The sequence below is a fragment of the Ammodytes marinus genome (genome assembly GCF_949987685.1).
Source record: "Ammodytes marinus genome assembly, chromosome: 15".
Lineage (NCBI taxonomy): Eukaryota > Metazoa > Chordata > Actinopteri > Uranoscopiformes > Ammodytidae > Ammodytes > Ammodytes marinus.
Window position 1 is genome coordinate 29,654,485 of NC_137219.1, and position 288,358 is coordinate 29,942,842.

Consider the following 288,358-nt stretch of genomic DNA (forward strand, 5'->3'; position numbering starts at 1 on the left):
GACAACCATTGATTTTTTCCATAGCATGGGTGTTAAAGGAATTCTATCATTAAACAACCCAAGTGGACGGAGGTGTTACTGGATAAGGAGAGCTGGAAAATATAGGTTAAAATCTCACTCAAAAACAGGGAACAATTTTTAAGCAGTTTTCCACTGATATTGTCAGGCCCTTGACTTTTCCTCACATTTGTCTTTTCAAGTGTTCTCCAAACATCTGCTTTGTTTATCTGAATGTGACTGCCCTCTGAAATACCTCTGAATTCATCTAATTCATTACTAAAGTCATGGGAATCAAATCTCAGGTAAAATTTGTTTAACTCCTCTGCCAGAGTGAAGTTAGACCTTTCAGGGTTAGACACCCCTTTTCTCTTTACCTTGAATGCCTAGCATAGATTTGATCCCTTTCCAGGCTGAGCGAGAGTCCCCATTCTGAAGTTTATCCTCTACCTTGTCTTTAAAGCGCATTTAGGCTAGCTTTATTTCCTTTTTCACAAGCTTCTGAGCATCTCTCTGTTGGTTATAATGTCACCTTGGTGGAAAGCAATTTTTTTTTGATTGAGGCAAATTTTGAGGGATTTACTAACCCAGGGCTTATTATTAGGGTACACTTTAATTGTCCTAGGAATTATCATTTGCTCACAGAAGGTAATGTAGCTTGATACAGTGAGAGTCAGTTCATCTAAGTCACTACAAGTATCTCGAAAGACAATTGGTACCATGGAAGCAACCATTTAATTCACGGGTAGCATCATCAGTCCACACAGACACCTCCCTGCGCTCAACTTTCCCTCTTTTGAGGGCTGATTGGTAGACCGGGGCAAGAAAGATGCAGTTGTGGTTGGAGGAGCCTAATGGTGCCATTGCATATGATTTATAGGCTGCCTTTATGGTGCCATAGCATAAATCAAGCACTTTACCATACCTAGTTGGACAGGTTACATACTGGTAAAAATGACCAAGAATAAAATGTGGGGCATCTGGGGAAATGCTATGTAAACAGTGCACAAGCTTCACAATGGTGGATCTTGCTTCCTCCATATTGGCTCGAGGATAATAATAATAATAATAATAATAATAATAATAATAATAATAATAATAATAATAATAATAATAATAATAATAATAATAATAATAATAATAATAATACATTTGATTTATAATGCACTTTATATTCAAGAATCTCAATTAATTCAGGATGAATGTAAACCACCGTCATAAATATTTGTGGGATTTCCCGTGGCAAGTAGAACGGACGCAATGAAATAGATAAAAGTTCAATATTAGGGGTACATATAGATTCCCTCACTATGTCTTACACCAACGAGGGTTCACATAAAAGCAGACCCCGCCCCCCTGTGTTTTCCTAGTCAGCTGTGCGTCACGGTCTAGTCGGATTGGCTGACCAAAGCCATCGATATCAAAATCCTGGCTTAAAGCCTCTACGAGTAAGATGGCACGTTGGCGTCCCCTTTGGACAAAAGCGGTAGTATTTTTACGACGCCCGCTGTCGCAAAGCTGTTTTCTAGCGCGTGCCAGGCGTGCGAGTGTGAACTGAGAAGGGCGCAATATAGTGCATGTCCGTGTGTTGAAAGTGTGAGGACTCTTTTCGGCTCCGTGAGAGTGGTTTTGACACTGACTGCATCAACTAATGCCAGTCAGTGACAGTGCCACACACACCTGATTGCAATGAGTTGATGCAGCAGCGTCACCTAACTACTCTCTCTCACGGAGCTGAAAGACGTGTCCTCACAGAAAGCGAATGAACGAGAGGCGGCAGTTAGTATGGATCACGATGAGGTAATGTGTTTGTGTTGTTGATGTAAATAATGTCTATTTCAGATAATGGTTATCTGATGATGGTGAAGCAAAGCAAACTTTATGTTAGTACCAACCGCTCATTCATTTAGGAGTAAACGCTGCAGTCTAGTGTCGCTCTCGTGAAATTGTATACACGTTGCTTGGCAACGCCCTTGTCCCGCCCGTAGCCTACATCACTCTCCCTTTTAGCTTTTCTTCATTACATTTTCTTTTTTTTCCTTTGATGGTTCAGCCCCGTTATCAGTCATTATGACGACAAATAACTGTCTCAAACAAGGCTCCCACTCCCCTTCCCTCACCTGGAGGGATAGGCTTCTCAAATCACGTTGCTGCGCCACACTGAAATCTGCGACCAATATGGATATGTGACCATAGAGCCTGCACGAGCGAACCGAAAATCGGACTGGGTGTGCGACCAGACCAAAAGCAGTAATAAAAACTATTTAAAAACGTCTTTCTTTGCACTGATGGTCTCGTTTGCTGTTAAAGGTCATTTATGATTATCAGAGGAAACATGAGGCTGTTTAAAAGATATTTAAATGTTACTCGTAGCCGCTTTAAGTCATGTTCTTTTAACCAGGTCAATGCCCTCTGCCACCTACTTAAATTAAGCTTTCGGTGTGTGCACAGTGTTGCAAGTAGTCCTATTGAAAATGAAAAGCTTTCTTTTCTGTTCTTTCACCACGTAGTACCAGATTCACACACAGATGACTCTCTTCCGTGTGTGACCAGTGAAGGCAGTGCAGCGAGGCTAGGAAGCGCTATGTTCAGGTTTCTGTTTCAAAATAAAAGTCAAAATTGACTTGACGTTTAGCCATTTTACCAGTTAAATGATTTTAATGTGAAGTTACGCTGTAGGAAATGTTCAGTTTGAATTAACAGTAACTTAACTGCGAGCTAGATGTGTAGTTTGTGGTGTTGGCGTGTTTCTAACATTACTAGTTGTTGCAACAGCATGTGAAAACACTACACCGTTCGTTAAGACAAAAAGAGTGTTAATCTCACGATAAAAAAATTAACGCCGTTTAAATGGGTTTGTGTAAACGTCGTTAATAACGCGTTAAACTGACAGCACTACTTTTAACACAATTGAATAAAGCCGGGTCATTCTGCCTCCACAATTCAGCGATTTTATCAGCTCCAGAGACTCCCTCTATTGTACTAGGTAACAAGGTATTGCTCCTGTTTATAGAGTTCTCACCCCTTTCCAAAATTCAATGACATTCTTATTTAGCAGCTTTTCAGCCATAGAGTCTGCTCTCATAACTTGTTCATGTTTTGATATACACTCACCGGCGACTTTATTAGGTAAACCTCATCAATTTCTTGTTACCACATATAACTAATCAGCTAATCACATGGCAGCAACTCAATGCATTTGGGCATGTAGACCTGGACAGGACAACTTATTGGAGTTAAAACCAAGCAACATAATGGGGAAGAAAGGGGGTGTAAGTGACTTTAAACATGGCAATGTTGATGGTGCCAGACGGGCTTGTCTGAGTATTTCAGAAACTGCTGATCTACTAGGATTTTCACTCACAACCATCTCTAGTAGGGCTGTAACGATATGTGTATCGAACCGAGAATCGCAATACACAGAGCCACGATCCCGCATCGTGATGTGAGAAGTCAAAATCTATTTTTTTATTTTTTTAGGCCTAAGTTTTGGGTAAAAGGTTTGGTGAAGGAAGCTGTAGCTGTTAAGTGTTTATTTGTTTTCTAACTTTATTTTTGGTGGTTTACAGCACAGTTCAATATATTTGATTTTTCAACAGTATTATTTTGTTACAGAGAACAGAGAAATGGTATATCTTTGGTTATTTATTTATTCATGTTGCTTATATTGTTCATTGTGCTCAAATCTGTTCAGGTTATTTGTTATTAAATGTAACATTAAGTTCAATGTTATTATAAATGTTATTTAAATAAAATCGAACTTCAAAAATCGTTGTATGTATCGAATCGTGGGTAAAAAATCGTGATACGAATCGTGAGTTTTCGTATCGTTACAGCCCTAATCTCTAGGGTTTACAGAGAATGTCCCGAAATGTTTTCCAGTGAGCGACAGTTGTGTGGACGAAAATGCCTTGTTGATGTCAGAGGTCAGAGGAGGATGGGCAGACTGGTTCAACATAATAGAAAGGCAACAGTAACTCAAACAACCACTCGTTACAGCCAGGGTACAGCTAGCGTTATTCCAGGCTGTAACATAACGAAATGTGGAAATATTGAAGTGCTGAGAATACTTTTGTATGTTACCAGTTTTGAGAGTTTATGCATAAATACTTAGCTCCTATTGTGTTATTGACTGTGACATATTTAAACTGTATTTACCTGAGGAGAATGTCAGGGAAACCAGAAATCTTGATGCCATTTTCACAGTTTTCAGCTCAGACTCCTGCCTGAACAGGTTCAGTTGTAAAGGTTTTGGTTTAGAACTGGTTAGTGTGCTGATATTTGCGGTAGAAATGAAGCTAAACTTGGTTACATTGTTTTCCATGCTGTATCGGTTCAGGTGGTAGAGTGGGTCGGCCAATGATCGAAGGGTTGGCGGTTCGATCCCCGCCCTGCCACTTTTGTCATGGTTGTTGTGTCCTTGGTCAAGATACTTTACCCCACCTTGCCTCGTGTGAATGTTGATAGTTAGCCTGCTATCAGTGTATGAGTGTGTGTGTGTATTGTAACGTTGGAATGGGAACAGGTCTCCCTTGTATAAGAATCTCCGGTCTCAATGGGATTTACCTATATAAATCTGACAGACGGCTGGTGCCACGCCCATATAGGCAGGTATAGAGCAAATGAGCAGGGCGGTGCATGCACGCCCATGTAGTTCTGACTAATCAGAGCAGACTAGGCTTTTTGCGAAGTGGGGCAGATGTCAAAACCTAGCTTTTCAGAGAGAATCCTCCTGTTTAACTCCTGTCCTTACTGATAACTAAACCTGATACCAAAAAAACTAGTCTCTAAGTTTGGAAATTTGTTGCGATCACACTGCCCCGTCCACACAGCATCTGAGGGAGTCCTGGGAGAGCGAAATAGGAGTAGAAATTTCAGAAGATGTTTGGGCTAAGGGTCTTCGCAGCATACGCTCTTGCTCGAGGCACCAATTTATTCAGTATATAAGGTTGTACATCGGCTCCATTATTTGTGTGTGTAATAACATTCATTCTATCCCTCCTCATCACCACTTTGCATTAGGTGCAAACACTCTGATGGAACCCTGGCTCATAAGTTTTCGTTCTGTTCCAGACTCCACAATTTCTGGTCAAACGTGTTTCGCTGTTATTAAGATGTCTATTGCCACATCCTCCATCCCAACCCAGAAATGGCCATTCTAGGCTTGTCACAACAAATAGATACTTTAAGGGTGTATTCACACATGCCGTGTTTAGTTCGGCTGAAACAAACTCAGATGCACTTCCGCCTTCGGTGCGCATCTTTCAGGCAGGTGTGAATACAGCAATCGCACTCAGGGGCGGACCAAACAAGCGCTCCAAGACTCATCTGAAGAGGTGGTCTCGGTGCGCTTCCATACGCACTCTGCTGCAGTTCGTTTGTGGTGTGAATTTGACTCGATCTGACCCAAATGCAGGAGGCACTGTGCCTTTTCTTTCTTTTCTTTTTTTAATAAATTGCCGTCAGCTTCACATTATGGAAAAGTGTTGTTGTCGCCATTGTTAGGACGATAAGTTGTGGTTTGACCGGGATCCCAGAACAATATATTACATTTGATTGAGAGGACGCGTAAAAATGCTGAATGTGTTCAGCGATCAGATGAAGGAGAGGGGAGCGTCTCCCGCACAGTGCCAGCAGGTTCACGCTGCGCAAGAAGTATGTGTTTTTTTTTTGCTTCCCATGTACGGGACCGTCAATACTATCCCCGTGTCAGTTTGGAGCTGAACTGCACAGCTAAATCAGTGTCAGCTTGAGCCTATTCTTCTCACGAGCCGCACGTCCAGCAGCAAAAAAAATACAGTAAAAATGATGTTTCACATCGTAGGCTACAAGTCACATAACGTGGCATTGTCATAGGGCTACATATTATAACCATATGAAACAACAATAATTTGATGTTTTTCTCCTTTATTTATAGGCCTTTTCATTATTTTTAACCCCATATTATATCAATGATATATTTCGCAGTTTTTACTTCGTGCTTCCTGCTTCTCTCCACCCTAGAATGTCTGTCCAATGAATGAATGACCTCAGATCATGTGTGGTTTTGCTTCGTAATGCTGGTTCACTTGCAAAAGGGGCAATATGAAAGTGGACCAAACCAAATAAAAAAAATCTAAACTCTATTTGGTCTGGACCAAAGCAAGTGAACTAGCGGACTTTCCCAGTGTGAATACACCCTTATAGGCCAGGCAAAGTAACCCATTTTTGGGCCAAAAAACAGACAAATTGTAAAATAATTTTTTTCAGCTCAGATAATTTCTATGAGGTGTCCAGAACAACATACTAAAAGTCCTAAGAAATCCTAGTTGAGGAAATATGTTTAATTCTCATCAATCCGAGATGTGTGCCAATAAGGCGAGACACCAATAAATCCCAATAGGGCTATTTTTTTCCCTTAGTCCTATCAAAATGAAACTTTACACAATGAAAGTATCCATGAAAATAAAAAAAAATTGTATTACAAGTTTCTTTGAAAATGAATTTTAATATGCAAATGAGCTATACACTAATCGTACATGCCCAAAATAAACCCAAATAGGCTTAATTTTTTTCTTTACTCCTACCACAATAAAACTTTACATAGTAAAAGTATACTTAAAAAGTCACTTTTTTTGTATTACAAGTTTCTTTTTAAATGAATTTGAATATGCACATGAGCTCCACACTTATTGAATATCCAATCATCCTACTGCCAATGGGTGATGGCAATGCTGCTTTTAGACTGGCCTCAAACCTGAAAAACTGCCTGGCTTACCTGCCAGGGGTGCCTCTCATGAATTAGATTTGTCTCTTCAAATGCCACTGCACGCAATTTGATAGCACTACAACCAATCAGAGCAATGAACAATGTGCCGTATTAAGCCCCGTTCATTTAGCGAACAGCGGGATTAACTGTTAAATTTAACTTTTGCCGTGGTCGTCTGCAATACAGAATATTCCTCTTACTTGCTAATGAAAGATTGAGTGCCGTCTTCCAAATTGTAAAGGGTCGAGGCCAAAGCAGTCTCAAACTCACACAACATATCCGCAGCTATCTTTGATGTTTACTATCACGGCTTCGACGGCGCACTGTCGTCATCCGTTTACGTCCGCCCCAGAGCACCATACATAGGGCTCTGGCCCGCCCATATCAGATAGAACCAATTGAAATGTAGCTCAGGATTTCTTGACATATTTAATGAGCTTCAATGGAGAGTGCCCAGACCAACAGGCGCAGCACATTTAACTTGCCAGCGCCTAGTGGCAGGTCTGGATTTCCAGGCTAGTTCCATTCCCTTTCCTATGCCAAATAGACGAGACGTAGAATCACAGCCTGAAATGGCATGGAGAAAGAGGAGATTGTCACACACCTTGGGACCAAGTAACTCCTTTGTCTACTTTATGCACCATATCCGTCTGGTTTTTGTTGCTTTCTTTGGTTCTTGTGCCATAAACGGCTCCTGTGCATTCAGATCAGCATGATGCAACAAGAGTTCTGACAAGTCTGTGTCATCACCTTCTGAGACTGTGTCTTTTGTTCTGGCAGAGGCAATAGCAGTTTGGACAATGAGCACATCTGCATCGTGCTTTGCATGGTTTGTGATATTCCATTTTTATCTTTGAAAATTGATTTTAATATGCAAATTAGCTATACTCTAATCAAATATAGGCTACCCAAAATATATCCGCATAGGCTTCATTTTTTCTTTTAAAGATCCAAGTGACTGCTGCAGATATTGCTGCAGTTGGTCGCATACACATTCAGTACTTTATGATTCCTCCTATACGTGAACCTATTGAGTATCAGCCACTGGCTCTGTTGCCAGCAGATAACAAAACATCACAGCTGGATGTTTTGTGGAAGACAACCCTCCTCCTTCACTCTCAAAGGCCATCATGGTCTGGTATGATGCAGATCCTGCATCTTCTAGATGAACACCCTGGGAGAGCTTCAGTAACATTCCTTCCAATGATTGATCTTGATCCCAGTGATGAATCCTGCATATACTCAACATTGAGGTTTGTGGCAACTCAAGCTCTGCAGTATGATGTGACCCCTGTTCTGACGTTCGACCAACCCCTTCTGGAAAGCCTTGACCATTATAAGTTAACTTCTAATACAAATGTTTTACTTTTCATGTAGACTTTCATTGTGTAAAGTTTTAATGTGGTAGGAGTAAAGGTTCAAATTAAGCCTATGCGGATAGCCTATATTTGATAAGTGTATAGCTCATTTGCATATTAAAATTCATTTTCAAAGAAACTTGTAAGACAAAAAATGGTGTATCACAAACCATACAAAGCACGATGCAGATGTGCTCATTGTCCAAACTGCCATTGCCTCTGCCAGAACAAAAGACACAGTCTCAGTAGGTGATGACACAGACTTGCTAGTACTCTTGTTTCATCATGCTGATCTTAATGCACACAAGCTGTTTATGGCACAAGAACCAAATAAATTAATTGATAGCTGTCCCCAGACAAATGTGCAACATCACATCTCTCTTCCTGAGATCCTCTGAGATTGTCTTTCCCTTTTGGCAAGTCTGATCTGTATGGGTTCACTTTGGTGGGCCTACAGTGACCTGGTTTGATCTCTGTTTTATCTAGTGCCACCCAATTTCTTTATAACATTGGTCCATTTCATCACAAATTTGGCCCACCTGATTACCAATGCAGCTCAGGGTTCACAAACTTTTTCACATACAAAAGTTGGCAAATAATTTTTTTAAATCTGTTTTAACAATTGATTTCTGGAAAAGAAAAATGTTTAATTGATAAACAAAAATCTGTTATTTCATTTAAAAATACTGGTATTGATAAATAAAATTCATAAAGGCTCAAGGGGTTCACATACTTTCAAGCAGCACTGTATGGTGCATAAAGTAGACAAAGGAGTTACTTGGTCCCATGGTGTGTGACAATCTCCTCTATCCATGCCATTTCAGTCTCGTCTATTTGGCATAGGAAAGGGAATGGCACTGAAAAAAGTAAAAAATTACACTAGCTAAGGGAGGGGTTAATCTAATTCATGAGAGGCACCTGTTATACCCCTGGCAGGTAAGCCAGGCAGTTTTTCAGGTTAGAGGCCAGTCTAAAAACAGCATCGCCATCACCCATTGGCAGTAGGATGATTGGATATTCAATAAGTGTGGAGCTCATGTGCATATTCAAATGCATTTAAAAAGCAACTTGTAATACAAAAAAAGTGACTTTTCTAGTATACTTTTACTATGTAAAGTTTTATTGTGGTAGGAGTAAAGGAAAAAATTAAGCCTATTTGGGTTTATTTTGGGCGTGTACGATTAGTGTATAGCTCATTTGCATATTACAATTAATTTTCAAAGAAACTTGTAATACAAAATGTTTTCATTGTCATGGATACTTTCATTGTGTAAAGTTTCATTTTGATAGGACTAAAGGAAAAAATAGCCCTATTGGGATTTATTGGTGTCTCGCCTTATTGGCACACATCTCGGATTGATGAGAATTAAACATATTTCCTCAACTAGGATTTCTTAGGACTTTTAGTATGTTGTTCTGGACACCTCATAGAAATTATCTGAGCTGAAAAAAATTCTTTTACAATTTGTCTGTCGAAAAACGCTATTTTGCCTGGACTATTAGTCATTGGAAAGTTCTGTCGATCCAGTATGGGATGGTGATCGTGAAAAAAATTCTTAAGGTTTGGAACAAACTGATAGCCCCCTGTTTTGACATCTGTCTCATGTTGAGTTCTCTAGTACTTTATATATGGAGAAAATTGGATATGAGATTTCAGGGAAAGCAAAGAAGTTTAATAAAATATGGCAGCCTTTCCTTGACTATATCACAGTACCAGTGTTTGGAATAACGCTGTTTAAAATAACGGCGTAAGGTAACGCCGTTATTTTTTCAGTAACGGGGTAATCTAACTAGTTACTGTTTCCGTCGTTACAACGCCGTTATCGTTACTGAACGTTAAATGCGGTGCGTTACTATGAATTGATTGAATAAACTGTGTAATCTGAACGCACCCCTGGCTCCATTCTACACAAACTGCTAGTAAGGAGACCGGGTGGGTTAACAACGAGATAAGTGATTGTTATTTCTTATAATGTTTTAAGATGTGTTTTATGCAATGTGGATGACATTATAACTGTCAATTAGCGGCCGTGACGTCAGTCAGCCGGAGCGCCTGTTTAGTGAAGTTTCTTTTTCTTTCTCTCTCTATTTTGTGAGCGTGCAACTTGCAGCAGTACCCACCTATCAATCCACGGTTGAAACGTGCTTTCCCTGTGTTTGTTTGCATCACCCTTGTGAGTAGCCTAAGTGCTTGGAGTTTCCCGATCTCTATTATAATTTATGCACGTTATTGAACAGCCGCGATTCGCAGGTCGCAAAAGCTGTTTAACGTGTCATCATCACGAGCGGAGTGTAAGATATTGTTCTTTTTCCCGGGATCGGTATGCTGCTGTGCATGTTAAATAAGGAAATAAACAGCGGGTAAATTCTTATTCCTCCTCATCGTCTCATGCTTCATATTCTGACGTTTTTGGCCTTAAGTGGTGTTTTGGCCGACACCCCTGAAGTGAATATTAGTGATACTAGCAGATCATCACGGTAGGCCTACATCCACCAGTTTCCTCTACTACAAAGGTGGAGATATAAGCACTAGCCTATTTCAAATTCATTGAGGTCAAAGAATGTTTACTTTTGTTGAGAACAAAATACTTGAAGTGCAGGATAAACCTCTTGCTGTCTGTTGATGTGCAATAAATAAATATTGAAGGTTATGTATCCTACAAGTACCTGTCTGTTCTACTCATTTCAACTGAAATCCAAAGTCTTTGACATATAGCAATTTTTTTTTTACAGTAGGCTAATGCAAATAGTTACTTTCCCTGGTAACTAGTTACTTCTATTATAAAGTAATTCAGTTACTAACTCAGTTGCTTTTTGGAATGTAGTGAGTAACTATAACTAATTACTTTTTTAAAGTAAAGTTCCCAACACTGCGCAGTACTGACATACTTGACACCTCAACTACCTTTAATTTTCAGTGTAGAGAGTACGCCATGTTTGTTGTTTATTTTATTTTATTTTATCTTTTATTTAATTTTTTATTCCTTTTTTCATTGTTTTTTCAGTGTGTATGTTCATAAAAAAATATAAATAAAATGCATTTCCTGCTGAAATGCTGAATGAATATGAACAGTTCAAAAAGTTTGATAATAGGGGGAGAGTGGCCTAAGTTGTGCAACTTTTCACTCAAAGTGACTTTAAAGTAAGGCCTTAACAGTAAAGTCTCCAACTCAAATATGTACATATATTTCAGGGTGTTGTGCATCCCTGGCAATAAAAACTTTGGATCTGGAATAAACTGTTGAAGAAATATAACTTTCGGAAAAAAAGTTGTCTTGATGCACAACTTGCCCCCGGTGTGGTGTAAGTTGTGCGGTTGGAGAGAATACCCTGGGGTGAATTGTGCCATTGATATATATCTCATAAACTGTAATGCAAGACAAATCCATTAGACAATCACTTATTTAAGGTGTATTTAAAGTAAATAAAGTAAATAGTTGACAAAGATTGAAGGACAATTTTCTTAAACAAGGCCTAGCAGATCTAATGGTTTTACCTGCAAAGCTCACAATGACAAAGTCACCATCATCTTTCTGGCCATCTGAACTCTCATCAGTGGTGTCGTTAAGTGGAATTGAGATGTCACTCTCTTCTGAGCTACTGTAGACAATCACTTTCTTTTGGTGACCAGCGTATACAGCCATGCCACTGGCACAACTCTCAGAAATGTACTTTGCACTAGTTGCTCCGTGCTTGTGGAACCAACTGCCACCTGACAAATGTGATTCCCCTCCATTTCTGCCTTTAAATCAAGGCTCAAAACCCATCTGTACACCATGGTGTTTCCTCCCCATTAACTATCTTACCTCTGCACTACTATCTGTGTTTATGTGGATGTATGGGCTTTACGTCTTTTATTTTGGTTATTGTTATTTTACCTTCATTGTTTACCTACTGAATGCACTATGTACAGCACTTTGGACAGTGCAAACTGTCATAAATGTGCTTTTATAAATACATTTTACTTACTTACTTACTTATAACTCACCCAGGCCCTTTGGCACAAATCACCCCAATCCCAGAAATTTGGTTAATAAGCATGATGCAGCAATTTAGGGCTGACATTGTGCTAACTGTATAGACTCAAAATGTAGCATACCAAAGCACTAAAACATGTGTCAAATGTTTTCAAACTTGTCTATAATTGTTCAGACACAATAATCAAAAAACCTTGATCGTGGAAATTTTACTTTGAAAGGCAAAACACAGTTTTTTGAGCTTAAATGTGCTTATATATTATTCCTTGTGTCTCCCTTCTTTACAGGATGAGTCAAATGAATGGCTCTTCTTAAATATGTGGTCACATTTCCAATTTCTTCCACGGTTTTCTAGAAACAAGGGGTGGCACAACTTCCAAAATGCACAACTTAGGCCACTCTCCCCTACTTGAAATAGTATAAGTATGGTCTAAAATGAGGGGAAAGTCTTGAAAACGTTGTTCAGTAGGCTCTGAGTTAGGGGATATGTCTATGTGGTTTAGTTGGTTGGACACCATTTGGCTTGGAAGCTCAAATCTCCCCAATATCTCTTTGTAAATAAAGATTAGGACAACAAAGGTGTGAATGCTCGATGCTCCAGCATTCACACTATATGTAGAATTTAATAAGCTGTAAATGCTGAAAGCATTCACAGCTATAAATATGGAGAATAACAGTCAAAACCAAAATTATTCATACCCCTGGCAAATTTTGACTTAAAGCTACTTTTATGAAACCAGCAAGCTTTTTCTTGATTGGAAATTACACAGGCTTCTCCCAGAAGATAATAAGACAATGTACAAGAGGCATCATTGTGAAAAAAAAAATACTTTTCAGCTTTTATTTACATTTGAACAAAAAGTGGCATGTCCAAAATTATCCATACCCTAATGTTAAGAGCACCATGGCTCCTATAGAGATTTAAATCCCTTATGTCTAAACAGTTACAACCCCAATTCCGAAAAAGTTGTAACGTTAGGAAAAAAAATTGGGTAACACTTTAGTTTGATAGTCCACTGTTGACACTCAACAAGCCATCAGTAGATATGCAGTTGCATGTCAACAGTGAATGAGTTGACATTCAACAGAACTATCTCAACAGTTAAGTAACATCTATTCAACTAACTGTAAGTTAACTATAAGTTGCATGTGATAATTTCCTAATCCTTTTCGACATGTATTCAATAAATAACATTACAAATAGATATGTATTTGTTTAAACTGATCAACTTTATTGTCTTTTTTTGTAAATATACACAAATATACAATTTGATGCCAGCAAAATGTTTCAAAAAAGTTCAGACGGGCATTAAAAGATTCGGAAAGCCGTAGAATGTTACACATATGAACATGTTAACTGGTAACAGGTGATATTCATATAGTCATTTAGTATATAAAGGGGCATCCCGTAAAAGTTCAGTGTTCACAAGCAATAATTCGGTGAGGCTCACCATTTTGGGAAGAACTGCAGAGGAAAACAGTCGACAGTTTATTTCACGATCTACAATCCATAATATAATTAAAATATTTAGAGAAACCAGAGAAATCTCTGCAGTTAAGAGGCAAGGTCCAAAATTAAAATGTGATGCCCTTGACCTAAGGTGGCACTGCATTAAAAATGTAAATGATTTTATAAAGGATATTACTACATGGCCATGGAACACTTCAGAAAACCATTGTCAGTAAAAACAGTTTGTCACTACATCCACAAATGCAAGATAAGACTACCATGCAAAGTGAATGCCATATAAAAACAGCATCCAAAAATGCAGCAGACTTATCTGGGCCTGGGCTCATCTGAGATGAACTGACGCAAAGTGGAACAGTGTGCTCTGGTCTGACGAGTCACATTTCTAATAGTTTTTGTAAATCATGGACGTTGTGTCCTCCGGGCTCCAGAGGAAAAGGACCATCCAGATTGTGACCAATACAAAGTTGAAAAGCCAGCGTTTGTGATGGTATGGGGGTGGTTTAGTGCACATGGCATTGGTAACTTGCACATATATGAAGGCACCATTAATGCTGAAAAGTACTTACAGGTTTTGGAGCAACATGCTGCCATCCAGACAATGTCTATTTCAGGGACGTCCATTCTTATTTAAGCAAGACGATACCGAGCCACGTTCTGCATGTCTTAATACAGCTTGGCTTCATAGGGAAAGAGTGCGGTTACTAGACTGGCCTGTCTGCAGTCCATACCTGTCTCCCATTGAAAAAATGTGGGGCATTATGATGGAAATCCAGACCTGCCGCCAAATTAAATTTGCTGGGCCTGTTGGTCTGGACACTCTATATTGAAGCTCATTAAATATGTCAAGAAATCCTGAGCTACGTTTCAATTGGTTCTATCTGATATGGGCGGGCCAGAGCCCTATGTATGGTGCTCAGGGGCGGATGTAACCGGATTACGACAGTGCTGTGCGTGCGCAGTCGAAGACGTGATAGTAAACAGCAAAGATGGCTGCGGATATGTTGTTTGAGCTTTTGGCCTCGACCCTTTAGGATTTGGAAGACGACACTCAAATATTTAATTAGCAAGTGAGAGAAATGTTCTGTTTTGCCGACTGACCACGGTGAAAGTTTAATTTAACAGTTAATCCCGCTGGTCGCTAAACGAATGGGGCTTAATACGTCACCTTGTTCATTGCTCTGATTGGTTGTAGTGCTATCCAATTGCGTGCAGTGGCATTTGAAATGCACGAGTAGGAGCTGCCCCTTGAGTTGGGAACATAGATAGTAAATAATATGGATGTAGCATCCGGGCTGACCTCAGTTATTCACACGGCATCCAATAATCCTGGTTTGTGCGCGTCGCCATTTTGTGAGATTTTTACTCCGCCTCACGTCGGGGGGAGGGAGATAGCTGACGTATACCTCCGAGGCAAAGTGAGGGATAACGGGGCGGAGAGCTGTCATTCAAGAGATCTCGCCAATACATTTTAACCTCCAAAAGAATAAAAACTAGCCTAATAGAAAAAAAATTCACCCCCCTCAGTGTTGTCATGGAGATATGACCTAAACACACAGACTAAAATGGTTTTGTGGACCAGGCTGTAAATAGGTTTAATAAGACTTTGAAAACGGCCTGTCTAACAAGTGAGTCAAAGAAAAATTGCCCAGTCTTGGTACCACCCCCAGTGGCAATTCCGGTCTACTACAGTTTTGGTCACTTCCTTATTGGATGCTGGTAAAAATCGCTGCAGACCCGGGTTCAAATCCAACACGTGGTCAGCTCTCTGCATGTCATTCCCCTTCTGCCCCATTTCATCTCCCCCCTCTGCACTGTCAATAAGGCCTTGAAAAGCAAAAACAATAATGAAAATAGATGTTATTTTGTCGTTTTAGTGATTGGTTTTTATCATAAAAACTCATATTTTGAAATAAAGACAGAGGTGATAAAATGGGTAAATTTTACTATTATCTTTCATTTTACCAAATTGCATTGTGTTTTCTGCAGTAAAATGGGAAATCAGAGGCAAAAACTTTTTTTCACTTTAATTTAAAGGGGGGGTGCCAAAAACGTTCGTTATAATGTAAGTCAATGGTAGAAATCTAACTTCTTTATTCAATTGGACATTATACAAAAAGTAATAATGCACCAAAGTAAATTTTTTCACCCATCATTCAGATGGGTAAGCCGGTGATACTAATAATAATCAGTGAAAAAAATATGTATACATTATTGAATTTTAGTGTATTTTTCAAAAAAGCGGTTGGTGGTATATGTTCAAAAATGGCATCTAAAGGGTTCATTTTTAAATGTGATTAATTAAATCACAACTTAAATTGAACAACAACCCCTTCATGAAATTTTTTTTTTTTAAATTGGGAAAAAATATTGATTTGATAATTTTATTGCAGTTTAAAGGTCAAAATACACAAAATGTACCTAACAGACCCAGTGTAACTTTTTTTTAACAGGGCATAAGGGTTAAGTTGTATTTCAGGCAAGAATGGAAAATAATTTTGCTTTCAAAATGTCAACAATTAATGTCCTCAGTTCCCAAACGCTTACTCAGTGTTGTTAAAATAAAGGTTGATGTAAAACAGTCGTAAACATGCCCCTGTCCCAACTTTTTGGAAACATGTTGCAATTTTTCAAATTGTATATTTGTGTATTTTTACAAACAACATTAAAGATTATCAGCACTGTTATTTATTGAATACATGTCAAAAAGGATTAAGGAATGATCACATTGTTTTATTCAGATTTTTCATAATGTCCCAACTTTTCGGAATTAGGGTTGTATATGCAGTATATATTCCTTTCTAAGCTAGGTTAAACACTGCACACACAAGCCTCTCACACAGAAGCATTTACTGTCCCTCTATCTCCAGGTAACCAGGTATCCAGCAGGCTAATGTCAATGCGTAGCGCCAACGGCCTGCTGATGTTACCTCCTAAGACAGAGCAGTATGTGGAACTGCATAAGGGAGAGGTTGTGGACGTCATGGTCATTGGACGGCTATGATGCAGGTATGGTTTATTCTCATTTATTTTATTCAAGTCACCTGTATTGTCACAGGACACTTACTCATATATTTTACAATGTATGAATAGGGAAATAAAACACACCATACCAAAATATTTTCTCCCCAGACTTCAATGTCACTTGCTTCCGAATACCATGGCAGTGCCGGGACTTCCTATCTGGACAGGAAAGAGGCGTGGGCAGGAAGTGATGCATGTCTACCTGGTGGCCATTAGCTGTGATGTTATATGCAACAGCCAACTGGAGCCAGTGGAGGCTGAATCTTCATTGGTCTGCACTGAGGAGATTAATGTATTTCAATTGAGAGAAAAAACATGAAGAAATAATAAAATGAGATGTATTTGTAATAATATTATTGATATTATCCTGATACCAATTATTAATATCTTAATTGATCATTGATATTCTATTTATTAATTATTATAATGGTTCTGATTGAATATTATCTTAGTAGTAATCATTTCCGCTGTAATCATGTTCATTTGCTTTGTGTAATCAACATTTTCCCCTGGTAGATACTGTCCTTCCTCCACTCCTAAATTCTTTATGCTCTTCCCTCCCCTTTCTTTTTTTCTTTGACTTGTTTTCTGCTCTTGCATTCCTTTCCAGATATAAAAACACCTTTCTCTGCAGTATCACTACTGCTCTTCTCCTAAACACATTGAACATAACGTTAGTATTAACGGATTAATGAACTAAAGGCTTTTAAAACATATTTTGATTTAAGCTGCTGAGATATATTTTGCATATACAATAAATAACTTCGTTTGTTGTTTTGTTGCAAAAAAAAGTATATTCTCTCCATACTGGAATGATTGCTCTGTCACACATCAAATATACAATCTATTGCTGTAAAATCGCACACACCGTACAAGATGCTTTCTTTCAACATGAAAGTCATCATTTTTATGATAAAACAAATAATGACTTCAATGATCTGTGGTCAGGGAGGAACTTGGCCACACCGATAGTATTGACATAACCCTAAACCTGCATTTAATGTTTTCCTTTTGTTAACAGTTTAAACCATAGCACTGCAGTTCACATTAAAATATATATGGACAGTCTTCGATACATGTGGTTTTTGCATTTTTACAACTAATAGATCATGCTTGTGGAATTCTATATTTTTCAAATGAACAAATTGAATAAAATGCACAAAACCAACAATTGTCATTTTTACACAGTTTAGCGAGGTGCTGCCAGACAGTGGCAGATAAGCTTTTTCCTCTTCTTTCCAGTCTTCATGCTAAGCAAAGTTAATACAAACACTTATTCTCAGTTTATCATTTGTAAACTTCCAAACCAGAAGTTCCTGTCAACCATTTTTCCTCTAAGAACTGCAGCACTAGACAACATTTCTGAGCTTTGAGCACTCTCCTGATCCTCCATCTCCTCCTCTTTTCCTTTTTTCCTTCACACCTGCATCCCCATGAAGGGGTGTGTTTTAATCCCTAATTAGATTTCACACCAGGCAAGAGACCACAGTGCAACACTTGGATGGGTCTTCTGATCTGAATAAATGTTACATTTATAGCAGTTCTTGATGCTATTATCAGTGTGTGTAAAAATAATTTAAGTCCAGGCTCACTTATTTCTCTAGCTCCAAAGATCAAAAACTTGAAACAAAATGAAAGAACAGGGTGACATTCTTGCCGCTGTTTAAAGGCGTTCATTAATTCGGTGGAAAGCCCATATCTGAATTAAATATAGTATTACATTTAAACACTTCCACCTTTGTGTTTTGGTAGCTGATAATTATGGTAACCCATTATGACAGGAATGCAGGGCCAGAACAGATCCTGGAGGACCAATCAAACCCAGATATATCAATTTGAATAAGAAGAAGCAGGTTATTGTTAAAACTTATTTTGTAACGGGTGATTCATAACACTTGATTGAACTCAGTGTCACACTGCACTAGGCTGGCACCGCCCGCCTACGTACTTCCACTCAATTTTCATTTCCCTTCAGTAGTCAGTCTGGGCCTGCAGTATGTAAGTGGGTTTTCTTCGCCAGATTTTTGGTGGTCCAATCAGTGAACAGAGGGAGTGGCTGAGAACAATGACATGCGCCAGTTTCAGTTGTAGTCAGAAGCCAGCGCATGACAAACGTAGCGACCAAACGTTATGCGATGGTTGGCAGATCCACAGTGGCACTGGGCAGATCCAATAGTTTTAAACTTAAACAGACATCCGCATTCAAGTGAGTTAACGTTTGTCAATTGAGCGATTCCAGACCCTCTGTACAAATGAAATTAAGTACGATGGTCTGGTAGGACCAGGCTAACACTGCACTGCACACAATATATAAATCAAGACCAGCACTTGTAATGAAGCAATGACACATTATTCTACTACTACTGTAAAAATATAATGAAGAGGATGTTTTTTCTTTGTAATGATATTGTTGAAACTGAAGATGAATTAATAAAAATACCCTTGATTATTCTTTACTTTCTGTGATATCTGTGATATGGTGACACAGATGGTGATCATCCAGTTACATAATTTGATTCATCCTGAAGGCAAATTGGGTTGATGTAATAGCTAAGAAATAAGCAGAATTTAAAATCAAATTAATGATAAAAAATATGCAGAGTTCAGATTCCAAGATGGCGAGTAGAGGTGAATGACTGCCGTACCCAAACTTTTAACATTACTTTATCTCTAATGGCATATATTCCCTTATCTGACTTTGGCAGCAAGTTAAGCAAACTACTGAAGAGCTAACCAAAAATTGTTATGTCTACTCATACTGTAAAGCAGACTAGGCCATCTGTACTGTGCCCGAGTACGTTTGCCCCCTAAAGTCTTGATCGTTTTGCTAGTTTGAGTAGGCCATCCATTATCAAGTACAGTACACATGCTAATGAGTCTACATGCGCACTAGCAAGCGCGCAGACGGGGATCCTCACGTCAATTTATTAGGGACGCACATAGTCGGTTAAACATTTCAACGTCCGCTGCCTTACTAGTCGGCACCAGAATTGCCCATCACTTGGACTTGTACATAAAATGTGTGAGAATCAACGTTTGTGTAGGCCTAGGTGTGGGCTAATTAAAGAGGGAAAGAGATAAAAAGGCGAGAGCAGCATAAAGCAAAGCAAAAAGGTTTTCTTGACCGCTGCCTTAAAGCCACTACGAGTAACTTTGTCCGTTGGCGGCCCCTTTGGACAAAAGCGGTAGTATTTTTACGACGCAGGCTGTCGTAAAGCTGTTTTCTAGCGCGTGCCGGCCGCGCGAGTGTCAAATGCTTAGGACGCAATAAGGTGCATGTCCGTGTGTTGAAAGAGTGAGGGCACGGACTCTTTTCGGCCCCGCGAGAGCATCAACTAATGCCAGTCAGTGCTACACACACCTGATTGCAATGAGTTGATGCAGGTTCACTAACAACTCGCACGGAGCTGAAAGATTCCGTGTCCTCACAGAAAGCGAATGAACGAGAGACGGTAGTTTGTATGGATCACGATGAGGTAATGTGTTTATGTTGTTGTAAATAATGACTATTTCAGATGAATAATGGTCATCTGATGATGTTGAAGCAAACTTTGTTTTAGTACCGCTCATCCATTTAGGAGTAAACACTGCAGTCTAGTTCGCTCCCGTGAAATTCTGTACACGTTGCTTGGCAACGCCCTCTTCCCGCCCGTCTAGCTTTTCTTCATTGCATTTTCTTTTTTTTTCTTTGATGGTTCAGCCCCGTTATCAGTCATTATGACGACAAAAAACTGTCTCAAACAAGGCTCCCGCTCCCCTTCCCTCACCTGGAGGGATAGGCTTCTCAAATCACGTTGCTGCGCTACACTGAAATCTGCAACCAATATGAATAGGTGACCATAGAGCCTGCATGCGCAAACCGAAAATTGGACCGGGTGTGCGACCAGACCAAATGCAGTAATAAAAACTATATAAAAACGTCTTTCTTTGCACTGATGCTCTTGTTTGCTGTTAAAGGTAATTTATGATTATCAGAGGAAACATGAGGCTGTTTTAAAGATATTTAAATGTTACTCGTAGTGGCTTTAATGCCCGCTGTGTTTACTCTCGTTAGTCAGCTGTTTTTTTTCTTTTTCCTCCCGTCAGCTGTGATAATACTGCCTTCACACACGGCGGTGGAGACGAACCCAAAAAAACACACATCGAGACTCGGCGGTCCAGCGATAAGGAAACAGTAGCCTACACTAACGTTTAACAAGAAGCTTTATAAAAGACCCACTTAAAATAACGATCTCTGATTTGGTGTATGGGTCTAAAACCAACCGGTACATGTGTCCGATGACGGGCAGTTTTATTATTAATAAACATTACGCTGCATATTAGAGCAGCATGTACATTAACGGTGTCGTAATTGTTTAGAAGACTGTTAAGGCTGTAAGGCTCCTAAAGCGTTAACCTTGTGCTTGGTTTTCTTTCTCGATGTTTTTTTAATAGACTAGTCATCCCTACAATTTAGATGAGACTGTCCACCTCATTGGTCTGATGTGGAAGTGGAATATTTGCTGCAAATTTGGCCGGATGAAAATATTCAAAAACAATCTTATAGTCTACAGTAGCCTACGCTCCAAATCCCAAACGCGCACGGTGACGTAGGGAAGGAGCAATCGTGCCCAGGCCAAGATCGCTAGGTGTAGTGTGAGTAAAGGGCCAGCGGGGGAGTGAGGAGGGGGGGCAATCGTACTTGAGAACGGTACAGGGCAACTTTGCCTGGTGTGAGTGCGCCATAAGAAAGATACTACACCAAAGGCAGAGGTAGCCACCAGGGATATTAGCATTGCAGCGCTCATTAGCTTGCTGATGTGCCACAAGGCAGATCTGTCTGCAGAATTTTGGAAAAGCTTATCCGCCCTCGAGTCAAAAATCGACCTGGTGCAAGCAACTGTTTGCAACCACAAGAAGTGTATCTCCTCGCTGGAGGCCAGTGCCGAATCGCTTGACGAACGTGTGTTATCACCGTGTGCTGAGCTAGCTTCTAGCAACACCAAGTTGAAGGCCAAACAGCGAACCTTGAGGCCCATAGCCACCCTTATAGCATCCGCTTAATCAGGCTTCCTGAGTCGGATCGAGGGCCCCCAACCCACCGCCTTCTTTTCCACGCTACTACCTTGGCATTTGGGTAAGCAGATACTGTCTTCCCCACCTGTCCTTGACTGTGCACAAAGGTCTCTAACGGCCTCTGCACACATCCTGCGTCTACCTCTGGAGCGCGTCGCCTTACCTTACTGCTGCGTCTCTCTGACTTTTGTCGGACACACATGGAACGTCTCAGCAGCTGCAGCTGCTGCTGCTGCAGCGCTGCTTCTAAAAGCCCTATCTTTCTACATAGTGTTTTCATAGATAATTCCCATTAAAAATGAAGTTCTTTTGTGTAATTTATGATGCGTATGATTTCTATTGAGTCTAATATTGAGTCTGGACAGTAATCCGTGTGCCCCATTGCCTTTTTTATTTAAATTTTTTTTTGCCACATTTTCGCTTGTTGGAAGTTTTATTTTGAAAGGGACACACCAGTAAATGGTGAAACTACTGCGAAAGCTGCCGGTATGAAGTCAATATGACTCTCAGCAGAGTATTTCTCTATCAGTTAAAGCAGAGAGACGCGCGGCTCTCAGAAAAAAATAGGCGAGCCTCCTGAGGTAAAGGGGAACGTCGCTGCAGACGTGCCTCAGACGCGCATCAGCAGTGCGTCTGAGGTTGGATGTGTGCCTGCTCTAGGTTGATTACATGGTCAGTGACAAAAAGTCAGACGCAGACGCGAGGTAGACGCGCAGTAGAGGTAGGATGTGTGCAGAGGCCGTCACAGCTATACCGAGGGAGGGTGAGAGGCACTCATTGGTATGTTTTCCTCGCAGCTGGTGACCTCCACGCCTAAACCGACACAGTGACGTCAAACATCCAATTTTGTGAGCTGTGCATCCCATCAATAATAGCTACACGTCATAACAATAATAAGCCTTGGTTCACCCCAAAACATTCAACTATTAAGGTAAGAGAAAAATGCAGCATATAAAACATGGCTGCTAAATACAAATTAAGGTCTGCAATAAGAAAAGCCAAATTCAATTATGATAGAACAAGAAATCTCAACCAATAATACTAGGACTGTCTGGGAAAAAAACTTAAGGACATCACCAACTACAAAACAAAGCCTTCACCCTCACCTGCTAATGACCATCAACTTCCTGACAAACTGAACACATACTATGGCAGGTTTGAACAGTCGTAGATGATCATAGAGGAGTTCTGACACCGTCACATGGCTCATTTTTGATCCCTGATTGGTCGAACTGGCAGTGTTACAACTCTACCCGTGTTACTTACATCCCCGGTCTCCCCTACTTCTTTTCTTTATATCAACTTTTGTCTATTAAACATGTAGCCTATTGGTGGAATAAAGACGTCTCAATTTCATTTCATGATAGCCTATGTTTTCACTTGAGAAATGTGTTTGAGGCATAAAGCTTCAAATCCTACTTTTCATTAGTTCTGTCTTTACATTTTACGAGATTGTAATCTGTGACAGTAGGATTGTCACAATCTCTCTAATCAATTGTTGACAACACATTGATATTTTTTAGCAAACAAATTAATAGTCTACTTACTTGAGGGGGAAATCGCATTGCGTTCATGATTTCCATAATGTAACGCAAACGGCGCCGACGAGCTGTCAGTCGTCTCCTTGCTGCCAAACCTCCAGTTCTTGTAAGTGGCATTTTGCATCGATCTCTGTCTATCATTTGGCCTATCTACTTATACACGCATCAATCAATCAATCAATCAATCAATCAATAGTCTTTCAGTCCACCTGTTCTAACAAAGGTGGAACCGCAGGGAAATCACAAACAATAAACTGTAGAAAAAACGTGTTTTATTTTTGTATTTTTTATATTAAAGAGGACCTATGATGCTTTTTGACTTTTATGACCTATAAACGTTGTTATGATGATTCATAGTCATGCTTAACCATACTAAATTATCAAATAATGACTTACATGCATTTCGACGTATTCCCTGCTGACCGTCTGGGGTGTCTGTGCAGAGCACTAAACACTAGCCAGTCGAGAAGTCACGTCTTCAAAGCGGTCTACCCTTTCATAATTCGTGACGTCGCATAAAAATTTGTGACGTGACCACGCGGATGTTTCCATGTGTGGTAATGCTGTCACTTCCCTGTTCGCGTCTGTCTCGCGCCCTTATAGCAGGCCCCCAGGATGCTGCCTTCTCCGAGCAGCCAGCATGGACATGTGGCCAACCCATTGGTATTGCATGGTAAGGGGTGGAGCTTATTTTCATGCGGCCCGTAGGCAGATGTCCCTGTCCACACAGTACAAGCAGCGAACAAGATTGTGTCTCTGCACATTTTTTCTGGATATCAATCATAGGCTCATACTTATCTTTAGACCATATACTATTAAAATGTAAGTTTTCTCATTTCAAAACGCCACCTCAAGCGTTTTATTAGCCCAACGGCTTTTAACGGCTTTCAGTTTGTTTTCGCCAGGCTAGATGCTACAGAACGAGACACCCGCCTCCAGTCCGCTACGCTTGCCGCCCTCTTTCTTGATAGGTCCATAATGCCGCTACGTCCATGCTACGTAATGCTTTGGGCCGCATGGAATTTCCGGATTATACTTCCTTGTTGCTTCTCTGCGCCTATGAGCAGCTTTCATAGGAATGAATGGGCGCCATGTTTCAATACGGTGTCCATTTCTTTATATGTCCATGCCTTATAGGTCCATGCTCGCGCTTCCCGCCACTGAAAGTGTTCCGGAAGGAAGGTAACCAATCACAACGGAGTGGGGTTTGCAAGAGGGGGGGGGGGGGGAGGGTAGCGGAGATGGCCGATGCACAGGCGGAGGGAGCGGAGATTGCAGAAGCACACACACTCAAGTGTTGACAGGACGTGCTGGATCGCCAAAATAAGAGAAAGAGCTTCCCGAAAATCTACATAGTTTTTTGTGATGTGATTCGTGTCAGGTTGCTCTATAGCAGTGTAAAACAAGAAATTAAGACCATTAAAGTAGAAAAATAGGTCCTCTTTAACATTCTTCTGAAAGTCATAACATTGAAAATGTAGACCAAACTTAAAAATAGACTTGTAGTAAACAATGTTTTATTTAAGAGAGCAGCTCCGTAGCTTGGCAACTGTGACGTGATTCACGTCAGCTGACATGTTTGAGTATACTTCAGCTTAAAACGTTTCGGCGCAACTCGCATACGCAATCGATCTTTGAGTAGAGAGTATGCAGTAGCCTATATAGATGGTGAGTATGTAGGATGTAGGCAGTGGCGTGCACAGACATTTTGGGGGGCAGGTGCTCATTGCAAAAAAAAGGGCACAATATATTCTATCGATGAATGACCAAATCATTTTAAGGGTACTTGTACAAAATCCCCCCCTGGCCTAATGACTTTTAATACCCGGCCACACAGAGTGTTTCTCAAAGGAATTTGGGAGACTGTGTTTGGGACCCTGGACCTTCTAGGGGTGTCCGGGGGAATGCTCCCCCGGAAGAAAATTTTTAAACTTTTAAAGTAAAATTCATCAATCAGGTGCACTTTGAGAAGAAAGCTAAGGCTAAATCACCTGTGTCAATGTGGGCTATTTAGTACTATTTTCTGGAATAATTTGGAGACACAGAATTACCAAAAAGCAGAAAGAAAAAATGTACATGTTTGAAAAAAAACAGTCAGTTTCGGATTTTTTTAAATAATCCCATATCCCGAATTCTCTCTTTGAAGTCTTCGTTAGGCCCCTGATCTCCGTACTAATAATATCCTATTAAGGTAAATACAAGATTACTGCAAGTCTTGTAACATAGAAATAACTTGTGGTTGGGACAAAATAATATAATTAACTTATATAGCTTCATGACTGATTTAGTACCACCAACCCACTTTGCGTAGTTAAAATAAAATGTGTGGACAGCTTTTAAGATATTTCAATAACATTTGAGGAACAGTTCAACATTAAAATCTGAGCTTTAAAAGGCCCTGAACAGTTAACATGACTCTGGTCTTGACTCTGACCCTTCATCTTCATCTTCCTCCTTGCTGCTGGTGGATGCTTTCATCCAGGAGAGCAGAGAGCTTGGTTACATTACAACCAGGCACAAGGCTACATTGGGAATTGCCTGTTTGTCATTTAGCAAATAAATTACTGCATGTGTTAATTATATAGCCTAAAGCAGGGGTGTCCAAACTTTTTTCACTGAGGGCCACATACAGAAAAATCTACGAAGGGCCGGGCCACTTTGCAAAAATAACACATTTATCAAGACATGTAGCTGCTCTGATGTTTAGTTTCATAGTGTCTTCGTAAATTGTAATCCTTCTTCATGGCAACACTTTCCTTGCACATTAAACAGACACATTTCCCCTCTTTATATGCCAATGATACACCCAGTGTTTTCTGCCTTTGCGTCTAATGTCCAGCAGGGTGAAAATAGTATCCAGCCGAGGTCCCGACCCTCCTAGGGGGGTCCGGGGGTATGCCCCCCCGGGAGATTTTTTTAAGTTTTTAAAGTGAAATGCATGAATCTGGTGCACTTTGAGAGGGAAATTAAGAGGCTAAGGCTGAAGAATTTTGTATGAAAAAAAATGGAGACACTGTGTCAGATGAATTAGAAGCTATTGGAGAAGGACACATAGATTTTCCATAATAATATTAATTTAAAATAAAATATTATGCAGGGTCCTCTGGGATGGGCTTGTTGCTCTTTTTCTTATATGGGACATATTTCTCTGTAATATGATGAGTGCATTTAAATTATTTAAAAATTAAAAGCGCCATATTACATTATATTTTTAAAATGTGCCACGGGCCAATCAATCAGTGTTTGACACCCCTGCACTAGTGGGTTAAATAAAAAATGCAAAAAAAAAAAAAAAAAAAAAATTTTTTTTTTTTTTCAAAGGGCCATATTACATCATATTTTTAAAATCGGCCGCGGGCCAATAAAAAGCGGGCCGCGGGCCGCAGTTGGCCCGCGGGCCGTAGTTTGGACACCCCTGGCCTAAAGTAAACCTAAACAACACTAAATATTCAGCATACTGATAGATTCACATGCTGTACCAATGACAAACTCTGCCGACATTAGTTGTGTTCATCACGTCATATCTATTTTTTTTTTTTTTGGCTAGCTTGTTAAGCAGGACAGTCGGCTAATTTATGCTCAGCTGTGTGGCGCTGCATGATATAGGCTACTTTATAACAGAGACAAATAAATGCAAGTTATAGCTTGGCAACTGAAGCTTAGGGGGCAAACAATACACTCTTGACTCCATTCAATGTATGTGTTACCTCGCTGGTGGGGCAGGGCAGGCGCAAGAGTAGGTGTGTGTGTGCAGCAGCTGCGGCAACGCGCCTCCGTTTGTGTCCACTCTGTGCGTTCACGTTGACAAAGGAAGTGTGTGCGGAGGAGGAGGGGGGGCATATTTATTGGGGCATTATTGTCAAATGTTTTTAATCGTTGAGCATTTATAGATGATAATGTCGGCATGGGCCACATACACTGTAAAAAAAAAAAAAAAAAAAAAAAAAACTAACTTCCAGATTTTTATTTATTTATTTATTTTTTATTTTTTCAAAAGGGCACTTGATTGGGCCAGGGGAAAAGGGCAGGTGCTTCAGCACCACTTCAGGTCTACCTGTGCACGCCACTGGATGTAGGACGCTAGTATGGCATTCCGAACACAGCCTGAGAGAGAGAGAGAGAGAGAGAGAGAGAGAGAGAGAGAGAGAGAGAGAGAGAGAGAGAGAGAGAGAGAGAGAGAGAGTTAGGGGTGGGTCTGTTCCGCTGTATCCGATAAACGAGCAACAAGTTTGTTAGAGTGAAGCTGTGAATTATAAAGGTAAATTCCAAACTACGACTGGTTGGTTTTAAAGTAACAGCTAACTAGGAGTTCCTAGTTGGAATAAGCAGCGACAGGATTACGTCTGCGACTCAGAAAAAGTGAGTATTCCAGTGTTTCCTGCCTAGTCTGAAGCGGCTTTGTTAACACTAGTTGCTGCAGAAAGGAGCAATCTAGCTAGTTAGCTGCTAACACTACGCTGATAACGATACAAAACGATACCCTGTTAAATTCACCGACTGATGCAAACGTTACCGATCGCCAACTAAAGGCACTTCATTTAAACACTGCAGGTTAAGCTTATTAGCCTATTGCCCAACTACTTTAGGGGTTCGCTACTTTGATAGTGGAACTATCAGTTTTAAAGCAATTTATCCTTGCTAACATTAGCCTACTCACTTAACGCTAACGCTTCCCAGATAGCAAAAATCATCTGGCCCAAATCCGGCCCGGAGCTAGCAGAAGTTCCGGGCCAGATTCGTAGAACGGACCCGGGCCGGTGTCCTTTAGCACAACGGGCCAATACCGCCGCAGATCCGTTTTCCACAACTGGGCCGGTACTGGGCCAGCTCCGGAACGGCTCTGGAATGGATGTGGTGAATTTGTGGTCAATCAGTCCAAAGGTGGGCCAGACCTGGAGCGGGTCCGTAATGGAACTGGCCCAGAGTTTATTTGACTCTGGACCGGATCGGTAAAATGGATCCAAACTGGCACTCAGCCAGCTCCAGTTAGGATAAAAATCCTTTTGTAGATTATAATGGGCTCAATTTTAATTAATAATCGGTTTGATCCACACCACCAGCAGGCATTGTCATAATTCATACCCAAAATGTATACAAAAATAGGGATTTTGGAACATAGAGTTACATTAAAATGAAATTCTTCTTTGGCTATACATTTCTCAAATTATGTTTCTATACACTTCACACATTCACAGTATATTACAAAGGATAAAATGTAATGCCCTTTTTCTGTCATGAAATTACTTTAAAAAAATTAAATAAACAATGTTCCTAGTTCTTATTATTTTATCTGTGTAAAATGCTCCCTATAGTAGCCTACTATAGTAGCCTACTTCAAAGACTGCATTGTTTTTCATACACATACATTGAATTTTAAAAAATGGATACAACTCTAGATACAGCTATTTTTGAAACTCATATTAGATTTTATTTAACATAAACATTTATTCACTGTTAGTCCTGTGTTCTAAAGGTAATTTACTTATTGTTCTCATTAATGTTAAACATGATCAGAATATAGTGAAAAGTGACTATCACATTCTTCAAACTGCTTTTATTGTATCCATACAACAGTTCAATTAACAGTCCAAAACCAAATATTTAAGACAAGGCAATACACATCACTTGACAGGTCATGTCAAGTGAATGTCAGTTAATGACGTCCTGCTGAACTCATTGATGCGTCATTCCTGCAAAGGATAAAAGAAACATTAATTACTAAACTGATAATGGCATCAACATACCAGTCTGAAATCTCATCAAAAGTATTTCTACACATGTAGTCACAATAACCTCTTATGCTGGAAACACACTGGATGTGGAAGTGCCTCATAACGCAACACAAGTGCGCAAATAGCTCTGAATATCATTGGTTGGCCATACTGGGAGCGCACCTTGCGTACACAACATTGATGGTTTCGGCGTCTGCTCTATTTTTTCCGGGGCGAATTGGACAGTAAACCAATCAAACTGGATAAACGAACACGTTATTGGGATTGTAATGTGTTATTGAAGCGGGGAAAGAGCAGGGGCTATCCCCTCTCCCAACAAAAACTGGAAAACGGTCAAAATAAGATAACTGATTAAAATATATCAAAATGATGCAGGTGTGTACATTTATGCACAGCAGTTAGAAACTAGAAATCCCGCGGAGATTTGGAAAGTACGGGCCGCCCCCGCGCGAGTCGGGGAAGGAAAAAAATCGCGGCCGACCCCCGCGGTCCCAGAGGCTTTACCGTAGAGCGACGCGAGCCGCGCGCGTCCGACGAACGACGAGTCGATCGGAGTCGGGGGGAAAGGGGCGTGGCCCGGCAAACATCGCGTCGTTGAATGACGGTTTTCGCATTTGCGGCGCCCCCTGTGGGTTAACCCCGACGAGCTTAGAGGGACACGCCACCGCACGTCTTCCGCACGTATCCCGCGAGTTTCACGACGATAGGACCTACGGGCAACGAGTTATGGCCAATTTTTAATTAAGCCCCGCCCCTGCGTAAACGTTTTAGTCAATGGCGGCCATGTTTTCCAAGCTATCCTACCGATATTTTTCGGAGACGTGCGTCACAGTCCCCCGGGGCTTCGTGAGACATTTGGTGTCGATAGAGTAAAACTGGAAAAAGTTGTGGATATAACCCTGTTTTTCAGTTTATGCTAATTAGCCGAAAATATCTCCAGGTTGACTTTTATGGTCCAAGAGGCTTTTTTGTAGAGCACCCTATCATACAGCCGTGTGAGAAATTTCAAGTCAATCGGACTTACGGTGTGCGGGGCGTGGCCTCTCAAACTTTCTTCAGTCTGGGTTTAATTATAGCGCCCCCTAGCGGAAAATACAAAAAAATTCTGAGAGGCTATATTGTAGAGCACCATGAGCTGTACATGTGTAATTAATTTCAAGTCAATCGGAGTCGGGTGACTTTTGTGGCGCCCCCTATGGGTTAATCGCGATAAGCCTCGAGGGACATGCTACCACATGACTTCTGCACATACCCAGCAAGTTTGATGATGATAGGACCTATGGTGAAGGAGTTATGGCCAATTTGTGGATAGGCCCCGCCCCTGTGGCACCCCCTATGGGTTAATCGCGAAAAGCATCTATGGACATGCTACCACATGACTTCCGCACATACCCAGCAAGTTTGATGATGATAGGACCTATGGTTAAGTAGTTATGGCCAATTTGTGGATAGGCTCCGCCCCTGTGGCGCCCCCTATGGGTAAATCGCGATAAGCTTTGAAGGACATGCTACCACATGACTTCTGCACATACCCAGCAAGTTTCATGATGATAGGACCTATGGTTAAGGAGTTATGGCCAACGTGTTATTAAGCCCCGCCCATTTGTGGCGCCCCCTATGGGTTGATCTCGATAAGCTTCGAAGGACATGCAACCACATGACTTCTGCACATACCCAGCAAGTTTGATGATGATAGGACCTATGGTTAAGGAGTTAGGGCCAACGTGTTATTATGCCCCGCCCATTTGTGGCGCCCCCTATGGGTTAATGGCGATAAGCTTCGAAGGGGCATGCTACCACATGACTTCTGCACATACCCAGCAAGTTTGATGATGATAGGACCTACGGTTAAGGAGTTATGGCCAACGTGTTATTAAGCCCCGCCCCTGCGTAAACCTTTTTGGTCAATGGCGGCCATGTTTTTCAAGTTGTCCAACTAATCTTTTACGGGTATGTTTATTGTAGTCCCCCGGGGCTTCACGAGAAATTTGGTGTCGATACAGTCAAATTGCAGAAAGTTGTGGATAACACGCTGTTTTTCAGTTTATGCTAATTAGCGGGAAATATTCCCAGAAGAATTTTTATGGTCCCAGAGGCTTTTTTGTAGAGCACCCTAACATACACCTGTGTGAGAAATTTCAAGTCAATCGGAGTTACGGTGTGCGGGGCGTGGCCTCTCAAAGTTCTTTCAGTCGGGACTTCATTACAGCGCCCCCTAGCGGAAATTCAAAAAACTGAATAATAGCACGCCCCGCGGGGTGGGGACGCACGTTGTGCGAAATTTTTGCGTTTCTACGTGCAACGGTGTGGGAGGAGAAGCAGCTAGAAATTTGAGGCAGAATAAGAAGTCAGAAGTCAGAAGTCAGAAGAAGAACTAGAAATCCCGCGGAGATTTGGAAAGTACGGGCCGGCCCCGCGCGAATCGGGGAATGGAAAAAATCACGGCCGACCCCCGCGGTCCCAGAGGCTTTACCGTAGAGCGACGCGAGCCGCGCGCGTCCGACAAACGACGAGTCGATCGGAGTCGGGGGGAAAGGGGCGTGGCCTGGCAAACATCGCGTCGGCGAATGACGTTTTTCGCATTTGTGGCGCCCCCCGTGGGTTAACCTCGCCGAGCTCAGAGGGACACGCCACCGCACGTCTTCCGCACGTATCCTGCGAGTTTCAGGACGATAGGACCTACGGTCAACGAGTTACGGCCAATTTGTAATTAAGCCCCGCCCCTGCGTAAACGTTTTAGTCAATGGCGGCCATGTTTTCCAAGCTATCCTACCGATATTTTTCGGAGACGTGCGTCACAGTCCCCCGGGGCTTCTTGAGACATTTGGTGTCGATAGAGTGAAACTGGAAAAAGTTGTGGTTAAAACCCTGTTTTTCAGTTTATGCTAATTAGCCGAAAATATTTCCAGGTTGACTTTTATGGTCCAAGAGGCTTTTTTGTAGAGCACCCTATCATACAGCCGTGTGAGAAATTTCAAGTCAATCGGACTTACGGCGTGCGGGGCGCGGCCTCTCAAACTTTTTCAGTCGGGGCTTAATAACAGCGCCCCCTAGCGGAATTTCAAAAAACTGTATAATAGCACACCCCGCAGGGTAGGGGCGCACGTTCAGTGAAAATTTTGAATGTCTAAGTGAAACGGTGTGGGAGGAGAAGCAGCTAGAAAATTTGGCAGAGGAAAAATAGTGGACAGTAACACAAACACTAGAAATCCCGCGGAGATTTGGAAAGTACGGGCCGCCCCCGTGCGAATCGGGGAAGGAAAAAAATCACGGCCGACCCCCGCGGTCCGAGAGGCGTTACCGTAGAGCGACGCGAGCCGCGCACGTCCGACAAACGATAAGTCGATCGGAGTCGGGGGGAAAGGGGCGTGGCCCGGCAAACATTGCGTCGGCGAATGACGGTTTTCGCATTCGTGGCGCCCCCTGTGGGTTAACCTCGACAAGCTTAGAGGGCCACGCCAGCACATGTCTTCCGCACGTATCCTGCGAGTTTCACGACGATAGGACCTACGGTCAACGAGTTATGGCCAATTTGTAATTAAGCCCCGCCCCTGCGTAAACGTTTTAGTCAATGGCGGCCATGTTTTCCAAGCTATCCTACTGATATTTTTCAGAGACGTGCGTCACAGTCCCCCGGGGCTTCGTGAGACATTTAGTGTCGATAGAGTAAAACTGGAAAAAGTTGTGGTTAAAACCCTGTTTTTCAGTTTATGCTAATTAGCCGAAAATATTTCCAGGTTGACCTTTATGGTCCAAGAGGCTTTTTTGTAGAGCGCCCTATCATACAGCCGTGTGAGACATTTCAAGTCAATCGGACTTACGGTGTGCGGGGCGCGGCCTCTCAAACTTTCTTCAGTCTGGGTTTAATTACAGCGCCCCCTAGCGGAAATTAAAAAAAAATTCCTCGGAGCGAAATTGTAGAGCACCATGAGCTGTACATGTGTAATCAATTTCAAGTCAATCGGAGTCGGGTGACTTTTGTGGCGCCCCCTATGGGTTAATCGCGATAAGCTTCGAGGGACATGCTACCACATGACTTCTGCACACACCCAGCAAGTTTGATGATGATAGGACCTATGGTTAAGGAGTTATGGCCAATTTGTGGATAGGCCCCGCCCCTGTGGCGCCCCCTACGGGTTAATCGCGATAAGCTTCAAGGGACATGCTACCACATGACTTCTGCACATACCCAGCAAGTTTGATGATGATATGACCTATGGTTAAGGAGTTATGGCCAACGTGTTATTAAGCCCCGCCCATTTGTGGCGCCCCCTATGGGTTAATCTCGATAAGCTTCGAAGGACATGCTACCACATGACTTCTGCACATACCCAGCAAGTTTGATGATGATAGGACCTATGGTTAAGGAGTTAGGGCCAACGTGTTATTATGCCCCGCCCATTTGTGGCGCCCCCTATGGGTTAATCGCGATAAGCTTCGATGGGACATGCTACCACATGACTTCTGCACATACCCAGCAAGTTTGATGATGATAGGACCTACGGTTAAGGAGTTATGGCCAACGTGTTATTAAGCCCCGCCCCTGCGTAAACTTTTTGGTCAATGGCGGCCATGTTTTTCAAGTTGTCCAACTAATCTTTTACGGGTATGTTTATTGTAGTCCCCCGGGGCTTCACGAGAAATTTGGTGTCGATACAATCAAATTGCAGAAAGTTGTGGATAACACGCTGTTTTTCAGTTTATGCTAATTAGCGGGAAATATTCCCAGAAGAATTTTTATGGTCCCAGAGGCTTTTTTGTAGAGCACCCTAACATACACCTGTGTGAGAAATTTCAAGTCAATCGGAGTTACGGTGTGCGGGGCGTGGCCTCTCAAAGTTCGTTCAGTCGGGACTTCATTACAGCGCCCCCTAGCGGAAATTCAAAAAACTGCATAATAGCACACCCCGCGGGGTGGGGACGCACGTTGTGCGAAATTTTTGCATGTCTGCGTGTAACGGTGTGGGAGGAGAAGCAGCTAGAAAATGTGAGGCAGAATAAGAAGTCAGAAGAATAAGTATGGTGGAGAGTAATAATTACGGGCCCTCAATGCTTGAGTGCCCGTACTTAACTAGAAATCCCGCGGAGATTTGGAAAGTACGGGCCGCCCCCGCGCGAATCGGGGAAGGAAAAAAATCGCGGCCGACCCCCGCGGTCCCAGAGGCTTTACCGTAGAGCGACGCGGGCCGCGCGCGTCCGACAAACGACGAGTCGATCGGAGTCGGGGGGAAAGGGGCGTGGCCCGGCAAACATGGCGTCGGCGAATGACGGTTTTCGCATTCGCGGCGCCCCCCGTGGGTTAACCTCGACGAGCTTAGAGGGACACGCCACCGCATGTCTTCCGCACGTATCCTGCGAGTTTCACGACGATAGGACCTACGGGCAACGAGTTATGGCCAATTTGTAATTAAGCCCCGCCCCTGCGTAAACGTTTTAGTCAATGGCGGCCATGTTTTCCAAGCTATCCTACTGATATTTTTCGCAGACGTGCGTCATAGTCCCCCGGGCCTTCGTGAGAAATTTGGTGTCGATAGAGTAAAACTGGAAAAAGTTGTGGTTAAAACCCTGTTTTTCAGTGTATGCTAATTAGCCGAAAATATTTCCAGGTTGACTTTTATGGTCCAAGAGGCTTTTTTGTAGATCACCGTAACATACACCTGTGTGAGAAATTTCAAGTCAATCGGACTTACGGTGTGCGGGGCGTGGCCTCTCAAACTTTCTTCAGTCTGGGTTTAATTATAGCGCCCCCTAGCGGAAATTACAAAAAAATTCTGAGAGGCTATATTGTAGAGCACCATGAGCTGTACATGTGCAATCAATTTCAAGTCAATCGGAGTCGGGTGACTTTTGTGGCGCCCCCTATGGGTTAATCGCGATAAGCTTTAAGGGACATGCTACTACATGACTTCTGCACATACCCAGCAAGTTTCATGATGATAGGACCTATGGTTAAGGAGTTATGGCCAATTTGTGGATAGGCCCCGGCCCTGTGGCGCCCCCTACGGGTTAATCGCGATAAGCTTCGAGGGACATGCTACCACATGACTTCTGCACACACCCAGCAAGTTTGATGATGATAGGACCTATGGTTAAGGAGTTAGGGCCAATTTGTGGATAGGCCCCGCCCCTGTGGCGCCCCCTATGGGTTAATCGCGATAAGCTTCAAGGGACATGCTACCACATGACTTCTGCACATACCCAGCAAGTTTGATGATGATAGGACCTATGGTTAAGGAGTTATGGCCAACGTGTTATTAAGCCCCGCCCATTTGTGGCGCCCCCTATGGGTTAATCTCGATAAGCTTAGAAGGACATGCTACCACATGACTTCTGCACATACCCAGCAAGTTTGATGATGATAGGACCTATGGTGAAGGAGTTATGGCCAACGTGTTATTATGCCCCGCCCATTTGCGGCGCCCCCTATGGGTTAATCGCGATAAGCTTCGATGGGACATGCTACCACATGACTTCTGCACATACCCAGCAAGTTTGATGATGATAGGACCTACGGTTAAGGAGTTATGGCCAACGTGTTATTAAGCCCCGCCCCTGCGTAAACTTTTTGGTCAATGGCGGCCATGTTTTTCAAGTTGTCCAACTAATCTTTTACGGGTATGTTTATTGTAGTCCCCCGGGGCTCCGTGAGAAATTTGGTGTTGATAAAGTGAAATTAAAGAAAGTTGTGGTTAAAACCGCGTTTTTCAGTTTATGCTAATTTGCGGGAAATATTCCCTGAAGACTTTTTATGGTCCCAGAGGCTTTTTTGTAGAGCACCCTAACATACACCTGTGTGAGAAATTTCAAGTCAATCGGAGTTACGGTGTGCGGGGCGTGGCCTCTCAAAGTTCTTTCAGTCGGGACTTCATAACAGCGCCCCCTAGCGGAAATTCAAAAAACTGTATAATAGCACACCCCGTGGGGTGGGGACGTACGTTGTGCGAATTTTTTGCGTTTCTACGTGCAACGGTGTGGGAGGAGATAGAGCTAGAAAATGTGAGGCAGAATAAGAAGTCAGAAGAAGAAGAAGAAGAATAAGTATGGTGGAGAGTAATAATTACGGGCCCTCAATGCTTGAGTGCCCGTACTTAACTAGAAATCCCGCGGAGATTTGGAAAGTACGGGCCGCCCCCGCGCGAATCGGGGAAGGGAAAAAATCGCGGCCGACCCCCGCGGTCCCAGAGGCTTTACCGTAGAGCGACGCGGGCCGCGCGCGTCCGACAAACGACGAGTCGGTCGGAGTCGGGGGGAAAGGGGCGTGGCCCGGCAAACATCGCGTCGGCGAATGACGGTTTTCGCATTCGTGGCGCCCCCTGTGGGTTAACCTCGACGAGCTTAGAGGGACACGCCACCGCACGTCTTCCGCACGTATCCTGCGAGTTTCACGACGATAGGACCTACGGGCAACGAGTTATGGCCAATTTGTAATTAAGCCCCGCCCCTGCGTAAACGTTTTAGTCGATGGCGGCCATGTTTTCCAAGCTATCCTACTGATATTTTTCGCAGACGTGCGTCATAGTCCCCCGGGCCTTCGTGAGAAATTTGGTGTCGATAGAGTAAAACTGGAAAAAGTTGTGGTTAAAACCCTGTTTTTCAGTGTATGCTAATTAGCCGAAAATATTTCCAGGTTGACTTTTATGGTCCAAGAGGCTTTTTTGTAGATCACCGTAACATACACCTGTGTGAGAAATTTCAAGTCAATCGGACTTACGGTGTGCGGGGCGTGGCCTCTCAAACTTTCTTCAGTCTGGGTTTAATTATAGCGCCCCCTAGCGGAAATTACAAAAAAATTCTGAGAGGCTATATTGTAGAGCACCATGACCTGTACATGTGCAATCAATTTCAAGTCAATCGGAGTCGGGTGACTTTTGTGGCGCCCCCTATGGGTTAATCGCGATAAGCTTTGAGGGACATGCTACCACATGACTTCTGCACACACCCAGCAAGTTTGATGATGATAGGACCTATGGTTAAGGAGTTATGGCCAATTTGTGGATAGGCCCCGCCCCTGTGGCGCCCCCTACGGGTTAATCGCGATAAGCTTCAAGGGACATGCTACCACATGACTTCTGCACATACCCAGCAAGTTTGATGATGATAGGACCTATGGTTAAGGAGTTATGGCCAACGTGTTATTAAGCCCCGCCCATTTGTGGCGCCCCCTATGGGTTAATCTCGATAAGCTTCGAAGGACATGCTACCACATGACTTCTGCACACACCCAGCAAGTTTGATGATGATAGGACCTATGGTTAAGGAGTTAGGGCCAACGTGTTATTATGCCCCGCCCATTTGTGGCGCCCCCTATGGGTTAATCGCGATAAGCTTTGAAGGGACATGCTACCACATGACTTCTGCACATACCCAGCAAGTTTGATGATGATAGGACCTACGGTTAAGGAGTTATGGCCAACGTGTTATTAAGCCCCGCCCCTGCGTAAACTTTTTGGTCAATGGCGGCCATGTTTTTCAAGTTGTCCTACTAATCTTTTACGGGTATGTTTATTGTAGTCCCCCGGGGCTCCGTGAGAAATTTGGTGTTGATAAAGTGAAATTAAAGAAAGTTGTGGTTAAAACCGCGTTTTTCAGTTTATGCTAATTTGCGGGAAATATTCCCTGAAGACTTTTTATGGTCCCAGAGGCTTTTTTGTAGAGCACCCTAACATACACCTGTGTGAGAAATTTCAAGTCAATCGGAGTTACGGTGTGCGGGGCGTGGCCTCTCAAAGTTCTTTCAGTCGGGACTTCATAACAGCGCCCCCTAGCGGAAATTCAAAAAACTGTATAATAGCACACCCCGTGGGGTGGGGACGTACGTTGTGCGAATTTTTTGCGTTTCTACGTGCAACGGTGTGGGAGGAGATAGAGCTAGAAAATGTGAGGCAGAATAAGAAGAAGTCAGAAGAAGAAGAAGAATAAGTATGGTGGAGAGTAATAATTACGGGCCCTCAATGCTTGAGTGCCCGTACTTAATAAGTATGGTGGAGAGTAATAATTACGGGCTCCTAGTAAACTAGGAGCCCGTACTTAACTAGAAATCCCGCGGAGATTTGGAAAGTACGGGCCGCCCCCGCGCGAATCGGGGAAGGGAAAAAATCACGGCCGACCCCCGCGGTCCCAGAGGCTTTACCGTGGAGCGACGCGAGCCGCGCGCGTCCGACAAACGACGAGTCGATCGGAGTCGGGGGGAAAGGGGCGTGGCCCTGCAAACATTGCGTTGGCGAATGACGGTTTTCGCATTTGTGGCGCCCCCTGTGGGTTGACCTCGACGAGCTTAGAGGGACACGCTACCGCACGTCTTCCGCACGTATCCTGCGAGTTTCACGACGATAGGACCTACGGGCAACGAGTTACGGCCAATTTGTAATTAAGCCCTGCCCCTGCGTAAACGTTTTAGTCAATGGCGGCCATGTTTTCCAAGCTATCCTACTGATATTTTTCGCAGACGTGCGTCATAGTCCCCCGGGCCTTCGTGAGAAATTTGGTGTCGATAGAGTAAAACTGGAAAAAGTTGTGGTTAAAACCCTGTTTTTCAGTGTATGCTAATTAGCCGAAAATATTTGCAGGTTGACTTTTATGGTCCAAGAGGCTTTTTTGTAGATCACCGTAACATACACCTGTGTGAGAAATTTCAAGTCAATCGGACTTACGGTGTGCGGGGCGTGGCCTCTCAAACTTTCTTCAGTCTGGGTTTAATTATAGCGCCCCCTAGCGGAAATTACAAAAAAATTCTGAGAGGCTATATTGTAGAGCACCATGAGCTGTACATGTGCAATCAATTTCAAGTCAATCGGAGTCGGGTGACTTTTGTGGCGCCCCCTATGGGTTAATCGCGATAAGCTTCAAGGGACATGCTACTACATGACTTCTGCACATACCCAGCAAGTTTCATGATGATAGGACCTATGGTTAAGGAGTTATGGCCAATTTGTGGATAGGCCCCGCCCCTGTGGAGTCCCCTACGGGTTAATCGCGATAAGCTTCGAGGGACATGCTACCACATGACTTCTGCACACACCCAGCAAGTTTGATGATGATAGGACCTATGGTTAAGGAGTTATGGCCAATTTGTGGATAGGCCCCGCCCCTGTGGCGCCCCCTATGGGTTAATCGCGATAAGCTTCGAGGGACATGCTACCACATGACTTCTGCACTCACCCAGCAAGTTTGATGATGATAGAACCTATTGTTAAGGAGTTATAGCCAATTTGTGGATAGGCCCCGCCCCTGTGGCGCCCCCTATGGTTAAATCGCGATAAGGTTAGAAGGACATACTACTACATGACTTCTGCACATACCCAGCAAGTTTGATGATGATAGGACCTACGGTTAAGGAGTTATGGCCATCGTGTTATTAAGCCCCGCCCATTGGTGGCGCCCCCTATGGGTTGATCTCGATAAGCTTCGATGGACATGCAACCACATGACTTCTGCACATACCCAGCAAGTTTGATGATGATAGGACCTACGGTTAAGGAGTTATGGCCAACGTGTTATGAAGCCCCGCCCCTGCGTAAACGTTTTGGTCAATGGCGGCCATGTTTTTCAAGTTGTCCTACTAATCTTTTACGGGTATGTTTATTGTAGTCCCCCGGGGCTTCACAAGAAATTTGGTGTTGATACAGTCAAATGTCAGAAAGTTCTGGATAACACGCTGTTTTTCACTTTATGCTAATTAGCGGGAAATATTCCCTGAAGAATTTTTATGGTCCCAGAGGCTTTTTTGTAGAGCACCCTAACATACACCTGTGTGAGAAATTTCAAGTCAATCGGAGTTACGGCGTGCGGGGCGTGGCCTCTCAAACTTTTTTCAGTCGGGACTTCATTACAGCGCCCCCTAGCGGAAATGGAAAAAACTGTATAATAGCACACCCCGGGGGGTGGAGACGCACGTTGTGTGAAATTTTTGCATGTCTGCGTGTAACGGTGTGGGAGGAGAAGCAGCTAGAAAATTTGAGGCAGAATAAAAAGTAAGAAGTCAGAAGAATAAGTATGGTGGAGAGTAATAATTACGGATCCCCAGTTACACTGGGGACCCGTACTTAACTAGAAATCCCGCGGAGATTTGGAAAGTACGGGCCGGCCCCGCGCGAATCGGGGAAGGGAAAAAATCGCGGCCGACCCCCGCGGTCCCAGAGGCTTTACCGTAGAGCGACGCGGGCCGCGCGCGTCCGACGAACGACGAGTCGGTCGGAGTCGGGGGGAAAGGGGCGTGGCCCGGCAAACATCGCGTCGGCGAATGACGGTTTTCGCATTTGCGGCGCCCCCTGTGGGTTAACCTCGACGAGCTTAGAGGGACACGCTACCGCACGTCTTCCGCACGTATCCCGCGAGTTTCACGACGATAGGACCTACGGGCAACGAGTTATGGCCAATTTGTAATTAAGCCCCGCCCCTGCGTAAACGTTTTAGTCAATGGCGGCCATGTTTTCCAAGCTATCCTACCGATATTTTTCGCAGACGTGCGTCACAGTCCCCCGGGGCTTCGTGAGACATTTGGTGTCGATAGAGTAAAACTGGAAAAAGTTGTGGATATAACCCTGTTTTTCAGTTTATGCTAATTAGCCGAAAATATTTTCAGGTTGACTTTTATGGTCCAAGAGGCTTTTTTGTAGAGCACCCTATCATACAGCCGTGTGAGAAATTTCAAGTCAATCGGACTTACGGTGTGCGGGGCGTGGCCTCTCAAACTTTCTTCAGTCTGGGTTTAATTATAGCGCCCCCTAGCGGAAAATACAAAAAAATTCTGAGAGGCTATATTGTAGAGCACCATGAGCTGTACATGTGTAATCAATTTCAAGTCAATCGGAGTCGGGTGACTTTTTTGGCGCCCCCTATGGGTTAATCGCGATAAGCCTCGAGGGACATGCTACCACATGACTTCTGCACATACCCAGCAAGTTTGATGATGATAGGACCTATGGTGAAGGAGTTATGGCCAATTTGTGGATAGGCCCCGCCCCTGTGGCGCCCCCTATGGGTTAATCGCGAAAAGCATCTATGGACATGCTACCACATGACTTCCGCACATACCCAGCAAGTTTGATGATGATAGGACCTATGGTTAAGTAGTTATGGCCAATTTGTGGATAGGCTCCGCCCCTGTGGCGCCCCCTATGGGTAAATCGCGATAAGCTTTGAAGGACATGCTACCACATGACTTCTGCACATACCCAGCAAGTTTCATGATGATAGGACCTATGGTTAAGGAGTTATGGCCAACGTGTTATTAAGCCCCGCCCATTTGTGGCGCCCCCTATGGGTTGATCTCGATAAGCTTCGATGGACATGCTACCACATGACTTCTGCACATACCCAGCAAGTTTGATGATGATAGGACCTACGGTTAAGGAGTTATGGCCAACGTGTTATTAAGCCCCGCCCATTTGTGGCGCCCCCTTTGGGTTAATCTCGATATGCTTTGATGGACATGCTACCACATGACGTCTGCACATACCCAGCAAGTTTCATGATGATAGGACCTACGGTTAAGGAGTTATGGCCAACGTGTTATTATGCCCCGCCCCTGCGTAAACGTTTTGGTCAATGGCGGCCATGTTTTTCAAGTTGTACTACTAATCTTTTACGGGTATGTTTATTGTAGTCCCCCGGGGCTTCACGAGAAATTTGGTGTTGATACAGTCAAATTGCAGACAGTTGTGGATAACACGCTGTTTTTCAGTTTATGCTAATTAGCGGGAAATATTCCCAGAAGACTTTTTATGGTCGCAGAGGCTTTTTTGTAGAGCACCCTAGCATACACCTGTGTGAGAAATTTCAAGTCAATCGGAGTTACGGCGTGCGGGGCGTGGCCTCTCAAAGTTCTTTCACTCGGGACTTCATTACAGCGCCCCCTAGCGGAATTCGGAAAAACTGTATAATAGCACACCCCGGGGGGTTGGGGTGCACGTTGTGCGAAATTTTTGCATGTCTGCGTGTAACGGTGTAGGAGGAGAAGCAGCTAGAAAATGTGGCGGAAGAATTAAGAAGAATAAGTATGGTGGAGAGTAATAATTACGGATCCCCAGTTACACTGGGGACCCGTACTTAACTAGAAATCCCGCGGAGATTTGGAAAGTACGGGCCGCCCCCGCGCGAATCGGGGAAGGAAAAAAATCACGGCCGACCCCCGCGGTCCCAGAGGCTTTACCGTAGAACGACGCGAGCCGCGCGCGTCCGACAAACGACGAGTCGATCGGAGTCGGGGGGAAAGGGGCGTGGCCCGGCAAACATTGCGTCGTTGAATGGCGGTTTTCGCATTCGTGGCGCCCCCCGTGGGTTAACCTCGACGAGCTTAGAGGGCCACGCTACCGCATGTCTTCCGCACGTATCCCGCGAGTTTCACGACGATAGGACCTACGGGCAACGAGTTATGGCCAATTTGTAATTAAGCCCCGCCCCTGCGTAAACGTTTTAGTCAATGGCGGCCATGTTTTCCAAGCTATCCTACTGATATTTTTCGGAGACGTGCGTCACAGTCCCCCGGGGCTTCGTGAGACATTTGGTGTCGATAGAGTAAAACGTGAAAAAGTTGTGGATAAAACCCTTTTTTTCAGTTTATGCCAATTAGCCGAAAGTATTTCCAGGTTGACTCTTATGGTCCAAGAGGCTTTTTTGTAGAGCACCCTAAAATACACCAGTGTGAGAAATTTCAAGTCAATCGGACTTACGGTGTGCGGGGCGCGGCCTCTCAAACTTTCTTCAGTCGGGGATTAATAACAGCGCCCCCTACCGGAAATTAAAAAAAAATTCCTTTGAGCGAAATTGTAGAGTACCATGAGCTGTACATGTGCAATCAATTTCAAGTCAATCGGAGTCGGGTGACTTTTGTGGCGCCCCCTATGGGTTAATCGCGATAAGCTTCAAGGGACATGCTACCACATGACTTCTGCACATACCCAGCAAGTTTGATGATGATAGGACCTATGGTTAAGGAGTTATGGCCAATTTGTGGATAGGCCCCGCCCCTGTGGCGCCCCCTATGGGTTAATCGCGATAAGCTTCGAGGGACATGCTACCACATGACTTCTGCACACACCCAGCAAGTTTGATGATGATATAACCTATTGTTAAGGAGTTATAGCCAATTTGTGGATAGGCCCCGCCCCTGTGGCGCCCCCTATGGTTAAATCGCGATAAGCTTAGAAGGACATACTACTACATGACTTCTGCACATACCCAGCAAGTTTGATGATGATAGGACCTATGGTTAAGGAGTTATGGCCAACGTGTTATTAAGCCCCGCCCATTTGTGGCGCCCCCTTTGGGTTAATCTCGATAAGCTTCGATGGTCATGCTACCACATGACTTCTGCACATACCCAGCAAGTTTCATGATGATAGGACTTATGGTTAAGGAGTTAGGGCCAACGTGTTATTAAGCCCCGCCCATTGGTGGCGCCCCCTATGGGTTGATCTCGATAAGCTTCGATGGACATGCAACCACATGACTTCTGCACAAACCCAGCAAGTTTGATGATGATAGGACCTACGGTTAAGGAGTTATGGCCAACGTGTTATGAAGCCCCGCCCATTTGTGGCGCCCCCTTTGGGTTAATCTCGATATGCTTCGATGGACATGCTACCACATGACTTCTGCACATACCCAGCAAGTTTCATGATGATAGGACCTATGGTTAAGGAGTTATGGCCAACGTGTTATTATGCCCCGCCCCTGCGTAAACGTTTTGGTCAATGGCGGCCATGTTTTTCAAGTTGTCCTACTAATCTTTTACGGGTATGTTTATTGTAGTCCCCCGGGGCTTCACAAGAAATTTGGTGTCGATACAGTCAAATTTCCGAAAGTTGTGAATAACACGCTGTTTTTCAGTTTATGCTAATTAGCCGAAAATATTCCCAGAACACTTTTTATGGTCCAAGAGGCTTTTTTGTAGAGCACCCTAACATACACCTGTGTGAGAAATTTCAAGTCAATCGGAGTTACGGTGTGCGGGGCGTGGCCTCTCAAAGTTTTTTCAGTCTGGACTTCATTACAGCGCCCCCTAGCGGAAATGGGAAAAACTGTATAATAGCACACCCCGTGGGGTGGGGACGCACGTTGTGTGAAATTTTGGCATGTCTGCGTGTAGCGGTGTGGGAGGAGTAGCAGCTAGAAATGTGAGGAAGAATAAAAAGTAAGAAGAAGAAGAAGAAGAAGAACTAGAAATCCCGCGGAGATTTGGAAAGTACGGGCCGCCCCCGCGCGAATCGGGGAAGGAAAAAAATCGCGGCCGACCCCCGCGGTCCCAGAGGCTTTACCGTAGAGCGACGCGAGCCGCGCGCGTCCGACAAACGACGAGTCGATCGGAGTCGGGGGGAAAGGGGCGTGGCCCGGCAAACATCGCGTCGGCGAACGACGGTTTTCGCGTTCGCGGCGCCCCCTGTGGGTTAACCTCGACGAGCTTAGAGGGCCACGCCACCGCACGTCTTCCGCACGTATCCCGCGAGTTTCACGACGATAGGACCTACGGGCAACGAGTTATGGCCAATTTGTTATTAAGCCCCGCCCCTGCGTAAACGTTTTAGTCAATGGCGGCCATGTTTTCCAAGCTATCCTACCGATATTTTTCGGAGACGTGCGTCACAGTCCCCCGGGGCTTCGTGAGACATTTGGTGTCGATAGAGTAAAACTGGAAAAAGTTGTGGATATAACCCTGTTTTTCAGTTTATGCTAATTAGCCGAAAATATCTCCAGGTTGACTTTTATGGTCCAAGAGGCTTTTTGGTAGAGCACCCTAAAATACACCAGTGTGAGAAATTTCAAGTCAATCGGACTTACGGTGTGCGGGGCGTGGCCTCTCAAACTTTCTTCAGTCTGGGTTTAATTATAGCGCCCCCTAGCGGAAAATACAAAAAAATTCTGAGAGGCTATATTGTAGAGCACCATGAGCTGTACATGTGTAATCAATTTCAAGTCAATCGGAGTCGGGTGACTTTTGTGGCGCCCCCTATGGGTTAATCGCGATAAGCCTCGAGGGACATGCTACCACATGACTTCTGCACATACCCAGCAAGTTTGATGATGATAGGACCTATGGTGAAGGAGTTATGGCCAATTTGTGGATAGGCCCCGCCCCTGTGGCGCCCCCTATGGGTTAATCGCGAAAAGCATCTATGGACATGCTACCACATGACTTCCGCACATACCCAGCAAGTTTGATGATGATAGGACCTATGGTTAAGTAGTTATGGCCAATTTGTGGATAGGCTCCGCCCCTGTGGCGCCCCCTATGGGTAAATCGCGATAAGCTTTGAAGGACATGCTACCACATGACTTCTGCACATACCCAGCAAGTTTCATGATGATAGGACCTATGGTTAAGGAGTTATGGCCAACGTGTTATTAAGCCCCGCCCATTTGTGGTGCCCCCTATGGGTTGATCTCGATAAGCTTCGATGGACATGCAACCACATGACTTCTGCACATACCCAGCAAGTTTGATGATGATAGGACCTACGGTTAAGGAGTTATGGCCAACGTGTTATTAAGCCCCGCCCATTTGTGGCGCCCCCTTTGGGTTAATCTCGATATGCTTTGATGGACATGCTACCACATGACGTCTGCACATACCCAGCAAGTTTCATGATGATAGGACCTACGGTTAAGGAGTTATGGCCAACGTGTTATTATGCCCCGCCCCTGCGTAAACGTTTTGGTCAATGGCGGCCATGTTTTTCAAGTTGTACTACTAATCTTTTACGGGTATGTTTATTGTAGTCCCCCGGGGCTTCACGAGAAATTTGGTGTTGATACAGTCAAATTGCAGACAGTTGTGGATAACACGCTGTTTTTCAGTTTATGCTAATTAGCGGGAAATATTCCCAGAAGACTTTTTATGGTCCCAGAGGCTTTTTTGTAGAGCACCCTAGCATACACCTGTGTGAGAAATTTCAAGTCAATCGGAGTTACGGCGTGCGGGGCGTGGCCTCTCAAAGTTCTTTCAGTCGGGACTTCATTACAGCGCCCCCTAGCGGAATTCGGAAAAACTGTATAATAGCACACCCCGGGGGGTTGGGGTGCACGTTGTGCGAAATTTTTGCATGTCTGCGTGTAACGGTGTAGGAGGAGAAGCAGCTAGAAATTTGAGGCAGAATAAAAAGAAAAAGTATGGTGGAGAGTAATAATTACGGATCCCCAGTTACACTGGGGACCCGTACTTAACTAGAAATCCCGCGGAGATTTGGAAAGTACGGGCCGCCCCCGCGCGAATCGGGGAAGGAAAAAAATCGCGGCCGACCCCCGCGGTCCCAGAGGCTTTACCGTAGAGCGACGCGAGCCGCGCGCGTCCGACAAACGACGAGTCGATCGGAGTCCGGGGGAAAGGGGCGTGGCCCGGCAAACATCGCGTCGTTGAATGACGGTTTTCGCATTCGTGGCGCCCCCTGTGGGTTGACCTCGACAAGCTTAGAGGGACACGCCACCGCACGTCTTCCGCACGTATCCTGCGAGTTTCACGACGATAGGACCTACGGGCAACGAGTTATGGCCAATTTGTAATTAAGCCCCGCCCCTGCGTAAACGTTTTAGTCAATGGCGGCCATGTTTTCCAAGCTATCCTACTGATATTTTTCGGAGACGTGCTTCACAGTCCCCCGGGGCTTCGTGAGACGTTTGGTGTCGATAGAGTAAATCTGGAAAAAGTAGTGGTTAAAACCCTGTATTTCAGTTTATGCTAATTAGCCGAAAATATTTCCAGGTTGACTTTTATGGTCCAAGAGGCTTTTTTTTAGAGCACCCTATCATACAGCTCTGTGAGAAATTTCAAGTCAATCGGACTTACGGCGTGCGGGGCGCGGCCTCTCAAACTTTTTCAGTCGGGGCTTAATAACAGCGCCCCCTAGCGGAATTTCAAAAAACTGTATAATAGCACACCCCGCGGGGTAGGGGCGCACGTTCAGTGAAAATTTTGAATGTCTAAGTGAAACGGTGTGGGAGGAGAAGGAGCTAGAAACTTTCTTCAGTCAGGGATTAAGAACAGCGCCCCCTAGCGGAAATTAAAAAAAAATTCCTCGGAGCGAAATTGTAGAGCACCATGAGCTGTACATGTGTAATCAATTTCAAGTCAATCGGAGTCGGGTGACTTTTGTGGCGCCCCCTATGGGTTAATCGCGATAAGCTTCGAGGGACATATTACCACATGACTTCTGCACACACCCAGCAAGTTTGATGATGATAGGACCTATGGTTAAGGAGTTATGGCCAATTTGTGGATAGGCCCCGCCCCTGTGGCGCCCCCTACGGGTTAATCGCGATAAGCTTAGAGGGACATGCTACCACATGACTTCTGCACATACCCAGCAAGTTTGATGATGATAGGACCTATGGTTAAGGAGTTATGGCCAACGTGTTATTATGCCCCGCCCATTTGTGGCGCCCCCTTTGGGTTAATCTCGATAAGCTTCGATGGTCATGCTACCACATGACTTCTGCACATACCCAGCAAGTTTCATGATGATAGGACCTATGGTTAAGGAGTTAGGGCCAACGTGTTATTAAGCCCCGCCCATTGGTGGCGCCCCCTATGGGTTGATCTCGATAAGCTTCGATGGACATGCAACCACATGACTTCTGCACATACCCAGCAAGTTTGATGATGATAGGACCTACGGTTAAGGAGTTATGGCCAACGTGTTATTAAGCCCCACCCATTTGTGGCGCCCCCTTTGGGTTAATCTCGATATGTTTCGATGGACATGCTACCACATGACTTCTGCACATACCCAGCAAGTTTCATGATGATAGGACGTATGGTTAAGGAGTTATGGCCAACGTGTTATTATGCCCCGCCCCTGCGTAAACGTTTTGGTCAATGGCGGCCATGTTTTTCAAGTTGTCCTACTAATCTTTTACGGGTATGTTTATTGTAGTCCCCCGGGGCTTCACGAGAAATTTGGTGTTGATACAGTCAAATTTCCGAAAGTTGTGGATAACACGCTGTTTTTCAGTTTATGCTAATTAGCCGAAAATATTCCCAGAACACTTTTTATGGTCCAAGAGGCTTTTTTGTAGAGCACCCTAACATACACCTGTGTGAGAAATTTCAAGTCAATCGGAGTTACGGTGTGCGGGGCGTGGCCTCTCAAACTTTTTTCAGTCGGGACTTCATAACAGCGCCCCCTAGCGGAAATTCAAAAAACTGTATAATAGCACACCCCGGGGGGTGGGGACGCACGTTGTGCGAAATTTTGGCATGTCTGCGTGTAACGGTGTGGGAGGAGAAGCAGCTAGAAATTTGGGGAAGAATAAGAAGTCAGAAGAAGAATAAGTATGGTGGAGAGTAATAATTACGGGCCCTCAATGCTTGAGTGCCCGTACTTAACTAGAAATCCCGCGGAGATTTGGAAAGTACGGGCCGCCCCCGCGCGAATCGGGGAAGGGAAAAAATCGCGGCCGACCCCCGCGGTCCCAGAGGCTTTACCGTAGAGCGACGCGAGCCGCGCGCGTCCGACAAACGACGAGTCGATCGGAGTCGGGGGGAAAGGGGCGTGGCCCGGCAAACATCGCGTCGGCGAATGACGGTTTTCGCATTTGCGGCGCCCCCTGTGGGTTAACCTCGACGAGCTTAGAGGGACACGCCACCGCGTGTCTTCCGCACGTATCCTGCGAGTTTCACGACGATAGGACCTACGGGCAACGAGTTATGGCCAATTTGTAATTAAGCCCCGCCCCTGCGTAAACGTTTTAGTCAATGGCGGCCATGTTTTCCAAGCTATCCTATTGATATTTTTCGGAGACGTGCTTCACAGTCCCCCGGGGCTTCGTGAGACATTTGGTGTCGATAGAGTAAAACGTGAAAAAGTTGTGGTTAAAACCCTGTTTTTCAGTTTATGCTAATTAGCCGAAAATATTTCCAGGTTGACTTTTATGGTCCGAGAGGCTTTTTTGTAGAACGCCCTATCATACAGCTGTGTGAGAAATTTCAAGTCAATCGGACTTACGGCGTGCGGGGCGCGGCCTCTCAAACTTTCTTCAGTCTGGGTTTAATTATAGCGCCCCCTAGCGGAAATTACAGAAAAATTCTGAGAGGCTATATTGTAGAGCACCATGAGCTGTACATGTGTAATTAATTTCAAGTCAATCGGAGTCGGGTGACTTTTGTGGCGCCCCCTATGGGTTAATCGCGATAAGCTTCGAGGGACATGCTACCACATGACTTCTGCACACACCCAGCAAGTTTGATGATGATAGGACCTATGGTTAAGGAGTTATGGCCAATTTGTGGATAGGCCCCGCCCCTGTGGCGCCCCCTACGGGTTAATCGCGATAAGCTTCATGGGACATGCTACCACATGACTTCTGCACATACCCAGCAAGTTTGATGATGATAGGACCTATGGTTAAGGAGTTATGGCCAACGTGTTATTAAGCCCCGCCCATTTGTGGCGCCCCCTATGGGTTAATCTCGATAAGCTTCGAAGGACATGCTACCACATGACTTCTGCACATACCCAGCAAGTTTGATAATGATAGGACCTACGGTTAAGGAGTTATGGCCAACGTGTTATTAAGCCCCGCCCCTGCGTAAACTTTTCGGTCAATGGCGGCCATGTTTTTCAAGTTGTCCAACTAATCTTTTACGGGTATGTTTATTGTAGTCCTCCGGGGCTTCACGAGAAATTTGGTGTTGATACAGTCAAATTGCAGAAAGTTGTGGATAACACGCTGTTTTTCACTTTATGCTAATTAGCGGGAAATATTCCCTGAAGACTTTTTATGGTCCCAGAGGCTTTTTCGTAGAGCACCCTAACATACACCTGTGTGAGAAATTTCAAGTCAATCGGAGTTACGGCGTGCGGGGCGTGGCCTCTCAAAGTTCTTTCAGTCGGGACTTCATTACAGCGCCCCCTAGCGGAAATTCAAAAAACTGTATAATAGCACACCCCGTGGGGTGGGGACGCACGTTGTGTGAAATTTTGGCATGTCTGCGTGTAACGGTGTGGGAGGAGAAGCAGCTAGAAAATGTGAGGAAGAATAAAAAGAAGTAAGAAGTAAGAAGTAAGAAGAATAAGTATGGTGGAGAGTAATAATTACGGGCTCCTAGTAAACTAGGAGCCCGTACTTAATTAATAATAAAAACACACATTGTAAATTCATGAGGTTCTTAATAAAGCATGGTAAGACCAGCGCTTTGGGAGCTGACTGGCGCTTAGAAATTATATCCCAAAGTGCACAACCAAATGATTTTCGGAGTTGTGGTATCCCACTTTAATGTGCTATCAGTAGTTTACAATAAAAAAGCAAATGGGGCTTGCTATTTGACATGCCACTGTATTTGTGGTTAATGCACAATGGGTAGGGTACACTTCAGAACAATTATACTAAAATTTACAGTGAATAAACAACAGAGCTGGTAACAGGATGGGAAAAACTAGTTACACAATTTAACCACATGTAGCTTTTCCAGAGCCATAGTTTTCTAATTTCTTATGTTTTGACCCTCCAGCAATTTAGCTTTCTGTACAATTGGACAGTAGTCAAAGTGTATTCTACTTATACTTGAAATGCAGCAAAACCTCAAATCATAGTGTGTTTACCTTTGCAATGTTGAGTGTAAACTTAGCGCCCCCTATAATATGTTATCAGCACACAGCCAGGTGGGCATGTTTTTAGTGCTGCTTCTGTAATAAAAATTGACAGCTGCTGGGTCAGAATGAAATGCCAAACATGCAGTACAATCCACATTTCTTTTTATTCTGAATGGGACTGTTAATCATTTTCATTAATCAGTAACAACTGATCAAATATAAGAATTTTAAATTGATGACCCAATAAAAACCTAATACTGTAACCATGTCAAATTGCAATAGAATATTACATATGGGTAAGAGACAAAGTCCTTTGGGACCCAAAAGTAATGCAGATATTTGTATTGACCGTTGATGAGTAGAATTAAGTATAAAAATGGTCCCTTGATTTTAAAGCAAACTGGGAAGAATTATTGTTAGACTTCAATATACAGTGTCTTCATGAGGTCAGCCAATATTGTTCAGAGGAATGCAGTGATGCCTAAAACAAAATGTGAAGTTCAAAACACAAAACAAATGTTGCTCCAAAATACTAGCACACTGCTTTAACTGAAACTTACTTCGGTAGATGTCTCTTTGGCCTCAGTACGTTATTCGCCGATCACAACCAGGTTAAACCGTCTCTATTTCCTTGTCTGAATCTCTCCTAACAGCGCGGTTCTTCCTTTCTGTTGGAGAGAATGAGAGAGAGAATGTCACCAAGAGAAATTCTGTCTTCTACAATTACTTACAGAATAGACATCAAGCAATTTTGTAAACACTTTATTTGAAAATGTTAGTTCCATGGCTGTGCATGTAATTGTTGTGAATATGATAATAAAGAAATCTTGATTTTAGTGTGAAATTTAAAATAACAAAACGGTTTTGTTCTTTACTACTAGCTATGCCCCAATTGTGTTCTACAATACTTACTGATCAACAGACTTCTTGCAACTGCATCTGCAAAATCCTTGACAGTATATTCCAGGTGATTCTTTTGGTGTTCTGTCCTCCTAGCACCATGAGCAGAACTCTGACAAGACAGAGGGGTTTATCAGATAAAAAGACAACAATTGAATACAAGTGTGCAATTATTTTGTTGGCTTACAATGTCAGGCCTGAAACTTAAATTTAAATATGTGAAAACATTTTCACTGGGATCAGCCGCAGCACCCAAAAGCGCCTTCAAGTGAGATGCAGATATAGCAGTGGATGTAGCTTTAAAAGTTAACCATATTGTGACCTGTAGACTTATTAGACTACTTATGATACGTATAATGGCAGTGTCAGGGAGTGATATGTGCCTGGTGTGAATAGTTGAAATGCGGAAAAAAACAACTGCATTGCAGCAGATTATCGGCAGTCCATCACCACATCTTCACATCTCACTGCCTGGTGTTAAATGCTCCTAAACCTAAAATGATAGCTACTCAACAAACTTAAAGCAACATTATGGTAACTAACACTCAGTGACACCTGCCAACAAGTATTTCATTGCAAATATCAGTGACAACATCTTAACAGTAGCACTACAACAGGAGAAAAACGTATATTATAAATTGTGGTTTACTATCATTGTTGTGAAGTGAGCAATGCAAAAGGATTATTGCAGTACATTACCCAGCACACTACATTTTAGTCTCAATTACACATTTTTAAAATTGTACACAGTGAACAGACAGTTAATGACAGTTGACTAAAATGAACGTTTGATCTAAAAATACCCCATTTTAAATGTACTGTAAAGGCAGACCTAAGCAGAAATAAAGTACTTACCCTTTTTATCCATCCATGATACTTTCCTGGGGATATGTTAACCTGAAATAGAGAGGTTAAGCTGTCAAATGAAGCTATTCACACTCTTGTTAACAGTTAGCATTGACGGTAGGCTTATTTACCTGGGAGTAGCTTAATTTAGAGCGGCTAGAAAACAAACAAACAAGCTGTTAAAGAGGACCTATGATGCTTTTTGACTTTTATGACCTATAAACGTTGTTATGATGATTCATAGTCATGCTTAACCATACTAAATTATCAAATAATGACTTGCATGCATTTCGACGTATTCCCTGCTGACCGTCTGGGGTGTCTGTGCCGAGCACTAAACACTATTCTGGCCAGTCGAGAAGTCACGTGTTCAAAGTGGTCTACCCTTTGTAACTTTGTGACGTCGCATGTAACTTTGTGAAGTCACCACGCGGATGTTTCCATGTATGGTAATGCTGTCACTTCCCTGTTCGTGTCTGCCTCGCGTCTGCCTCGCGCCCTTATAGGTCCATGCTCGCGCTTCCCGCCACTGAAAGTGTTCCGGAAGGAAGGTAACCAATCACAACGGAGTGGGGTTTGCAGGAGGGGGGGGGGAGGGTAGCGGAGATGGCCGATGCACAGGCGGAGGGAGCGGAGATTGCCGAAGCACACACACTCAAGTGTTGACAGGACGTGCTGGATCGCCAAAATAAGAGAAAGAGCTTCCCGAAAATCTACATAGTTTTTTGTGATGTGATTCGTGTCAGGTTGCTCTATAGCAGTGTAAAACAAGAAATTAAGACCAGAAAAGTAGTATAATAGGTCCTCTTTAAGATCAATTTAAAATGGCAAAAGTTTCTGAAAGTATGTACAATATCTATAACAGTAAAACAACAATCTGTTTGACAACAAGAACAACTTACCGATAGATGATCAACGTGCGCTGACGTCTACTGCTGTATGTGCCTCGTCTCAGGTCAGGTCTAAACCAAACGGTCGGTTGAAAAAAAAAACTAACGAATTTGCCGCTCTGGCCCGGAGCCGGTTTGATTCCGCTAACTGACAGTGAAAAGCCAACTGTCTACCGGTTTGAAGGCGGATCCGGTCCAGAGTTGGTTTAATTCCGCCAACTGACCCTGGAACGCCAACTGCTGAGAGCATGAATACTGTATGCGTTCCACATCCGGAACGGAGTTGTAAAACAGCTGCGACTGTTATACGGATCTGACGGTTCGAAAGCGGATCCGGCCCAGAGTCAGCTGCTATGTGGGTTGCTAACTTTCACTCGGCCATGTCAAATACAGAACGAATCTATAACTTTGACAGGCTAATAGTTCGAAATTACAGGGTAGGACAATTGCCTTTAGTCAGCTTCCGTGAACGTGCAGTTTGTATCCAATATCATAGGGAAGTGTAACAGTGTGTTATTTATACCTTTCGCTACAGTCTTACTATAGCCTACTAAACGTACATTGCAATTACGTAGGATCCTAGTTTTTATTATTGACAACTCGCTCCTGCCCGCTGTTTTAAATCGGTGTTAATACTACCTCAACTCAAAGTAACTAAAAAGTTGAAGGTCGTCGACGTTTGGACTGTCATTCGAAATTTATAGACTGCAATGAGTCTATTGAATGAAGAACCTATGCTATGGCATAGCCTACCATCGGTGTACTACATATTGTAAAAGAACATCTGCAATAACCATGCTACAGCAGCGTTCGATCATCAATATTTTATTTTGGTGAAATATGTTTTTAAACCAATATCACTGTAAGCAGTATCATTGTCAGGAATATGTTTAACGTCTTATCTCTGTAGCAGTTGGTTTATTGGTTTTAAATGTAATGAGTCCCCAGTAGGGTTGCTGCGGTAGTAGGTGTTACCGGTGTTACTCGGTGTTGAGGCTCACACCGGTGGGAGCCTCAACACCGAGCAACACCGGATAGTCTAGGCATATGCCTATTAAAAAAAAATAGACATAAAAGCCAATTGGTTCAATTTTGCGTGACGGCGGCAGTTCATTCGGCTAAATAAAAAACTAGTATGTCTAAGGCTACTCTAAATTCTAAGTTTTAAGGCCACTCAGAAAACAATGAAACTGAAAGTGTCTGCTCCGCTCTGTGCAGCGCAGAGCCGCGTCACAGCAGCGGAGTCTCCCGTAGAGAGTTTATAAGACGATGACGGAGGACTTGGCTTCAAAGCCCAAAGCAAACGCGCCTATTTGGCAATATTTTTTATGAAACCCCAATACTAGGGAACCTGAAAACGTAGGCTAAACTAGGTAGTCTGCAAACTGTTGAAGACTCAGCAACGGGAGGTAACCGGAGGTAACACACACTCGCACACCCGCGCCTACACAGCGGCAGGCTGTCTGTGTGCTGCTGCTCCGTGTCGATGACAGCTTGCGGTGAGAGAACATGTTAAGTCCCCAGTGGAAATCACGCCGCAAATATAGGCCTATCCGTTGTAGCTTCACTCAAAACATTTGGAGCTGAAGCCCCGGTAAAATGACGTCGCGTCACCGACACACCTCAAAGTGCACGACAACAGTTATTTACAACACTGTAGAAAAATCATATGGGTTGGTTGGGTCAAGGATCACACCGAGTTTAAACGAGTGAATTTAATCCAAGCATTCAATAAACTGCGCTCCGATCATGGCTCTGATAGCCTACAGACAGGTAAAAGTGAAGTAGCCCACCAGTCATTCTGATTCGATGAGGCAACACAGTACGGTGGCTCTGGTGGCTCATATTGAACAAATTGCATAATAATTTAACCAAATGATCTACAAACACTAAGCATTTGTTTTGTTCAAGAATAAATTGCGCAATCTAATGTTTAAGATCAAAGTAAGCGCCTACAGAGCCGACGGACCGTCTTCTCTTGAAATCTGCGGTGAAGCCTAATAATAATAATTTTTTTATGTTTTATTTTTTTAAGACCCTGTCTGGTGGTGTTACCGGTAACACCGGTGTTGACGCAAGTGTATTACTCGGTATGAAAATGTCCACACCGCGGCAACCCTAGTCCCCAGGACCCACGGATAGTGATTTGAATGGGTCCCTGGGAAATTCAACTGGTCCCCATACTCCCCAATACAAATTGTCAGAGGTGGAAAGAGTACAAAAACATTCTACTTAAGTAAAAGTTAAAGTAGCTGATTTAAAATGTACTTGAAGCAGCTCCGAATAACATTTAAATATCTTTTAAACAGCCTCATGTTTCCTCACATAATCATAAATTACCTTCAACAGCAAACGAGACCATCAGTGCAAAGAAAGACGTTTTTATATAGTTTTTATTACTGCATTTGGTCTGGTCGCACACCCAGTCCGATTTTCGGTTCGCTCGTGCAGGCTCTATGGTCACATATCCGTATTGGTCGCAGATTTCAGTGTGGCGCAACAACGCGATTTGAGAGGCCTATTCCTCCAGGTGAGGGAAGGGGAGCGGGAGCCTTGTTAGAGACAGTTGTTTGTCGTCATAATGACTGATAACGGGGCTGAACCATCAAAGAAAAAAAAAGAAAATGCAATTAAGAAAAGCTAAAAGGGAGAGATAGGCGGGCGGGAGGGCGTTGCCAAGCAACGTATACACAATTTCACGGGAGCAAACTAGACTCCTAAATAGGGTTGGGCACCGAAACCCGGTACCAGTATGGCACCGGTGCCAACGTAAACGGTAGTAACCAGACCGAATAAGAACGAAAGTTTCGGTGCCTCATTTCGGTGCCGCCCCCTGCTGTAGTCACGTTTGTATTTTGACAGACTGATCGCTCTTTATGTCATGATTGATGAAGCATGTCCGCTCGCGGATATTGTTCTGTGTACACCGAGAGCAGCTGTGAGTGACGAGAACGAGCCCGACCGTCTCGAGGAGCGCGCGCACGAGTGCTCAACAGTCGCTCACGTTCGCAGTTTCACAGACTGATCGCTCTTTATGTCAGACTATTTTTGAACGCCAATGCAATGCATTTCTTTTTGCGAATGACACGCGATCTAGCAGTATTGTCACGGATGTATTAGGCACGTGTAGGCTGACGATGAGGCAGCGGCTGCCTGCATACTTCCTCCCGTCAGCTGTTCTTTACGCACGGCAGTGGAGACGAACCCATAAAAACACACAGCGGGACACGGCGGCCCGGTGATATGGAAACGTTTAACAAAAAACTTCATAAAGACACTTAAAATAACGATCTCTGCCCATACAAAAAGCTCTGACTTGGATAACTTTATGGAGCGATCTCTGTATAAAGCCATCCGGTAGGCTACATGTGCCTGATGACGGGCCGTTATATTAATAATAAACAGCGCTGCACATTATAACAGCATGTACATTCAAGATCTCGTATCCATCCTGAGAAGGCAAACATGACAATTTTTCTGTACAAAAATGGTTAATTTGACAACGTTAATAGTTGTGGTCTTATCTTTACAGAAGACTTCTTTGTATTTTTTATGTCAGTTGAATTTTGTTTCAAGTTAAATGCAAATGAGCACTGTTAATATTCCAAAAGGCTAACGCTCTTCCTTGACTGTTTTCAGTCTGTGGTTCTCATTGGGTGTACTTATTCCCTTACTGTAAATCCAATACTGCATTTAATTTCATATGGGTGTTTTATATGTGTATCTATTTTAATTTTTAAGGTTGTATTGTTGAGGTCATATGGACTCTTTCTTATCAAAATGATTACTTTTAGCTAAAGTTTTAAGATGGAGATTAGATTACCTGGTAGTCTCCACATTAATCTCCATTATTATATTGTTTGAAACATTATTGTTGTATTAGATAGTATGTAAATTGTGTGAATTTTATTTTATTTAAATTTTAAAATAGTTTATTTGTAAGTTACTCGTAATTATATTGTTAAAATTAATTGTGTTAAATTTGGCACTGGCTATAAAAGGGCTTTTTTTGACAGTGTGTGCAATTTGAGGCTTCAAAGTACCGGTTAAAGTACCGTTTAAGCACCGGAACCGTTTCAAAAGTACCGAGTAGTAACCGGTATCGGAAAAAACCCAACCGATACCCAACCCTACTCCTAAATGAATGAGCGGTAGCCTACTAAAACAAAGTTTACTTTGCCTCACCAGCATCATCAGATGACCATTATTCATCTGAAATAGTCATTATTTACAACAACATTAACACATTACCTCATCGTGATCCATACTAACTGCCGTCTCTCGTTCATTCGCTTTCTGTGAGGACACGTAATCGTTCAGCTCCGTGAGAGGTGACACTGCATCAACTCATTGCAATCAGGTGTGTGTAGCACTGACTGGCATTAGTTGATGCTGTGTCACTAACCACTCTCACGGAGCCGAAAAGAGTCCGGTGCCCTCACACTTTCAACACACGGACATGCATTTGCTGCTCTCAGCCCTTTTGTCACCACTTTTGTTCATGTCATCTCGTCACTCACAGCCCTGTGAGAAATGCTCCTCGCGATGTCCACAGAACAGGCTGCGCTTGTCACTCGCAGCCCGGTGAGAAATGCGTCCTCGAGATGAAGCTTGTCCGCTCGCGGAAGCTGTTCTGTGCACGCGTGGTTTTCATGGCCGCAAGTTTTTATAAAAGGAGTTTAAACTGAAATGAAAGTTAAAAGATGATAGAACCAGAAACCGATGGAAAAGAGCATCATCAGCATTCCCAGTGAGTCATAGTCAAATCAAACTTACTATATTACTATATATAATCATTTTCATACACAAAAAGTCAGCATAGAGTGCTTAACATATAAAATATATTGACCCCCTCCCCTACCCATCCACAGAGCAGAACATTGCAGATTGCACAATAAATGTTGTTTAAATCCCTATGTAGAGGAGACCGGGGGCAAGTGTAACACTTCTTGGTTTTTGATTAGTCAAAAACATCTTGAACAATTTGGATAACTTATTCTATGTTGTGTTACTGTGCTCTACTTGTTAATATAAATTGTATTTATTTTACAAGCAATATATGTCCTATTAATACAAGAGTATAGGCTTTTATAAGTCTTTTATCCCTTCACAAGCATTCATTTAAAGTTAAATTAATATACCGTTTTATAATACTGTTACCGTCTATGCTTCAAATTATACCGTGATATACATTTTAGACCATACCATACAGCCCTAGATAGTTCCCATTAATATGAAGTTCTTTCATGTCATTTCATGATGCATATGATTAATATTGAGGATTGAGTAATCCGTGTGCCTCATTGAATTGGTATTAATATTTTTTTTGCCACATTTTCGCTTGTTGGAAGTTTTATTTTGAAAGGGACACACCAGAAAATGGTGAAACTACAGCGAAAGCTGCTGGTACGAGGTCAATATGACTGTCAACATCAGAGTATTTCTCTATCAGTTCAAGCAGAGAGACCCGTCTCTCAGAAAAAAAAGGCGTGCCTCCTGAGGTAAAGTGTAGCGTCGCTGCAGAATCGCCTCCGACGGCCGTGGGCAGCGGGTCCGACGTTGGATGTGTGGCCACAGTAGTATGATTACACGGTCGGTGAAAAAAGTCAGACGCAGACGTGCAGTAGTGGTAGGATGTGGATTTCAGGTAGGGATGGGTCCGATCCAGTATCGGTATCGGGTCCGATATGGGCGAAATCTACGGATCGGATATCGGACTGACAGCTCCGATATAAAATCCGATAAAAAAAAAAAAAATTAAATAATTTTTTTTTTTTTAAAAATTAAATTTTATTTGTTTTGTTTTTTTTAACTATGAAAGAGCGAAAGCCCCGCGCGAGCAGATGCCGACGTTCAGTGGAGGGAGATATGATTTGAATACTCGTTCTAAAAAAACACACCAAAGTCTGAGTTTCTTACTTTTTCCCCGTGGAAGCGAACAGAGCTGTTGTTCCGTTCCAAATCAGCTGTGCCATCATAGCTTAAACGAGTTTATTAATCCATCCTGGAACATGCATTTTCGGGGATTTATAAATCCATACAAAAGATCCAATATTTATAGTCTTTTGTATCCATATTATATCCATTATTGACCGCGTATTCCTATGATGCAAGGCAGTCACTGTTGATTGGCAATAGCAGCACTGCATAGGGAATTTAAACAAACAGCTAAGCTAAGCTAACGTTAGCATTTCGCAGAGCACTGCTTTCCCTTCCGAGATCACGCTAATGTTGTGGTATAAAGTTAAGGGAAACGCATATGCTGATATTCTTCCTCCCTCTCTGTATTCCTACTGCGCTTGGTGCCGCTTTTAGTTTGCCTCGCTCTGACAATGTCACGTAGCCAACAGCTGGTGTATCACCGATTGCTCTTTGAAAGGACGGAGGCCAACTAGGTCAAAGTTCAAATAATTTGATAATTTACTTTAAATGAGCATTACATTTATATTTTAACAATTGTTGTATATATAACGTGTATATCTGAGTAGTAATATTTGCTGACAACATATATTGCAGTTTAAGCTACTTGTGCAAAAAAAAACATAAAATATATAAGGACCTCCACTTTCCACAATTTTATCTTTCTGGGGAAGAGCTTTGTGTTTGTTATAAAGCCAAGTACCTCGGGCACTTTATAACAGATCAAATGTCTGACGATGACGACATTCTAAGACAGTGTCGTTCATTATATGCCAAAACCAATATGTTGGCAAGAAAATTTCACATGTGTTCTGATCATGTTAAAATATGTCTCTTTAGAGCATATTGCACTCCCCTGTATACTGCCCCCTTATGGGGTAAATTCAAAAAATATAGTATGCACCGACTACAGGTTGCTTACAACGATTGTTTTAGGATCTTGCTTAAAAGACCAAGGTGGAGCAGTGCAAGTGAGCTATTTGTGAATGCAGGAGTTAACACCCTACAAGCTTTATTGAGGAACGTTATGTATAATTTTATCTGTCGCTTGAATGACTCTAATAATGAAATCATAATGCTGCTGTCGAACCCAAGTTATAGCGCAATACGCTACAAGTCATACCTTTGGAGGCATTGGTATAAGTGCCTTTTATAATTGGTCGGTATGTTTTTATTCTTATTCATGTGTGGGTTGTCTATTTCTTGTATTGTATGTTTTTTTTAAATGGACCTTGAGTCTAATAATAAAAGTTGATGATGATGATATAAAAAAAATATATATAGGGGAGAACGGGGTAAGTAGGCACACTTTTTACTCTACTGAGAATTGCTCATCACCTAAACATCTTTCGATAGTCATTCCTACATTACATTGAACCTTAAAGTGTTGGCTTGAAATGTATACCCCTCACTTTTTCTATCTTATTGTATTAAAGAAGAAATTAATCATCAAAGACACCCTTACACATTGAGACTATCAACCCCATCAAGGGGTCGGTTGTCATACACTATGGGGTTGTTTGTCACAATGTTATCTTAATGGGAATAATCTTAAAAAGAAGGAAAGAAAGTAGAACTAAATTTGAGCTTGTATAGTTTGGGATGCACTGGGTTGTTTTGATTTTGTTGCCCTTTTTTCCTTTGCATGCTAGCTGCCTTTTCCTGCTCTATTCTTTCCTTCTGTGGGGTGTCAGTGAGGATACAGCTTGACAATTTATTTCGTTATTGGGTTCCTTTTCTGGCTGTAGCCTTTGGATAACTTGTGACAACCAACCCCCCCAAAAATGTGACGACCAACCCCAACTTTAATTTTTTGCTAGCATCAAGGCCAACAACCATCTGATAACTAATTAGCTTGCTAACCACAATCTAAACTATAGTTTACCCTTCACACTTTTTATGGGTAACAAGTGTTTTGTTATAAACCCATTCTGTAAAAGCCTAGAAGAAAAATACTGAGGAGCTAAATATTTTCAATTTGACATGAAAAACACAAACAGTCCTCTCACCTCAAATTCAGCAGTCTAACTCCAAGGAAGACTATGTAGGTGATCTCTGATCCCAATTCTGGATATTTACATACCAAAATTTCACAGACGGCGCCTTCTGGTTCCGAGATATAACGATTGTGACAACCAACCCGTGTGACAAATTACCCTGTTCTCCCCTATACCTAGGGGGCAAAACCCCCTTTTTTTTGAAAAACAGACATGGAGCGTTGTAAAAGGTTGTTCACCAGAAATGATATCCAGGACCTTCCAGGGTCCCAACCTGGGTGGACAACCTGGTCAACTAGCTGCTGGAAAGCTACAGGGGGCTGACATAGAGCAGATCAGAACCACTGTTTAAGCGAATGGGGGTGGGCTAATAGGGAATTTTTTAAACTTATAGATATCATTATGAAACTTTGCAAGTTGATTACTGACATTAAAACAAAAACTTTTTGTATTACAGTATTTTCCAAAAAGTTTGAATAAATATGAAAAATCCTCAATGTCTTACTAATGATGCGTACATTTGCATATCTGCAATGCCCCAAAATCTAGATGTTGGACAAAAGCAGAGTCGATTTGTTTTTAAATTTTGAAAACAAAACAAGTGTCCAACTGCCTGAAGCTTTTCCTAATCACGGTTCAAATTTGATCAATAACCCATAGAAAATAATTTTTTACACTGTTTTTTCCAAGGGAATGTCGAGCTGTTTCCTAAAATACCAGCTGGAGACTCCAAAAGGACACTTTTGGTCCATAGCACATGAAATGTAACTGTGTAAAACATTTATTTTCTATGGGTTATTGATAAAATTTGAACTGTGATTAGGAAAGGCTTGGCAGTTGGACACTTGTTTTGTTTTCAAAATTTTAAAACAAATTGTCTTGGTTTTCTTCCAACATCTAGATTTTGGGGCTTTGCAGATATGCAAATTTACGCATCATTAGTAAGATATTGATGATTTTTCATATTTATTTAAACATTTTGGAAAATACTGTAATACAAAAAGTTTTTGTTTTAATGTCAGTAATCAACTGGCAAAGTTTCATAATGATATCTATAAGTTCAGAAAATTCCCCATTAGCCCATCCCCATTCACTTAAACAGTGGTTCTGATTTGCTATGTCGGCCCGCTGTAGCTTTCCAGCAGCTTGTTGACAAGGTTGTCCACCCAGGTTGTGATTGTGGAAGGTCCTTTTATAACGCTCCATGTCCATAAAATCACTTTGCCCCCTGGGTAATATTAGGAATACTGAATTGAGCTTCGAATACAAACTTAACAAACAAGTTTTTCGATATTCGAATTATTCGGCCCGGCCCTAATGCATTCGTGTATATTTCTTGCTCAGAATTGCTTAAGCCTTCCTAGCCTTACACATAAAGTCACCACAAACAAAGAAATGTAGAATAATTATGATATCGTATCGGACAGTATCGGTATCGGCCGATATCCAAAACCCTGATATCGGAATCGGATCGGAACTAAAAATAGTGGATCGGTTCATCCCTAGTTTCAGGGGTAAGGTCAGGTGCTTAGAACCTAGACCAGGGGTCTCCAACCTTTTTTCAACTGAGAGCTACTTTGAAAAAATTAAAGTGGCCAAGAGCTACTTGTATCAAATCGCTTATATTTATTTACATAGCACACATCAAATGAATTAAGCTTCTGTTTGTACACGTGTGAAATTGCAATACCCAATGCTTATCATAAATAATTTCCCATCAAAGGTCCAAGAACACATTACTTTACACTTTTTGTGGGCCACATATCAGTGAAAATTGACATCAATGTCTATACTACACTTCTTATCGTGACGCAACAGTGTTTCCCCCAGGAAATGTGTTAGTCAAGGTGGTCACCACACAGGTGTGGAGGAGGCGCGGCGCAACGCGGCGCGCCGAAAATTTTGGGGGTATTTTGCTCAAAGATGCCAATACGCACTACAGAAATAAACAACTGCTTATTTGAATAAAACAGACAACTGACCTTACAGTTGTACATTTTTAAAGTTCCTTTTTGGATAGGGGCTGTTGTGAGATTATTGTGGACAATTAGGCCTACTGTGATGCGATAGCCTATACTTCATTAATGGTTATTATTAGCCTACTTGCATGATTTCTTTTTAAATACAGAGGTTATTGGTCGTTTTGGAACATGTATTTCCCAATTTAAAACGTAAAAATAAAGCAGCATTGAAATTCAGAAAATAAATCTTGTATGGCTACTATAGCAGGCTGTTTTACAAATAACTCAATACAATGTGTTTCCCCTTAAAATGATTAAATACATTTATGCAAAGGTCAATGCATGGCCGCATGCAGAGCCGCAGAGCAGCACACACACCAGCTGATAGAGAAACGCTTTGAGACACATGTGAACATTTATTTACCGCAAATCGCAAAGTTTTGACCATGGGAAGAGGTGCATTTACCTTTATCAGATTTTTAACTTGTAAAAAAAAAAAAAAAAAAAAATTTTTTTTTTTTTTTTTTTTTTTTACAAGTCGGTCAACCTATCAGGCGAGCTACTGAAAACCCGCCCGCGAGCTACCGGTAGCTCGCGATCGACCTGTTGGAGACCCCTGACCTAGACCTTACCAACTGAAGCAACCCCAGATCATACTGTACACTGCCACACAGGCTGGTACAGTAGGCACTAGCAGACCTGCAAACTCGTCGCTTTTCGGCGATATTCGCCGTTTTGTTTCAAAATATATGACCCACGTGAATCGTATAGGTCCGAAGAGTTTTTGTTTTTGGGGGGTGGGGGGCAGCTGACAGAGAAGCCAGACAGCACTTCCCAGACTGGACTGTGTGGGCGTGTGACCGTAGAGTGAGACAAGGGAACATCGTTATCTTGGCAATAAAACATCTTTGGTAGACGTCATGAGTATTGTCCAATCAGCGTAAAGATCGGGCACCGTAAAGCATCACTGCTGCCGCTGTGTGTGTTCAGAATTTAGAATTGGCTAAAAGTCTCGATCAAAGCCTTTTTGATAATAAAAATAAATAAATTAGAGGCTTTAATTAAACGCTGTCCATGCGTTGGAGGTAAGTGTAACTTACTCGGCTTAAAACAGAAACTAACGCAGGGGAGCGGCTGACTGTACAGTCCCTTTTTATTTAGTCGCGCTGTCAGTTTGCCGACATGGCTCTGTGTATTCAGACTAGGGCTGGCCCGAATACCATTTTACAGGCTTCGAATATTTGTTGGATTTTCTGAGCGAGTATTCCAATACTCGTTCTAAAAAACGCACCATCAAAACCAACATTAATAATCCCAATGTACTCACTGAAACCGAGTGTGTGAGAGGAGACAGCAAGCTGCGTAGTCTGGTGATGCTTTAATAACTTTCTAACGGTAATAAAGTCGGAGTTCCTTACTTTTCCCTGTGGAAGCGAACAGCTGTTGTTCCGTTCCAAATCAGCTGTCCTCTGTGCCATCGTAACCCTTACAGGAGTTTTTCAATTCATCCCGTAACATGCATCTTTTCGAGGATTTATAAATCCATACGAAGATCCAATATTGAAATTCCTTTGTGTCCATATTAGGGATGGGTATTTTAAGAAATTCAATTGATCGATCATCGGGAAAATTAACGAGCAATTATCGAGTAATCGTTATCTTTTTTTACATATTAAAAAATGCCAACAGAACATCCAAAATACAGCGTTTTTACCATAGACTGTATACAAGAAGTTTTTACTCAATTACATCTTTATTCCAAGATCTTCTAAGCAAACAACAACCTATTAAGACAAGGCAACTTTTTAAAATAAAATAATAATAAAATGCGGCGCTGGTTAAAGCCCGAGGCTATGAGCCAACAAGGAGCCAATGCTACGATACCTTTTTAAAGTTTAAACACATATGCGCCTCCTAAGATGCTGCCAAAGACTGCATAAGGGCACGGCACGTTTCTCTGAGTGGTAAAGGACCTAACGTTACTTCATCTAATCATCATCTAAAATGTGCAAATTAGTTCCCTGATGAAGGCGAAGTAGGAAAGCATAGACGCTAATGCTAGCGGCGCTAACGTCACATGTTAAACAGGGTCGGATGTAGGCTTCAATGTACAAGTGGTACATAATTCGGTTTGTTTAAGTGTTGTACTTATACAAGGTTTCACAATGCTTAATGAACTTAGTTATTTTCGGTTCTAAAGCTGTCCGGTCCAATGCCAAACTTCTCCTTAACTTCTTCCTGTTTATGTTTTGACATCTACGGCAGCTCGCAGGCTGCTGCCTGAGCCTGTTCTGTTGTCTCCTACTACTAGTTAAGTATCTCCCCCTGCTGGTAGGATGTTTAATTGCTGCCCATACAGTCTTTGGTGCTGCCACATAGTGAAACTCATTGCTGTGCTGCCAGACTCACACTGCGCAACACAACGGCTATATGATCGATTTCACGTGATCGACAATATTCTTAACGAGCAATGATCGATTAATCGATTAATTATGCCCATCCCTAGTCCATATTATATCCATTATTGACCGCGTATTCCCGTGATGCAAGCAAGTCACTGTTGATGATTGGCAATTGCAGCGCCGCATAGCGAAAGTAGCCTACACAAACAGCTGAGCTAAGCTAAGGTTAGCATTAGGCCAAGCGTTACTTTTCCTTCCAAAATCGCGCTAATGTTGTGGTATAGAGTTATGAGGAACACATAATCTATTCTTCCTCCATCTCTCTCTCCCACTGCGCTTGGTGCCGCTTTCAGTTTGCCTCACTCTGGTAACATCCGGTAACATCACGTAGTCTACAGCTGATATCACCGGTAGCGCTTTGAAAGGTCAGTTCAAATCATTTGATAATATATTTTAAATGAAAGTCTAATTTGTATTTTACACTTTTTGTATAACTTGTGTATCTAAATATTATTTGCTGACAAAATCTGTTGCAGTCTGAGCTACTTTTGCAAAATAAAAATAAAAAATAAATAATATTCCGAATACTGAATTGAGCTCCGAATACTAATTTAAAAAACGAATACTCGGATATTAGAATAATTCGGGCCAGCCCTAATAGAGTTCTTCTGAGCGGCGGCTCACTCGCTCACACTGGCGAGGTCTCCCAGTGATTTTCACCATCACAGCGTTCCACTCGCTGCTTTGCGCGGGCGGCGGCTTTGTGTGAAGGTGCTTTAACATCACGGTCGTAGACGAATGTTATAACTTTATGCTGCTTATTTTGCACTGCACTGTTGACCAAGACAGGACTCTTAAGTGAAGCTGACATTTTAATGAGCGCACATTGCAGAAATGAAGCGCCTGCAGTTAGGGCTGTGCGATATGGCGATATACTGTATATCTTCTGACGAAACAAAAACGTCCAGGGCTCAACAATAAGGATTGCCCGACGTCCCGGGGCTAGTAAAACCCCACGTCGGGCCAGTAACTATGACAACCCACTTGCCCGAACGGGCAACCTGGAGTTTTTCCGAAATTATTGAAAAAAAATTTTGATAATAATATTTTTATTTTTTATAGCGCCAAATAAAATTAATCTATCCACGGTCTTTTTTCATATAGAGCTGGTGCTCATTATTAAATAAACGCTTAGGCCTATGTTACTTATCTAATTTATGTGCGAGTAGTTGTGTCTGCTGCGTTGCATCTCTCTCCTCTGCTCCGTTTTGTGAAGGGGGGCGTGGCTCCAGCGCCGAAACACACACACACACACACACACACAGATTTCGGCAAAAAACTGGTGCGCGTCTCTCACACACACAGTCAGAGAGATAGGAAAGAGAACTACACGCGTTACGTTGGTGTAAGAGAAAGTACAAAAGCCAACGAGAAGCCTAAATAAGTAGACCCCAGCCGTCTGAAAAGCAGCAAAAATATTCGCGTCTTTTAAATGCATCCAAAGTGAATCTAGTAGTAGTTTAGCGAGGATGCTAACGTTAGCTCTGCTGCTAGTAGCCTACTACCAGTTTAATGTGTGCAGGTCAACACAAACATCAGTAACAGTTAGCAGAGGAACATCTCTACAGCCTGCATGTACATCTTAATAAATGGACCTGAGGTGTCATTTCTCATACCAGGAGGCAGTGGAAACTTGAAACTATACTGGAAAAGTGTTCAAAACAGCCTGTCCTTAGCCAAAAGTTGAGATTTTTAACAATAATAATAAAAAACGTTTAAAACAGATTGTTGTAGGCCTAAAAAAATGTCTTACAGAAAAAAAGTTCTAAAGAATTGCTGTTGTAAAAAGAATAAGGTACAAGAAAAAAACCTTTGTGTGACCAATGTTTTTTTTTGTTGCATAAAACACGTCTCATTTGCAGTTATTGTCAGTTTAGAAACTAAAAAATTACAAATGTTCCAACTCAAATAATATTTCAATAATAGCCTCCACTTTCAGTATGATCATCTATAACACTGTCCATGATGTGTTTATACATTATAAATAAAGAGCGAATATAACAAATATTTGTACACCACTAATAAAAAATGTTTTATATAGGGGCCAGTAAAAATTGACTTTGGGCAAGTAGAATTCAGTAGAAAAAAAACCTTAGCGTTGAGCCCTGACGTCTATCGTTTCATTTTATGCAATATCGTTTATTTCGTTATGTTGAAAATCCAACTCTTTAGGACACAAACTATACATGTAGCTCGCAGTTAAAGCAGCTCCGAGTAACATTTAAATATCTTTTAAACAGCCTCATGTTTCCTCTCATAATCATAAATTACCTTTAACAGCAAACGAGACCATCAGTGCAAAGAAAGACGTTTTTATATAGTTTTTATTACTGCTTTTGGTCTGGTCGTACACCCAGTCCGGTTCGGACTGGCGGTTCGGTTCGCTCGTTCAGGCTCTATGGTCACATATCCGTATTGGTCGCAGATTTCAGTGTGGCGCTGCAACGCGATTTGAGAAGTCTATCCCTCCAGGTGAGGGAAGGGGAGCAGGAGCCTTGTTTGAGACAGTTATTTGTCGTCATAATGACTGATAACGGGGCTGAATCATCAAAGGAAAAAAAAGAAAATGCAATGAAGAAAAGCTAAAAGGGAGAGTGATAGGCGGGCGGGAGGGCGTTGCCAAGCAACGTATACACAATTTCACAGGAGCGAATTAGACTGCAGTGTTTACTCCTAAATGAGTGAGCGGTAGCCTACTAAAACAAAGTTTACTTTGCCTCACCAGCATCATCAGATGACCATTATTCATCTGAAATAGTCATTATTTACAACAACATAAACACATTACCTCATCGTGATCCATACTAACTGCCATCTCTCGTTCATTCGCTTTGTGTGAGGACACGGACTCTTTCAGCTCCGTGAGAGGTGACACTGCATCAACTCATTGCAATCAGGTGTGTGTAGCACTGACTGGCATTAGTTGATGCTGTGTCACTAACCACTCTCACGGAACCGAAAAGAGTCCGGTGCCCTCACACTTTCAACACACGGACATGCACTATATTGCTTCCTGATCATTTGAATCTCGCATGCCCGGCACGCGCTAGAAAACAGCTTCACGACAGCTGGCGTCGTAAAAATACTACCGCTTTTGTCCAAAGGGGCCGCCAACGTGCCATGTTACTCGTAGTGGCGAGGAATCCACCAATTAATGAAATTCCTATATCGCTATATAGGGCTGGGCGATATGGACCAAATCTTATATCACGATATAGGTAATTTTATATCACGATATGGATATATATCACGATATAGTATTTTTCCTTAAAATTCAATGGATTACAATAACCGTACTGAACTTTAATCACGTAAGATTATTTTCATCTTTTGCTTGGAACTTAAATTTCCATACAAAAGAGAAACTGGTGCAAAATACCACACCAGTCTGGCTTTAGTCAGTCAGTGCAAAATAAAAATTACAGCATCAACCAAAGAGCCTACATTTTCCAATTGATAGTAGCCTATATCAAAATAATGAAAGACTTGAATTTTACTGCAGTATTTGCTCATCTTCATTTAAAAAAGCTGTCAAAATTAACTAATGAGCAAATGCCTGGTAATACTTTAACTCCAGCTTCAACATGTCGTGGAAGTTTTTAATCAGTTAAACCTTGTGGGAATGAATGAACTGAAACTTCTCAATATAAACAATTTAATAAAAGTAGATAAAACAAACCAAAATGCGATTCAGCTGAAAAGGGTCAGACCACTCTTCCCATGAATGAGGGTAGGAGGAATGACAAACATCACTTCAAACTTGCAGCCTTATATGCAACTAAATGGGTTTACATCTGTTACATCAGTTTAAGTGTCAACACAAATACATCCATTTGGTAAACACATGATAGAAAACACCTTAACATACGTTTAGGTCATAAAGCAATTAAACTCTCGAGGAAGTCTTGGGAGCTGTTTCCCAAGAACATTCTTTATTGCCCACCCCTTGTAAATGAAACTTAACTAACAGAAGGTGTGAACATTATCCAATTCACAGATGTCTAAGTAAAACATGTCTGAAACTAATTCTCCCGTCACACAACACAAATAATATTTTCAAGTTTGACATGTTTTAAAGTTACATAAAACCAGCCTTGCTGGCTGTCTCCAACAATAACAGCACGGGGGTGAAGCCCCGAGTAGGCTAAAGATGTCATTATTAGCCAGCTAGCTCACGAGAGCTAACCCATGTAGTTTGCGGCTTAAAACAAGCCAACTCTGCGTCAGGGCAACAGCACGCTGAAGCAGCAAGCAAGTTTCCTTTGCCCGATGACATTTTTGACCGTTAAAACCAGCTGCTCTGCCACCGTGACACGGAGTTGGTTTGTTAACTTTAGTGACGGCGCACCGAAGCTAGACCATGAGCTAGACCGCTAGAGCAACAGATCAGGCTTCTTCTGTTGCGGGTAGAGAAGCTGTATTGCAGCTCAGAACTCTGCAGCAGAGACCCCGTGTGGTGCGGCGGTGTAACTGCAGTGTAACTATAGGGACTCGGAGGGACAGCTGCCTCCCGCTCCATATATGCTCCCGCCACATTAACTTTGTATCTCCGCGATATAAACGGTATGGCCAAATCTCTCCCGGTAGACACTTTCATATCGTCCACGATATGATATCGTCATATCGCCCAGCCCTATCGCTATATGAGATTGGTCATATCGCCCAGCCCTACCTGCAGTGCGCTCACAATCAGAGTCGGCCCGAGCCCATCCCAGAGGACCCTGCATAATAATTTTATATTAAATTAATATTTTTATGGAAAATCCATGTGTCTTTCTTCAATAGCTTCTATTCATTCAGACCCAGTGTCTCCAAATTATTTGTTCACACAAAATTCCTCAGATATAGCCTCTTAATTTTCCTCTCAAAGTGCACCAGATTCATGTATTTCACTTTAAAAAGGTAAAAAAAAAAGGGGGGGGGGGCGTCCTTAGCTCGGTTGGTAGGGCGTCCCCCCATGGGCCTCGGCCAGCAGCGGACCCGGGTTCAATTCCAGCCCGCGGTCGCTCTCTGCATGTCACTCCCCTCTCTGTCCCATTTCAACTCTGTCTCTACTAGGGGTGTGAACGTTTACAAAAATGCCTAACCGTGTACACGACGAATTTTTTTTCGTGTACACGGTTAACCGTGACGTCATTGTCCTCGTGCCCCCGCCGTCTTGTAGGCGCGCGCGCGCACACACACACACACACATACGCGTTCGTTCGCCTGTAAACACACAATTGACAGGAACTACGCTCGTTTACACACCTCTGATAATAGGTCCATGGTACACACACACACACACACACACACACACACACACACACACACACACACACACGTTCGCCGTCATAATCGCGCTTCATTCATTTCCTGATTAATATAGCCTATCGCTTTCTACATGTCCACGTTAAATGCATGTTGAACAGGTGTTATAAAGTTCGGGCTACTTACGAGCGTAGTTCACGTCAACCGAGTAACTTTAATATTTAGGTTATCTTTCATCTCTCTTCCGTGGCTGTGAGTCGAGCCCCAGCACGGCGACTCCCCGTGTGTGTGTGCGCCGATACACACACTCACTCACACACACTCGCCGAGAGAGAGACAGATTCTCGGCAGACCAGCTTTTATCCTCCCCAATTAGTTTATTAGTGATGTAAAATCAATAAACGCGTGTCTCCAGAACATATTTAAAAACTTTGAAATTTGAAAAAAAAAAAAACGGTTTTCGTTTATTGATTTTTCCTAAACGGTTATGATTTACTAAACGGTTACACGTGTACACGTGTACACGTGCACACCCCTAGTCTCTACACTGTCAATAAAGCATAAAAATGCAAAAAAAAAAAAATAAATAAGTAAAAAAAAATAAGGATGGAGGGTCGGGGTCTCGGCTGGCTACTATTTTCACTAGGGCTGCAACTAACGATTATTTTAATAATCGATTAATCGGTCGATTATTTTTTTGATTAATCGATGAATCGGATAAAAAAAAATAAACATTTGTAATTGCCGCATCTTTATTCAAAAACTGAACATTACTTCAAATTCACAGTGCAGACTGAAGTGTCAAAACACCAGGTTATTGCTCCAACGTCCCGGAACTATTAAAAGTAATATTAAATAATAGAAAATGTAAAATAAACTTAACTGGGATAACACAAAAAAAAAACATACAATGTATGATATACATTTAATACAGTAGGGGAGAGTGGCCTAAGTTGTGCAACTTTTCACTCAAAGTGACTTTAAAGTAAGGCCTTGACAGTAAAGTCTCCAACTCAAATATGTACATATATTTCAGGGTGTTGTACATCCCTGGCAATAAAAACTTTGGATCTGGAATAAACTGTTGAAGAAATATAGCTTTCGGAAAAAAAGTTGTCTTGTTGCACAACTTGCCCCCGGTGTGGTGTAAGTTGTGCGGTTGGAGAGAATACCATGGGGTAAATTGTACCATTGCTATATATCTCATAAACTGTAATGCAAGACAAATCCATAAGACAATTACTTATTTAAGGTTTATTTAAAGTAAATAAAGTAAATATTTGACAAAGATTGAAGGACAATTTTCTTAAACAAGGCCTAGCAGATCTAATGGTTTTACCTGCAAAGCTCACAATGACAAAGTCACCATCATCATCTTTCTGGCCATCTGAACTCTCATCAGTGGTGTCGTTAAGTGGAATTGAGATGTCACTCTCTTCTGAGCTACTTTCTTTTGGTGACCAGCGCATACAGCCATGCCACTGGCACAACTCTCAGAAATGTACTTTGCACTAGTTGCTCCATGCTTGTGGAACCAACTGCCACCTGACAAATGTGATTCCCTCTACATTTCTGCCTTTAAATCAAGGCTCAATACCCATATGTACACCCTGGTGTTTCCTCCCCATTAACTATCTTACCTCTGCACTACTATCTGTGTTTATGTGGATGTATGGGCTTTAATTTACGTCTTTTATTTTGGTTATTGTTATTTTACCTTCATTGTTTACCTACTGAATGCACTATGTACAGCACTTTGGACAGTGCAAAATGTCATAAATGTGCTTTTATAAATACATTTTACTTACTTATAACTCACATAGGCCCTTTGGCACAAATCACCCCAACCCCAGACATATGGATAATAAGCATGATGCAGCAGTTTAGGGCTGACATCGTGCTAACTGTATAGACACAAAGTGTAGCAAACTAAAGCACTAAAACATGTGTCAAATGTTTTCAAACTTGTCTCTAAGTGTTCAGACACAATAATCAAAAAACCTTGATCATGGAAATTTGACTTTGAAAGGCAAAACACAGTTTTTTTTAGCTTAAATGTGCTTATATCTTATTCCTTGTGTCTCCCTTCTTTACAGGATGAGTCAAATGGATGGCTCTTCTTAAATATGTGGTCACATTTCCAATTTCTTCCACGGTTTTCTAGAAACAAGGGGTGGCACAACTTCCAAAATGCACAACTTAGGCCACTCTCCCCTATATAAGCGATGTCCATGGTAAACCAGTCAACCGATAAGATTTTTAACCGGTAAATACTAACGGTTACTCAACGACCAAATTCGTTGCCAACGCTTTTAGTAACCGATTTTAATCGATTTTATTGATTCGTTGTTGCAGCCCTAGTTGCCAGGTTGTTAATATCCTCCAATTTAAATGTCCGATTTAGCGATATAAAACGAGATCTATTTTTTGCAAATTATTTAGTATACTCCATATTTGTGAGCATGCTTGTGATAGACGGTATGCATAACATATTTTTATTGGCCGTGAGTTGTTTTTTCTTTGCCCACAGTAGCCCAATCCATCCAAGAGCACGTTCTACCTTGTAATGCATGAAAACCGAAAATCTGGCAACCCCGCTGTCAGTCTGCGTAGGGCTGAGCAAGTTTAAATATATTTTCTAGTCTGTATTTCCACCTTGTAATGCCGCTGTTGACTTATTATTTTAATAAGTATTTGTAAAAGAGCAGCCACGTTAGTTTAACAGGTTTAATGTTATAGATCTGCTTGTTTGTAATGGTTTTATGAAATATCTGTATTAACTGCATGATCATATCACACTATTTTTTTACTGCCATGCGAGCCGCAAAGAGAAGCTTGGCGAGCCACGCAATGAGTAACAATGGCTTAGGGCAAGCGGAGGGACTTTGTCAAGCTCTGGGAGCTATACATGACTATTATAACAGATAAGAACATGGGATAAATTTGACTCTTTTTTGTTCTTTTTCTTTGCTTTCTTTTTTCTCTTTTTTTCCTTTGTTCTTTTTGTATGTCCTTGTTGTGATGGTGCAGGTGTTTGTGTGTGAAAAAAAACGACAATAAATATATTGTGAAAAAAAAAGTGTTTGACTTATTGTCACAAGTCAAACTAAATTAATAATATAATGTTCCTGCTTTGTGCACAGGTGAAGCTATCATGGCAGCCCTGTTTACTGCGCTGCCCTCCTAGACTTGCATCTGATACATTTCCATAAATCCCTGTAATCCTACAATCACACCTACTTTTGGCCATTGGTGTGCTGGAGGGATGACAACCTCCAATCTGAAAGGCCATGTTGCTGGGGATGGAGGTGGAGGAGATGAAGAGCTGAGTGGTGTACAGCAGCACCGGGAAATGGCCGTTGATTGTCCAGGAGAGCTTGGGAGTCGAACACTACCGCTTAGAAGATCTGCACAGCTAGAGAGGATACGACAGCACCAGGTTTTTACACGCACACACTAACACACTTGTAACTTCTCAACTGTAAGTTCTCATTTTTTTTCATGTTAAAGCTGGGGTATATGATTTCTGATTGGTCTCATGTTAATGAGCTGTACACTTTGACCAATCAGAGCGAGGCTCCGATTCTCTGTTCTTATTGGCTGTTGGGACTGTCCATTCACTTTGGCACGACTTTGTTGGTGTAGAGCGTGTCGGGGAGGGACCAAAGAGAACAAGTGGAGCGGTTGAGGTATTTGAATTCGAATCTCTATCCCAACTGCCATTTTCCCCCCAAATCCTCCACCCCAGCTTTAAGGCTCAACAAAGTCGCCGACTGTCAGCTATGTGTCTGCTGCGTCGGCCCGTCTGGAAATGCTTCGCCGAACCGCCACCGTGCTCTTTCTTAAGATGAGTCCCAAGTTTGGGACCATCGGACAGTTGCTGTCGTGGCAAATTAGCAGCAAAGGCCCGCTCTTGCGAAGACGTTTTCGTCAATGGCGGAAATGTTTCTTGAGCTTTCTACCTAAATCTTTATACACATATGCAGGGTTCCCGCGGATCCTTAAAAAGCATTGAATTCATTAATCGAAAAATAAGGCCTTAATTGGCATTAAAATGTCTTGAATTAATCTTTAAAAAGTCTTAAAAATTTTAACACATGGTAAGTAGGATTTTGTGATTGTAATTAGTCTCAAATCTAAAAATAATAGGTGACTTTTTATTTTATTTTTTATTTGCCGAATAGCGTCACGCAACATGAGAGCTGAACCAACAAAACAGTGATGTGTTTGCGGCTGTGACTGCGGTCGTTCAGGTAGCAGCAGTAGAAGTCGGACCGCATCATGGGAAAGTGTCAATTCAATGAAAATTGGCTGTCCAACAAATATTTTTCTGGATGGCTGAAACCCGTACCAGGCAATTTATACGAGGCACGATGTATTTTGTGTAAGAAATGTTTCAAACTCGGCACAATGGGAATCAATGCAGTGGGGTCCCACATGCACAGCGCGAAAAACACAAAGCCTCAAAATCAAGCTGCCAACAAACGCCAGGTATTTCCTAGTTCTGTTCTACTCTCGTCTACCGTGCCTCCACCCCCATCAACAACTGTGACAGCAGCACCACTAGGGATGAGCCTGAATCCGAACATCAGGGCTCGACAATAAGGATTGCCCGATTGCTTGGGGCAAGTAAAACTGCACATCGGGCCAGTAACGATGACAACCCGCTCGCCTGAACGGGCAACCGGGAGTCTCCGCTGACATTTAAAAAAATTAAAATAATATAAATAAATATAAATAATATATGTGTATGTATGTGTATGTGTATATATATATATATATATATATATATATATATATATATATATATATATATATATATATATATATATATATATATATATATACATACACATACATACATACACAGGTCCTTCTCAAAAAATTAGCATATTGTGATAAAGTTGATTATTTTCCATAATGTAATGATAATAATTGAACTTTCTTTGAACTTTGAAATTTCTGAGCGAATAGGCTGTTCCCAGAGTGCTGTATCAAGGCACCTCAGTGGGAAGTCTGTGGGAAGGAAAAAGTGTGGCAGAAAACGCTGCACAACCAGAAGAGGTGACCGGACCCTGAGGAGGATTGTGGAGAAGGGCCGATTACAGACCTTGGGGGACCTGCGGAAGCAGTGGACTGAGTCTGGAGTAGAAACATCCAGAGCCACCGTGCACAGGCGTGTGCAGGAAATGGGCTACTGGTGCCGCATTCCCCAGGTCAAGCCACTTTTGAACCAGAAACAGCGGCAGAAGCGCCTGACCTGGGCTACAGAGAAGCAGCACTGGACTGTTGCTCAGTGGTCCAAAGTACTTTTTTCGGATGAAAGCAAATTTTGCATGTCATTCGGAAATCAAGGTGCCAGAGTCTGGAGGAAGACTGGGGAGAAGGAAATGCCAAAATGCCTGAAGTCCAGTATCACCAGTGTACCCACAGTCAGTGATGGTCTGGGGTGCCATGTCAGCTGCTGGTGTTGGTCCACTGTGTTTAATCAAAGGCAGGGTCAATGCAGCTAGCTATCAGGAGATTTTGGAGCACTTCATGCTTCCATCTGCTGAAAAGCTTTATGGAGATGAAGATTTCATTTTTCAACAAGACCCACCTGCTCACAGTGCCAAAACCACTGGTAAATGGTTTACTGACCATGGTATTACTGTGCTCAATTGGCCTGCCAACTCTCCTGACCTGAACCCCAGAGAGAATCTGTGGGATATTGTGAAGAAGTTGAGAGACACCAGACCCAACACTGTGGATGAGCTTAAGGCCGCTATCGAAGCATCCTGGGCCTCCATAACACCTCAGCAGTGCCACAGGCTGATTGCCTCCATGCCACGCCACATTGAAGCAGTCATTTCTGCGAAAGGATTCCCGACCAAGTATTGAGTGCATAACTGAACATAATTATTTGAAGGTTGACTTTTTTGTATTAAAAACACTTTTCTTTTATTGGTCGGATGAAATATGCTAATTTTGAGATAGGGATTTTTGGTTTTTCTTTACTTTTTTGCCAAAATCATCAATATTAAAACAATAAAAGGCTTGAACTACTTCAGTTGTGTGTAATGAATCTAAAATATATGAAAGTCTAATGTTTATCAGTACATTACAGAAAATATTGAACTTTATCACAATATGCAAATTTTTTGAGAAGGACCTGTATAACGCAAACCAATTTTATCGCGCGATTAACGGTCGTCATGGCCAGTGTTGGGCAAGTTACTTCAAAAGCGTAATGCGGTATTTATTACTTATTACTGGCATTTCAAAGTAGTTAGTTACATTACAATATTACTGTATTTGAATTGTAAGGCATTACACTACTTTTACATTACTTTTGCATTACTTTCACCAAAATAACATGAAATATGGATTTGGTGTTCTCAATAGATCTTCTTGTGTTCAATGCAGCTCATTACACAGAAGGAGGTGACATGGTATGGCATAATGACTGAGCTAGGCTTAAGGCTAACATAAGTAGGCCTATGCTATATAATATAATGGTCACATTTATGGCTCATGGTGCAATACATTTTATAATAGAAATACTGTATCTTTAGGTATGTATTTAGCCTATATTAATATCAATAGAGCTAGAGCCTACTACTGTAGATTGAAAAAGTAAATTGAGCCTCAAAGATTGTTTCTTGCGTTCTGGCGACTTAAAAGCACAAACAAGTTGTTCACATCATCATCAACTTTTGCCTTTTTTAGTTGTTCCAAAGAATCTGCCTGATCATCTTGCCATCTAATCTAAATGATAACAGCCCATTATGTTTGTTTATCGTCTCTCTTGCGTGACATTTTATAAAAACAATAGTAGCCTAAATATATATCTCCTTTGCTAATTCCTTCGTGGCACACTATCTCCAATTTCGCAACTAACAACAGCGCGATTCATTTGCAGCCTGGACGCGGAGGTGTGTCACCTCTCGCTCCGAGGGGCTGCTCCGAGACTGACCGCCTCCTAGTGCTCTTAGACGGGGAGGGGCTCGCGGCAGCATCCGCTGCTTGTTGAGCACAGATTGATACGTGCTTTCACGTCAGTCTCCAAACACCACAAAAGTTTTCAATAACTTGGGCAGTGAGACGGAAGCCAGTAGGCTAGCGCATCTTTGGAATCAATTGTAGCAGCAAATCGAGTTTTCTTCTCCTCTAGCAGTAACATTAGCGTGGGTTTTTTTCTCCTCTGCGAAACTCGCAGTGTTGGCCAATTTGTATAAAAACAACAAACCAGTCAATTTCGGGTTTAAAATGCATTGTAACGCGCGTTTCTGAGCTATGTACCGCGTTACATATTACCATTTTTTTTGCTGTAATGCCTTACATTACCGCGTTACAGCAAAACGTAATGCATTACAGTAATGCATTACTTCCTGTAACGCGTTACTCCCAACACTGGTCATGGCCTAGGAAACGTTGTGGTTTTTTCACATGCTGTTGTATCAACTAGTAATGTTAGAACAACTGAAACACCACAAACTATACATATGGCTCGCATCTAAGTTACTGTCAATTCAAACGGAACATGTCCTACAGCGTTTTTTCACATTAAAATCCTTTAACTGGCAAAACGTCAAGTCATTTCTGACTTTTATTTTGAAGCAGAATCCGGAACCTAGCACTTCCTAGCTCAGCTGCGCGACCGTCACTAGTCTTCCGTGTTGTGACTGGGACTACGCGGAAAAGAACAGAAAAGAAAGCCTGTCATTTGCAAAATCCTACTTATAACCCTGCGTGCACACCAAAACCTCCATGAATGTTAGTGGCAGCCGCCAGTCATTAATTTTCACTTTAATTTTCGCTACGAAGCCTCGGCTGCAGCAGCACCATGGCAACCACCTGCACGCAGGCATAGTGTGTCCACTCCACACACAGTCTGAAATAAGCCATGGATGAAAGACTCCCAAAACATTTAGGCCTACAACAACCAGTTTAATTTAGCCTTAATACTAATTTGTTTAATATATATGTTGTTTTATGGTTTGGTTTTTAAATAAAAAAAGTTCCAATATGTTTGTTAATGTTGTTCTAGGGGTGGGATGCAGGGGGGGGGGGGGTCTATATTGTTATTTGCACTGAATTGCAAATTATGATATTTTAGAAGAAATACACTGAATTACGATGGTGTAGACATCATTGTAATTCAGTGTATTTCTTCTTAAATATCATAATTAGAATGGGTGTGATAAGAGCATTAAAATGAGAAAAAATAATGGGACAAAAAGAAATCAAGGGACATTCAGGCTAGAATAAATAAAAATGCAATTAATCGCGATTAAATATTTTAATCGTTTGACAGCACTAATATATATATTTATTTATTTATTTTTATATTGCGCCAAATCCAAGTCATCTATCTACGGTCTATTTTCATATGGAACTGGTGCTAATTATTAAATGAACGCTTATGTTATTTATCTAATTTATATGCGCATGGTAGTGTCTGCTCCGTTTTGTGAAGGGGGACGGGGCTCCACTGCCGATACACGCGCATATCTCGGCACAACACCTGTGCGCGCCGCACACACAGTCAGAGAGATAGAGAAGAGAACTACACGCGTTACGTTGGTGTGACACAAAGTCCAAAAGCCAACGAGTAAATTAGTCGACCCCAACCTTCTGAAAAACTGCGAAAATATCTGCATTTTTTAAATGCACCCAACGTGAATCTTGTAGTAGCGAGGATGCTAACGTTAGCTCTGCTGCTAGTAGCCTACTACCAGTTAATGTGCAGGTCAACACAAACATCAGCAACAGTTAGCAGAGGAACATCTTTACAGCCTGCATGTACACTCACCGGCCACTTTATTAGGAACACCTGTTCAATGGCTTATAAAAACAAAAAGCTAATCAGCCAATGACATGGCAGCAATTTAATGCATTAATGCATTTAGGCATTTAGACGTGGTCAAGACAATGTACTGAAGTCCAACCGAGCATCAGAATGGGGAAGAAAGGGGGTTTAAGTGACTTTGAACGTGGCATGGTTGATAGTGCAGGATAGATCCATACTTTCATGTTGTTTACGCCAAATTCTGAACCTGCCATCTGAATGTCGCAACTGAAATTGAGACTCATCAGACCAGGCATGATTTTTCAATCTTCTATTGTCCAATATTGGTGATGCTGTGAGAATTGTAGCCTCAGTTTCCTGTTTTCAGCTGACAGGAGTGGCACCCGGTGGGGTCTTCTGTTGCTGTAGCCCATCTGCTTCAAGGTTGGTCGTATTTTGCGTTCAGAGATAGTATTCTGCATACCCTGGTTGTAACGAGTGGTTATTCGAGTTACTGTCGCCTTTCTATCATCTCGAACCAGTATGTCCATCCTCCACTGACCTCTGACTTTAACAAGACATTTTACGTCCACACAAATGCCGCTCACTGGGTATTTTTTTCGGCTTTTACGGGCCATTCTCTGTAAGCCCTACAGATGGTTTAGAGTGAAAATCACAGTAGATCAGCAGTTACTGAAATACTCAGAACAGCCCTTCTGGCAACCTCAACATTGCCATGTTCAAAGTCACTTAAACCCCCTTTCTTCCCCATTCTGTTGCTCGGTTTTAACTTCAATAAATTGTCCCGTCCGGTCTACATGCCTAAATGCATTGAGTTTCTGCCATGTGATTGGCTGATTAGTTATGTGTTAACCAGAAAATGAACCGCTATACCTAATAAAGTGGCCGGTGTGAGTGTAGCCTATATCTCAATAAATAGACCTGAGGTGTCTGACTTCACACACCAGGAGCAGGGGTTGACACTAAGGTTTCAAAAGCACTTGCCCATAGGGCAAGTACAGGTAATGTTGTACTTGCCCGAATGTCGTGTTGACTTGCCCAAAGAAAACAAAAAAAAATGTTAAACAGTGATATATGCTTATTAAAATATAAATTTTAGCGAACCTTATCTCTTAAATGCAGACACTGCTTACTTGTCTCATCCTAACCACATACAGCCAACAACAATTCATATAAGCCTAGATATCATGACATCACACATACAGCCAAGAGCTTGGTCCCGCTGCAGCATCGTGAAAGGGCCTCTTTTTGCCATGCACCTGGCCTGGTTTTGGGGTTCTCAGAAAACTCAGTCTAGCTCAGAGTCAAGCTGAATGTTAGCTTCCACACAAATGTGTTCAGAAAAATTTAACTTATTTTACTTATTTAAAACGGTCACATTGTGCCAAAAAGTGATCGTCTGCCATACAATGATTAAAGTCCACCATGTTAAAGCTATTGCCCGGTTATACTGTAAGTAAGGAGGGGGATCATTCATTTCTTTTCATATTGATAACATTATAAAGACTCCACAATCCAAATCTTTATTTTTTGTATTATTTTGTTAAAAGAGAACTGGTATTATTGCTTTAATTGCTTATAAGATTAGCAGAGCTAAGGATAGGACTTTAAACGGGTCATAATTCCATATTTAGGCCTTCTAATTGTTTTATATTGCTGGGAAAACACCCAAGTTTTACACCCAAACTGTATTATTCAAGCTTCTCGCGAAAAACAAAAAAAAAAAAATTCTTGAACACATCATGATGTCCTTTTATTGACCTTTGCCTAATAATCATTTTACTGAGCCAACCTGAACACGTCAAATTTGAACCGTTTGCGATTTTTTTTTTTAAGCTGACTAGTTATTATCCTGCAGATTTTAATATGGATTTAGGGACTTGCTAAACAGTCTCTCGTTTGTTGATCACCGCTGCTTTGAATGAATGAAGAGACGGTGCCGAGCGGCAGAGGCTCAGCGGACGGGTTTTTTTTTTTCTCTTTTTCTTTTCTTTTTTTTTTTTTTAGACGGAGTTGAAGCGGGTTGAAGGACTTTCTTCAACACAGTCGAAGGTACAACATTACTTTAGTTGAAGATGACCCGACTCTACTCGATATTTAAAATTACATCATGTGACCTACTGGACTCCATAGCGGTATCGATAAGCTCAAACGTTAGGCCCATTGATTTATGGGTTTTGAATATAGCGGAACCAGGTCCGTATAGCCTAATAGAGCCGGTTTTTCGGAACGTAGACAGCGAAACTGCGCGCACACAGGCTGTTTTGTGTGTGTGTGTGAGAGAGAGAGATAGAGATAGAGAGCGTGATGCTGCTGGCTGCCATGCGCAGCTGCTCAATTGCAAATATAGCATATCTATTTTGTGTGGGTTTGCGGGAAAAAAAATGTTTTGCGGACTCTAAAACACATGAATAAATAGCCTAGACTACTGACAACACCTCTAATATCCACTTGCCCGTCGGGGCAACCAAAAAGCAATCTCAACTTGCCTGAAAATTATTTTCACTTGCCCCGGGCAACCGTTAGTGTCAATGGCTGAGGAGGCAGTGAAAGCTTGAAAGTAGGCTACTGAAAAGTGTTCAAAACAGACTGTCCTAAGCTACATTTTGAGATTTAAAATAAAAAAACTTTTAAAACGTTTGTTGTAGGCCTTAAAAAATGTATTGCAGAATTTTTTTTAAAAGAATTGCTGTTGTAAAAAGAAAAAGGTAAAAAAAACATTGGTGACCAATTGCAGTTATAGTTCTTTCCATGATTTTTTTTTTTAAACTTTTATTTTAAAGGTTTTATCAATTTTTTCATACAGACAAAAAGACAGAATAAGTAGACACATACAATACACACACAACTCCCCCTCTCTCACACAAACAGACAAGAAATACAAAAAATTAAATAAGCAAATAAGACAAAATGATTAAGAAAATAATCTATAAATACACAAAAAAAAAAAAAAACTGGGGCAAACCGCTCACGTCCACTGCAGGTGGTGCCAAGGGGGCAGACATTTCAGGCTCCGATGTGCTGCAGCTCTGGGCCCCATATGGCGAGGAAACTGTGAGAGTTGCCGGACAGCTCATATCTCAGCCTCTCAACATGTAAAATGCCCACCAGTTCCCTCAGCCAACTGTCGAACTGAGGGGCCAAGTCCGATTTCCACAGATTCAGAATGCATCTCTTAGCAATTACCATGCCATAGACCATGATTGTGCGAGCATTATGGTCCACTTTTTCCAAGGCTGCGGAATGTCCAAACAGAGCGGTTTACGGATCAGAAGTTAAAGGAACATTTAAGACATTAGAATACCATTGAAATACAAGACACATCGTCAGCTAGGGCTGGGCGATATGGACCAAATCTTATATCACGATATAGGTAATTTTATATCACGATATGGATATATATCACGATATAGTATTTTTCCTTTAAATTAAATGGATTACAATAACCATACTGAACTTTAATCACATTAGATTATTTTCATCTTTTGCTTGGAACTTAAATTTCCATACAAAAGAGAAACTGGTGCAAAATACCACATCAGTCTGGCTTTAGTCAGTCAGTGCAAAATAAAAATGACAGCATCAACCAAATAGCCTACATTTTCCAATTGATAGTAGCCTATATCAAAATAATGAAAGACTTGAATTTTCCTGCAGTATTTGCTCATCTTCATTTAAAAAAGCTGTGAACATTAACTAATGAGCAAATGTCTGGTAATACTTTCACTCCAGCTTCAACACAAATAATATTTTCAAGTTTGACATGTTTTAAAGTTACATAAAACCAGCCTTGCTGGCTGTCTCCAACAATAACAGCACGGGGGTGAAGCCCCGAGTAGGCTAAAGATGTCATTATTAGCCAGCTAGCTCACGAGAGCTAACCCATGTAGTTTGCGGCTTAAAACAAGCCAACTCTGCGTCACGGCAACAGCACGCTGAAGCGCCGCACACAGCAGCAAGTTTCCTTTTCCCGATGACATTTTTGACCATTAATACCAGCTGCTCTGCCACCGTGACACGGAGTTGGTTTGTTAAAGCGGCAACGAGTAACTTTTAAATATCTTTTAAACAGCCTCATGTTTCCTCTCATAATCATAAATTACCTTTAACAGCAAACGAGACCATCAGTGCAAAGAAAGACGTTTTTATATAGTTTTTATTACTGCATTTGATCTGGTCGTACACCCAGTCCGATTTTCGGTTCACGCGTGCATGCTCTATGGTCACATATCCGTATTGGTCACAGATTTCAGTGAGGCGCAGGAACGCGATTTGAGAAGCCTATCCCTCCAGGTGAGGGAAGGGGAGCGGGAGCCTTGTTTGAGACAGTTGTTTGTCGTCATAATGACCGATAACGGGGCTGAACCATAAAAGAAAAAAAAAGAAAATGCAATGAAGAAAAGCTAAAAGGGAGAGTGATAGTCGGGCGGGAGGGCGTTGCTAAGCAACGTATACACAATTTCACGCAGCGAAACTAGACTGCAGTGTTTACTCCTAAATGAATGAGCGGTAGCCTACTAAAACAAAGTTTACTTTGCCTCACCAGCATCATCAGATGACCATTATTCATCTGAAATAGTCATTATTTACAACAACATAAACACATTACCTCATCGTGATCCATACTAACTAACTGCCATCTCTCGTTCATTCGCTTTGTGTGAGGACACGGGGACTCGTTCAGCTCCGTGAGAGGTGACAATGCATCAACTCATTGCAATCAGGTGTGTTTAGCACTTACTGGCATTAGTTGATGCTGTGTCACCCATAGACTCACGGAGCCGAAAAGAGTCCGGTGCCCTCACACTTTCAACACACGGACACGCACCATATTGCTTCCTGATTATTTGAATCTTGCACGCCTGCACGAGCTACAAAACAGCTTCACGACAGCTGGCGTCGTAATAATACTACCGCTTTTGTTCAAAGGTGTCGCCAACATGCCGACTTACTCGTAGTAGCTTTAACTGTATGGCGCACTGGAGCTAAAAAGCTAGAGCAACAGATGAGGCTTCTTCTGTTGAGGGTAGAGAAGCTGTATTGCAGCCCAGAACTCTGCTGCAGAGCCCCCGTGTGGCGCGGCGGTGTAACTGCAGTGTAACTGTAGGGACTCGGAGGGACAGCTGCCTCCCGCTCTATCTAAGCTCCCGCCACATGAACTTTTTTTCTCCGCGGTATAAAAGGTATGGCCAAATCTCTCCCGGTAGACACTTTCATATCGTCCACGATATGATATCGTCATATTGCCCAGCCCTATCGTCAGCTATTCCAATGTTTAAGTCTTTTTCCCAGGCTTGCTTTATTTTAAAAGTGGATTTGTCCTGCCGTTCTAGAAATATTCCCACAAAAGATGAAATCAGGATTTTAGCTTCTGGTGAGCCCAGCAAAGTTTTGGACAATGAATCATCTGCGGGCAGGGACTGGTATATTCTGTCTGACATTAATCCTCACCTGTAGATACCTGAAGAATTGGCTTTCGACAGTGAAAACTTTGATACTAGCTGATCAAATTAAGCAAAGTGACCATTTATATAAAGGTCCTCTACTGTTACTATTCCCTTCCGGTTCCAATCTCTGAATGCTGAATCTGTGAACGATGGGGGGGAAGGCATGATTATGCCAGATTGGGGCATGTATGGTCGTGTTCGGTAGTTCACAGGCCTTCCAAATTTGGTTCCAAATTCTCTGACCGTTGGATAGGATAAAGTGGTCTCCTCTATAGGAGGCAGGCGGTCTGGGAGAAGAGAAAAGGAGGGCAGTAAGAGAAGTTTTTCGGGCCAGGCTTTTTTCAATGGCCAACCAGGGGGGCAGATCAGTTCTAACGTATTTTTCATATGTAAATTGCCAATACACCATGACTCTAGCATTGGCAGCCCAGTAATAATGTAAAAAACACGGTAACCCCAGTCCGCCATGCTCCCTGGATTTCTGAAGGTGGGCTTTTGAGATCCTATGTGCTTTATATCCCCAAATGAAAGGCATTATAATCTAATCAATTGACTTAAAGTAAGATTTAGAAATATAAATTGGCACATTCTGAAATGGATACAGGAATCTCGGCAGGGAGACCATCTTTACTGCGTTCACACGACCAATGAGGGAGATCGGTAATGTTCTCCATTTCTCTATGTTCTCCTTTAGTTTGTTCAACCTTTCTGTAAAATTTTACTTAAAAAGTTTAGAAAGTGTCTTTGGGTTTTTAGATAATTTAATGCCCAGATACTTTATACTGACCAGGTTTGTTTTAAACTGCGTATTGGCTAGGAATGTTGGGTCCAGATCTGCTGTTAACGACAAGAGTTAACTTTTTTGCTAGTTTATAGTGTAACCCGATACTTCGCCAAAATAATTAATTAGCTGGAGTAGGTGAGGGATGGAATTCTCGGGGTCGGCTACAAAGAGGGCGATGTCATCTTTGTACAGAGAGATCTTATGATCCATCCCACCTAGTGTTATTGGCTTTATAAGTGCGTGCCCTCTTATGCTAATAGCCAGGGGCTCGATGGCCAACGCAAAGAGGAGCGGCGAGAGAGGGCAACCCTGGTGCGTGCCCCTCTGAAGGGCAAAGGCTGTGGATCTTTCCTGGTTTGTTAGAATGGAGGCGGTGGGATGGGCATAAATTAAACGCACCCAGGAAATAAAAGGGGCCCCAAGACCGAACTCCTCCAGCACCTTAAATGAGCTGTCTCCAAGAACGTGGGCTGATTTACCACGCACGCATAATACAATATTTCCACCTGTCATTTATCTTTCCGTTACTACAACAATATATTTTCAGGCATATTTCGAATGGTAGAATTCATCATGATGTCATTAATCTGATTAAATTAAAATGTGTAATCGTTTGACGGCCCTAATTTATAAATATGGTCCATTTCTTTATCCAAATGTGTGTTAGGAGGATCTTCGTCGTCGTAGAGAGGAGGAAGGTCGGCAGCTGGACCTGAACGCCTCGCTCAGACTCAGGAAACTCTCCCAGCATCCCCACATTGGCATTGACAACCCAACATTCCTGCAAGACACATTCATACCGCAGCAGCCAGCACTGGTCAGCCAGCACACATTGCTGGGTAACACACACACACGCACACATGCACGCACGCACGCACACACACACACGCACACACACACCAGGGTTCAACATAACTATTTTCCGAGTTTTACTTGCCCCTTGTATATTTTCACTGGCCCTGCACACAGTTTTTTTTTTCTTAATAATTTAGTGTCAATAATTCTACAGTTTAGATATTCCCTTTAGATTTGGTTATTTTTCTTTTAGTTAATGATATGAAATATTGATATTGCTTATACACATAAAATAAAACCAGGCAAACATATTGAATTTGAAGCCTACAACTGAAAGTATTTGGAAGGAGTGGGCCAGTATTTCAAAGTCCAGTTAGTCCAGAGGATAGTGACGAAAATTGTGCACTTTGCGATAAAAGCATGAAACTTTGCATGTAGCTAGAATATGGCATTTTAGCTATTTCGACTCTTACGGTCCGTGGTGGCCATTTTCCAAGATGGTCGCCAAATCGCACGCTTTTACCTAATAACCTTCATATCTCTGGGTCTGATGGTCATAGAAACCTATTTTTTGTGTCTAGTTGTAGGTTTTTCAGTTCATAGATTCAAGTAAACACTGTTTAGAGACCCTTTGAATAATATTTTTATTGTTTCATGAAGATGACTTCGGATTAAGGTGGCGAGAATAGGCAAAATTTGTGTTGATCATGATATTTAAATTTCTCATATGATTCTTGATGAAAATATATAGTGTTATCATACAGATTGACATTACTAATAATTATAACTTAATAATTACTAAATGAAGTGATTTATAAGAAAATAGAAGCAAACAATTGGTGGCCATTTTGGAAAATGGCCGCCAAACTGACGCTTTCACCTAAAAACCCTCCTATGTCTGAACCTGTTGGTGATACAAACCAATTTTTGGTGACTTGTTGTAGTTTTTCAAAGTTATAGATTCAAATAAATACTGTTTAGAGAACCTCTGAATAATATTTAAATTGTTTTGTGAAGGCGACTTTGGATAAAATTGCCAGAATATGCTAATTTACTTTTGGTCATTATAAGCGTCAAAATCAATGCCAAAAATCAGTGATTAAGCAGCTGCATGCAAGCCTTCCATCACCAACCACAATGCCAAGGATGGAGTGGTGCAAAGCACACCGCCACAGTGGACATATATTAATTTATTTATATCTGGCAGTCTCATGGAGCAGTCCGAGTTTGAGGCCAAAGGGTTTATTCGGTCAAATTTGGTGGAGGAGGGATTACACTATGGGTTGTTTTTCTGGGGTTAGCCATAGATAGTATATATATATATATATATATATATATATATATGGATGTATCATCCGTGTTGACCTCAGTTATTCACACACAGCATCCAATAATCCTGGTTTATGCGCATCGCCATCTTGTGAGATTTTTACTCCGCCTCACGTCGGGGGGAGGGAGATACGCCCATCTAGCTGACGTATACCTCGGAGGCAAAGTGAGGGACAACGGGCGGAGAGCTGTCACTCAAGAGATCGCGCCAATACATTTTAACCTCCAAAAGAATAAAAACTAGCCTGCTAGAAAAAAATTCACCCCCCTCAGTGTTGTCATGGAGATATGACCTAAACATACAGACTAGAATGGTTTTGTGGACCAGGCTGTAAATAGGTTCAATAAGACTGTGAAAACGGCAAGTGAGTCAAAGAAAAATTGCTCAGTCTTGGTACCACCCCCAGTGGCCACCGGAAAGTACTGCACTGTGTGTCACTTCCTTATTGGATGCTGTTAGAACTCGCTGTGGTTGGGGCTTGGGGTTAGCCCATAAGCCCCTCAGTTCTCGTGAAGGGAAATCTTAATGGTTCAGCTTACCAAGACATTTTGGACAATTCAATGGATCCAACTTTGTGGGAACAATTTGGATTTGACCTTTTTCTGTTCCATCTTGACTGTGCCCCAGTGCACAAAGCAAGCTCCATAATGGCATGATTGGATAAGTTTGTGTGGAAGGACCTGACTGGCACACCCGCATGGGACCTTGAACCCCATCCAACACCTTAGGGATGCACAAGAACGGAGATTGTATTCCAGGCCCTCTCTTCCGACATCAGTGTCTGACCTAACAAATGTTGGAGGTTTGAATACTGGCCTTGTGTATACATTTGATTATGATTCACCGTCAAAGATTCAATTGCAAAATTATTCAAGATGCATCTCAATGAATTACATTATTACAGCACAGTGCACATGACTATTTGTTCAGAAGATGCTTTAAAGGAAAGTAAGTGATATGGTCCCTTTTAGCTAATTTCCTTTCAGTTACCCCTTTCACACTAACAAGAGCCAGCTCCGGGCTGGTGCTGGGGCCAGTTCAAAACTGCCTTATACCAGTTACGAACAGGTTGGTTTTTCTAGCGCTAGATTTAAGCACAACAACAGTGGCGGATTAGTCTTATTTTTACACGTGTTGCCTCTCGCTTTGCTTTGCTAACCCATACGGCATATTTTTTTCGGCCGATTTGATCGCTATGTTTGGTAATTAAGATTGTGTTTACGTCTCGTAGTAGCGGTGTTTTTAAATATGGCGGGCATGAGGTTTGAGTTGGTCTGGTTGGTCAGGGTAATCCCTCCCCCGCCTCTTGACGTAGGCGGTTCACATTTTATAGCCCAGCTCAAACCTGGAACTTGGCCTCGCACCAGTTTTTACAGCCCGGAGCCGGCTCTCTGGCGGTGTGAAACCAAAACACTGGCTCTAACTGGGCTCTAGCTACGAACTAGCTCCAATTTTGCATTGGTGTGAAAAGGGCAAGTGACTGCAGTTAGCAGTCCCCTCCCTTGTCCCTACGTCACCACCACATGAACACACAGCCGTCTTCATCAGATAGTGCCACGATGGAGAGCAGCCAGTCATCGTTCACGGGCACAGAGACCCGCCTCTTTATAGCGCTCTGTCTCCTGATTGGATAAAAATGAGCGCGATACTCAAACCTTTATCTGTCAATTGTGTCTCATTTGCTGCACGATGCCTCCCTCCGCCATAGCCTCCTACCTTATACTGTTACACAGTTTATAGTTCACCCACAATTCAGAACAAGATAATGAATTTGCTTGCAATCCTAACTTAACTTTATTGTCCCTTCAGCCAAGACCAAATAATCGATGTTAGTACGTTGGTTTATTGTTTTTTTGTTGTCAGCAAAACTTTCCTTTATGCCATGTCTCTGCATCATTGCAGAATCTTCCATGTCCGCATCGCGATGCATCTTATAATCAAACAATTTCCACACCCCTAATAAATGTTTTCTCGATTAATGGGCAACATTTATGGCAAACACACTCCAAAATCTTGTAGAAAGCCTTCCAAGAAGAGTGGAAGCTATTAGATCTGCACAGTGTGGACCAACTCCATATTAATGCCTATTCATTTAGAAAGGGATGTCATAAAAGCTTAATGTGTAGATGTCCAAATATTATTGTCCATATAGTGTGGCGTTCCTCATGAAAGTGGCAACTCCAACTTCAGTGAGTTGCAGCTGATTCATTAATTTTGAAAATGCACTTTCAGGATTTTCTCACGGCCTATTGCAGCAACTATATTATGCAGTGCAATAATTCAAAGAAATATGCCAGTTCTATATGCTAACCTACAGCACTGACAGAAATGAGGTCAGCTGGACGATGACAAAAATGTAAAGTACTACTACATCGCTTTCTTACTTGGATTAGAATAGTATTGTACAGCATTGCTGTATCTGCCACGTGAACCATAATGCGACTGTCAGCCTCCTCATGAGGACTTATGCCTTCAAGATTCAAGATAATTTATTTTGTCATTGTACATGTTTCAGAACAACGATAATCTGTTTACAGTTATACCCCGCCAAGAGACATAGAGTGACAGTAACCAAACATGGGAGACGGGGGATACACTGAAGAGTCGTCTAGCGTGCGCTGCGCCCCTTAAAGTAGGAATGATAAAGAGAACATCAGGGAAAGACAGGTTAAAAAAATGCTACTCTCACACTCCGCTCCTTATGGGTGCGAAGTGTGTGATTAGTACAAAAACCACCTTGGCATAATAAGCAACATGATAACGGCACAGACAAATAGAACACGTTGATAAGCACAAAGGTACGGGTTAGGGGATTATGGGACGGTAGGTGTCACAGCCCAGGCACCAGGGGGCGTACGCAGCCGGCAGGCGCCCCGCCCGCGGCATCCTTTCTGCAACGAGGGAGGGAGAGGGGTACGGAGACAAGAAGGCTTGGGTGGTCAGGGGTCGTGTGTTCTATGTGTCTACGTGTGTGTGTATGTGTGTTCCGTTTATCTAAATCTGTCCAGACATAACGGGAGTCTTCAGGCGCCAGATGGTGTAGCGAATCCATGGAGACAACCTCGAGGCCCAGCCAGAGATAGAGTTCACAGGAGATTAGGTCAGGAGCGGTGGGGGTAGAGCGTCTTTCTGCATAAACATCCCGGAGAGAGAAGAGATAACACCTCCCAGGTCGGTGTGGGGAGCCCGAATCGATATAATCAATTTGTTTTGAAGAGACTAGGCGCTGGATGTGAAGCCCGTCTTAAAGTCACTGGTTTAAGTAAATCCGAAATATTCCAAATCCAGTGGCCGTTTTCCGTGCCTACGGACCGTTAACGCTCACCCAGATCGCATCCACTTTTCGATTAAGTCCGTGAAGCACCTCCAGCTTGCGGTTCACTTCGCTTAATACAGGTCCTTCTCATATAATTAGCATATTGTGATAAAGTTCAATATTTTCTGTAATGTACTGATAAACATTAGACTTTCATATATTTTAGATTCATTACACACAACTGAAGTAGTTCAAGCCTTTTATTGTTTTAATATTGATGATTTTGGCAAAAAAGTAAAGAAAAACCAAAAATCCCTATCTCAAAAAATTAGCATATTTCATCCGACCAATAAAAGAAAAGTGTTTTTAATACAAAAAAGTCAACCTTCAAATAATTATGTTCAGTTATGCACTCAATACTTGGTCGGGAATCCTTTCGCAGAAATGACTGCTTCAATGCGGCGTGGCATGGAGGCAATCGGCCTGTGGCACTGCTGAGGTGTTATGGAGGCCCAGGATGCTTCGATAGCGGCCTTAAGCTCATCCACAGTGTTGGGTCTGGTGTCTCTCAACTTCCTCTTCACAATATCCCACAGATTCTCTATGGGGTTCAGGTCAGGAGAGTTGGCAGGCCAATTGAGCACAGTAATACCATGGTCAGTAAACCATTTACCAGTGGTTTTGGCACTGTGACCAGGTGCCAGGTCTTGTTGAAAAATGAAATCTTCATCTCCATAAAGCTTTTCAGCAGATGGAAGCATGAAGTGCTCCAAAATCTCCTGATAGCTAGCTGCATTGACCCTGCCTTTGATTAAACACAGTGGACCAACACCAGCAGCTGACATGGCACCCCAGACCATCACTGACTGTGGGTACTTGACACTGGACTTCAGGCATTTTGGCATTTCCTTCTCCCCAGTCTTCCTCCAGACTCTGGCACCTTGATTTCCGAATGACATGCAAAATTTGCTTTCATCCGAAAAAAGTACTTTGGACCACTGAGCAACAGTTCAGTGCTGCTTCTCTGTAGCCCAGGTCAGGCGCTTCTGCCGCTGTTTCTGGTTCAAAAGTGGCTTGACCTGGGGAATGCGGCACCTGTAGCCCATTTCCTGCACACGCCTGTGCACGGTGGCTCTGGATGTTTCTACTCCAGACTCAGTCCACTGCTTCCGCAGGTCCCCCAAGGTCTGTAATCGGCCCTTCTCCACAATCCTCCTCAGGGTCCGGTCACCTCTTCTGGTTGTGCAGCGTTTTCTGCCACACTTTTTCCTTCCCATAGACTTCCCACTGAGGTGCCTTGATACAGCACTCTGGGAACAGCCTATTCGCTCAGAAATTTCTTTCTGTGTCTTACCCTCTTGCTTGAGGGTGTCAATGATGGCCTTCTGGACAGCAGTCAGGTCGGCAGTCTTACCCATGATTGCGGTTTTGAGTAATGAACCAGGCTGGGAGTTTTTAAAAGCCTCAGGAATCTTTTGCAGGTGTTTAGAGTTAATTAGTTGATTCAGATGATTAGGTTAAGAGCTCGTTTAGAGTACCTTTTCATGATATGCTAATTTTTTGAGATAGGAATTTGGGGTTTTCATGAGCTGTATGCCAAAATCATCAGTATTAAAACAACAAAAGACCTGAAATATTTCAGTTGGTGTGCAATGAATCTAAAATATATGAAAGTTCAATTATTATCATTACATTATGGAAAATAATCAACTTTATCACAATATGCTAATTATATGAGAAGGACCTGTACTTGAGTCTGTACGTTAACAGCCTGGCACAAGCCCTGAAAGACGGGCAGCTTGTCAATGGCCTGATGTGCTGCCAACGCCTTTTTAACGTTGCGGTAGAACAAGAACCCGCCAACACCAAACAGCAGGAACCCTGTTACCAAAAGCCTAATTGTGTAGATATCTTCAGCATCCTCAATGGAAAGTATTGCCAGACACATCTACTTCCAACTACTCCATGCGTCCCAGCTGTATCCGGCAGCAAAGGTTCCATCAGGACAGCGGGCTTCTCCTGTGCCCACTTTTCTCGTTGAGAAAATTTGATCTATTGCAGAGAGACCCCAGTTGATCAGATCCATAATTTAGGTATTCGGAGGAATATGCACAGAGAGTCTCAGGGATAGACAGAGACAGCACAAGACAGAGAGCAGAGCAGGGAAAATAAGGTTCAGGAGGGAGGAGAAATGCGACCGCCTTCTTTGAGAGCTAGTTCAGAAACGATAGGTTGATGTTGCCTGCCAATAAACTACTATATGTAATGTGTACTGAAAATGTGTTTTCTGTTGGATTAGAGAAACCAAACAGTTAAGTTTTGTCATCAACTCACTAGTTTTTTTCACTGCAATTTGGGGTTCTACTCTGATGCACACCTTACCCTCGGTGTGTTGTTTTTGCAAATTGGGTCTTTGTGTCCCATACAATATCAAACCTCTGTGCTTTGTCCAACTGCATATCTATGTATGGAATGCATATGTCTTGGGCATAATCATCAAATATTGTAGCAGACCCTGGCTTTAGCATATCAACAATTGCTGGTCCATCTTACAACATGGCATCAACATTATGTTCAACCTCATCCTCGGCTTTTACTGATCTCACAGGCAGTGGAATATATCAGATTTAGTTCCCTCTAACAGATAGTGATGGAAGACAGCTGGGATTTTTCGTTTGCAAAAATATTTCTCCAGGTTACTGTCACAAACTTGGCAGAATGGGATGAGAAAGTAGATTGTAGCCACATTTCAATGATGTTACTCATCCTGAATCTTTGCTCTTATAAATCACTAAATGGTAATAACAAGTATTATTACTTGCCGCCAATTGGTTTCATCTATGTTCTTGTAAATCACTTAATTTAGTAATTATTATTAGTTATAATTATTAGTAATGTCAATATGCATGGACGTCGATTTGGCTAAACAAGTGGGGGGGACAAACAGGCATTCTGGAGTGCATTTTCAAAAGTGGGGGGGACAATGAGGAAACATCTTTTTTTCTCTTTAGTGCAGGTAATGAACGGTTCTGAAAGACGGCATACCCGCTCACTAATGAATAAAATGTATACAAAACACTGATGTCTGACACATTTGATGAAAAAAGCATTTTCAAAAAGCAGCGGACATATGAACCACTAGCTGCTCCCCGTAGCCCAACCAAACATGACGTAAACAAAAGGAGCTTGGGAAGGTAGTTCCGACTGAGCAATCTGATTGGTCGAAGGCATTTTGACCGTGCTCAAATCGAGCTGAAGCACGGCTGGACTGTCGCACAACAATATTACTCCGCCTCGGTCTCCATGGCAACCTAGTTAGTAGCATAGCCATGATCAGCTTCAATTACTTCTTGATAAACAACATCGTCAGTGACGTGCGGTGAGGTCAGTGAGTGGGTAGGCACTGAGTTCTGAAAGCCAGATTTCTCTAAACCTATTGTTAAATCAAAAACAATAAACGACAAACAGGCACGCACGGCCGATTTCAAATAAGTTCCTCCCTTTCTTTCTCACTCAATCACTCACTCACTCACTCTCTCACACACACACACACACACACACAGACGGGACGTATATGAAATGTCACGACGGTGACTTCAGGTTTGCCCGTAGCCTACTGTAGTTTGGTCTAAATCAGCGGTTTTCAAACTGTAAATAAAAACAAAACAAAAAAAAAATATGTTTTTTTTTTGTTTTTTTTAGTTTTTCTTTTTTTTTTGTTAAAGAAAAAGAGCACCAAGCCCAACCCAGAGGACCCTGCATACATTTTGTTTATTTTAAATTAATATTTTTATGGAAAATCCATGTTTCCTTCTTCAATAGCTTCTAATTCATCAGACCCAGTGTCTCCAAATTATTTGTTCACACAAAATTCCTCATATTTAGCCTCTTAATTGTCCTCTCAAAGTGCACCAGATTCATGCATTTCACTTTAAAAAGGTGAAAAATATAGCACTGGCGGCCCGCCGCCGTTGCTATATGAATGTGGGGGAAACACTGATGTGTATGCGCCTACAATGGCGGAGCATGTAAACATCCTTCCCAATGTCTGTTTTGATGGTTTTTATCATGTTTTATCACAATTATGGATCTGAGATGATGCTAGATAACTCGCTGCTTGAGGACCGCATTGCATTAATGTGGTGAGGTAGGGACGAGGGAGGGGACCGCTAACTGCAGTAACTGACAGGAAGTTAGCTAAACTGACCATTCCGCTTACTGAACCTTTAATGGATTCCTCGCTAGCGTGGGTGGTAGGCGGCCGCTCGTAGATTCGCTCAGCCGAGAGGGCGACTGCTCTGGGCATCACTGGAGCTTTTCCCCACAGGGAGAGCCATTAAGTCGGGCAGTGCTGGAGTGGCTTTGCCCCCAGCTACGGCGCATGAACCCTGCGCGCGGTAAGAAATGTGGGCACTGCCGAAGCGTGCAGCATCCACTGTGGGAAATGTGCGCTGGAGCGCGTAACCTACCCAATCAAACAAGAGTCACACGCCACATATAAAGCTTGTGTCTTTTAGTTGATTGCAAATGCTGCTGAGTGGGTACTGCTTATTGCCAGTGTGCCAATGATTTTGCTGCGAGTGCCTAGGGTTGCCGACCCCTGCTCTATGCTAACATTGCTGCAACAATCCAATCGTGCAGATACATACTGTGCAACATCAGAAGTATCTGTACCTGTCTAACCTAGAAGGCGGGACAGGTTCTGGTCCAGGCACTTGTCAATTCATGCCTAGACTACTGCAACTACCTCCTGGCTGGTCTGCCTGCAAGTGCGATCTCACCCAGAATGTAGCAGCTCGAGTGGGCTTCAACTTACCCAATTTATCCCACACTACACAGCTTCTGCGTTCCCTTCTCTGGCTTCCAGTATTTCCCGCAGCCGCTTCAAGATACTAGAACTTCCATTCTGTTCTGTGAATGGATCAGGCCCAGTTTACATCCAGGGCATGGTCAAACCTTACACCCCTGCCCGTCCACTCCGCTTTGCATCTGTTAATCTTCTTGCTGCACCCTAACTGCGAGGGTTTTGATTGAACTGTCTTCTCACATCCTTCACTATGATGGTGATTGAGTTGTTAGAAGGCCAAGCTGGTAGAGGGGGGCAGGATGGCTGAGGTGAATAGGCAAGGGCAAAGAAAGTCGTTGAGGTGGGAAGGTGGGATGACGGTGCAGGGCCAGGGAGAGGGCAGTTGAGGTGAGAGCTGATCAAGGTTGGGGAAAGAGAATAGCTAATGGACCATGAGGTTTGAGGTGAGTGCGCAGGGGTAGGGGAGTCACAGGAGGAGCTGAGGAAAGGATGGGATTATCGTGAACAACCAGACCAACGAAAACTTTGTCATTGCCATATTTAAAAACACAGTTACTACGAGAAGTATTCAAAGAACAATCCCTGACCATCATGATCACGACAAGTAATGCAAACATAAGCCGTGTTTCGCTGACAAAACAAGGCCAGAGACAAAATCTGTCAGAATACGACGTATCTGCCTCTTTAGTTGTTGTGCTTAAAATGAGCACAAGTGTTAGGTGGGATAGCGGCAACGTACAGAGACTTAGGGTGTATTCACACATGCCGTGTTTAGTTCGGTTGAAACGAACCCAGATGCACTTCCGCCTTTGGTGCGCATCTTTCAGACATGTGTGAATACAGCAATCGCACTCGGGGGCGGACCAAACAAACGCTCCGAGACCTAGCTGAAGAGGTGGTCTCGATGCGCTTCCATACGCACTGTGCTGCAGTTCGTTTGTGGTGTGAATTTGTCTGGACTCGATCCGACCCAATTGCAGGAAGCACTGTGCCTTTTCTTTTTTAATAAATCGCCGTCAGCTTCACATTATGGGAAAGTGTTGTCATCGTTGTTGGGAAGATTAGTTGTGGTTTGACCGGGAGCCCCGAGCTAATATATTACATTTGATAGACAGGACGCGTAAACATGCTGATGTGTTCAGCGATCAGATGAAGGAGAGGGGAGCGTCTCCGCACAGTGACAACAGGTTCACGCTGAGCTTTGTATGAAGTGCGTGTTTTTATTTTGCTTCCCATGTACGGGACAGTCAATACTATCCCTGTGTCAGTTTGGAGCTGAGCCGCGCCGGACTCACACCCAGCTGACACACGGCTAAATCAGCTGTGTGTCAGCTTGAGCCTATTCCTCGCGAGCCGCGCGTCCAGCAGCAAAAATACAGTAAATATTATGTTTCACATCGTAGGCTACAAGCTACACACAGGCCTACATATTATAACCATTTTATGTTTTTTTGTTTTATTTATAGGCTAGATGTAGGCCTATTTATTTATTTATTATTTTTAACCCCATATCGTATCAATTATATTTTTCGCAGTTTTCACTTTGTGCTTCCTGCTTCTCTCCACCCCAGAATGTCTGTCCAATGAATGAATGACCTCAGATCATGTGTGGTTTTACTTCTTAATGCTGGTTCACTTACAAAAGGGGCAATATGAAAGTGGACCACACCAACAAAAAAAAATCTAAACTCTATTTGGTCTGGACCAAAGCAAGTGAACTAGCGGACTTTCCCAGTGTGAATACACCCTTATACAGTCTTATATGGTTCTCAAGTTTAACCAGCTGCGAAGCGGCATTAGCACCAGGCAGAACTAGAACCAGCTTTGTGTTGTTGGAAAAAAATCAGTCAGAGTGATCAGTAGGTAAGAGACAACAAAACAAAGAGCGACTCTAGCATGCAGCAGCCCAGGACGGCGCCAGGGGTCTTAAGTCTAAATGGACTCAAAATGGTAAATGGACTTAAAGTATATAATGCTTTTTAGCTGATTTTCTCAGCCCCAAAGCAATTTTCATTGCTTACTACATTAATCTATTCACCACGCAGTCATACACCGATGGCAGTAGCTGCCATGCAACGCGCTGACTCAACCAGGTAGACTTCTACATGTGGCGGCGAGGATCGAATCTCCAAACTTGCAATCTAGTGGACGACCGCCATACCCGCTTTGCCACAGCCACAAGTAGTAGTCTAAAGTGGTTGAAAGGAAAGAGATTGAGCGAGAGTTAGTTGGTAAGCTGGGCGTGAATTCCTCAGGAAGGCACAAAGGACACTCTTGTTAGGATTTAATTAAGACTTTGTTTGGAGTGGTGACGAAGACACACACAAACAAGAAAAAAATAAGTCTTGACTAGGAAATGGGATGCAGCCAGGACGAGCAGGCTGTCATCTGCCTTCATCTAGTAAAGAAGTAGATGGTAAAGTAGAGCTCTAATTGTGAGCCTTGTTTCTCTTATGAAGGTTGATATGCAAGTCAAAGGTTATTTATGTAACTGCCGGTGTGTGTTTTTTTGTTGTTTTTTGCAGAGTTGGAGGAGTTGCTGTTGTCACTGAAGCAGGTCAGGAGCTGTCTCTCTGATCAACAGAGTCAGAATGACATAGAGTTGGTTCTTGCACTCCTAAACAAGGTAATATGAAGATATTTAGATAGAGCTTTGAATTGTATTTTCAACACTTGTACAGAGCCCCTAAAGTGACATGGGAAAAAAAAAACAAGGAAAGTACTGTATCTCATGCGCATCAGATTCTTTCTGGTGCGCCTGCAAAACTACCTCTTGCACACTTTTTGTTGCCTGTTTTAAATGTGACCTTGAGGTCCTGGGCTATTTTGACCATTTATGCATACTTTTGATTTATCCATTCCTTACTAAACTACATTAAGAAATGTTTATTATGCAAACATCCAATGTTTGGTATCTTTTTGTCCAGCACAACCTCACCTATATTACCTGATTACTATGGGTAGTAACACAAACATTCCTAACAAATTTGAAAGCTGAAAATAATAATAATGTCATTATGGTAATGTAAAAGTTTGATTGCGGTGGCATCAACCTAAATACAAATGTTATAAACACATAGCAGATGAATCCATAGACGTTTTCCCCAAATTCCCCAAAGTTCTGTCAACCATGACACATTAAAAATGTTAAGCATGCCAGTTTTTGGTATCTTTTGTTTCAGTAAAACTTCACGTACATTACCTAACAGTTTCTTTTTTCACTTTGACATAGTATGTGAATTAGGGCCGCCGCTCCCTATACACAGGGTACGCAGAGCGTGTACGGCACCAAGTACCTGGGTACCTTTTTTTTTATAATTTTTTTTTTATTACAAAGGAAAAATAAATGATCCGGGGGCCCCCCCAAAATGTAGGTTTCTTAAACAATTTCATGATAATCATTACATTCCAAAAAATATATAAATTAGTTATGAACAGGCCCATGGTTGTTTTTTTTTTCTTAATTGTGTAACCTATCACTCAATTTGGGCAAATTAGATGTTTCCCACAATTATAGCCTACCCAGCTTTATCAAGCTGTTTTTGAATGGCAATTCATAATGGCAAGCGGGGCCGGCAGCAGCCAAGGGGCAAGGGTGGGCCTGCCCACCCAATCAAAAGTGAAGAAAATATTTTTTCAGCCAATTAAAATATGTCTATTTACTATACCAGGACCATTCCTAGCTTCTGATTAGGTGGGCACGGGCCAGCCCACCTCCAAATTCACCCATCACCAGTTTTTCTGTGGTCAACGTCCACAGAGCTCTCTCTCTCTCCTTTGCAAAGGCAGTTAGTAGGATACTCGGCAACTTTTTTCACACGTTAAGCTGTTCTTTCTGTTAGTAAATGCTGCTCGCTAAAACTCATCACTACAAAATGCAAATATGCCAAAAAGCAGTCGCAGAGATATTGCAAGGGCAAAAAATGTCAGCTCTCGTGTTTTATTTTTTATTTTTTTTGGGGGGGGGGGGGGGGCCTCACTGACAATTTAAGCTTAGGGCACCCAAAAGCTTAGCAGCGGCCCTCATGTGAATAATTAAGTACGGGCGCTCAAGTATTGAGGGCCTGTAATTATTGTTATCCACCATACTTATTCTGAGTGGTGGTGGTGGTAGTTCTTATTCTTCCATGACATTTTTCTAGCTTCTACTCCTCCCACACCGTTACACGCAGACATACAAACATTTCACAGAACGTGCGTCCCTACCCCACGGGGTGTGCTATTATACAGTTTTTTGAATTTCCACAAGGGGGCGCTGTTATTAAGCCCTGACTGAAAAAAGTTTAAGAGGCCACGCCCGCACACCGTAAGTCGGATTCACTTGAAATTTCTCACACAGGTGTATGCTAGGGTGCTCTACAAAAAAGCCTCTGGGACCATAAAAGTCCGCTTGGGAATATTTTCCGCGAATTAGCATAAACTGAAAAACAGGGTTTTAACCACAACTTCCTCAAATTTCACTGTATTTACACCAAACTTCTCACGAAACCCCGGGGGACTATGACACGTATCCACAAAATATTAGTGGGATAGCTTGAAAAACATGGCCGCCATTGACCAAAACTTTTACGCAGGGGCGGGGCTTATCAGCAAATTGGCCATAACTCTTTGACCATAGGTCTTATCATCATCAAACTTGCTGGAAATTTGTAAAATACATGTGGTAGCATATCCCGAAAAGTTTGTTTAGATTAACCCATAGGGGGTGCCACAAATGCGAAAAAACATACCGTACTTTCCGTACTATATGCCGCACTGGACAATAAGCCGCAGGTGTTATAATGTTTAATTACCATATGTAAGAGTTCGTGCACAGAGGGGATTGTCGGGAAAGAGATGGCTGCTTGAGGAAGCTCCCACATTTCAACAAACAAGTTGCATATTTGCATAACGTACGTAAGTGTTACCATTTTGTGCAATAGTAGCTATTAGGGATGGGCACGAGTGTTTTCGCTACTCGTGTGATCGCTTGCATTCCTCGAGGATCAATCGATTCCTCGTTAAACTTTTTTCTATTTTTAGGACGCAACGCATCTGTCTACAGAACAACGGTTGACCGCAATAAAGCGCTCAATGCTTATGTCAAACAGTCACAGTTGCCATATGATATTAAGGATTTATTTTCCACAAGTTTAAAACACATTTTCCTAACTGAAAGTAATTAAATAAGCGGGCCACAATTTAAACCGATCGAGTAGGTCTGCGGTGGAGAGAGAAAAAAAGCATGGGCTGTAGTTGGCTAACATTCAAAATAGACATTTAAAATAAGAAGGGCAGCAAATACAATAAAATTATTGTCCTACAATTTAAACACATAGATAGGCTAAATAACTCACCAAAGCAGTAGAAGTAGTAGGCTAGTATATCCAACCGCGTAATGATCACTCCTGTCCGTGACTAATTACCGCGACTAATTCCTCGTTAACGGAACGTTACACCGTCGGCTTTTTAATCTCAATCCTATATTCCATAATAAAGGCTTCTTAAATGTCGTTTGCTCGAATGTGCCCGAAGTCAGCCTGGCTTCTTTACGTGACTTTCCAAGTTTTCCAGCACCGCATTCAGCTCCGCGGTGCTGTGGAGACCACACACTGGCTGCGCTGCACGGAGGTGGCAGTTATTTGCGGTTTCTGTTTGACACAACGCTTAGTTTATTTAACTTGGATCAAAATATTTAATTTTGTTAAACTTTATATCCGTTTTGTGCCGTTTTGTACACGTATATAACATTTTAAAATAGGGGCGGCCCGCCGGCCGGCCTAAAGGCTACAAACACTAAAAAAAACTAAAAACGATTTTCCTCATCCACCAATCGAGATCATTTGAAACGAGGAGTACTCGAGTACTCGATTACTAACGCCCATCCCCAGTAGCTACAGAATATATACTGTGCTGTGTAATAACAGGGTCGAAAAACGGGGAAAAAGTCGCGGCTTGTAGGCCGAAAAGTACGGTAATTAAAAAATGCAATGTTTGACAGGCCACGCCCCTCGCCCCCTGACTCTGATTGACTTGAAATTTCTTACACTTGTACAGCTCATGGTGCTCTACAATAAAGCCTCTTAGACCATAGGGGTCAGCCATGATTTTTTTTCGCATCCCAAATTTGCATGACCTGAAATACAGTCAAGTGACATCTACTTCGTGGATTTCCAACCTATCGTCACCGAATTGTGTACACAGCATAAGGGGACCGACATACACACGTGTATAAAGTTTTAGCCAGATAACTCAAAAAACATGGCCGCCCTTAACGAAAACGTCTTCGCGAGAGCGGCCGTTTTTCTGCAGATTTGCCACGATTGTGACCTTCAATCGGCCACAACTCGGGACTCGAGTTCGGAAAGCGCACAGAGGCGGTTTGTAGAAGCGTTCGAGCCCGGCCGACGGGTGGGGCGCCACCGATGCGGGGCTGGTGGCCGGCGCAGGGTGGCCCGTACTTTCAAAATCGCCGCGGGATTTTCTAGTTTACATTTGCTCTTTACTTCATCAGCCACGTTTATGAAATAAAATGGCTTAAACTAACATTGCAGACTATTGTTACAGTCTGTGAATTAATCTGTGTCACAGCCATTTAAATTTGAAGTAAAAAAACTGATTCTCTAGTTCAGGTTGCCTTTATATACAGTGACTTATTTCATTTGTGTATGTATTTTTTATATAAAACAGCAGTGATAAAGAAATTAAATACATTTTTAAAATATGTAACTCATCTTTATTCCCATATGCTCTATGTGTCTGTTTCTCAGGAGCAGACAAAGCACTAGATGACTTGTTCCTCTAGTCTAAAGGAACCTAAATTCATTCAATAAAAATAATAGGTAAATTATTAAAGAAAAAAAAATAGATTAATCAAAAAAATTATCGATAGATTAATTGATAAGAAAATAATCGATAGTTTCAGCCCTCACTAAGAGCAATGATGAGAAAACTACTTTAAAGACAGAGACGAGTTTAAACTATTTGCTAATAGTACAGTAATACTTTGGTAGCATTAAAATAATAAAATGGTTATATTAGTGCAATATTTGGATTCAGAAATGGTAATATGGTGGTATAGCTTTTTGTTACAACATGGAAAAGATTAGGTGATATAGGTTGATGTTTTTACAATATTATAGGCTACTATCAGTGTAATACCTTCAAAATTAGAAGTCACTTTTTGGAAATCAAAATATAGGTTATTAGGGGGCCAAGCCCGAGAAGGGCAAGGGACCGCGTTATGCAGAGCAACGCGGTTCCCAAGCCCTGCTGGGCAGGGAACCCTATTGATTTAGTAGGAATTATTATTATTTGGCGCGCCAAAATCTCGTAAAAGTGGTGCTGCAGCCCAAACCAGAAAGTGTGAAGACATGCCACTTGTCGGGCTTATCCAGGTCCGTGCCGGGTACGCAGACACAAAAATTCAGACATGCCAACCACTAGGTGGCGCTACAGCAAAGGACAACGCGTTTTGGGCTATAACTTCCACACCGAAAGTCCGACAGTCAAAAACTTTATATCCACAGATGCCCACAAGTCAGCTGCATCTTTTGGGATAGGCCACGCCCATTTGCGTATATATAGATTTTTTGCTACATCGCAAAAACTGTGTCAGTCACCAAAACATACTCCTCCTACAGTTTTCGCACGATTTGGACGAAACCAAAAGCATTATGTTCTACCGACTCCCACAAGCAAAAGTTATATAAAGAATTGTTCTACGACCATCGGAAGACCAAACGGTAGCGCTTCAAACATTCGCGCAAATCCCTTCAAAAAAAAAAAAAAAGGGATTTTCTTGAAACTCAAGGGAGACTATCATGGGGCATACCTGACTCTATACAGAAAATCTGGCCAAGAAATTCCTATGTATGCCGGATTTATTAAACAAATTAGTTTTGCACTTTTACTTCCTGTTTCGAACTATTTGGCGGGAAAATTCAAAAAAGTGGACAGGTTGACAATTTGATTTTGCTCATAACTCCCCAACCAAACATCGCACATTCAAAAACTTGACATCCACGTGTTTGGTACATTGAGCTGCATCTTTCTATCTAACGCAGTTTTGCGAATGTCATCCATAGGGGGCGCCAAAACCACAAAAAGCAAAGAAAACGCGTTTGGGGCTATAACTTCCACACCGAACATCCCACAGTCAAAATGCCCACAAGTCAGCTGCATCTTTTGAGATAGGCCACGCCCATTTGCGTATGGGATTTTTTTTCATTACATCGCATAAACTGTGTCAGTCACCAAAACACACTCCTCCTACAGTTTTTGCCCGATTTGGACGAAACCAAAAGCATTATGCTCTACCGACTCCCACGAGCAAAAGTTGTGTAAATAATTTTTCTACGACCGTCGGAAGACAAAACGGTAGCGCTTTAAAGATTTGCACATTAGCTACCTTTTACCAAACTGCTCCTAAATCCAACACGATTCATCCTATTAACACCAAACTTCACACATGTTTGTTCGCCTGTTCTCAGGTTGGTTGTACTTTTTCCTTTAATTGTTGCAAAAGGGGGCGCCAAAAACACACTTGAGCATCTTTCTCCGCGATTTCTTTGCCTTTCGGTCTATAACTCCCAAACCGAACATCCCACATTCAAAAACTTCACGTCTCCGGATTCCGTGAAGCGAGGGGCCGGCGCCGCGCACGACGACGCCCGATCCCGAGTCGCACGGGACGGCTTGGCCCCCGTCCACAACTGCTTGCAGTTCTAGTTATATATTATAATGCCGAAATTCATACAACTCTTTTGTTCCAAACTTACCTTTTTGTTTTAAGGTAGTACTGTACAAATAATATGTTAATTGCTGTGACTCATTACCTGGAAACACTGATAGTAGTTTCTGTATAATAACCATGAATCAGTACTGCAAAATGCCCAACTGCCTGTTTCTATTTAATTTCATACCAATATTAGCTTAAAGGCCCTGGCAACCGAAAATCACTTAATCCTTGTAACTATGTTATTTAGAGGGTAAACTGAATGCTAATATGTATATGAAAGGAGTTACGAATATCTGTCAACCCCCCGCAAAAATACTGTCAAGTCAGTTGGTCGACCATTTGAAAATTCCAGATTCTAATGTTGCATTAGATCTTGTTTTCACACGTCACACGACTGATCTCCGTTCTAAAGTACATTGGATTACCCGTTAGAAAATGTCTGATTCAAACGTTGCATTAGATCTTTGTTTTCACACGTTCTAAAATACAATTCTATAAAATCTCTCTGGTGCCGCACAAGAGAAAGAGACTGTCTCTTTGTGCCTGAGCCAATTATTGTAGCCCTACATGTAGTATTTTGCATTAAGTGTAGGAGCCTAAATGCCTATTTGCTACTTTTAAGTTAATGTGTGTTACTGTTTGGATTTTAACAAGGGAAATAATGTAAAAGTCAATTGTGGTCATTTGGAATATATTGAATTCCATTTTGAAATTAATATAATTATTAGGGGGCCAAGCCCGAGAAGGGCCTGGGACCGCGTTTTGCAGAGCAACGCGGTTCCATAGCCCTAAGGGGGCCAAGCCCGTGAGGGGCCTGCTGGGCAGGGAACCCTATTGTTCTTGCTGAGATTATTATTCTTCTCCGCATAAAAGTGGTGCTGCAGCCCAAACCGTAAAGGGAAGGGACATGCCACTTGCATGACTAGACCCAGGTCCGTGCCTGGTACGCAGACAAAAAAAATCAGACATGCCGGCCACTAGGTGGCGCTACAAAAAAGGAAAACGTGTATAACTTCCACACCAAAACGTCCGACAGTCAAAAACTTTATATACACAGATGCACACAAGTCAGATGCATCTTTTGAGATAGGCCACGCCCATTTGCGTATATTTAGATTTTTTGCTACTGTTGAGTGAGGTGATCTTGATGCAACTTATTACTTGTGCATATCTTGTGACATTTGTATATCTTTTTGTCATAGGTAAAAGTAGGATAATTTTAATGAAACAGAATAGAGTGTGACTGCTCATCAGGGTAAAAGCTGACCAGAGGAAGGGGAAGGACCTTATATGGCCATAGGAAGGAGTAGAGGAAGGGGAGAGGATTATATGGCCATAGGAAGGGGGCTACCTGGTCCCCCCGTGCAGCTGTGCCTTTTTCACTCCTCCCTCTCTTCCAAGTCTCATTGGTCCTCAGATTACTATATAACAGCTCGTTCTGAGCAGGACAAGGCCTTTTTGGGCCGCTTTTGCAGGTACTACTATATACTCTATAGTTAGTCACGCTCTGTTCCAGCACACTCTATCTGTCCCTTTAACCATGGAGGCAGAAGAAAAACTTAGAAAAACTTTGTGAGTCCAAAATACTCTGAAAGAATTTTGACTTCGAAGAACTTAGAGGCAGAGTCTTTTAAAACACTTCTTTAAAACTCTTGAAACACAGATGACTTGGTAAAAATCTCTAAAACTTTAGGTGGGGATTATTAGAACAGGGGTCTGATAGAATGGTGATTGGAATTAATGGAGATTGGGTTGAGACAAGATCTCCCATTTACTGACTGGTGTCGTTAACAATCTTCCTTAAGTCCTTATCATTTTTACAGATTCAGTGGGATGTTAGATAGGGCTAGAGCGCAAGTTTAAAATCGGAGAGCATGCAATTACTCTGGTCTTGTGCTTTGACAAATTGTGACAAATACCAAGAAAACATCTACTAGGGGATAATGAGAAAAAACTCAGTTTTGATGAGTTTATAGGCAAATAACCTCTTTTCATTTCCTTTCTTGTCCATTTTATGTAATATTTCTATACTCTCTTGTATTTTGTAAATAAAATCCCTTAAATGTTGTAAAGCCTCAGTTTGAATTAGTTTATAGCTGGAACAGAAGGACTTTAGGTATAGGTTTTTTCTACAAAGAGATCGTTTCCCCCCCGGGGAGGTAAGTACATTGACTCCACACTACGGCACATTACTGATTTAAAACAAACACAACCTCATAACAAATACCTTTTTTATCAAAGAAAGACAATTGTTTTTAATGGCTTCCCAGGTTTAACGTGTGTAGTTGAATGCTGAAAATAGTATATCTGTTCTATTTTATAGGAGGTGGAATTAATAAACATCGGGTACATAAAATTACAGTAAATAACTTGTGAAAGATATCCTTTGCCTAAAATAGGGGAGTGATCATCAGGAGCAAATAGAAAGTGTTACATTTCACACCTAAACGAGATTCCTGAAATAGACGAATACGTTTAGAAGAATTGAAACGCTGAACACAGTGGGTTTAAGTAGGACACTTTTATTTATCTAAGAGAATCCCAAGGCAGTCTAGTAGTTAAGATCCCGCGCGCTCACCTCCTGGAGCCCGGGTGAGATTATCAGCAGAAGCCGTGAGAGTAGGGGAGCTCTTTGATGGTAATAAGGGTTGTAGTTAAAGCATTGGGTTACAGGTTAGTTAATGCAGGTTTAATAGGACATAACTAATAAACTTAGATACTAGCTTTTCATTACAGATCGGACTTTGGAAGTCGAGATCGTAACACTACATCGCAAAAACTGTGTCAGTCACCAAAACATACTCCTCCTACAGTTTTTGCCCGATTTGGATGAAACCAAAATAATTATGCTCTACCGACTCCCACGAGTAAAAGTTGTATAAAGAATTTTTCTACGACCATCGGAAGACCAAACGGTAGCGCTTTAAAGATTTGCCGACTAAAACTATACATCGTATCAAGACAACATTTTAGAAATATGGTCGTACTATCCTAACGAACATCCTCAAAAATTTTTTAAAATTTCGCCAAAAGGGGGCGCCAAAAACACAAAAAGTATACATCTCCTTATCCAATTGAGCATCTTTCTCTGCAATTTTTTTGCCTTTTGGTCTATAACTCCCAAACCGAACATCCCACATTCAAAAACTTTACATCCCCGGATTCCGTGAAGCAAGGGGCCGGCGCCATGGACGACGACGGCCGATCCCGAGTCGCGTGGGAGGCTTGGCCCCCGTTCACAACTGCTTTCAGTTCTAGTTATTCCTATTCCTTACGTAAAACTGGTGCTGCAACCCAAACCGTAAATGGTTGGGACATGCCACTTGCATGGCTTATCCAGGTCCGTGCCTGATACGCAGACAAAAAAATTCAGACATGCCGGCCACTACGTGGCGCTACAACAAAGGAAAACGTGTTTTGGGCTATAACTCCCACACCGAATGCCCGACAGTCTTTATATCTACAGATGCCCACAAGTCAGCTGCATCTTTTGAGATAGGCCATGCCCATTTGCGTATATATAAATGTTTTACTACATCGCAAAAACTGTTTCAGACACCAAAACATACTCCTCCTACAGTTTTCGCCCGATTTGGACGAAACCAAAAGCATTATGCTCCACCGACTCCCACTAGCAAAAGTTGGATAAAGAATTTTTCTACGACCATCGGAAGACCAAAGGGTAGCGCTTTAAAGATTCGCTAAAATTCCAAAAAAAATAGGATTTTCTTGAAAGTCAAGGGAGACTATCATGGGGCATACCTGAGTCTATAAAAAAAATATGGCCAAGAAATACCTATGTGGGCAGCACTTATTAAACAAATTAGTTTTTCTTTTCTTTTTTCTGTTTTCGCCAAGTCTTTTGGCGGGAAATCAAAAAAGTGTCTTTACTATGGAGAGGCTGACAATCTGATTTTGCTCATAACTCCCCAGCCAAACATCGCACATTCAAAAACTTGACATCCACTTGTTCGGTACATTGAGCTGCATCTTTCTATCTAACATAGTTTTGCGAATGTCATCCATAGGGGCGCCAAAACCACAAAAAGCAAAGAAAACGCTTGTGGGGCTATAACTCCCTCACCAAACATCGCACATTCAAAAACTTCACATCCACTTGTTCGGTACATTGAGCTGCATCTTTCTATCTAACACAGTTTTGCGAATGTCATCCATAGGGGGCACGAAAACAACAAAAAGCAAAGAAAACGCGTTTGGGGCTATAACTCCCACACCGAACATGCCACATTCAAAAACTTTACATCCCCGGATTCCATGAAGCAAGGGGCCGGCGCCGCGGACGACGACGCCCGATCCCGAGTCGCGTGGGAGGCTTGGCCCCCGTTCACAACTGCTTGCAGTTCTAGTTTTATTTTGAAGTGTGAGAGGAAACTCTCTCTCGCGCTCTCAACTTCTGTCTCCTCCCCTCAGCCAGGTTTCTACGTGAAATATGATATGGAATTAGGGCCGGATTTTCTTCTTAGAACCACAAAAAAACAAGCAGGATAAATGACGTCTGTCTATCCCCCACTGTCCCGTCTGAGCAAAGTAGCGCATCACCCGGTGAAACGCTGTGATGGTGACGTTCACAGTGAGACCTTGCCACTGCGTCGGACAACGTCGGAGAGTCTGGAGGGGGCGGGAACACAAATCTGTTTGGTGTGTTCGGAGACGTCGGCCGCCGTAGATGTCATTGGCCTTCTTTTCACCCGATTCAACATGTGTAATCGGCGTCGTCTATTCTTTCAGCCGGGGCAACCTGATTGGTTGAGGGCTAGCCCGTCTCTGCTCTGCCACGGCAGCGGACAAGATATTAGTTTCACTTTTGTCAAACAGGATTTAGGTTATAATGACAGCCTACGTTATGACATCAGGCTTCTTAATGTCATCCCGTGCAAGCGCAGAACGTACGGCAAGTCGGTAGTCGGCTCGGTGTGTTCTGTGGTGGATTTGAATAAGCCTCTATAATATCAAGAGTTTGCTCACCGTGTGTCTTAAAGGTTGGGGTCACTGGGGGAGAATGAGAGCACCCCCTAGAAGGACTAGTATCTGTCTATTTGTAGATATAATACACTTGATACCCCCCACACATGAGATATAAGACACTGTTCTGTAACTAATCGAGTAGGTGCCATGCGGCTCTCAGCCTGCTGCTTCAATGCTCACTCTGAAATCCTCTATATTGTCTGATGGAATCCCTGCAATAAACTTGGAATACTGATTTAAAGAGTCCAGTCTGAAGTCCCTGATCTGTTGTCTTTGTCAAGCCATGGGGAACAATCGGCTACTACAGTTCTTTGGACTTTTTTGGCCACGTCGGGGAGACTGGAGCTGACTGAATCGTCCGACTCCATTTTCTGGTGACGATCGGCAGTCGGCCCGGGGTGTCTTCGCCTTAAGACTAAAATTATCACAGGGGATTCCTGCAAGTTAACGTTGCAAGGGTAAAGGCTTCCACGATCCGATTGCATGTCCCGATCCTGGATATACAGAGACAAATCCCAAAACTGACTGTGCGACTAGGAACTGTACAGTGAAACAGCCGCCTCCCTCCGTTAGTTTGTCTACAGCCAACCCGGTAATATTACCACCACCACTGCATGGCAGGCAGTGCTGCCACATTAAAAGTCGATCCCTGTTCTGATTCATGCCTCTGACACGTCGACTTGAAAAATAATGAGTCGAGGCCCTGAATTCAGTGCTGGGGATGTTGAGCTCTTTGGCGATTTCCTGTGCCTCTCTTTTCTCTCGACACACAGCGTTCTCTCTCCCAGCACACAAACGCTTGTCCCGGCCGCTTCTGAGTGCACGGCCAGTGCCCTTAAGCTGAATGATTGCTCTGGTAACTGGACGCCGAATGTTCGACCCCGAATATAAGACGACCCGACTTTTTACGACCTATTTCCAGGGGAAAACCCCCGTCTTATATTCGGACCATCACCGCTCTATGTAAAAATATTGCATTGGTGTAGTTTTTTTTAATCAATGTAGCGAGCTGCGAGTCAAATGCAGGCTGAGCTCATTGACTCCCATGTTAAATATTTTCACAGGATTAATACACCTAAGGCCTGGTACAAAAAAACATTCTTGTCTGTATGTTTAGTTCATATTTCCATGACAACACTGAGGGAGGTGAATTTTTTTCTAGCAGGCTAGTTTTTATTCTATTGGAGGTAAAAATGTACAATGTATGTAATGTGCCTCGGCTGCAGCAGCGCCATAGAAAACACCGGCACACAGGCGCATAGTCCACACAGTCTGAAATAAGCATTGGAGGAACTACTCCCAAAACATTTAGGCAGCAACCAGTTTAATTGAGCCTTAATAATAATAATACTTTTTTTTTTTAAATACACTGAATTACAAGGGTGTAGAAAATGTGTGTGATAAGAGCATTAAAAGGAGAAAAAATAATGGGTGCAGTGTGAACTGCCAGTCAACCTTGTTGCGAGCATTTTCAAGTTTGCGTCTCGTTGCTTGGCGAATCTTTGGTCTGAACTGGAGAGACGCCAAGATTATTTATCGGTCTGTGGCATGTGCCACAGCGACCACTGACATACCATGGCATCTGCCGCTCAGTAATGGTGCGATCTGTTTGTTGTTGCTTTTGAAATGACAGATTCTTTTGAAAACAGCCAGCCAGACATTCAGCAATTTTTTCACTAAATAGGCCTACAACAATTTGTTTTAAATTGTATTTATTTTTTACTATAGGCTATTATTTTAATGTATGTATGAGTGATCTTGATTTGATTCAAAATCTCAGAATTTGGTTTTGAAAGTTTGTCTACTTTCAAGCTTCCACTGCTTCCTGCTATGTGAAGTCAGACACCTTTGGTCCATTTATTAAGGTCCTCATGCAGGCTGTAAATATGTTCCTCTGCTAACTGTTGCTGATGTTTGTGTTGACCTGCACACATTAACTGGTAGTAGGCTACTAGCAGCAGAGCTAACGTTAGCATCCTCGCTACTACTAGATTCACGTTGGGTGCATTTAAAAAACGCGGATCTTTTCGAGCCCTGGACTTCCAGTGTCATTTATGTGGAGTGGTGTATGACTAGGCCAAGTTTTTCTGAAGTTGACAATGATCTCCTCTGTCTTTTCAACATCAAGGATCAAGTTGTTGACTTAACACCAGTCCACCAGGTGTTTTCACCTCGTCCCTGTAGGCCAGTTCATTGTCATCCTTGATGAGGCCGACAACAGTTGTGTCGTCCGCATACTTTAAGAAGTGATTGGTGCTGAATCTGGGACGACAGTCGTGGGTCATCAGGGTGAACAGCAGGGGGCTGAGAACACAGCCCTGGGGGAAACCTGTGTTCAGCAAGATGGAGCTGGAGATGTTATTGTTCACACGTAAAGATTCTGGGTTCTGTTGGTGAGAAAGTCTAGTAGCCAGTTGCACAAGGGGGTGCCGAGGCCCAAGTGACCCAGTTTGCACACCAGATGCTGGGGGATGATCGTGTTGAACGCTGAGCTGAAGTCCAGAAACAGCATTCGCACGTGGGTGTTTTTATCCTTCAGGTGCTCCAGGCTCAGGTGGAAGGCAGAGGAGATGGCATCCTCTGTAGAACCGTTCGGTTTGTATGCAAACTGGAATGGGTCAAGTGATGGTGGGAGCTTGGAGGTGATGTGGTCCTTCACCAGCCTCTCGAAGCACTTCATAATGATGGAAGTCAGTGCTACGGGGCGGAGGTGATTCAGGGTAGTGATGTTGGATTTCGTAGGCACTGATATGATGGTGGCAGCCTTGAAACATGATGGGACAACAGCCTGAATCAGCGAGGTGTTAAAGATGTCGGTGAGGACACAGGCCAGCTGGTCAGCTTATTCCCTGACGACCCGTGCTGGGTTGTTATCGGGGCCTGCTGCTGCCCAAACACATTGTCTCAAACTAGAGCTTCTTCCGTTTCCATGGTATGTTCTCGCGATACTCTCCGTCCACTACAGCCTTAGAAAACAACTCGAGAAGTGAGCCTCGCAACACATCCCCCTTCTAGCCCCATTGTGCGTGACTCCTTGCGCTATTGGTTGGATCTGCTTTTCTATCAATATTTTTCAAATGAAATGAACCAATCAGCACTAAGTTAAACAATAAGGACATTCCCCATTACCGTAATACCTGGGGTTTTACTGAAGGAAACAGCTTTCCTTCCATGGAAGCTATGGTGACAATCTAAAACTTGCGCTTACCACGGTATGCTGAGGGTCATGTTTTGTACACTTCTCTAATGTGTTTTGAAAGATTTCCACTGCATTTCTGAAGATAAGGCTTAGGAGAAGCAATTTCAAGAGCCAGCACAATTCAACTGGATGACTAAAGGTTCTTATTTCACATAAATGCCCAGGGGCCTCATTTATAAAGCTTGCAGCGCACAGAAACCTTGCGTAGATGGGCAGAAATGTGCGGCAAAATGTGCGGTGGCAAACGTTGGTATTTATAAAAACATTATTTGCGGAGAAGTGTGCGTATTCCTACGCCAACTTCGGACCATGCGTAGAGCTACCGCAAGGTTTTCCTGACTCGGGGAATCAGCGACACTCAATGGCAACACCACAAAATAAATTTCTGTCATCAGAAAAAAACAGACAAATGACTGTGAAATGATTGGCACCCAATATATTTAGTCAATAAAATGTATAAGCTTACCTATAGTTGTAAATATATGGCTACTGTAGTCTATGGCATGCAGTTGTGATGTAGGTTGAATTAGCCTACTTATCAAGTAGCCTAGGTCTAGGCTACATGTTTTGGTTATAAGTTGAATCTTATAGCGCTACTCTATAATAATATCCTATAGGTTGGGAGGTGTTTCCGTGAGTGGCCAGCGGGAGAGCAAAATTTCAGCGGTGTGTAAAAAGTAGTTTTGTACAAAGTTAAGCCCAACAGATATTAATTAAAACTGTATATTTCGTTAGATAAAATCATGTTACGATTTTAGCAAATCATTACACGCATCTCTTTCCCATAACAATTCACCCTGGAAGATTAAACTATAATCTGATGTTGTTGGAAATGTGTGGATCTCACAGGAGATAAACAATGCTCTCGAATAGACTATAGGCATTATTTCACTTGTCACACCATATTTTATATAGGCCTACATATAGTGCTACAGGTACGCTAATACGTGATATTGCATACAGTACAAAGTTGGGCGAAACTGCTTTACAAAGACTATAGAGATACTGGTAGAATGTGGGATGAAACTGGGAGGTGAAGTGGGAGGACAAGGGGTGGAGATCGTCTGCGCACAATTCACCGCAGGTGGGTATTTATAAAGGGAAGATTGCGTGCTTTATAAATCTGATTTTTTTTTTTTTTGCGCAGCACATTTTTGGCCTTGTGCGGACGCAATGTTTTAGGATGGTTTCTACGCACACCGTTATAAATGAGGCCCCAGGTTTTTCAAAAATAGGACATAAGTAGACCTCAGAAAACAAAGGGCTAATGTGTTCTGAACATTTCTATATCAAACACTTTGGTTAAATTGATCTTCTTGCACATTTAAAATAGATATTTATAGTAGTATGTAAAATCTGAAAAAATACCTCTAGACCCCTTAACCCATTGATGACTATGGCAATCTAGGATGCATGTCCTTAATGCCTGAGGATTTTCTGAACGTCTACCAAAACCTTAATATCTAAGCCTGTGTTGCACATAGAAACATGAAATAAAATAAATTTAAAAGGTAAGGTTCACAGGTTTTATTTAAACATGCTCCCTTAGCGCTTATAAACCAACACATTTTTCTAAAAATCGTCAAAATTAGATGGGGGAGAAAAAAAAATTATAAATTATATAAAATATTTAAAAATAATGTGCTAAATGAGGTTATAATCCTGCTTCCTTTAAGCATGGATAGTAGTGACTGAGTGTGCAGTGGAGGGATAAATATAGACAGATATAGGAGGAAGAGATAGCTTTATTTAATAATTTAGTTCAGTTATCACTGGCACCATAAATCCGACTTCCCAGTACAACTGGAACGCAGACTAACTCCCACTGTTGGGAGCCGATCAGCGGGTCCAAACGGCTGTAGCCTATACCACATAGATGAAAACAAAACTGAAACTTAACTATCGCCTGGCTGGGCTGAATTTGAGTTGGAGCAGCAAAATATAGCCTAAATTCTTAAAAATTGTTAATAAATAGATGCAATGTGTTGTGTGATTTTCGTCAGTAGCCTATAGTAGACCTAGATTCTGCGCTCCGAACGTCACTAACTGTTCTATAATACAATATTTTTTTTAAATTATTTATTTATTTTTTATTTACGTGATTTTCGGCAAACCACACAACATTTGGGTGGTCACGTGGTCTTAAAAAATCAACAAAACCCACCTTGTGTATTTGAACCAGTGCATTCTATGCTGCATGTGCCATGAAAATTAGATAGCAACAAATAAATAAGCAAATAAAATAAAAATTGCAGGTTAAAATGGAAACAAAAAAGTCTTCAGACTCGATTTAAAAGAACTGAGAGTTGCAGCAGACCTCAAGTTCTCTGGGAGTTTGTTCCAGATTTTTGGTGCATAATAACTAAAAGCTGCTTCTCCTTGTTTAGTCCTAACTCTAGGGACTGTAAGTAGACCTGTCCCAGACGACCTAAGGGCTCTGGACGGTTCATAACGTATCAGCAGATCAGTAATGTATTTTGGCCCTAAACCATTTAGTGCTTTATAAACCAACATCAGTATTTTGAAATCAATTCTTTGAGTGACAGGAAGCCAGTGTAAAGACCTCAGAACTGGGGTAATGTGATCCACTTTTTTGGTCCTAGTGAGGACTCGAGCAGCAGCGTTCTGAATTAGCTGAAGCTGCCTGATAGACTTTTTTGGAAGGCCTGCAAATACACTATTACAGTAGTCAAGTCTACTAAAGATAAATGCATGGACAAGTTTTTCTAAATCTTGCTGTGACATAAGCCCTTTAATTCTTGATATGTTTTTTAGGTGGTAGTAGGCTGATTTATTAATTGATTTAATGTGTTTCCTGAAATTCAAGTCGGAGTCTACGACAACACCAAGATTTCTGGCTTGGGGTGTGGTTTCTAACATAATGGATGTAAGCTGTGCGCTGACTTTTAATTGTTCATCTTTGGCACCAAAGACAATTACTTCAGTTTTGTCGTTGTTTAATTGAAGGAAATTTTGGCACATCCAATCATTGATTTGCTCAATGCACTTACTCAGTGCTTGTATCGGACTGTAGTCTCCTGGTGATATGGTTATGTAAATTTGTGTGTCGTCTGCATAATTATGGTAGCATAATTTGTTCTTATTCATAATCTGAGCTAGTGGGAGCATGTAGATGTTAAACAGAAGAGGCCCAAGAATGGAACCTTGGGGGACTCCGCATTCAATATTTGTTCGCTCGGATGTGAAATTTCCTATTGACACATAGTAGTCTCTATCCTTTAAGTAGGATTCAAACCAGCTTAGTACAGTTCCAGAAAGTCCAACCCAGTTTGCTAGTCGATCTAGTAATATGCTGTGGTCAACTGTGTCAAAAGCGGCACTGAGATCCAGTAAAACTAAGACTAAACTACTAAACTAAACTTTTGCCACTGTCTGTGTTTAAATGGATGTAATTGAGCACCCTAACCAGAGCAGTCTCAGTGCTGTGGTGTTGTCGAAATCCTGACTGGAAAACATCAAAGCAGTTGTTCTTTGCTAAGTAGTTATTTAGCTGTTGATAAACAGCTTTTTCCATGATTTTACTTAAAAATGGTAGGTTAGATATGGGCCTATTAAGGAGGGCAGGTCTGAGCTACTGTGCTCCACCTTCAGTTTCACTTTCGTTTTTCATCTTCTTGTCAAACAGCTGACCCGCTCAGCTGTTTCGGCTCGGGACAGCGGACTCTGTCTGAAGTCAGCTGATAACTTAGAAGTCAAAAAGCTAAATCATTCAATAAAGATCTCTGTGCCTCTCTTCTCTATCTGTCTGCCTGTCTCTCTCTCCACTGCGCACTCAGCATCGACAAAAGAAATTATGCTCACCCCATATGAAATGGCTTAACGTGTACACGAAAAAATAGTTGGTAGAACAACAAAAAAATAACTCATGTAGTAGGTAGCACAAAAAAAAACTTCTGTGGTATGTAACATACAAAAAAAAAACGTATGCAGTAGGTAGCACAAAAATAATTACGTAGTAGGTAGCACACAAAAAAAACTGATGTGGTAGGTAACACAAAAAAAACATGTAGTAGGTAACACAAAAAAATAACTACAGTTAGGTCCATATATATTTGGACACTGACACAAGTTTTGTTATTTTACCCGTTTACTCAACCATCTTGTCACAGTTATATAACAAATATGGGCGTAACGTGCAGACTTTCAGCTTAAATTTAAGGGTATTCACATCCAAATTAGAGGAAGGGTTAAGGAATTACAGCTCTTTAATATGTAACCCCCTGTTTTTCAAGGGACCAAAAGTAGTATGACAATTGACTCAAAAGCTGTTTCATGGACAGTTGTGGGCTATTCCTTCATTATTTCATCATCAATTAGGCAGGTAAAAGGTCTTGATTTGATTCCAGGAGTGGCATTTGGAAGCTGTTGCTAGGAACCTACAAAATGCGGTCTGCATTTTTTTTTTAAATAACTAATCTGAAATTTACCTGGTAGTTTTTGTTATGGAAAAGCTTTCATGAGTAAGTTATAAACTGAAACTTAAGTGATACACGGTAACAAAATAATTGTATTTTAGTTGAACTTTGGCTTAATTGACAATCGTTTAGTGGTGGAAAAGGATATGCACAGACTAAATGACTGAGGTCTGGTTGCATGGAATCCGACTGAACATTCTGATGCATTTTTTTCCCTCTTTAGTCTGACTTCCAGTCATCTCTGAAGATCCATAATGCAGTGGCCACCAGCATGCACCAACCATCTCCTCCTTACCCACTCACACACCAGGCGCTTCAGCTGGCAATGGAGGTACCAAACCAGTTTTTTTTTACTTAATTAGTTTTTATTCCTTTACAATTCTTGAAGTATCATGTTCATCCAAAAGAAGTTGAACACACACACACACACACACACTTAAGACCCTTTTCCATTACATGGTAGCGACCGTACTTTAATGCCAATGATATTGAGTACTTTTCTGGAGGTTGTTTTTCATTACAACATTGTACCCATATACAACCATTATGTGTTTCTACTCAGTCTTCATCAGGGCAATTATTTAATTCTGACTTGCTTATGTTTTGAAATAAGTGTTTTGCGCTCACTGTGTTTTACTCCCGTTAACCGATAATGTATTGATGTGTTTTTGTTGCCGTCACTCTTAAGGCCAGTGAATTGTTCCCTCTCAATCAAATCAACTCAGTGTACCCAGATGCGCATCTACGGCCACTGTGTGATTGAAGGAAACAGTTCACTGTGCTTTGGAACTGCGGCAACTGTCTTTTATTTCCTCTCTCCTTCTCATTTCAACTACGTACATCCACATCCACTCTTACACTTATTATTTCCCCTCACGTATTCTTAACCAGGGTTTTTCCTGCATAGAAAAAATGTTGGCGCCCGCCAAAGCGGATTTATCCAGCGCCAAAGGAAAATCAGGAGCGCCAAAATGATAAAGATTGAGAATAAATATAGCTATTTAAAACCTCTCCAAATTCAGCCCAATTTAAGTCATCCTTCTTGAGGGGTTGGGCAACAACTTGAATTTCATTTTCGATTACTATTACGGCTTCCCTCAATCATGAAAACAAAATAATCGTTATTAAACTATCATGGTTCCGCACGCCGGGGCATGCAGGCTGTTAAATGCAGCGAACCCTTTCAGCCGAGCGGTGCGCTTGCTCGGCCCCTCCCTCACCTGATAATTTAGCTATCCGCAGGTCCAGAGATTAGGAGGGAGATGTTGCGCATTGCAGGGTGTTTTGAAAAACTTCTAGATGACGAGAATAAAGGTAAAACTAATTGTGTTGTCTGAAAACACTTCAGACTCACAACAAACTAAAATAATGTGCAAGATTTGTCACGCGCGGACACGCGAGTAACGTGACTTACGCGACTGCGAGAGAGAGAAAAAGGTATACGACCTGATCTGCACCTCTAAACTTCCCGACCAATTTGTTTATTCACTTAAAGTCGAATCATAGTGGTCTATGACCAAGCAATCACTGAATAAAAAACACAGGAAGTTTAAAGCTCCTTGACTCCTGCCACCACAACTGTCAACACTACAATGCAACTGCCTTGACATAAATAAATCATGCCCTTACATTTAATGCTATCAAAAGACATGCCCTATCAACACCATTTACAACGGGTTATTTTTATTTTGACATATTTATTTTATTCAATTATTAAAAATATGTTTCACTTATTTACCCTATTTCTATTCTCCCTATTTTCAGTTCAATTAGGCCTTTGTTTAAAGTCCAAAGTCATGGTGTTATTAGAAAAAAACCTTGTTAAAAGTAAAATAAATGCATAATGTTTTTTTTTATATATTTTTTTTTTGGGGGCATTTTTTTATGCTTTATTTGATAGTGCAGAGAGACAGAGGTGAAATGGGGCAGAGAGGGGAGTGACATGCAGAGAACGACCGCGGGTGGGAATCGAACCCGGGTCTGCTGCTGGGCCCGGCCCGGGAGGGGGACGCCTTACCAACTGAGCTAAAGGCGCCTCCAAATGCATAATGTTCTTAAATCAATGATTAACTGTCTTTAATAATCATGATAACACAATGTGATTACTCAAAATAATCATGATTATGATCGTTTCTTTCTTCTTGCAATTTCCATGGTTTAGATCAATTAGAAACAATTAAAGTATTGTGCCCCTGGGGCGGCGCGGCGCGATAGCCAATCAGCGTTGAGCTCCTCCCGACGTCACTCACTTCGGGACCACGTGCACATTCAATGAGTCATCGGGCGGCGGGCGGCGGCGGACACAAATGAGCCAAATGAGCCAAAATGATCACGTGGCGCGGAACCTGCAATTCGCTCGGCCAACCGCCACGCCGCGGAGTGCAGTGTGTTCGTACCTTTAGAACCCCAGTCACGCATTTGTGCATTATAACGTTCGAGCCGACACAGCATAGAAACCACAGCGCGGACAACTTCGGCGGCGTATGTTGAAAGTACTGATTTGAAACTATCTGACAGTCTTTGTTTCATCCAAATAGACCCAGTATAACCGGAGATACAATGGTTTAAAGTTGATACAAAACAATTTTATTTTCGCGGGCTCAAAAGTATGAGAATTTGATGGTCGCGGCCATTATTTTGTTATTTTACGATCAGAAAATGATGCTGGAAACTAGTTCCTGCTCAACAGGCTGCATTTACCAGGGAGGGGAGGAGGAGGGGGAGGGATTGGCGGAGTGATACGGAGCTACACGAAAAGAGACGAAGAAGAAGAGTGACGGGGTGGGAGCAGGGCGGGAGTCCCTCTATGCGAGAGAGACGAGGCTGCCTGCTAGCAAACAAAAGTGACAGACACACGGAGGAAGATTGAGAGGTACTGAGAGTTTTGAAGATAGACTACTGAGAATGTTTTAGTCATATTGAAGAAAACTGTGAACGTGAGTCAAGCTATCAGCTTGTTCTTTGACATGAAGGAGGAGGACAGTTCATCCTTAGAGTCAAAGAGTGACTACATAAAGCCATTGTTGTCTGACTGAAGCACTGAGTACACACACAGCAGCCAGCCTTCATAACGTGTAGCCTACAGATACAGTAGCCTAATAATCTGTACTTTATATATAAATGTCATATATATATCCATATACTGTATATGTTTTATTATATAGGTCTACCTAGGCCTAGCTTTTTTCATAAAAAGGCATAGGCTATATGAAAAAAATATGATTTTATTTTATTTTTTTTGTGGTTTGGGTCCATAATGTTCACATTTTATGTCAAAGTGAAAATAAAGAGACTTCCGGGTTAGCATGTGGAGGAGAAGGACGTGCAGGACGGGGGCTCCCAAGCGTTCACTATTATTTGACATATTTTAGCACCACACACTACTTAAAATACGTTTTTTTTGCTTGGTTATTGCGACCACTGACTGTTTGGCGTTGATGGGTCGCAGCAGGCAGAAAGAGAAAGGGCAGAATTCGCCGGAAAAAGAGGCAGCCACGATGTTGCACTGTCATGGCGGAGTCGACTCCCTGCCGCCTGATCTCGACAAGCTCCGCGCTGTGCTGCTATCCGACCTAACAACAACCCTTACTACAACCATGAAAATGGTAGTGAGTGAAGCCTTGAGGCCCATTTCCGCTGCCTTAGATGCCGTCAAGTCGACCACCGACTCACTCAACCTGAAGATAACCGCCATGGAGACAGCCATGTCTGACCACAGCGACCGGATCACTGCCCTTGAGGAGAAATGTGCTCGTTTGCAGTCTGAAAATATACAGCTGATGGCTAAGATTTGGAATCACGGTCGCGTCGCAATAATCTACGCGTGATTGGAATCCCAGAGAAGACAGAGGGAGCAGACCCAGTAAAGTTCATGACTACCTTCTTTTCATCCCCACCGGTTCTGGATAGAGCTCACCGCATCGGCCAAGCGCGCTCGGCTGAGGAGGGCGTGGGGTCCAGACCGAGAGTATTCATTGTCCGATTCCACTACTTCAAGCTGGACCATAATGCTCGCACAATCATGGTCTATGGCATTGGGCTGGGCGATATTTCGAATATATTCGATGTATCGCGAGATGTGCTCTTCGGGATGTATAAAATGACCCTATCGCGACCATCGAATACAAATTGGCACGTAATGTTTTTTTTTTGCCGCCGCCGCCACCGGCAAACTCGCTGGTGTTCGCTTCTCTCGCTCTTTCCTGTGGCTCTCAGCCTCACAGACCCACATGAATTGGCAACTCACTCACTCACCCCTCCCAACCAGAGTATCCTGAGCGCACACCTGTGACGTAGTCTGCAGTGCGCCTGCGCCCATGCTTTTATCGCCATGTGAAAACAACGAGAGGGGGAGAAAAAAAGACGAGGGCTCTTGTGCTCTTATGACAGCCGAACGAGCGGGTGGAGGGGGGCACGCATGACGGCGATGGTGGCCGTCGTTCATTGCATGGACCTTTTTTGTAGGTCCATGCTTATGAGAAGAAGGCTACACAGGCAAACGACCGGGGGAGGCGGGCGCACATGCCAGCATTAGCGGCCGCTGTACACAGCACTGCCTGCCCTGGTCCTTCTGAGAGGAAGGCTGGTGGATACACAGGCGAAAGAACGGGGGAGGCGGGCGCTTGAACGCATAAGCAGCCGCTGTATTTATTTAAATCCTCTGATTGTCTTCCAGTTTTATTTTCATGAACTCAATACAGGAGAATTAAATAATAAGGCAGGTAACAGAGGGACGATGAGCCACCTGTTGTTTGCGCTCGCATGAATCTGACGGACTAACAGGCAGAAAACGAAACTTAACTGCTCTTAAAGCCACAGTAACCATTATACATTTTAGAGCCTTTTGTACTACTATTATGGAGCAAAACCTGTTCTGCATTTAAATTGTGGCTGCTATCTTCAGGGGGTTAGTGGTGATGAACAATTAGTAAGTGGTTGTAATGAGTCATAATTAGTGTTCTCAGTTTACAGATTAACAGAAGATGGAAAAAACTGTTTCCAAATAAAATAATGCTGGATCCATTGTATGGGAGTGGATGTGGAATAATCAATACAATGTGCAAACTCTTTGCCATGTGCAAGTTTCAAATTGTTCCAATAAAAAGTACTAAAGAATATAAACAAGATATTGTTTCATGTAGCCTAATGCATCGTTAGTGCAGACACATTTTGCAGGGACTATTTAAATCATATTACTGGTGTGATGTTATGCAAAAAGTAAATTAAATTGAGCATTTAGGATGTGCTCTAGAGGAGATTTGAAATATATCGAGATATATATCGTGTATCGAGATATAGTAAAAAATATCGAGATATTGATTTTTGCCCATATCGCCCAGCCCTACTATGGCATGGTAATTGCTAAAAGATGTATTTTGAAACTGTGGAAATCTGAATTAGCCCCTCAGTGTGACACTTGGCTGAGGGAACTAATGGGCATCTTGCATGTAGAGAGGCTGAGGTATGAACTGTCCGGCATATGGAGCCCAGTGCTGCAGCAGATCAGGGTCTAAAATGTCTGCCCCCTTGGTGCCACTTGCCCTGTCGGGTGCCCCTCCTGGGTCCCGCAGTGTAGAGACTATCACAATGAACATGTTAAATTTGCCCCAGTTTTTTTTTTGTTTTTGCTTTTTTTTTTAATGTATTTATAGCTTTTTTTCTTAATCATTCTGTCTTATTTATTTATTTCTATTTTTATTTTTTGTCTTTCTTGTCTGTTTATGTGAGGGAGGGGGGTGGGGGTTGTGTAAGTATTGTATGTCTACTTATTTTGTTTTTTGTCCGTCTGTGGAAAAAAAACTTGTAAAACCACTAAAATAAAAGTAAAAAAAAAAAAAAGTTAAATTAAAACTTGCAGGAATTGTAGGTGAAGTTTTACTGAAACAAAAGATACCAAACACAGCAAGCTTAACATTTTTGTATGTGCCCTCTGTATCATGATTGAAAGAACTTCGTGGAATTTGGGGAAAACGCCTATGGATTCACCTGCTATTTGTTCATAAAATGTGTATTTAGGTTAATGCCACCTCAATCAAACTTTTAAATTACCATAATAACATCCCATGTATTTATTTATAAAATTCAGTATGAATGTTTGAGTTACCCATAGTAGAAATAATACAAAATTAAATACATATTTACATTTATCATCTGATTTTGGGTCCAATATGATAATTTATTATGTCAAAATTAAAAAAAGATAACTATCAGGTAATATAGGTTAGGGTGTGCTGAACAGAAATATACCAAACTTTGGCAAGATAAACAATTCTTACTGTAGTTTAGTATGGATTAATCAAAAGTATGCAAAACGCCCAAAATAGCTCTGGGGCTCAGAGGGTTAATGAATACATGAGTGTTGAGTTTCTGTAATTTTAAAGTTAAGATCGTGTTAAGACGAAACCAAAGTCTTCTCGCATCATCTTTTATGATTCTTGTGTTTGATTGAAGCAGTAGGTGACAGACCACTACTACTTCTACTGTTTAAAGAGGCCCTATTATGCTTTTTCACCTTTTATGGCCTATAAATGTTGTTATAATGATTTATAGTCATGTTTAACCATACTAAAGTGTCAAGTAATGACTTACATGCATTTATACGTATTCCCTGCTGACCGTCTGGGGTGGCTGTGCAGAGTTCTAAACTCTATGGCAGCCGGTCGCGATTCACTTGTTCAAATTTCCGGGATTCGTTACGCCCCCACCTGCCTGCTCAAATCTGCCTGTGCGCCACTGAAAGTGTTCCGGAAGGTAACCAATGGAGGGGGGCGAGGGGGCGGAGAAGCACAAAGCTGAGTGTGGACAGAGAATGCTGAAATCGCTGAGATGAGAGGAAGAGCTTCCCGAAAATCTACATGGTTTTTTGTGCTGTGATTCGTGTCAGGTTGCTCTATAGGAGTCATTAATGAGAAATTAAGACCAAAAAAGTAGTATAATAAAGGTAGAATATTCAACTTTTAGAAGTTGTCCATCACATTGCTCAAAGCAATTTATCGCCACCTCAAACTATCGCGTGGCGGTTATTTCCCACCAGAACATCCGCTATCTTTGTAGTTCTCCATCTTAAATCCTAGTGACATTCCTTTGTCACACGCACACAAACACACACATACACCCACACATAGATTTAAATACATGGGTTTTATAATCTAAACTGTTATTGTTATTGCTTGTGCTGTTTTGCTTTCTTAATTTTAAGTAAAATGGTTATTGACTTATGTGTATTGTTTTAATCAACTTGCCCAAGTGAATTAACCCTTCCCTTTTTGATTTTAAGAAGCAGTGTCTGTGATATTTGTGTCTTGTATTTAACTAATTGCTGGTAAATAAGGTCCATGCTTGAATATTTACTCCTTTATTATCTTTAATGTACATTGTAACCAACTTTGACATTTGATTAGCTAGACTAATTTAATTGATCATTAATTAAGAATGTTTCTTAATATTATAATTTTCTTGAAATTAATAATATTCTTGACTTTGACCAAATCTTCCCCTTATGAATTCCCAACAGATGCAACTAACGCATATTTTCATTATTGATAATTCTGTTGTTCTTGTTACTGGATTTTTCAGATAATATAAACCAATGGATACAGCTTTATTAGAGCTTAATAGGTTGTAATGAATGGATTGTCTGGTTTGCAGAATCAAATACACTCTGTGATCCCTTGAGTTTATTTGATGGTGGATGCAGGGGGACATTGTCTTCATTTGGGCTGCCAAACATTTTTATTTTCTGTGATAAGACAACATTTGTTGACTAAAGTGCATTGAATATTCAAACTTAATACAACTCTTATATAGTATATACTGTAGCGCAGTTTGATGATTTATGTTGCCGTGGTATTTGTATTTTTCCCTTTTAGAGTTCTTAAAAAGGTCTTATGTAATTCAATTTGTATTTCAAAAATGCACAGATAACCTGGTTTATAAAGACAAAACAAAACTTGAGGCACTTTATTTGTTTCAACAAGTCTAGCTTTCAACAAGCCAGTAGATATTTTGTGGGAATTTTGTTTCAGAGCTGTTATTATGAGAAATTGCGAAATTACTGTTATGTTTTAAATTCTCTGCAGTTGCAACTGTGATACTATACTGTAGATAACTCAATAACTTGTTTATGCAATTATGTTTTATGTTGCCATGGTTTCAGGTCAGGAATCTCATCCAGACGAGCCAAAACAAAGAGGGACTCGAACTCTATAGCCTGCTGTCAGAGACACACACACAGGTACAGACACACAAACAAACAAACATAAAAAGCTGTATTAAGGCTGATCCAATAATCTACTTGAGGTGTGTGTGTGTGTGTGTGTGTGTGTGTGTGTGTGTGTGTGTGTGTGTGTGTGTGTGTGTGTGTGTGTGTGTGTGTGTGTGTGTGTGTGTGTGTGTGTGTGTGTGTGTGTGTGTGTGTGTGTGTGTGTGTGTGTGTGTGTGTGTGTGTGTGTGTGTGTGTGTGTGTGTGTGTGTGTGTGTGTGTGTGTGTGTGTGTGTGTGTGTGTGTGTTGCAGGCATTGCTCCTGGCCCATGACAGCATAGCAGAGAGGGAAATGCAGCCTGAGCCACTACCCACCCAAGGGGAAACGCTGACGCAGTGGGGAGGAGATAATGTCAAGCTAGTTCGCATAGAGAAGGCACAGGACATACCACTGGCAAGACAAATTATGAGCAGCAGTCAATTACTCAGTCTCTGCTTACATCACTCCACAAACATTCAAATTTTTTCTTAAGCATACTTTATGTGCAGTATGATTTATATTGTTAGTAACAACTGACTTTTTCTTATCTGTGGCAAATGTACCTTGAATGATTCAATGTAAATAACAAAACATACTGTCATGAAAACATTTAATTATATTTTCATTTATTAATTTTTATATTTTGGTGCTTTCCTGTGTGTGTTACATAGGGGGCAACTGTTCGTAATGAGATGGAGAGTGTAGTGATCAGTCGTATTGTTCGAGGTGGAGCAGCTGAAAGGAGTGGACTTTTATCAGAAGGAGATGAAATATTGGAAATAAATGGAATAGAAATCCGAGGAAAAGATGTCAATCAAGTCTTTGATATTCTTGTAAGTATATCCAGATGCACATAGTTAACGCAGTTCTTTAGTTTAGTGATAAATGCTGCCCCTAGGCCTAGATCAGGGATGGGCATCTGGCAGCCCACGGGCCGCATGCGGCCCTCGGGACGAATTTGTGCGGCCCGCGAGTTCATTTATAAAAATGTATATAATATTGGTTTCACAGTCGTCGGAAAAAAAGTATGTAATTTGAACCGGACCCCAGCTGTAATTAATTATGTCAGCCGCTAAAGGGCTCTCCCCGAAAATGTAACCAGGTCGACCTCAACTCCTCTTCTAGCGGGATTTACAAAAAAAAAGAATTTTACAAACATGAGCGCCCAAAAAAGAAAGCTGGACGAAGAGAACTGCATTTTCCAGCCAAGATGGAAAACAGATTATCTTTTTACAGATTGTAAAGGAAAACCCATGTGTGCTTAGAAACAAAATCGGCAATGAAGGATTTTAACTTAAGCCGCCACTACAACACGACGCAGAAAGAAAAGTTTGACATGTACACCGGAGCTGCCAGAGCCACTATCGTTGCTGATCTCAAGCGAAAAATATATCGTCAGAAAAGCTCTTTTACCAAAGCCACGACTACACAGGAATCGTCACTGAAGGTGTCATATGATTTCCCTTGAGCTTGCTAAAGCAAAGAAGCCCCTGTCTGATGGTGAAATGGTAAAGCGATGTGCAGTAGAGCTGGCGAAAGCTTTTGGAGTCGACAGCATGGCTAAGAACTTTGAAACGGTGTCTCTGTCCCGACGCACAGTGACACGAACAATCTTTGATATTCAAAATCATGTCGAGGGAAAGCTCAAAGAAATCATGAACGACTGCAAATACTTTTCCTGAGAGACATGAGAGTACAGATGTGATGGATGTAAGCCAGCTCCTCATCTACACACGAGCAGTTGTAGTTGTTCATTTGAAGTGCATGAGGAGTTATTGAAACTGGTGTCTTTGCATGACACTACCGAGGGACAGGACATTTTCAACAATGTTGAAAGTGTTTTAAGTGAGCACGGAGGCTTTGACAAGCTATCAGCTGTTGTTGCTGACGGTGCACCATCAATGCAAGGAAGATGCACTGGATTCGCCGGGCTTCTCAGACCGAGTGGCGTTGACTGTCCAATACTGCACTGCATCATACATCAGGTGGGTAACGTTATTTTCAGCTATTATTATCGGTGATAAATAGGGCTGCCCCCAACTAAGAACTTTCCTAGTCGTTGTCACTTTATTCCGGTTATCGACGAATGGTTCGCGGTGCTGTCAGAGAGAGTGTGTGGCGGCGGCGGGAGGCACAGAGCGGCCGGGCAAACGCTTTTACTAATGATCCATCATTTTCTGACTGAACAGCCTCATGGAAATTATATTTTACAATTCATAAAATTATAAACTAACAAAATGTGTTGTCACGATGTTAATCTGAGACAGTTTCCACGTTCTCATCCCGTCCTTTCTGGTCGACTAACGTTTGTTCGCCTATGAGGCAGCCCTAGTTATCAATGTGTTTTTTCTTAGTGAGATTTAAAAATAAATAATGACTACAATGTTGCTGAATCCAATTTATTTTATATTGCAGGAGGCCCTCTGTGCCAAGTCTATGAACTTCAGCCATGTCATGGATTTAGTAACGAAAGTTACCAATCTCATTCGAGGAGGAAAAGGTCTCTTAATCATCGGAAGTTTGTAGCCTTTTTGGATGAAGTGAGCGCCGCGTACGGGGATTTACAGATGCACACGGAGATAAGGTGGATGAGCCGCGGGAAGTGCTTGGAGAGGTTTTTGGCGCTGCGCTCTGAAATCCCTGTTTCTTGAGAGCTTGCAATGTGACACCAGTGCGTACTGCAGTCAACTCAGGAACACAGATTTTCTCTGTGACATTGCCTTCCTTGTGTGTCGGATCTATATATCCTGTTTAAAGAAGGCTTCCAATCCGACCGTCCGAATTTGGCACACTTCCCCTCATGTGAAGAGATGAGCAAAGATGCTCCCGAATGCGAAGAAACCATGCTCAAGTACAAAGCAGAAATTGAAAAACTGCAGCTGCAGTTTAAGAGCCGCTTCCAAGATTTCTACGCAATGCAGCCACGCATCGCGTTGTTCACTGACCCGCTCTCTGCTGCTGTCAGCGAGCAGCCCCCTGAGCTGCAGCTTGAACTGTGCGAACAACAGGCAGACCCTTTTGTTCAAGCAAACCGCAACGAGAGGGGAATCTCCTTCTGGAGACTGCTACCAGAGTCCCGATTTCCAATCCTCAAGGATTTTGCACTTTCAATGGCAAGCATGTTTGGGAGCACTTACATCTGCGAGAGCAACTTCTCAATGATGAAGCACATCAAGTCCAAAGAAAGAAACCGACTAACCGATGAGACACTTTTCCAGCTCATGCAGATTGGATGCACCAATATTGAGATTTACATTCAGTGTGCCAGCAGGAGAGGCCACAAGTGTCTCATTAAGACAGGATTTTACAGAGGATAACATTTTGAGAAATATAATTAGAAAAATGTTATGTAATGTAAGAGCAGAGAAGAATTGCACTATAAGAGATATGTTTTGGTTTTTGTAGCAATATTAAATAATTGTTTGAGACCCCATTGCACTGAAATAATGACTCAGGAATGTGGATGTTTGTTTATGTGAAAAGTTCACAACTCACCCATGCCATGTTGAAATTTTGATTTTTCTTATGAAAATAGAAATGTTATTGTTGGAATATGGATTGTTCTTGAAAAATAAATATGTAAATGGTAACATTTTGATCTTTTTAATGAAAAATAGAAATGTTCAAAATGTTGGCCCACTAGTGAGCCTTGTTTGGGTAATGTGTTCTTGACTGAAAGAGCCAAATTGTCTGTAATGTTTGAAAATTGGTATAATAAACTTTGATTGCCAGTATATTTTGTTCTATTTATTAAATTAGTTAGCTATAGTAGGCCAATTAAGTGACAAGGTTATAATGGTGAAAGTGCATGTTGATATACGTGGCCCTCTGGTAGTGAGGTGAAAATTTGTGTGGCCCTCCCTTTTATCAGCTGCCCATCCCTGGCCTAGATGGTCACTGAGTGATTACTCCAGTCATTTAGTATTTCAATCTTAGTATTTATATCGGAAGTGTTATGATATTTTTAAAATATGGCAAAGTAGTTTACAAAATGTCAATGGTTTGTGTTTAAATGTTTAGCACTACAGGACAATATAGTGAAAAGCTCATTTTAAAGAATAGTAACTGCATGATATGATGAAAGCAACCTGATAATTAAGAAGTGCTTTTCTCTTTGTATCTCTTTGTTCCTTTGTGTTTGTTTGTGGCAGGCTGACATGCACGGCCTCTTGACTTTTGTGCTTATTCCATGCACTAATTACAAACCACCTCCTGTCAAGGAGAATGTGGTAAGTTTTGATTTGTGATCAGGATAACAGTTAGCAAAATGTATTTGAAATAATTAAAAATATTTGAGGTTTAAAAATACCTCTCAGCCCAAGATAGTCTCATGAATCTTCCTTCATGTCACTTCTGTTTCTCTACTCCAGATCCATGTGAAAGCTCATTTTGACTATGACCCATCAGACGACCCCTATGTGCCATGCAGAGAACTGGGATTGTCCTTCCAGAAAGGAGATATTCTCCACATTATCAGCCAGTCAGACCCCAACTGGTGGCAAGCTTACAGGGATGGGGATGAGGATAACCAGCCACTGGCAGGACTGGTACCAGGTCCGTGTGTCTGTCTCTCTCTGTTGTGTCTGTGGTTGGGATCTTTTTTTGTCTTGTATATGTGAGAGCGCCATTTGAAGACTGCCTATTTAAACTCTTGTGAGTGTGTAAGCCAAAATGGTTGTGTAAACTTGTATGACACTCTGTATTGCAGGATATGACTCCTCTTAACCCATTGATGACTATGGCAATCTAGGATGCATGTCCTTAATGCCTGAGGGTTTTCTGAAAAAATAGTACGAATTGTCAAGTCTACCAAAACCTTAATATCTAAGCCTGTGTAGCACATAAAAACATGAAATAAAATACATTTAAAAGTTAAGGTTCACAGGTTTTATTTAAACATGCTCCCTTAGCGCTTACAAACCAACAAATATTTCAAAAAATCGTCAAAATTAGATGAATTAGAAAATTATTAAATATTGTTAATAAATAGATGCAATGTGTTGTGATTTTCGTCAGTAGTCTATAGTAGACCTTGATTCTGCGCACCAAACGCCACTAACTGTTCTGTCGCCGACATAGCTGGCGTATTTTTTTTATTATTTTGTTTTATTTTTTTATTTTTTATTTTTTTGATTGACATGATTTTCAGCAAACCACACAACTTTTGGGTGGTCACGTGGTCTTCAAAAAATCAACAAAACCCACCTCATGTGTATTTGAACCAATGACAGTGCATTCTATGCTGGGAATGCCATGAAAATTAGATAAAGTAATAATGCTGCGCGACGCAGCATCAGGCAGGAGAGCCTATGTGGCATCGCGCAGCAGCCGTCATCAATGGGTTAATATTCTTATATTTCTATCCACAGGGAAGAGTTTCCAGCAGCAGAGAGAGGCCATGAAACAGACCATAGAAGAAGACAAGGAACCTGAGAAGTCTGGTCAGTTATTCTACTCTCACAATAACCTGAGTATAATATTGTATATTATTATATAAGCAATTGTTCCTTTACAGTAAGTGCTCTTAGCCTCTTAATTCAAAGGTGTTACACAAAACCCATCCATATAAAAGAACTTAGCTTTTAAACAGCTATCCACAAGTGATCACTTAGCATGAAAATGTAAAAGTTGTCTGCTTTTTTACAGGGAAGCTGTGGTGTGCAAAGAAGAACAAGAGGAAGAGAAAGAAGCTACTGTACAATGCGTACAGGAATGATGGTATGACCTGTTTACCTATTTTTCTGTAACTCAAATTCAATTTATTTACAGTATCTCACAAAAGTGAGTACACCCCTCACATTTCTTCAAATATTTCATTATATCTTTCCATGGGACAACACTGAATAAATGACTATTTGATACAATGTTAACTAGTCAGTCTACAGCTTGTATGACAGTGTAAATTTACTGTCCCCTCAAAATAACTCGACACACAGCCATTAATGTCTAAAGTGCTGGCAACAAAAGTGAGTACACCCCTAAGTGAAAATGTCCAAATTGGACCCAAAGTGTCAATAGCCCCTTTTACACAGCCAGTGAAAGCCGGGAATATGCTGGAATTTCGGCCCTCCGCCCTGCTGTATAAATGCGACCGTTGCGGAAGGAGGGAAGAAAGGTGCGAGAGATTGTTCCGGGAATTTTACTACCTCGGGGGGTAGTAAGATAACCGACACAATCAGTTCCACCTCTCTGTTTAAATGCGGCCAGCTTGTTGTTGAGGAACAGGGGGGCGTTTGACGTTCCATAGCCTACGTTCTAAACATGCAACCACGTTAGCAGTTGAAGGACGTGTGTTTAACATTAACCACGGCGGCCTGATGTCCAGTAAAAATCACCAAATAAAAGGAACGGCGTATAATCTAGCTGGTCATAAAGTCCGCTGCTCAATCCAAACCCCCACGCTTCATTTTGCAGAGTCTATTTCTGCCCAGGGGAAGTTGTACAATGGGAAAGCTAGGCTAGGCTAAGCTAGGCTGCGACCGGATCGCCACCGCTATTATTATCCTAAGTCTGAGCGTATATCCACACTTTATTTCTGTCTACAGTAACGTGACTTCACACACTGTGTATGTGTGTCTGATTGGCAGATCGCTGCCCTTACAAAGAGACTCGCTCACAGCAAACCTGTCACACAAACACACACACACACACACACACACACACACACACACACACACACACACACACAGACAGACACAGAGGTGAAGCAGTGAGCAGTGGAGTGATTTTTGTCAGTTTGGTTAACAGTCCCAGAGATGTTGGACTCAGCGCGTCGCGAGATCAACCGGCACATCGTGGGGACAGTAAAATATGGCCCTCTTACTGCAAGCTCCAGCACTTCTGCTCTCAATTCACCGGCCAGTGTTGTTGTTGTAAAGCAGCTGACCGGCGCGGCGCTAAATGTTTACGTCACACCTGACGCTGTTTACAAGCACCTCTTTCATTCCGGACGGTGTGTAAAAGGGGCTACTGATGCACCAGCAGGCCGGCGTTGCTTGGTTCTGTGTAAATAACACAGAAGCAAGCAAAGCCGGCATATTGGAGTGATGTTGTTCCGTCAATATGCCGCAATCTCTGTGTAAAAGGGGCTAATATTTTGTGTGGCCACCATTATTTTCCAGCATTGCCTTAACCCTCTTGGGCATGGAGTTCACCAGAGCTTCACAGGTTGCCTCTGGAATCCTCTTCCACCCATTCATGACGACATCACGGAGTTGATGGATACTAGAGACCTTGCGCTCCTCCATCTCCCGTTTGAGGATGCCCCAAAGATGCTCAATAGGGTTTAGATCTGGAGACATGCTTGGCCAGTCCATAACCTTTACCCTCAGCTTCTTTAGCAAGGCAGTGGTCGTCTTGGAGGGGTGTTTGGGGTCGTTATCATGTTGGAATAGTGCCCTGCAGCCCAGTTTACGAAGGTTGATTGCACATGCTCAGCATCATATCCAGAGGTTGGCTTTGGAAAATAGACATATGAATACTGCCAGCATTGCTTAAGGGCCTGAAGGGGTGGGTCAGTGCTCAGACCATACGCCACACACTGCATCATACTGGTCTGCATGGCTGTTGTCCCAGAAGGTAGCCTATTCTAAAGATGATGCACAGAAACCCCACAAAAATGTTGCTGAAGACAAGCAGACTACGGACATGGATGACTGCAACCATGTCCTGTGGTTAAGATTCATTTATTTGGTTCAGATGGTGTTAAGATTATGGGGTGGCAACCAGGTGAGGAGTATAGAGACAAGTGTGTCTTGCCTATTGTCAAGCATTGTGGTGGGAGTGTCATGGTCTGGGGCTGCATGAGTGCCGCCAGCACTGGGGATCTACAGTTCATTGAATGCTAACATGTACTGTGACATATTGAAGCAGAGCATGATCCCTTCCCTTAAAGAACTGGGCCGCAGGGCAGTTCTGCAACATGATAACGACCCCAAACACACCTCCAAATGACCACTGCCTTGCTACAGAAGCTGAGGGTAAAGGTGATGGACTGGCCAAACATGTCTCCAGACCTAAACCCTATTGAGCATCTTTGGGGCATCCTCAAACGGGAGATGGAGGAGCGCAAGGTCTCTAATATCCACCAGCTCCTTGATGCCATCATGAATGAGTGGAAGAGGATTCCAGTGGCAACCTGTGAAGCTCTGGTGAACTCCATGCCCAAGAGGGTTAAGGCAGTGCTGGAAAATAATGGTGGCAACACAAAATATCGACACTTTTGGCCCAATTTGGACATTTTCACTTAGGGGTGTACTCACTTTTGTTGCCAGCACTTTAGACATTAATGGCTGTGTCGAGTTATTTTGAGGGGACAGTAAATTTACACTGTTATACAAGCTGTACACTGACTACTTCACATTGTATCAAAGTGTCATTTCTTCAGTGTTGTCCCATGAAAAGATATAATGAAATATTTGAAGAAATGTGAGGGGTGTACTCACTTTTGTCAGATACTGTAACTATAATTGTGAAAATTCCATATACAACTATGAGTCAAAGAGACTAAATAATGTATGAATGGTTTACACAATTTTAGTTCTAATAGACTTATACAGTCCCCTCCAATAGTATTGGAATGGTGAAGCCAATTCCTTTATTTTTGCTGTAGACTGGAAACATTTGGGTTTGACACCAAAAGATGAATATGAGACAATAGATCAACATTTCAGCTTTAATTTCCAGGTATTAACATCTGGACCCGATACACAACTTAGAAGATAGCATTTTTTGTAAAGGAACACCACATTTTTAGGCGAGCAGAAGTATTGGAACAGATAGACTTTAAATAAATTAAAGTAAATAAAACGTAATATTTTGTCGCAAATCCTTTGCTTGCAATAACATCAAGCCTGTGACCCATTGACATCACCAAACTTTTGCATTCTTCTTTTGTGATGCTTTTCCAGGCTTTCAACGCAGCCTCTTTCAGTTGTTGTTTGTGTTAGGGGGTTACTCTCTTAAGTCTCCTCTTTGGCAGGTAAAATGCATGCTCTATAGGGTTTAAGTCTGGAGATTGACTTGGCCAGTCTATAACTTTCCACTTATTGCCCCTGATTAACTCCTTTGTTGTGTTTTGGGTCATTATCTTACTGCATGATGAAGGACCTTCCAATCAGTTTGGTTGCATCTTTCCTTAAATTGGCAGACAAAATGTTTCTGTAGACTTAGAGTTCATTTTGCTGTTGCCATCATGTGTTACATCATCAATGAATATTAATGAGCCCGTCCCAGAAGAAGCCATGCAAGCCCAAGCCATGACATTGCCTCCACCGTGTTTCACAGATGAGATTGTATGCTTGGGGTCATGAGCAGATCCTTTCTTTCTCCAAACTTTAGCCTTTCCATCACTTTGGTAAAGGTTTATCTTGACAACAACACAGTAACACATGATGGCAACAGCAAAATGAACTCAGAAGTCTACAGGAACATTTTGTCTGCCAATTTAAAGAAAGATGCAACCAAACTGATTGGAAGATCCTTCATCATGCAGCAAGATAATGATAAAAAAAACTGCAAAAACAACAAAGGAATTCATCAGGGGCAAGAAATAGAAGGTTTTAGACTGGCCAAGTCAATCTCCAGACTTAAACCCTATAGAGCAGGGGTGTCCAAACTTTTTTCACTGAGGGCCACATACAGAAAAATCTACCAAGGGCACTTGGCAAAAATAACACATTTATTAGGACATTTAGCTGCTCTGATGTTTAGTTTCATAGTGTCTTCGTAAATTGTAATCCTTCTTCACGGCAACACTTTCCTTGCAGATTAAACAGACACACTTCCCCTCAGAGCCGGCCGAAGCCTCCAAGGGGCCCTAAGCAGAATTTGATTGGGGGGGCACCCTCTCCAATGTTAGCGCCGCCCAAATCATTGACTATTGTTAAATGCCTTCAGACACCCAGTGTTTCTGCTATTGCCTCCAATGTCCAGCTAAGAGAAAATAGTAGCTAGCCGAGTTCCCGTCCCTCCTAGAGGGGTCCGGGGGTATGCCCCCCCGGGAGATTTTTTTAACTTTTTAAAGTGAAATGCATGAATCTGGTGCACTTTGAGAGGAAAATTAAGAGGCTGAATCTGAAGAATTTTGCGTGAAAAAATTATTTGGAGACACTGTGTCAGATGAATTACAAGCTATTGAAGAAGGACACATGGATTTTCCATAATAATATTAATTTAAAATAAAATATTATGCAGGGTCGTCTGGGATGGGCTTGGTGCTCTTTTTCTTTTATGGGACATATTTCTTTGTAATATAATGAATGCATTTACTTTAAATACACCTTAAATAAGTGATTTGTCTAATGGATTTGTCTTGCATTACAGTTTATGAGATATATATCAATGGCACAATATGTATTCACATGGTATTCTCTCCAACGGCACAACTTACACCACACCGGGGGCAAGTTGTGCCACAAGACAACTTTTTTTCCGAAAGCTATATTTCTTCAACAGTTTATTCCAGATCCAAAGTTTGTATTGCCAGGGATGCACAACACCCTGAAATATATGTACATATGAGAGTTGGAGACTTTACCGTCAAGGCCTCACATAGTATTTTTTGATTTATTAAATGAAAAAAGGCTGTATCCAAAATCTGTTGTGTAAAAACTTTAGAAACTAATATGTGCTTAAAATAAAATAGAGATTTTAACTCTGGCTTTATCCAACATCTTGATTTTGTTTGAAAAATTACCCAAATTTACGCATAATTGGTTCAATATTGCCATATTTGCATATTTAATAAAAGATTAAAGAAAAATATGTAATACAAAAAATAATTGTGTTAATGTCAGTAATCAACTGGCAACGTTTCATGATGATATCTATAAGTTAAAAAAAATCCCTATTCACCTGGGGTGTCTCGCCTTAATTTGCTTGTGTTTTATCTTTGTGCATGTGTTTCCTTAAGTTGCACTGCTGTGAGCACTCAGGGCCACCGTACTAAACATTTATTTATTCTGTATTGTTCAAAGTGTTTAAGGATGTTCACGTGTACATCTCAACAACAAATATATTAGATAATGATGCTTGTTAAAGTCTCAGGCTCCAAAGTTTGAATATACATAAAAGCCATGAAATAAAATCTTCAACATAAAGGATTAGGCTACAATTGCAGCTTTTTCTCTTTCCTGTGAGTTTCTTTTTGTTTTCAGCTCTCTTCTTTGATATACTCACTCTGTCACATGTATTCGTACAGTTTATTTAATTATAACATCTTCATCACATTCTTTTCATTGGCCCAGAAATTGATAATGAGGAAATTCTCACCTACGAGGAGATGGCTCTATACCACCAGCCGGCGAATAGAAAGCGACCAATTGCACTGATCGGTCCAACCAGCTGCGGGCAGGCAGAGCTTAGACAGAAACTGCTCAACGACCAACCAGAGCGGTTTGCTGGAGCTGTACCTCGTAAGACTTGCACACACATTCACTGTGCACTGTACACACATTTTTTCAGTGGATATAGTAACGTCTGTGTGTGTGTCTGTGTGTGCTGTAGACACCACACGGAGCCGCAGAGAAGGCGAGCTGAGTGGTAGAGATTACCACTTTGTGTCTCGTCAGACCTTTGAGGCAGAACTGGCAGCAGGTAATATTTAATGTTACTGAATATGAGTTCTTCATTAAGTGTCAGACTTTACCTGGTTTTTGTTGCTAAAGACCAGGGGCCTGTTTCAGGAAGCAGGGTAAACAAACTGAGTCTATCCCTCCACTCTGAGATGAGCAACTCTGAGATGAGCAACTCTGAGATGAGCAACTCTAAGTTATCGGTTTCAGAACAGCTGATCAGGGTTCAGGGTTGGGTTAGTCAACTGAGTATGTTCACTCTGGGTTGAGCGTGTGCGTAAAAGCCATCGTCAATGGATCACTGATTACATGATTCACCATGGCAAGAGGAGAACAAATGCTTGATCCTCCTACTGCTCCACTCCCAGTCAAGTTACAAATATTAATAAATATGCCTTAAGACAGATGTAGCAGGGGGCGCCTTTAGCTCAGTTGGTAAGGCGTCCCCCTCCCGGGCCGGGCCCAGCAACAGACCCGGGTTCGATTCCCACCCGCGGTCGTTCTCTGCATGTCACTCCCCTCTCTGCCCCATTTCACCTCTGTCTCTCTGCACTATCAATAAAGCATAAAAATGCCCAAAAAAATATAAAAAAAAAAGAAAAAGACAGATGTAGCTGGCAAACATGCACAAATAAACAGCTACTGAAAGTACAAAACAGATTTACATCAATAAACTATGTAACCAGCGGCAGCCCCGGCACAAATAGCATTAAAACATCATGAAGACGCACCCCACTCGCAAAAAATAAGCGCAGACGTTAGCCTACCTGTCCGTGAAAGTGCGCCGGGTCTGGCGGAGGACAACACCGGTGCTTCGTTGTACTTATTGTTGTATTCCACGCGGACACTGGCGTCAAGTTTGGGTTCATATTATCCTCCGGAACAGCACACAGCCGGTTGAGTTTCACTATGCTAACCGGCGCTAACTTGACTTAAAGCTGGGGTATATGATTTCTGATTGGTCAAAGTTAACATGAGCTGACACTTTGACCAATCAAAGTGAGGCTCCGATTCTCTGTTCTTATTGGCTGTTGGGACTGTCCATTCACTTTGGCACGATGTTGTTGGTGTAGAGCGTCTCAGGGAGGGACCATATGGGAGGGACCAAAGAGAACAAGTGGAGCGGTTGAGGTATTTGGATGTCCCTATTTTTTTTCCCATTTTAAGGCTCTTATCAACATTGAAAAGTGGATCGGCTTGCTTTGTGCAAATGTTTTTTTATTGAAAACAACATTGGTATATACTGTAGTGTTCAATTTCACACTAACATTCTCACTTGGAGCAGTCATTCACACTTGGGCTGGCCTGTTTTTATTTCTTTAAACCAATCACAATCGTCTTGGGCGGCGCTAAGCACAGGAAGCCCCAACGTGTCCTTTCAAAAAAGTGCAATTAACTGCCGACCATGGACCTGTTATAAAAGATGCCGACCAGCTTGACTCCATTGACTCCGTTAAAATGGGTTTGCGTTAATGTCCTTAATAACACATTTAACCCATTGATGACTATAGCAATCTAGGATACAGGTCCTTATCTCCAGAGGGTTTTCTGAAAAAATACTACAAATTGTCAACGTCTACCAAAACCTCAATATCTAAGCCTGTGTAGCACATAGAAACATGATATAAAAGACATTTAAAAGTTAAGGTTCACAGGTTTTATTGAAACATGCTCCCTTAGCACTTACATAGCAACACATTTTTCTAAAAATCATCAAAATTAGATGGGGGGGAAAAGTTAAAAATAATAAATTATATAAAATATTTAAAAATAGTTTGCTAAATGAGGTTCTAATCCTGCTTCCTTTAAGCATGGATAGTAGTGACTGACTATCCAGTGGAGAGAGAAAGATAGACGGATAGAGGGAGGAAGAGATACCTTTATTTTATAATTTAGTTTTCACTGGCACCATGAATCCGACTTCCCAGTACAACTGGAACGCAGACTGACGCCCGATGTCGGGAGCCGATCAGCTGGTCAAAACGGCTGTATAACACGGAGATGAAAACGAAACTGAAACTTAACTATCACCTGGCTGGGCTGACTTGAGTTAGAGCAGCCAAATATAGCTTAAATTAATAAATATTGATACTAAAAAGAAGTAATGTGTTGTGTGATTTTCGTCACTAGCCTACAGTAAACCTAGATTCTGCGCTCCGAACCCCACTAAATGTTCTGTAATACACTATCGCCGTTCACGTGAACACACAGCCGTCTTTTTTATTTATTTATTTATTTTTTTTAACGTGATTTTTGGCAAACCACACAACATTTGGGTGGTCACATTTTAGAAAAAAAACATTTTAAAAAATCAACAAAACCCACCTTATGTGTATTTGAACCAATGACCCATGAAAATTAGATAAAACAACAATGCTGCGCCACGCAGCAGCCAGCAGGAGCATCTGGTATCAATGGGTTAACTGACAGCACACATTTTTCTTGTAATTATCTTCACTTTTGGGTTAGTTAGAAATCATTAAAGGAGCTTCGAGGAACTTTTAAATATTTCTTAAACAGTGTCATTTTTCTCTGATGATCATAAATGACATGTAACAGTAAACGAGACCATCAATGCAAAGAATGCTATTTTTATATAGTTTTTCTTAATGCCTTTGTCATGGGTCCCTTACCCTAGCTGGCATAGTAAAATCACTACCGCTTTTGTCTAAAGTTTTTGCAGGAAACGGATCACAAAAAACTATGTAGCATTGGCGCTGTAATGGCGAGTGTCTCTCGTGCGTCCTGCGTTTTGTTTGTTTGTTTGTCTAAGTTTTAGTCCCGTGTCTAGTGGGCTGATGTGATTGAATGGAACGTCATATGCCTACTTAGATTATTGGTTTGATCAAAGAGCTTCCAGCGTGCCCGAACTTTATAAAATTCAACTTCAAAATGAGGAAGTGTCTACTACTGTTGTTGCTGCTACTTTGGATCGCCGGATCACTCGCGGCTTGTGGGAGGCTCGGAATTGGGATTCTGCAGTATTCCCGTGATGATCTGCTGCTACTACAGAATATGGATTATTCGGCACTGAATCTTGAAAACTGGGGAGAACTGAGACGACATAGACCCAACCTTGATCGCCGGCGGGATACTACAAGAAGGAAGCGGGGTAGGAGAGGAGGAGTAAGGCAACGGCTGAAAAGACTCACCGGCACATCGAAACCCCCACCGCTCCCATCCATTATACTTGCCAATGTTCGCTCATTACGGAACAAATTAGATGAACTACATGCAAACATAACTTGTCAATGGGCTTACAGCCAGGCGAACCTGATCTGTCTCACAGAAACCTGGTTGGATAAGAACATTGCGGACTCAGAACTCTCTATGGACGGATTCGGAACTCCACTCAGACTGGACCGGGACACTGTGAGTAGCCAGAAAAGGCACGGTGGCGGGCTATGTGTCAATCAGTAAATCAGGAATGGAGCAGAACTGCTGTTGTGAAGGACTCTTGCTGCACACTTGGAGCTGCTTGCCATGTCATTTAAACCCAAATATTTACCCCGCGAGTTTAGTCAGCTGTCCCTATTGCTTTTTTACATCCCTCCCTCCGGCAACGTCACACGCGCATCTGAGGCCATAGCTGCGTGTGTACACAAAATGTAATGCGCATCCCCTGACTCACCTGTTCTGATCCTTGGGGATTTTAATTCCTGTAGACTAAATAAAATACTCCCTACTTACAAACAATATGTTAAATGCACTATGTCCATCTCATCCCTGCTCATCCCTGCTTATCGCACAAAGCTGCAAAGGGAGGGGGTTATAAAGAAGCAGGTGAAATCCTAGAGGAGGCTACTGAGGTGGTAACTGACTACATAACTTTCTGTGAGGCGATGGTTGTCCCTACTAAGACTGTTAAGGTATTTTCTAATAACAAGCCTTGGATTACAAAAGCCCTGAAATCAACCCTGAATGAAAAGAAAATTGCATTCTTCTCTCGAAGAGTCCAAACTCATTCAAAATAAACTGAATAAACAATTAAAAGCAGCAAAGAGGGAATATAAGGAGAGAGTTGGGAAACTCTTGGAGGGTAAGACAAGAGATGCCTGGCAAGGTGTCAACCTTAGCTGGCCTCCCCAACAACAACTCAGCTCTACCCACCACCAGGGCAAAAGACTGCATTGACATGGCAGAGAACCTTAACCAGTTCTACTGCCGGTTTGAGACATTGGACTACTCACAGGAGAGGGAGAAGCTAATGGAGGAGCTCACTGCTAGGATGCCGGGCTATGTAAATCGGGAGCTGAAGCAGGCGGAGGTTGAGCTGGTGTTGAGGAGGATGAGGCCAAACAAAGCACCAGGGCCAGACCAGATCTGTGGCCGCTTGCTGAAGGCCTGCAGCAATCAGCTTGCTGGTGCCTACTGCCACCTCTTTAACCGCTCACTGGCTGAACACTCTATCCCCTCTGTCTAGAAATCTTCTATCATATGACGCATCCCCTCTGTGCGTTTCAATTAAAATTAAAATTAAATATATATAAATATAGGGGAGAGTGGCCTAAGTTGTGCCACTTTTTACTCAAAGTGAGGCCTTGACAGTAAAGTCTCCAACTCAAATGTTTACATATATTTCAGGGTGTTGTGCATCCCCGGCAACAATAACTTTGGATCTGAAACTAGAAATCCCGCGGAGATTTTGAAAGTACGGGCCGTCCGTGTAAATCGGGGAAGGAAAAAAATCACGGCCGACCCCTGCGATCCGAGAGACTTTACTGTAGAGCAACGTGAGCTGTACACGTCTGACAAATGATAAGTCGATCGGAGTCAGGGGGAAAGGGGCGTGGCCTGGCAAACATTGCATTTTTGAATTACGTTTTTCGCATTTGTGGCGCCCCCTATGGGTTAACCCCGACAAGCTTAGAGGGCCACGCTAGCACATGTCTTCTGCACATATCCTGCAAGTTTCACGATGATAGGACCTACGGTCAACGAGTTATGGCCAATTTGTAATTAAGCCCCGCCCCTGCGTAAACATTTTAGTCAATGGCGGCCATGTTTTCCAAGCTATCCTACTGATATTTTTCGGAGACGTGCGTCATAGTCCCCCGGGGCTTCGTGAGACATTTGGTGTCGATAGAGTAAAACTTGAAAAAGTTGTGGTTAAAACCCTGTTTTTCAGTTTATGCTAATTAGCCGAAAATATTTCCAGGTTAACTTTTATGGTCCAAGAGGCTTTTTTGTAGAGCACCCTATCATACAGCTGTGTGAGAAATGTCAAGTCAATCGGACTTACGGTGTGCGGGGCGCGGCCTCTCAAACTTTCTTCAGTCTGGGTTTAATTATAGCGCCCCCTAGCGGAAATTTAAAAAAAATTCTGAGAGGCTATATTGTAGAGCACCATGAGCTGTACAAGTGTAATCAATTTCAAGTGAATCGGAGTCGGGTGACATTTGTGGCGCCCCCTATGGGTTAATCTCGATAAGCTTAGAGGGACATGCTACCACATGACTTCTGCACATACCCAGCAAGTTTGATGATGATAGGACCTATGGTTAAGGAGTTATGGCCAATTTGTGTATAGGCCCCGCCCCTTCGTAAACTTTTTGGGCAATGGCGGCGAAAAAAATAATCATGGCTGACCCCTATTGTCCGTGAGGCTATATTGTAGAGCACCATGAGCTGTACAAGTGTAATCAATTTCAAGTCAATCGGAGTCGGGTGACATTTGTGGCGCCCCCTATGGGTTAACCTCGATAAGCTTCTATGGACATGCTACCACATGACTTCCGCACATACCACAGCAAGTTTGATGATGATAGGACCTATGGTTAAGGAGTTATGGCCAACGTGTTATTAAGCCCCGCCCCTGCGTAAACTTTTTGGTCAATGGCGGCCATGTTTTTCAAGTTGTCCTACTAATCTTTTACGGGTATGTTTATTGTAGTCCCCCGGGCTTTACGAGAAATTTGGTGTTGATACAGTCAAATTGCAGAAAGTTGTGGATAACACGCTGTTTTTCACTTTATGCTAATTAGCGGGAAATATTCCCTGAAGAAATTTTATGGTCCCAGAGGCTTTTTTGTAGAGCACCCTAACACACACCTGTGTGAGAAATTTCAAGTCAATCGGAGTTACGGCGTGCGGGGCGTGGCCTCTCAAAGTTCTTTCAGTCGGGACTTCATAACAGCGCCCCCTAGCGGAAATGGGAAAAACTGTATAATAGCACACCCCGGGGGGTGGGGACGCACGTTGTGTGAAATTTTTGCATGTCTGCGTGTAACGGTGTGGGAGGAGAAGCAGCTAGAAATTTGAGGCAGAATAAGAAGAAGAAGAAGTCAGAAGTCAGAACTAGAAATCCCGCGGAGATTTGGAAAGTACGGGCCACCCCCGCGCGAATCGGGGAAGGAAAAAAATCACGGCCGACCCTGGCGGTCCCAGAGGCTTTACCGTAGAGCGACGCGAGCCGCTCGCGTCCGACAAACGACGAGTCGATCGGAGTCGGGGGGAAAGGGGCGTGGCCCGGCAAACATTGCGTCGGCGAATGACGGTTTTCGCATTCGTGGCGCCCCCCGTGGGTTAACCTCGACGAGCTTAGAGGGACACGCAACCGCGTGTCTTCCGCACGTATCCTGCGAGTTTCACGACGATAGGAGCTACGGTCAACGAGTTATGGCCAATTTGTTGATATGCCCCGCCCCTGCGTAAACATTTTAGTCAATGGCGGCCATGTTTTCCAAGCTATCCTACTGATATTTTTCGGAGACGTGCGTCATAGTCCCCCGGGGCTTTGAGACATTTGGTGTCGATAGAGTAAAACTGGAAAAAGTTGTGGTTAAAACCCTGTTTTTCAGTTTATGCTAATTAGCCGAAAATATTTCCAGGTTGACTTTTATGGTCCAAGAGGCTTTTTTGTAGAGCACCCTATCATACAGCCGTGTGAGAAATTTCAAGTCAATCGGACTTACGGTGTGCGGGGCGTGGCCTCTCAAACTTTCTTCAGTCTGGGTTTAATTATAGCGCCCCCTAGCGGAAAATACAAAAAAATTCTGAGAGGCTATATTGTAGAGCACCATGAGCTGTACATGTGTAATCGATTTCAAGTCAATCGGAGTCGGGTGACTTTTGTGGCGCCCCCTATGGGTTAATCGCGATAAGCTTCGAGGGACACGCTACCACATGACTTCCGCACATACCCAGTAAGTTTCATGATGATAGGACCTACGGTTAAGGAGTTATGGCCAATTTGTGGATAGGCCCCGCCCCTGTGGCGCCCCCTATGGGTAAATCGCGATAAGCTTTGAAGGACATGCTACCACATGACTTCTGCACATACCCAGCAAGTTTCATGATGATAGGACCTATGGTTAAGGAGTTATGGCCAACGTGTTATTAAGCCCCGCCCATTTGTGGCGCCCCCTATGGGTTGATCTCGATAAGCTTCGATGGACATGCAACCACATGACTTCTGCACATACCCAGCAAGTTTGATGATGATAGGACCTACGGTTAAGGAGTTATGGCCAACGTGTTATTAAGCCCCGCCCATTTGTGGCGCCCCCTTTGGGTTAATGTCGATATGCTTTGATGGACATGCTACCACATGACTTCTGCACATACCCAGCAAGTTTCATGATGATAGGACCTATGGTTAAGGAGTTATGGCCAACGTGTTATTATGCCCCGCCCCTGCGTAAACGTTTTGGTCAATGGCGGCCATGTTTTTCAAGTTGTACAACTAATCTTTTACGGGTATGTTTATTGTAGTCCCCCGGGGCTTCACGAGAAATTTGGTGTCGATACAGTCAAATTGCAGAAAGTTGTGGATAACACGCTGTTTTTCACTTTATGCTAATTAGCGGGAAATATTCCCTGAAGACTTTTTATGGTCCCAGAGGCTTTTTTGTAGAGCACCCTAACATACACCTGTGTGAGAAATTTCAAGTCAATCGGAGTTACGGTGTGCGGGGCGTGGCCTTCCAAAGTTTTTTCAGTCGGGACTTCATAACAGCGCCCCCTAGCGGAAATTCAAAAAACTGTATAATAGCACACCCCGCGGGGTGGGGACGCACGTTGTGCGAAATTTTTGCATGTCTGCGTGTAACGGTGTGGGAGGAGAAGCAGCTAGAAAATGTGAGGCAGAATAAGAAGTCAGAAGAAGAAGTCAGAAGAATAAGTATGGTGGAGAGTAATAATTACGGGCCCTCAATGCTTGAGTGCCCGTACTTAATAAGTATGGTGGAGAGTAATAATTACGGGCCCTCAATACATTGAGGGCCCGTACTTAATAAACTGTTTAAGAAATATAGCTTTCGGAAAAAAAGTTGTCTTGTGGCACAACTTGCCCCCGATGTGGTGTAAGTTGTGCCACAAGAGAGAATGGGGTAAATTGTGCCATTGATATATATCTCATAAACTGTAATGCAAGACAAATCCATTAGACAATCACTTATTTAAGGTTTATTTAAAGTAAATATTTTACAAAGACTGAAGGACAATTTTCTTAAACAAGGCCTAGCAGATCTAATGGTTTTACCTGCAAAGCTCACAATGACAAAGTCACCATCATCATCTTTCTGGCCATCTGAACTCTCATCAGTGGTGTCGTTAAGTGGAATGGAGATGTCACTCTCTTCTGAGCTACTGTAGACAATCACTGTCTTTTGGTGACCAGCGTATACAGCTATGCTAATGGCACAACTCTCAGAAATGTACTTTGCACTAGCTGCTCTGCCCTTGTAGAGCCAACTGCCACCTGGCATATGCGATTCCCCCTCCATTTCTGCCTTTAAATCAAGGCTCAAAACCGATCTGTACACCCTGGTTTTTCCTCCCCATTAGCTATCTTACCTCTGCACTACTATCTTTGTTTATATGTGGATGTCTGGGCTTTATGTCTTTTATTTTTGTTATTGTTATTTTACCTTCATTTTTTACCTACTGAATGCACTGTTCAGCACTTTGGACAGTGCAAACTGTTATAAATGTGCTTTTTAAATACATTTTACTTACTTACTTACTTATAACTCACCCCAGGCCTCAGGCACAAATCACTCCAACCCCAGAATTTTGGATAATAAGCATGATGCAGCAGTTTAGGGCTGACATCGTGCAAACTATATAGACACAAAGTGTAGCATACTAAAGCACTAAAACACTAAAAAAAATGAAAACAATATAATTGTTCAGACACAATAATCAAAAAACCTTGATCATGGAAATGTTACTTTGAAATTTCTTCAATGGTTTTCTAGAAACAAGGGGTGGCACAACTTCCCCACCGGCACAACTCACCCCACTCTCCCCTATATATAATATTATTATTATTATTTTTTTTTTTTTTATAATTCATAATTCAATGCGGGCCGCCATTGGCCCGCGGGCCGCACTTTGAGAACCACTGGCCTAGAAGATCTTGGAATAAAGATGTAATTGGGTAAAAACCTCTTGTATACAGTCGATGGTAAAAAACGCTGTATTTTGGATGTTCTTTTGGCATTTTTTTTTATGTAAAAGGATAACGATTAAATCTATAATTGATCGTTAATTTTCCAGATTAATCGATCAATGAAATTTCTTAAAATGCCCATCCCTAGGCCTGAGTGTCTAGCAGCATTACCATATATGGAAAAATCTGCTTGGTTCACGTCACATGATCCAGGAAATTTGAACAAATGATTCCAGACCGGCGTAGCTATTGTTTAGCACTGTGCACTGCCACCCCAGATGGTCGACAAGGAATACATCTAAATGCATGTGCGTCATTATTTGACACTTAAGTATCATTTAACATGACTATAAAACATTATAACAACATTTATAGGTCAGAAAAGAGGAAAGCATAATAGGTGCTCTTTAACATTGTGCGTGTGGAAATGCTCGTACTTTTAATCTTAGCTGTGAGTTCTACTCATTTTCGATTTTTTTAAGATTTGATTTAACCAAACGTTCCAGTGATCTCAGATCAAGATCATTCACGATTTTTCTTCGATCACATTTCTTCCTTATTGATGATGGTTACCACTATCCTTCCAGGTTAAAGCTGCAGTTGAGAGTTTCAACCGTTGGGATCCCAACGGCTGTTTTCCCAACGCTCTACCTGCTGTAGCTCCTCCCTCCGAACGACAGCTATGCGCGTTCATGTGAATTCAGTTACATTGACAGGAGACAAACACCATGTCCGATTCCGAGGTGATTAAACATTAGTAATAACTACATACGTACATATTGAGCATACATTTTAATCACAGACATACCATGTATGTTAGCTTAAAATCATTGTAAGTGTGCTGGTAGGCCTAACAAAAGTAGCTGTAACAGCCAGGCAAGATAGCAAACTAATTGTAACAGAGCGGAGAGGTGTGTGTGTATCTCCTACTATCTATGCTCCTGCTCTGACCGCAGCGAGAGGAGGGGCTGCTGCGCGAGGAGCGGGCTGCGTGTCAGTGCTCCCGCTGCTCGTTGAGAAGAGGTGATACTTGCTTTGGCGAAAAAAGTCACCAATAACACCAGAAAAAAAGCTAGATTTGTCGCTTGTCGCTGTTTTGAAAAAAAAAGTCGCCAGGGGGGCTGAAAAGTCACTAAATATAGCGACAAAATCGCTTTGAGTTGGCAACACTGAGCACAGGACGAGGGCTATATAGGGCCAGCGGACGTCCTGCTGCTAGCGGCAGGCAGCCTAGGGGCAGAGGAAGGGGACGAGGTCGCGGTCGGAGAGGTCTTGATGTGATAGGGCAAGAAGACATGGCCGGTGTACTTTTTTTCAAGCTCTCTCCGTCTCCCTTTCAGCAGTTAACTTTTCAACATTCGTCTTTCCTCGTTTTTTTGCTGTCTTAGCGGTGTTAGTTTTTGGTATCCTGGGAATGGTAAATTGAGGGTTCGTTTGTGAAGACATTGCTACTCGCTGTCCGCCGTAGTAGCCTAGTGCCAAACAGTAGGCTAGTGTCAGACTGCTAGGGTCGTGAACGCTCACGCAACTGACGCATCAACGTCGTTGCCAAGGTCCCACAGCCAATAAGAACGGAGAATCTGACCTCGCTCTGATTGGTCAAAATTAACATGAGCGGTGGCAATTTTGGGGGGCAGCACACAGAGGCAGGGGGGAGCAAAGTGATAAAAAAATATTTTCAGACCACTTCACCTACATATAGCTGAATGGCTATTATGACAGTTTTGCCAAATATTACAGTAAAAAAACTCTCAACTGCAGCTTTAATAATGCGTTAGACAGTTCTTAACCCAATTTTAGCAGATTCAGCAATCTCCTTAGTTGATTTATTTGCTGATGCAGGCCGATAATTTGACCCTTGTGAAACAGAGAAATATATTTTCCACAACCACAGTATATGTCTTCCAACATGGTTGCTTGAGAAATAAGATACTATTCACAGCATCAGTTAAGGTTGAATAAGTTGTTCCCAGAAAGTGGGAAAGCTGACCAAGGTCCAGCCACTATGGGGCCCATTTTCTTTGGAGGCCAAAAACCCCTAACTAAGACTAACTCAAAAAAATTAATGCGGCGTTTTTGCCCCTCGTAATCTTTGCATGCAACGTCATAAGGTCAACCAAACAAGCGTTCTATCACTATGTGCCCAGCAGCCCAAATCAATTGGCCAATTATAGTAGGAACCATTAAGTCTTGTTTGATGATAACGTAGACAACACCCACAAGTTGTTTGATGACAATTCGATGGGCAACAAAGGGTGTCAGTCCAACATGTAGCCCGCTTCATGGAGTTATACGACGCACTGATAGGAGTAACGCATGAGTGAAGGGAGCCTATTGACTGGACCTTTTCAGGGGCCCAGCATTTTGTTAAAGCCACTACGAGTAAGTCGGCACGTTGACGACACCTTTGAACAAAAGCGGTAGTATTATTACGACGCCAGCTGTCGTGAAGCTGTTTTCTAGCTCGTGCAGGGCGTTCAGATTCAAATAATCAGGAAGCAATATGGTGCGTGTCCGTGTGTTGAAAGCAAAGTGTGAGGGCACCGGACTCTTTTCGGCTCCGTGAGTCTATGGGTGACGCAGCATCAACTAATGCCAGTAAGTGCTAAACACACCTGATTGCAATGAGTTGATGCATTGTCACCTCTCACGGAGCTGAACGAGTCCGTGTCCCCACACAAAGCGATGAACGAGAGATGGCAGTTAGTTAGAATGGATCACGATGAGGTAATGTGTTTATGTTTTAAATAATGACTATTTCAGATGAATAATGGTCATCTGATGATGCTGGTGAGGCAAAGTAAACTTTGTTTTAGTAGGCTACCGCTCATTCATTTAGGAGTAAACACTGCAGTCTACGTTCGCTGCGTGAAATTGTGTATACGTTGCTTGGCAACGCCCTCCCGCCCGACTATCACTCTCCCTTTTCGCTTTTCTTCATTGCATTTTCTTTTTTTTCTTTTATGGTTCAGCCCCGTTATCAGTCATTATGACGACAAACAACTGTCTCAAACAAGGCTCCCGCTCCCCTTCCCTCACCTGGAGGGATAGGCTTCTCAAATCGCGTAACTGCGCCACACTGAAATCTGTGACCAATACGGATATGTGACCATAGAGCATGCACGCGTGAACCGAAAATCGGACTGGGTGTACGACCAGATCAAATGCAGTAATAAAAACTATATAAAAACGTCTTTCTTTGCACTGATGGTCTCGTTTGCTGTTAAAGGTAATTTATGATTATGAGAGGAAACATGAGGCTGTTTAAAAGATATTTAAAAGTTACTCGTTGCCGCTTTAACTGATGGAGTGTTCTTACCTTTTTGCTTGGTTAAATCCAGGTGGTGACTTTTCTTTTGGCCAGGCAATGTATAAATTGGGACCAAAACTGACTGGAGTAAAGGATGAGACTGCAAATGAATATTTCATCAGAATGTTTGAGCAAAGTAGTCTGTGTAGTTCAGTCCGTATACACAGATAATGTGCACTGTGACTGTTGGGATGGAAAGAGCATTAACCAATAGCACCTGATTGATTAATTTTGACTTTGACTTTAATGTGAAACCATTTCTTTTTTACCTTAGCCACAGTCCGTATCTCAGGCAACATTTCCCAACTTATTTATTTCTCTAAACCATAGTCACCAACACAGTGTGTCTTTTTTGGCATACACTTAACCCATTTATACTGGATGCTGCGCAACGCAATAATGTATCTCCTGCCGGCTGCTGCGTGGCGCAGCATTGTTGTTTTGTCGTCAATTTCATGGCGCTTGCAGCATAGAATGCACTGTCATTGGTTTAAAATCACATGAGGTGGGTCTTGTTGATTTTTTAAATCCACGTGACAACCCAAATGTTGTGTGGTTTGCCGAAAATAACGTCAATAAAAAAAAGCTGTTTGGACCAGCTGATCGGCTCCCGACAGCGAGAGTGAGTCTAAAGCCAGTGATAACTGAACTAAATTATCAAAGAAAAAGCTATCTCTTCCTCCCTCTATCCGTCTATCTTTCTCTCTCCACTGCACACTCAGTCACTACTTAGGAAGCAGGATTATAACCTCATTTAGCACATTATTTTTAAATATTTTATATAATTTCTTCTTTTTTTTCTATCTAATTTTGACGATTTTTTGAAAAATTTGTTGGTTTGTTAGTGCTAAGAGAGCATGTTTTAAAGCCACTAAGATTAACTTTGTCCGTTTGCGGCCCCTTTGGACAAAAGCGGTAGTATTTTTACGACGCCAGCTGTCGTGAAGCTGTTTTCTAGCTCATGCTGGGCGTGCGAGATTCAAATGATCAGGAAGCAATATAGTGCATGTCCGTGTGTTGAAAGTGTGAGGGCACCGGACTCTTTTCGGCTCCGTGAGAGTGGTTAGTGACACAGCATCAACTAATGCCAGTCAGTGCTACACACACCTGATTGCAATGAGTTGATGCAGTGTCACCGAACTACTCTCACGGAGCTGAAATACTCATACAGTTAGTATGGATCACAATGAGGTAATGTGTTTATGTTGTTGTAAATAATGGCTATTTCAGATTAATAATGGTCATCTGATGATGGTGAGTAGGGTTGCAAAGGGGTGGAAAGTTTCCGGTAAATTACCGGAAACTTTCCACGGGAACTTTCACTCGGGAATTTTGGGAATATTCAAAATTGGAAATTATAGGAATTAACTAAATGGCGGTAATTTAAATGATTTTTTTGTTCATATCCAAACATAAATCTAAACATTTAAACACTGTTTGGTCATAGGCAGACATCCATGCAAAATAATACAATTAAAAAACATTACATTTGAACAGATTTATTTGTAAGAAGAACTTTATAATTTTTTGATTATTTTATAAACAATCAATAATTTCACTGAACAACAAAAAGATGAATGTTGAGTAAAATATAACTCATCTGTCTAACCCCACCCATTCAATAAATAAAGTCAAATGCCCCCCCCCATGTGATGGAGGAATGCACAGTGCATGTAAGGGGTGTGGCCTCAGTACCCCTGCAGTAGGATGTGTGCTATGTACAATTTGCCAAGTGTACTTGCATGAAATCTGGTTGTTTTAGTCAAGATTATGCTAAAATATATTGTCCCCAACTGTATTTAAAATCACAGTTTAAGCCTCTGTAAACCTGGTCTAGTAAAAATCAATATACGATATCAAGTTGGGTGTCTCAATAAACTTTAAAAAAATTCTGATTTGAAATTAAATGTTCATAATTGTATTAAAACTTAGTTGAAAAAATGTTTTTTACAGTCTAGAACGTTTGCCTGGACTGAAATAACATAGTTAGGAGAATTTAGTGCATTGGTTTGCTTTAAATTTAGTAAATTCCCATTTATTCCCGTTAATTCCCATGGAAAGTTTCCAACTTGAAAATTCCCGGAATTTTGCAACCCTAATGGTGAGGCAAAGTAAACTTTGTTTTAGTAGGCTACCGCTCATTCATTTAGGAGTAAACACTGCAGTCTAGTTCGCTCCTGTGAAATTGTGTATACGTTGCTTGGCAACGCCCTCCCGCTCGTCTCCCTTTTAGCTTTTCTTCATTGCATTTTCTTTTTTTTCTTTGATGGTTCAGCCCCGTTATCAGTCATTATGACGACAAATAACTGTCTCAAACAAAGCTCCCGCTCCCCTTCCCTCGCCTGGAGGGATAGGCTTCTCAAATCGCGTTGTTGCGCCACACTGAAATCTGCAACCAATATGTGGATATGTGACCAAAGAGCCTGCACGCGCGAACCGAAAATCGGACTGGGTGTGCGACCAGACCAAACGCAGTAATAAAAACGTCTTTCTTTGCACTGATGGTCTCGTTTGCTGTTAAAGGTAATTTATGATTATCAGAGGAAACATGAGGCTGTTTAAAAGATATTTAAATGTTACTCGTAGCTGCTTTAATGAAACCTATGAACCTTACCTTTTTTAAATGTCTTTTATTTTTATGATTTTATGTGCTACAGAGGCTTAGATATTACGGTTTTGGTAGACGTTGACAATTCGTAGTATTTTTTCAGAAAACACTCAGAAGATAAGGACATGTATCCTAGATTGCCATATGAGTCAATGGTTTAAAACAGGATTATTATTATTTCTTCAGGTGTGAAATGCTTCTTTATACTTTAGGGGGCCATGCTTCTCTCAACAACCTTCACCACTTTATCCATGGTCTATCGGATACAAATCGGCATTTTTGTTTTAGTTATATAGAGAAATGGGGACTCGCCAGTATGCTGATTGTAGAAAACAGTGTCCGTTAATTTATAATGGTCCTAATTTACTAACATACACACGTTGGTAGGAACACATTTGGCTTGTACGCGTGTCATAAATCCAACAGGGATTTTCCATACTCCATTAAGTAAGAACATTTCCACGACATTTCAAATTCGATCAGCCACCAGATTATGCATACTTAGAATATAATATTGATAACAAATCCATTTGTTATTGCAATTATTAAAATAATAATTTTTTCAGACTGGAGGAAAATGTACTGGTACTGGTACTTATAGTGTGCCTTGTGTGACTGTAGAAAGAGTATAATAAGACTGAGTGGAAAATTTGCTAAAACAGACCTACTCGACTCAGCTCAACTCGGTTTTGGTAGCAGCACGGGTCGTTTTCCACTGCAAATAGTACCTCCTGAACGTGGGTGGGGTCGTCATACAAAGGGGCAGAAAGGCGACTCCGGAGCCAAGTAGCAAAGTTGAAATTATGAGCAGTTGTTGTGCTACTAACTGAACCAACCGCCAAAAATACGGATGGAAAATTTTTAAGAAATACCCCCCTTGTATCTGTTTGCTAAAAGAAATAGATGAATATTTCGACGTGTCATTAAAAGGGAGGATTGGTGTCCCGATGTGTGACTCAGTCAGCTGTCGGGATGCGTCACGTACATCCTATACACGTAAACACATGAAGTTCATAAAGTTGATGTTTTGTGCTTGTTTCAGGATACGTGTTTTCAAATGCAAGCCTGAGCCTGAATAAGTTATTGAGTTAATCAGTGCAGTCCGAGGCTTACAAGTAAGGTAATCGGTCGCTATCATTTCTGTCCCACCTGGCTAATAGGCTATATAGCTGCTAGCTGCCCTACATGTCTCCTCTCGTGTCGTGTACAGTATGTTTAAAGTAACATCCCCAACAACCAACACAACTGGGTGAGCTTAGCGAATATATGGACATTTCATTTAGTTTTTTCGGATCTGTGATGCAAATCAAATGAAGGGAGCCAGAGAAGGCTGCAAGCGGCGAGACAAAATACACTCAAAGTCCCAGAGAGTTTGGGAGTATATACATGGACCTATAACAGAATGAAGCCGGTAGTCTCTGGCCAATCAGTGGCAGGCAGTCTGCAGACGTCACCTTTTAGCATAGGCTCAGCTCTCTTGGAACCTCGAGCGACCAGGTACCAGGGACCATGTTTTTGCGGTGGAAACACCAAAAATGCGAGCTGAGCTGATACCACGCAGTGGAAAAGCGCCATAAGTATACATTTCAGACTGGAATGAGAGAATTCATTACAACATACAACTAATTTCTCACATATCCAGTGCTATAAATAAAGTATAACTTTATCAAAGTTATACAAGGACATTTGGCCCAATTGATACCATATCAATGCATGAACAAAATGCGATAACATGTATTTTTTCCCCAATATGGTTTTCCCAGGAAAGCTGATTGAGTCTGGTGAGTTTGAGAAGAACCTGTATGGTACAAGTACGGACTGTGTGAGACAGGTCATCAACACTGGGAAAATCTGTGTGCTCTGTCTGCATACACAGGTTGGTATACACATTGACTGAGCCGGGTTGCTTCCCAAAAAAATGTAAATAGTCCTAACATCGTCTGTTTGTCTCTTTTAGGCTTTAAAGGTGCTTAGGGGATCAGACTTGAAGCCTTACATCATCTTCATAGCTCCACCATCTCAAGAAAGACTCAGAGCCCTATTGGCAAAAGACAACAAGAATCCTAAGGTTTCTGTCTAACAGTCTACTGTGTCTGTTTCAACTCAGTCGAAGATAAACGTCCCTGGTGTTTCTAAAATGTTTGCCTTTTGCCTTGTCTTGTGGACAGCCCGAGGAGCTGAGGGACATCATCGAGAAAGCCCGGGAGATGGAACAGAGCTGCGGTCACCTGTTTGATGCCGTCATCGTCAACAGCGACCAGGACAAAGCCCACAACGAGCTGCTACGACTCATCAACAAACTGGACACTGAACCCCAGTGGGTGCCCTGCTCCTGGCTGCGCTGAAAACACACACACACACGAGTCATGAAGTAGACAATTGAGTTCACATTTCTGGAGATTTAACTAACTGGAACCTGAAATGTGCGAGAAAGTTACGTACAACGTAGTGTTGGGCCACTGTTGGGGGCGGAACGAATTGGACATTTTGAGAATTGCACATTTTATGAGAAAAAGTTGTAATTCTATATATATATATATATATATATACATTTTTAATGTTATAAATAAAACAACCCTAATATTACAAAATAATATTTAATGAGGAAAAGTCATTATAAAACAAAAAAAAGATGTGATTTAACTTGAAAAATATTTTAATATTTCATAAACAAAGTCATAATGTGGCAATATTGAGTAAAGACGGTAATTTTTTTTTTTTTTTATTGTTATTTTCCAAGTCCATACATTACAGTCAATAATAATAAATATCAATATACTCACTATGCCGTTTGTAAATGTACATTTATAGCCACAGAAAAGTATCAAAGGCCCAGTAAGCAGTACAAAAGTGAGCAAGGACACATTAAGACTTTATACATACTGTATTATACATATATTTTTTTTAAATATAGTAAAATAAGAACAAGAACAAAATAAAATAGACAAACATGTTGGGGTAAACCTCAGTGACACATAAAGCCCTCTACAGAGGGAAAATAAAAGAAAACAAACCGGACACACAAATCCACTTTAGACAAATGAAGGTCGTATTGGTGTTATCCATCTTTCCCATCTTTTCAAAAAAGTTTCCTGTTGCAGTCTCAAAGCAAAAGTAATCCTTTCCATCTTAAAAATATTATAGATAATGTCAATCCATTCCTCCACATTAGGTTTTCCTGGTTTTAACCATCTTCTAGTAATAGCTTTTCTACTAGCAGCACTTAGGATCCGAAATAAATATTTGACATTAGAAGAGACATTTTCTGATGTTATGGCACCCAAATATAAAGACTCAAAATTAAATAGAATGTCCGTCTGAAAAATGCTTCGCACAACTTTATGAACTTCCTGCCAAAATGGAATCACTGATGTACAGGACCAAAATATGTGAAAATTATTTGCTTCGAGGCACCACACTGTCGCCAGCATGCCGAAGAATAGTGCTTTTTTTGAGCTGGAGTAATGAAAAACCTTACAAGGGTTTTCCAACAAAACTCTCACCATACAGTTGAGCTGGAAGTTTTCCACTGTGTCTCACATAAGTTTTCCCAATCTTCTTCCTTTATAACAATGTTTCCTTCACGTTCCCATTTTTGTTTTACATACAGTGAACTACATTTTGTTTGTTGTAACCCCTTGTAGATGCTTGAGATAAGTTTCTGGTTAGAGCCAGCAAAATAAGCATCTGTAAACACTTTTAACAGAATATTATCCCAGCCTACTTGTGTACACCCCTTCTGTATTTGGTCAACATAATGCCAGACCTGAAGGAATCTGTAAAAATCATCCTTATCCAAGCCAAACTGCCTCTTCAGATTTTGAAAACTATTCATAATCCCCTTGTGCAAAAATTTGCAATATGCTGTTAAACCTTGCGAACTCCATCTCTTAAGTCTAGCGTCCCATCTTTTAGGCAAAAAATCTGGATCAAATGCGCACCATCTCAATACCTTTACCGCATCCTTCAGGTTATTTTGAGCTATTACCTTGTTTCACATCTTAAGTGACAAACATATCCATGGGTTCCCCAATTCCTTTAAATTGTTCAATAAGCCCTTATCCCCAATTGCAGCCTGGATTGGGAATACATCTGATATAGCAACTTCAATCTCCTTCCATCTAGCACAGTATTCCGGGTTGCACCTGCATATTTGAGCAGCAGTATAGTAATCTTTTAAGCATGGGAGAGCGACTCCGCCCTTGTTTTTTTGCCAATTGTAAACTCTGGTATCTGATTCTTGGTATTCGTCCCTGACAAATGAACCTAGAAATATGCTTGTCCCACTCCTGAAATTGTTGGTCAGGTATATCTTGTGGAAGGGATTGAAAGAGGTACAACAATTTCGGCAAAATAACCATTTTGACAGATTCCACACGTGATCCGAAATTAAGAAAAGGTATATGGTCCCATCTCCTTATGTCTTCTCTAATCTTTTTGTTCAGGGGGAGATAGTTAAGTGAGAACAATTTCGTCAAATCTATTGGAATGTTCACCCCCAAGTATCTAATAAAATCCGAATCCCATTTCAAGTTATACTTATTTTTCACATTTACAGAGGGGTTATAATTAAAACAGAGAATTTGTGTTTTTGGAACATTCAGCTTATATCCAGAGAAGGATCCATATTGTTCCAAGAGTTCAAATAACCGTGATAAAGATTGCTCGGGGTCGGTTAAATACACCAATACATCATCAGCAAATAACGAAATAATGTGTTCTCCCCCATTCATAGTGATTCCTTTAATATTTTCGTCCTGAATGATCCATTGGCTCAGGGGCTCGATAAAGATTGCAAACTAGAGGGGGCTAATTGGGCAGCCCTGTCTTGTTCCTCATTCTAATGAAAAGGGGCTGGATACAGCCCCATTTATTTTAATTCTCGCCCTTGGGCTATCATAGAGAGCTCGTATTGTTTTAATAAAGGTACTATGGAATCCAAATTTGTCTATACAAAAAAAAACAATTTACGCAATCAAAAGCTTTTTCTGCATCTAGGCCCACTAATACTGCTTCTAAATGACATTCTGTTATATGGTTAATTACATGTAGTGTCCTTCTGATGCTATCTTGAGTCTGTCTTTCGCCAATAAATCCCGTCTGGTCAAGGCTAATAATTTGTGGCAACAATCCCTCTATTTGTTTGGTTAGTATATGGGTAAAGATTTTATAATCCTGGTTCAACACACTTACTGGTCTAAAATTACCACATTCAGACTTATCCTTCCCCTCCTTCGGAATTATAGAAATTACCGCCTCCCTCCAAGAGGGGGGGTATACTGTTCTCTTTAAGAACCCAGTTAAAGGTGGACTGCAACACAGGAAGCAAAGAACCCTCCATGACTCTGTACCATTCGGAGGGAAACCCGTCCGGACCTGGAGCCTTATTTGGTTTAAGATGTGATATGGCTGAACAAATTTCTTTCTCTATTATTTTAGCTACTAGATTCCTACTTTGTTCATCATTCAATTTAGGCAGATTAATCTTCTGAAAGAAATCTTCCATTTTCTCTCCGTCAATTTGAGGTTGGGAGTATAGCTTTTTATAGTATTTCTCAAAACAATCCTGTATTTCTTTTAATTTGTAATGCATAGAATTAGTAATAGGATTTTTTATTTTATGAATTGAATTCTCTGCTTGCTGTTTTTTCAGCCTATAAGATAATAATTTACTGGCTTTTCCGCCCCCTTCATAATATTTCTGTTTTGTAAAAATTAACTTTTTTTGTATATCTTTTGTATAGATCTCATTTATTTCATTCTTTTTCTTCCTAAGTAGCTCTCTAATTTTTTGATCATTTGTGTCTTTGTGATTTTGTTCTAATTGTTTTAATTCCGCTTCCAACTGAACTAACTCTTTTTGCCTTACTCTCTTTAGGTGAGCACTATATCCAATTATTTTGCCCCGAAGCACAGCTTTACATGCATCCCATAATATTGGAGGGGAAACTTCACCATTATCGTTCTGTTCCAAGTATTCAGCAACATCCTTCTTAATTTGTTCCTTCATCTGATTAAGTACAAAAGTGTTTAACCTCCATAAGGTGTCTCTCCGATACTGTTCAAGATTTAACTTTAAAGGTCCCATATTATGCTAAATGCACTTTTTAAATGTGTTCCAACATATCCATGCGTCCACGGTGTGCCTAGAGACTGCCAAAATATCAAAAAAAATAACAATCTCTCCTTTTCTCACTCTCCCCTTTTCTGAAACCCCCACCCCTCCCCCCAAAAACACTCCAGTCAGAATTATCCCCTTTTCTGACCTCACAAACCGTAAAGCCAGAAGCTTCCACTGTGCAGCCCACACCCCTATTTCTTATTGGTCCACGGCCCTGACAGACAGAGGGCGAGGCGTATCTGGCTTCGCTTCCGGACAGGGGGCGGGGGGAGCTCAAAGATTGTATATTTACGAGGGGACCTGCAACTCTTTTTTTAAAAATAGGCCATTGTGAGATTAGCTGAACATCAGCATAGTACAATAAATTATCTGAAAGTTTTTTTCAGCAAACAATTAAAGAAAAACGTATTAGGGACCACTAAGACCATATAATATGGTGTATAATAGAACCGAAAAGTGTATAATATGGGAGCTTTAAATAAATGGGGCTATGGTCTGAAAGGTCCATGCTCCCCACGTCGCAGCCACCAACCCTGTTTAGATATTTAGCAAAAGTAAGAAAATAATCAATCCTCGAATATGCCAAATGTGGATTTGAAAAAAAAGTGTAGTCTCTCTTTGAAGGATTTAACTCTCTCCAGATATCAATTAAACCGATTTCTTTCATAGCCATATTGATTTTTTTGTTTGTCAATTTGGGCTGGGATGTATGTGTATTTGAAGAGTCCAGTTTGGGATTTAATCTAATGTTGAGATCTCCCCCGCGGATTAGAACCCCATGGGTCTCCGCTGTTATCAAATCAAATATCAGTTTAAAAAACTTCCAGTCAGAATTAGGAGGAGCGTAAATATTTAATAGTGACCAATGGGCCCCCTACATTTCCCCTCACAAAAATAAATCTTCCCTGTGTCCTTTTTTTCAAAAATGGGTTCGAAACTAGTCTTGTTGGAAATCAATATTGCCACCCCCCTTCTATGCCCAGCAGTATAAGATGATGAGTACTGATGTTTGAAGCCCAATCGTTTTAATTTAGCATGTTCTGTATCCGAAAGATGTGTTTCCTGTAAAAACGCCACCTCGACTCTCTGTCTTTTCAGTTTAGTTAAAATCTTACTTCTCTTATTGAGATTGACTAGGCCATTCACATTATAAGTAGCTATTTTAACTGATTGCATTCAGTGTACAAGAAAGGTAAAAAAGATAAATGAAATAAACCAAAAACACACCTCCATATGTAACATAAAGAATCACAGGTTTCACCCCACAAGCTGCAAGGAACAGCAGCAAAAAACTTCAGCAAAAACTGCCACAACACACAGAACACAATAAGAACAGTAAAGGCAGAAAATAAGACTTCCAACTGGGGTCTTAATATTGACCCTGAAGAAGCCCTGATGGTAAGAGGGCTCTGAGGTAAAGCCTCCCCCCTATCAGGTGAGAGAGGGCCTTCATGCATGATGTCTCTGTCCCGGCAACATATAAAGAAAAATCCCCCCGACGTTTACGTTATAATCGTAGTTGCTTAGCCCATACACTGCTCCTTTAATAAGCAGGACATGTTAACAGACATAATTCCTCCCAGAGAAAAAAAAAGAAGAAAATATCCACTCACCGGTCTCACCCGTTATATTCTGAGCAAACTCGCGTACAGCAATTTTCAGTTAACTTACAGTCACCCTGAGTCCTGGCGTCTAAAAGCCTGTAGTTTTTCCTTAAAGTCCGAAGCCTTGCCAGCTCTGTCCCGGTTCCCTGGTCTCTTAACCGCTCCAAAAGCGACCCCGGGTGTTTAATCACCGACACCGGGAGCCCCCCCTTCGCCATATCCTCCGTCGCCTCCTCCGCCGAGCCGTACATCACAACTCCCTCCTGGTAGAAGACTCTGAACCTGGCGGGGAACGGCGTCTGAAATCGGATTTTCTAATCCTTCAATACCGCTTTCGCTTCGGCATATTCCCTTGGCTTTTTCAAGACATCAGGTGCGTAGTCGTGATCCAGATTGACTCTCTTTCCGAGGTGTTGAAATCCTCGCTTTTCCCAGGCCGTTCACAGCAGCTCTTTCATCCTGTAGCTTGACATCTTGACAACGATGGACCTCGGGCGGGGCTTCCCCGGGCGGCTTCGGTATCAAGGCGCGGTGAGCCCTTTCCACTTGTAGTTCAAATGCGGCCGGGAGCTCCAGTCCCTCCCGCAGCAAGCACATACACCACCATCGACCAGTGGCGTGGCGTGGGGATTTTTTTTGAGGAAGCTAAGTGAGACAACACCTTTAATCTACATGTTTATTGGAAGGTGGGGGACAGAAAAGGGTAGGCTACGTCGCAGCTTGTATTTAATGTAACTACAAGAGCTATTATAGCGCCTGGTCACTTTACCAGGACTTACACGCCTGTAATCTGTCCGACACCGCTCGTTCGCTCTCTCTCTCTCTCTCTCACTCACACACCTCCTTATCGTCTTATTAAATTATACATTGTATTATAAATGCACCCCCCCACCCCGACCGGAATGCACAACTAGCCGCTTAATGCCCAATGCAGATTCGAATTCATTCACAATATAATTAGGGGACGTTTTAGGCTATTTTAAGTTTCACGTTCACGTGAGACACGACTCACACAATCAGTTGTAGGTGCTTGACATACACACTTTCGAGACATCCTTTTCGTTTAAGCCAAATATTCATTACAACACTATAGCCTACTTAAGACAACCCAGAACAACTTCAGTGGCCTACCAATGCAACTTAATCCAGGCAATCAAGGCACAATTAGCAATAAAATAACACAAAACACAACACACATAGCTACACAGACAGTTAAGGGAACAGTTAACCCGCGCCGGGAGAAGGTGTGTATTTTACTCACTATTTGTAGAGGAAGGCCATTAGCTGAAGTTTGCCGCTACCAGCTAGCCACTCGGTGCAGACATAGTTCTCCTCACGGAAAGTGCGATAAACTTTCTTTCTCTCCACACGCATTGGCCTGCCGTCAGATTTGATTTTTAATGGCTTCTCAATTGGCAGTTTGGTAAAATAATTTGTTACTAAATACTCAAAATCTCCACCCTCCATAACTGTTCTTGCTAATATGATAACAATGCAAACATGCTAATCTCCCGCTATTGTTATTGTTGTTAAATTTCAGTGACGTTGATAATGATCCTTTGATTTGATTGGTGTGAAGCCAAAGGCCGAGTGGCTTCCCTTGGCACCCTCCTGACACCCTCCTGACCAATCACAGGAGGGCAGTGTCCTCACCTGATTGGTCAATTCTTTTTCTTTTTTTTACCAAGGGAAGCCAGCTCGGCCTGGCTTCCCTTGGCTTCCTCGCAGACATACAGTGTGCAGGGGCGCTGTTTCGCGCATTGTGAAATGCTCAACGTGAGGAGAGAAATGGGGAAGAAATGACAGCAACACAGCACCAAAGATTACCGAAACTGTTAATATAAATGTTTTTATTGGATGACAACTACAGCCTAAAAAACAGGGAAGCCTGGCTTCCCTTGGCCTCCGGGAGAAAACGCCACTGCCATCGACGTGGGAATTTTCCTCCGCTCCCTCTTTAACGCCGTGGATTCGATATTCTCCCATCTGGAGCGGCCCTCTAAATCCGTTAGCTTAGCGTCCAGGTGTATCTGAAGGTGTAGCAGCTCCTGCACGGTATCCTCCGCCACTTGTAACTGTGTTTCAGTCGCATCAATCCTTCTCTTCGATCCTAGTATTGGTTTTGTTAATTTCTTCCCGAATCTCTTTCAGCTGCTGACTGTTGTCTTTTCTGAATTCTCTCAGCTCTTTGAGTATGAGGCCAAGGTCCCCGGTCTCTCTTTGACCCACTTTGAGGTGTGTACGCGTGTCTTCTTCATCCTCCATTACGCTACTAGGCGAGGGAGTTTGGCTAGCTCCATCGCCGTCGAATAACTCCGTCTGCATTGACTTTTTATTTTTTCCTTTAGGCATTCTCAAGACCCACTAACTTAAAGCAGCTCCGAGTAACATTTAAATATATTTTAAACAGCCTCATGTTTCCTCTCATAATCATACATTACCTTTAACAGCAAACGAGACCATCAGTGCAAAGAAAGACGTTTTTATATCGTTTTTATTACTGCATTTGGTCTGGTCGCACACCCAGTCCGATTTTCGGTGCATGCTCTATGGTCACATATCCATATTGGTCGCAGATTTCAGTGTGGCGTAGCAACACGATTTGAGAAGCCTATCCCTCCAGGTGAGGGAAGGGGAGCGGGAGCCTTGTTTGAGACAGTTGTTTGTTGTCATAATGCCTGATAACGGGGCTGAACCATCAAAGAAAAAAAAGAAAATGCAATGAAGAAAAGCTAAAAGGGAGAGTGATGGGAGGGCGTTGCCAAGCAACGTATACACAATTTCACGGGAGCGAACCTAGACTGCAGTGTTTACTCCTAAATGAATGAGCGGTAGCCTACTAAAACAAAGTTTACTTTGCCTCACCAGCATCATCAGATGACCATTATTCATCTGAAATAGTCATTATTTACAACAACATAAACACATTACCTCATCGTGATCCATACTAACTGCCGTCTCTCGTTCATTCGCTTTCTGTGAGGACACGTAATCTTTCAGCTCCGTGAGAGGTGACACTGCATCAACTCATTGCAATCAGGTGTGTGTAGCACTGACTGGCATTAGTTGATGCTGTGTCACTAACCACTCTCACGGAGCCGAAAAGAGTCCGGTGCCCTCACACTTTCAACACACGGACATGCACTATAGCCTATTGCTTCCTGATCATTTGAATCTCGCACGCCTTGCACGAGCTAGAAAACAGCTTCACGACAGCTGGCGTCGTAAAAATACTACCGCTTTTGTCCAAAGGGGACGCCAACGTGCCATGTTACTCGTAGTGGCTTTAAATCAAACTGTAAACTATTTTTTTTCCAATATTCGGGTTGAAGTGGGTAACTTTGACTCAAATTGTCAGGAGCACGTTCTCTAAGCTGCCATCGCCTGGCTCGTCCAAAGACGGTTATTTCTAGAACAAAATGCTGTAATTTTAAGGTACAATTTTTCCATTGGATCCATGGTTACATGTATCCTGATGGTCTATATATTTATAGTGTACAGTATTTACATGGGTTTTGAGACTGCACTGTCTATAACAGATAATGGTAATGTTGTTTAAATGAGCTTAATTACCAGCAGAGCCATGATGTTCTTTCAGTGTATAGCAGCTATGATAGTTTGCTGCCTTTCATTTAAAAAATTAAAAAACACTGAACTGTATTTTTCTCTGATGTCATGCACATGTGTTCTGTGTGTTCTTTGGCTCAGCTGTCAGGAGGACACCAATTCCCACCTGTGCTAACTCCAAAACGCACCCAGTTGTATTATTAAACCTGTAATTTTTTTCTTATTCTTTACTTTATTATAAATTATATTATTCGCTGCTCTATTCTATATTGTTTGCACAATAGCCCCCCTTGTAATATTTTATACTTCAAAATTTTACAAGTTGTTTTCCAGTAAAATTAGGACTGTCGTGTGATATTAACTTTTCTGTAAAATATAAGTGTCAAATGTTTTTTTACTCAAAATTGCACCAAAGTTTTGGTTTATAATATTTTGACTTTCTTGTTATGTCAACCTGATTTCTAGTCAAATGTACTCAATTCTACAACACTTGATATGTTGTTCATGAAACAATCTAATACAATAGATATATCTTCTAAAAAATTTACTTTATTCTCATTTAGATAGATTTTTTTCCTTTAAAAAATTAGGACTTCTATTAACATGAAATTTGTCATTAAAATATGACTGAGCTCAACTATCCCAACATACATTTTAGCCTGTACATATACATCAATTGTATCTTCAAAATAACTAAATTTATTATTAAAATTTTCTAACATAAACTTTACTTCATTAAGGCTTAATTGAGATTGAGACTTATCTTTATTTCTGTTAAATATTGTTTCTCATACAATCCCACCTTTATTGTTGAATTATTATGACTTTCCTTCATATTCAGACTTTATTCTCATCATTGGTTTCTCAAAAAATCAAATTGTACTTGTTTTTTTATTAAATTCCCACGAACACTCTGTTTTACTAGATACATACTTACATACAAACTCAGCGCACAACCAGCATCTTGTAGATTGTATAGACCTGGTGGCACTGGTAATGATAAATACATAAAAAAATATATATATTTAATCTTTTGACTGTCTTGATAAGGAGGAAACCTTCCACAAACCGATCATGGATTTAGCCTAACTAATAATAATGTTCTTATTTAGCGGTGACATTTATATCACACTGATCGCTTTCTTAACATCACAATTCTTTTTTGGTCATCTTAACTGAAAGAGCCGTTTATTCTCAGAAATGTGGGGCCTTATTCATGATGCAACCTTTGACATTATCCTGTGATCACTTCCACCATTGTATTATAATATATATACTGTATATATATTATATATATATATGTTTATGTTGTGTTGTTCCCGGGTAAAAAAAACTGGACATCAATTACTTATTGAAATCCACATTAAGCCACCAGATCACCAGATTTTATGCACTGAAGAACATACATTCTGCATTTCATTGTCATGACTGTTTTATTTGTTTTGCTTGTTTTTCTGACATTATGGATTTATTCTTGGTCTTTACAGTGGAGTCTGTCTGATCACATTTGAGTAGAAATGAACTCTGATCCAGAGCTCTGAGTGTGTGCGGGTAACAAAAACATGAGTTGTATGTTTCAGTTGGGTTCCTGATTGACATATGATGCTGAATTTATAACATTCAATGTGCTTTGGGGTGTGTTTATGTGTTTATCTGTGTCCACTTGTCTTTGTGGACAGTGCAGGAATATTGTGACCTTAAGTAGACCTGATACCATATCACATCAGAACATTTATATATTTGAAATGATAAAAATTGATTTATGAAGTCCAGAATTCAACAATGAGATGGCAGGTTTCACCTCCCTCTACGCCCTGCCATTGGAAGAGGAGGGCAAGGCTAAGTGGAATTCACTGTATAGAATGTAACTTTAATTGATACCACTTTTTTTTCGTTTATCAGATATCACTTCCTGAGAAAATGTTTGTATGAATTTTCACACTGAATAAATAAATAGATGATTAATGAACATAAATGGCTGACTTTAAGGTTTCTTGATAGTCCAGGCTGGTTAGGGTCAGGGGCCAGAGTTGCAATTTTTATTCAGAAAATCTTATTTTAATTTACTGCCATGACTGTTTTGTGTACGTTTCTGAGTTAATGTGACATGTGTGAACATCATAGGACACATGCTCACCATTCAAACTTTGAGGTCAGTGATTCTTGAGAAGTGGGACAAAACAGGTTACAATGTTGAAAAATAAAAACCCTGTGTTGAATTACATGTATCTATCCAAAATATACTTAGCTTCTGAAATACGCTTTGATACAACCTCCCTAGTTTTCTTTTTAATGAAAATGTGCTTTTTACCTTGCGATCACTTAATTTGTGTCAACACAATCGGACACCAAAAACACCAATTCGTTTTCCCTCAAATTATGCTAGACCCATAGAAGAACATTGTTATAATTTTTATAACAATGTTCCTCTATGTCCTTTAATTGAACTGTTCTATTATTTTTATTTTAAAATGAACAGCAATCAAGATGTTTTTCAAATTTCAGAACACATTCTTATGTAAGGTGAAAGGTTAGATTTTCACATATGACTCAACTACTATGAAATATCATTATGCAATATTATCAAAATAATATAAATCTGACGGAGTTCACACATATCTGACGGAGTTGACAAGTATATCTGACGGGGTTGACAAGTACTGTATATCTGACGGAGGTGACAAAACCCAGATGTAGTCATTTTAACCATCAAATACTCCTGAGTTCAGTTTGGCAAGCTGTGAAACAGTCTTGAAAACCATTTGAAAAAAAGAGTTAGAGCTAGTGCTGTCAGTTTAACGCGTTATTAACGGCGTTTAACGCTCGTCATGGCCTAGGAAACGTTGTGGTTTTTTCACATGCTGTTGTATCAACTAGTAATGTTAGAACAACTGAAACACCACAAACTATACATATGGCTCGCATTTAAGTTACTGTCAATTCAAACGGAACATGTCCTTCAGCGTAATTAGGGGGCCAAGCCCGAGCAGGAGCTGGGACCGCGTTTTGCAGAGCAACGCGGTTCCCAAGCCCTGCTGGGCAGGGAACCCTATTGTTTTTGTAAGGATTATTTTTTGTACCTCCCTAAAATGTGTCAGTACCAGCCCAAACCGTGAAGGGTGCAGACATGCCAATTGCATGACTAGATCCAGGTCCGTCCGGTGTACGCAGACAACACAATTCAGACATGCCGGCCACTAGGTGGCGCTACACCAAGGAAAACGCGTTTGGGGCCATAACTCCCACACCGAACCTCCCACAGTTTCACTGGAGTCAGCTGCATCTTTTGGCATTGGTATAGCCCCATTTGCGTATATATAGATTTTTCGCAAAAACTGCAAAACTGACTTTTCGCTACTCCTCCCACAATTTTTGGACAATTGACACCAAACTTTGCACAGAACATCTACCGACCCACACAGAAAAAACTTGTTCGAAAGAATTTTGATACGACCTTTGATGACGAAATGGTAGCACTTTGAATATTTGTTGATTAGCTACATTTTACGTTAAAAATCATAAATCCAAAATCATAAGTCGGATCAAATCCACATTTTAGACATATGTTGGTGCTACCCTTAGTTGACTTAAAAAAAAAATCGGAAAATTTCGCCATAATGGGGCGCCATAAACGAGGAAATTTTATATCTCCTAATTGGCCAAAGGAATTTTCTTAAAACTCAAGGGAAACCATCAAGGGGCATACACGAGTCTATATAAAAAAATATGACCAAGAAATATTAATGTGGGCGGGACTTATTAATAAAATTTGATTTTTTTTTTTTTTTAATCAAAGTGTTTTGGCTCCAATGCTAATCGCAGCTAGCATGTCCATTGACATTACATTGTGTAGTTAGCTCCGGCCGCCATTTTGTCAAGGCTGACAATCTGCTTTTGCTCATAACTCGCCAACCAAACATCGCACATTAAAAAACTTGAGTTCCACTTGTTCTGTAAATTGAGCTGTAAATTTTGCTCCCATTTTTCATGAGATGGACTTAAAGATCTAAAATTAATTCCAGATACACAATATTACCATTTCTCTCAAACATTGTTCACAAATCTGTCTAAATGTGTGATAGTGAGCACTTCTGCTTTGCTGAGATAATCCATCCCACCTCACAGGTGTGCCACATCAAGATGCTGATCTGACATGATTAGTGCACAGGTGTGCCTTAGACTGTCCACAATAAAACAAATGCCTGCCCATACCGTAACCCCACCACCACCATGGGCCACTCGATCCACAACATTGACATCAGCAAAGCGCTCACCCACACGACGCCACACACGCTGTCTGCCATCTGCCCTGAACAATGTAAACCGAGATTCATCCATGAAGAGAACACCTCTCCAACGTGCCAGACGCCATCGAATGTGAGCATTTGCCCACTCAAGTCCGTTACGGCGACGAGCTGGAGTCAGGTCAAGACCCCGATGAGGACGACGAGCATGCAGTTGAGCTTCCCTGAGACGGTTTTTTGACAGTTTGTGCAGAAATTGTTTGGTTATGCAAACCAATTGTTTCAGCAGCTGTCTCAGTGGCTGATCTCAGACGATCTTGGCGGTGAACCTGCTGGATGTGGAGGTCCTGGGCTGGTGTGGTTACACGTGGTCTGCGGTTGTGAGGCCGGTTGGATGTACTGCCATATTCTCTGAAACGCCTTTGGAGACGGCTTATGGTGGAGAAATGAACATTCAATGCATGAGCAACAGATCTGGTTGACGTTCCTGCTGTCAGCATGCCAATTGCACGCTCCCTCAATGCTTGTGGCATCTGTGGCATTTTGCTGTGAGACAAAACTGCACATTTCAGGGTGGCCTTTTATTGTGGACAGTCTAAGGCACACCTGTGCACTATCACCTGTGAGGTGGGATGGATTATCTCAGCAAAGCAGAAGTGCTCACTATCACACATTTAGACAGATTTGTGAACAATGTTTGAGAGAAATGGTAACATTGTGTATCTGGAATGAATTTTAGATCTTTAAGTCCATCTCATGAAAAATGGGAGCAAAAACAAAAGTGTTTATATTTTTGTTGAGTGTAATATGGGCGCGCCAGAGCCCTTTATATGGTACTCTGGGGAGGACGTAACCTGATGACGACGGTGACGTGCATGCGACGTCGAAGCCGTGATAGTAAACATCAAAGATGGCTGCGGATATGTTGTGTGAGTTTGAGACTGCTTTGGCCTCGACCCTTAACGATTTGGAAGACGGCACTCAAATCTTTCATTAGCAAGTAAGTGGAATGTTCTGTTTTGCCGACCGACAACGGCAAACGTTTAATTTAACAGTTTAACAGCTGTTCGCTAAACGAACAGGGCTTACGTCACCTTGTGCATCGCTCTGATTGGTTGTAGTGCTATCCAACTGCGTGCAGTGGCATTTGAAATGCACGAGTAGGAGCCGCCCCTTGAGTTGGAAATTGCTATTGATCGTGGCCAGACCCTCTGTCGTTCAAGATATCAGGGTATGGATTTCCAGGCTAGATGCAACCCTTAGTGGCGTTCAAAAAAAGAATCGGAAAATGTTGCCATAAGGGGGCGCCATAAACGGGAAAAGTTGTTCTCCTGTAACTAGCCGCTTAAAACTCAAGTGAGATTATCATGGGGCATACCTGAGTCTATATAAAAAATATGACCAAGAAATATTAATGTGGGCGGGACTTATTAATAAAATTAGATTTTTTTTTTTTCCATCAAAGTGTTTTGGTGCAAATGCTAATCGCAGCTAGCATGTCCATTGACATTACATTGTGTAGTTAGCTCCGGCTGCCATTTTGTCAAGGCTGACAATCTGCTTTTGCTCATAACTCGCCAACCAAACATCGCACATTAAAAAACTTGAGATCCACTTGTTCTGTAAATTGAGCTGCATCGTTCTACCGTGGCAGTTTCGCGAAATTCATCCATAAGGGGGCGCCAAAAGCACACAAAATGTATATCTTGTAAACAGCTATACCTATACAACTCCCACACCGAACATCCCACAGTCAAAAACTTTACATCAACAGATTCACTGGAGTGAGCTGCATCTTTTGGCATGGCCACGCCTTTTCTATCCTGGAAGAACTGCACAGCTCCCGCTGCCTCAAAAAGACACACTCCATCCTGCAGGACTCATCACACCCCGGTCACAAACTGTTTCAACTACTGCCATCAGGCAGGAGATACCGGTCCATGAACACCAGAACAAACAGACTTCTTAACAGTTTTTACCCGACAGCCATAACTTCACTTAATGCTGCTAAAACTAAAACGAAGGCATAGTGTGACACTGTTGTGTAAAGCACATTTATGAATGTGGATGTTGTTTGGGTGTGTCTTATGTCCTATGTGTCTTATGTGTTCCTTTTTTTAATGCCTATAGTTGATAGTGACTATTTTATGGTTTTTTAATTTAGTTTTAAATTTATTTATTACAAGGACTGCACTTAATTTCGTTGTACCTGTGACAATGACAATAAAGATATATTCTATTCTATTCTATTCTATTCTATTCTATTCTATGGAATGATTTTTCGCAAAATTGCAAAAACTGAAAAACTGACTTTTCGCTACTCCTCCCACATTTTTCACTTTAAGGTTCATCACAGGAGATGCTTATGACACACACCATTGTCTTTTATATGAAAAGGTTGGGTGGTCCTCCCTTAAAGAGAGACGTGACGCACATTGGCATGTTTTTATTTACAAAGCCTTGACCGGGAAGCTTCCTCGTTATTTAACTGAATTGCTGCAAATCTCAGATGGGCTTTATCAGACCCGCTCCACTGACATCCTTATGCTTTATGTCCCACAAGCCCGGTCTGAGCTAGGAAAGACAGCTTTTAGCTTCAGTGCCCCTGACTCCTGGAACAACTTACAGCAACAAATTAAACTAAATAACTTCATATCCTTTAACCAATTTAAACAAACTATTTTAAATCTGCCAAACTCTACCTGTAACTGTTTTAATTAGGCTATATTGTACTTTCACCCATTTAATTTTAATTGCTACCACTTAATCTTCACCACTGTGTAAATGTTTCAATTGTTTTTCTCTTCACCTGTTGTTATGTATTTGCGTTGAATATTGTTTATGTATTGTTGTTTTGTCCTTTGAATTTGTTTGAACTCGACGTCATTGAAAATGAGGGTCACCCCTCAATTGGTCTCTCGAGGATAAATAAAAGTTAAATGAAATGAAAATGAAATTTTTTGCAGAATTGACACCAAACTTTGCACAGATTCTGGGAAGTGAGCGGCCGGCGGCACGGTCTGCGACGCCCGGGTCCCAAGTTGCGCCGGAAGGCTTGGCCCCTAATAACTGCTAGCAGTTCTTTTTTTTTTTATTAAAGATATTTTTTGGGCATTTTTATGCTTTTTATTGATAGTGCAGAGAGACAGAGATGAAATGGGGCAGAGAGGGGAGTGACATGCAGAGAACGACCGCGGGTGGGAATCGAACCCGGGTCTGCTGCTGGGCCCGGCCCAGGAGGGGGACGCCTTACCAACTGAGCTAAAGGCGCCCCCAACTGCTTGCAGTTCTAGTTATTAGGGGGCCAAGCCCGAGCAAGAGTTGGGACCGCGTTTTGCAGAGCAACGCGGTTCCCAAGCCCTGCTGGGCAGGGAACCCTATTATTTTTTGTACCTCCCTAAAAGTGTGTCCACAGCCCAAACCGTAAAGGGTGCAGACATGCCAATTGCATGACTAGATCCAGGTCCGTCCGGTGTACGCAGACAACACAATTCAGACATGCCGGCCACTAGGTGGCGCTACACCAAGGAAAACGCGTTTGGGGCCATAACTCCCACACTGAACCTCCCACAGTCAAAAACGTTATATCCACAGATTCACTGGAGTCAGCTGCATCTTTTGGCATAGGCCACGCCCATTTGCGTATATATAGATTTTTCGCAAAATCGCGAAAAAACTGAAAAACTGACTTTTCGCTACTCCTTCCACAATTTTAGCACAATTGACACCAAACTTTGCACAGAACATCTACCGACCCACACGGAAAAAACTTGTTCAAAAGAATTTTTATACGACCTTTGATGACGAAACGGTAGCGCTTTGAATATTTGAAAATTAGCTAACTGTTACTTCCTTGTACGTAAATATTCATACATCCAAAACTATAAATCGGATCAAGTCCAAATTTTAGATGTATGTTGGTGCTACCCTTAGTTGCGTTAAAAAAATAAATCGGAAAATTTCGACATAAGGGGGCGCCATAAACGAGGAAATTTCATATCTCCTAATTGGCCAAAGGAATTTTCTTCAAACTCAAGGGAAACCATCAAGGGGCATACCCGAGTCTATATAAAAAATATGGCCAATAAATATTAATGTGGGCGGGACTCATTCATAAAATTTGATTTTTTTTTTTTCCATCAAAGTTTTTGGGCGGCAATGCTAATTGCAGCTAGCATGTCCATTGACATTACATTGTGTAGTTAGCTCCGGCCGCCATTTTGTCAAGGCTGACAATCTGTTTTTGCTCATAACTCCCCAACCAAACATCGCACATTAAAAATCTTGACATCCACTTGTTCTGTGAATTGAGCTGCATCTTTATGCTCTCTTCAGTTTCGCGAAATTCATCCGTAAGGGGACGCCAACACCATAACAAGTTTATATCTTGTGACAACAGCAATAACTTCAACACCAAACATCCCACATTCAAAAACTCTATATCCACAGATTCACTGAAGTCTGCTCCATCTTGCGCTGTGGACGACAATGCTCGGCGCCGGAAGGCTTGGCCCCCTAATAACTGCTTGCAGTTCTAGTTATTATTATAACTTTTTTGAACAGGGACAATGTACAAAAGAAACATTAACCTTGTTTAGAGCAAGGAGAGATGCATTGTACCAGGTTTTAGCAAACTGCTATTTTCCACCTGGGCAGGTAACAATAAAAAGTACTAAACTAAACAAGACACAACAATATCTAGACATGGGATTAAACATTAAAAGGACAACAAGATACAATGATATAAATACATAGGATAAAAAAAAAAGTTTATGAAAAGCACTACATTACATAATTAATAAAAAAAAAATACCCCTATCCTACTAGCACTACAAAATTCTATAGGTGTGTGCAGGTCTGCTGCGTGAGCAACCAAACCTTTGTCAGACGGGAGAAAGCCCGGAAATCATCATTGGTTATAAGATCAGTTGGGAGACTGTTCCACTGTTTTATCCCTACAAAAGAGAAGGACGACTTTCCAAATGTAGTTCTGCGTTGAGGGATTCTGCATTCTCCCCTAATTGTTGACCTGGTTGCTCGTGCTGAGATTTCTGAGCCCAGTGTCACAAAGTTCCTTAAGGGAGGAGGTGCAACATTGTGTATGATTTTGAAAATTAAGCGCACATTAGCATACACAATGCGATTTTCAAAATTAAGCAGATTGTGTTTATCCAGGATTTTGCAGTGGTGATATTGACGAGTTTTTTTATCATGAATTTTAAGAGCATTTTTATATAATGATTCAAGTGGTCTCAAGGTTGTTTTACCTGCTTGAGACCAACTTGTCATACAGTAGGAGAAATGGGAAAGAATCATAGCATTCAGATAGGTGTTTGATGCCTCAACTGTAAGAGAGTTTCTTATGAATCGTTAGTTTGCCAGATTAAATTTGATTGTGTTACTCAACCTTTTTATATGCTTTTTGAAATTTAGTGTTGGATCAAGAGTGACACCTAAGTACTTAAATTCTTCCACATTTTTTATTTTTATTAACATAAATGTCAGGACATTCTTTACATTTACACCTATTTGAAAAGTACATTGTAACAGTCTTCCCAACATTAAAGCTCCCATATTATACACTTTTCGGTACTATTATACACCATATTATATGGTCTTAGTGGTCCCTAATACGTTTTTCTTTAATTGTTTGCTGAAAAAAACTTTCAGATAATTTATTGTACTATGCTGATGTTCAGCTAATCTCACAATGGCCTATTTTTTAAAAAGAGCTGCAGCTCCCCTCGTAAATATACAATCTTTGAGCTGCCCCCGCCCCCTGTCCGGAAGCGAAGCCAGATACGCCTCGCCCTCTGTCTGTCAGGGCCGTGGACCAATAAGAAATAGGGGTGTGGGCTGCACAGTGGAAGCTTCTGGCTTTCCAGTTTTTGAGGTCAGAAAAGGACCCAGTCCCTTTTTACCCCATTCTCACTTTTCAAAGTCACATTTTCTTTAAGCTCAGAGAGGTCTAGGTTATGCGACTCTCTTGTTCTCAATACAAATGCACCACTTCTTACAGAACAAGTTTGAATATCTTTATGACTTGCAAGGTAAAATCTGCAAAACTTGTCCACATTAAATGATTCTTGAAAGCCAGCAAAAGAATGTGCCCCCAAATTATCTGATGAAATGTATAGTACTGTGCCTCTGGCACTAGTTCCCAATCTGTTGATGTAAATTCCTTGATTTTCAAGAAATGTTAGGTCTCTTAGTAATGGTTGAACAATTGGACTGTAACCAAATGTTTTAACATCTTGACTTTTGCATAGGGCAGCCAGATATATAGTAGATAATGATCTACTTATCTCTTACAGGTAAATTAGCAATTATCCAATAGATGGCACACAATTTATGTTTTTTTCTTGATGTCCCTAAAGGATTACAGACTTCGAAATCATCAATATACAAGCCCAGAGAAATACTCAGATCTTCACCAGAAATAAGTGGATTTTCTTTACAGTATGATGCATCAGAAAATGATGTATAATGGCCAGATTGTGATTTTTGGCTTTCTTCTAAAACTCTGTCATGTACATCACCCCTATTTAACAATACTTGAAGAACACCAAAGATTGACACATAAACAAATGTTCGTTTTGATGACAAATCTAAAACAAATTCAACTGGGTTAATAACACTGAAGTTCTCTTTGAAAAATTATAACCTTCTTTTTTGTCAGTTCCCAAAGACCCACCTTCAGAAAGACAGCTAAAATGATTAGCCTGGCACAAAGTATCTTTAACTATATTTAAAGTGTTTTCATCAATGGTACAACCATGCTGCCTCAATGCTTTATCAAGAGTGTTTTTGTTTAGCTCACCAACTAAAACACCAACACTCAATTCTGTAACTATTTGCTGAACCGCTGTCTTTGAGACATGCAAAACTGTTTGCAATCGCAGAAATAAAGATGGAAGTCTTGCCTGAACTGTATCAGTGTTAACCTCCTGCTCGGTTATATTCTCACCCCCAGAAAATTCAGCATCACTGATATCTGACTGCACTTGATCAACCAGGTGCTCCTCATTTACATTTGTTTGAATAACAAGCTCAGATTTCAAGTCTTGCAGTGTGACATTGTTATGAAAATGACTTTTGTGTGAAGTAAAGGTAGAGTAAACACTTGATTTGAAAGAACAATGATTTAAGGGGCAGGTCTCTTTGCTTTTAAGATGTTTCCCAAGATGAGAGAAATACTGTCTGGATCATTGAAATTGCATAACTGACAGTTAATTTTAAAGTTTAAATGTCCAATAGGTCCATGCTGTGAAACTCCATGTTGTCTCAAGTGGTTTTTCAGAGATTGTTGTGATCGGAAAACTAGATGACAGTCACTGTAGATACAGTGTTATATAATGTTCAATTATTCTTCTACGATTTTCTGAGAAGTAGGTACATTACTTACAAATCCACCGCATTTACATTTGCATTCAAAACATGTAGACCTGGAAAAAGAAAGAAAAGAGAATTTGGAAAGATATTTGAGCGTAGACCCATTAACTATCAAACGATGCTCCCAGTACATAATCACGTTATTTTACACCACTCATCCAATGTACACTGTAGGAATATTGGGAGCATATTTTGATGCTGATTTATAACGTGTGTATTGAAGATTTCAGGGGTACAGTAGGCTTTGTGAGACCAATTGTCTCTATCAAATAATGCTGCCACTACAGAATCACGTTACTTACACCACTACTCACCCCATGTAGCCTACACTGAAAGCTTGGGGAGCATATTTTGATGCTCCTTTATAACGTTATTATAGATTTAGTAGGGTATAATGTGAGATCAATTGTCTCTATCAAATAGGCTAATGCTCCCACTACAGAATCACGTTATTTTACACCACTACCCAGGGCCGACGGACTGGGTAGACAAGGTATACAGTCGTGGGGGGGCCCAAGGCAGAGGGGGGCCCATTAAATTTTTTTTTTTTTTTTTTTTTTTTTAAACGAGCTAAATGTGTGGCCCCGATCTTTGAAGGCCCTGAACAATGCCATTCCAAAAAAAGAAATAATTGACTGGCTCGTGATAGGCCCCTGACCCTTGCAAGGAGATCAGGGGCCTGCGCATGACTAAGCCATGTATGCGGGAGAGTAAGCAGGAGCAAGCCAACATTGAATTGAACTGGTGGCGAAAATAAACGCAGCGATGTTTCTATGGGGATATTTAGCTGTACAGAAATAAGTGCTGGCAAAGCTAGGACAGTTTAAGACTCCACATCACTGTGGCAACACAACCTATCTATCAGCTCAGACAGCGCAAAGAAAAGTCTGATGAATACATGAGAGTGATGGCCCCTGCAAGTTTCAGTAAGTTTAAAGAAGTGCCATACTGTTACTGCCTTTGAAATGCATTTCGACATTTTAAGGGGAAAACACATTGTATTTATTATTTCAACTATTGAGTTATTTGTAGAACAGCATGCTAGTGTAGGCCAACAAGATTGATTTTCTGAATTTTCAATGCTGCTTTATTTTTATGTTTTAAATTGGGAAAGACATGTTCCAAAACAACCTGTATTTAAAAAGAAATCAAGCAAGTAGGCTAATAATAACCATTAATTAATTATAGGCTATCGCATCACAGTAGGCCTATTGTCCACAATAATCACAGCCCCCCATCCATAAAGGAACTTTAAAAAGTTTAATTTGCAGTTGATGTGCCTACACAAGTGTATGGTCTATTATTTGTATTTAGTGTGTCTGCATAGTATTGCACAAAAACAGTAGAAGTTTTCTTTAATTGTGTTTTGTACTGTCTGTAAAATTATACTTGCACATAGCAAACAAAATTGCACATCTGTATTCAAATAAACAGTTGTTTATTTCTATAGTGCGCATTGGCATCTTTGAGCAAAATACCCCCAAAATTTTCGCCTCCTGTGACCCTGCCCAGTGACCACCTTGACTAAGACATATTATGGGGGAAACACCGGTAAAAGTAATGATTTGGTCATTCATCAGATGAAATATTGTGGAGTTGTCTGGCTCAGAGAGACATGTGTATTGTAAGACCGCTTTTCAGGGGGCCCATCAGGACTTTTTGTATAGGGGCCCAGAATTTGGTGCTACGCCCCTGCCACTACCCATGTACACCCCTCCTCCCCCACCACCGGCGAAAACTTTCTCCACTCCGAGTCCGGTAAAGTTAATTTATTTCTATAGCCTATTCAGCAGCAAAGCCAGTGTCTACATGCACATTTGTACATGCTCACAGGTCAAAGGGCACAATTTAAACATATACGAGTAGGGGTGTACGGTATAAACAACCCAGTCTCACAGTGAAATGTAAAATAGGTACATTGGTCCACAGCGCAAAATGTAGAGATTTCACAATACAGGCCTTGAAATTGTGAATTACCTACATTTGTTCCCCCTATTCATTTCTAATGGCCAGCGTACATGTCACGTGACTTTCAAATCCTCCCGGCCGAAACGAAACCCAACCTGTGACCGCCATTGCCCCAGCTTTTATTCTGCAGATTTTTAAGATGTATAAGCTATTAAATGGGTTTTTGATAACATTGTTAGTGAGAAATGTGTGTCTTACTCTCACAATCTTCACTCAGTGAATGTATACGATGTAGTTTGATGGTTATCACGAATATTATTCTGGACATCGCCAAGAAAATGTAGAAATACAACATTTATACTGGTTGCTATGCTGTTGCTATGACGCTCCTGGCGCTGCCTCAAACCGGAAACAGGAAGCGGTTGAATTATTATTATTTCTTTGCTGTAAATGCTTAATTTGTTGTTCTCTCATTTAAAAAACACATGTTTATTACAGAGGAGGGATGACGTCTACAGAGTCGCCTGCTAACAGCTCCCGTGACAGTTATGAACGTTTTATATTTTCGTTGTCACGAGGAAAGCCAATCAAGAGAGCAGAGCTCAGTCATCCTCCACGGTCAGACAGGAAGTGAAGCGATAAATTACAAAGTAAAATCAGTTTGACACTTCCGGTTTCACCATATGTAATGAATTTAGCTTTCTTGATGTCATTTAGAGCGATCTGGGGCCTGTTTCAGGTAGCTGGTTTTGAGGCAACCCAGAGTTTGTTCGCTCTGAGTTGGTGGAAACTCTGGGTTTTCCGTTTCAGGTAGCAGGTTCAGTGCAACCGAGAGTCTGTTACTGCGGCAACATACGCCGTGGGTCTAACCTGCTGGGTAGGTGGTTAGACCTACCCGAGTTTGTTTTCACTTTACGCTGCAGCTCCGACTGAAGAAAGAGTGTCACTGTCACACGCGTCCCTGTACAGTTTGAAGCAAAATCACTCTATAGAAATCTCCATCGGGATGTTTTTATCATTTCCTGATGATTTTACGTTTGACCGATCATTTATCTGATCAGTAGCCTTGTTCTCAGCCCTCGGTCCGTTCATATAGGCGGCCACCTTACACATCGTGACATGCTCTACATTCAGATTAATAAACCTATTTGTATTGTATGTTTTTTAACGTCTGTGTCACTGAACAGATTTATGTCAGGTGGATTAATGTAACGCTGCGGCTGCACGCGATCGTTACAGTTCACTTCTGCGATCCTAAAGTCACAGACGAGCCTCGTTAAATAGCCTAATATGAATATAAAAATGATATAATAATGTAAACTGTGATCACTTGAGGAAAATGGATCTGGTAATAAATCAATCAGGCTCTTCAATGGAAACTGTCACCTAATGTGTCTTGACGTTAATGTCTTTCACTCCCCATTTAAAAGAAGCGACAGTCTGTTCTGTTTGCTGCACAGTAGGCTATTAGACTATAGCTTGCCAACATATTATACAGCAACTATAAAACACTGTCAGCAGCAATGCTGTGCCGCGCCAGCTTTATTACTTTACAGCTGATATGCGTAACTTTTTAAAATAGACTTTGGCTTCTCATACGGAAGCGAAATTATTCTCTTGACAAAAAATGTTTGCTGTTTTTTTTTTCTGAATTGCCGAGGAGATTAGATCAGAGTTATGAGACAATATCCCGTTAATTCTTCTCCATAGGCTACCATAAGCTCATTCGTTAATATTTCTAACTCTAGTGGGAGGAGCGGAGATTTCTTTTTTTCTTTTTTGAGAAGTGGAGAAGTGGGAGGATCAATCATTTGTTTCTTCTGTTTCCATGGTGAATCATGTTATCAGCGATCCATTGACGATGGCTTTTATGCACACGCTCCACCCAGAGTGAACACGCTCAGAGTTGATTAACCCAACGCTGATCCACTGTTCTGAAACCGAAAACCCAGAGTTGCTTATCAACCCTGCGCTCTGAGTTTACCAACTCAGAGCGCAGGGTTAAACCCAGAGTATGTAAAACCAGCTACCTGAAACAGGCCCCTGATGATTCTGATCACTCGATATTGCGGACTTTACAGTTAAAATAGCAGGAGAGATCACTTTGCTTGCTTTTTAACCTCTGCATAATCTTGTGGATTAAATTACTTTTTATTTTATTCATTATTTTACATGAAATTACCTTTGAGGGATATCCTTGACACCTATTTTTTTCTCACCTGCACACTTTGTTACCTTTTACCTTTTACGTTGTATCTTATTTTCTATTGTCTATATCTTTTTAGTTTTTTTATTGTGCAAATAAATTAAATCAAATCAAAAGCATTACACCGGAAACAGGAAGCGTTTTGATGACTTTCGTTTTATATTTTTATTTTATTCTTTGCTGTAAAAGCTTAATGTAACTGCTAAATTGTGTTCTCTAATTTTTTAAAAACATGTTTATTTAAGAGCAGGGATTACGTCTCCAGAGTTGCCCGCTTACACCTCCCGTGACAGTTAGGAAAGTTTTTTTTTTCACGAGCAGCTCCCATGAAGCATGGAAGCGATGCCTATGAGTTCATGGCATGGACATATAGAGTTCCGAGCTGTCCGCCGGTGATGGGCCGCATTCTTTCAGCTTGTGACGTCATCTGAATGGGCGCATTCCATTTTCATGTCTGCACCAAGCTGAATCAAAAGGCCACTATGTTTGTTTTATAGCCTGATATTGATTTTAATGTAATTTCATGTGGCTGATTATATTTATTATGAAATAAAATATATTAAAAACATATATTATATCAGTTAATAGGCCTATTGAACCAAATCATCCACTAAAGCCCTACTGTGTGTGTGTGTGTGTGTGTGTGTGTGTGTGTGTGTGTGTGTGTGTGTGTGTGTGTGTGTGTGTGTGTGTGTGTGTGTGTGTGTGTGTGTGTGTGTGTGTGTGTGTGTGTGTGTGTGTGTGTGTGTGTGTGTGTGTGTGTGTGTTTGAGTGATAGTGAGAGAGAGAGAGAGAGAGAGAGAGAGAGAGCATGGTCAATCAGACTGAAGACTATGGCTGTGTCTTGATTCAGGGGTTGCGGTCTTGGAACCGGCCTCGTAGGCTGCATTTGAAGACCGATTGCGTCATAGCGGCGCGCAAAGGCTGTCCCATTTGCAAGGCTCCTTGCAAGGCTCCTCATATGCGGTCGTGAAATGCAGCCTTCGTTTCACGGTTTTGAAGGCTGCATCAGATGTATCCTTCGTGGCCCAACATATCCCAAGATTCATTGCGTTTTTTTCAGAGATTGCATAAAATAAAATAAAAAATAACAAAACAGCAACGTGTTGCTCCATCTTCTTAACTTTTATCTTCCTTTCTTTTTTTCTTGTACTTTTTTTTCTTTTCGTCTGGTAGACAACTTATTTTTCTTTTTTCCTCCGCTGACAGGGCTGTCTCCGTTGGCAGCAATCAGGGTTGCTAGGCAGCACAGGAGCGGCGAGTCGTCACGCAAGGTAACGGCTTGTTACGTAAACCGGAAATGCTCGTAAACGGAGACCTGCGGAGACCGTCTCGTTTAACAAGGCTCGTTGGCCTTAAAATCGGCCTTCATAGGCTATAGCCTTCATAGACCGCGAGACTGCGTCCTACCAAGTGCGTGGTCTCTGAATCAAGACACAGCCCATGTTAACAGTGAGTGAGTGAGTGAGTGAGTGAGTGTGAGTGAGAGAGAGAGAGAGAAAGCATGGCCAAATTGACTAAAGACTGTTAAGAAATGTTTCATTGCATGCCCCTCATTTGATCCCTGCACTCTCTTCATAGGCCTATTTTAATGAGATATTCAGAATATTCAGCAGTTGAGGGTGGTGCATGCATGGCATGCACCATGCATGGCACAGTTTTGTGCCATGCATGTTGTGGGAGGAAGATGATCGAGATGGTTGTGGATTTTTGGATGAAATGGAGCACTAGGCCGAAAACAATAGGATGCCTGGCTACTCGAATCCTGGGGGAAGAGGATGAGATGGTGGAGGGCTACAGAGACCTGCATTTACTTCTACAACAGACTGCAAATGTAACATGGGGGTTGTGCATGGAGGGACAGAGCAGACTGTACTTCATGAGCAAATCATTATTTACCTATTTGGGCCCATAGTTGGTTGTGGAGAGAATGATAATTCACAAGCTGCTGAAGATAATGGACAGCACTGCTCCTTCAGCTATTCAACCACTACAGAAAGTCATTCCTGCCAACTGCAATACAATCCACAATAACTGCTGCTTCAATGCTACAATTTCCCTATGGCAATAAATAAAGTAGGCCTACATTATCCATCTACAAATCCATCCATCCATCTATGCAGGTATATTTGATTTAGGCCTGTATTTTAGATTATGCATAGCGTTCTGCATTATAATCTCTGAAAGTGACATCCTTTGGATTATTATTTCCAAAAGAAAACAAATGAGCAAACAAAAAGCTTCATTTTCATTATTGGGCTTTAAAATTGATCAAGGGCCTATTTCAGGTAGCTGGTTTTGAGTCAACCCAGAGTTTGTTCGCTCTGAGTTAGTGGAAACTCAGGGTTTTCCGTTTCAGGTAGCAGGTTCAGCGCAACCGAGAGTCAGTTACTGCGGCAACATATGCCGTGGGTCTAACCTGCTGGATAGGTGGTTAGACCTACCCTGAGTTTGTTTTCACTTTACGCTGCAGCTCCGACTGAAGAAAGAGTGTCACTGTCACACGCGTCCCTGTACAGTTTGAAGCAAAATCACTCCATAGAAATCTCCATCGGGATGTTTTTATCATTTCCTGATGATTTTACGTTTGACCGATCATTTATCTGATCAGTAGCCTTGTTCTCAGTCCGTTCATATAGGCGGCCACCTTACACATCGTGACATGCTCTACATTCAGATTAATAAACCTATTTGTATTGTTTTTAACTGGACTTAATTGTCTTTCACTCCCCATTTTAAAGAAGCGACAGTCTGTTTACTGCACAGTGGGCTAGGCTATAGCTTCCCAACATATTATACAGCGAATATAAAACACTGTCAGAAATGCTGTGCCGCGCCAGCTTTATTACTTTACTGCTGATATGCGTAACTTTTTAAAATAGACTATGGCTTCTCATACGGAAGCGAAATGATTGCTCTGTTTTTTTCTGAATTGCCGAGGAGATTAGATCAGAGTTATGTGACAATATCCCCGTTAATTCTTCTCCATAGGCTATACCATAAACTCATTCGTTAATATTTCTAACTCCAGTGGGAGTGAGAAGTGGAGAAGTGGGAGGATCACGCATTTGTTTCTTCTGTTTCCATGGTGAATCATGTTATCAGCGATCCATTGACGATGGCTTTTATGCACACGCTCCACCCAGAGTGAACACGCTCAGAGTTGATTGACCCAACGCTGATCCACTGTTCTGTAACCGAAAACCCAGAGTTACTCATCAACCCTGCGCTCTGAGTTGACCAACTCAGAGTGCAGGATTAAACTCAGAGTATGTAAAACCAGCTACCTGAAATAGGGCCCAGAAGATCAAAACCTTGCCATAAGAACACCAACTGAATACATCGCTGGAAAGGTCTTAATGTTGTCAGTGTAAAGATTCTACGACTCTACATTTAAACACACCTACAATTCACCATCATGCTTATTATTTGATTTAATTTATTTGCACAATAAAAAAATAGGCCACAGAAAAATAAGATATAAAGTAAAAGGTAAAAGGTAACTTGTGCAGGTGAGAAAAAAAATGGGTGAAGGATATCTCACCTCAAAGGTAATTTAATGTCAAATAATGAATAAAATAAAAATTATACAGAGGTTAAAAAGCAAGGAAAGTGCTTTTTGTTAGCACTTGCTATTTTAAATAATATACATATATTTTGCAGGTTTCATACCCTTCTATTTTAAAACGCTCTATAAGTAGAAGACACCACCACTCAAGGGCATGTCCGTCTAAAGGAAATGCAATGAAGAGAGTAACTCATGATATATATTTCTTCTCTTCTCTCTCTTTATGATGAATGTAAGTTTGATTTAATTTATTTGCGAGATAAAAAAAAAAGGAGGTGTAAGCGGGCAACTCTGGAGACGTAATCCCTGCTCTTAAATAAACATGTTTTAAAAAAATTAGAGAACACAATTTAGCAGTTACATTAAGCTTTTACAGCAAAGAATAAAATAAAAATAAAAAACTAAAGTATTCAAAACGCTTCCTGTTTCCGGTGTAATGCTTTTGATTTGATTTAATTTATTTGCACAATAAAAAAACTAAAAAGATATAGACAATAGAAAATAAGATACAACGTAAAAGGTAACAAAGTGTGCAGGTGAGAAAAAAAAAGGTGTCAAGGATATCCCTCAAAGGTAATTTCATGTAAAATAATTAATAAAATAAAAAGTAATTTAATCCACAAGATTATGCAGAGGTTAAAAAGCAAGCAAAGTGATCTCTCCTGCTATTTTAACTGTAAAGTCCGCAATATCGAGTGATCAGAATCATCAGATCGCTCTAAATGACATATCAAGAAAGCTAAGTTCATTACATATGGTGAAACCGGAAGTGTCAAACTGATTTTACTTTGTAATTTATCGCTTCACTTCCTGTCTGACCATGGAGGATGACTGAGCTCTGCTCTCTTGATTGGCTTTCCTCGTGACAACGAAAATATAAAACGTTCATAACTGTCACGGGAGCTGTTAGCAGGCGACTCTGTAGACGTCATCCCTCCTCTGTAATAAACATGTGTTTTTTAAATGAGAGAACAACAAATTAAGCATTTACAGCAAAGAAATAATAATAATTCAAACGCTTCCTGTTTCCGGTTTGAGGCAGCGCCAGGAGCGTCATAGCAACAGCATAGCAACCAGTATATCGACCTGAAAGAAATGTTGTATTTCTACATTTTCTTGGCGATGTCCAGAATAATATTCGTGATAACCATCAAACTACATCGTATACATTCACTGAGTGAAGATTGTGAGAGTAAGACACACATTTCTCACTAACAATGTTATCAAAAACCCATTTAATAGCTTATACATCTTAAAAATCTGCAGAATAAAAGCTGGGGCAATGGCGGTCACAGGTTGGGTTTCGTTTCGGCCGGGAGGATTTGAAAGTCACGTGACATGTACGCTGGCCATTAGAAATGAATAGGGGGAACAAATGTAGGTAATTCACAATTTCAAGGCCTGTATTGTGAAATCTCTACATTTTGCGCTGTGGACCAATGTACCTATTTTACATTTCACTGTGAGACTGGGTTGGTATAAACGGTACAGAAGGTAAACCGGTATGAAGTTGCACTATGATATGGATTTTGACGCTACCTTGTCACCGGTATAGCAGTTATAAAGCAGTGATGAGGCTGCCACCCTGCCACACAATGAATGCAGGCGGCTGCTGCGTCCCACGTGCACAATACATCCATGACAATGCTGCTAGATCCCGTGTCATTCACAAAAATAAATTGTAGTAGAGGAAACTGGTGGATGTAGGCTATGTTACAGTGCTGATCGGCTAATATCACTTGTTTTACTTCAGAAGTGTCGGCCAAAACACAGCCAATACACCGCCCAAAATGTCCGAATATGAAGCATGAGACGATGAGACGAGGAGTAAGGATGTATCCGCCGTTTATTTCCTTCTTTAACATGCACAGCAGCATACAGATCCCGGGAAAAGAACATTATAGCAATACGCTCGTGATGAGACATTAAACAGCTGCTGCGAACGGCGAATCGCGACCGTTTAATAACGTGCATAAATTATAACTTATACAGCGATCGGGAAACCCCATGCACTTACTCAAACAGGTGATGCAAAACAAACTCAGGGGAAGCACGTTTCAACCGTGGAATGATAGTTTACTGCGCCAACTTGCACGCGAGGGGAGAAGGGAGGGAGAAGGAAAAGGAAACTTCACCTAACCGACGCTCCGGCTGACTAACGTCACGGCCGCTGACTGACAGCTATAATGTCATCCGCACTGAACAACTCACATCTTGAAACACTATACGAAAATAACAAACACTGTGACCTATAAAGAGCGATCAGTTTTTCATACTGCGACCGTGAGCGTGTTGAACACTGGTTTACGCGCGCCTCAAGACGGTCGGGCTCGTTCTCGTCACTCACAGCCCGCTGAGAAATGCTCCTCGCGGTGTACAAAGAATTGCATCCGCGAGGGGAAAAGCTTCATCCAGTCATGACAGAAAGAGCGACCAGTCTGACAAACTACAAACGTAAGCGAGTGTTGAACAACACTTACGCGCGCCTAGAGAGGGTCAGGCTGCGCTCCTCACTCACAGCCCGGTGAGAAATGCGTCCTCGCGATGAAGCTTGTCCACTCGCGGAAACTGTTCTGTGCGCGCGTGGTTTTCATGTCAGTTTTTATAAAAAATAAGCACCACACAAGGAGTTTAAACTGAAATGAAAGTTAAGAGATGATAGAACCATAAACCGATTGTAAAAGAAAAGGCAGCCACCAGAGCATCAGCAGCATCCCCAGTTAGTCATAGTCAAATCAAACTTACAAATGAAACTTAGAGTCATTTTCATACACAAAAAGTCAGCATATGTGCTTCACATATAAAAACATATTGACCCCCTCCCATACCCATCCACAGAGCAGAACATTGCAGATTGCACAATTAATGTTGTTTAAATCCCTCTGTATGGGAGACCGGGGGCAAGTGTAACACTTGTTTTTTGATTAGTCAAAAACATCTTGAACAATTTGGATAATTTATTCTGTGTTGTGTTACTGTGCTCTACTAGTTAATACAAATTGTATTTATTTTATAAGCAATAGATGTCCTATAAATACAAGAGTATAGGCCTATAGTAATAGCAAGTATTTTACCTCTTCACAAGCATTCATTTAAAGATAAATGAAAATACCGTGATATAATACCGTTACCGTCTATGCTTCAAATTATACCGTGATATACATTTTAAGCCATACCGTACAGCCCTAATGTGTAGCATAATTACGCAGTTAAAAACATGTTTTAAAGAAAATACTCGCCATCAGCCAAAAAGGTAGCAGAATGTGACGGCTGGCCACGCAGGATTATTATTTTCGGAATGCGCATGCGCAGAACCACTAGGGAGCAAAATCTGATAGGTAGCAGAAAATGACAAGTCACCGGTCTTGTAAACGGCAAAGTTCCATTTATAATGCTTTAAATCTATTGGGAGCTATTGAAGACCGCTGAATAACTTTATGGTCCAATTCAACCTTGTCATGCGTGTGTGCGTGCACAGGTCCGCGGCCAGCCAAGAATAAATACAACACGGAGAGACAGAGAAAAATAAACAACACCGGTCGGATGTATTGTGCTCTACTGCCCGCAATTCCTATCTGCGTTCTTCCCCTGTCTAAAGCCGGGAACACACCGCACTGGCCGCGCGGCGAGATTACATACAAAGTCAATGTACTAGCGCGTGGCCGCGCCTCATCGAAGCGCGTGAATCTAAGGCGCTGCCATTTGCAGCGCCAACATTTGCGGCGAACGCAGAAGATGAAATTATTTATGTTTTTGCCGTCGTCGCCGCTCCGCGATAGCGAATCAGTGTTGAGATTGCCCGGTGGTCTGCAAGACGAGGTGGGCGTGTGGAGTGAGGACATTGGGCTTCCAATACATTCTGCAAATATGTGTATTTTGCATCTGTTTAGCTGTTGGTTGTACTTTAGCCAAGGCAGCGCCGGTTAGCATAGTGAAACTCACCCAGCTGTGCCTGTGTACTGTTCCGGAGGATAATATGAACCCAAACTTGCAGTGTCCGTGCGGACTTCCATATAGTACAGCGAAGCACCGGTGTTGTCCTCCGTCAGCCAGCACACTTTCACTTTCAGGTAGGCTGATGTCTGCCTTTATTTGTGCCGCTGAGCACACACTGCTGTTGTTAATGTGTTTAGTATGTTGCTGAATTGCTGTTAATGTGTGTGTATTTGCGATCGGGGTGCGTATTCAGGCTGTTTTAATGATATTTGTGACATGACTGCCGCTGGTTACACAGTGAACCTACATCTGTATTTTTTGGCACAGCTGGACCATGTTATTGTTGTTGTTGCACCGTAAGTGTGACGGGTATGATCTCGGCGTCGGCGTCAGGAATATATGGCCCAATATGATCAAGCATACATAAAATGCTTATGTAATGTAAGTAATCAACTGAAAAAGTTTCTTGATATCTTTTAGATGAACATATAATCCTATTCCCCTTCAGTGTCTCACTTTTAATTACTTTACCCCATACTTTTGCTGTAAGAGGGGATAACCACTGAAAAGCTACCAATATAAAAGGTCTATCACATCAATACATATTCTAGGGATGTATAGGATATAAAAAACACAATTATTATTTGAGCACACAGATTGTACTGATATGTGGTCTGTCCAATTGACTAAGTGAACTCCCAGCAAAATACTGTATGTGACCATTCAAGTGATATCAATCAATCAATCAATCTTTATTTTTGGTTCACAAATAGGTCCTTAGAAATACATCAAATAAACAAGCAGGCAGGAGTACACGACAAAGCAATGTAACACTGTGAAACGGGCCCAGCAGCAAAAAAGAATTAGCACCTAGAACAAATAAAATACAAGTGTGCAATATAATAGTTTCACCCATTAACAATGCCATGTCAGAGCAAGTAACTTTTGTTCTACCATATTTTCAAACTAGCAGAACATCTGTCTACTGTAGCATGCAGTTACTAAATGATCTGTTTCCAGTGCTTTGATAATTGTTAGTGTTGCTCTTTAGTCGTTTTCACTTCCACTGTCTCAAGAGCAGCTGAGAATAGCTTGTCAAATTCTGAATTGGATGGGAGATTCCCATGGCTGACGTGAGTGGAGGTGGTTCAAAGGCAACATCCCATTTCATCCACATGCAAACATGAAACCTACGCTTGCCGGTCATCATAGGAGTTACAGAGAATGTAGTAATCGTTTATAAAACTGCATGATGACAGTGGGGTTGGATAACTCTAGAAAACTACAACTGAGGAGTAGTAAAACAAAGTTATGAGTTCACAAATACATTCACATGTTTAGTTCTGTAATTTTCCAACTTACATAAAATAGACAAAGTCAAAATGTTCATGGATAACCAATTAATGAGCATTAGGTTGGTGCACTGTCATTAGTCCTTGCTTGTGATTTCTATAAGGTCTTTTTAACAGGGATATGAAAAAGATGACCCTTAAAGGCCTACTTCACCGGTTTGAATATGAAGGTGAAAAAAAAACGTACTTTGTAAATATTACTGTGATGTCAGTAAAAGACATCACAGTAATATTTACAAAGAAAGTTTTTTTTAACCCTATATTTCTCTTTCTGTGATGTCACGAGAAAGAGAAATATAGGGTTAAAAAAAACACTCTTTCTGCCTTTTCTCAGGCTAGGATGAACCGATTTCAATTTTTTTTGCACATTTATACTACATAGGATCTCAGAATTCAATACACCTTCATATTCAAACCGGTGAAGTAGGCCTTTAACATAGCCAGTGCTTTGCATGTGCTTGAGGGATCTGAGGTTGGTTTGGTCCCATGACAGTATGAACTGGATATGGTCCAGGTCCAGAGCTTGATGGTCTGTAGTGCAGCCAGTCCAGAAAACGATTCAGCAGCATTTCCTAAATGGGGAAAGATACATTCTGTTACAATAATGTCCACAACATTTTAGGTTACACAACCATGTGTCATATGAGTATGCATGTTTTAATTAAAATATCATTCCAGTACTGGCTCCTAGTATTCTTAGCATTATTGTATGTAAAAGCAGGTCCAGCTGACAGCACCATAACAGTCAGGGGAGGCTTGTAGTACCTTTCTTTGACAGCTTGTGTTACGTTGTAAACTATGGATAACATAAAAATAAACAAAGTGATGCTAATCATGTTTTACCATGCTAAATTCTTATAATGGCAATCTCCCCTGAAGTGCATAATTATGAAACTCATCTGATCACAATACTTTGGCAATGTTACTGCAATTCTTTAACTACACCAAGCTCACAATACTATCACTTTACCCTGTAACACCAGTTACTAGATACACAGGTGACCAACACATATTACTAAGAGTAAAACGTTTTTTTTAGAGGTAACTGCCCCACACATGTATAGCCTGCATTTAAATGACCATCTAATTAGTTGGCATATTGTTGTACTGTATTACAATTAAAATATTATATGAAAGGGAGAAGCTTTGCCTGTCGCGGGTCGCGGCATGTCTGTGTGCTAAAAATGACGGCGACAAACTCAAATAATCATGCTTAGTGTAACATGTCAGCTAGCTCGCTAAATAGCCTAGCAAGAAATGCTGATTACCCTCGCAGGTGACCAGCGCACAAAATACTGTATGATAGTATAATGGTGGGTCAGCATCACAACATACCTCTCTTATCACCGATACTCAGCTCTGCTAGTCTGCAGCCAGCTGCTTTCCTGCTCATTCACGAGGAACAATGTCCGACGAACTCGAGCCTGACGTTGAGCTCATGGACCTATAGAGTGTGGACAGCTTTTTTCCTCTCCTCTGTTCGTGTGACAGGCCTCCAAATGAACCAATGAGGTAGCCGCCCCTAAACAAGCTCCTTTGATTGGTCAAGGGGGCCATGTGGTTCGCCCATAAATAGTATATAAAGGCTGCGCCGCGAGTTCGCCATCTGCTGGTGGACCTGTCTAACTGCACCTAAAGTACATAATTCAAAATACAGACCTCATTTTACAGGTCTCATTTTGCAGATCTCTGCGGCACGAATTGGACAATATTCCGTGAGCGCACAGGAAGCGATCCACAAATGCGCAGAGCCAGTTTCACATGTAGAAATGGTTCTGTAAATGTGTAAATAAGAGTTGACATGTCTTTTTTTGTGGTGAAACTATTTGCATTAAAAAAATAAAAAAAAATAATGCAAAATTAAAATACACATTTACAGCCTAAATTCTACATATTTGCAAATCACTTTTTCTTTGTGTGGATATAACTTTACAAAACACAATTACACACATACAAATTATTGCACTTCACATTTGTAAGGCTTGTTCTACAGATCTCGGTGGTAGAAGTTTGACTAAATTATGTAAAAATGTAATGTGGCTCACAAACTCACAGGAGGCAATCCACAAATATGCAAACCCCTTTTCACAAGCAGAAACAGATCCGTAAATGCGTAAATATGACTTTGTATTTTCAGAGTAAGTTCTACATATTTGCAAGTCAAAAATTACAGGTTTGTGGATAGTGAAATACGTGTGAATCATGATACACACTTGTCAATTGTCTTCTGTGCTTTTACAAAACTGTTTTGCTTTCACAGATATTAAAGTCCAATAAAATCTTCCATAATAATGCAACATCAACAAACTGTTGCTGTTGCCGCGTTAGCCAGCTAATTAAGACTAGCCATATTGCCACTGCATCCGACAAGATTACAGAACATGTATAAGGTTTTTACTCACCAGATAAGAGCGTCCACAAATCGATAGGTTTTTCCAACAAACAAAAAAAGGGTACAAGGTGTAATAAAAGACAACGGCAGTCACAAAACAAACCAGTCTGTGTAAAAATAGTAAAGTAATCCCTAGTTTTGCTCCTTTACATGAAGTGCTTTCTCTCCATGGACCTATAATCTCTCTCGCGAACGGGTAGCCATCTTGAATTCACGGGAATATGAAAAGACCGTGCCTGAGCGTCGTGACGTCAATGACGTCAGACGTTGCGTCCCCCTGTACACTCAAAAGTTATAAACTAGAGATAATCCTTCACTCATAAACTTTGATGAATACAAAATTAAAACAACCTCAGAAGTAAAGAGAACTTAATAGTTTTATTGGTAACGCTTTATATTAAGGTTCTTGTTATAAGCCTTAGTTAATAGGTAATAAGGACCTTATAAGATGCTTATTAACATCAGTTTGTGTTAATAAGACTATATTTAAGTGTTAATAATAACACAATAAACGTGTTTACTGTGTGATTATAAGACTTTTATAAGCACTTATGAGAAACTTCTTAACTATTTATTGATTGCTTAATAGCATTAATGAAAGTCTCATGAGTTTCTGATAGCTGTTAATAAAAGCGTTACAAACCCATTTATTGAGTCTTACTAACTTACCTATTATGTCATAGTTAAACCTTTACTAAGGATTGTTTGTTGCTTTATGAAGGTGAACACACCTTTATTATTTGTTTATTAGCAGTTAACTATGTTCTAAGAACGATGCTTATTAAGGTTAATAAGTCCTTTATTAAACAGGTAATAATGCATTTTGAAGGTACCTGATCTAAAGCGAGAACAATGCTTATTAAGGCCAATAAGACCTTTATTAAACAGGTAATAATGCATTTTGAAGGTACTGGATCTAAAGCGAGAACAATGCTTATTAAGGCCAATAAGTCCTTTATTAAACAGGTAATAATGCATTTTGAAGGTAACAGATCTAAAGCGAGAACAATGTTTATTAAGGTTAATAAGTCCTTTATTAAACAGGTAATAATGCATTTTGAAGGTACTGGATCTAAAGCGAGAACAATGCTTATTAAGGTTAATAAATCCTTTAACATACACTTTTTAACAGTTAATAAGTACTATATCTTGTCAAGGTGGATACAATGTGAATTAAAAAAAGCTACATGTAAATACAATGTTACAGAGGTGAAGCACAAACACTTACTTTTAAAGAAAAAAAACACTTAACAACTGTGCAATTGTAAACATGTTTGTTTGTTTCCCAGAACTTTCATGAACAACATTTTACTAAATGTAAAAAAATAAATACCTTTGTAAAATAAAAATGCTGCCTGACATCAATTCAAGTGTCCAATGATTAAGACTATTAATTTAAAATATTAAATGAATAAGAACAACAAAACAATTAAACGAGTAGAGCAAAAAAAACTTCCATCAAACAATAATAAAAAAAAACTCTGTTGTAGGTAAAACAATATAAAATGACGTGGGGTTGTATGAGTTGCTTCTGCATATTGAATCTGTAACCTTATGGAGATGGCAATCCTCACTAGAGGAATTTGGGCGAGACGTTGCTGTATCAGAAGTCAGCATTATACTGTTGCAGATAGGACAAGCAGAAAACCACATACAACTATATAGATGCTAACCCAGTGGTTCTCAAACTTGTTTTGTCATTCCCCACTTTGGAGGTGGGAATATTTTGAAGTCCCACCGTTCCCCGATTGTGTCAACAAAATAGTAAGAAAATTGGTCAGTCTTAAGTTTAAAATGTATTGAAATAAAATCAAGTAATACAATTCAAAAATAGATCATTTAAAAAAAAAGCCTTCTTCTGCTGGCCCCCTCTGTAACAGTATAATGCTGACTTCTGTTATACTTCCTCTTCCTCTTCCCATCGTCTGAGGAGGAGTCAGAGGAGTCAGACGACAACGGACTTGAGCCCCAGGGGAAGGTTGAGTCAGGCTGGTCTTTCTTGTTACTGTATAAAGACAACACAAAGAAACATTGATCACAATTAGACAGATAGCAGACAGGTTATACTATACTAAGCATTTAAGCGATTTGGACATGGAATCTGCAAAAAGGGGTGCAGTATCAAAGTAAATTTAGTCTGTAATGGTGACAATTGTTGGAAAAAAGTAAATATTTTCTTTCATTCAGATAGTTGTCCCTTCAAGAAATCTCTCTCCGTTGTCAGGTCTTTTATTTTTACATCCTGGCATTCTAATTTATACCTGGCCAGCTCATGTTTATATTTCTGTAGACCCAGTTTGGCAGTTAGGACAATTTGGGCAGCATCTGGGTCAGCACAGAAATAACCATTCAGCATTACTTTGCCCCTTCCTGACAAGCTAGCATGACACAACTGTTAATAGATACGTTTGGTTGCAGTTTTTATGATAGTGTAAGCTAAACGTTAGCTCAAAAAAGAAGCTCACCAAAGATTCTGAAAGAAAGTAATGTAAGCTAGGCAAACAACTAGCAAGCTAGAACCAGCTAACGTTACTATAGCATTACATTCTTAAACTTACCAGAAGAGTCATCCTCCAGTTCGGACCTCACCCTCTTATTTTTCAGAGACCTGGTTTGGGGTGCTGACCGTGCTGACGACTCCGACATGTTCTCCTTACTTTCGTGAAACACTTTGTCAAGCATGGCCGTCAAGCTGGCGTCAAGCCATCAGCGACTTGAATACACGGAACTTCCGGTTTTACAACTACCTTCAAAATAAAAGCCCTTTAAGGATCTGATTTGAGGCACAAAACCGATCATACGAGTCATATTCATCATAGATTGTGAAAAATATACTACGTTCTCGGGGCATCTCATTTTAACACTCACTCAACATGTGTGCGCACACATAGAGGTGAAAGAATCACTTCAGAGCAAAAACAAATATATTATGCACTCATTATGCTAGATGCCAAAAGACAACATTTTGGAAAGAGGGATGAAAATCAGTGACTTTAGCCAACTAAGATATGGCGCTGCAAACCAAACTCAGAAAACTCATTTTTGAAGGTACTTCAACAAGAAAAACATTAAAGCTAATCAAATACCTTCACCGCTCTAACATTGTATTTACATGTCGTTTTTCTAATTCTCATTGTATCCTCCTTGACAAGATATTTATTATTCTTTCGGACAATTCCACACAATACACAATTTTCTCTTGCAAATATTCATACATCATACTTTGTGTTGTCCGAAGGGAGACGGAAGAAGCCAAAGGCTTATCAGATATAGTATAAGATATAGTACTTATTAACTGTTATTAAGTGTTTAATAAAGGACTTATTAACCTTAATAAGCATTGTTCATAGAGCATAGTTAACTGTTATTAATTGATTAATAAAAATGTGTTTACCTTCATAAAGCAACAAACAATGCTTAGTAAAGGTTTAACAATGACATAATAGGCAAGTTAGTAAGACTCAATAAATAGGTTTGTAACGCTTTTATTAACAGCTATCAGAAACTCATAAGATTTTTATTAATGATATTAAGCAATCAATTAATAGTTAAGAAGTGTCTTATAAGTGCTTATAAAAGTCTTATAATCACACTGTCAACATGTTTATTATGTTATTATTAACACTTATATATAGTCTTATTAACACAAATTAATGTTAATAAGCATCTAACAAGGTCCTTATTACCTATTTACTAAGGCTTATAACAAGAACCTTAATATAAAGCGTTACCGTTTTATTTTCACCTGACTTATTGGCTGGTTTTGATTTCTATACCCTAAATGTTATGAGTTAGTAGTATTGTTGTTCGGGTTTACAGTGTGCCTACCAAAAGGGTGTTTTTTTATGTTTGTTCTAAATAAGTGACTGAAGTGTATTTTTCTTTTGCACAATGCTGTAGAATTGCAAAGAGCATATACAGTAAAAATGTGAAACATACGTATTCAGTGTCTTGTACTTACTTACTCCCCTAACTACAGCAATGTGTAACTTTACTGTAGTTTTAAAATGGCTGTACAAGTAGTGTATAGTGCTGTCTTGAGCATTTTCAGGTAGTGTCACCGAGTTCTGACCTTTTTTTTGCATTGGAAAACACTGAGAGAATAAACTGTCATAATAAAAACATGACAAAGCCATTTGACTATCTTGTTCATAAATGATGGTGTCAAGACTTCTCATTTTGATGACACTGGCAGTTTCATTGACATGAATACTTGCTTTTGATGAATAGACTATCCATTTTGAGCAAGTGACGTACTTTTGCAGGTTATCCACTAGGTTTTGCAATTTGCACTAATTGTTTTCTTCTTCTTTCGTGTATCGTCTTCATATGTCCATCTTCGTGTCGTGTAGCCACTCCCTCGTCTCAGGTCCCACTTGGAAGAGGCCCTCCTCTGAAGGTGGTCTATGCCGGGGACAGGTGGTGATGATGTGGTCGGCAGTCTGCTCAGGCTCCCCGCACTCACACGCTGCACTGTCTGTTAGGCCCCACTTCTTCAAACTAATTGTTTTGAGAAATGCACTAACTGCTGTGCAAATGTTAATAGTGATGTGAGAAAAGCACCAAAGCGACTGAGAAAAACTGTATGAGTATATATAGTCCTACTTTAACCTTCAATTTCCTCAAAATATTACAGAATCCACATTGTCTTTCAAAGGCGGAGTCAGTGATTGGAGAACACTTGTCAAAATATATTTTTGTCTAAATCAGTGAATATCTCCTCATGATCCACTACCTGTCCGTACTGTGTGTGCACTGAAAGAAAATATGCTGTTGATACACAGCCTAGGGTCTGTAAACTGGTATGTAAACAAAGGGAGCCTAGGCTTTGTTTTAACACTGGATTTTTTTCACAAAGTACAGTCCCCATATATAAAGACTCCCTTTTTTACTGCTAATGGTGCAGATAGATGAATCCACACAAGCAGACAGGTGACAGAGGTAAGGGAACAAACAATGTGTTTGCATGAAGGATATTCTTGGGCCTTTTATGTGTGGCTGGTAATGGCTAGAAAGGGAGCGATAATGGGGTGTTGAAAATGAGGAAGTAAAATTATTCTATGCAGGTTTCACTTTGCTTTGAAAAAAGTATCAGGCGTAATTTAAGACTTTTTAAAATCTGAGTTGGGTCTTGGTGGGTAAATGTATATGATGTTGTTTTCATAAAATCAGCAGACAAAGTAGATAGACAGACAGACAGACAGATTGGTGGCCTGTGAACTGGAGGTGACAGTATGACTCTCAATGTAGCCTATAATAAAACTTGGGCTACAAAACTCAAAAACAAGCAGTTTTAAAAATGATTTATGACATGATTTTTGAAGCAAACAAGCCATTCATAGGCTGTACAGTAAGCTATAGTTCCTGTCAATAACTGTATTAATTTATTTAAAAAAAAGTTTTTTTCTCTTTTTCTTAACTCTGAATCACTTAACCTTTGTTGCATTTTTACACTTTTTTTGGATTAGGTTAAAATGGTATTAATAAGGTAATGACACTCTAAAATGCAAGACAGACCCACCAGGAGTAAAAACAAACAATGATTTCTGGTAAATTTAGTAGACGTCACTGGGTCTAGTAACCAAACGTATCTCTCCGCGCCACAGCTGTCAATCACCACTAATCGACGTTGCAAAAACAACGGTCAGTTATATTGGACTTTGATCAAACTTTTCACCGCAAATATGGACATATTTCGACGACAAAACATTGGAATTAAACTATGAATGGTCGCCGTCTCGTCAGAAGAGGAAAATAAAGCCGGAAAACTTCACTTCAGACCCTTCAGGTGAGCTTAAAAGTGTACTGTAGTGTACTGTAAGTGTACTGTAGGGATAATAAAGTGCACTCAATGTAAGTGCACTTACCTAAGTGTGCGATTTCAGACACAGCATTGGTTAAGTATCTAAAATGGTTCATATAATTATTTTTATTGACAGTGTGTGTGTGTGTGTGTGTGTGTGTGTGTGTGTGCGCGTGCGTGCGTTTATGACAAGCTGTCTTAACTTTTAATACGTTTTTTTTTTCATTTTTTGTCTCGGACAATTTTCTTGTCAAGTGAACCATGGAGACTGCTCATGCCAATGTTAACGCTGGTATCACAAATTAAAAGATTGTAGCACGCGCCACTATATTGAAACACTTTACAGATATCCACAACTACGTCATTATTCCTTGGTCAAATGACGTCACTTTCCCCAAATGTATTTTACATTAACATTTTTTAAACAAAACATGCAAGAATTAAAGCTCTCACACAGTAACATTCAACGTATGGTTCAATATGTATACAGGTTTTCAAAAAAATCTTCTGTAGATTTTATCTTTATTTTTTTTGAAGAAAATTAGAAAATGTAATACTTTTTATTTTAATGGAAGGTGGCAGATGGTTGTTATACTGATGTGTAAAGCTTCTGTTTGCAGTTCTATCATGGTAAACCCCCCATACAGCATGGATGTGTCTAAAAGCTTACATTACAGTGCCAAAAAGCAAGTGCAGAGATTAAAATGGCTTGCCACGTTACTTTAGTCAGGAAAATGTATATAGGTATATCATGCTGAAATATATGATAGATAGATAGATAGATAGATAGATAGATAGATAGATAGATAGATAGATAGATAGATAGATAGATAGATAGATAGATAGATAGATAGATAGATCTCTCTCTATATATTATAGATATATATAGATAGATACTATAGGCTATATATATATATATATATAGATAGATAGATACTATATATATATACAGTGTTTCCCAGCGCCGCTGCTGAGTGAACGTGCGCCGCTGCTATAAAAATCCTTCTCCTCCGCATTTTCTATTTTTTTTTTATTTATTTTTTTGGTACGTAGCTCCTTTTAGAAAACGGGCAGCACGTAACGTAAATTGCGCAGCACGCGGCACATCATCACGTAGCCAACATCAGAGAAGAAAAATAACGTAACAGCGAGTGTGGCAGTTGTTGGCAGTAGTAGCCTACACGGTTGCAAAGTTACAATAGCCTCGTTTGAGCAGGAGCCGTCTTGCTCAGACCCTCGCAATTATGATGCGCGTCAGCAAAAATGCTTCAAAAATGCTGTGCGCTCAGCAAGACGAGTGTCATTTTGCGCAGGTCTTAGCAAGACGGCTCCTTCTCAAACGAGGCTATTGATTCTAGCAGCGAGTGAAGCGGAAGAGCGAAGAAAGAAGGAAAGAGAGAGAGAGAGAGAGAGAGAGAGAGAGAGAGAGAGAGAGAGAGAGAGAGAGAGAGAGAGAGAGAGAGAGAGAGAGAGAGAGTAAGTTGCTAAAATGTGTCGCTACATGACCACCAGTGTTAAAAACCCTCTGAGCCCTATCGTTATTTTATTTTATCTATAGGCTATAAACCGCAACCGTGCCGTTTTTCCTCTAGTAGACTACAGTGTGTGTGTGTGTGTGTGTGTGTGTGTGTGTGTGTGTGTGTGTGTGTGTGTGTGTGTATTTTCGGGAACTTTGAAAAATGAATCCATACTGTTAGATCCGATGTTGTTCTTTATTGCCATATAAAATCCGTTTTCATCGCGTATTTTAGTTTGGGATTTATGCTAATCGCCTGTAGCCTAAGCATGTGGTCATTAGCATAAATGCAGGGAAAGGGAAAAAGCCTATGGACTTTTTAAAAGAGCATGATAGTTTCTATTATGTATAACTTATATTTATTTTATAATTTTCTCATCACTTTTTGACTCCCAAGACTAAGAAGAAGTGTTTTAAGCAATAACAAGCTTAATACATTTGCCTTTTTGTGTTATATCAATAAATAATTGTGAGATATTTTTTGCTTTTTTACTGTCTAATTGATAATTTCCTACATTCAAACGACATCACTGGAGCACACATATTCTGATAGTCCAGGTTGTGACCCAAATAAATGATAGCTTGACAGCTATGCATTATAGGGGTGATGAATGCAATCTTAATAAGAGAATAAATCCAGGCAAACCAAAACATCTAAAAAATGGCTTAGGGCTCAAAGGTTAAAAGGCTGGTACAAGCTCTCAATGGATGCACTGTGCACAATGTATAGTTAAATAATATATATTACATTTGCAGATGAGTCTAAAAAGCTGGGTGAAAAAGAAAGGCAGCCGGGGACAATGGAGGAGCTGAGGTTAGTAAAGCAAATTAGGGAAGCAAACTTTCAAGCTAATGAGAATTTTCTTTTGGATTTGAATGCATAATGCTAGGTGATATTATTTGAACATTACAAATACATGTATATAGGGTAATTTGAAGGAAACAAATAAGATTTCTAGCATTTCTTACTTGTTGTTTAAGTGCTCAAGTTTATTACAGAAAATACAGGTAGACCAAGTAAGGGAGGAAAGAGAAGTGACAGAGAAGCAAGGAGAACAAGAGAGAGAGGGTGCAGTGGTAGATCCTGAGAGGTGTTTTGCCCATGATTGCAGGAGATTTAATTTTTGAACAATGTGTCTTGTGTAAAAAAACAGTGTGTAGTGTTTTGAAAGAAGTGTGTTGGAGAATTTCAAACACAGTGCAAAGCACTTATTGTGTTTGTAGGGTTGGTGCTTTTGTTTAGGGCATGGTTACAAAAGTCAGAGGTTGTGATGCTTTGGGCATAGCAACCACTTTTAGTGTTTAAGCATTAGGCAAAAATCTGTAAATAAATTGTGCAAATAATTTTTGCGTTGTGGCATTTTTTGTTTAAATAATAATTTCTATACAAAAATGTCAAAATCTGTAAATGAAGACACAAAAGGCAAAGTTACAACACCAATAATCCTATCTACAGTAATACACAGGACTGTGTGAATAGGATTTAAGTGCATATTCTCCTATCAAAGTGCACCAGATTTGTGCATTCCAATGTACAGGGTACAAAAAAAATTCGGCCGGGGGGGGGGGGGGGCATGCCCCCGGACCCCCCTGGAGGGTTCGGGGACCACAGCACCGCTGCTGAAAAAAATCCTGCGGGAAACACTGATATATATATATATATATATATATATATATATGTATATATATATATATATATATATATAGAGAGAGAGAGAGAGAGAGAGAGAGAGAGAGAAATCCCACATCATCTCAATCTTTTTTTATTTGAGGTTGTAATGAAGTTAAAATACCAATGTCATGTGTGCCCACAGTGGACGTTTGAAACAGCCATGGCAAGAAGCTTCTGTGTCACCTGTACAAAACGACCACACAAACCAGGTAATTATCTTTGTAAAGACAATCAGAGATTTATTCTTCATAAATATGTTACATATTATTTTACATTTATGTTGTTAAGGAGATCCCCTTGGAAAACATAATAATGACAAAACATCTATTGGAATTTGGTGGAAATGTTGTCAGGAGTTTATATTATGAAACCAAAATGTTCATTCTACCATATGCTCAGAAATAGTAAAACGAAAGACACTGAACATTTGGACTGGTCTCTTAATTTTTTTCAGAGCTGTATAATTATTCTGTACATTATGAAATCGACATTGTCAACCTTTTCCAGATTCCTTCTTGCTTCTGATTGTGTGTTTTTCTCTTGTTTTCATCAGAGCTGAAGCACTGAGTCTGCGCCTGCACAGAGGGAGGAGGACACTCACAGACTAAAGCACAACAGGTAGGCGACAATAAGACGCAACATACACACAGCTTCTGAAAAGAGTTTGGTCCCAAAAAAGAACATTGTATGACTATAGGTTAAACACTAAAAACTACTTCAGATGAACCTTTTGGCTTTTTCTGTCATTTTTAACCCACATACACTGCCCGGCTAAAAAAAGTCACACTCAAATATCTTGTTGGACGATCTTTAAATTTGATTAAGGCACATATTTGCCGTTACACATTTTCATAAGCTTTATTGGTTGCTTAGAACCTAGACCTGACCAAGTGAAGCAACCCCAGATCATACTGTACACTGTGTTAGATCGCAGAGTTGTAGTTACCCCTGTACAGGAGGTTCCGGTACCAGCTCTCCGTTTAAAGGGTCCGATTCCTATCACCTGAGAGTCTTACTCGTTCAAGGATAAACTAGGAATAATTAAACTGGTGGCGAGGAGACACGCCTAGCTTTCTAACTGCCTTCGTCCTGATGTCTACCCTGCTTACACTGGCCCAGCAGTAGGACCGAATAGCCCTCGGGTCATCAGTTAACGGCAGCTCTCCTCTAAATGATCCAGGCTCTTGGTATAGTTGCTAGGATAGGGTTTTAATGGCCAGGACAGCAGGCCATAAGGGTATGTTTAGTTTAAAGGGCTAGAAGTAACCTATAAGAACCTTTTGTAGATGTAAGAACACACTTCACCGAGGGAAAGTCACTTGGTCTAGCAACTTCTCCTTCACCGTTGTCTGGGAACTGCACGGAGATCCTCACAAACTTTGTACAAAATCTCAGAAAGTTCTCCTAAGAGGAGAGAAGAGGGGAGCTTAGTCAGGCTCAGCCTTCCAAACCTCCTAGCGGTCTTGATTCACTCAGTCCAACAGTGTGAGCGTTGAAACAAAGAGTTCTCCTAATTGTCCCTTCAGCTGGTTGGAAGTGGTTAAGTGCTCTTCTTGTCGGCCCTCTGTGATTCAGCTGATGAAGGGTGTTGAGTTCTCTAAGTCTTGCGATGTCTTTGCTGCGCAGTTTCTCTATCTCGTCCAGAGACTTAAGTTCTTTTCAGAGACTTAGTCCTTTACTTCGTCCGTAGCTTGCTTCTCCGGGGTGGTCGGTCCTAGGTCTGCTTGCTTCCGTCCGCGAGGTCCGACGAGCAGGGCTGCTTTTACCTGCCACTAGGCCCTGGGGCTGAGAGGTTTTGTAGGCCCCCCCGGGCGGCGGTCTTACAATACAGATGCGTTAAAGCCATGTTAGTCTACACCACAATATCTCTATTGATGAAATACAAAATCACTTAAGGTACCATGTACTTAAACCCCCTCCTGGTCTAGTGACTTTTAATAACCAAACACACATGGTTGGTTACTGTGTTTTTCCAAGTTATTGAAGAAACAGCGGTGGGGAGACCCAGGACCTTCTAGGGGGGTCCGGGGGCATGCCCCCCGGAAGAAAAATTTGAACCTTTTAAAGTAAAATGCATCACTCTGGTGCACTTTGAGAAGAAAACTAAGGCTAAATCAACTGTGTCCTATGTGAGCTATTTTCTGAAATCATTTGGAGACACAGAAATACCAAAAAGCAGAAACAAAAATATACAGGTTTAAAAAATCCAGTCAGTCAGCATTCCAATTTTTTTTTTATAATCCCTTATCCCAAAGCTACTTCTCTCTTTGAATTCTTCGTTTTGTTTTTAATGGCTCATCTCAATATAGGCCCTTGATCTGCGTTGCCCCGAACAATGTTATTTAAACAAAAATAACAAAAATGTACTGGTGAATGATAGGCCCCTTGATCTTCGTAGGCCAAAAATAATGTGATTTTTTTTTCTTTTTCTTTACTGGTTCATGATGGGCCCCTGATCTCTCTACGCCCCCCTAAGATCAGGGGGGCGTAATTCGGTAATTCCATTAAATTCGGCCCGCGGGAAAAAATAAATAAAAATGATTTTTTTTTATTTTTCTCTCTCATGCGGAGCCTGTGCCATATCCGCACGTCGCACACGCTCCCAACCGTTAGGACACTCGCACAGCTTACCACTAGGAATGTCTGCTGAAAGTTCCACAGCTCAGGATTTTAAGCCATGAATTGATGAACTTGCATTGAAGAAAAGATGTCAGTTTTCTAATGGCTGTAAATAGGCCAATCTATGTGATTGATTGTGTCAACTATCTAAGGATGAATGCTAACATTATCTGGTTTCTAACTTTTGCCTCAAGTTACAATATAGCTCACTAGCTAACGTTAGATAGCCGCTGATAGCCCACCCCTTTCGTTTCCAATGGTGGCTTTGCATTTCATTACCAATGTAAAGTGTCATAAATAGTTAACACTGGTGCTGGGTCATGATTCCTATAAAAAAATAAAATAAAAAAACGTGATATGGTTTGAAAGTGCAGAAAGTTTTGAAAAATCCAAGAGAAAACATATTGTCGCTCAATCCAGGATGCCTGAGAGCCTTACTGCATTATAGTCCTTTATAATTGTTTCACCAGGAACCTGAATGTTGTCTTTTCCTTTAGAAAAATAAAGACATTTCCACAATAAATTGATGCAGAAAAGGCACAGAAAACAGAAACATCTACCAGAATACAGGCAATTAAGTGTTTGACGCACAAAAATGTCTAGGGGAGCACCCCCATACCCCCCACCTATAATTTGTCCCCCAAAATATGTAAACGAAACCTAGCCTATGCCCCGTATGTATGCAGGTTATATACCTAGATATGTTGTTTGATTTTTGGAATAAAAAGAAGGCATGTCAGTAAGCGACATGTCTGGCCCTTCGTGTGATTATCATGTCGTAATTTGGCCCTTTGTGAAAATGAGTTTGACACCCCTGCTCTAAATCATACGTACTTTAAATCATATTATTCATTAATACATCAATCAACCATTTCATGGTAACAACATAATTCATTACATTTGTACTTCATTGCTTTAGCTTTTATGCCGTTACATATGGTTATAATCTCTGTGTTTACATAGCATGATTATATAGTACCTTTAAATTGCTTGGTATATTCTCTGAGCCTTTTCCCGGGCCTTTCAAAGAGGCCTACTGGTAAGAAAGCATTATTATGGCTTTCCTCCAGAGGTGGTGAGGAGCAGTTAGGGATCCAAAGAGGCCTACTGGTAAGAAAGCATTATTATGGCTTTCTTCCAGAGGTGGTGAGGAGCAGTTAGGGATTCAGATTACTTGACAACTGCCACACAGGCATGTACAGTAGACACTAGGCACACACACACACACACACACACACATCACTGTCTGTCTGTCTGTCTGTCTGTCTGTCTGTCGATGATGGCTTGTGTGTGTGTTTTTTGAAAAGGTTTGAAGCCCGGCCAGAGGAAGGTGCTCTTCACCTGCATGAAGAGGAATGACAAGAGGGAAGTGAAGGTGGCACAGCTGGCTGGTTCAGTGGCAGAGATGTCAGCCTACCGTCACGGAGAGGTAACAGTCAAGCTCATGGCTTCCACGCATGACAAACAAATGTATTAAGAGGCATTATGGGGACTTCCGGGATGACGTCAGGGCGAATGGAAGCATAAAGTGAGAGCTCCCAGACCGGTCTAATATAATCCCTCAAATTAAAATAATTACATACTTAAAAGTATAAAAATATATAATGCCAAGGGGGAAGAATCGAAAGGCGGACGGTAAAGCAACACAGATACCGGAGAACAACGAGAAACCAGCAGCAGAAAAAAGCAGCGAGGGCAGCAGCGACGAACACGACGCCATGGATAGCTTGCAAGCTAACATATTGCGGTGCATGCAGAGATAAAGGCTATTCGGTCGGATATGAAGGAAGATCTACACAGCTTTCATGACAGCTTCGCCAGAGAAATAAAGAGTGATTTAGCCAGCTTTAGAGAAGACGTCAATGGCAAGCTAAATGAAATTGCCACAGATTTAAAAGAGAACAGAAGCAGAATGGCGGAAGCGGAGGAGCGAGTGGCCGACATGGAGGAATGGACCACCAATGCTAAAGAAGCACTCTGCCACGCCATAAACATGCAAGAAAACCTTCAAGCAAAGCTGACAGATTTAGAGGCCCGCTCACGAAGGAATAACATTCGTATATACGGGATCCCCGAAGGCGCCGAAGGAGACAACATGCACGACTTTATTGAAAGTTTCATTCAGTCCGAGCTGTCCCTCCGTGATACTGAGCTTGGCATTCAACGCTGCCACAGGGCTCTCGGCCCCAAACCCCCGCTGAGTGCTAACCCCCGGTCAGTGGTCATCTATTTCCTCGAATACAGAGTAAAAGAGCAGGTGCTCCGCTCCGCTTGGAAAAAAAGAGAAGTTCACCTGAACGGAGTTAGAGTGTATTTTGACCAGGATTACCCAACAGAGACACAAAAGAAGAGAAAGGCATACGCCCCTATCAGAAGACTTCTTAAGGAAAAGGGGCTTCGCTTCCAGACTCCGCCACCAGCAAAACTACGGGTGTTTTTTGACGGTGGCCCCGTCACCTACAGCAGCGCGGACGAGGCGATGTCGGACCTGAAGAAGAGGGGGCTTGCAACGGACGGCGATGGAGAGGAAAGACGCAACGCTCCGACACCAACGGCGATAGGGAGGCTGAATAAAAATTCATGGGAGACGGTGAACGCCAAGCGCAAGAGTCAGACAACAAGCCAGGAGAGAGCGCAGAGTTTGCTCCGCGGATTCCGCCGTGATACCGGGGACACAAATTGATTTTCCTATAGGGTGAGATGAGTCATCCCCGCACGGGGGAGGACGGGGTAAGATTAAAATACATATATATGTTTTCGTGGGACTAATGCTATACCTATGCTCAATTTAAAATAATAATAGACCCCCGTCTGGGAGTCTGCTAATACTGCCCTGCGCGTGTGCACTGAGCTGATACTCACTGTCAGATATTTCAGCTTGCACTGAAGAGGCCCTTTGTAAATCAAAGGCTTTCCTCTTCAAGTTAGATTTCTTTTTTTGAGGAAATCTGTTATGGAAGTCGATCTTTATGAATCCATGTTATTTTTTTCTAATTTCTTTGTTATTATTGTTCAGGTTCTAATGTTAAGGTCACCTTGGGTCTACAGTAAAGTGATGCAAGTTGTTTTGGATGTTATATGCTTCAACAAGAATATAGAGTTATAACACTAAATGTTAACGGGCTACTAAATCCGATTAAAAGGGGGAAAGTCATAGCGAAGATGAAAAAAGAAAACCAACATATAATCTTTTGGCAGGAAACCCATTTGGTAAAAGGTGAACATGAAAAGTTGAAAGCTAGGTTTTAAAAACACATTTTATTCCTCATATACAACAGGAAGGGCAAGGGGAGTTGCAATACTCATTTCAAACAAAGTGGCCTTCCAGCTCTCCACACAGATTACAGATAAGGAGGGGCGTTATGTCCTGGTGAAAGGGTTTATAGATTCAAAAGAGGTAACATTACATAATGTCTACAGACCACCAGGACAGGACAAATTATTGATTAAAGAAATATTTAATTTAATTGCCTCAGAAACTTCAGGCACCCTGATTTGTGGGGGAGATTGGAACGTACAGTTGCACCCCAATATGGATTCTACAAATCCATCCAAACAGGTTAATTCTGAATCATTATATGTAAGGAAAATGCTCAAAGAGACCGGTATGTTTGACATATGGAGGGAACTCCACCCATCTGCAAAGCAGTATACTTTTTTCTCCCACTCCCACGCTGTCTACTCGAGAATTGATTATTTTTTTATGTCTTCCTCTGAGAGACATAGGATAGTGGAATGCAAAATTGGGGTTAGAGATGTGTCTGACCACTCTGGAGTGTATTTGAGACTAAATTTGGATGCCCAGCCCAGAAACACCATCTGGAGGCTTAACACCAGCCTCCTAAATGACCATCAATGTGAGGAATTTATTAAAAGGGAAATTAAAGATTACCTAGAATTTAATAGTAAAGAGGACACATCACCAAGTGTTTTATGGGATGCGGGCAAAGCAGTGCTTAGAGGAAAAATTATAATGTGGTCATCAAGAAAGAAAAAAGAAAGACAAGTGACAGACTTGACTAACAAATTGAAAGCATTGGAAAATAAACATATTGAGCTGAAAGACCCCATTCTGTTAGAACAAATAAGTTTAACAAAGTTAGAACTAAACAAGATACTCGACAACCAGGTGGAAAATAAACTTAAATACATAAAACAAAGTTATTACGAGAATGGACCTAGGGCTAAAAAAATACTGGCATGGAGACTACGAAAACAACAGTCAGAAAGATCAATATTTAAAATCAAAAATCCCATTACAAACACAATGTGTCATAGACCAGAAGAAATACAAGAGTCCTTTGAAACGTATTATAATAACTTATATTCCCAACCTAATTTAGCAAATCCCTCAACAGTTAAACATTTTCTGGAAACTTTAGATTTACCTTCCATTGGTGAGGAACAAAATAAGCTCATAACACAAGAAATTACAAGAGCAGAGATAGACAGAGCCATATCTAGATTAAAAACAAATAAGGTACCAGGGGGTGATGGGCTGCCAGCAGAGTGGTATAAAATATTCAGGAATTCCCTGACACCTATGCTTTTAAAATGTTTCAACCATGTTCTTAAAGGTGGCGAGACCCCAGCATCGTGGAAACAGGCTATAATATCTGTTATACCAAAGGCGGGAAAAGAGAAGACTGAGTGCAGTTCATATAGACCTATTTCTGTCCTTAACATTGATTATAGATTATTCGCATCAATAATTGCAATTAGACTAGAAAACATTATTCCTGATTTGATTGAACTGGATCAAACTGGATTTATTAAAAATAGGCATACACAGGATAATGTAAGGCGTGCATTGCACCTGATTGATAACATTTGTAAAAGCAAATCAAAGTTCCTAGCAATTAGCCTTGATGCGGAAAAAGCATTTGATTCTGTGCGTTGGGAGTTCTTGTATTTGGTGTTGGAGCGTTTTGGTTTTAATGATAAAGTAGTGGGATGTCTCAAATCTATATACCACCTACCGACAGCGAGGATTAAGATAAACGGTAACCTCTCAGGTGTAGTCACTCTGGAAAGAAAGAGTCCCTTAAGCCCCACCCTATTCGCATTATTTATAGAGCCACTCGCCCAAATAATAAGGGAAGATACTGAGATAACTGGAATTTCAATTAAAGGAAGAGAACACAAGATGTGCCTTTACGCGGACGATGTCTTGTTGACCCTATCCGACCCCGATTTAAGCCTGCCCAAACTCATGTCCAGCCTTGAACAATATGGTTTTTATTCAGGCTATAAATTAAACGTAAATAAGACCCAAACCCTTTCTTATAACTGGTTCCCACAAGAAAATGTACGTAAAATGTATAATTTTAAATGGAAAACTAATGTTATTAAATATCTTGGTGTAAATATACCGAGCAACTTAATTGATATATACAATGCAAATTATCACCCTATCACGAAAGAAATAAAAATAGATTTGGATAGATGGGCTCCTCTAACACTCAGTATGCATAATCGAATAGAGACTATAAAGATGATCATTTTGCCACGACTGTTGTTTCTCTTCCAATCCCTACCAGTACAGATACCGCCTAAACAATTTACTGAATGGAATCGGATGATTTCTAGGTTCGTATGGCAGAGTAAGAAACCGAGAGTACGTTTTAAAACACTACAGTTATCCAAAGAAAAGGGAGGCATGTCTCTACCATGTCTAGAAGACTATTATAAGGCAGCACAATTACAATATTTAGTTTACTGGTGTATCAATGATTATGAAGCGAAATGGAAAGAACTAGAAATAAACCAACTTGATATCCCACTTCAATCCCTGCTAGGTGATACAAAGTCTAAGACCATTTATTTAGAAAAAATAAGTTCATTTACAATGGTTCCTCTCAATATCTGGTTTAAAGAATGTAAGAATCTAAAATTGGAGAGAAAAGCACGAGTGCTGAGATGGGTTGAACAAGATGATGATTTTAAACCTGCACAGCTGGACTTGAGGTTTAAACAACTGACCAGGAAGGGCATCACATCATACTGTGTAATTTCAACCAATACAGGCTTAGAAAGCTTCCTACATCTTCAAGAATCCCACAAATTAGACAGACAGGATTTCTACAGATATTTACAGATTAGGCATCATTTTGACAGAAACATTAAAATTGATGATGGAGCTGATTTGGATCTCATCAATGTTTTTATTGATGCTTATAGAGGCAAAATTCGTAAGAAATTGATGTCAAAATTATATTCCTGTTTACAAAACTCCAAAAAACACTCTACACTTTATATTAAAACTAATTGGGAGAAAGAAGCGAACATAACCTTAACAGAAGATGAATGGTTAAATATATGTCAAATAAATTCTTCCACCACTAGCTCAGGCCAATGGAGAGAATTCTCATGGAAAAACACTGTATGGTTTTTTATTACTCCAAGAAGAAAGTACTTACAGACTGGCATAGCAGAATGCGGACACTGCTGGAGACAATGTAACAATACAATGGCTGACCACTATCATATATTTTGGAATTGCGCGTCAATCCAGCCCTTTTGGTTCGACATAATGTCAGAAATAAAATCTATTTTGGGCTTTGAAATCAATTTGAATTTCGGCACCGTATATTTGGGTAATATACCAACTGAACTTAACAACCAAGATAAATATCTTCTCAAAATATTACTTGTAGCCGGTAAAAAAGCGATCACCAAAAAGTGGCTTAACAAGGAACCACCATCCAGAAGAGAGTGGCCAGCAATTGTAAAAGAAATATACGAGATGGAAAAACTTACATTCAGCCTTAGATTTTGTATTGATAAATTTAAGAAGTACTGGTTAAAATGGTCATCACATTAGTAAGACAAGTATGTGCTCTACTAACACTATCACATGGAATGTACCGTTTGATTTATTTATTTTAATTTTTTCCCTCCCCTCCTACTTTTTCATCTGTGTTTGGTCTGATTGAAAAAACACTGCACTTTGAGGCATGTGTCTTGGATAAAAGCCATTAAGACCCAACCACTTTGGTTTCCTATGCTGGATTGACTTCATTTGGACTATAAAGACTTTATCTGATCTGTGATGACATGCTGGTGACACTCTGATTTTATGTCCATCCCCTCTTAAGAACACTAGGAATGTAACCCGTAACGTATCTTGATTGTAGATGTGAAGCTTTATTATGCCCTTCCTTCAGTGACCCAACTGTTTTGTTGTTGTTGTTTTTTTTCAATGTATGTGTGTTTCCCTAAAAGTGAAAAAAAATTTAAAGAAAGTATAAAAAAAAAAAAAAAAGGCATTATGACAGTGGGGAAGATTTAAAGAAAAAAAAAATCCATCCGTTGTAAAATCATAAAACTTTAAGTGAGTGAATGTTTCTATATTTTTCATTTTTGCTCTGTACTGAACATATACTGACAGCAGTGCTGTATAACAAGTAGTTTGAGCTTGTTGTGCTAATATTGAAATGGGAGTTCATGTTTATTAATCAAAGACACAACTGAATACTTTTTTTTTAAACCTATGTTCCGTAGCAAGCATTTAGAGGTATTGCAGTGATTCTCAATTATTTTATGACCTATGTCATGTTTCTATGTCCTGCTTTTCCATTTGTCCCTTGTAGCAAGCATAGTCAACTTGGCCCAGAACTTTGTGGGCAGCAACAACGTGAACATCCTGCAGCCTCTGGGTCAGTTCGGTACTCGCATCAACGGAGGCAAAGACGCTGCCAGCCCTGGTTACATCTTCACCATGCTCAGGTAAAGCACCAGCAGAGAGACGTACCCGTTTGTTGTGTTCTCTCTTCTGATTGGACATCAGGTTGTGGGATCCCAGAAAAGTTTATTTGCTGATTACATGCAGAATGGGTGACTGAGAGACCTGTGTTATGAAGCGCGCGCACACTATATAAGTGATCACTGTATGACTATAGAGCGATTTAACACGTATATCAACATAAATATATCGCTCACTTCACCTTTTAACTTTCACTCTCAAATTTGAAAGTGTATTGAACTATGAAAATAAAATATGCCTTATGATTCAGTTTCTTTCTTGTCTCAAACGGCAAAGTTTAGAAGAATTATAATACTTAAAAAGTCTTTTAATGGTGGTCTGATTTCACCCTACAGTCCTCTGTCCAAGCTGTTGTTTACAGCGCTGGACGGCAACCTGCTCAAGTTCCTGTACGATGACAACCAGAAGGTAGAGCCAGAGTGGTACATCCCCATCATCCCCATGGTGCTGGTCAACGGAGCTGAAGGCATCGGCACCGGCTGGGCCTGTAAGATAGCCAACTACGACGTCCGGGAGATCGTCAACAACATCAACCGCTTACTCAAACACCAGGACCCACTGCCAATGGTAAACTGCCCTCACAAACTTTTCATTTCTATTTGAAAGATCCTATATTATGTATTTTTTCTGTTTCAGATTTGTATTACTTACTAGAAACTTGTTTTCATGGTGAAGTGTCCAAAAATCCCTTTTTATTTCTCACACTGGCATTGCTGTATTTCGTCTCTGCGAAAGACGTTCTGTTTAGAGCCTAAACAAAACTCTCTTTAAGACCCCACGTCTGCCCTCTGCACTGGTGGGCTCTGATTGGTCAGGTTCCCCTCGTGGCAACAGGCACCGCCCCCTAGCTTCACTGCTACACTGTGGAGTGAAAAGAGCGGACTGCAGTGCACGCGCGGGCAGATTTGAGCAGGCAGGGGAGGGCCTGAGAGTGTAGCAGCATTACCATCAGTGTTGGGAACGTTACTTTAAAAAAGTAATTAGTTATAGTTACTCACTACTTGTTCCAAAAAGTAACTGAGTTAGTAACTGAATTACTTTATAATAGAAGTAACTAATTACCAGGGAAAGTAACTATTTGCCTACTGTAAAAAAAATAAAAAATAAAAATTGCTAGGCCTAGGCTATATGTCAACACATTTGGATTTTTCTGAGCAGTTTTCACAAGTCAGTTGAAATGAGTAGAACAGACAGGTAGGCCTACTTGTAGGCTACATAACCTTCAATATTTATTGCACATCAACAGACAGCAATAGGTTTATCCTGCACTTCAAGTATTTTATTCTCAACAAAAGTAGCCTAGTAGAGGAAACTGCTGAATGTACCGTGCTGATCTGCTATATCACTGGATTCACTTCAGGGGTGTCGGCTAAAACACCACTTAAGGCCAAAAACGTCAGACTATGAAGCATGAGACGATGGGAGGAGGAGTAAGGATTTATCCTATGTTTATTTCCTTCTTTAACATGCACAGCAGCATACAGATCCCAGGAAAATAACAGTAGCAATATTCGTCTCGTGATGACACGCTAAACAGCTGTTGCAACCGGCGAATCGCGGCCGTTTAATAACGTGCATAAATTATAATTTATAGAGATCGGGAAACTCCATGCACTTACTCACAAGGGCGACGCAAACAAACTCAGGGAGAGCACGTTTCAACCGTGGATTGATAGGTGGTTACTGCGGCAACGTACGGTACACGCTCACACAACAGAGAGAGAAAGAAAAAGAAACTTCACTAAACAGGCGCTCCGGCTGACTGATGTGACGGCGCTAACTGACAGTTATGTCATCCACACTGTAAAACACAACTTAAAACACACCGGTCTCCTCACTAGCAGTTTGTGTAGTATGGAGCCAGGGGTGCGTTCGGATTACACAGTTTATTCAATCAATTCATTGTAACGCACCGCATTTAACGTTCAGTAACGATAACGGCGTTGTAACGACGGAAAAAGTAATTAGTTAGATTACCCCGTTACTGAAAAAAGAACGGCGTTACCTAACGCCGTTATTTTAAACGGCGTTATTCCCAACACTGATTACCATACATGGACATTTGTGTTGAACACATAGCGAAATGCAGGAAATTAGGCCCTAGTGAGTGTTTAACATTATAACAACATTTATAGGTCAAAAAAAACTAAAAAAACACAATAGGTGCTCTTTAAAGCAGTGGCGTGGCGTGGGGATTTTTTTTGAGGAAGCCAAGTGAGACAACACCTTTAATCTACATGTGTATTGGAAGGTGGGGGACAGAAAAGAGTAGGCTACGTCGCAGCTTGTATTTAATGTAACTACAAGAGCTATTATAGCGCCTGGTCACTTTACCAGGACTTACACACGCCTGTAATCTGTCCGACACCGCTCGTTCGCTCTCACTCACTCACTCATTCACACACTTCCTTATCGTCTTATTAAATTATAAATTTTATTATAAATGCACCCCCCACCCCGACCGGAATGCACAACTAGCCGCTTAATGCCCAATGCAGATTCGAATTCATTCACAATATAATTAGGGGACGTTTTAGGCTATTTTAAGTTTCACGTTCACATGAGACACGACTCACACAATCAGTTGTAGGTGCTTGACATACACACATACTTTCTATACATCCTTTTCGTTTAAGAACTAGGCCAAATGTTCATTACAACACTATACATAAGACAACCCAGAACAACTTCAGTGGATATACAGTAGGCCTACCAATGCAACTTAATCCAGGCAATCAAGGCACAATTAGCAATAAAATAACACAAAACATAACACACATAGTTACACAGAGAGTTAAGGGAACAGTTAACCCGCGCCGGGAGAAGGTGTGTATTTTACTCACTATTTGTAGAGGAAGGCCAGGGTTCGACATAACGTATAGCCCGATGGCCCGGGGCCAGTAAAATCATATGCAGGGCAAGTTGATTGGCCAGTCACTGTCCCGCCCGGGCCAGTGACTGGCCAATCACAGTTCAGTATCTTTTTGCAGACTACCTTTTTTGTAGACTATCATGGTTCATTGAAATGCGCGTTGAGAGTCGTAATGAAAGCAGTGTTTATTTAAGACTCAATATAATAAACCTAATATTAAATATATTTTTTAATGGACAACCGATGCGTGGGCGTTTTGACAGGTGGAGCAAGAAGCGGGTGCACTCTCGCTCCGTTGGCAGAGCTGCCTACCGTCCGCCTGCGAGTCGACAAATCAATCGACTTGCTTTGCCCCCTTTCTTTCTTCCCACAGCAGAGGTTGAGGTGCAGAAAGTGATAACTGCGATTTTCCTTTATCTGCCACCGTAATGTTACAGTATTTGCATACAAGCCCCAATGGTAATACAAATGAGAGGCGTTATTTAAACGCTGTGAATGCGTCTCCGGTGATTGTGTCGGTTGTAGACAGAAACGAACGGAGGGACTCCGCTCACTGTACAGTACCTATAGTCGCGCAGTTTGGCACTGTGTTTTCAGGCTCGAGACATTCATTCAAATCGCGGAAGTCTTTCCCATTGAAATCGCTAACGGGGAGAATATCCCCGGTTATTATTTTAGCCACAAACCACAGTTCATCTGCGCGGCGGCTCACTCGCTGGCGAGATCACACGGTGAAACGCTGCTGTGATCGGACGAACGCATTGTGTGTTTCTAAGGTGATTTAACGTCATAGTCTCAGACGAGCGTTTAACTTATGCTGCATATTTTGCACTGCATTGTTTTTTATCAATAGTTTGAAAAAATGGTCCCACACCGGACTCTTATGTGAAGCTGACACTTCATGGAGAAGTGACACTCCTGCAGCGCGCTCACGACCAGACGTGAACTCACATACACGGTGAAATATCCCATTAAAAAAACGGCATAACCCCCTGATTTTCGTATTTCTATTCTATTTTTAAAGTCAACTTGAGCGCAAGTGGAAAACCGGTCATTCGGTCGACACATTCACATCCCTAATGCATATAGAGAAAGTAAAAAACAGCCTACCACACCACAAAGAATGATCAGACCTTCATCTCTTATTTTTTTTTTATGTTTGAACATGACTTCTGCAGGTGAACTATTCATTAAACTGCCCAAATTCAAGAATAAAAACAATCAAAAATCATAAAATCAAACTACTGGACTTTAAAATACTGGCCGACTCTTTCAACATACTTTCAGTTGTAGGCTTCTAATTCAATATGTTTGCCTGGTTTTATATTATGTGTATGAGCAATATCAACATTTCATATAATTAACTAAAATAAAAATAACCAAATCTAAAGGGAATATCTATACTGTTACAGTATAGATATTCCCTTTAGATCTGGTTATCTTTCTTTATTTTTCTAATACAGGTATTATAATTATTGACACTAAATTATGAAGAAAAAAAAAGTGTGTGCAGGGCCAGTGAAAATATACAAGGGGCCAGTAAAACTCAGATCCACTGGCCCGGCGGGCCAGTAGGAAAAAAAAGTTATGTTGAACCCTGAAGGCCATTAGCTGAAGTTTGCCGCTACCAGCTAGCCACTCGGTGCGGACGTAGTTATCCTCACGGAAAGTGCGATAAACTTTCTTTCTCTCCACACGCATTGGCCTGCCGTCAGATTTGATTTTTAATGGCTTCTCAATTGGCAGTTTGGTAAAATAATTTGTTACTAAATACTAAGGGGCAACCGTGGCTCAGGTGGTTAAGCGGGTTGGCCAATGATCCAAGGGTTGGCGGTTCGATCCCCGCCCTGCCACCAGTGTCATGGTTGTTGTGTCCTTGGGCAAGACACTTCACCCACCTTGCCTCGTGTGAATGTCGATAGTTAGCCAGCTATCGGTGTGTGAATGGTAACGTGGGAAAGGAAAACAGGTCTCCCTTGCAAAAGAGTCTTCGGTCTCAATGGGATTTACCTGTATAAATAAAGGTTAAAAAAAAAAAAAAAAACTCAATCTCCACCCTCCATAACTGTTCTTGCTAATATGATAACAATGCAAACATGCTAATCTCCCGCTATTGTTATTGTTGTTAAATTTCAGTGACGTTGATAATGATGCTTTGATTTGATTGGTGTGAAGCCAAAGGCCGAGTGGCTTCCCTTGGCACCAATTAGCAATAAAATAACACAAAACATAACACACATAGTTACACAGACAGTTAAGGGAACAGTTAACCCGCGCCGGGAGAAGGTGTGTATTTTACTCACTATTTGTAGAGGAAGGCCATTAGCTGAAGTTTGCCGCTACCAGCTAGCCACTCGGTGCGGACATAGTTATCCTCACGGAAAGTGCGATAAACTTTCTTTCTCTCCACACGCATTGGCCTGCCGTCAGATTTGATTTTTAATGGCTTCTCAATTGGCAGTTTGGTAAAATAATTTGTTACTAAATACTCAAAATCTCCACCCTCCATAACTGTTCTTGCTAATATGATAACAATGCAAACATGCTAATCTCCCGCTATTGTTATTGTTGTTAAATTTCAGTGACGTTGATAATGATGCTTTGATTTGATTGGTGTGAAGCCAAAGGCCGAGTGGCTTCCCTTGGCACCCTCATGACACCCTCCTGACCAATCACAGGAGGGCAGTGTCAAGACAACAGCCTCACCTGATTGGTCAATCCTTCTTTCTTTTTTTCACTAAGGGATGCCAGCTCGGGCTGGCTTCCTCGCGGACATACAGTGTGCAGTGTCGTGTTTCGCCGCGTCTTCAGTATGTAACTTTAAAGGGGCGCTGTTTCGCGCATTGTGAAATGCTCAATGAGAGGAGAAAAATGGGGAAGAAATGACAGGAGCACAGCACCAAATAATTACCGAAACTGTTAATATAAATGTTTTTATTGGATGACAACTACAGCCTAAAAAACAGGGAAGCCCGGCTTCCCTTGGCCTCCGGGAGAAAACGCCACTGCTTTAAAGTAGCTACAAGGTACTTTCATTTTGTGTTAATTCTTGTGGCCTGGGTGAGCATACCCGGACAAAGGCATTAAAAACACTGTAAAAATAGCATTCTTTGCACTGATTTCCTCGTTCGCTGTTACATGTAATTTATGATCATCAGAGGAAAAATTAGACAGTTTTTAGAAATATTTAAAAGTTCCTTGTATCTAATATGTAAAATGGACTTTTTCGTCAAAACAAAATTACGTAACGAATTATGAGTCAATCAATCAACCTATATAAACAAATAAACACATAAATATCAGAGACAGGCTATATCATTACTCAATGTGGTCAGTTGTCTTCATTAAGTCTGAGACAGCAACGCATATACTGCCAAGGACCACAAGCTGCCGGTGAGGAGAAGTATTGTCAGAGAGTGTCTATGACGTGCATGGCAGCGACAGACCCACTGCCTCCTGCTGTCTTTTATATCGGGGACGGAAATTTGAACTCTGCTCATCAGAACATCCACACCGGATCACATGCAGATTGTCCACAGAGCTGTGTCGCATTTTCAGATCTTGCCGGTGGCAAACAGCTTTTAGACATTGCAGCCTTATCTAACTATCTCTCTCTCCCAAACAGCTACCCAGATACAAAAACTTTAAAGGGACAATCCACGAGCTGGGTCAGAACCAGTACCTGGTCAGTGGAGAGGTGTCGGTCATAGACAGAAACACCATCGAGATCACAGAGCTTCCTGTCAGGACATGGACACAGGTACTACTCAGCCTCCCTTTTCATTTACAAGTTAACTGTTCTCCATATGAAGAACTGGAGTATGTTATAATGGTAACAGGATACAATGAAATGAAGATGGTAGTGGTACATGTAGGTTCAAATGCATTGTGAGATGTATTATTCTGTCTAACTGTGTGTTCCCTGGGGCCTCATTTATAAAGGTGTGCGTAGAAACCTTCCCAAAACATTGCGTTCGTACAAAGCCAAGAATGTGCTGCGCAAAAAAAAAGTTGAGATTTATAAAACTGTGCGGCGCACTGTTGCACGCAATCTTCCCTTTATAATTATCCACCTGCGGTGAATTGTGCGCAGACAATCTCCGCCTGTGTCATCCCACTTCACCTCCCAGTTTCATCCCACAATCTACCATACATGGCGAATGCTAAATAGCTCCTGAATATGATGACGCTCTTAATAAGCACGACATTTTGACTGACATGGTGAAAAAAGGGAGGCAACCAGCCGCAAAGAAAGCGACTGGGAAGGAAGAAAGCCCGTGCCATGCGTCGCTGTAACTGCCACTAAAACACAAACACACACGCGCGCGCTGATCACATATCATGATTGGTACAGTCGTTATAGTCTTTGGTAAACTGTTTTGCCCAACTTTGTACTGTATGAAATATCACGTATTAGCGAACCTGTTGGACTATATGTAGGCCTATATAAAATGTGTTGTGAGAAGTGAAATAATGCATTAGCCTATAGTCTATTCCAAAGCATTGTTCCCCTTCCGTGAGATTCACACATTTCCAACAACAACGTCAGATTATAGTTTAAACTTCCAGGGTTAGTTGTTATGGGAAAGAGATGCATAAAGTAATTTGCTAAATTCATAACATGATTTTATCTAACGAAATATTTAGTTTTAATTAATATGTTTGGCCTTAACTTTGTACAAAACTACTTTTTACACACAGCCTAAAATATTGACTTTGCTCTCCCGCTGGCCACTCACGGACACACCTCCCGACGTATATGATATTATTATAGAGTAGAACTATAAGATTAGGCTACATGTAAAAATATAACCAACACATGTATAGACCTACTTGATAAGTAAATCAACCTACATCATCACTGCATGCCATAGACAACAGTAGCCTATATTCGCAACAATAGGTACGCACATGTAATTGATTAAATATATTGGGTGCCATGCATTTCACAAGGATATGTGTGTTTTTCCGATGACAGAGCTTTATTTCGTGGTGTTGCCATTGAGTGTCGCTGATTCCCCGAGTCAGGAAAACCTTGCGGTAGCTCTACGCATGGTCAAAAGTTTGCGTGGGAATACGCACACTTCTCCAAAAAATAATTATTTTATAAATACCACCGTTTTGCCACCGCACATTTGACCGCACATTCTGCCTGTCTAGGCAAGGTTTTTGTGCGTAGAAAGCTTTATAAATGAGGCCCCTGGTGTGTGCAGGCCTATAAGGAGTCTGTGTTGGAGCCCATGCTGCAGGGCACTGACAAAACCCCAGCTCTCATCAACGATTACAAGGAGTACCACACCGACACCACTGTCAAGTTTGTGGTCCGCATGAACGAGGAGAAACTGGCCCAGGCCGAGGCAGCCGGCCTACACAAAGTCTTCAAGCTGCAGTCCAGCCTTACCTGCAACTCTATGGTAAACTGGGATTCCAGCTCAACCACAAGTCAAATATAACTCATGGAAAAAAAAAATTCTGTCTTGAAATATGGATGGCTTGGCCTGCCTCCATTTTTAAATCAAGCATTTCGTTAGCCTCATAGCACAATTGCCTAAATCATATTTACTCTTCTCTACTTTCACTCTACATCTACTCTATTCTACATATACTTTTCGTTAGCCTAATAGCATAATTGCCAAAGTCATATTTTAAGGGTTATAGAGTAGGGTAAAGTAGATGGTCGCACGGCGCTCTCGCTCTCCGCTCTGCTAGTGAGACACGGAGCCAACGCAACAGCAGCTCCATACAGCTAACTAGCACCAGCTACCACCATGATACAACCGTGTGAATGTAACCTTACCTTAGGCCCACTGAAGAAGAGGATCTCTGGTCTGCAAGCTGAACTCAGGGGTAAAAACGACATCATCATGGAGCTATCCTCTGTTGCTTCCACTCAATTGAAGCACCTTGTCGCCCTAAGATCCTCTGTCTGCGGCTCCCTCTGCATGTCAGGCGTTGATCATACTCTTCCGTGGTCCGGTTCCGCCATTGTGGGATCTTCTTCTCCTGTCACTATGCCCGGGCCTGTGTTGGCCAAACCTGGGCCTGTGTTAGCCAAACCCAACGATCAGTGGAGTCTACTTGGTGCAAAACCTAAGCTGGCAGCTACTGTCAACAAAGGGGATGGACAATTCCCGCTGAGCTCGACCCCTGTTAAACAGTTAAATTGGTCAACAGCCCTAAAGGGTAAACATTGTGGTCGTCTTCTGACTCCCCCAGCACCGCAGCGCCTGGAGCTTGGCAACAGATTTGAAGTTATGAGCCTACAGGAATTTCCATCAATGGAAAACGACTCTAACTCTCCTCCCCGGTTCCAGTCACGTCCAGTTGGCCACGGTTCACCTGTGGACAGGGATACCACCACTGCCCTGGCATGCGCCACCTCGTCCTCCACCTCCGCTGTTCCGACGCCCGCCGCCTCCTCTTCCTCCGCTGTCACTTCGATGCCTGCCGCCGCTTCCTACGCCGCCGCTGTCTCCGCTCCACCTGTGGCCGGTGTTTCCCAGACGTCTCGTCGTTCCAACACGGGAGAGAACCGACGTAGGATGCTGCAGGATGCCGTCGTCAGACGTTCGGAGGGATCCACCAGACGCCTGGCTCAACCTGCGCAGCTTCGCCCTGGACCGCGGGCTTCAACACTGCAGGCTAATGATCCAGCCCGGCCTTCACATGGTTGCTCTGCGGCACAGCAAGGCCGAGCAGCGGAGCTCCAATGCCTCCTCGTTGGCTCATCCATGGTCCGACAAGTTCTCCTGCCGAGGGCGGAGACCTTCTGCTATCCCGGTGCCCAGGTATCCCTCATCAACTCAGTGCTTCCACACATTATCCATAGTAATCCAGCTGCATCTATGGTCGTGATACATGTCGGCTCAAATGACCTTAAGTCAGAAAAGTCAGAAAAGTCAGAAAGTCTTAAAACTGATTTTAAAATCCTAATCGACTCCGTCCTGACCGCTGGGAAACAATGTATCGTCTCTGGTCCCATGCCTTCCCCTCGATTTGGTGACATCACATTCAGCCGCGCACGCCAACTTCATGTTTGGCTCAAACAATATTGTCTCTCCCTGGGCATTCCCTTTGTCGACAATTTTAACGTTTTCTGGAACAGACCGACTTTCTTTGCCAGCGATGGTTTGCATTTAAACAAAGAAGGGAAACATCTTCTGGCCAGCAACATGCTCTTAACAATAAAATCGGTTCCCAGCGTCACTCATCTTGCAAACTCTGTCCAGCATGTTTGACTATCTCCACACCTGGTCAGTCAAGAGGTAGTTAGCTCACGTGACACAGCCTCCATGACCACTAGTCCCCATGCATCTAGCGCCCCCTCCAGGCCTGGAACAACCATTACTATAAAAACTCACCCAATCCCTGTATGTCTGTCTGTCAGATCATCATTAATCCCCCAACATAGATCATACAGGTCACGCCACAGACCACTTGGGATTACAAGTAATTTGAAATCTGTACCTATTATGTGTAATAAGTCAATTGTGTTGAACCACCACGCTGTTGATAACCCGGACATGAGCATATAAAGCTAAACTCACCAAACATCCTTAAATCAAGAAAGGGTTTGGGTTTTCTTCATTTAAATATCAGAAGTTTGCTTCAGCAAAATAAATTAGACCATGTTAAGATCTTAGTGTCTCAGGCTGACCCAAATGTCTTAGTTCTGACTGAATCATGGCTGAAGAGCAGCACACATGACTCTATGGTGGCAATAAATGACTATAATTTATTCAGAATAGACAGGACCACACGGGGTGGGGGAGTGGCTGTCTACGTTAAATCCCATTATTCTGTAACATTATTACATGCTGTCTCTGTTCGTAGCTGCTTTGAATTTATTGCACTGGAATTGTCTTTATCATCCAATGATTGTTTTGTTGTAATTGGTGTGTACAGGCCCCCCTCAGCGCAAAATAGCTCCCTGACTGAGCTTGCACATTTAATCTCTCCATATGTAAATAGAGAAGTCATTGTGATGGGTGATTTTAACATTGACTGGCTTTCTGGTGCCTCTGAACCTTTCAAAGAAATCTGTAGCAACCTAAATCTTACACAAATAATAACAGAGCCTACAAGACCCAATCTAAAAAACCCAGTTAAATCAACTTTAATTGATTTAATATTATCTAACCAAATCAACAAAATAGTTTCTGCTGGTGTCTTTGACCTTGGGATCAGTGATCACTGCCCGGTGGCCTGTATCAGAAGCATTCATCTAAAAAAATCTCAACCTAAAATCATTATTAAGCGTAATTTTAAAGGTTTTAACGAGCAAGCATTTTTAAATGAACTCCATCACAGTGACATTCATCTCACAACTGAAATATCTGATGTTGAATTAGCCTTGGATTTTTTCACCAATACCTTCACCTCAATTTTGAATCATCATGCTCCCCACAAAAAGCACAGGGTAAAAAATAGATCGAACCCCTGGTTTACCAATGAGCTGTCTGACTTATTTACAGAGAGAAATAAAGCATGGTCTCTCTAGCCAGACGCTCTGGAGAAGATTTTAATTGGACAGTTTTTAGACAAATCAGAAATAGGTGTACGACCATGGTTAGGAAAACTAAATCGGATTACTACCTTGATTTAATTTCCAACTGCTACTCCAACCCTGCATTATTTTGGAAGGCTGTCAATTATAATAAAAACAATTCTAGCACTGTTCCCAGTCAGATAAAAATAAATGGTCAGATTTTAAATGACAAGAATGAGATTGGTTTAGCTTTTAATAAACATTTTTTAGCTGCTGGTCAACTCTTTCAGAATGGAGGACGTACACCTTCTACAACCAGTAGTAATGTACCGCCTGTCTCTCAAACTCCTATTTTTAGCCTTGTTCCAGTTCCAACAAGTGTTGTTGTAGATGCGCTTCTAGCCATCAACCCCAGGAAGTATATGGGAGAGGACAATTTGGACCCATTTTCAATCAATCTCTCTACACATATAATATCAAAACAAATAAACCATATTTTTAATCTGTCCATTAGGGCTGCACAATATATCGAATTTTCATCGCGATGACGATATTGGCTTCCCACGATGACGTGTACATGAATGTGCGATATTTTAAATGTGTGCTCAGCAGCGAAGCAAATCAATCCCTCCCCAAACCACTCGCTGATCATGTGCCTGTTCATGCTCCAACCTGGCAACCCCAGGTTCCCCGAGAGCTGTCAATCAAAGTCCAGTGGCTCCGCCCCCAAAGTGTGAACAATTTTCTGCCCGCATAGACAGAAAGCACTCCAAGAGCCGCGCGAAGAAGCAAGCTGCTGCTGCTTATCGCGCGAGCGAGAGCAGACATCTGCGCTTGTGAAATCACATACATCCCCTTGTTAGTCTCTTTTTTTGTGTGGGACCGGATTTATAACCCATTATTACATGACACTTTGCCAGGTCTGTTATCCAGCCAGACAGACCGCTGTCAAGAGTATAATGTTGTCATGGAATTGAAAATGTATAGCGAACGGGTCACCTAAGGACCTACGTCATAGTTTTGATGGATAGACGTCCACAAACAGGGCTACTCGTTCAGAAAACAATGGAATACTTTTTCAACACGTCTTTGCATGTATCAGGAGAGCAGGGAACACAGGAGTCATGGTTAATGTCCGACAGGACTCCAGCAAGACGACGTGAGTACGTTTTGCTTCAGGCTGCAGCCCGCCATGTAAATGTTCGGCAGTCATTTTCTCCGTGAATTGTTATAGATTTTGGGGAATAATGCTTTGTTAGCTAGATGGAGCTCTGGTTAAGCATGTTGGCCAATTACATTTACTGTTTGTACAGTGTGCGAGTCTTGAGTTGTGTTAGCAAAACAGTAGCTCTGTGGCTAACAGCTGAGCCGGAGCCTTCAGTCAGCTGAAGCAGTCTAGCTGGGCGAGTAGACTATTCCACCGTTGCTAGTTCGTATCCTTGGTCGTTCCTATTTGCTGGCGTATTGAACTACGTTTTCATTACATAAGAACCTAGTGGGTTTGCAATGACTATTCCAGTTATTAGACAAGCTCCCAGGGTTGCTAATAACTCCATACAGTCAGTGCCTCAGCGTACACACGACCTGAAGCGAAGATGAAACCTCGCGTTGGGAGTAAAGGCATGAGAGGCAGCAACATTTAACTAACGTGTTGCTGAGTGTTACCTGCCACTTCCCGTCTCCGTCCTTTCAAATTAAATTCCGACATAGTAGAGCCATATAGGTTGTGATTTATTTTGACAGGGCGCAGCTCATAATATACTTATTTTAGTTATACATTGTGGGCAAAATTTTATTTAGTTCAAAATCAAGTTTTATACACATCCATCATGCAGGTACAATGAATGGAGTAAAATATTTTATATTTTTGCTTTTAGGAGATGCAATGAGGTCAGGTGAGGAAACAAAGATGTGTTATTCAACAGAAATGTAGCACAAGGAAAAGTTAAAGCAGTGCTCTGTTGATTTGATTTTGAGTAAAGTTTTGGTGCAATATTTTGATTTATATTTTCTTTGTGGAAATGCATTGACTTCAGGTAAATATTTATTATATTTATGCAAATATATGTACATTATCAGTAATATTGCATAGCCGATCACATGGATATGAAAGCGCTGTTATGTTTACGTGACAATCCAATAAAAATATTTTACTCACTACAATTACTGAATAATCGTGGTAAAATATCGTGATATCAATATTGACCAAAATAATCGTGATAATCATTTTGGGCAATATCGTGCAGCCCTACTGTCCATCACCTCTGGTATTGTTCCTAAAGTTTGGAAAAAAGCTCATGTCATCCCATTGCATAAAGGGGGTGACAAAAGTGATCTCAATAATTACAGGCCAATTTCAAAACTCCCATGCCTGGCAAAAATCCTAGAATCAGTTATTAATAATCAGTTGAAAACCTTTTTATCCAGTGCTTCCATTCTGAGCCCATTTCAATCTGGTTTTAGGACAGGTCACAGTACTGTATCTGCTGTCACTTTGGTCTTAGACAATATTGTTACAGCTATCGACAAAAAAAAGCACTGTGCAGCACTTTTTGTTGATCTGTCAAAAGCCTTTGATACTTTAGATCACAATTTGCTTTTACAGAGGCTGCATGAAATTGGTTTTGATTATTCTACATGTAGCTGGTTTAGGGACTATCTCTCTGATAGACAGCAGTCAGTAAAACTGGGAAGCCACCAAACTGAGTTTTTAACAGTTACAAATAGTGTTCCGCAAGGCTCAATTTTAGGTCCAGTCCTATTCACAATTTACATCAATAACATTGTTTCATCGCTACAAAACTGTCAAGCCCATTTGTATGCTGACGACACTGTACTGTATTGCATTTCTGATTCTGTCCATCAATCTGTTCAGAACCTTCAGAGCTCTTTTAACACCCTGCAGGACTGTCTAGTGGACCTCAGGCTTGTTCTTAATACAGACAAAACAAAATATATGTGTTTCTCCAGAGCAAGCACTATACATTTTAATGATCTTAATATTCATACAAATAATGGATCTCAAATTGAAAGAGTCACTGAATATAAGTATCTCGGCATCTGGATAGATGAAAAAGTATCTTTTAAATTTCACATAAAAAATCTTGTCTGTCGTCTGCGACAAAAGATTGGATATTTTTATAGGAACAAAGCCACCTTCCCGTTGTTCTGTAGGAAAAGGATTATTGAGGCAGTTTTTATGTCTGTCCTTGATTACGGCGATGTGGTTTATAGGCATGCATCTCATTCATGTCTTAAACTCCTAGACTCTGTTTTTCACTCTGCCTTAAGGTTCATTACAGGAGATGCTTATGACACTCACCATTGTCTTTTATATGAAAAGGTTGGGTGGTCCTCCCTTAAAGAGAGACGTGATGCACATTGGCATATTTTTATATATAAAGCCCTGACCGGAAAGCTACCACTCTATTTGACAACAATGCTGCATATTTCAGATGGGCTTTATCATACCCGCTCAACTGAAATGCTCATGTTATATGTTCCATACGCCCGGTCTGACCTTGGTAAAACTGCTTTTAGCCACAGTGCCCCTGACTCCTGGAACAGCCTACAACATCAAATTAAAATAAATACACTCATAACTGTTAACCAATTTAAAGTTATTATTTTGAATCAGCCCCACTCCAATTGTAACTGTTTTAATTAGGCTATTGTTCTGTTTTATTCAATTGATCTGAATGTTTTAATTGTTGTTGTCTCTTTGTAAGCTTGTTGTGTATTCTCATTGTATATTGTGTGTAATTCTCGACGTCATTGTAAAAGAGGGTAACCCTCAATTGATCTTTCGAGAATAAATAAAGGAAAATGAATGAAATGAAATGAAAGATGCTATGAGGCTAACAAAATGTAACACATGAGTGACATAAAGATGATGTTTTTCTTTTCTAAACTATGTATTTCTTTATTTACTAACTAGAAAACAAATCCAAGCGTGAACTGATCCGCATGCTGGTCCAGAAAGGCTTTGAGTCGGATCCAGTGGCCGCCTGGACCAAGTCTCAGGAAAAGGTACCGATACAGCAGCTTGAATACCTTCACATCTTAACACAAAATGTCAAAACTAATTAGGTCCATTATAAGAAGATTCACTTATTATTTATTGCAATTATACACATGGCTTTAGTTCCAGGTGTGTGGTAGTATTTACTCTAACTATTAACACACACAAGAGAGAGAGCTGTTCTTGCACCAGTCTTAGCTGTGAACATTACAGCATTGATCATGGCAGTAGGCTGAGAAAGCAGTATTTTGTTTGGTGATATCAAAGCAGAGTACAGACCTTTTTATATACTATCTATGGCACAGAAATTATAGGTAGATCAATAGATCAATAGAATAAGCCGAGGCTTATTGCACCTCATACCAGTTTAACATTTGAATAAAGTAGTCATTTAAATAACAAAAGTAGTTTAATAACCTGATTTAACAAAAGATAAAACATACGGTAAACAAACAAAACTAAATATAAAACAAAAAAGTTCTGGAAGTTCCATAAATGATAGAATATAGTTAGTGGATGTATAGTGGATTATAGTTATGATATTATTATATACCATACATGATACTTACTATATGTTTATACTGTATACCACAATGTTAGCACATTATTATATATAGGAAATAATAGGAAATAAAAAAAAAACACTGTGTTTTAAAACTTTATTAAACCCACACACAGATGTGAAGTGTGACCACCAGCCGGATAACAGCGATACACAGTGGCTGTGTTCAAAAAGCCATACTAACGTCCTACTCATACTTATTTTGACGTCAATCTGAGTATGTGACGGTTGTGTATGCGAGTTTGTGTCTCTGTAGGCCAGGGCTATTCAATTAGTTTTGAATGGGGGCCGGTTGGTGGAAATGATCCGAAATGAGGGGCCAGAAAAAAATGCCTAAAATTGATGAGCATCACATCAATAGCTACATATACTGTAAAACACTACAACGACATAGGAGTGCATATATTGTCTTTATTTTATCAAATAGAGTTCACCAGCTTATCAAAAAAATCCCTATTTGATTAACATAGGCTGCCTGTTGTTTAAGTGTTTAACAATCTTATCAGTTCAGGAAAACACAATAAAAAAAACCCTTCAACAGTGTCCCCCCCCTAATGTGTTTGTCAAGGGGTCACTGTCCAGGGTCATGGGAGGTGCGGCGCAGGGCGCCGCGGCGAAAATTTTGGCTGTATTTTGCTCAAAGTTGCCAATGCACAGTACAGAAATAAACAACTGCTTATTTGAATACAAAAAAACTACAGACACTGACTTAACAGTTGTGCAATTTTGTTTGCTATGTGAAGGTACACATTTTGTGCAAACATGCAGACAGTACCAAGCAAAGTTCTACTGGTGCAATATCATGCAGACACACTAAATACAAATAATGGACCATACACTTACACTCCGGTACAATCGCACGCGCAAAGCTGCATACACAGAGCAGCTGATAGAGAAACGCTTGGAGACACATGTGCACATTTATTTACTGCAGATCGCGGCCTTTCGCGCAGTTATGACCATGCAAAAGCACACATCGCGCGTGCTAGTACATTAATTGTGCACCAAAAAAAAAAAAAAATCTAATTTTTTTTTTTTTTTTGGTCGGGTCGGTCAGTAGTCAAGGCTGGGGCCAGTACATAGTCCTTTGCGGGCCGGATTTGGCCCGCGGGCCGCCTATTGAATAGCCCTGCTGTAGGCTATTTAAAAATAAATCAAGTAAGTAGACTAATAATAACATTAATGGATTATTGGTTATTGCATCACAGAAGGCCTATTGGCCTATAATAATAAAAAAACACCACCTTAACTATGTTTACAGTTTAAAAATGTGTTGAATGAAATGCAAACCTCGGTGAATCATTTGCTATTGTTTCTCTGTCCTGAGATTCACACAGACTGAGCAGTCTTGTTTAAATGTTACAAATTGAGCTAATAAACTGAACTTTGAATTTTTTTGCTGCAGAAGTTATCTCAGCTCACACTGTATGCCAGAAACTCATACAGTGTTTTTGTACAGATAAATAAATAAATATTAGCAGGTTCTCAATAGTATTTAAATTTAGGTTGGGGGGGGGTGCGAAAAAATTTCTGTCCCCTAGGGGGGGCATGACAGAAAATTATTGAGAACCACTGCCTTAACCCCTTAACCCTCACACAAAGATATGAGGTTATAACAGTCAGCCGTACAGCAGTATTTCACTGTTTAACACTAAACTCATCCACTTTTTAACAGTAACGTCACAGAATGCATGTTTCACCACTAGGCGTCGCACTCGCACCACCGATGATGGAGAGCAGCCTGGCAAAGCAGAGCCAGAACAGTTAGTGATCGATAGATAATCAGACATAAGACTTCAGAGTATGGTGGCAAAGTGCAATAACTAATATTAACTGGTGCTGTCTGTCTGTCCATCTGTCTGTCTGTCCCTCTGTCTGTCTGTCTGTGCGTGTGTTCCATTTATACAGAGAACTGTTCTGATGAAAGTGATTCTGACCTTAAAAAGAATCTAGTGCATGACAATGCAATCAATGCAATGTCCCAGTCAATGCATGACTGGGACATACTTTAATTTATTTATTTCATCCTAAAATAGCCATTTTAAATAGTAGAAAGTATAGGGATTGGAACACAGCCCTGGTGCTGTATTCAGATCTATAATAATATAGAATATAATCTGTGACGGGTTAGAGCAGGCGATGGCCTTCTACAGCATTCCAGAGTTCGACGAGTGGAAGAAACAAGAGAAAACCTGGCATGTAAAGTACTACAAAGGTTTGCTGCTTGAGTATTCCAATATCTATTTAACAAATTACATTTTAAATATATGTTATTTTAGAAAATTGTGCAATTTAAAAATTAAAATCAAACTTTTTGTTCCAGGTTTGGGCACAAGTACGAGCAAAGAGGCAAAGGAATACTTTGCTGACATGGAGAAGCATCGCATCACATTCAGATACAGCGGTGCAGAGGACGACGCTGCCATTACTCTAGTGAGTTTAATGCTGCAAGTCAAGCACTGGTGTCTAGGGGATTGGAATTGTGAAAAATACACTCTAATGTAATGCAAGGTCAAACACCACCTATAAATACAAAGATTACAATTCAAATTTAGCTTCAAACTGTACAGGGGTTTCTCAGTTTTTTCTGTTGCTTCAAACTGTACAGGGGTTTCTCAGTTTTTTCTGTTGCTTGATATATTGCAAATATTATACCAGAAATGAATTAGCTAAACAAAAGTAATTTTAATGCCTTTTTCTTTTATTTGTTTGCAGTATACATGCTTTTATAAGACAAACAGTTCTCAAATGTTAGATATTGTACATCACGAGACGAGAACCATGCTTTAGTCAAATACATTTACAATTTTCAATATGAATGATTTGAATGAGAAAGGTGTCTAATCAAAACATAGACGTGTAGGATTATGAGTGAGCGCTTTGCAGTGAGTTACTCTGTGTTCAAATCAAATCAGTTTTATTTGTATCGCCCAATATTACAAATAGACATTTGCCTCAGTGGGCTTTACATTCCATACAGTATGACACCCTGCCCTTAGACCCTTAGCTCCCTTAACCCTTTATCGGGATACTTTTTTTTTTTGAAATCTCAGGGGGAGTTGACAGAGTAAGGGATCTCCCAGTACGGACATCCTGCAATAGATGTCATAAGTAGAGAAAATCATGTTACGGTATGTTTAAATCATGTTACGGTACGTAGTAAATGAATTGTTGTGGTAATTTTTTTCTTCAGGCCTTCAGTAAGAAGAAGACGGCTGACAGGAAGGAATGGCTGACTAACTTCATGGAGGACAGACTCCAGCGGAGGATGCACGGCCTGCCCGAGGTTTGTGCCTTCTTTGATCGAACAAGATGTTTCACATTGTATGCTTGTTCTGCTCCCACTGTGGGGATTCTTTGGACCTACTAGCTTCACTAACTCTGTGATTCAGTGAACTCTGACATGCTACAGCTGAGACATGTGGCATGGTGAGAACACTTTCTGTACGTAATCTGGACCAGGCAAGTAAAGATTACTCCCCATCTCTTCATATTAGCATGGCCACGTTTAACCTCAATAGGTCCAAAATAATCCACACCTACATGGGTGAAGGGTGGAAGATCTGGTGTTATTCGGTCGAGTGGGAGATCAGCCATTTTCTGGTCTCCTGCTTTGGCCTGCAGTCTTCTACAAAAAACACAGTTTTTAATGATTCTTCTTGCCAAAGAGTTTGCACCTGACAGCCAATACCGCTGATGGAATTTAGATAGCATGTACTGTCAATGTCCTCTACTGTTAGTGCCTGATTTGAAGGCATTTTGAGCAGAAGCTTCTTGTTTTTCAATGACTTTCCATTGTCATGATCTACTCTTAGATCAGCTTGTGGGCAAATCCCTTTTCCAACCTACTGCTCTTTTTAATCCGTTCCAGGATGAATAGTACTCAATGAATGTTAGAGTTTTCTCTGTCTGACTTGCAACAATGCTGGTAACAGTCACTTCCCTCCGTACTTCCGGGTCATCGGGGAGGATGGAGCCCAGTTCTTTTGGCATTTCAGGCCATTTTGCTTCAGTCTCTTTCAGGAACTCTGGTCCATGAAGCCAACTTTTTGAAGTTCAATGCTCAGTCCTCGTGATGCATCATCAGCAGGGTTTTGTTTGGAGTTTACAAACCTCCACTGGTTTACTTTTGACAGGTTTTGTATGACTGCAAAGAAAGTGTGAAACCTTCTGGTCCTATTTCGAATATATTTCAGAACGTTCTGGCTGTCAGTCCAAAAGGAGGTCCTTGGTGGTCAATGTGCAGCTCTGTTTGAATCATTCTGTCCATTCGTGCAGCCAGTGTAGCAGCACTGAGTTCCAATCTGGTGATAGTCATCACTTTGAGTGGCGTGACTCGAGATTTCCCCATTACAAATGCAATATGAACTTCATCTGCGTCATTTGTTTTGATTTGATCCAGTGCCGTAGCCTTGTTCACTAGCATCGCAAAAGTTATGCAATTGTGCATTTTTCACTTGACCAAAGTTCTTGGGCTTTAGGCATCTGTCAATGTGAAATCTGTCCAGCTGCTCTAGATCATTAAACCAGGCCTGCCATTGCTTTGAGATTTCCATAGGAATTACTTCATCCCATCCATGTTTAGCTTTGCATAGCTGTTGAAGGATTTGCTTAGCTTTGAGTATGAATGGGGAGAGAAGACCAAGAGGATCATAAACAGAGCTGATGTATGGGATGAGCTTTTTAGAGTTAGGGTTAGCCGAAGATATCGCTCTCAATGTCCCAATACATCCCTAGTGCTCTCTCATTAGGCAGCTTCTCCCTGTCCAGATCCAAGTTCTTTACTTGTTTAGCCTTGTCTTCCTCAGGGATGGATGCAGCTCGACTGTTGATATTCCATTTTGTCAACTTGAATCCACCCAGAGAACAGATTTCTCTTAGGCTTTTGACGAGATATATTGCTTGTTCCTCTGTTGGTACCGACTTTAGACAGTCATCAACGTAGAAGTTGGACTTAACTGTGCCAGCTACGTTTGCACAGGTTGGAGATACAGCACCAAAGAGATGGACCTTCATACGGTATTCCTCCAGATTCCTGCTAATGTCTCCATCTGTCCACCACAGAAATCTGAGCAGATTGGTGTCTTCCTCATGAACACGAGCTTGGTGAAACATGCTCTCAATATCTGCCATAATGGCAATGGGCTCTTGGCGGAATCTGAGCAGAACTCCAATGAGCGAATTTGTCAAGTCTGGGCCATGAAGTAGTACATTGTTCAATGAGGTGCCTTTTATAGGATGATGTGATATGGTATACCACATCTTGCCGTTTTCCAGTTGGAGATCCTCTGGAGGAACCTTTTCAGCATATCCTTTGTTGATGATGTCACTCATGAAGCCCTTATACTCAGTAGCATAAACTTGATCTTGTTGGAATTTCCTTTTCAGGTGAACTGTTCGCTGCTCAGCCATTTGGCGGTTGTTTGGCATTATGATGTTTCGGTCACGAAGAGGTAGAGGGACCGTCTTTGAATGCAACAGAACTTGATTCAATCTGCATGAACATTCGGTCATCAGCTGACATTTCCCTCTTTTCCTCATATCCTTTCTCTGGGAAGTTGTGTGCATACTGTTTCTCCAATTGTTTTCGAGGTGAACAATTGAGATCCGATTCACTAAGGCCACAGGCTGTTCATCGTCTAAGTCAGCGTTACTCATAGCGCGGCTCGCGAGCCGCATGCGGCTCGCCAAGCTTCTATGTGCGGCTCGCATGGCAGTAAAAAAATACTGTGATATGTTCATGCAGTTAATAGAGATATTTCATAAAACCATTAAAAACAAGCAGATCTATAACATTAAACCTGTTAAACTAACGTGGCTGCTCTCATACAAATAAGTAATAAAAGAATAAGTCAACAACGGCATTACAAGGTGGAAATACAGACTAGAAAATATATTTAAACTTGCTCAGCCGTACGCTGACTGACAGCTGGGTTGCCAGATTTGCGGTTTTCATGCATTACAAGGGAGAATGTGCTCTTGGATAGATTGGGCTACTGTGGGGGGGAAAAATAACTCACGGTCAATAAAAATATGTTATGCATGCCGTCTATCACAAGCATGCTCACGAACATGGAATATATTAAATAATTTGCAAAAAAGATAGATCTCGTTTTATATCGCTAAATTGGAGGACACTAACAACCTGGCAACCATACGCACGGTACCGCAACAACGCCAGCTTGGATGCGATTTCAACATTTCATGCTGGTTACTGGTGTTATAAGGACTGAAAGTGAGTGAACAATGAACATGTGCTGAAAATTGATAGATGTCTATTCATAACCAGTTGGGCATCAGGACAGATAAAAAGCTCCACAAACGAGGAAAATTAAGTGTTTTGGCTAACCTGCATTTTGTACGTTCACTTTGATCAGACAGGGTGTCATGATCCCGTTTGGGCTCCTTGGCCTTAGATGTGTTTTCCCTTTTCACCTGTGTTTGTGTGCTGAGCTAATTGCAGGGGTGGAGCCTGGTGTGCTGGAGTCAATTAACAACATTCGCAGCTGCCTTCAATCTTCATCAACTGCGCTACTTATACCCGGGCCTACCTTCCAGACACTGCCAGATTGTAGCTTCTGTTTTTCACACAGTCAGTTCACTCTCTCGCTCACTTGTTTTCAGCTATGCTCTGTTCCACTTTTTCCTGGTTAACCCCTGTTTCTCTGCCACAGTTCTCCCGGCCTGACTCCAGCCACCAGCTCCAGCCCTAGCTCTCCAGCACTACTCCTCGGACCCCTCCTGCCTGCCCGCTCTAGCCTGCTTCCACTCAGCCCCCTGGACTTGCCCCGTTGCTCTCTCCCTGGACCCCCATGCCAGCCAGTTTCCCTCCCCGGATCCCGGTCCTAACACCCTGCTGGTTTTCTCCTAAAATAAATCTTCTTTTACTCACACTGTCTCTGCGCCTGTGTCCTCCAGACCCAACCGTAACACAGGGTTCCCAATTATTATTCTGAATTATTCCAGAAAAATAATTGGCTGCTAAACAGCTCACATAGGACACAGTTGAATTAGCCTCTTAATGTTCCTCTCATAGTGCACCAGATTGATGCATTTACCTAAAACAAAATTTATTCCAGGGGGGTATTATATGAACACACCCATGTTTATTGAATATGTCATTAATATTTTTTTTTTTTTACAAATATTTGAATAAATATTATAAATAAATAATAAAAGTAGGATACTAATTTATTCTTCAATAGCTTTGATGTTATGTGACCCAGTGTCTCCAAATTATTCCAGATAATAGTACACAGTCAAACAACTCTTAATTTTCCTCCAAAAGTGCACCAGATTGATGCATTCTGGGTTAAAAGGTACCACATTTTCTTCCGGGGGAGCATGCCCCCGGACCCCCCTAAGGACTGAGTTCCCTCAGTTTCACAAAATTCTGTGGGAAACACTGGTTCAAGAATGACATATTAATAAGCAGGCATGCTTATGTATGACTGGATTTATAGCTTTTGATACTTTGCGGTAAAAATGGCTCTCCTGCTGACTTTGTCCTGTCAGTGCGGCTCTCCTGAAAAAAATAGTGAATACCACTGGTCTAAGTGGACCATTAACCCACCCATCCTAGCAGTGTTTTTACGGCATATGGACCATCCTGTCCTTTACCTTGATTGTGTTACAATAGCCTGTTAAAAGAGTGCATAAGAATGCAGTGCTTTTCCATCATCTGCCTTTATGTTATCCCAGGTAAGGGCTGTAAGTAAATGATGATTTTGTGTGTGTGTGGTTGGTCTGGAGTGGAAGTAGTTGGTGATTTTCAGTCGTCTGTGGTATTGGTGCAGGTCCCTAATGAAGTTCCTCCCAGTCAAAGTTGGATGGACGGGATGTATGAAAGGCCCTTCTCCAGGAGGGTGGATTGGGCTGCGGATGGGGTGAAGAGTTTGAAGAGGTTGAGGATGTTGGATGTAGAATTCAGCCCCAGGTCAGTGTTGTGGTCGGTGTGGGTTGGGGGTTGTGTGGTGGTAGCCGGGTTGCGTTTGGGCGGAGTCATACATTTAACAGTGAGCACCAGTTATTGAAGATGGCTTTGGCTGTGGCGGGTTTCCAATGTATAGATTCAAGATTCAAGGATTTTATTGTCATTGTAGCACACAACGAATATTGACTCAAATTATGACCAGTGCATGCAGTGATGTGGTTGGCAACTGTAGATTGGACATAACAAATGTCATGTGTATGTCAGTGTTGTCAAAAAATGGTTCTGTGTTTCAGATAAACGCAGAGAACCTGAGTGCTGCAAGTCTTTGTGATGCGTCCGTCGTCTGGGGAAGCAGTGCAAAAAGGCTTGGCTTCCAAGCCGTGATGAAGGTAAGAACATTTTACCTACTGAATTACAGTCAAAACCGAAATTATTCATACCCCTGGCAAATTTTGACTTAAAGTTACTTAACTTTTATGAAACCAGCAAGCTTTTTCTTGATTGTAAATGACACAGGCTTCTCCCAAAAGATATTAAGACGATGTACAAGGGGCATCATTGTGGAAAAAAAATGGTCAGCTTTTATTCACATTTGAACAAAAATTGGCGAAATTTGCCAGGGGTTTGAATAATTTCGGTTTTGACTGTATATATTGCAAATGCTTTGCTTTGTTACTTTTGAAAATGTAAATATGAATGGAGTTACATTTGTTTGGATTTAAAGGCATACCAAGCGATCTCCAGTGAATATGGGCGGCAGTGGCGAAGTGGGTAGGAAGATTGCCTCTGGAGTGCAGGGTCGGAGGTTCGATTCCCCGCCTACCCGCCACATGTCGAAGTGTCCCTGGGCAAGACACTGAACCCCAAATTGCTCCCGATGGTTCAGAAAGCGCCTTGCATGGCAGCTACTGCCATCGGTGTATGAGTGTGTGTATGAATGGGTGAATGTGGTAAGATATGTAAAGCGCTTTGGGGCTGAGAGAATCGGCTAGAAAAGCGCTATATAAGTCAAGTCCATTTACCATTTACCAATATTTTAGATATATTTTATTAAACAAATATACAACAACATTAAGCAATACAAATGCACAATACAGTTTGAGAGAAAAAATCCTTGTCCTAATCGAGTAGTCATAACTAAATATATAAATGAAACAGAAGATGGATAGCTTGCTGGTGTAAAGGGGACATATTATGCTAAATCTTGGGTTAAAATGTGTATTTCAGAGGTCTACTAGAAAACATTACTCTTCCGCATGCCCACTGTATAAATAACTCTTCAAAATAACCACAGTACACATGTGTTTTAAATGGTTCTTTATTGATTGGTCAAACATTACATGTTTTTCATTTGGCTTCCATATATGTTTGGGTATGGGGTTAGGTCAAAGTTCAAACACAGATTTTGTTTTCAGTCAATTCAATCATCAAGCTTCTGTTAAAAGCTTTGCTCATGAAAGAGAATGCTTGTGTGAAGATGTGAAGTAATTTTGCTCCACCTAGTGTCCACTGTGTAGAACTGCCTCAGGGCCCATAGAGCAGGGACAGTTCAAACCCTCTCCACTCTTAGAACTATACAGTATATTTATATATTTATGTCATGTGTATCAAAAAATGGTTCTGTGTTGTTTCAGATAAACGCAGAGAACCTGGGTGCTGCAAAGTCTTTGTGACGCGTCCGTCGTCTGGGGAAGCAGTGCAAAAAGGCTTGGCTTCCAAGCCGTGATGAAGGTATACATTTTACCTACTGAATTACAGTCAAAACCGAAATTATTCATACCCCTGGCAAATTTTGACTTAAAGTTACTTAACTTTTATGAAACCAGCAAGCTTTTTCTTGATTGTAAATGACACAGGCTTCTCCCAAAAGATATTAAGACGATGTACAAGGGGCATCATTGTGGAAAAAAATGGTCAGCTTTTATTCACATTTGAACAAAAATTGGCGAAATTTGCCAGGGGTTTGAATAATTTCGGTTTTGACTGTATATATTGCAAATGCTTTGCTTTGTTACTTTTGAAAATGTAAATATGAATGGAGTTACATTTGTTTGGATTTAAAGGCATACCAAGCGATCTCCAGTGAATATTTTAGATATATTTTATTAAACAAATATACAACAACATTAAGCAATACAAATGTACAATACAGTTTGAGAGAAAAAATCCTTGTCTAATCGAGTAGTCATAACTAAATATATAAATGAAACAGAAGATGGATAGCTTGCTGGTGTAAAGGGGACATATTATGCTAAATCTCGGGTTAAAATGTGTATTTCAGAGGTCTACTAGAAAACATTACTCTTCCGCATGCCCACTGTATAAATAACTCTTCAAAATAACCACAGTACACATGTGTTTTAAATGGTTCTTTATTGATTGGTCAAACATTACATGTTTTTCATTTGGCTTCCATATATGTTTGGGTATGGGGTTAGGTCAAAGTTCAAACACAGATTTTGTTTTCAGTCAATTCAATCATCAAGCTTCTGTTAAAAGCTTTGCTCATGAAAGAGAATGCGTGTGTGAAGATGTGAAGTAATTTGGCTCCACCTAGTGTCCACTGTGTAGAACTGCCTCAGGGCCCATAGAGCAGGGACAGTTCAAACCCTCTCCACTCTTAGAACTATACAGTATATTTATATATTTATGTCATGTGTATCAAAAAATGGTTCTGTGTTGTTTCAGATAAACGCAGAGAACCTGGGTGCTGCAAAGTCTTTGTGACGCGTCCGTCGTCTGGGGAAGCAGTGCAAAAAGGCTTGGCTTCCAAGCCGTGATGAAGGTAAGAACATTTTACCTACTGAATTACAGTCAAAACCGAAATTATTCATACCCCTGGCAAATTTAGTTCAGCTACATAAAGATAACCCTAAAAGTAAGTGTTGGAGCCATTATCACTCATTTAAATGCATGAGAAATGCCTCCATCTGGTGTTGACCAGTGGTAGTGATGCAAAGCCTTGTAATCAGGTCAGTAATTGTAGGCAGGTGTGCAAACAAACAGTGAATGCTGAGAGATCACACAATCTTTTACTGCTCCTGACACACTTTGATAACGACAGAGTTAAACAGTGATATTAACGTAAGTTTAATGTATTTGCACTTTTCAGTTTATTGGATTTATTTTGCTGCAGCCAACACATGCACACGCTCACACAACCTACCGGACAGACTACAGTCAATTTCCACAAACCAAGTAAGTGCATAAAGGCTTTGGCACCAAACTAAGAAAGATATTGACCTAACACCACTGACTGACTTGAAAACCGTTCGGCGAAAAAGTTAGATTACATTTGAACATAGTTGAAAATATGCATTTTCTCACTGTGAAAAGTTGAGAAAAGCAATAAAAATCTTATGAAAGCTTATTCTGAAATGTGCTTCATATTTCAATGTACAACTGGTTTGGCATCCTGAGATCTGCTTGGCAAGCTGTGTAAAGGCTGAAACATACTCCGCGAGAAGAAAGAACAAAGTTCTCGATGACAGAGCTGCGAGAAGAAAATGACGTCAATTTGTTCTCGCAGCTCTTGTTCAGCTGTTCTTGCAGCTTGTTCTCGACACATCACCTGGGCAGAACTTTCTTCTCGCAGGTTGTCCGAGAACTATTGTGTGATTGGTCAGTCTGAAGTCAATGAGGAAAGCGAAGTGAAATCAGCTGGCGCTACTGAGTCAATTACCATGGTAACAATGCGCCGCGGTGAGGAGTTCGGCAGTTGAGTTCTCGTGAAGTATGCATTGTCCAGACCAGAAAGAACTTTGTTCTTGTTCTCGCAGCTCTGTCATCGAGAACTTTGTTCTTTCTTCTCGCGGAGTATGTTTCAGCCTTTACACTATTGAAAACCATTTAGGAAAAAAGTAAGAGAACATTTGAACATAGTTGAAAACATGCATTTTTTCACTGTGAAAAGTCCAAAAAAGCAATAAATATCTTATGAAAGCTGATTTGAAATCTGCTTCATATTTCAATGCAAATACTATGTACAACTTTGTTTGGCATCCTGATTTCTGCTTGGCAAGCTGTGAAACATTCTTCAAAACCATTTGTAAAAAACGTAAGAGCACGTTTGAACATAGTTGAAAACATTTATTTCCTCCCTGTGAAATGTTGAGAAAAGCAATAAAAATCTTATGAAGGCTTATTCTGAAATTTGCTTCATATTTCAATGCACAACTGTTTTGGCATCCTGAGATCTGCTTGGCAAACTGTGTAACACTATTGAAAACCATTTGGGAAAAAAGTAAGAGCACATTTGAACATAGTTGAAAACATGCATTTTATCACTGTGAAAAGTCCAAAAAAGCAATAAAAATATTATGAAAGCTGATTCTGAAATCTGCTTCATATTTCAATGCAAATACTATGTACAACTTTGTTTGGCATCCTGAGATCTGCTTGGCCAGCTTTGAAACATTCTTGAAAACCATTTGGAAAAAAAGTAAGCACATTTGAACATAGTTGAAAACATGCATTTTCTCACTGTGAAAAGTTGAGAAAAGCAATAAAAATCTTGTTGATTTAGAAGACAGGACAATAAAAGATTAGAAAAATCATGCCTGGTCTGATGATTCTTGATTTGGTTGCGAAAGTCAGATGGTAGGGTCAGAATTTGGGGTAAACAACATGAAAGCATGGATCCATCCTGCCTTGCTCCATCAACTATGCCATGTTAAAAGTCGCTTAAACCCCCTTTTTCCCCTTCTGATGCTCAGTTTTAACTTCAGCATGTTGTTGCGGCCATGTGATTGGAAGATTAGCTTTTTGTTTTTATAAGCACCTCATAAAGTGGTCGGTGAGTGTAGAAGATGTCTTCCATTCTGTGAAAAGAGCACTGTAGATATTCTTGTATTAGATACTAGGGACGTTGCAGATGAAGGAGTCATTGACACTGTCAACCAGGTTGAGAAACTTGGACGGGACCAGTATGACGCCTATTTCAGTGAACGCCTGGTCAACCAGACAAAGCCAATCAAAGAACACATCAAAAGGAACAACCCCCCTTTATTCAGCCGGCCTCCAGTCCGAGAAAAGTCCAGGACCCAACAACAGCTCTCATCCCTGCTCCCTGTTCTCTAGGCTTTATATTGTATCCCAGATACGTGATGGAGTGGATGAGTTTCTTTTAGCTCGAAAAACCAGGCATGTCCACTGGCATTGTCACAAATGGGCAAGCTAAGAACTGGAACCAAGTCAGACTTGGTGGGCTGTTTGGCGAACCTGATTTCATCACAAGAGAACAAATCCATAGTACAGGTCAACATACTTGATGGGGCTCGTAAACATGCTACGACCTGGTGCTGCTGAGACCTTTTCTAAATATTCACAGAAGGTGTTCTCACCATACAACCTGTCTAAGCTGGAGCATGTCAGCAGAGTGGATGTTGTGTGGATCAATATTTTCCTGACAGTTTAAAGGCGGAAACATGCAGCAAGATAGATGCCAGGAAGGAGAACAGTTCAGCCTTGTTGTCGTCAATGCGCAAAAACTCTGGCCATTTTCGAGGAATGGCACTTGACAGCTCAACTCTTCTACGAACTCCCTGAAGGGCCTGACCTCAACACTGAAAAACAAGTGATTAGCACCCATCATGCTGAAGTCTCAGCCTCGAGATGTAGAAGTTCTTGCACTATGCACACATGAGAAGGCATACTACTGCACCTTGGAGATACTGTGAAGGAAGGGTATAACAGTGTATCAATATGCACAGTTGACACAGATGTGTTAGTACTGGCAGTGACTGCAGCCCACTCTCTCAACATCAATGAGCTGTGGGTTGCCTTTGGAGCTGGAAAGAGTTTTCGGCATGTAGCAGCACACAAGATGGCAACGGGGTTCCATGCCTTTACTGGATCTGACACAGTGTCGTCTTTTGGTGGCAGGGGTAAGAAAAATGTGTGGGATACATGGAGGAGCTTTGAAGATGTCACAAAAGCCTTCTGTGCCTTTGCTGCCACACCTGACTCCATAGACAACTGGATGGAGCCTCTGAAGAGATGTGTTGTACGACAGCACCAGCAGCCAGGAATCTGTCTATCAGGCAAGAAAGCAGCTCTTCACCCAGAAAGGGACATCAATTGAGGGACTTCCAACACAAGCAGCACTGATGCAACACAAAAAGAGGGGTGCCTACCAAGCTGTTCACTGTTGGGGACATATGATGTTTCAGCCCCTCAACTCCCATCTAGACTACTATGGAAGGCCACAGTCAGATGGGAATTTCCCTGGGCCGCACGATACAGGCCTGTTGTAAACTCCTCCACTGTGGATGCAAAAAGGGGTGCAGTGGACATTGCAAATGTGTCAAGGCAGCACTTCCGTGCACTTTGCCCCTGTGGTGGACTGTGTTTTCAGAAATAATTATAAGTGTGTTAATGGTTTTATTATTTAATTCCGTGAATGCCAGATATGTGCGTATGTAGTTTAGCATGTTGTAAATAGTACCATTGCATTCCTCATTCTTGTACAAGTAGAATTAGGCCAATTTTGTATTTTTAAATGATTTATATGCATATGTGTTTTGGGTGTGACCTACAACTTTATGTGAGTAAAAAAGGGCTGCAATTACAAAAACCTCCCCGTGGTGCAGCCTGGGAAACACTGATTGGTACAATCTCATATTGCTTTATGATTATTACTATCAGCAGGCCAATATCTGTATACCTACCCGAGCAATCTAATAAGATGACGATGCCAAAGCGCCATAGACACTCGCCCCCTCGGGGCCTGCACTGTCAATCGCATCAATCAATATTGAATGATTTTCCAGTTGAAAGGCAGACATACTAGCCATAGCGGCCAAACGCTTTGACAGTGTGCATGCAGGAAACCCACATTGGCCCTGCACAACACCGACCAGCCATCCCTGGAATGAAGCTGGTGGCCGAGATCCGACACAGACAGTATGGGTCAGCTGTCTTCAGCAGACCAAACCTCACCATCGAAGAGGTATGCACCCACACCACCGAAGGGCATATGGAAACCATCACAGTTTCCCTCCCAAACGTCTCTGTCACATCAGTGTACCCCCCAAAAGTCTATTCCTCCACTCTGAACTGCCAGACAGATGCAAGAGGAGATACCACATCAGCATTGGGGACTTCAATGCCCATAGCACATTGTGGGGCTACGCAGTGAACAACCGAGATGGAGAGGAAGTAGAAACCTGGCTCGAGTCCGCCTGACCCTGATCCACGATGCCAAACTGCCTAAATCTTTCCACAGCGCCAGATGGAAACGAGGATACAACCCGTACCTTGTTTGTGTGAGCAGCGAATCCAGAGCTGTGAAAGAGGTCCTGTTGCGTGTTCCCCCACACGCAACATCGGCCAATCACCATAACCATCCGATCAGTTCTCCAAGCAACAACCGTCCCTTTCCGCAGAAGGTTTAATCTGTGGAAGGCCAACTGGATGTCATTCCAAAAGGAGACTGAAGACTCCATCCCAGGCATTCCACCACACCCAAACAATTATACCATGTTCACAGAACTGCTGAAAAGGTCAGCCAGGCGACACATACCAAGAGGATGCCAGACTGTCGGAAACATCCCTGTGGTAGGCTTGCCTACTGGAAGCCTACCACAGGGCATACCACGAGGACCCTTTCTCCTCCACCACCATGGAACTCGGAGAGATCCTGCTGAACGCAGTCGGGGAAGATCGGAGGCACGTCTGGAAGGAGCTGATAGAAAACACCAACATGACCAACAACAGCAGGAAGGCATGGGCCACAATCCGCCGCCTTGGTGAAGACCACACCACCCACGCTCACAACAGTCACAGCAAACTCAGTTGCAGCACAGCTGGTGGCAAACGGTCGCAGCCAAGACCGGTGCAGACCCACAGGAGAATACCGCCGGACAGCGGTACCAGACTGCCAACAACCAGCCAGCGCTCTCACCAAGCCCTTCGACCTAGAAGAACTCGAAGTTGCAATGAGCATTCTGAAACCTGGGAAAGCAGCAGGAATCGATGACATACTGGTGTAAATGTTACAGCACCTAGGACCAAAAGCGTAGACCTGGTTCCTGGAAATGCTGAACTCATGTATGGCACAGAAAACCATCCCACCAGTATGGAGAAAGGCCAAGACTGTCGCAATTCCCAAACCTGGAAAGGACCCATCATCCCCAAAGAGCTACAGACCCATCTCCCTCCTCTGCGTCACCTACAAGCTCTACGAGAGGCTATTATGCATAAACCCTATGCATAGACCCCAAGCTGACTCAAGACCAAGCTGGCTTCCGCCCTGGCCACTCCTGTGCTGGGCAACTATTGAACCTCACCAACACATCGAGGATGGTTTTGAGCGCAAACTCATCACCGGAGCAGCTTTCATAGACATCACTGCTGCCTACGACACTGTCCAGCACCGCACCATGATCAGGAAACTTTTGGACATGACTGGTGACCTCGACCTGTGCCAAGTCATGAAAAGCCTCCTCAACAACAGGCGCTTCTTCGTCCAACTAGACGATAAGAAGAGCAAATGGAAAGCCCAAAAGAACGGCCTACCACAAGGCAGCGTACTGGCCCCCCTCCTCTTCAACATCTACACCAACGACCAACCACTCCCCCCACAATGCTGCCGCTTCATATACGCTGACGACCTCTGCATCACCACCCAACAGGAGAACTTCCAAAAGATTGAGTCTGTGCTGGAGAGCGCCCTCCAAGAGATGACTACCTACTTTGCTACAAGTCATCTCTTGTTTCAACCACCTGAAACCCAACCCTTCAAAAACCCAACTTTGCAGCTTCCATCGGACACACAGCACTCCCACCCCGAATGAAATCCTTCCTGTACACAGTCCCAGACAACCAAAGAAACAGCAAGGACCAATATCTGGAAAGATGAATGGAACCAGCTCTACACACAAGCCCATGACTGGATGGAGAGAGGAATCACCCCAACAGAATGCCTCGCCAGCGGCCATGGCCAAACCTGGAAGACTCTCAACAGGCTACGAGTGGAGCAGGGGAGATGCAAATCACTTCTGAAAGCATGGGGCTACCAGCCAGAAGACAGATGCAGCTGTGGAGCAGTACAAACAATGTCCCACCTACTGCAGTGTGATCACGCCCCCCAGTGCAGCCCCCAGGACCTGGCTGAACCGACCCATCAGCTGTGACCTGCGCCAGATACTGGCAGAACAACATCTGAAGATTGAAACGGACTCGAAGAAGAAGATGTTACTGCTTGCAACTTACCTTACCTGGTACTTTCATTGTGGTAACTGTTTATATCACTTTGCTCCTTCGGAACCTAGAGCAATGTTGACAACTTTTATCACTTTTATCCGTTACACGGATAAAATAGCAACCTATCAAACAGGCTAAACTGATGGCTTTGAAAAAGATATTTACTTTAGTTGTATGCTGACCTTAAATGCTTACAATATAAGGTCAGCATACAACTCATGAACTGATTCTGAATTCATGACAATAGGCATAACTCCGCTAATATTTGAAGGTTTTACCACAATTTTGTTCCCTGAATGCCAGATATATGAAGTTGGCTTTCTAGCATGTTTTAAATGTGTGAGCATTCCCAAGTTATGGGCTTTTTTGTTACATATCCCCTATTCGGAATGGCCTAATTTGGCTCTTTTTGAGGGACTCGGGTAGTTCTTGTAGTGTATTTCATAATGACACATTCTAAGATTACTGATAATCAGGAGATTGCTTAATTGCATGCAGAATTAACGAAGGAAAACCAGAAGAAGAACCCTCTCTGTTTGTGTGTGTGAAGTTGAGACCGGAATGCTGGCTGGTTAGGTTATAGGTCTGCAGGGAAAAACAGCCGTTAAATCACGTTCAGCATATATGTTTTAGAAGGATTTAAGAGCCAATGGGGCTACCAGAACGGTTCATGTAGCGGTCAAGGGCTCTGGACGTACCAGGTATGCATCTTTTTACGAGCCTGAACTAGAGATGCATCTAGTTTACTCAAACAAACCCAGGAACACGTGTAGAACTAATGCTAATTTATGGGACAACGGTCCACCAGTGTTGCTGCAAAAGCACATGGGCAGACATCTTGGTGACAGGCCTTGCAGGCCAGAAGATGATGCTGTAAGAAAGTAGGCAGTGTCCAGATAGTTCGAATTCACCAATCAGACTGATTAAGGGCAGATCGTAGCGAGGGAAACGGACCAATCAGGCCATCACATTTGGGGTTAAAAAGAAGCACACACACGGACAGAGGGAAGGTTGGAATAATGGATTTGGCGAACCGGGCATGGCCAGCCTGGTCTGACACAGGCGCTGGGTTATTTTATCCTAATAAAATACTTCATCCACCTCAACTTACCCTGTCTCAGCAGATTCATTCTATTTCTCAAACTAACACCTTTTATGATGTACCCCGCAGAATATACTACATTCTAAAGAATAACCAAAAAATCCCATTTCGCCCAAAAACAAAAGTGCTCAGGAATCAATTTCATGAACAGGACATTCTAAAGATAAAAAAAATCATTGTTGAGGTTTGTTCTATCTCGGTAGGGGTATCTTGAAGCCTTTTTTGAGCACTTGCTGCTAGACTACTATGTAAAACTTTGTTTGGCATCCTGAGATCTGTTTGGCAAGCTGTGAAACACTCTTGAAAACCATTTGGGGAAGAAGATAGATTACATATTTCAACATAGTTGAAAATATGCATTTTCTCACTGTGAAAAGGCCAAAAAAGCAATAAAAATCTTATGAAAGCTTATACTGAAATTTGGTTCATATTTCAATGCAAATTCTATGTATAACTTTGTTTGGCATCCTGAGTTCTGCTTGGCAAGCTGTGAGACATTCTTGAAAACCATTTGGAAAAAACGTAAGAGCACATTTGAACATAGTTAAAAACATGATCTGCTTGGCAAGCTGTGTAACACTATTGAAAACCATTTGGGAAAAAGGATAGACCATATTTGAACATAGTTGAAAATATGCATTTTCTCACTGTGAAAAGTCCAAAAAAGCAATAAAAATCTTATGAAAGCTTATTCTGAAATTTGGTTCAAATGCAAATACTATGTACAACTGTTTGGCATCCTGAGATCTGCTTGGCCAAAACGTAAGAGCACATTTGAACATAGTTGAAAACATGATCTGCTTGGCAAGCTGTGTAACACTATTGAAAACCATTTGGAAAAAAACGTAAGAGCTAGGACTCAGTCAGGGCGCATGCGCACGCAGCGACCGACAGCAGGAGTATGTGCGTTGTACTTGTCTGTCTTTGGTTGTTTTTTAACATTTATGTGCGTTCTATGTACTTGGCCTGAGGACGATAAGTGCACCGTTGACCCTTATTTTGGGTGAGTTCAGCCGAACAGCTAGATCCGATCCCCAGCGGGGCTTGTCTTGAGCTTGGGACTGGGAGTGGATGCCGGCTAAACTATCCTAGCTCCGCTAAGCTAGGAGCTAGGATATCTGTTGGAGTAACTGTTGGAGAAAGTTGCTCTGGACTGCCCTATCAGAGCAGGAACACTCTTACTAAGAGCCCGAATTCTCTGCTCATACCTCGGGTGAGCTTTGTCGTTGGAAGGATTTCAGAGCCCTGCCGCTGTTTAGTGGCTAGCTGCTACTAGCCACTAGCCGCAACTTGGACCTAGGCTAACAACTGAGGATAGCCGCCTGGGACTGCTCTCCCAGAGCGGGAACACTCCTTTTAAGAGCCCGAACTCTCTTCTCTCTCTATTTCCCCAGTATGGATCTACTCGCTCTGCTTTTAGCGTGGTTGGTGCTCCAGCTGACGTGGAGCCTGGGACACACACTGCTGTCTCCCGTTCGGCCAGCTTGGATCCAATACACTGCGGAGCTGCTACTTCGCTGGAACAACATACAGGAGCCACCCGCTGACCTGATTCGGCCAAATCCTGCGGATCTACTGAGACCCATCGACCCTCCCGGAGCCTGCTGGACGAGGAGACGGACCAGAAGGCGAGGACGGAGAGGAGGCATTCGCCTGCGGAAGCTACAACCCTTTTCCCGCATCCCGCTGCCTTCCATCATCCTTTCCAATGCGCAGTCCCTTAGGAATAAATCTGAGGAACTTCAGGAGTTGGTCGGCTGTAATCACGATTTCAGGAACGCATGCCTTCTAGCTTTCACGGAATCTTGGCTATCAGAGCGTGACTTAGCCACCGATCTGGAGATCGATGGCTTTGGGACTCCCTTTCGTCTGGATCGGGATGCCTCAGTCACAGGCAAGTCAACTGGAGGAGGGGTATGTTTGTATGTTAATGAGCGTTGGTGCAATGTCCTTGAGTGAAAGAGCCCCCTTTACCGGTTCCGGTGGCGCTGCACGGTAGCGACCCGGGCTTGTGCTACGTTGCTTTTGTTTATTGTTTTTTTTACAAGTTGATTGTTGTTATTATATCGGCAGCCTACCTTGGAAAGTGCTTGAGACTGTGACTAAGTTGCCTGTGCAGCAAACAATTGTTATTTCTACTTCACCGGATAGCCTTGGACAATGGCGTCTAGCCTGCAACTGGTAATGCTGGCGTTAATTACCAGCAAACTTTTCATCTTCAGTCCTTGTGAAGCAACGTCGCAGTGGGATAATGGATTACGGCTATCGTACTCTAGAGATGCACTACTCTCCTTCCGATCGCGCCAGACTATTCCGCCAGATCATCTACCAGCTGAGATTCGAACAACAAACACCGGTGCTCGCCTGCTGCGGAAGAGAGGGAGGCGGGGAGGCCTACAGGAACGGCTCCGCCGAAGAACCAGCAGACCACCGCTGCCTTCAATCATCCTGAGCAACGCGCGATCACTGACTCCTAAAATGGATGAGCTTCGGGCGAACCAAAGGAGTTGCTTTGAATATCGGGAAGCGAACTTGATGGTATTCACGGAAACATGGTGCCATGAAGGAGTACCAGACGCTTTACTGGAACTAGATGGCTTCTCGTTATTGCGCAGTGACCGCACCGAGGCGTCTGGAAAAAGAAACGGAGGAGGCGTGTGCATACAAGTGAGTGATAAATGGTGTAAACAATACACAATCAGAGACACAATATGCACCCCAGATATAGAACTCCTTTGCATATGCATGAGACCGCATTACCTACCAAGGGAGTTTGGGAACATCATTATAGGTGCAGTTTATGTACCTCCCAGTGGTAACGCTGGCAAAGCAGCCGCGCGTATAGCAGAATGTGCGCACGAACAACTACTGCGCACACCGGGGGCACCTATATTCTTCCTTGGCGATTTCAACCATTGCAAGCCAGAGACTGCTCTATCAGGCTTCGAACAATATGTGACTTGTCACACGAGACAGAACAAAATATTAGACACATGCTATGGAAATATAAAGGGAGCATACGTCGCAAAAGCAAAACCTCCACTGTCTAATTCGGACCATAATACAATACACTTGATTCCCTCATACAGAGCAATCTACAAATCATGCAAACCTGTGCACAAAACCATTAACGTCTGGACAGAAGATGCTATTGAGACACTGAAGGGTTGTTTCCTATGTACGGATTGGTCTATATTTCACACGCTTGAGCTTGATGAAGCTACGGATGCAATTACTGACTATATGGAATTCTGCGTGGATAGCATAGTACCCAAGAAAGATGTCATCATATATCCTAATAACAAGCCGTATATATCAAAAGAAATCAAGGAGTGCATAAACAAGAAAAGGCAAGCGTTCTATAATGAAGACAAAGCAAGACTAATAGAAATTCAAAAAGAACTGAAACAACGGTAACGCTTTATATTAAGGTTCTTGTTATAAGCCTTAGTTAATAGGTAATAAGGACCTTATAAGATGCTTATTAACATCAGTTTGTGTTAATAAGACTATATTTAAGAGTTAATAATAACACAATAAACATGTTTACTGTGTGATTATAAGACTTTTATAAGCACTTGTGAGAAACTTCTTAACTATTTATTGATTGCTTAATAGCATTAATAAAAGTCTTATGAGTTTCTGATAGCTGTTAATAAAAGCGTTACAAACCCATGTATTGAGTCTTACTAACTTACCTATTATGTCATAGTTAAACCTTTACTAAGGATTGTTTGTTGCTTTATGAAGGTGAACACACCTTTATTATTTGTTTATTAGCAGTTAACTATGTTCTAAGAACGATGCTTATTAAGGTTAATAAGTCCTTTATTAAACAGGTAATAATGCATTTCTATGCTCTAAGAACAATTCTTATTAAGGTTAATAAGTCCTTTATTAAACAGGTAATAATGCATTTTGAAGGTACCTGATCTAAAGCGAGAACAATGCTTATTAAGGCCAATAAGTCCTTTATTAAACAGGTAATAATGCATTTTGAAGGTACCTGATCTAAAGCGAGAACAATGCTTATTAAGGCCAATAAGTCCTTTATTAAACAGGTAATAATGCATTTTGAAGGTACCTGATCTAAAGCGAGAACAATGCTTATTAAGGCCAATAAGTCCTTTATTAAACAGGTAATAATGCATTTTGAAGGTACCGGATCTAAAGCGAGAACAATGTTTATTAAGGTTAATAAGTCCTTTATTAAACAGGTAATAATGCATTTTGAAGGTACTGGATCTAAAGCGAGAACAATGCTTATTAAGGTTAATAAATCCTTTAACATACACTTTTTAACAGTTAATAAGTACTATATCTTGTCCATGTGGATACAATGTGAATTAAAAAAAACTACATGTAAATACAATGTTACAGAGGTGAAGCACAAACACTTACTTTTAAAGAAAAAAAAACACTTAACAACTGTGCAATTGTAAACATGTTTGTTTGTTTCCCAGAACTTTCATGAACAACATTTTACTAAATGTAAAAAAATAAATACCTTTGTAAAATAAAAATGCTGCCTGACATCAATTCAAGTGTCCAATGATTAAGACTATTAATTTAAAATATTAAATGAATAAGAACAACAAAACAATTAAACGAGTAGAGCCAAAAAAAACTTTCATCAAACAATAATAAAAAAAAAACTCTGTTGTAGGTAAAACAATATAAAACGACCTGGGGTTGTATGAGTTGCTTCTGCATATTGAATCTGTAACCTTATGGAGATGGCAATCCTCACTAGAGGAATTTGGGCGAGACGTTGCTGTATCAGAAGTCAGCATTATACTGTTGCAGATAGGACAAGCAGAAAACCACATACAACTATATAGATGCTAACCCAGTGGCTCTCAAACTTGTTTTGTCATTCCCCACTTTGGAGGTGGGAATATTTTCAAGTCCCACCGTTCCCCGATTGTGTCAACAAAATAGTAAGAAAATTGGTCAGTCTTAAAAGTTTAAAATGTATTGAAATAAAATCAAGTAATACAATTCAAAAATAGATAATTTAAAAAAAAAAAGCCTTCTTCTGCTGGCCCCCTCTGCAACAGTATAATGCTGACTTCTGTTATACTTCCTCTTCCTCTTCCCATCGTCTGAGGAGGAGTCAGAGGAGTCAGACGACAACGGACTTGAGCCCCAGGGGAAGGTTGAGTCAGGCTGGTCTTTCTTGTTACTGTATAAAGACAACACAAAGAAACATTGATCACAATTAGACAGATAGCAGACAGGTTATACTAAGCATTTAAGCGATTTGGACATGGAATCTGCAAAAAGGGGTGCAGTATCAAAGTAAATTTAGTCTGTAATGGTGACAATTGTTGGAAAAAAGTAAATATTTTCTTTCATTCAGATAGTTGTCCCTTCAAGAAATCTCTCTCCGTTGTCAGGTCTTTTATTTTTACATCCTGGCATTCTAATTTAAACCTGGCCAGCTCATGTTTATATTTCTGTAGACCCAGTTTGGCAGTTAGGACAATTTGGGCAGCATCTGGGTCAGCACAGAAATAACCATTCAGCATTACTTTGCCCCTTCCTGACAAGCTAGCATGACACAACTGTTAATAGATACGTTTGGTTGCAGTTTTTATGATAGTGTAAGCTAAACGTTAGCTCAAAAAAGAAGCTCACCAAAGCTTCTGAAAGAAAGTAATGTAAGCTAGGCAAACAACTAGCAAGCTAGAACCAGCTAACGTTACTATAGCATTACATTCTTAAACTTACCAGAAGAGTCATCCTCCAGTTCGGACCTCACCCTCTTATTTTTCAGAGACCTGGTTTGGGGTGCTGACCATGCTGACGACTCCGACATGTTCTCCTTACTTTCGTGAAACACTTTATCAAGCATGGCCGTCAAGCTGGCGTCAAGCCATCAGCGACTTGCTAGTCTGGCATGACCACTTCCGCCAGCGTCTATTCGCTTGCGTCGAAAAGCTACGCAGCCCTGACGCAGCCCCCTCCTATTCCGGTTGCTGGCTTTCCCCTATTGTGATCCCCCTCAAATTCGGAAACAATTCGCTCAGTCAACCCGTGTGCTTATGTGCAGCGCTCTCTCTCTCACACACACACACACACACACACACACACACACACACACACACACACACACACACACACACACACACACACACACACACACACACACACAGGGTGTGAGAAGTCACATTACTGTAGACAGAAATAAAGTGTGGCGATACTTCGGGATAATAATATTGGCGGCGGCGGTCCGGGATGCATCCTAGCTTAGCCTAGCTGTCCAACTTCATTGTACAACTACCCCCGGGCAGAAATACCCTCATAAACTCTGGAAAATGAAGCGTGGGGGTTTGAATTGAGCACCGGACCTTATAACCAGCTAGATTAAGATCCGCCGTTCCCTTTCTTTGGTGAATTAGGGACTATGCAGCGGTGTTTTAGCGACGGGGAAAGATTCCAACGGCTTCCACTATCACCTAGCAACTCTTACAGCTACTTGCTGCAGTTGGTGTAGCGCTCACAACGTCAAAACCCTGTTCTGCCTGTAAACAGACGGACTACGGCTCTGACTACAGCGATAGGAGGTGGTGACATAAGTTCTCGAATGCTAAAAATTCTACTCGACCGCCGTAGCCGTCCTCTCAACCGCCGATGATAATGTTACCAGAGATAACACTACGTGGGTGGCTAGTTAACTCCGGTTAAGTTATCCCGTGAGCTCCTCGGGGGCTAAAGTGTATGGTGTCTTGACATGCTGGTTAGAAAGCAACACACTATGTATATTCCTTTTGTCTTTAATAGTTTTTGTGTGGCGTTTGCGGGTTTAGCCATTTCTCTGACAGTCTCTGGACGTGAAGACGTTCCATCAAAATAAGTCCCCCCCCGGCACTATTTTGCAGGACACCGCTGCTGCTTCCCGGGGTTAGCCCCGCCCTAGATGATTGTGATTGGTTTAAACAAATACAAACAGGCTAGCCCAGTTTCCCCCGGTTTCCCCACCCGAATAGACGGCTCTAAACAGAGTGCTTCCAGACCCTACTACTTGCTGTAGTTTGGTCTGGCTTTGCGAGACTAGCGACTTGCATACACGGAACTTCCGGTTTTACAACTACCTTCAAAATAAAAGCCCTTTAAGGATCTGATTTGAAGCACAAAACCGATCATACGAGTCATATTCATCATAGTTTGTGAAAAATATACTACGTTCTCGGGGCATCTCATTTTAACACTCACTCAACATGTGTGCGCACACATAGAGGTGAAAGAATCACTTCAGAGCAAAAACAAATATATTATGCACTCATTATGCTAGATGCCAAAAGACAACATTTTGGAAAGAGGGATGAAAATCAGTGACTTTAGCCAACTAAGATATGGCGCTGCAAACCAAACTCAGAAAACTCATTTTTGAAGGTACTTCAACAAGAAAAACATTAAAGCTAATCAAATACCTTCACCGCTCTAACATTGTATTTACATGTCGTTTTTCTAATTCTCATTGTATCCTCCTTGACAAGATATAGTACTTATTAACTGTTATTAAGTGTTTAATAAAGGACTTATTAACCTTAATAAGCATTGTTCATAGAGCATAGTTAACTGTTATTAATTGATTAATAAAGATGTGGTTACCTTCATAAAGCAACAAACAATGCTTAGTAAAGGTTTAACAATGACATAATAGGCAAGTTAGTAAGACTCAATAAATAGGTTTGTAACGCTTTTATTAACAGCTATCAGAAACTCATTAGACTTTTATTAATGATATTAAGCAATCAATTAATAGTTAAGAAGTGTCTTATAAGTGCTTATAAAAGTCTTATAATCACACTGTCAACATGTTTATTATGTTATTATTAACACTTATATATAGTCTTATTAACACAAATTAATGTTAATAAGCATCTAATAAGGTCCTTATTACCTATTTACTAAGGCTTATAACAAGAACCTTAATATAAAGCGTTACCGAAACAACTTTTGAAAAAAGCCAGAGAAGAACACAAACAAACGATGGAACAAAGTCTCCTAACTTCAAACACTAAAAAACTGTGGGATACAATGAAATCAGCTACTAACATGAATCCGACAAAAAAGCAAATTACTACCATGGACGAACGGAACAAATCTAATGAACTGAATGACTTTTATTTGCGATTTGACTCAGAGGATTTCTCTCATGAGTGCAACAACGTGATGCAGTCACTAGGCCTACAGACCGATAGCACCAGTTGCCTGCAGGTGGACCCGTGTATTATTCAGCGTCTTTTTCAGACTGTGCGAACTGATAAATCCACTGGACCAGATGGAGTGTCACCCCTTCTGCTCAAAAACTGTGCCGAGGAACTGACACCAGCATGGTGCCCTATATTCCAAAAGTCATTGGTCACCCACACTGTCCCAGCCTTGTGGAAGAAGTCCATAATAACACCAGTGCCCAAAAAACCATGTGCTTCAGAGAACAATGACTTCCGTCCAGTAGCTTTGACTTCAATAATTATGAAATGTTTTGAGAAATATATAGCATCACTCCTTAAAAGAGAAGTACAGCCAATTTTAGATACATGTCAGTTTGCTTATAAACACGGACGCAGTACTGAGGATGCAATTTTAAGCATGTTGCATTTTATTTCTAAGCATCTAGAAGACACAAAAGCTTATGCCCGAATTTTATTTATTGATTTTAGCTCAGCGTTTAATACGGTGCAACCACACCTACTTTTAAAGAAGCTGAAGGACATGAATGTCAACACAACACTCATTAAATGGTTTTATTCTTTTTTAACTGATCGGACGCAGCAAGTGAAGGTTAACCAGACATTATCAGAGTGTAAACACTGTAATACAGGAGTTCCACAGGGGTGTGTGTTCTCGCCGATTCTCTTTACACTATACACAAATGACTGCAGGAAAGTACACCCTAATAATTTGATTTTTAAATTTGCAGATGACACCGTAATTGTGAGCCTTCTTAATAAGAATATGGACTCTCTTTCGTACCATAACGAGATTGACATTTTTATTAAGTGGTGTGACGAAAATTGTTTGTTTTTAAATCTGACAAAAACACAAGAAATGGTTTTCGACCCGAGGCAAGTGAAGACACACGAACCAGTCATCATTAAAACACAAAAGATCAATCAAGTCACAACATACAAATACCTTGGCGTCCATATTGATAATATACTCTGCTGGAAGTCACACATTGATAAACTGTGCACTAAATTGCAACAAAGATTGTACTTTTTAAGACGCCTGAGACTGTATGGGGTTAGTAGTGAGATCATGTTAATCTTCTATAGAGCTATATTGGAGAGCCTAATCAGATATGGAATCACAGCCTGGTATGGCAACATAACAGTGCAACTGAAAAACAGACTTGCATGCACAGAGCATGCACAAAACAGCCATGAAGATCATAGGAATAAAACAATATGAGTCCATAGAGGAATTGTATAACCAGGCAGTTATTACTCAAGCAATAAAAATCTCCTCAGACTCCACTCATCCACTATCCTCTGAATATGAGCTTCTTCCATCAGGAAGAAGGTTTCGTATGTCAAGATGGAAAACTAACCGTTTTAAATTATCGTTTGTACCAGCGTCTATTAAGCTTCTGAACAATCATAAAAACTAGTGCAATAGCCCATAGGGCAATGGACACAAGCACTCAGCACTTTACTGTACAGCATTTTAAATGCATTAATGTCCATAGGCCTGGTTAACTAGTGCAATAGACCACGTGCAATAGAGCAGTGTGCAATAAACTCAGGCACTTTTTCTCGCACTTTCCTCGCACTTTAAATTGTCCGAATGTTTTTATGTCTTAGAATTACCGTGTGATGTTCTTGTTGTTTTAGCTTTGTCCAATGTGTAGGCCAAGGTTTTACTGTGTTTTTACTGTGTCATATTGTTGTTGTCTACTGGTTAAGCAAAATGTAGCACAATGCCCAAGACAAATTTCCTTAACAGGACAATAAAGTTTACCCTGACCCTGACCCTGAAATCTGTCATTGTCAGGGAAAGTTTATGTACTCCTGATGTTGAACTGCTCTCTGTCTCCCTGCGGCCAGCATATCTACCGAGGGAGTTCCCCCAGATATTTATTACAGTTGTTTACATTCATCCAAAAGCTAATGAAGCTAGGGCCTGTGAGCAAATTTTAAAGGTTGCACAGAAGCTTCAGCTAATCTCCCCTGACGCACCAAACCTCATCCTCGGTGACATGAACCATGTCTCCCTGAAAAAGACTCTCAGAGACTTCCATCAATATGTCAGTTGTCCGACCAGGTCTAATAAAACCTTAGACATGTGCTATGGTAATGTCAAAGATGCATACAAATCTGTACCCCTCCCGCCCCTGGGGTCTTCCGACCATAACTGTGTACATCTTTTTCCTGTTTACCGCACTGCACTTAAAAGAGGCAAAGTGCAGAGCATTCGCATTAAGAACTGGAACGATAAAAATGCATGTGAGACTCTCCGTGGCCTGTTTGAAGCCACAGATTGGGACATGTTCACCGAGTCCTCTGCTGACATCAATGAACTGACGGATGTGGTTACTAGCTGGTCTGTGTACTGTCAGAATATCATTATCCCTGAGAAAACAGTCAAAGTGTATCCTAACTGTAAACCATGGATATCTAGGTCCCTTCGACCTCTTCTTCACTTGAAGAACAAAGCCTTTAAAGAGGGTAATATAGTTGAACTGAGACGTCTGCAAAAAGAAATTAAAAGAGAGGTTTGGGTTGGCAAAATGTCCTATAAGGAAAAAATTGAGAAACAACTTAAAGCTAACAATCTGGGCTCTGCCTGGGACGGCATGAAAACAATCACTGGGCTGATAGAAAAAAGAAAAAAGGTTTCTTTAGCCAACTACTCCTGTGACCTGCACCTTGCACAGAGCCTCAACGATTTCTATGTCAGATTTGAAAAGCAGGATTTTACTGAGGAACACTCTGTGTACAAAAATAGTTTTTTGTCCGCCCCCCCCTCTAATCCTTTTTTTAAGGAACAGGATGTGACCAACTGTTTTAAAAAATGCAACCCCCGCGAAGGCCCTGGCCCTGATCACATCAGCGGCCGTTTATTAAACACATGTGCTGATCAATTGGGTCCCATTTTTCATTTGATTTTGAACAGATCTCTCAGACTGCAGATAGTGCCCTCCCTCTGGAAACAGTCCACTATAATACCAGTTGGCAAGTGCAATAATCCAAAAACACTTAGCGATTTCAGACCCGTAGCCCTTACTTCCCTGGTCATGAAGCAATTTGAGAAGCTAGTCAAATCAGAACTCGTCGCTAAAACCAAGAGCCTTCTAGACCCATTTCAATTCGCTTACAGGGAGGGAAGAGGCGTCCAGGACGCTATCGCTACTCTTCTAAATCTGCTTCTTAAACATCTTGAGGGCAGTAAGAAGCATGCCAGGCTACTTTTTGTCGACCTGTCCTCTGCTTTTAACACGATCCAGCCCCATGTTCTCGTTGAAAAGTTAATTAACACTTTTAGCCTGGATCCTTGTCTAGTGGGTTGGATATTGGATTTTTTAACAAATAGATCACAACGTGTTAAGGTGAACACAACAGTGTCTAGCCTTCTGTCTACCTCCACTGGTTCGCCACAGGGCTGTGTTCTCTCCGCTCTTTTGTTTATTTTATACACCGATGACTGTCGCAGTAACCACGACAACCGCTTCATCATTAAATACGCGGATGATTCGGTCATTGTCAGCCTTCTCAATAACGACGAGACTGTGCATGGCCAGGTTACAGAGGACTTTCTGACCTGCTGCAATGATGCTTTTCTTGAACTTAACATCTCTAAAACAAAAGAGCTCTGCATAGATTTCAGACGTGGCCCCCATCCCACCGAGAGCACTGTCATTTGTGGCCAGCCAGTGGAAATTGTGACCAGTTACAAATATCTGGGCACGATTATTGATAATCATCTGAAATTTGATGTTAACATGGACATGCTGTGCAAGAGGGGCCAGCAACGCCTGTACTGCCTTAGAAAACTGGCTAGATTCAATGTCGCAAAAAGCCTGTTGAAACTGTTTTACTGTGCTTACATACACTCTGTCATCTCCTTCTCTGCTATCTGCTGGTTCGGTAACCTCACTACTAAGGATAAAAATTCAATAGGGAAAATTGTAAAAACTGCCTCAAAAATCACTGGCATCCAGTTGGAGAGCCTCGACTCTTTTTACCACAGACAGTTGCTTAAGAAAGCTTTTTACATCCGTCAGGACCAGGCCCATCCACTCTACTCCGAGTTTATGTTGTTGCCATCAGGCCTTTGTCTGTGTGTCCTTAGGATAGCCAACAATAGATACAAATACTCCTTCGTCCCTTCATCCATCCGTGCAATCAATTCGGCCAGCAGCAGGTGATTGATGATGATGTTGATGTTGACTTGATTTTTATTTTGTTGCAGATGTCTTTGTTTTTATCAGTTTTTAATTTGTTTTTATTTTTTAATTGTTTTTATTTTTATTTTTGTTTTTATTTTTATTTAGTTTTTATATCCAGGCACTTTATATTTATGCACTTTCTTGTCCTCCTCAGGCTTGTGTACATATTATTGTGCACATAATGGTGTTGTGTGCCCATTGATGTCATTGTCGTGTGTTTGATATCCTGCTGTAAACAATTTGCCCTTTTGGGACATTTAATAAAACCTTGAACCTTGAACCTTGAACATTTGAACATAGTTGAAAACATGCATTTTCTCACTGTGAAAAGTCCAAAAAAGCAATAAAAATGTTATGAAAGCTTATTCTGAAATCTGCTTCATATTTCAATGCAAATACTATGTACAACTGGTTTGGCATCCTGAGATCTGCTTGGCAAGCTGTGAAACACTCTTGAAAACCATTTGGGGAAAAAGATAGATTACATTTGAACATAGTTGAAAATATGCATTTTCTCACTGTGAAAAGTCCAAAAAAGCAATAAAAATCTTATGAAAGCTTATTCTGAAATTTGGTTCATATTTCAATGCAAATACTATATACAACTGGTTTACAACTGGTTTGGCATCTTGAGATCTGCTTGGCCAGCTTTGAAATATTCTTGAAAACCATTTGGAAAAAAAGTAAAAGCACATTTGAACATAGTTGAAAACAAGCATTTTCTCACTGTGAAAAGTCCAAAAAAGCAATAAAAATGTTATGAAAGCTTATTCTGAAATCTGCTTCATATTTCAATGCAAATACTATGTACAACTGGTTTGGCATCCTGAGATCTGCTTGGCAAGCTGTGAAACATTATTGAAAACCATTTGGAAAAAAACGTAAGAGCAGGGTTAGGGTTAATTTAAACTGTTTTTAATTCTATTTGTGTACCTTGCTTTTAAACAGTATATGTTATTGAATTCTTTGAATGTAAGGCGACCTTGAAAGGTACCTCGAAATAAAATGTATTACTATTATTATTATCACTTTGAGTGGCGTGACTCGAGATTTCCCCATTACAAATGCAATATGAACTTCATCTTTTTTTTTAAAGATATTTTTTGGCATTTTTATGCTTTTTTGACAGTGCAGAGAGACAGAGGCGAAATGGGGCAGAGAGGGGAGCGACATGCAGAGAACGACCGCGGGCGGGAATGGAACCCAGGTCCGCTGCTGGGCCCGGCCCGGGAGGGGGACGCCTTACCAACTGAGCTAAAGGCGCCCCCATCTGCGTCATTTGTGATCCCCAGTTAAGTTGCAGTGCCGTAGCCTTGTTCACTAGCATCGCAAAAGTTATGCAATTGTGCAGTTTTCACTTGACCAAAGTTCTTGGGCTTTAGGCATCTGTCAATGTGAAATCTGTCCAGCTGCTCTAGATCTTTAAACCAGGGTTAGGAATTACTTCATCCCATCCATGTTTAGCTTTGCATAGCTGTTGAATGATTTGAGTATGAATGGGGAGAGAAGACCAAGAGGATCATAAACAGAGCTGACAATAGAGAGTATATTCCTTCTGGTATGAGATGCGCTTTTTACAGTCACATTAAAGCTGAAGATATCGCTCTCAATGTCCCAATACATCCCTAGTGCTCTCTCATTAGGCAGCTTCTCCCTGTCCAGATCCAAGTTCTTTACTTGTTTAGCCTTGTCTTCCTCAGGGATGGATGCCAGTACAGCTCGACTGTTGATAATCCATTTTGTCGACTTGAATCCACCAAGAGAACAGATTTCTCTTAGACTTTTGACAAGATCTATTGCTTGTTCCTCTGTTGGTACCGACTTCAGACAGTCATCAACGTAGAAGTTGGACTTAACTGTGCCAGCTACGTCTCCATCATGGCGGGGCATGACTGTTGTCCTCTGCAGTTTTTTGCAGTGGTGTCTTCTTCGTGAACACGAGCTTGGTGAAACATGCTCTCAATATCTGCCATAATGGCAATGGGCTCTTGGTGGAATCTGAGCAGTACTCCAATGAGCGAGTTTGTCAAGTTTGGGCCCTGAAGTAGTACATTGTTCAATGAGGTGCCTTTATAGGATGATGCACGGTCGAAAACCACACCATTTTTCAGAAACTCAACTTTAGTTTCACGTGGCTGTGCATCCATCTTCTTGCACTCTGATAAAGGATGCTTGGCAGCACAAAAAGCACATGTCTCATAAGGAGCAGCGGACATGTTGTATTTAACAGGTGACCTCTCTGTTGTACTTTTTTCAGTTCTGCTGTCAGACACCATTGCTACTGTGGTAGCAAAGCTGCTTTGCTTGCTCTTAAATGTGCTTGGCTTGGATTCAGCAAATCCAGAATGTCACCAAAGAGTGGATCTTGTAATAGTTTAGCTTGCCTTTCAATATATAGTACAAGGTCCTGTAGTCTTGCCCTCCTTTGGCTTGGCTCTAGAATATCACAAGCTTTTATCCTCCATCTTTCTTTTATTTTATAAGGCAGTTTTGATATGATGAGCCTTAAGTTTGAGGGCAGGTCAAGCTCCCCCATATCCTGCAGCTCCTGCATTGTGTTACAACAGCGTCTTAGAAAGAGTGCATAAGAATGCAGTGCTTTTCCATCCTCTGCCTTTATGTTATCCTAGGTAAGGGCCTTTTCCATGCATTTGCAATCCTTAATTCATCTCCAAAGTGAACCTTTAGCAGTCTCTTAGCCTCTGCAAAACCAACATAATCATTCATATGCAGACAGCTTGTAACCAGCTCTCTGCAGGGCCCAGAGGTGAATTGCTCCAGGTAGTATAACCTGTCAGACAGCTTGTAACCAGCTCTCTGCAGGGCCCAGAGGTGAATTGCTCCAGGTAGTATAACCTGTCCTGATAACTACTGGTCTTGTCCTCAATGCCATGCCGAAATGGCCTTATAAATATTTGGTAGTGATGTATTTTTGTGTTGAAGGACCAATATGTTGGCAATATAATTTTGTCTTTCCATTACCGCTAATAAATGGACATTATTCTTGGTCACTTCAAATCGAGTAGTTGCATGGGTATGAGGTCTAGTAATATACAAAGGTTGAAGTGGCACAGGACTTGGGCTTTGTGTTGGGCTTACATTGTCTGCATGCTCTGGTGGCCTTGGTTGTTGGTGTAACAGCCTCTGGAGTGGGGTTTTTGGCATAGTTCTAATCTCAGCAAATTCAATTGGAGATGGTTCTTCAATATCACTGTCAGGATTTTACTCATCATTTTCCAAATATTCATTCATGCAATCATGTTGTGTTTGTGGTTGAATCAATTGTGGAGTTTTTTGGTCCCTTTTTGGGTTGCAAACACATTATTGTTTTGTTTATTATAGACCCAAAGTTCATGTTTATATAACTCTGTTTGGGCCACCTCTACTCTTAGAGTTAAAGGTTTTAACTTAGCTTTGATTAGTCTGTCTTGTAAATTTTGGTTTTTCTTATATGCTGAAATAATCCTATGGTCTTTTAGTAGACCACTTTGTTCTTTAAATCTTTGGAAGTGATTCTTAAAGGTCTTAGACATTGCTACTGCAGACTGAGAATAAAAAGTAACCAATGGTATTAAAGGATCTAGGTTAATAGATTTAACTGTGAGAAAAGTTTTTTGTATTAGTCTAAGAAAGGTATGAGAATACCCTCTAGTGAGTAATACTTTGCATAACACTTTTGAAGCAGTATGGAAGTCCTCTTCTCGTACAGATCCTATGGAATCTAAGGAATTGGGATTTAACCAAGCCTGCAAAAGTATATTTTGGATGGTAGCTACTTTTATTAAGTAGAGCATGTGTATCTGTTTCTTTAAAGAATACTTTAATATCCAGTCTATTAGTCTGATGGAACGTGGGGCCCTTAAAAGTAGTGGTGTCTAAAAAGTCCACCTCAGTTAAGCTGTGTGTCGACTTAATAGTAATGGAGCTGTTGAAATTATTCAGAAAAGAACAAAATGCTTGAAAATCTTGCAGAGAATGCGTCCACGCTCCCCAAATATCATCTAGATATCCGAAATAGTGTAGAGGTGGGGGGCCTCAGCTAGAACTAATTGTTCCCACTCAGCCATAAATATATTTGCAAATGAGGGGGCAAACTTCTTCCCCATAGCTGTGCCTGATGTCTATAGAAAGAATTTGCCATCAAATTCAAAATCATTCCTGGTCAGATTGATATATAACAGTTGCAGTATTTCTTTGTCTGGCCGTTTAGAATTTGGATATTTGTGAAAAGCATTTTTGACTGCCTGCATACCTTGATTTGTGTCTATATTAGTATACAGACTGTCCACATCCATTGTAAATAGTATAGCTTCTGATGGAATTTCCAGTTGTTTGATCTTTTTAACAAAATCATAAGTATCTTTGATATAACTAGGATGTAATATGGAGATGGGATTCAAATATGTCTCCACAAACTCTGCTGTAAAATATGTTTCACTACCACAATCAGATACAATAGGTCTCCCAGGGGGAATAATATTGGGAAGACTCCACTTGTCTTTGGCCTTATGAATCTTAGGTAACATATAAAACAGTCTAGGTCTGGGCTCAGCTTTCCCCATGAGATATGTCCTTTGCTTCATGTTAATGAATTTCTTTTCTTGTAGTTTTTTAAGTATTTCTGTGACTAAAGGAATGGTATCTTTATAAATAGGTTTTTTAAGGTTTTTATAATACTTTGTATCATTAAGTTGCCTGTACCCTTCCCACAGATTCTGCTCTCTGTCCATGATAACAACAGAGCTGCCTTTATCTGATGGTTTAATGACAATGTTTTTGTTCTTTTTTAGTTGTTTTAGGGCTTCCAATTCAAATTTATTTATGTTACTAGTGTTACACTTAGCAACATAATTATCCTGGAACCATTCCGTGTCAACCTGTATGAGTTGCCTTAAGGGCCAGGGCACGGTTGGATCTGGTGGAACCCACGTGGATTGTGGTGTGAATGGCAGTTGTTTAGTTTCTTTGGCATTTTCAAAATGTACAGCCAATTTTAATCTCCTATGGTAGGTTCTGATATCAATTTGTGTTTGGTTTTTAACATTCTTTTCATCTCCTATGATGGGGATAAAATTGAGACCTTTGTTAAGTGGGGAAAGCTGAGCCGCAGTAATATTAAACTTTTTAGACAGTACTATAACATTCTTGTACCCCGTTGTATGTTTGGTTTTCACGGGGCGTTTTCTTTTAACATCTCAACCCAGTGGTGAAGGATGTTTCTGGCCGTGGGGATGGTCCAATGAATGCCATCTTGTTCAGCTACAAAGTCCTTCTCCAGTAGTTTGGGGATGGAGTTGAAGTGGCTCACGATGTGATGGTTGAGACGCATCAGGTTCTGTTGCTCATCTTCTGGGAGGGACTCAGAAAAGTTCAGTTCAGGTATAAGTACAAGGGCTTTGGGAAAAGCAATCTCTGCCATTCTAACCGCCCTCTGTAGTTGCACCACACCTGCTTCGTCAGTTCTCTGGATCCTGTTATTTATGCCAAAAGACAATATAAGTGTTTCAACCAGATCTGTGTGTATTGTTTTAGCCAATATGGCTTCTGCATGTCTGAATGTAGCACCTGGGTATGACTCTATTTGGAGGTCTGGTTCTTGAAATGGTGGTATTCTACATGCGTTGGAATCTCCCATAATAAGCCATTTTTTACAGGGAGTAAGAGTCCAGTCTTTCATTTTGTTCTTTCCTGTGCTCAAATGTCTGAATGGTCTGTACACTGGTGATGATGCATTGCTAACAGGTGCCTTAAAATTAAGTTTAGTCTGTGCTGCAAATTGGCCTATGTTAGGTGTGGCATGTGTGTTACCTATTAATATAGGTGGTGTACAAGTAGGTGAAGTCTTGCTGGTCCTGGGTTCAGGGCTGGAGGATGTGGGGCTGTCCTCAACCAATGTGACGGATTCTGTAGATTAGATAGGAGGAAGGGAGAAGATGAGACCCTTGTATCCTCTGGTGTTGCCTGTCTGGCCTGAAGCTCGTCTGTGTCTAGTTGTTGTTCGTCCTGTAGGGGCTCTGTATGTAGTGGTTGCACCTCAGGGATCCTCCTCGTGGACTGCTGGATCTTGGGCTGTGTTCCTCTCACCTGTGGCTCCCTCTGGCGTGGCTCCGCAGACACAACTGGTGTCTGTCGAGTCCGCAGGCTGGGCCTCAAGGATGAGGGGCCAGCCCGAGCTGGTTCCACAGTCTCCTGTGGTGTGATATGGTTCAACTTCTGAGTGGCCTTCCTGGGTCTGTAAGTAACCTGTTGTTGACTCACAGGGGCTCTGGCAACCTGTGTGGTGGATCTGGCAACTGGAGTAGATAGCTTATTAGACAGCAATTTATGCACTTTGTCAATCGTTTGTTGACTGAGTCTCTGGCCCAGTTGTTTTTTCGCCCATGTAGTAGCCACACTGAAAGGTTCCCTCCATTCTCCATTGTTAATCTGTGTCATGATTTGTAGATCTGTGTCCAAGCACTCCTGGTAGTGCTCCCTCAAGATAAGCAACGTCTCATGTTCCCATTGTTTGGCATTACCCTCTATAAGTGACATAGTTCTCGGGTTAGGTATATGAAAAGTTGTAAACAGCCGTAGGGTCCAAGGTATTAACTGTAGGCTGTGGGTACACAGACAGAGCATCAATTATAAAACCCAACAAATCCCAGTGACATATAGTATATGGAGTATTAAGTTCCGGTCTACAGGTACACGGTTAGGTTTAGAGAAGGTATAGGGGGATGTTAGATTAGTATCAACACATCATATATAACAGGGCTTAAATGGAGCAATATAAGGGGTAAGTAGCCAAACAGAAGAGGCCATGGAAACCTACCAATGGATGGTTATGATGGGGAAAGGTAGGTAAGCTGTTGACAATATTGTCTACACATACTGCCTGATAAGGCTTAGTAGTAGTGTTATGGACATATATGTTTATACACACTTAAATAAGCATTTCAACCCATTAAAGCATTCCTTTGTGAAGGCCCAACTGGGCTCAAAGCTGTAAAAGCACAATTATTCCCTCTTACTACTTAGATGATGCCATAATGTATAGATATGTTAATCTCTATATACACACTTAAATACACATTTCAACTAAACACACCTTAATCTGTTAGGCCTACACAATACATATATCTTACTCATAGCCCCAAGGAAGTGGGGTTACATGATAGTGCTAAGGATTCTTCATCTTGGACCTCACAAGGAAAAGGAGGGATGGTGACCTTCAATGGAGAAGCAGCTGGCAGGCCCGATGTCATCTCCAAGTAGGATGTCCCTCTGTGGTGGTAATGCAGACCATGCAGGGTTGGTGGAGGTACTCTTCTCCTCATCTGGGGTCTGTATTGGTCTCAGACTGGAGAGGACTGGGGGGCCCATGCAGGTGGAGGCTTTAAGGGTTTTTCTGGATGTATTTTGTTGAAAGTAAGTATATGGATTCAGCTGGATAACACAGTCATCTGCCATGGTGGAAGAGGAATGGACCCTGGGCAGTCGTAAAGGTGGGTGGCCTTAGCCTTACATATATGATCCAATGCTGCCCTCTTGTGGCTCGGAGGTGTAATAAATATCAATGCAAAATTGTGCTATTGATATATCAAAATAAATGTTTTTTTACTCTGTAATTGCAATGCCAATCTCCTGTCTCTTCCAGTGCATGACAACACAATAAACAACAAGTCCAGATAAAAGAAAAACATTCTTATTCCCATGCATTGTGGCTAAAAAAGAGAAATCAATATTTACAAGCTCATTTACAAGGCAGTACTGGCTGGGGTTAGGTTTAAGAAAAGTAGTAAACAGCCTTAGGCTGTTTACTGGTTTGTGCACACGCTAGGATTTATGATGTCATAAGTATGTATCTCTCATAAGGCCTTATAATATGCAAAGGTAAGTAAGTATAAGATTGCCTCACTGAGGCCTTTGGGTCCAAGGTATTAAGTGTAGGCTGGTGAGTACACAGACAGAGCATCAATCATAAAATCCAACATCCCAGTGACTTATGGTAGATGGAGTATTTAGGTTCAGGTCTACAGGTACACGGTTAGGTTTAGAGAAGGTATAGGGGGTTGTTAGATAAGTCTCAACACATCATATATAACAAGGCTTAAATAGAGCAATATAAGGGGTAAGTAACTCAACAGAAGAGGTCATGACAAGCCTGCCAATGGATGATTATAATGGGGAAAGGTAAGTAAGATGTTAACAATATTGTCTGCACATACTGCCTGATGAGGCTTAGTAGTAGTGTTATGGACATATATGTTTATACACACTTAAATAAGCATTTCAACCCATTAAAGCATTCCTTTCCCAACTGGGCTCAAAGCTGTAAAAGCACAATTATTCCCTCTTACTACTTAGATGATGCCATAATGTATAGATATGTTAATCTCTATATACACACTTAAATACACATTTCAACTAAACACACCTTAATCTGTTAGGCCTACACAATACATATATCTTACTCATAGCCCCAAGGAAGTGGGGTTACATGATAGTGCTAAGGATTCTTCATCTTGGACCTCACAAGGAAAAGGAGGGATGGTGACCTTCAATGGAGAAGCAGCTGGCAGGCCCGATGTCATCTCCAAGTAGGATGTCCCTCTGTGGTGGTAATGCAGACCATGCAGGGTTGGTGGAGGTACTCTTCTCCTCATCTGGGGTCTGTATTGGTCTCAGACTGGAGAGGACTGGGGGGGCCCATGCAGGTGGAGGCTTTAAGGTTTTTTCTGGACGTATTTTGTTGAAAGTAAGTATATGGATTCATCTGGATAACACAGTCATCTGCCATGGTGGAAGAGGAATGGACCCTGGGGTGCAGGCACGTGCCTGGGGCCCCCCCAAACAGGCGCCTGGTATACCAAACTTGGTCTTGTAGCGGCGATAGCTTAGCATTAGCAACATGGCGGTGGTATGTTAGCATTTAGCTTAAAAACAGTTTGAAAAGAAAAGAGGCTTTACCAAACTGCTGCTGCAGACGTCCTTTATTTTCGAAACCTTTAACAGCGACGTTTCGACCAATTTCGGTCTTCTTCAGGCTTACAAAGGTTTAAAGCACTTACAAAAATTGTGAGACGAGCCCAGGCTTGTAGGCATGGCGGGCATCGTGTCTGAAAAGAGAGAGGAGAGGATTTGCGGCAGTCGTAAAGGTGGGTGGCCTTAGCCTTACATATATGACCCAATGCTGCCCTCTTGTGGCTCGGAGGTGTAATAAATATCAATGCAAAATTGTGCTATTGATATATCAAAATAAATGTTTTTTTACTCTGTAATTGCAATGCCAATCTCCTGTCTCTTCCAGTGCATGACAACACAATAAACAACAAGTCCAGATAAAAGAAAAACATTCTTATTCCCATGCATTGTGGCTAAAAAAGAGAAATCAATATTTACAAGCTCATTTACAAGGCAGTACTGGCTGGGGTTAGGTTTAAGAAAAGTAGTAAACAGCCGTGTGCACACGCTAGGATTTATGATGTCATAAGTATGTATCTCTCATAAGGCCTTATAATATGCAAAGGTAAGTAAGTATAAGATTAACTCACTGAGGCCTTTGGGTCCAAGTTATTAAGTGTAGGCTGGTGAGTACACAGACAGAGCATCAATCATAAAATCCAACATATCCCAGTGACTTATGGTAGATGGAGTATTTAGGTTCAGGTCTACAGGTACACGGTTAGGTTTAGAGAAGGTATAGGGGGTTGTTAGATAAGTCTCAACACATCATATATAACAAGGCTTAAATAGAGCAATATAAGGGGTAAGTAACTCAACAGAAGAGGTCATGACAAGCCTGCCAATGGATGATTATAATGGGGAAAGGTAAGTAAGATGTTAACAATATTGTCTGCACATACTGCCTGATGAGGCTTAGTAGTAGTGTTATGGACATATATGTTTATACACACTTAAATAAGCATTTCAACCCATTAAAGCATTCCTTTCCCAACTGGGCTCAAAGCTGTAAAAGCACAATTATTCCCTCTTACTACTTAGATGATGCCATAATGTATAGATATGTTAATCTCTATATACACACTTAAATACACATTTCAACTAAACACACCTTAATCTGTTAGGCCTACACAATACATATATCTTACTCATAGCCCCAAGGAAGTGGGGTTACATGATAGTGCTAAGGATTCTTCATCTTGGACCTCACAAGGAAAAGGAGGGATGGTGACCTTCAATGGAGAAGCAGCTGGCAGGCCCGATGTCATCTCCAAGTAGGATGTCCCTCTGTGGTGGTAATGCAGACCATGCAGGGTTGGTGGAGGTACTCTTCTCCTCATCTGGGGTCTGTATTGGTCTCAGACTGGAGAGGACTGGGGGGGCCCATGCAGGTGGAGGCTTTAAGGTTTTTTCTGGACGTATTTTGTTGAAAGTAAGTATATGGATTCATCTGGATAACACAGTCATCTGCCATGGTGGAAGAGGAATGGACCCTGGGGTGCAGGCACGTGCCTGGGGCCCTCCCAAACAGGCGCCTGGTATACCAAACTTGGTCTTGTAGCGGCGATAGCTTAGCATTAGCAACATGGCGGTGGTATGTTAGCATTTAGCTTAAAAACAGTTTGAAAAGAAAAGAGGCTTTACCAAACTGCTGCTGCAGACGTCCTTTATTTTCGAAACCTTTAACAGCCACGTTTCGACCAATTTCGGTCTTCTTCAGGCTTACAAAGGTTTAAAGCGCTTACAAAAATTGTGTGAGACGAGCCCAGGCTTGTAGGCATGGCGGGCATCGTGTCTGAAAAGAGAGAGGAGAGGCTTTGCGGCAGTCGTAAAGGTGGGTGGCCTTAGCCTTACATAAATGATCCAATGCTGCCCTCTTGTGGCTCGGAGGTGTAATAAATATCAATGCAAAATTGTGCTATTGATATATCAAAATAAATGTTTTTTTACTCTGTAATTGCAATGCCAATCTCCTGTCTCTTCCAGTGCATGACAACACAATAAACAACAAGTCCAGATAAAAGAAAAACATTCTTATTCCCATGCATTGTGGCTAAAAAAGAGAAATCAATATTTACAAGCTCATAAAGGCAGTACTGGCTGGGGTTAGGTTTAAGAAAAGTAGAAAACAGCCGTAGGCTGTTTACTGGTTTGTGCACACGCTAGGATTTATGATGTCATTAGTATTTATCTCTCATAAGGCCTTATAATATGCAAAGGTAAGTAAGTATAAGATTGCCTCACTGAGGCCTTTGGGTCCAAGGTATTAAGTGTAGGCAAGTGAGTACACAGACAGAGCATCAATCATAAAATCCAACATATCCCAGTGACTTATGGTAGATGGAGTATTTAGGTTCAGGTCTACAGGTACACGGTTAGGTTTAGAGAAGGTATAGGGGGTTGTTAGATAAGTCTCAACACATCATATATAACAAGGCTTAAATAGAGCAATATAAGGGGTAAGTAACTCAACAGAAGAGGTCATGACAAGCCTGCCAATGGATGATTATAATGGGGAAAGGTAAGTAAGATGTTAACAATATTGTCTGCACATACTGCCTGATGAGGCTTAGTAGTAGTGTTATGGACATATATGTTTATACACACTTAAATAAGCATTTCAACCCATTACAGCATTCTTTTCCCAACTGGGCTCAAAGCTGTAAAAGCACAATTATTCCCTCTTACTACCATAATGATGCCATAATGTATAGATATGTTAATCTCTATATACACACTTAAATACACATTTCAACTAAACACACCTTAATCTGTTAGGCCTACACAATACATATATCTTACTCATAGCCCCAAGGAAGTGGGGTTACATGATAGTGCTAAGGATTCTTCATCTTGGACCTCACAAGGAAAAGGAGGGATGGTGACCTTCAATGGAGAAGCAGCTGGCAGGCCCGATGTCATCTCCAAGTAGGATGTCCCTCTGTGGTGGTAATGCAGACCATGCAGGGTTGGTGGAGGTACTCTTCTCCTCATCTGGGGTCTGTATTGATCTCAGACTGGAGAGGACTGGGGGGCCCATGCAGGTGGAGGCTTTAAGGGTTTTTCTGGACGTTTTTTGTTGTAAGTAAGTATATGGATTCATCTGGATAACACAGTCATCTGCCATGGTGGAAGAGGAATGGACCCTGGGGTGCAGGCACGTGCCTGGGGCCCTCCCAAACAGGCGCCTGGTATACCAAACTGGTTTGAGCACACGCTAGGATTTATGATGTCATAAGTGGCATGCTGACATCTGCTTGGCAAGCCATGAAAGACTCTTGAAAACCATTTGGAACAAAAGTTACAGCACATTTGAACAAAGTTGAAAATTAGCCTTATTTCAGTGAGAGCTGCAGAAAGAAGCAATAAAATTTCACTGAAAGCTGATGATAAAATTGACTTAAGATTTCAATGCAAATACTATATATAACTTGTTTGGCATGTTGAGTTCTGCTTGGCAAGCCATGAAAGACTCTTGAAAACCATTTGGAACAAAAGTTACAGCACATTTGAACAAAGTTGAAAATTAGCCTTATTTCAGTGAGAGCTGCAGAAAGAAGCAATACAATTTCACTGAAAGCTGATGATAAAATTGACTTAATATTTCAATGCAAATACTATATATAACTAGTTTAGCATGCTGAGTTCTGCTTGGCAAGCCATGAAAGACTCTTGAAAACCATTTGGAACAAAAGTTACAGCACATTTGAACAAAGTTGAAAATTAGCCTTATTTCAGTGAGAGCTGCAGAAAGAAGCAATAAAATTTCACTGAAAGCTGATGATAAAATTGACTTAAGATTTCAATGCAAATACTATATATAACTAGTTGAGCATGCTGAGTTCTGCTTGGCAAGCCATGAAAGACTCTTGAAAACCATTTGGAACAAAAGTTACAGCACATTTGAACAAAGTTGAAAATTAGCCTTATTTCAGTGAGAGCTGCAGAAAGAAGCAATAAAATTTCACTGAAAGCTGATGATAAAATTGACTTAAGATTTCAATGCAAATACTATATATAACTTGTTTGGCATGTTGAGTTCTGCTTGGCAAGCCATGAAAGACTCTTGAAAACCATTTGGAACAAAAGTTACAGCACATTTGAACAAAGTTGAAAATTAGCCTTATTTCAGTGAGAGCTGCAGAAAGAAGCAATACAATTTCACTGAAAGCTGATGATAAAATTGACTTAATATTTCAATGCAAATACTATATATAACTAGTTTAGCATGCTGAGTTCTGCTTGGCAAGCCATGAAAGACTCTTGAAAACCATTTGGAACAAAAGTTACAGCACATTTGAACAAAGTTGAAAATTAGCCTTATTTCAGTGAGAGCTGCAGAAAGAAGCAATAAAATTTCACTGAAAGCTGATGATAAAATTGACTTAAGATTTCAATGCAAATACTATATATAACTAGTTGAGCATGCTGAGTTCTGCTTGGCAAGCCATGAAAGACTCTTGAAAACCATTTGGAACAAAAGTTACAGCACATTTGAACAAAGTTGAAAATTAGCCTTATTTCAGTGAGAGCTGCAGAAAGAAGCAATAAAATTTCACTGAAAGCTGATGATAAAATTGTCTTAAGATTTCAATGCAAATACTATATATAACTAGTTTAGCATGCGGAGTTCTGCTTGGCAAGCCATGAAAGACTCTTGAAAACCATTTGGAACAAAAGTTACAGCACATTTGAACAAAGTTGAAAATTAGCCTTATTTCAGTGAGAGCTGCAGAAAGAAGCAATAAAATTTCACTGAAAGCTGATGATAAAATTGACTTAAGATTTCAATGCAAATACTATATATAACTAGTTTAGCATGCTGAGTTCTGCTTGGCAAGCCATGAAAGACTCTTGAAAACCATTTGGAACAAAAGTTACAGCACATTTGAACAAAGTTGAAAATTAGCCTTATTTCAGTGAGAGCTGCAGAAAGAAGCAATAAAATTTCACTGAAAGCTGATGATAAAATTGACTTAAGATTTCAATGCAAATACTATATATAACTAGTTTAGCATGCTGAGTTCTGCTTGGCAAGCCATGAAAGACTCTTGAAAACCATTTGGAACAAAAGTTACAGCACATTTGAACAAAGTTGAAAATTAGCCTTATTTCAGTGAGAGCTGCAGAAAGAAGCAATAAAATTTCACTGAAAGCTGATGATAAAATTGACTTAAGATTTCAATGCAAATACTATATATAACTAGTTTAGCATGCTGAGTTCTGCTTGGCAAGCCATGAAAGACTCTTGAAAACCATTTGGAACAAAAGTTACAGCACATTTGAACAAAGTTGAAAATTAGCCTTATTTCAGTGAGAGCTGCAGAAAGAAGCAATAAAATTTCACTGAAAGCTGATGATAAAATTGACTTAATATTTCAATGCAAATACTATATATAACTAGTTTAGCATGCTGAGTTCTGCTTGGCAAGCCATGAAAGACTCTTGAAAACCATTTGGAACAAAAGTTACAGCACATTTGAACAAAGTTGAAAATTAGCCTTATTTCAGTGAGAGCTGCAGAAAGAAGCAATAAAATTTCACTGAAAGCTGAAAAAAAGTTTGAGCAAAATTTTTCTTTTTGGTGGAAGATTATATTTTGAGAGGAAGATTTCTTTTATCACAGGAAGATTTTTTTTATCGACATTGGTTTTTTTTGGAGGAAGAATTTTTTTTCGGTTGACAGTGGGAATTCTTTTTTTGAAGGCAAATGAAAACTGCTTCTGAAATCTGCTTTATATTTCAATGCAAATAATTGAAAGTACAACTTGTTTGGAATCCTGAGTTCAGCTTGGCAAGCTGTGAAATACTCTTGAAAACCATTTGGAAAAAAAGTTTGAGCAAAATTTTTCTTTTTGGTGGAAGACTATATTTTGAGACGAAGATTTTTTTTAACATAGGAAGAATTTTTTTTACGAATTTTTTTTTTTCTGAAGGAAGAATTTTTTTGAGGTGACTGTTGTGGGGAACTTTTTTTTTTCAATGGCATATGAAAACTGCTATCGAAACGTTCTTCTTATTGCAATGTTTGGCATCCTGAGTTCAGCTTGGCAAGCTGTGAAACACTCTTGAAAACCATTTGGAAAAAAAGTTTGGGCAAAATTTTCCTTTTTGGTGGAAGATTATATTTTGAGAGGAACATTTTTTTTAACATAGGAAGAATTTTTTTACGATTTTTTTTTTCTGAAGGAAGAATTTTTTTGAGGTGACTGTTGTGAACTTTTTTTTTTTTCAATGGCATATGAAAACTGCTACCGAAATGTTCTTCTTATTGCAATGTTTGGCATCCTGAGTTCAGCTTGGCAAGCTGTGAAACACTCTTGAAAACCATTTGGAAAAATAGTTTGGGCAAAATTTTCCTTTTTGGTGGAAGATTATATTTTGAGAGGAAGATTTTTTTTAACATAGGAAGAATTTTTTTACGAATTTTTTTTTTCTGAAAGAAGAATTTTTTTGAGGTGACTTTTGTGGGGAACTTTTTTTTTTCAATGGCATATGAAAACTGCTACCGAAACGTTCTTCTTATTGCAATGTTTGGAATCCTGAGTTCAGCTTGGCAAGCTGTGAAATACTCTTGAAAACCATTTGGAAAAACAGTTTGAGCAAAATTTTTCTTTTTGGTGGAAGACTATATTTTGAGACGAAGATTTTTTTTAACATAGGAAGAATTTTTTTTACGAATTTTTTTTTTTCTGAAGGAAGAATTTTTTTGAGGTGACTGTTGTGGGGAACTTTTTTTTTTCAATGGCATATGAAAACTGCTATCGAAACGTTCTTCTTATTGCAATGTTTGGCATCCTGAGTTCAGCTTGGCAAGCTGAGAAACACTCTTGAAAATCATTTGGAAAAAAAGTTTGGGCAAAATTTTCCTTTTTGGTGGAAGATTATATTTTGAGAGGAACATTTTTTTAACATAGGAAGAATTTTTTTACGATTTTTTTTTTCTGAAGGAAGAATTTTTTTGATGTGACTGTTGTAGGGAACTTTTTTTTTTTTCAAAGGCAAATGAAAACTGCTTCCAAAATGTTCTTAATATTTCAATACAAACACTATGTACAACTTGTTTGGCATCCTGAGTTCAGCTTGGAAAGCTGTGAAAGACTCTTGAAAACCATTTGGAAAAAAAGTTTGAGCAAAATTTTTCTTTTTGGTGGAAGATTATATTTTGAGAGGAAGATTTTTTTTAACAAAGGAAGAATTTTTTTTACGAATTTTTTTTTTTCTCAAGGATGAATTTTTTTGAGGTGACTGTTGTGGGGAACTTTTTTCTTTTCAATGGCATATGTGTTCTTAATATTTCAATACAAACACTATGTACAACTTGTTTGGCATCCTGAGTTCAGCTTGGCAATCTGTGAAAGACTCTTGAAAACCATTTGGAAAAAAAGTTTGGGCAAAATTTTTCTTTTTGGTGGAAGATTACATTTTGAGAGGAAGATTTTTTTTAACATAGGAAGAATTTTTTTACGAATTTTTTTTTTCTGAAGGAAGAATTTTTTTGAGATGAATGTTGTGGGGAACTTTTTTTTTCAAAGGCAAATGAAAACTGCTTCCAAAAAGTTCTTAATATTTCAATACAAACACTATGTACAAGTGTACAAGTGTTTCAATTTCACTGAAAGCTGATGATAAAATTGACTTAAGATTTCAATGCAAATACTATATATAACTAGTTTAGCATGCTGAGTTCTGCTTGGCAAGCCATGAAAGACTCTTGAAAACCATTTGGAACAAAAGTTACAGCACATTTGAACAAAGTTGAAAATTAGCCTTATTTCAGTGAGAGCTGCAGAAAGAAGCAATAAAATTTCACTGAAAGCTGATGATAAAATTGACTTAAGATTTCAATGCAAATACTATATATAACTAGTTTAGCATGCTGAGTTCTGCTTGGCAAGCCATGAAAGACTCTTGAAAACCATTTGGAACAAAAGTTACAGCACATTTGAACAAAGTTGAAAATTAGCCTTATTTCAGTGAGAGCTGCAGAAAGAAGCAATAAAATTTCACTGAAAGCTGATGATAAAATTGACTTAATATTTCAATGCAAATACTATATATAACTAGTTTAGCATGCTGAGTTCTGCTTGGCAAGCCATGAAAGACTCTTGAAAACCATTTGGAACAAAAGTTACAGCACATTTGAACAAAGTTGAAAATTAGCCTTATTTCAGTGAGAGCTGCAGAAAGAAGCAATAAAATTTCACTGAAAGCTGAAAAAAAGTTTGAGCAAAATTTTTCTTTTTGGTGGAAGATTATATTTTGAGAGGAAGATTTCTTTTATCACAGGAAGATTTTTTTTATCGACATTGGTTTTTTTTGGAGGAAGAATTTTTTTTCGGTTGACAGTGGGAATTCTTTTTTTGAAGGCAAATGAAAACTGCTTCTGAAATCTGCTTTATATTTCAATGCAAATAATTGAAAGTACAACTTGTTTGGAATCCTGAGTTCAGCTTGGCAAGCTGTGAAATACTCTTGAAAACCATTTGGAAAAAAAGTTTGAGCAAAATTTTTCTTTTTGGTGGAAGACTATATTTTGAGACGAAGATTTTTTTTAACATAGGAAGAATTTTTTTTACGAATTTTTTTTTTTCTGAAGGAAGAATTTTTTTGAGGTGACTGTTGTGGGGAACTTTTTTTTTTCAATGGCATATGAAAACTGCTATCGAAACGTTCTTCTTATTGCAATGTTTGGCATCCTGAGTTCAGCTTGGCAAGCTGTGAAACACTCTTGAAAACCATTTGGAAAAAAAGTTTGGGCAAAATTTTCCTTTTTGGTGGAAGATTATATTTTGAGACGAAGATTTTTTTTAACATAGGAAGAATTTTTTTACGATTTTTTTTTTCTGAAAGAAGAATTCTTTTGAGGTGACTGTTGTGGGGAACTTTTTTTTTCAATGGCATATGAAAACTGCTACCGAAATGTTCTTCTTATTGCAATGTTTGGCATCCTGAGTTCAGCTTGGCAAGCTGTGAAACACTCTTGAAAACCATTTGGAAAAAAAGTTTGGGCAAAATTTTCCTTTTTGGTGGAAGATTATATTTTGAGAGGAAGATTTTTTTTAACATAGGAAGAATTTTTTTACGATTTTTTTTTTTCTGAAGGAAGAATTTTTTTGAGGTGACTGTTGTGGTGAACTTTTTTTTTTCAATGGCATATTTGTTCTTAATATTTCAATACAAACACTATGTACAACTTGTTTGGCATCCAGAGTTCAGCTTGGCAAGCTGTGAAAGACTCTTGAAAACCATTTGGAAAAAAAGTTAGAGGAAATTTTTCTTTTTGGTGGAATACTATATTTTGAGAGGAACATTTTTTTAACATAGGAAGAATTTTTTTACGATTTTTTTTTTCTGAAGGAAGAATTTTTTTGATGTGACTGTTGTAGGGAACTTTTTTTTTTTTCAAAGGCAAATGAAAACTGCTTCCAAAATGTTCTTAATATTTCAATACAAACACTGTGTACAACTTGTTTGGCATCCTGAGTTCAGCTTGGAAAGCTGTGAAAGACTCTTGAAAACCATTTGGAAAAAAAGTTTGAGCAAAATTTTTCTTTTTGGTGGAAGATTATATTTTGAGAGGAAGATTTTTTTTAACAAAGGAAGAATTTTTTTTACGAATTTTTTTTTTTCTCAAGGATGAATTTTTTTGAGGTGACTGTTTTGGGGAACTTTTTTCTTTTCAATGGCATATGTGTTCTTAATATTTCAATACAAACACTATGTACAACTTGTTTGGCATCCTGAGTTCAGCTTGGCAATCTGTGAAAGACTCTTGAAAACCATTTGAAAAAAAAGTTTGGGCAAAATTTTTCTTTTTGGTGGAAGATTACATTTTGAGAGGAAGATTTTTTTTAACATAGGAAGAATTTTTTTACGAATTTTTTTTTTCTGAAGGAAGAATTTTTTTGAGATGAATGTTGTGGGGAACTTTTTTTTTTAAAAGGCAAATGAAAAATGCTTCCAAAAAGTTCTTAATATTTCAATACAAACACTATGTACAAGTGTACAAGTGTTTCAATTTCACTGAAAGCTGATGATAAAATTGACTTAAGATTTCAATGCAAATACTATATATAACTAGTTTAGCATGCTGAGTTCTAATTGGCAAGCCATGAAAGACTCTTGAAAACCATTTGGAACAAAAGTTACAGCACATTTGAACAAAGTTGAAAATTAGCCTTATTTCAGTGAGAGCTGCAGAAAGAAGCAATAAAATTTCACTGAAAGCTGATGATAAAATTGACTTAAGATTTCAATGCAAATACTATATATAACTAGTTTAGCATGCTGAGTTCTGCTTGGCAAGCCATGAAAGACTGTTGAAAACCATTTGGAACAAAAGTTACAGCACATTTGAACAAAGTTGAAAATTAGCCTTATTTCAGTGAGAGCTGCAGAAAGAAGCAATAAAATTTCACTGAAAGCTGATGATAAAATTGACTTAAGATTTCAATGCAAATACTATATATAACTAGTTTAGCATGCTGAGTTCTGCTTGGCAAGCCATGAAAGACTCTTGAAAACCATTTGGAACAAAAGTTACAGCACATTTGAACAAAGTTGAAAATTAGCCTTATTTCAGTGAGAGCTGCAGAAAGAAGCAATAAAATTTCACTGAAAGCTGATGATAAAATTGACTTAAGATTTCAATGCAAATACTATATATAACTAGTTTAGCATGCTGAGTTCTGCTTGGCAAGCCATGAAAGACTCTTGAAAACCATTTGGAACAAAAGTTACAGCACATTTGAACAAAGTTGAAAATTAGCCTTATTTCAGTGAGAGCTGCAGAAAGAAGCAATAAAATTTCACTGAAAGCTGATGATAAAATTGACTTAAGATTTCAATGCAAATACTATATATAACTAGTTTAGCATGCTGAGTTCTGCTTGGCAAGCCATGAAAGACTCTTGAAAACCATTTGGAACAAAAGTTACAGCACATTTGAACAAAGTTGAAAATTAGCCTTATTTCAGTGAGAGCTGCAGAAAGAAGCAATACAATTTCACTGAAAGCTGATGATAAAATTGACTTAAGATTTCAATGCAAATACTATATATAACTAGTTTAGCATGCTGAGTTCTGCTTGGCAAGCCATGAAAGACTCTTGAAAACCATTTGGAACAAAAGTTACAGCACATTTGAACAAAGTTGAAAATTAGCCTTATTTCAGTGAGAGCTGCAGAAAGAAGCAATAAAATTTCACTGAAAGCTGATGATAAAATTGACTTAAGATTTCAATGCAAATACTATATATAACTAGTTTAGCATGCTGAGTTCTGCTTGGCAAGCCATGAAAGACTCTTGAAAACCATTTGGAACAAAAGTTACAGCACATTTGAACAAAGTTGAAAATTAGCCTTATTTCAGTGAGAGCTGCAGAAAGAAGCAATAAAATTTCACTGAAAGCTGATGATAAAATTGACTTAATATTTCAATGCAAATACTATATATAACTAGTTTAGCATGCTGAGTTCTGCTTGGCAAGCCATGAAAGACTCTTGAAAACCATTTGGAACAAAAGTTACAGCACATTTGAACAAAGTTGAAAATTAGCCTTATTTCAGTGAGAGCTGCAGAAAGAAGCAATAAAATTTCACTGAAAGCTGATGATAAAATTGACTTAAGATTTCAATGCAAATACTATATATAACTAGTTTAGCATGCTGAGTTCTGCTTGGCAAGCCATGAAAGACTCTTGAAAACCATTTGGAACAAAAGTTACAGCACATTTGAACAAAATTGAAAATTAGCCTTATTTCAGTGAGAGCTGCAGAAAGAAGCAATAAAATTTCACTGAAAGCTGACGATAAAATTGACTTAATATTTCAATGCAAATACTATATATAACTAGTTTAGCATGCTGAGTTCTGCTTGGCAAGCCATGAAAGACTCTTGAAAACCATTTGGAACAAAAGTTACAGCACATTTGAACAAAGTTGAAAATTAGCCTTATTTCAGTGAGAGCTGCAGAAAGAAGCAATAAAATTTCACTGAAAGCTGATGATAAAATTGACTTAATATTTCAATGCAAATACTATATATAACTAGTTTAGCATGCTGAGTTCTGCTTGGCAAGCCATGAAAGACTCTTGAAAACCATTTGGAACAAAAGTTACAGCACATTTGAACAAAGTTGAAAATTAGCCTTATTTCAGTGAGAGCTGCAGAAAGAAGCAATAAAATTTCACTGAGAGCTGATGATAAAATTGACTTAATATTTCAATGCAAATACTATAATAACTAGTTTAGCCTGCTGAGTTCTGCTTGGCAAGCCATGAAAGACTCTTGAAAACCATTTGGAACAAAAGTTACAGCACATTTGAACAAAGTTGAAAATTAGCCTTATTTCAGTGAGAGCTGCAGAAAGAAGCAATAAAATTTCACTGAAAGCTGATGATAAAATTGACTTAATATTTCAATGCAAATACTATATATAACTAGTTTAGCATGCCGAGTTCTGCTTGGCAAGCCATGAAATACTCTTGAAAACCATTTGGAACAAAAGTTACAGCACATTTGAACAAAGTTGAAAATTAGCCTTATTTCAGTGAGAGCTGCAGAAAGAAGCAATAAAATTTCACTGAAAGCTGATGATAAAATTGACTTAAGATTTCAATGCAAATACTATATATAACTAGTTTAGCATGCTGAGTTCTGCTTGGCAAGCCATGAAAGACTCTTGAAAACCATTTGGAACTAAAGTTACAGCACATTTGAACAAAGTTGAAAATTAGCCTTATTTCAGTGAGAGCTGCAGAAAGAAGCAATAAAATTACACTGAAAGCTGATGATAAAATTGACTTAAGATTTCAATGCAAATACTATATATAACTAGTTTAGCATGCTGAGTTCTGCTTGGCAAGCCATGAAAGACTCTTGAAAACCATTTGGAACAAAAGTTACAGCACATTTGAACAAAGTTGAAAATTAGCCTTATTTCAGTGAGAGCTGCAGAAAGAAGCAATAAAATTTCACTGAAAGCTGATGATAAAATTGACTTAATATTTCAATGCAAATACTATATATAACTAGTTTAGCATGCTGAGTTCTGCTTGGCAAGCCATGAAAGACTCTTGAAAACCATTTGGAACAAAAGTTACAGCACATTTGAACAAAGTTGAAAATTAGCCTTATTTCAGTGAGAGCTGCAGAAAGAAGCAATAAAATTTCACTGAAAGCTGAAAAAAAGTTCGAGCAAAATTTTTCTTTTTGGTGGAAGATTATATTTTGAGAGGAAGATTTCTTTTATCACAGGAAGATTTTTTTTATCGACATTGGTTTTTTTTGGAGGAAGAATTTTTTTTCGGTTGACAGTGGGATTTCTTTTTTTGAAGGCAAATGAAAACTGCTTCTGAAATCTGCTTTATATTTCAATGCAAATAATTGAAAGTACAACTTGTTTGGAATCCTGAGTTCAGCTTGGCAAGCTGTGAAATACTCTTGAAAACCATTTGGAAAAAAAGTTTGAGCAAAATTTTTCTTTTTGGTGGAAGACTATATTTTGAGACGAAGATTTTTTTTAACATAGGAAGAATTTTTTTTACGAATTTTTTTTTTTCTGAAGGAAGAATTTTTTTGAGGTGACTGTTGTGGGGAACTTTTTTTTTTCAATGGCATATGAAAACTGCTATCGAAACGTTCTTCTTATTGCAATGTTTGGCATCCTGAGTTCAGCTTGGCAAGCTGTGAAACACTCTTGAAAACCATTTGGAAAAAAAGTTTGGGCAAAATTTTCCTTTTTGGTGGAAGATTATATTTTGAGACGAAGATTTTTTTTAACATAGGAAGAATTTTTTTACGATTTTTTTTTTCTGAAAGAAGAATTCTTTTGAGGTGACTGTTGTGGGGAACTTTTTTTTTCAATGGCATATGAAAACTGCTACCGAAACGTTCTTCTTATTGCAATGTTTGGAATCCTGAGTTCAGCTTGGCAAGCTGTGAAATACTCTTGAAAACCATTTGGAAAAAAAGTTTGAGCAAAATTTTTCATTTTGGTGGAAGACTATATTTTGAGACGAAGATTTTTTTTAACATAGGAAGAATTTTTTTTACGAATTTTTTTTTTTCTGAAGGAAGAATTTTTTTGAGGTGACTGTTGTGGGGAACTTTTTTTTTTTTCAATGGCATATGAAAACTGCTACCGAAATGTTCTTCTTATTGCAATGTTTGGCATCCTGAGTTCAGCTTGGCAAGCTGTGAAACACTCTTGAAAACCATTTGGAAAAAAAGTTTGGGCAAAATTTTCCTTTTTGGTGGAAGATTATATTTTGAGAGGAAGATTTTTTTTAACATAGGAAGAATTTTTTTACGATTTTTTTTTTTCTGAAGGAAGAATTTTTTTGAGGTGACTGTTGTGGTGAACTTTTTTTTTTTTTCAATGGCATATGAAAACTGCTACCGAAATGTTCTTCTTTTTTTGCAATGTTTGGCATCCTGAGTTCAGCTTGGCAAGCTGTGTAAGACTCTAGAAAACCATTTGGAAAAAAAATTTGAGCAAAATTTTTCTTTTTGGTGGAAGATTATATTTTGAGATGAAGATTTTTTTTAACATAGGAAGAATTTTTTTACGGATTTTTTTTTTTTCTGAAGGAAGAATTTTTTTGAGGTGACTGTTGTGGGGAACTTTTTTCTTTTCAATGGCATATGTTTTCTTAATATTTCAATACAAACACTATGTACAACTTGTTTGGCATCCTGAGTTCAGCTAGGCAATCTGTGAAAGACTTGAAAACCATTTGGAAAAAAAGTTTGGGCAAAATTTTTCTTTTTGGTGGAAGATTACATTTTGAGAGGAAGATTTTTTTCAACATAGGAAGAATTTTTTTACGATTTTTTTTTTCTGAAGGAAGAATTTTTTTGAAGTGACTGTTGTGGGGAACTTTTTTTTTTCAATGGCATATTTGTTCTTAATATTTCAATACAAACACTATGTACAACTTGTTTGGCATCCAGAGTTCAGCTTGGCAAGCTGTGAAAGACTCTTGAAAACCATTTGGAAAAAAAGTTAGAGGAAATTTTTCTTTTTGGTGGAATACTATATTTTGAGAGGAACATTTTTTTAACATAGGAAGAATTTTTTTACGATTTTTTTTTTCTGAAGGAAGAATTTTTTTGATGTGACTGTTGTAGGGAACTTTTTTTTTTTTCAAAGGCAAATGAAAACTGCTTCCAAAATGTTCTTAATATTTCAATACAAACACTATGTACAACTTGTTTGGCATCCTGAGTTCAGCTTGGAAAGCTGTGAAAGACTCTTGAAAACCATTTGGAAAAAAAGTTTGAGCAAAATTTTTCTTTTTGGTGGAAGATTATATTTTGAGAGGAAGATTTTTTTTAACAAAGGAAGAATTTTTTTTACGAATTTTTTTTTTTCTCAAGGATGAATTTTTTTGAGGTGACTGTTTTGGGGAACTTTTTTCTTTTCAATGGCATATGTGTTCTTAATATTTCAATACAAACACTATGTACAACTTGTTTGGCATCCTGAGTTCAGCTTGGCAATCTGTGAAAGACTCTTGAAAACCATTTGAAAAAAAAGTTTGGGCAAAATTTTTCTTTTTGGTGGAAGATTACATTTTGAGAGGAAGATTTTTTTTAACATAGGAAGAATTTTTTTACGAATTTTTTTTTTCTGAAGGAAGAATTTTTTTGAGATGAATGTTGTGGGGAACTTTTTTTTTTAAAAGGCAAATGAAAAATGCTTCCAAAAAGTTCTTAATATTTCAATACAAACACTATGTACAAGTGTACAAGTGTTTCAATTTCACTGAAAGCTGATGATAAAATTGACTTAAGATTTCAATGCAAATACTATATATAACTAGTTTAGCATGCTGAGTTCTAATTGGCAAGCCATGAAAGACTCTTGAAAACCATTTGGAACAAAAGTTACAGCACATTTGAACAAAGTTGAAAATTAGCCTTATTTCAGTGAGAGCTGCAGAAAGAAGCAATAAAATTTCACTGAAAGCTGATGATAAAATTGACTTAATATTTCAATGCAAATACTATATATAACTAGTTTAGCATGCTGAGTTCTGCTTGGCAAGCCATGAAAGACTCTTGAAAACCATTTGGAACAAAAGTTACAGCACATTTGAACAAAGTTGAAAATTAGCATTATTTCAGTGAGAGCTGCAGAAAGAAGCAATAAAATTTCACTGAAAGCTGATGATAAAATTTACTTAATATTTCAATGCAAATACTATATATAACTAGTTTAGCATGCTGAGTTCTGCTTGGCAAGCCATGAAAGACTCTTGAAAACCATTTGGAACAAAAGTTACAGCACATTTGAACAAAGTTGAAAATTAGCCTTATTTCAGTGAGAGCTGCAGAAAGAAGCAATAAAATTTCACTGAAAGCTGATGATAAAATTGACTTAATATTTCAATGCAAATATTATATATAACTAGTTTAGCATGCTGAGTTCTGCTTGGCAAGCCATGAAAGACTCTTGAAAACCATTTGGAACAAAAGTTACAGCACATTTGAACAAAGTTGAAAATTAGCCTTATTTCAGTGAGAGCTGCAGAAAGAAGCAATAAAATTTCACTGAAAGCTGATGATAAAATTGACTTAATATTTCAATACAAATACTATATATAACTTGTTTGGCATGTTGAGTTTTGCTTGGCAAGCCATGAAAGACTCTTGAAAACCATTTGGAACAAAAGTTACAGCACATTTGAACAAAGTTGAAAATTAGCCTTATTTCAGTGAGAGCTGCAGAAAGAAGCAATAAAATTTCACTGAAAGCTGATGATAAAATTGACTTAATATTTCAATGCAAATACTATATATAACTAGTTTAGCATGCTGAGTTCTGCTTGGCAAGCCATGAAAGACTCTTGAAAACCATTTGGAACAAAAGTTACAGCACATTTGAACAAAGTTGAAAATTAGCCTTATTTCAGTGAGAGCTGCAGAAAGAAGCAATAAAATTTCACTGAAAGCTGATGATAAAATTGACTTAAGATTTCAATGCAAATACTATATATAACTAGTTTAGCATGCTGAGTTCTGCTTGGCAAGCCATGAAAGACTCTTGAAAACCATTTGGAACAAAAGTTACAGCACATTTGAACAAAGTTGAAAATTAGCCTTATTTCAGTGAGAGCTGCAGAAAGAAGCAATAAAATTTCACTGAAAGCTGATGATAAAATTTACTTAATATTTCAATGCAAATACTATATATAACTAGTTTAGCATGCTGAGTTCTGCTTGGCAAGCCATGAAAGACTCTTGAAAACCATTTGGAACAAAAGTTACAGCACATTTGAACAAAGTTGAAAATTAGCCTTATTTCAGTGAGAGCTGCAGAAAGAAGCAATAAAATTTCACTGAAAGCTGATGATAAAATTTACTTAAGATTTCAATGCAAATACTATATATAACTAGTTTAGCATGCTGAGTTCTGCTTGGCAAGCCATGAAAGACTCTTGAAAACCATTTGGAACAAAAGTTACAGCACATTTGAACAAAGTTGAAAATTAGCCTTATTTCAGTGAGAGCTGCAGAAAGAAGCAATAAAATTTCACTGAAAGCTGATGATAAAATTGACTTAAGATTTCAATGCAAATACTATATATAACTAGTTAAGCATGCTGAGTTCTGCTTGGCAAGCCATGAAAGACTCTTGAAAACCATTTGGAACAAAAGTTACAGCACATTTGAACAAAGTTGAAAATTAGCCTTATTTCAGTGAGAGCTGCAGAAAGAAGCAATAAAATTTCACTGAAAGCTGATGATAAAATTGACTTAATATTTCAATGCAAATACTATATATAACTAGTTTAGCATGCTGAGTTCTGCTTGGCAAGCCATGAAAGACTCTTGAAAACCATTTGGAACAAAAGTTACAGCACATTTGAACAAAGTTGAAAATTAGCCTTATTTCAGTGAGAGCTGCAGAAAGAAGCAATAAAATTTCACTGAAAGCTGATGATAAAATTGACTTAATATTTCAATGCAAATACTATATATAACTTGTTTGGCATGTTGAGTTCTGCTTGGCAAGTCATGAAAGACTCTTGAAAACCATTTGGAACAAAAGTTACAGCACATTTGAACAAAGTTGAAAATTAGCCTTATTTCAGTGAGAGCTGCAGAAAGAAGCAATAAAATTTCACTGAAAGCTGATGATAAAATTGACTTAATATTTCAATGCAAATACTATATATAACTAGTTTAGCATGCTGAGTTCTGCTTGGCAAGCCATGAAAGACTCTTGAAAACCATTTGGAACAAAAGTTACAGCACATTTGAACAAAGTTGAAAATTAGCCTTATTTCAGTGAGAGCTGCAGAAAGAAGCAATAAAATTTCACTGAAAGCTGATGATAAAATTGACTTAAGATTTCAATGCAATTACTATATATAACTTGTTTGGCATGTTGAGTTCTGCTTGGCAAGCCATGAAAGACTCTTGAAAACCATTTGGAACAAAAGTTACAGCACATTTGAACAAAGTTGAAAATTAGCCTTATTTCAGTGAGAGCTGCAGAAAGAAGCAATAAAATTTCACTGAAAGCTGATGATAAAATTTACTTAATATTTCAATGCAAATACTATATATAACTAGTTTAGCATGCTGAGTTCTGCTTGGCAAGCCATGAAAGACTCTTGAAAACCATTTGGAACAAAAGTTACAGCACATTTGAACAAAGTTGAAAATTAGCCTTATTTCAGTGAGAGCTGCAGAAAGAAGCAATAAAATTTCACTGAAAGCTGATGATAAAATTGACTTAAGATTTCAATGCAAATACTATATATAACTAGTTTAGCATGCTGAGTTCTGCTTGGCAAGCCATGAAAGACTCTTGAAAACCATTTGGAACAAAAGTTACAGCACATTTGAACAAAGTTGAAAATTAGCCTTATTTCAGTGAGAGCTGCAGAAAGAAGCAATAAAATTTCACTGAAAGCTGATGATAAAATTGACTTAAGATTTCAATGCAAATACTATATATAACTAGTTTAGCATGCTGAGTTCTGCTTGGCAAGCCATGAAAGACTCTTGAAAACCATTTGGAACAAAAGTTACAGCACATTTGAACAAAGTTGAAAATTAGCCTTATTTCAGTGAGAGCTGCAGAAAGAAGCAATAAAACTTCACTGAAAGCTGAAAAAAAGTTTGAGCAACATTTTTCTTTTTGGTGGAAGATTATATTTTGAGAGGAAGATTTCTTTTATCACAGGAAGATTTTTTTTATCGACATTGGTTTTTTTTGGAGGAAGAATTTTTTTTCGGTTGACAGTGGGAATTCTTTTTTTGAAGGCAAATGAAAACTGCTTCTGAAATCTGCTTTATATTTCAATGCAAATAATTGAAAGTACAACTTGTTTGGAATCCTGAGTTCAGCTTGGCAAGCTGTGAAATACTCTTGAAAACCATTTGGAAAAAAAGTTTTAGCAACACTTTTCTTTTTGGTGGAAGATTATATTTTGAGAGGAAGATTTTTTTTAACATAGGAAGAATTTTTTTACGATTTTTTTTTTTCTGAAGGAAGAATTTTTTTTAGGCGACTGTTGTGGTGAACTTTTTTTTTTTTTCAATGGCATATGAAAACTGCTACCGAAATGTTCTTCTTATTGCAATGTTCGGCATCCTGAGTTCAGCTTGGCAAGCTGTGAAAGACTCTTGAGAACCATTTGGAAAAAAAGTTTGAGTAAAATTTTTCTTTTTTGTGGAAGATTATATTTTGAGATGAAGATTTTTTTTAACATAGGAAGAATTTTTTTACAAATTTTTTTTCTTCTGAAGGAAGAATTTTTTTGAAGTGACTTTTGTGGGGAACTTTTTTCTTTTCAATGGCATATGTGTTCTTAATATTTCAATACAAACACTATGTACAACTTGTTTGGCATCCTGAGTTCAGCTTGGCAATCTGTGAAAGAGTCTTGAAAACCATTTGGAAAAAAAGTTTGGGCAAAATTTTTCTTTTTGGTGGAAGATTATATTTTGAGAGGAAGATTTTTTTTAACATAGGAAGAATTTTTTTACAATTTTTTTTTTTTCTGAAGGAAGATTTTTTTTGAGGTGACTGTTGTGGGGAACTTTTTTTTTTTTTCAATGGCATATGAAAACTGCTACCGAAACGTTCTTCTTATTGCAATGTTTGGCATCCTGAGTTCAGCTTGGCAAGCTGTGAAACACTCTTGAAAACCATTTGGAAAAAAAGTTTGGGCAAACTTTTCCTTTTTGGTGGAAGATTATATTTTGAGAGGAACATTTTTTTTAACATAGGAAGAATTTTTTTACGATTTTTTTTTTTCTGAAGGAAGAATTTTTTAGAGGTGACTGTTGTGGTGAACTTTTTTTTTTTTCAATGGCATATGAAAACTGCTACCGAAATGTTCTTCTTATTGCAATGTTTGGCATCCTGAGTTCAGCTTGGCAAGCTGTGAAACACTCTTGAAAACTATTTGGAAAAAAAGTTTTAGCAACATTTTTCTTTTTGGTGTAAGATTATATTTTGAGAGGAAGATTTTTTTTAACATAGGAAGAATTTTATTACGATTTTTTTTTTTCTGAAGGAAGAATTTTTTTGAGGTGACTTTTGTGGTGAACTTTTTTTTTTTTCAATGGCATATGAAAATTGCTACCGAAATGTTCTTCTTATTGCAATGTTTGGCATCCTGAGTTCAGCTTGGCAAGCTGTGAAAGACTCTTGAAAACCATTTGGAAAAAAAATTTGAGCAAAATTTTTCTTTTTGGTGGAAGATTATATTTTGAGATGAAGATTTTTTTTAACATAGGAAGAATTTTTTTTACGAATTTTTTTTTTTCTGAAGGAAGAATTTTTTTGAGGTGACTGTTGTGGGGAACTTTTTTCTTTTCAATGGCATATGTGTTCTTAATATTTCAATACAAACACTATGTAAAACTTGTTTGGCATCCTGAGTTCAGCTTGGCAATCTGTGAAAGACTCTTGAAAACCATTTGGAAAAAAAGTTTGGGCAACATTTTTCTTTTTGGTGGAAGATTATATTTTGAGAGGAAGATTTTTTTTAACATAGGTAGAATTTTTTTACGATTTTTTTTTTTCTGAAGGAAGAATTTTTTTTAGGCGACTGTTGTGGTGAACTTTTTTTTTTTTTCAATGGCATATGAAAACTGCTACCGAAATGTTCTTCTTATTGCAATGTTCGGCATCCTAAGTTCAGCTTGGCAAGCTGTGAAAGACTCTTGAGAACCATTTGGAAAAAAAGTTTGGGCAAACTTTTCCTTTTTGGTGGAAGATTATATTTTGAGAGGAACATTTTTTTTAACATAGGAAGAATTTTTTTACGATTTTTTTTTTTCTGAAGGAAGAATTTTTTAGAGGTGACTGTTGTGGTGAACTTTTTTTTTTTTCAATGGCATATGAAAACTGCTACCGAAATGTTCTTCTTATTGCAATGTTTGGCATCCTGAGTTCAGCTTGGCAAGCTGTGAAACACTCTTGAAAACTATTTGGAAAAAAAGTTTTAGCAACATTTTTCTTTTTGGTGTAAGATTATATTTTGAGAGGAAGATTTTTTTTAACATAGGAAGAATTTTATTACGATTTTTTTTTTTCTGAAGGAAGAATTTTTTTGAGGTGACTTTTGTGGTGAACTTTTTTTTTTTTCAATGGCATATGAAAACTGCTACCGAAATGTTCTTCTTATTGCAATGTTTGGCATCCTGAGTTCAGCTTGGCAAGCTGTGAAAGACTCTTGAGAACCATTTGGAAAAAAAGTTTGAGTAAAATTTTTCTTTTTTGTGGAAGATTATATTTTGAGATGAAGATTTTTTTTAACATAGGAAGAATTTTTTTACAAATTTTTTTTTTTTCTGAAGGAAGAATTTTTTTGACGTGACTTTTGTGGGGAACTTTTTTCTTTTCAATGGCATATGTGTTCTTAATATTTCAATACAAACACTATGTACAACTTGTTTGGCATCCTGAGTTCAGCTTGGCAATCTGTGAAAGAGTCTTGAAAACCATTTGGAAAAAAAGTTTGGGCAAAATTTTTCTTTTTGGTGGAAGATTATATTTTGAGAGGAAGATTTTTTTTAACATAGGAAGAATTTTTTTACAATTTTTTTTTTTCTGAAGGAAGATTTTTTTTGAGGTGACTGTTGTGGGGAACTTTTTTTTTTTTTCAATGGCATATGAAAACTGCTACCGAAACGTTCTTCTTATTGCAATCTTTGGCATCCTGAGTTCAGCTTGGCAAGCTGTGAAACACTCTTGAAAACCATTTGGAAAAAAAGTTTGGGCAAACTTTTCCTTTTTGGTGGAAGATTATATTTTGAGAGGAACATTTTTTTTAACATAGGAAGAATTTTATTACGATTTTTTTTTTTCTGAAGGAAGAATTTTTTAGAGGTGACTGTTGTGGTGAACTTTTTTTTTTTTCAATGGCATATGAAAACTGCTACCGAAATGTTCTTCTTATTGCAATGTTTGGCATCCTGAGTTCAGCTTGGCAAGCTGTGAAAGACTCTTGAAAACCATTTGGAAAAAAAATTTGAGCAAAATTTTTCTTTTTGGTGGAAGATTATATTTTGAGATGAAGATTTTTTTTAACATAGGAAGAATTTTTTTTACGAATTTTTTTTTTTCTGAAGGAAGAATTTTTTTGAGGTGACTGTTGTGGGGAACTTTTTTCTTTTCAATGGCATATGTGTTCTTAATATTTCAATACAAACACTATGTAAAACTTGTTTGGCATCCTGAGTTCAGCTTGGCAATCTGTGAAAGACTCTTGAAAACCATTTGGAAAAAAAGTTTGGGCAACATTTTTCTTTTTGGTGGAAGATTATATTTTGAGAGGAAGATTTTTTTTAACATAGGAAGAATTTTT

At 40.8% G+C, this 288,358-nt stretch overlaps 2 protein-coding genes across 4 annotated transcripts in view; both read left to right on the forward strand.

The window, feature by feature from the left end:
• The window catches only part of LOC307261351 (gephyrin-like), a 128,376-nt gene extending 109,353 nt beyond the window's left edge, over positions 1-19,023 (forward strand). For both annotated transcript variants that reach the window (XM_080041869.1, XM_080041870.1), the window contains exons 23-24: positions 16,419-16,557; positions 16,681-19,023. In XM_080041869.1, the coding sequence (XP_079897995.1) occupies positions 16,419-16,552 (134 nt within the window). In that variant the 3' untranslated portion in view covers positions 16,553-16,557; positions 16,681-19,023. The remainder of the gene's footprint in view (positions 1-16,418; positions 16,558-16,680) is intronic.
• An 8,360-nt stretch (positions 19,024-27,383) lies between these two features.
• Positions 27,384-165,591, forward strand: LOC307261816 (protein PALS1-like). 2 transcript variants are annotated; one of them, XM_080042460.1, is made up of 17 exons: positions 27,384-27,527; positions 73,793-74,088; positions 86,339-86,510; positions 98,385-98,485; positions 117,423-117,530; positions 125,355-125,432; positions 125,713-125,853; positions 126,111-126,272; positions 129,591-129,668; positions 129,810-129,993; positions 130,809-130,880; positions 131,086-131,157; positions 136,686-136,853; positions 136,945-137,034; positions 154,088-154,200; positions 154,282-154,392; positions 154,493-165,591. In XM_080042460.1, exons 2-17 carry the CDS (start codon positions 73,915-73,917, stop codon positions 154,667-154,669), a joined length of 2,001 nt encoding a protein of 666 aa, XP_079898586.1. In that variant the 5' UTR covers positions 27,384-27,527; positions 73,793-73,914; the 3' UTR covers positions 154,670-165,591. The 2 variants fall into 2 exon arrangements, with proteins under 2 accessions (XP_079898586.1, XP_079898587.1); XM_080042461.1 differs by lacking the exon at positions 136,945-137,034.
• Positions 165,592-288,358: the final 122,767 nt, after the last annotated feature.

Bases quoted from the DNA above. Each gene is read 5' to 3' on its own strand.
- LOC307261816 (XM_080042460.1), top strand. From the start codon at position 73,915: ATGACAACCTCCAATCTGAAAGGCCATGTTGCTGGGGATGGAGGTGGA. The intron at 74,089-86,338 runs GTTTTTACACGC...AATGTGTGTTAG, and splicing joins AGAGGATACGACAGCACCAG to GAGGATCTTCGTCGTCGTAG. The intron at 154,201-154,281 runs GTTGGTATACAC...TGTCTCTTTTAG, and splicing joins TGCTCTGTCTGCATACACAG to GCTTTAAAGGTGCTTAGGGG.